The sequence below is a fragment of the Bubalus kerabau genome, chromosome 4 (genome assembly GCF_029407905.1).
Source record: "Bubalus kerabau isolate K-KA32 ecotype Philippines breed swamp buffalo chromosome 4, PCC_UOA_SB_1v2, whole genome shotgun sequence".
NCBI lineage: Eukaryota > Metazoa > Chordata > Mammalia > Artiodactyla > Bovidae > Bubalus > Bubalus kerabau.
This window is the reverse complement of record NC_073627.1, coordinates 60,093,572-60,381,929: the sequence shown is the minus strand read 5'-3', so window position 1 is coordinate 60,381,929 and position 288,358 is coordinate 60,093,572. Positions and strand designations below refer to the sequence as shown.

Below are 288,358 nucleotides of genomic sequence, written 5' to 3'. Positions count from 1 at the left end.
GCTGGGACTGAAATGTTGTATAGTGGATTTGATTAACCGAAACAATTGGTATAAATTGTTTAGAATAGTACCTGGCACATAATATTTGATTAATAGGGTTAGCTCTCCTTTATCGGCACTTCAAAAAAACAGGTTCATGTTTGCAATCTAGACATATCTTAATCATTGAATAGATTCAGCAAAGATATTGACTTATTTTTAATCTCTTTATTATTCATTGATGACAAAGCATTAGAGTGGAGATTCAAAAACCACTTGTTGATGAGTAACAAGAAATGCTTTCTCCACTTTAGTTTTTCTTATGTAGGTTCTTTGTAAAAATCTGTTCTGTGCACAATCAGACTACATGATTCCCTGTTTCTCACATGGCAGAAAGTTGTTGTTGTCCAGTCGCTAAGTCATGTTCGACTCTTTAGGACCCCATGGACTATAGCATGCCAGGGCCCTCTGTCCACTATCTTCTGGAGTTTGCTCAAATTCATGTGCATTGACTTGGTAATGCTATATAATCATCTCAACCTTTGCTGCCCTCTTCTTTTGCCTTCAATCTTTCCCAGCACTGGGGTCTTTTCTAATGAGTTGGCTCTTCATATCAGGTGGTCAAAGTATTGCATTAGTCCTTCCAATGAATATCCAGTGTTGATTTCCTTTAGGATTGATTGGTTTAATCTCCTTGCTGTCCAAGGGACTCACAAAAGTATTCTCTAGCACCACAGTTCAAAGGCATCAATTCTTTGGTAGTCAGTCTTCTTTATGGTCCACCTCTCACATCTAGGGATGACCACTGGAAAAACCATAGTTTTGACTATATGGACCTTTGTGCACAAAGTGATGTCTCTGCTTTTTAATATGCTGTCTAGGTTCTTCATAGCTTTCCTTCCAAGAAGCAAGTGTCTTTTAACTTCATGGCTTCAGTCACCATCCACAGTGATTTTGGAGCCCAAGAAAATAAAATCTGGCATTTCTTCTACTCCCCATTTATTTTCTATGAAGCAATGGAACTGGGTGCCATGATCTTAGTTTTTTAAATGTTGAGTTTTAAGCCAGGCTTTTCATTCTCCTCTTTCACCCTTATCAAGAGATCCTTTAGCTCCTCTTTGCTTTCTGCCCTTAGAGTGATATCATCTGCATATTTGAGGTTGTTGATATTTCTCCCAGTAATCTTAATTCCAGCTAGTGACTCATCCAGGCCAGCATTTTGCACAATGTACTCAGCATAGAAATTAAATAAGCAGGGTGACAATAAATACACATACAGCTTGTCATACTCCTTTCCCACTTTGAACCAGTCAGTTGTCTCATGTCCAGCTCTTACTTTTGCTTCTTGACCAGCATACAGGTTTCTCAGGAGAAAGGTAAAGTGGTCTGTTACTCCCATCTAAGAATTTTCCACAGTTTGCTGTGATCCACAGTCAAAGGTTCTAGTGTAGAACCTTTGTAGAACCATGTAGAACCTAATATGAAGCTGAAGTGGATGTTTTTCTGGAACTCTTGCTTTCTCCATGATCCAGTGTATGTTGGCAATTTGATCTCTGATTCCTCTGCCTCTTCAAAACCCAGCTTGTATATCTGGAATCTTGCTAGCATGTGAAATGAGTGCAACTGTACAGCAGTTACATGTAATTGCTACTGTACATGGCAGAATAGGTGACCATTAGAATATTCTGCAGTCCTCCATATTATTCCTTATTCCACATTCGTAATTCTTTATTTTTTCAATTTAGTTTCAAGTTCCTTCAGATGAATTATAAATTTGACCTCTGAATTCAAAAGAAGCTCCCATGTTGCATAATGCCCATGTGTTCCAACTTCTCAGGTATCTTGCAATTAATCTTTTCTTCATCTTTCTGTAAAGGGTGATGAATTTTTAGAGTCACAAATACATTTAGCATCTTCTCAGAAACTCATTTTGCATTTTTTTAAAAGCCACAGTAGCTGAATGAAAAATCCTCAAGGACTACACTTCATTTTTTTGGCCTAGTGGCAAATATTACTTGATTATGCTGGCAGTTAGAATGGTTTAGCTTTCATCTAATTTTTATACAAAATGGCATGTAGCCCACTGTCTATAGACGAATCCCAAAAGCCTAATTACAGGTAAACACCCTCCCTGTCCATCTGGATAGCTACTAAATGCCAATCATTCAGGAATGCAAAAAGAGCTGAATGGGTTACTGAATTTTTACTTTTCTTCCAGCTTTATGCCTTTTTTCCTAAATTTTGTCCCCTTCACTGTTCTAATTTCCCTTCTGATTTACCTGTGATAGCAGCCTTTGGGCGTCCTTGATTTTTCTTCCAGAATGACAACATCTCTTACTATTCTGCCAGAGTTTCATTCTCTGTTCTCCATAGGATTTACGTCAATTGAGGATTTAAGCAATTGATAAACTGTAACACACCCCTCACATATAATTGATGTTGGTGTTTATTCAGGGCTTGTCATGTGAGTTTGATATGTCAATGTAGCTGCCCGGTATAGTACACTGTTTTCAAAGCTCTGAAGACACAATCAATTTCCCACGTTAATGATATCTTTGGTGTTTTTAATCTTGATTAAAGAAAGAGATGATAATATGTAACTATCTTGAATTTAAATTCCTTGTCTCACATCCTACTTTGAATTTAGTTTCCTTATCTTCACATCTTGCTGTCTGTATAGTCTGTGACTTTTTAAAAAAAACACTCTGAGCTTCCTTTTTATACTCAGGAAAACCAAAATTACCTGTGAAGTTTGCTGTGTGGACCAAATGAGATAACCTAATCTGAGAAAGTGCCTTGGAAACTATCAAGGGATTTATCACTATAAAATATAAGGATGTACAATAGTATTTATTATGTTAAGAAGGATGGCATCAGGCACTGAATACAAAGTGGAGACTTAAAAGCTTATAAGAACCTCAATGACAGGAATCATTCCATTGTATTATTCTGTGCTCCATATATTGTCTGAAACAAGGTGCACCTCATAAATGTTTGCTAAATGGGAAAAAATAACAACTATAATTTTCAGGTCCTACTGCTGAACTCTAATAGATTCACTCTCTTGTAGAAAGTGATTGTTTTCAACATGCTGAAAATCAATCAATACTTATTTCTTAACGGTTTAGTATGTACCGGGCATGTGGTTTGAATCATGAGAAACACAAACAAATTATCCAAAATCAAGGAGGGAGCATTCTGATTTAGAGTAGTGAGTTCAGGCTATGTGTTTAACTCTCTGATGCCCTTCACCCACAGCCCCTTCTAATTAGTAAATTTTATCAGCATCAGGAAGCAGAAATGGCAGAAAACTATAAAACTTTAGTAGAAACAAAACAGAATTGAAAGTTTTCCAACCTCCAAGTCACTAGACGCAAATAGAAAACTGAATGTGTGTAAAAGGAACCCAAGAAGGTCTTAATGCAACCAAAGTCAGAGAGATGAGCTATCTTTCTTGCTTTCTCCTCCACATATATTTGGGTATGCAAACATGCATTCACATACATATATCTCTATCTGAAGGAAAAAACAGAACAGTGGAGGAGGTTAAAATAGAAGCCATTATAAAATTTAAAACTAAGATAAATTAAAAACAAGAATTTATATCATTCAAAGAAAGGGGATATAAGCATAAAAGGAAAATATCTCTGTTACATTGATCTAAATTCTATAATATTTTAAAGTATGTATATATCATATAAAAATTCATGGTCATGGTTAAAAATCTTACTGAAAAAACTCTATTTCCAAGGAAAATGCTATATTATCAAAGCTGACTTAAGAAAGTAAAAAAATTCAAGTAGATAAATAGTGCCATAGGTGTTAAGAAACTGGAATAATATCACCTAAGATATAACCATATGAAGATGAGGTACAGAATATTTCCATCAAACTTTAAAAAGAAGCATGCATTTTCTGTGATCTTGAAACTATTTATGAGTGCTAAAAAAAACTTATCTAATTTATTCAATGAGAAAAATAAAACCAAAATCCTAAAAATGAACACAGAAACATACAGGCTAATATAAGGTACTAATACTGTTGTGGCTATTCTAATTTTTTGCCTAATGAACTTGTGAGTCTTGTTCTTATATTTTAAAAATTATTTGAATTTTGATTGACATTTTATTTAAAATATAGATTGACCATTGAATAACAAATTCATTTACCTGAAGTAGTTGAATGACTAAATATTTTGACAAAAATATTGAAGCAGATGAATTTTATAAGAAAAAATATGTAAATACATAAAAATTCCAAAAATATGTTTACATACCTAAATAATTTGATGTTAATGTGACCACTGAGTCTATTTGCTTAAAATAGACTTTTTCACACCAGGACAGATGGACGATTGAACACTTAAAAGGGTTATTTTGAACATCAGTCTTGTGTCTGTCCAGGGATGCTTGATAAAGAGCATCTCTAAAATCTCAGTACTTCCTGTGGCACAGATGCTTTTCTCACTTATCCTCTCAGCCCATAAGCTGGCTGAGGCTCTGTCCCACCCAGTCTTCACTCCAGGTCCTGGGTTGATGGAGCATCACATGTCTGAGCCATGGCTGGTATAGTGGGTTGAGTTGTGTTCTCCAAAAATTCCATGCCCACCTGGAACCTCAGAATGTGACCATATTTGGAAACAGGGGCTTTGCAGACATAACTAGTTAAGAATATTGAGATAAAATGATCCTGGATTTAGGCTGGGCCCTAAATTCAATCCTTGATTCCCTTATAAGAAGAGGAAAGGGCACAGAGTCACAGAAAAGTAATGTGAAGATGGAGGCAGAGCTTGAAGTGATGTATCTACAGGCAAATGCCAAGGGTTGCCAGCAGTCACCAGGATCTCACCCACAGGCATAGATGGAATGGTTTCTTCCTTAAAATCTCCAGAAAGAAATGATGCCTGCTAACTCCTTGACTTTGTTCTTCTGGCCTGCTAAACTATGAGATAATAAATTCCTGTTGTTTTAGGCCACCCAATTCTGTGGTAATTTTTTATGACACTTCTAGGAAACTTACATGGCAGGTAGCTGAGGCCATGGGAAAGAGTGTTCTGGAGTGTCTCACTTTGGCATTAAAGATTCAGCTGAAAGTGGTGTGTCTCCTTCCCACTCATAACTCACTAGCCAGAACTATTCACACAGCCTCATGCAAGCTAGAGGAAGTCAGGAAATGTAATCTTAATGGTACTGAAAAACAAAGAACCAGAAGTATTTGGCAATGACACTAAAGGCCATTCCTGCGCCCACTGTACTACTTTGCTTTCAGAGGCAGAAGTACAGGCGAAAAAAAAAAAAGAACTTTGCAAATGTATGCTGATGAAAATAGATGGCACTCAAATCCTCTTCTCTTGTTACAAAGAGAAATAGTTTGCCCCCCAAATCTCTGAAATGATATTCCATATATTTTGTTGACAGTTACATCAAATTTGAATTCTAAAACCCCTCTTAAAAATCTGGCAATGACTCAATGTTAGTAAGAAAAGGATTCCTCATAACCTTCTAAATAGCATTTTCAGGAACAACATCAGGAAAATATTGTCTGAGTTCATCCTGCAGAGATTGCATTTGGGTATTTTCTTTGACACAGTTTTTAAAAGCCTTGTCTTTGTAAGCTTCATTAAGACAAGAAAATTATGAGACATTTTAAGAGACAATTTGCTGAATTCTGACTCTGTACATTCAAGGTAAATTATAGGAAGAAATAATGCTTGTGTTTCAGATATAATGTATTCAAAACTTCAATATATCAGAAAACTTTACCAAGATTTGCTGAAAGTTCTACTTTTTTCATAATTGGGGCACTTAGTCTTCAACTTAGCACTTCCTGGTTTTATGAAAACCAAAGGGAAAATGTGTTTCAACTTTTAAATCCAGCAGCCAGGGTGTATCCTGTTGACAACTGAAGAACCTCAGTACAGAAAAAATACTTCGTGAGTGCATTCAAATCTTCATAAAGCAAGGCAAATACCTTGTGTGCAGCAATCATCGCTTCATCTAATTCACCCCCTTATGACATAGTTAATATCTTAATGGGTTCCTGGGCTGTTTTTGGAAGGCAATGCATAGAGGTGGTGATGCAGGCAGGTCTAGCAGAGAGTGAGAATTGGCCCCCTCTCTTCTCCCAGGGGGCCCAGAGCCGCCCCTCCTACCAGCCCCCCAAAAGCAGCTAATCCCAAGCTGGTCTAATCTCACAAGCTTTTCTAATTTTGAGTTTTATCCACCATGTAGGCCAAGCTAGTGGCCTTGTGGTTGAAAAGAAATGAAAGAGAAGGAACAATGTGACTGATGGCTTTCAGCTCTCCTGCATGAGGCTTGGTTAGCAATTGCAGAGAATATACATCAAGAAAAGCTTCTCAGAGATTAAAAGCAGCCATAATTGCAGAAGTCCTAGGCTAGGAGGAAGCTCTGAATCACCTCAGTGACAAAAAACTGAGCCCTCAATGTCAGTGGTTATGTGCAATATGTATTTAGGACATAACTTAGACTTTCTTCTGTAGCTTCCTTTAAAAATCAATGAAAAATTGACTCTCCCTTCACCTCTTTAAGGGCTTCCATGGTGGCTCAGATGGTAAAGAACCTGCCTGCAATGCAGGAGAACCGGGTTCGATCCCTGGTAAGGGAAGATCTCCTGGAAAAGGGAACGGATACCCACCCCAGTATTCTTGCCTGGAGAATTCCACAGAGGAGCATGGTGAACTACAGTCCATGGGGTCACAAAGAGTTGGACACAATTGTGCAAATAACATTTTCACCTTTTTAACTTTTTCACTTACCTCTTTAAATAGTGGTAGCTCACTTTTCTTCTGAAATTTTGGAAAATGGTAAAAGAGGGGAAATAAGCATCACAGCACAACTCTGTCACCAAAGTGGTGATTACCTCAAGTCAAGTGGGCAGGCAGTGACGGCCCTTTCACTGGTCCCAGCAGGTCTGAGAGCTGCCCCCCCACCCCCTCCCCAGTCCAGACTTCTCTCCAGCTGCAAAGTCAGTCCACCTTGGAGCCCAAGCAAGCTTAATTGGATGAAGCTGAGGCTTTGAGGCTGGGGTGCATGCTTGCTGCTGCCGCATGCTTACAGTTACACTTTTTCTGCATATGTATCTTCAGTTAAACAAGGTTATTATTTTATGCTGAGCAACAGGAGTCACAAAAACAGCCATAGCATTTATGCCATCTCAGCATCTGGCCCCAGTCCCTTCTGCCCCATCTTATATGAAACCTGCTTGGCATCACAAGGGGCTTGTTACCTGCACAATGACGTTCCAACTACCACCAGCCAGAAGGTACAGCCAGTCCAGTCAGCTGTCACAAGCAAGACCCTGGACACTGGCACTATCGAAGGCAGCAAATAATCCCTTGGTAAAAGATAGAAACTCCCCTCCGTAAATCTGCTTTTGAAAAAAGTTGAAAGTCACTCATTCATGTCCAACTTTTTGTGACACCACGGACTATACAGTCCACGGAATTCTCCAGGCCAGAAATTGGAGTGGGTAGCCTTTCCTTGTGCACATGGCATTTCAAAGGTGTCCCCATGCACTTGGAGTCCACTAGCCAGAGGCACTACACAAAGGTGCTTAACATTTCAAGACTGATTTCTCTGTTCATACCCAATTCTGCAATTCTGGAGCCTTGGAACAGGAGTTATGCTGATGCCCAAGAGGCAATGATGCTGGAAATTGTTTCTCTGAATTTTCTTTCATCAAAGAAAGTCACTATTTCACCTGCATATGTGAAGGATAGTTTCACTGAACATAGGCTTCTGTTTTTGTTTTCTTTCTTGTTGCATCACTGTTACTGATTCCAAGCTCATACTACTCAGCACACAACAGGCCAATAAGTGAAAAGACAAGGTGTTGGGGCAAAAAATAACAACTTTATTTCAAAAGCCAGGAAACTGAGAAGATGGCAGACTAGTGTCCTAAAATAACCATCTTAACTCAGAATATAATTCAGTCTTCTCTTACATTAAAGGAAAAGGGAAGTGGCCAAGGTTCAAGATTAAACTGTAAAGCTGAGTGCAGACTTCTTGGAACCACCTAGCCTTCAAGGGAAGCAGAACATCTCTTTGTTCTTCTGCTTGCTCATGTAGGCTGGATCCCAAGTCCACAAAAACTTCAAATTGTTAGCAGTTATCTTTTACTCTGCCATTCTTAGCTCTGCTTATTAGCAAGTTTCTGGGCTGAAAGCAAACTTATCTGTAACAAGTAGTGGCCATAACATGGGATGGAAACTGTCTTGAGGGAACTTAATGAGTTATTTGGGCACAAGCGACATTTCTGTAATATTTAACTCTTTATATGCAGGGCCAGAGTACTAGAGTACATAATCTAGAGAATGAGGGAGGCAGTTCCAACATGGTGTTAGTTCTGTGCTTCTTCTATTACAGCACTTTAATGTGTGGGACTTCCTTCTTATCTTCATGGTTTTCAGTTTGGAAGCTGAAATTTGCATCATTGCTTCCCTGTAAGTAATACTTTCTATATATTTTATTCCTTTTGTTTGCTTGATTTTAGTTTTTAACACTTTGATTGCCTGAGCATGAGTTTATTTCTTTTGTCCTCCACCTGGGTTGGGGTTCACCAAGCATCTTGAATTTATAGGTCTTTTGCAAAATTTGGGAAATTTTGAGTCATATTTCTTCAGATATTTTTTCAGCACCACATTCTTTCTCCCCTTCTTCTGAAATTCCGAGCTAAGTCTTAGAATTTTTTAAATTGTCACACAAGTGTCTGAGGTTCTGTCCAAATGCAATACTTTGGCCACCTGATGCAAAGAGCTGACTCAATGGAAAAGACCGTGATGCTGGGAAAGACTGAAGGCAGCAAGAGATGGGGGTGACAGAGGATGAGATGGTTGGATGGCATCACTGACTCAATGGACATGACTTTGAGAAAAGACTGGGAGCTGGTGAAGGACAGGGGAGGCCTGGCATGCTGCAGTCCATGGGGTCTCAAAGAGTCAGACATGACTGAGGAACTGAACAACAATCCCTCTATTATTCAGATAGAATAATTTCTATTGATGTAGCTTCAAGAGGACTGTATCCTCTCTCAGATCCATCCTGCTCTAGAGTATGTACAGTGAATTTCTTTTTTTAGAGGGAGAAGGGTATTACTTTTGTTGCTTCTGAAATTTCCTTTTGTTTCTTCTGTTTCTTTACTGAAACTTGCTTTCTTTTTTTTTTTTTTTCCTTTGAAAATTGAACTGATACTAGAACCACAGCAGAAGATGGGTCAGAATTTGCAAACTGAACTTAAATTAACCATAACAGTTGTTTGCTAAAACAAATATCAATACTTTGTCATGATTTATACAAGACCCAGAATCTCATAACACAATCAAAATGTCCAGGATATGTTTGAAAACTGCTTGGCAAGTGAAGAACCACAGAAATCTCAAGTCATATGAAAAAAGAAAAAGCAGTAATTAATAGACACCAAAAATTTTAAAGATGTTGGAATTATCTGACAAAGACCTATACATGTATTATAGCAATGCTTCAACAAGGAAGGCCAAAATCTCTTCAAAAGAACTACACCCATGAGTACAAAAAGAATAAGCTGTTCCAGAAATGTTCAGTCTGGGACCTCAGTGGTGTTCTATCTTTTGTTTAGTTTCTCAGTATCTTGGGTAGGCTTGTTAGAACTAGACCCACGCATGACAATTTCAGCTACACCCAAGAGTTCATAAACAGTTTTATGGAAATACCTTCCCAAGTTTCTTCCTCTGTGATCTTCCCCTACTTCCCACTTAGGAATCTTTTTCAGTTCTCCAGCCAGCATTTAGCCTAATTTGTCTTGCAACTGCAACTCTGCTGTGAACAATTAGTGGGAAACCTGGAAAAAAAAAAAAAAAAGTAAAGTTGCCTGCATTTTGGCAGTACTTTGAATTCTGGTATTCTTTCCCAATCCATCTGCTGCTGTTTACTTCTCAAAGTCATCAAACAGCTTCTCCATGCCTTTTGTCCTGGTTTTATATCTCTATTTATTGGTAAAAAACAGAATGGACTATGCTTAGTCCATCTAACTCACGACCAACACATGAACTTGATTTAAAAAAAAAAAAAAATGTATGGTTTCTGAAAAAATGTATTTATATATGCAAGACCTGCAATAGAAATGACAGTATAAATTATACTGAACACCTTGGAAAGCATTTCAGGTAACTAATATATCTCCTACACTGCTTATTCAGAATTCTTTCTTGCTGTGTCTTCTAAGTATGCCTACCAGCTATGATTCCTCAGAGAGAGATTTGCTCTTTGTAATTTGCATTATAAAAGCAAGAGATTTCTTTTCATTTTTCAAATATAAAATTATGTTAAAATATTGAATATTCTCTTTCAAGCCAGACCTGACTAATATTCTGCTGCGTCCTTTTGACTGAAGTGGTTTGCCATTCCCTTCTCCAGTGGACCACATTTTGTCAGAACTCTCCACCCTGACCCATCCATCTTGGGTGGCCCTGGCTCTTAGTTTTATTGAGTGACACAAGGCTGTGATCCATGTGATCATTTTGGTTAGTTTTCTGTGCTTGTGAATTTCAATAAAATCATGTTAAAATACTGAATATTCTTCTTTAAGCCACACCTGACCCTAATGTTCTTCTGTGTCCTTTTGACTTCACCTCCCAATTCAGAATTGCTGTCCTAACATATACTGACTATATGCACATTTCACATAGGCCTAAAGTATTTGTTTGTTGAATATTTGGCACTTGTGGACAAGGTACTGAACAAGTAAAGGCAACTTGAAAATTAAAATGTGGTTCACAGAATCTATCATGGGGGTATCCTGCATAAGAAACTTGAGAATCTTCTGTAAATAAAATTTCAACTCATATTGAAGGTCTTGGGTATACAAAGCTGTCCTTACAAAGTGAAAAATTACTCCAAATGGCCATCTTTTCACATTTAATATTGTAGCACTTTCTAAATTATGGGGCAAGCAATATTGTTCATAAGAGTTTCATCTGTTCTAACAATTTATTCTCCTACTCCTATCTGTCTCGTGAAATATTTCTCACTCTTTAAGTTCAAGTTGAATGTTACCTTTACACTAACACCTTCATTGATGTCCCCAAAGTTCTTCTCTTTTCTATGTCCTTATACTACTTTGTTCATACCAAAATTTTTATGATATCTGTTATATTTTATTTATTTGTTGGAGGGTAATTACCTTATAATATTGTGTTGATTTCTGCTGTAAGACAACATGAATCATACATATATATATCCATATATATATGGATATATATATCCACTCCTCTTGAACCTCCCTCTCACCCCTCCCTATCCCAGCCCTTTAGGTCATCACAGTGCATCAGCAGCTTCCCACTAGCTACTTATTTTACACAAGGTAATGTATATATGTCAGTGCTACTATCTCAATTCATCCCACCTTCTCCTTTCCCCACTGTGTCAAAAAGTCCATTCTCTATGTCTGCATCTCTATTCCTGCCCTGCAAATAGTATCATTTTTCTAAATTCTATATATATGCATTAATATATGATATGTGTTTTTCTCTCTCTTACTTACTTCACTCTGTATGACAAGCTCTAATTTCATTCACATCACTACAAATGACCGAATTTCATTCCTTTTTATGGTTGAGTAATATTCCATTATATATATGTACCACAACTTCTTTTATCCATTCATCTGATGATGGACATCTAGGTTGCTCCCTTATCCTAGCTATTGTAAATAGTGCTGCAATGAGCACTGAGATACATGCATCCTGTTGAAGTATGGTATTCTCAGGGTATATGCCCAGTATGGGATTGCTGGGTCATATGGTAACTCTATATTTAGATTTTAAGGAGCCTCCATATTGTTCTCCAATAGTAGTTGTATCCATTTACATTCTGATCAATAGTGCAAGAGGGTTCACTTTTTTTCTGGCACTTATTATTTGTAGATTTTTTGATGATGATGACCATTCTGATCAGTATGAAGTGATACCTCAGTGTAGTTTTGATTTGCATTTCTCTAGCAATGAGAGATATTGAGTATCTTTTCATGTGTCTGCTGGTCATTTGTATGTCTTTTCTGGAGAAACATCTGTTTAGGTCACTGGCCAATTTTTTGATCAGATTTTTTTTTTTTTTCTGATATTGAGCTGCATGAGCTTCTTGTACATTTTGTAGACTAATCCTTTGCCAGTTGCTTCATTTGCAAATATTTTTTTCCATTCTGAGGATCGTCTTTTCATTTTGTTCGTGTTTTCATTTGCTGTGCAAAAGCTTTTAAATTTAACTAAGTCCCATTTGTTTAATTTTATTTTCATTATTCAAGGAGGTGGGTCAAAGGAGATCTTGCTTGATTTATGTCAAAATATGTTCTGCCTATGTTTTCCTCTAAGAGTTTTATAGTATCTGGCTTTATATATTATCGCAGTTGAAAACTGAGAAGCTCTATACAGTCAGCAAAAATAAGACTGGGAGCTGACTGTGGCTCAGATAATGAACAACTTATTGTAAAATTCAGACTTAAATTGAAGAAAGTAGGAAAAACCACTACTCAGTTTAGCTATAACCTAAATCAAATCCCTTACAATTATACACTGGAAGTAGCAAATAGATTCAAGGGAATAGATCTGATAGACAGAGTATCTGAAAAACTATGGATGAAGTTCATATGAAGAAGCAGTGATCAAACCCATCCCCAAGAAAAGGAAATGAAGGAGGCAAAAAGGTTATCTAAGAAGGCCTTAAAATAGCTGAGAAAAGAAGAGAAGCAGAAGACAAAGGAGAAAAAGAAAGATATACCCATCTGAATTCAGAGTTCCTAAAAATAGCAGGGAGAGATAAGAAAGTCTTCCTAAATGAACAACGCAAAGAGAGGAACATAATAGAATGGGAAAGACTAGCGATCTCTTCAAGAAAATTACAGATATCAAGGGAATATTTCATGCAAAGATGGGCAGACTAAAAGACAGAGATGGTATGGATTTAACAGAAGCAGAAGATATTAAGAAGAGGTGGCAAGAATACACACAAATGCTTTTACAGAAAAGATCTTAATGACCCAGATAACCACAATGGTATGATTACTCACCTAGAGCCAGACATCTTGGACTACAAACTCGAATGTGCCTTAGGAAGAATCACTATAAGCACAGCTAGTGGAAGTGAAGGAATTTCAGCTCAGCTATTTCAAATTCCAAAATGATGATGTGAAAGTGCTACACTCAACATGCCAGCAAATTTGGAAAACTCAGCAGTGGCCACAGAACTGGGAAGAGTCAGTTTTCATTCCAGTCCCAAAGATTGTTCAAACTATGCACAATTGCACTTATTTCACATGTTAGCAAGGTCATGCTCAAAATCCTCCAAGCTAGGCTTCAACAGTACATGAACCAAAAAATTCCAGATGTACAAGTTGGATTTAGAAAAAGCTTGAGGAACCAGATCAAAAGCAACAGTTAGAACTGGACATGGAACAACAGACTGGTTCCAAATAGGAAAAGGAGTATGTCAAAGCTGTATATTGTCACCCTGCTTATTTAACTTATATGCAGAGTACATCATGAGAAACGCTGGGCTGGAAGAAGCACAAGCTGGAATCAAGATTGCTGGGAGAAATATCAATAACCTCAGATATGCAGATGACACCACCCTTATGGCAGAAAGTGAAGAGGAACTAAGGAGCCACTTGATGAAAGTGAAAGAGGAGAGTGAAAAAGTTGGCTTAAAGCTCAACATTCAGAAAACGAAGATCATGGCATCTGGTCCCATCACTTCATGGGAAATAGATGGGGAAACAGTGGAAACAGTGACAGACTTTATTTGGGTGGGGGGGGGGCTCCAAAATGACTGCAGATGGTGATTGCAGCCATGAAATTAAAAGACGCTTACTCTTTGGAAGGAAAGTTATGACCAACCTAGATAGCATATTCAAAAGCAGAGGCATTACTTTGTCAACAAAGGTCCATCTACTCAAGGCTATGGTTTTTCCAGTGGTTGTGTATGGATGTGAGAGTTGGACTGTGAAGAAAGCAGAGTATCGAAGAATTGATGCTTTTGAACTGTGGTGCTGGAGAGGACTCTTGTGAGCCCCTTGGACAGCAAGGAGATCCAACCAGTCCATCCTAAAGTAGATCAGTCCTGGGTGTTCATTGGAAGGACTGATGCTGAAGCTGAAACGCCAATACTTTGGCCACCTCATGCAAAGAGTTGACTCATTGGAAAAAACTCTGATGCTGGGAGGGATTGGGGGCAGGAGGAGAAGGGGACGACAGAGGATGAGATGGCTGGATGGCATCACTGACTTAATGGACATCAGTCTCAGTGAACTCCGGGAGTTGGCTATGGACAGGGAGGTCTGTGGTGCTGCGATTCATAGAGTCACAAAGAGTCGGACACGACTGAGTGACTGAACTGAACTGAACTGAACTGAGGAACCAGAGATCAAATTGCCAAAATGTGTTGGATCATAGAAAAAAGCAAGAAAATTCCAGAAAAAACATCTATTTCATTGACTATGCTAAAGCCTTTGACTGTGTGTATCACAAGAACCTATGGAAAATTCTTAAAAACATGGAAATACCAGACCACCTTACCTGCAATCTGAGAAACCTGTATGCAGGTCAAGAAACAACTGTTAGAATCGGACATGGAAAAATGAACTGGTTCAAAATTGGGAAAAGAGTTCAGTTTAGTTCAGTTCACTTCAGTAGCTCAGTAGTGTTGGACTCTTTGCAACACCATGGACTGAAGCACGCCAGGACTCCCTGTCCATCACTAACTCCCGGAGTTTACTCAATCTCATGTCCATTGAGTCGGTGATGCCATCCAACCATCTCATCCTCTGTCATCCCCTTCTCCTCCCACCTTCAATCTTTCCCAGCATCAGGGTCTTTTAAAATGAGTCAGCTCTTCGCATCAGGTGGCCAAAGTATTGGAGTTTCAGCTTCAATGTCAGTCCTTCCAATGAACACTCAGGACTGATCTCCTTTAGGATGGACTGGTTGGATCTCCTTTTAGTCCAAGGGACTCTTAAGAGTGTTCTCCAACACTACAGTTCCAAAGCATCAATTCTTCTGCTATCAGCTTTCTTTATAGTCCAACTCTCACATCCATACATGACTACTGTAAAAACTATAGCCTTGACTAGATTGACCTTTGTTGGCAAAGTAATGTCTGTGCTTTTTAATATGCTAAGTTGGTCATAATTTTCCTTCCAAGGAGTAGATGTCTTTTAATTTCATGGCTGTAATCACCATCTGCAGTGATTTTGGAGCCCCCAAAAATAAAGTCTGACACGTTTTCACTGTTTCCCCATCTATTTGCCATGAAGTGATGAGACCGGATGCCATGATTTTAGTTTTCTGAATGTTGAGCCTTAAGCCAACTTTTTCACTCTCCTCTTTCACTTTCATCAAGAGGCTCTTTAGTTCTTCTTCACTTTCTTCTATAAGGGTGGTGTCATCTGCATATCTGAAGTTATTGATATTTCTCCCGGCAATCTTGATTCCAGCTTGTGCTTCATCTGCTTGGCATTTCACATGATATATTCTGCATATAAGTTAAATAAGGAGGGTGACAATATACAGCCTTGACATACTCCTTTTCCTATTTGGAACCAGTCTTTTGTTCCATGTCCAGTTCTAACTGTTGCTTCCTGACCTGCATACAGATTTCTCAAGATGCAGGTCAGGTTGTCTGGCATTCCCATCTCTTTCATAATTTTGCAGAGTTTATTGTGATCCACACAGTCAAAGACTTTGACATAGTCAATAAAGCAGAAATAGATGTTTTTCTGGAACTCTCTTGCTTTTTTTTGATGATCCAGCAGATGTTGGCAATTTGATATCTGGTTCTTCTCTCTTTTCTAAAACCATCAATATAGTCATCAAGTCAATATAGTCAAAGCTATGATTTTTCCAGTAGTCAGGTATGGATGTGAGAGTTGAACCTTAAAGAAGGTTGAATGCTGATGAATTGATGCTTTTGAACTGTGGTGTTGAGAAAGCTCTTGAGAGTTGCTTGGACAGCAAGGAGATTAAAACAGTCAATCATAATGAAATCAGTCCTGAAATTTCATTGGAAGGACTTTTGCTGAAACTGAAGTTCCAATACTTTGGCCACCTGATCTGAAGAGTCAAGTCATCTGAAAAGACCCTGATTCTGGGAAAGATAGAAGGCAGGAGGAGAAGGGAATGACAGAGGATGAGATGTTTCAATGGCATCACCAACTCCATGGACATGAGCTTGAGCAAGCTTCAAGAGATGGTGAAGGACTGGGAAGCCTCGCATGCTGCAGTCCATTAGGTTGCAAAGATTAGGACACAACTGTGCAACAAAAACAATAACAAACAATAACAATAACAAAAACAATCCATTTTGAGTTTATTTTTGTATATGGTGTTACAAAGTTTTCTAATTTCTTTCTTTTACATGTAACTGTCCAAATTTACCAGCACTAGTTATTGAAAAAGCTGCCTTTTCTCCATTGTATATCCCTGCCTCCTTTGTCAAAGCTAAGATGCCCATAGGTGTGTGCTTTATCTCTGGACTTTCTATCCTTTTCATTATCTATATTTCTATTTTGATGCCACTGCCATACTCTCTTGACTACTGCAACTTTGTAGTATAGTCTGAAATCAGGGTGCTTCATTCCTCCAGCTCCACTTTTCTTTCTCAAGATTGCTTTAGCTATTCAAGATTTTTTATTTTATATAGTTTTGCTTTTTAGATAAGTGTCAGCTCCTTGATGACATTGACCTACTACCATTTTATATTTTCATCCCCTTCCTCAGTTGCTGGTAATATCTAGATATGTATCTTTTAAAGTAATGATCAAAGGCCCTTTGCATAGCCACATCAGTGGTTGCATGAGATAAATAATTTCTAAAATAATAATTATTTTTTTATGAGAACTGAAATGTTGACTAGCAAATCAGATGTAGATTCAGCAGAAGAGAGCACTTGAAATATGAGTTAGCATTCGTTCTTTTCCTTTTTTTCATTATCCTTTGTCATTATTTACCTAATAAAATTTATCACCACTGAGATATCCCACTTAGGAGTTGCTATAACTCTCAGATCTCTGGATAACACAAAAAAGGCCAGAGACTATTAGACTGACACAAATGTAAAGAGAATTTACTAGATTCATGATGCTCTTCCACTTCATGGGACATACGGGTGTAATATCTCAAATACAGCTTGAAAAGTAAGCTGTTAATCAAGTTTATGTGGTTTAAAAACTTCTTTCCCATTGTACTGTTTCCAGTCATTTCTCAATCCAACCAGCTTTCATTTTCATAACAAACACCCCATTTCAGGGAGAAAGAGCATTTTTCAGGGAGATAAATGAGTATTTCAAACAAATATAGAGATATTTCTGATAAAGTGATCAGATAAGAGGTCTGAAAGTTATTCTTTTGATATTTTGAAGTGAATTTGCCCATACATAAGGAACTATTAATGATTTCTGAATATAAAGGAAGGAAATTAATATTTATTATTGGCTAAATGCAGTCAATGTGATTTCAGAACTGACATCTTTTGTAACATTCTTTTGTTACAACTCTGCTCTTCTGACTTTAAGGTCAAAGTCTTTCAGAGCTTCCCCTTATGGCTTTACAACATCTGAAATTTCAAAGACATCAGTGACCCACAGTTTTATTTTCTTCTGTGGCTACAGCTTGTGCTGCCCTGAAGTGAAGTGAAGTGAAAGTCGCTCAGTCGTGTCTGACTCTTTGTGACCCCATGGACTGTAGACTGCCAGGCTCTTCTGTCCATGGAATTCTCCAGGCAATAATACTGGAGTGGGTTGCCATGCCCTTCTCCAGGGGGTCTTACCAACCCAGGGATCAAACCCAGATTTCTCACATTGAAGATGGATTCTTTACCCTCTGAGCCACCAGGAAAACCAAAGAACACTGCAGTGGGTAACCTATGCCTTCTCCAGGGATCTTCCCAACCCAAGGATCAAACCAGGTCTTCTGCATTGCAGGCAGATTCTTTACCAGCTGAGCTACTAGGGAAGCCCTGCCCTAGTGAGAGTCAATTACTTCATATTTAGATCTTCCAAACTAATCCGAGGCTATTATACTCCAACTTGTTAAGACAGAACTTTTCAAAGTGTGACTCCAGATCACTGCCATCACAGCCACCGGCTGTAGGTGTCTGAGGTCATGATTATCCAGTATCACTTTAGCCATACTAATGCAAAATCTCTGAAAACCAAGGATCTATATCTTAATACGTAGCTAATTCTTGAGTACTATTAACTGGATAACAAATAATTTAGAGGTTCATATAAGCCTATTTTTTAAGGACAAGATCTTCAGTGAGAAGTGTAAGGAGTTCCTTACTAAATATGCTCTGAAAAGTGGGGTGCTCAGACTCATGGCCAACATTCATGCCATTTCTCTTTATAATCTTAGTGTTTCAAGTTTAGATATAGATATGGATACCAGATCAAATCAGTTACTCAGTCGTGTCTGACTCTTTACGACCCCATGAATGACAGCACACCAGGCCTCCTTGTCCATCACCAACTCCCAGAGTTCACTGAGACTCACGTCCATCGAGAGTCAGTGATGCCATCCAGCCATCTCGTCCTCTGTCATCCCCTTCTCCTCTTGCCCCCAATCATTCCCAGCATCAGAGTCTTTTCCAATGAGTCAACTCTTCACATGAGGTGGCCAAAGTATTGGAGTTTCAGTTTTAGCATCATTCCTTCCAAAGAAATCCCAGGGCTGATCTCCTTCAGAATGGACTGGCTGGATCTCCTTGCAGTCCAAGGGACTCTCAAGAGTCTTCTCCAACACCACAGTTCAAAAGCATCAATTCTTCGGCGCTCAGCTTTCTTCACAGTCCAACTCTCACATCCATACATGACCACAGGAAAAACCATAGCCTTGACTAGACAAACCTTTGTTTGCAAAGTAATGTCTCTGCTTTTGAATATGCTATCTAGGTTGGTCATAACTTTCCTTCCAAAGAGTAAGCGTCTTTTAATTTCATGGCTGCAGTCACCATCTGCAGTGATTTTGGAGCCCAGAAAAATAAAGTCTGACACTGTTTCCACCGTTTCCCCATCTATTTCCCATGAAGTGATGGGACCGGATGCCATGATCTTCGTTTTCTGAATGTTGAGCTTTAAGCCATCTTTTTCACTCTCCACTTTCACTTTCATCAAGAGGCTTTTGAGTTCCTCTTCACTTTCTGCCATAAGGGTGGTTGTCATCTGCATATCTGAGGTTATTGATATTTCTCCCAGCAATCTTGATTCCAGCTTGTGTTTCTTCCAGTCCAGCGTTTCTCATGATGTGCTCTGCATAGAAGTTAAATAAACAGGGTGACAATATACAGCCTTGACGTACTCCTTTTCCTATTTGGAACCAGTCTGTTGTTCCATGTCCAGTTCTTACTGTTGCTTCCTGACCTGCATACAAATTTCTCAAGAGGCAGATCAGGTGGTCTGGTATCCCCATCTCTTTCAGAATTTTCCACAGTTTATTGTGATCCACACAGATATGTGTGGATCACACAGATATGTGTGGATCACACAGATATGGATATAGGTATTGATAAATCCTCAGGTATCACATTCCCCTCACCTAATCAGTTAACTAAAAGTCATCTAATTTCTATTCAGCAGCAGCTGATTCAACTTACATCATAACAAATAATGGCCTTTTAGAACTACAAGGGACAGACCTAAACTCTAATACTTATATCACTTATTTTATTTATTGGATCCACAAACCAATTAGATTTCTTGCCATGTTTATTTATACCTATCATAAAACTTTCAATAAATTTAAGAATATATATTTATATATTTACATATTAGTTGTAACCTGTGTAGAGAACAAATCCAAAATGTCATCTCAAGTCACAAGTTTTTCTTGTAAACCTGACTGGCAATTTTATCTTCTGCTATCACTCTTGAACCCTGATGTGGTTCTGTGAAAGGTGATGGTATACAATTCCCCCCAAACCATAGAGTGCAGAAGTCTGATCATCAGAGTGGTGGTCAGTTCTGGGAGTAGTGTCTTAGGGAGGTGGACAAAATGGTCCCCCAGTATAAACAACAGGGCAGAGATAGGAAGAAATAACCAAAGAAGGAATTCAAGAAATGTGATATCTCATTCCTTGGGAGAAGGAGGAAATCAGGAGGGCTGGTCTTTGAGTCAGATGAGGCCTTCTTCTGTTCACAATTTGCATAGATGATCATTTTTCATTCTTCCATTTTCAGTCAGTGTATGTCTTTAGATCTAAAGGGATACTCTTGGAACTACAGCATGTAGTTGGATCATGTTTTTTTATTTTTAAATTCATTTTACTAATATTTGCCTTAATTGGTAAACTTAATTGCTTCACATTAAAAGTGATGATTGATGATGAAAGATGTCTTTTTCCATTGTGTTATTTAATGGGCATTAGTTTGAGCAAATTTTCAGAGATAGTGAAGGACAGGGAAGCGTGGTGTGCTTCAGTCCATGGGCTCACAAAGAGTCAGATACAACTTAGCTACCAAACAACAATTACAAGTTAGCTACACCAACAATTAGCTAACAACAACAATTACATTTATATATATATATAAAGATAGATTTATAGATAGATAGATAAAGATGTAAAGATAGATATATTAGATAAATAATTTTGGTTCCTCAATTCCTCTAATACTGCCTTCTTCTATATGTGATTTTTTTTTCTACTTACCATTTTGATTCCCTCTTCATTTCCGGTATATTTTTAATCACTTTCTTATGGTTACTAAGGAGATTACATTTAAAATCCTAAATTTATAGCAATCCAGTTTAAATTGATAAAAAAAAGTTAACTTCAATAGCATACAATTAGTCCTGTAACTCAGAGAAGGCAATGGCACCCCACTCCAGTACTCTTGCCTGGAAAATCCCATGGATGGACAAGCCTGGTGGACTGCAGTCCATGGGGTCGCGAAGAGTCGGACACGACTGAGCAACTTCACTTTGACTTTTCACTTTCATGCATTGGAGAAGGAAATGGCAACCCACTCCAGTGTTCTTGCCTGGAGAATCCCAGGGACGGGGGAGCCTTGTGGGCTGCCGTCTATGGGGTCGCACAGAGTCAGACACGACTGAAGTGACTTGGCAGCAGCAGCAGCAGTCCTGTAACTATGTAACCTCATCCTCTTTTATGCTGTTACTGTCACAAATTATATCTTTTATACAGTGTGTGCCCATTAACAAAGATTTATAATTATTGTTTTATGCGTTTATTCTTTAATTCCTTTAGGAAGCAAAGAGGAGTTTCATACCAAAATATGTAATACAGGGATTTACATTTACTATGTAATTATCTTTCCCAGCAACCCTTATTTCATCCTTCCTTTAGCACTTCTCATAGGCCAAGCCTATAAGCAACAAACTTCCTTAGTTTTCTTTGTTGTTGTTGTTATGCTTTTTGATAAGGAGAGGTTGTTATCTTTTTTTTTTAGGATTCTGTGTGTGTGTGTGTGTGTGTGTGTGTAACAGTTACTTTGCTCTTGCTGCTTTCAAGAGTCTTTCTTTGTGCTTGTCTTTTTATTGTTTGATTATAGTATCTCAGTATAGATCTCTTTATTCTCCTTAGAATTGATTGAGATACTTAGATATGAACATTCATGGTTTTCATCAAATTTGAGATGTTTTAAGCCATTATTTCTTTCAATATCATTTCTGCTTCTTCAATTGTCTTTCTGGAACTCCAACATGCATGCTGGTCAGATTGATAGTGCTTTAAAACTCCCTTAGATTCTGTTCTCCTTGCTTCATTAGTTTTTCCTTCTGCTGCTTAAACTGCAGACTCATTCTCATGCCAATTTGATCTGTAGTTACAGCGCTTGTTATTGTTGTTCATTTGCTAACTCTTGTCTGACTCTTTGTGACCCATGGACTGCAACATGCAAGGCTCCTCTGTTCTCCATTATCTCCCAGAGTTTGCTCAAATTCATGTCCATTGAGTCTGTGATGTTATCTAAAAGTCTGCTATTGCCTTCAGTCTTTCCCAGCATCAGTCTTTTTCCAATGAGTCCACACTTCACATCAGGTTGTCTAAGTATTGGAGTTTCAGCAACAGTTCTTCCAATGAATATTCAGGGTAGAGTTCCTTTAGGATTGACTGGTTTGATCTCCTTGCAGCCCAAGGGACTCTCCAGCACCACAATTCAAAAGCATCAGTTTTTCAACATTCAGCCTTCTTTGTGATCCAGTCCTCACATATGTACCTGACTACTGGAAAACACATAACTTTGATTACATGGACCTTTGTTGACAAAGTGATGTCTCTGATTTTTAATATGCTGTCTAGGTTTGTCATAGTTTTCCTTTCTGGAACAAGCATCTTTTAATTTCATGCCTACAGTACCATCCATAGTGATTTTGGAGCCCAAGAAAATAAAGTCTGTCAGTGTTTCCATTTTTTTGCCATCAAACTGCCATAAAGTGATGGGACTGGATACCATGCTCTTCTTTTTTTGAATTCTGAGTTTTAAGCCAACTTTTCCACTCTCCTCTTTAACTTTCAGCAAGAAGCTCTTTATCAAGTTTCATCAAGTTCCTCTTCACTTTCTGCTACTAAAGTGGTATCTTCTGCATATTTGAGGTTGTTGATATTTCAGTTGGCAATCTTGATTTCAGCTTGTAATTCATTCAGCCTGGCATTTTGCATGACGTACTCTGCATATAAGTTAAATAAACAGGGTGACAATACACAAAGTTGTCATAATACTTTCCAAATTTTGAGCCAGTCAGTGATTCCATGTTCAGTTCTAACTGTTGCTTCTTGATCACATACATGTTTCCCAGGAGATGGGTAAGATGGTCTGGTATTCCCACATCTAAGAATTTTCCACACTTTGTTATAAGGGCTTCCCAGGTGGCTCAGTGGTAAAGAATCTGCCTGCAATGCAGGAGACCAGGGCCCAATCTCTGGGTCAGGAAGATTCAGTGAAGAAGGGAATTGCAACCCATTCTAGTATTCTTGCCTAGAGAATTCCATGCACAGAAGAGCCTGGTGTGTTACAGTCCATGGGATCCTAGAGTCAGATACAACTGAGAGACTAACACTTTCAATTTTTCTTTCACATAGTCAAATGATTTAGCATAGGCTATGAAGCAGATGTTTTCCTGGAACCCCATCCATGGTCCAACAAATGTTCACAATTTGATCTCGGGTTCCTCTGTCTTCAAAACCCAGCTTGTGCATTCAGATGTTCTTGGTTCACCAACTGCTATAGCCTAGCTTGAAGGATTTTGAGCATAACCTTGCTAGTATGTGAAATTGTATGGTAGATTGAACATTCTTTGGCATTACCCTTCTTTGGGATGGGAATGGAAACCAACATTTTCCAGTCCTGTGGCCAGTGCTGAGTTTTCCCAAATTGCTAACATATTGACTGAAGAACTTTAACATCATCATCTTTTAGGATTTTAAATAGCTGAATCAGAATCCCATCTCCTCCACTAGCTTTGTTTGCAGCAATGCTTTCTAAGGCCCACTTGACTTCACACTCCAAGATGTCCGGCTCTAGATGAGTGACCACAGCATCGTGGCATAATTCTATAGTTCTTCTGTGTATTCTAGTCACCTCTTCTTAATCTCTTCTGCTTCTGTTAGGTCCTTACCCTTTCTGTCCTTTATCATGCCCATCCTTGCATGAAATGTTCCCTTGATCTCTCCAATTTTCTTGAATAGATCTCTATTTTTTCCTATTCTAGTGTTTTCCTCTATTTCTTTGCATTGTTCACTTAAGAAGGCCTTCTTTTCTTTCCTTGCTATTTTTGGAACTCTGCATTCAGTCAGGTATTTCGTTCCCTTCTCCCTTGCCTTTTTTTTTTTTAATTTATTTTTATTTTTAAACTTTACAAAATTGTATTAGTTTTGCCAAATATCAAAATGAATCCACCACAGGCATACATGTGTTCCCCATCCTGGACCCTCCTCCCTCCTCCCTCCCCATACCATCCCTTTGGGTCGTCCCAGCGCACTAGCCCCAAGCATCCAGTATCGTGCATCGAACCTGGACTGGCAACTCGTTTCATACATGATATTTTACATGTTTCAATGCCATTCTCCCAAATCTTCCCACCCTCACCCTCTCCCACAGAGTCCAAAAGACTGTTCTATACATCAGTGTCTCTTTTGCTGTCTCGTACACAGGGTTATTGTTACCATCTTTCTAAATTCCATATATATGCGTTAGTATACTGTATTGGTGTTTTTCTTTCTGGCTTATTTCACTCTGTATAATAGGCTCCAGTTTCATCCACCTCATTAGAACTGATTCAAATGTATTCTTTTTAATGGCTGAGTAATACTCCATTGTGTATATGTACCACAGCTTTCTTATCCATTCATCTGCTGATGGACATCTAGGTTGCTTCCATGTCCTGGCTATTATAAACAGTGCTGCGATGAACGTTGGGGTACACGTGTCTCTTTCCCTTCTGGTTTCCTCAATGTGTATGCCCAGCAGTGGGATTGCTGGATCATAAGGCAGTTCTATTTCCAGTTTTTTAAGGAATCTCCACACTGTTCTCCATAGTGGCTGTACTGGTTTGCATTCCCACCAACAGTGTAAGAGGGTTCCCTTTTCTCCACACCCTCTCCAGCATTTATTACTTGTAGACTTTTGGATCGCAGCCATTCTGACTGGTGTGAAATGGTACCTCATAGTGGTTTTGATTTGCATTTCTCTGATAATGAGTGATGTTGAGCATTTTTCATGTGTTTGTTAGCCATCTGTATGTCTTCTTTGGAGAAATGTCTATTTAGTTCTCTGGCCCATTTTTTGATTGGGTCATTTATTTTTCTGGAGTTGAGCTGTAGGAGTTGCTTGTATATTTTTGAGATTAGTTGTTTGTCAGTTGCTTCATTTGCTAATATTCTCTCCCATTCTGAAGGCTGTCTTTTCACCTTGCTAATAGTTTCCTTTGATGTGCAGAAGCTTTTAAGTTTAATTAGGTCCCATTTGTTTATTTTTGCTTTTATTTCCAATATTCTGGGAGGTGGGTCATAGAGGATCTTGCTGTGATGTATGTCAGAGAGTGTTTTGCCTATGTTCTCCTCTAGGAGTTTTATAGTTTCTGGTCTTACATTGAGATCTTTAATCCATTTTGAGTTTATTTTTGTGTATGGTGTTAGAAAGTGTTCTAGTTTCATTCTTTTACAAGTGGTTGACCAGATTTCCCAGCACCACTTGTTAAAGAGATTGTCTTTAATCCATTGTATATTCTTGCCTCCTTTGTCAAAGATAAGGTGTCCATATGTGCGTGGATTTATCTCTGGGCTTTCTATTTTGTTCCATTGATCTATATTTCTGTCTTTGTGCCAGTACCATACTGTCTTGATAACTGTGGCTTTGTAGTAGAGCCTGAAGTCAGGTAGGTTGATTCCTCCAGTTCCAGTCTTCTTTCTCAAGATCGCTTTGGCTATTCGAGGTTTTTTGTATTTCCATACAAATTGTGAAATTATTTGTTCTAGCTCTGTGAAGAATACTGTTGGTAGCTTGATAGGGATTGCATTAAATCTATAGATTGCTTTGGGTAGTATACTCATTTTCACTATATTGATTCTTTCAATCCATGAACACAGTATATTTCTCCATCTATTAGTATCCTCTTTGATTTCTTTCACCAGTGTTTTATAGTTTTCTATATATAGGTCTTTAGTTTCCTTAGGTAGATATATTCCTGAGTATTTTATTCTTTCCATTGCAATGGTGAATGGAATTGTTTCCTTAATTTCTCTTTCTGTTTTCTCATTATTAGTGTATAGGAATGCAAGGGATTTCTGGGTATTGATTTTATATCCTGCAACTTTACTATAGTCATTGATTAGTTCTAGTAATTTTCTAGTGGAGTCTTTATGGTTTTCTATGTAGAGGATCATGTCATCTGCAAACAGTGAGAGTTTGACTTCTTCTTTTCCAATTTGGATTCCTTTTATTTCTTTTTCTGCTCTGATTGCTGTGGCCAAAACTTCCAAAACTATGTTGAATAGTAATGGTGAAAGTGGACACCCTTGTCTTTTTCCTGACTTTAGAGGAAATGCTTTCAATTTTTCACCATTGAGGATAATGTTTGCTGTGGGTTTGTCATATATAGCTTTTATTATGTTGAGGTATGTTCCTTCTATTCCTGCTTTCTGGAGAGTTTTTATCATAAGTGGATGTTGAATTTTGTCAAAGGCTTTCTCTGCATCTATTGAGATAATCATATGGTTTTTATTTTTCAATTTGTTAATGTGGTGTATTACATTGATTGATTTGTGGATATTGAAGAATCCTTGCATCCCTGGGATAAAGCCCACTTGGTCATGGTGTATGATCTTTTTTAATGTGTTGTTGGATTCTGATTGCTAGAATTTTGTTAAGGATTTTTGCATCTATGTTCATCAGTGATATTGGCCTGTAGTTTTCTTTTTTTGTGGGATCTTTGTCAGATTTTGGTATTAGGGTGATGGTGGACTCATAGAATGAGTTTGGAAGTTTATCTTCCTCTGCAATTTTCTGGAAGAGTTTGAGCAGGATAGGTGTTAGCTCTTCTCTAAATTTTTGGTAGAATTCAGCTGTGAAGCCGTCTGGACCTGGGCTTTTGTTTGCTGGAAGATTTTTGATTACAGTTTCAATTTCCGTGCTTGTGATGGGTCTGTTAAGATTTTCTATTTCTTCCTGGTCCAGTTTTGGAAAGTTGTACTTTTCTAAGAATTTGTCCATTTCTTCCACGTTGTCCATTTTATTGGCATATAATTGTTGATAGTAGTCTCTTATGATCCTTTGTATTTCTGTGTTGTCTGTTGTGATCTCTCCATTTTCATTTCTAATTTTATTGATTTGATTTTTCTCCTTTTGTTTCTTTATGAGTCTGGCTAATGGTTTGTCAATTTTATTTATCCTTTCAAAGAACCAGCTTTTGGCTTTGTTGATTTTTGCTGTGGTCTTTTTTTTTTCTTTTGCATTTATTTCTGCTCTAATTTTTAAGATTTCTTTCCTTCTACTAACCCTGGGGTTCTTCATTTCTTCCTTTTCTAGTTGCTTTAGGTGTAGAGTTAGGTTATTTATTTGACTTTTTTCTTGTTTCTTGAGGTATGCCTGTATTGCTATGAACTTTCCCCTTAGGACTGCTTTTACAGTGTCCCACAGGTTTTGGGTTGTTGTGTTTTCATTTTCATTTGTTTCTATGCAAATTTTGATTTCTTTTTTGATTTCTTCTGTGATTTGTTGGTTATTCAGCAGTGTGTTGTTCAGCCTCCATATGTTGGAATTTTTAATAGTTTTTCTCCTGTAATTGAGATCTAATCTTACTGCATTGTGGTCAGAAAAGATGCTTGGAATGATTTCTATTTTTTTGAATTTACCAAGGCTAGATTTTATGGCCCAGGATGTGATCTATCCTGGAGAAGGTTCCATGTGCACTTGAGAAAAAGGTGAAATTCATTGTTTTGGGATGAAATGTCCTATAGATATCAATTAGGTCTAACTGGTCTATTGTATCATTTAAAGTTTGTGTTTCCTTGTTAATTTTCTGTTTAGTTGATCTATCCATAGGTGTGAGTGGGGTATTAAAGTCTCCCACTATTATTGTGTTATTGTTAATTTCTCCTTTCATACTTGTTAGCATTTGTCTTACATACTGTGGTGCTCCCGTGTTGGGTGCATATATATTTATAATTGTTATATCTGAGAACTCCACAAACTGCCAGAATACAGAAAGGACACCCCAAACTCAGCAGTTTAAACAAGATGAAGAGACAGAGGAATACCCAGCAGATAAAGGAACAGGATAAATGCCCACAAACCAAACCAAAGAGGAAGAGATAGGGAATCTACCTGACAAAGAATTCCAAATAATGATAGTGAAATTGATCCAAAATCTTGAAATCAAAATGGAATCACAGATAAATAGCCTGGAGACAAGGATTGAGAAGATGCAAGAAAGGTTTAACAAGGACCTAGAAGAAATAAAAAAGAGTCAATATATAATGAATAATGCAATAAATGAAATTAAAAACACTCTGGAGGCAACAAATAGTAGAATAACAGAGGCAGAAGATAGAATTAGTGAATTAGAAGATAGAATGGTAGAAATAAATAAATCAGAGAGGATAAAAGAAAAACAAATTAAAAGAAATGAGGACAATCTCAGAGACCTCCAGGACAATATTAAATGCTACAACATTCGAATCATAGCGGTCCCAGAAGAAAAAGACAAAAAGAAAGACCATGAGAAAATACTTGAGGAGATAATAGTTGAAAACTTCCCTAAAATGGGGAAGGAAATAATCACCCAAGTCCAAGAAACCCAGAGAGTCCCAAACAGGATAAACCCAAGGCAAAACATCCCAAGACACATATTAATCAAATTAACAAAGATCAAACACAAAGAACAAATATTAAAAGCAGCAAGGGAAAAACAACAAATAACACACAAGGGAATACCCATAAGGATAACAGCTGATCTTTCAATAGAAACTCTTCAAGCCAGGAGGGAATGGCAAGACATACTTAAAATGATGAAAGAAAATAACCTACAGCCCAGATTATTGTACCCAGCAAGGATCTCATTCAAGTATGAAGGAGAAATCAAAAGCTTTTCAGACAAGCAAAAGCTGAGAGAATTCTGCACCACCAAACCAGCTCTCCAACAAATACTAAAGGATATTCTCTAGACAGGAAACACAAAAACGGTGTATAAATTCGAACCCAAAACAATAAAGTAAATGGCAACAGGATCATACTTATCAGTAATTACCTTAAACGTATATGGGTTGAATGCCCCAACCAAAAGACAAAGACTGGCTGAATGGATACAAAAACAAAAAAACAAGATCCCTTGCCTTTCATTTCTCTTCTTTCCTTACCTCTAAGTAAGGCACCTCAGAAAACCACTTTACCTTCTTGTATTTCTTTTTCTTTGCATTGGTTTTGGCCACTGTCTCCTCCATAGTTCTTCAGGTGCTCTGTCTACTGATCTAATCTCTTGACTATTCATTACTTCCACTATATAATCATAAGGAATTTGATTTATGTCATACCAGAATGGCCTAGTGATTTTCCCTGCTGTCTTTAATTGAAGTCTGAATTTTACAATAAGGAGCTCATTATCTGAGCCACAGTCAGCTCCAGGCCTTGTTTTTTTATAGAGCTTCTTTATCTTTGACTGCAAAGAACATAATCAGTCTGATTTGGGTATTGACCATGTATGGTCAATATTCATGTATAAATTTGTCTCTTGGGTTGTTGGAAAGGGGTGTTTACTATGACCATCATGTTTTCTTGACAAAACTCTGCTAGCTTTTACCCTGCTTCATTTTGTACTCAGAGGCCAAACTTGCCTATTATTCTTGATATCTCTTGATCTCCTACTTTTGCTTTCCAATCCCCTATGATTAAAAGGATATCTTTTTTGATTTTTTTTTTTCCTAGAATGTCTTGTTGGTCTTCATAGAACTGATCAACTTCCACTTCTTCAGCATCAATGGTTGGGGCATAGACTTGGATTACTGAAATACTGAATGATTTGCCTAGGAAATGAACTGAGATCATTCTGTAATTTTTGAGATTTCACCCAAGTACTCTTTTTTGGACTCTTCATTGATTATGAGGGCTACTCCATTTCTTTTAAGGGATTCTTGCCCACAGTAGTAGATATAATGGTCATTTGAATTAAATTCCTCCATTCCCATCCATTTTAGTTCACTGATTCCTAAGATCCTGATGTTCAATCTTGCCATCTCCTGCTTGACCATGTCCAGTTTATCTTGATTCATGGACCAACATTCCAGTTTCCTATGCAATATTGTTCCTTACAGCATCAGGCTTTTCTTTCACCAACTGGCACATCCACAGCTGACTATCATTTCCACTTTGGCCCAGCCATTCTGCTCTTTCTGGAGCTATAAGTAATTGTCATCTGCTCTTGTGTGCATGTGTGCTAAGTTGCTTCAGTTTGTTTGACTCTGTACGACCCTATGGACTATAGCAGACTGTAGCCGGCCAGGCTCCTGTGTCCATAGGATTTTCCAGTAAAAATCCTGGAGCAGGTTGCCATGCTCTCCTCCAGGGATCCTCTGCTCTTCCCCAGTAGCATACTGGACACCTTCCAACCTGGGGACTCATCTTCCAGTGTCATAGCTTTTTACCTTCAACACTGTCCATGAGGTTCTCCCAGCAAGAATACTGGAGTGGTTTGCCATTTTCTCCTCCAATGGACCACATTTTTTCAGAATTCGTCATTCTGACCTATGTGCCTTGGGTGGCCCTGCACAGGCAAGTCCCTTCAGCACAACCAGAGTGTGATCCATGAAGGAGATTACACCCCTCAATAAACTTTTATTTCAGATATTGTACTTTTCAGCTTCAGAATTTCTATTTGGTTTCTATCTCTTTATTGATATTCCCTACTTATTCATACTTCATTCTCCTGATTTTCTTCAGTTCTTAGGTCATGGTTTTCTTCAGCTCTTTAAGCATATTTCAGACAGTAACTTTAAGTCTTTGTCTATTAAATTCAATGTCTGTGCTTCTTCAATGATGGTTTTTATCAGTTTGTTTCTTTTTTGCCTGTGAGTGGGTCATGCTTTCATGTTTCCTTGCATACTTTGTAAATTTTTGTTGATAACTAGACATTTAGCAGTAGCAGCAGACATTTAAAATTTATAATGTGATATCTGGACATGAAATTATTCTCCCTCTCCTGCAATTGTTATTATCGCTTAATGAAGACCTGAACCATTCTTTTGTTTATTGATTCTTTCAAACTATTTTTGCAAAGGCTATATTCCTTGCCATGAGTGACCCCTGAGATCTATGTTCTGTTATCTCCACAGTCAGCTAGTGACCTTACAGAAATTTTCTTAAATGCTAATTAAAAACAAAAAATTTTCTATATCTAAATACCCTCAACTAACAGTGCTGAGAAGCTGCTTCTGTCTACAAGAGTTCAAAGAACTGTCATGTCCTGCCCTGCTCCAGCCCTTCAGCAATCTGTCAGGCTGATTAAAACCTTAATTTTTGAAGGCCAAGTTCAGTATCACCCAATCTGGCCACAGCAAGCAACACCAGAGATGTGTACCACCAGTCACAACTATCTGTTGTTTTTGTTGTTGTTGTTCAATTGCTCAGTCGTGTCCAATTCTTTGTGACCCCATGGACTGCAGCATGTCAGGTTTCCCTGTCCTTCACCATCTCCCAGAAGGACAGGGAAGCCTGGTGTGCTGCAGTCCATGGGGTCGCTACTTGCAATAGTCACTGTATAAAACACCAATAAAATACCAAAATTCACCCAAATTTAACCAGCCATTTCCTTCACCAGGCACTTCTCCTGTCTGCTGCAAGCATTTGACTCAATGCCAGAGTTCTGAAATAATTGATTGTAATAGTTTTTGCCAACTCAATAATTGTTTTAGTGGGTAGACCAGTTGTAGGAACTTCCTATTCTGCCATCTTCCATGACATCACCATGTCTTGAATTTTTGAGCATTGAATGCTTTATCTATTCAAAATATGGGAGAAACAAGGAAAGGAAGGAAATCAAAAGAAAGGAAAAAAAAAGAAAGAAGGATTTGTCATTGTTCACTATAGCTTTCAATGTGAGTGCCTTAGTGTAATTTAACCAAGTGCTTATTTCAGCATCCCAGTCACTATAAGGTAAGCACAGATTTCTCAGAATCAAATCTCACAAAATGCAAAGATGCTGACATCTCAGCTACAGAACAAAAGGTGACTGACATGTGCACTTGGGTTACTTTTAGAATTTCTGCTACATGAACATGTGCTCTCCTGCAGTCAGTGTCACTTTAAAAAAGATCATGCAACTGCTGGCACTGTTATATTGTTACAATTATATATGTTTGTATTTTTCTAGAATTGCCATGCTCTCTCACTACAAGGTTGAGCACCAAAGAATTGATGCTTCTGAACTGTGGTGTTGGAGAAGACTCTTGAGAGTCCCTTGGACTGCAAGGAGATCCAACCAGTCCATTCTGAAGGAGATCAGCCCTGGGATTTCTTTGGAAGGAATGATGCTAAAGCTGAAACTCCAGTACTTTGGCCACCTCATGTGAAGAGTTGACTCATTGGAAAATACTCTGATGCTGGGAGGGATTGGGGGCAAGAGGAGAAGGGGATGACAGAGGATGAGATGGCTGGATAGCATCACTGACTCGATGGACGTGAGTCTGGGTGAACTCTGGGAGTTGGTGATGGACAGAGAGGTCTGGCGTGCTGTGATTCATGGGGTCGCAAAGAGTCAGACATGACTGAGCGACTGATCTGATCTGATCTGATCTCACTACAACTGGTCATGATGATACAACTTACAGCACTGATTTCCTATCAGCATTTTTAGCTAGTCTGATTCTTTCACTTAAATGACATTTTTCCTAAGCTGTATGACTATACAGTCCTAATGGACTGATGCTGGTGAGGGGCTTTGCAATTGCATTCTCCTTTTCAAATCCTCTGCCTTTGTAGTTGATTTTTTAAAGTCAAAAGAAAAACATCAAGCTCCCCAAGCCCTAAATGATTAATGCAGAGATCTAATTACCTGATATTTAAAAATATATATAGTATTTTTGGGGGGAAGAAAATAAAACCTTCAAAACTGTTCTAAGGAAAACAACTTCAAATTGCACTTATTAAGCAATATGCTAAGTCCCAGCAGGAGATTTCTGCCTACAGAGCTGCAGACACCTATGAGAGACATGGTTAGGCATGCTGCAGAATGCACAGGTCTTCAAAGGAGGCTCTGACCTACTTTGTTTCTGCCTTGTCTCATGCTGATTCTTGCTGCTGTGGCTTTCTGAGCCAAGTGGAATCAGTTATTGCAGCATTTTTTGATGGTCGGTCAGCCCACACAGGAAGTATGAGGCAGATTCATAACACAGAAACTTCTGATCTCCTGACAATAATTAGAAGCATTGTTACAAGCATTTCATTGGGAGTAGGAGAAGATTTCTACTTTCATTATTTCAGTGTTTGCCTCCTCTAGAGAAAGGACTTTATTTAAACATGGGGAGCAATGTAACATTTCAAAATATCTAACAGGGACATAGCGTAAGCAATAGCTAGTGATTTCTAAATATACACCAGAAAGATCTCTTAAGAATCTTCTTATTAATAACAGCCTCAGGGAACATTTTCTGCCATAACCTAATGAGGTTAATCACAAGGAAGCTGCCGCAAAATAAGGAACTTCAATATGCAATTGAATATGCAACATACATTGTACCCGACCAGTATAGACTTCCAGTTCACCTAGATTAAGAAGCTAAAGGATACATTTGAATCATTTCTAATGAGGTGGGTGAAACTGGAGCCTATTATACAGAGTGAAGTAAGCTAGAAAGAAAAACACCAATACAATATACTAATGCATATATATGGAATTTAGAAAGATAGTAATGATAACCCTGTATTCGAGACAGCAAAAGAGACACTGATGTATAGAACAGTCTTTTGGACTCTGTGGGAGAGGGAGAGGGTGGGAAGATTTGGGAGAATGGCACTGAAACTTGTATAATATCATATATGAAATGAATCACCAGTCCAGGTTCAATGCATGATACTGGATGCTTAGGGCTGCTGCACTGAGACGACCCAGAGGGATGGTACGGGGAGGGAGGAGGGAGGCGGGTTCAGGATGGGGAACATGTGTATACCTGTGGCGGATTCATGTTGATGTATGGCAAAACCAATACAATATTGTAAAGTAATTAGACTCCAATTAAAATAAATAAATTTAAAAAAAAAAAAGAAGCAAAAGTGTGAGTAGAGAAGCCTGAGACTTAACTGTGTGATAAGAGAAAATTTCAAAGATGAGTTTGATCCTAAAAATAATCTGAAGAAAGGCCACACAAACCTGAAAAATATTTTTCTGCCTTCTATTTTCTCTGCCTTAGTCTTAGCTCTGCTTTGTTTGATTTAGTGAGAATATTTGGTTTCATTCATTCATTTATACAATCATTCTGTGGATGTATCATTCCAGTGTACAGGGAATTGGTAGCTCTTTTCACCTTCCTCTTGTGTGCCCTAGTCAGTAGGTGTGACTTTTAATTAAATGTCCAGCATAATTTAAAACAGCCTGTACTGGTGACTGAAACAATTGCTTCAGGTAAAACTCAAGCTATTCTTTGGATAACAATGCTTGTATCTCCTAGGAATTCCCCCTCCCTTTGCTTCTTTCTCTATTATATGTGGTAGAATCTTTTATTATGTTCAGTCACTAAGTCAGGTCTGACTCTTTGAGATCCCATGGACTGTAGCACACCAGGCTTCCCTGTCCTTCACTATCTCCCGGAGTTTGCTCAAACTCTTGTCCATTGAGTTCATGATGCCATCCAACCATTTCCTCCTCCATCACCCCCTTCTCCTCCTGTCCTCAATCTTTCCTAGAATCAGGGTCTTTTCCAATGAGTCAGCTGTTCCCATTAGGTGGCCAAAGTATTGGAACTTCAGCTTCAGCATCAGTTCTTCCAATGAATATTTAGGACTGATTTTCTTTAGGATTGACTTCTTTGAACTCCTTGCTTTCCAAGGGACACTCAAGAGCCGTTTCCAGCACCTTGGTTCAAAAGCATCTATTCTTTGCCATTCAGCTTTCTTTATAGTCCAGGTCTCACATCCGTACATGACTATAGGAAAAGCTAAAGCTTGGAGTATGTGGACCTTTGTCAGCAAAGTGATGGCTCTTTTTTTAATACACCATCTAGGTTTCTCAGAGTGTTTCTTAAGTGTTTTTTAATTTCATGACTGTGGTCACCATCTGCAGTGATTTTGGAACCCAAGAAATGAAGTCTGTCACTGTTCCCATCGTTTCCTCATCTGTTTGCCATGAAGTGATGGAACCAGATGCCACGATCTTCATTTATTAAATGTTGAGTTTAAGGTGAGTTCAGCTTTTTCACTCTCCTCTTTCACCTTCATCAAGAGGCTCTTTAGTTCCTCTTTGCTTTCTGCCATAAGGGTGGTGTCATCTGCATATCTGAGGTTGTTGATATTTCTCCCAGGAATCTTGAAGTGTGTGCTTCATTCAGCCGGGAATTTCACATGGTGTACCCTGCATGCTGTGATTCATGGGGTCACAAAGAGTGAGCGACTGAACTAACTAACTAACTAACCCTGCAAATAAGTTAAATAAGCAGGGTGACAATATAAAGACTCAATGTACTCCTTTCCCAGTTTTGAACCGGGTTCTAACTGTTGCTGCTTGACCTGTATCAGGTTTCTCAGGATGCAGGTAAGGTGATCTGGTATTCCCATCTCTTTAAGAATTTTCCACTTTGTTGTGATCCACATAGTCCAAGGCTTTAGTGTAGTCAATGAAGCAGAAGTAGATGTTTTTCTGGAATTCCCTTCCTTTTTCTATAATACAATGGATGTTGGCAATTTGACCTGGTTCCTCTGACTTTTCTAAATCCAGCTTGTACATCTAGAAGTTTTTGGTTTGTTTTATTATTTCTTCTTCTACTTTTTTTTTTTAATGAAATAATGATGAATATTTTTAATGATAAAAGGTACAATTCACAAAGAAAATGGACATCATAAACCAATAGACATCTTAACAACAAAGGAACAAAGATACATAAACCAAATATCAGAAGAAATATAAGGGCAAAAGAAAAAATATATAATCATGGTGACACATATTAACATTTCTCTGAGAATATTTTGTCAAGTGCAGAAAAAATAAGAATAGGAGCATCTTGAATGATGTCATCAATAATTTAAAGGAAATAGATTTACATTCAATAAATTTATATTAATCATATCCTACACAAATATATTTAAAATCTTGTACCTTATATGTTAGATGTCCATAAGACATTTAGAAAAACTGGCAAAAGATAAACATCACTAAATTTCAAAAAAGTAGAATTCTTTTTTGTTTGTGTGATTAGGTTACATGTATACACATATTTTTCAATTATTTTCCATTATAGGTTATTACAAGATATTAACTATAGTTCCCTGTCAATTCACATATTGTTGAAACCTAACTTGAAGGGCTTTGACCATTAGGTTGCTACCATGTGAAATGAGTACAACTGTGTGGTAGTTTGAGCATTCTTTGGCATCGCCTTTCTTTGGGATTGGAATGAAAACTGACCTTTTCCAGTCCTGTGGCCACTGCTGAGTTTTCCAAATTTGCTGGCATATTGAGTGCAGCACTTTCACAGCATCATCTTTTAGGATTTGAAACAGCTCAGCTGGAATCCCATCACCTCCACTAGCTTTGTTCATAGTGATGCTTCCTAAGGCCCACTTGCCTGACTCCTGGTTAGCCTGGTTTCTGCCTGTCCCAATACTTTTATGAGATGAAATCTATGGTAAAAATTATTCTTTATCTGTTCTGATGCATCAAACCATATTTGTAGTGGATCCCTGGCTAACCTCTCTTGACCCTGGCACTTTGGGTACTATGGATCTATATGAGGTCCTACTTTGACTTTCAACTTTTCTGCCTAGAGAAATATGTTCTTCAGCTTTTACGACATAGTATTCTTTGCCATGAATACAACACCTTTCTGGCAAGTTCTTTGGCAACTTTGAAGTCCCATTTAGGATACAGAGCAGCAAGAGGCTGCCAGGAAAACAAGAACCTCAGGATTACTCTCTCTCTGAAAGCACTTCCAAGTTAACTTTGCAGTGACAATGCCATTTGCAAGGTGCCCTTTACTATGAGTCTTAAATGGAAAGTGAACAAGAGTCCCTTGCTATCAGTACTCCTCTAAGATAAGAGGAGAAATTTCTGTGACTTCTGCTTCCCTCTCTCTAGCTCTTTCTTTTCCCACACCACTTGGCCAGAAAAGGGCCTGAATTTCTTCTTCTTCCTTCTATCTGAAACTGACCTGTAAAAATTTTGAGCCAGATCTCCAAATCTAACCTTTGATTTAGAAAAGGAAGTTTACAATACTCCAAACCATTCTTTCTGAACACAGAAACCTGGTTCACAAGATTAACTGGAAATTTTGTTTTAAAGTTAATGAATAAACAGGAGGTTCGTTTCTGATAATGGTTAAATATCTTGTAGCAGATGATATCTTCCACAAAGAAGAATTAAACCATCTGGGTTTTAAAAAATGAAACAAGAACATCTTTTGATGATTTCAAGGAGCTAGCAAGATAGCCAGGATTTGAGGGAGCAAAATCATGGATGAATGAGAAACTCATTGTGGTGGTAATCTGACATTCCATGGCCTTTTCACTTAAAGCATTCACCAGTTCCTGATTTGAGAGAGGCTAGAAAATCAACCTAAAAGAGACTTTGAAGTTGAGATTATGTGCAGAACTTTTGGCAATTCCATTGTGTCTATATAAAGATTGGATTTCAGGGCTAATAACAGCAAAAACTTAAAAGCCAACATTCCATGGGAAAAAAAAAAAAAAGAATAGAGATGTGAGCTAGGCAATCTGAGCTGATTTTCTTGTCAAGATATTCATGATTCATAGGTAAGTAATGAGGACAGAGAAAAATTCAAGGGAAATTGGCAGTGAAGAGAGGGAAGACCTAAGTGAAACTTTGGCAGTCTCGTGGTGCTAAAGAGATTTAAAAAAAATTAATAAAATTAGAGCTATGATATACCAAGAAAGAGAGACTATGATAAATATCTCAGGATTTTAGTTTGGAAACTAATTTGCTTTAGCTTTAATTTTGCTTGAATGGGCAAAGAAACTAACAGCTAATTCAGAGCTCTTAAAATATTGTTGTACACAAAATATCCATTCAATAAAATTAATTCAAGCATATTATGATAAAGGAATAGAGAAAATAAAAGGAGATTTATGGGTAATACATAACTCAGAGTTTTTAGACACATAGTAAAATAATTGTGATTGATATATTTAGAAGCATGGAGGTCATGGTGAGGAACTTCACCAGAAAACTGGGATCTATGATCATCAATGGACACTCTAGAACTGAAAATTCATGTACTGTCTGAAATTGATATGAACTTGGTAATTCTCTTTGAATTCCTTCTATACCAAATCTTAATCTTAGCTCAAGATCATCATTCAGGAAATGCCCTGGACATCTGACTTCTTAGACTCTTAAAGTTAGTAATAATACCTATTTTCAGAGTTTGTGTGGAAGACTGAACACTCTCAAGAAATAGTGGTAGGGCTACAGTTTAGGGTAAGAATTCTAAAGGATATTGTAAATATTAATCAAAAACATAATATGAGACTGAATAATGTAGGAATTGACAGTATGGGTTTGGAGCAAGACTGCTTGGGTTTGAATCATGGCATGCCAGCTTACACATTGTGTAAACTTGGGCAAGTTTTGTCTACTCTCACTGAAAAATCTCCCATGGTCCAGAATTTCTCAGAAATTTGGCTCTCCTGGCAAAAGGCGAGTCCAGCATCTCCTGGCTTCACTTGTGCTCATGCCCACACTCAATGACTCCAGTCGTGTCCAACTCTTTGTGACCGCATGCACTGTAGCCCACCAGGCGCTTCTGTCCATGGGATTTTTCAGGCAAGACTACTATAGTGGGTTGCCATTTCCTTCTCCAAGGGATCTTCCCAACCTGGGGATTGAAGCTGCATCTCCTGTGTCTCCTTCATTCGCAGGTAGGTTCTTTATCACTAATCCATCTGGGAACTGTCTTCACTATGTCCACACTTTTCCTTCAGGGTCTTAGACATGGAGAGTCAAAAAGATATTCATTGATCAGAATGACACAAACTGCTTGCTCACGGTCCATTGGCCGTAACTCCATGTACACACAAGGAGTCTGGGGAACATCATCATGTTAGAAACTAGGATGGAAAGGAGAAGGGCATGAGTGGGGGCATTAGCAACCTCTCCCTTACATGCAGGAATCACGCAATGACTTAGCCATTAACACTACTGCATTCCTTTTAACCTAGGAATTCTATTTCTTGAAACTATCCTAGAGAAATACTTGGCATTGCATGTTAGAGGATTTTATTTATAGTGTTCTCTACATTACTGAAAATTTCAAACTAGACTACTACTTTTAAATATTGATTAAAAGCTACAGTAAAATAGAAGTGTGTTTATGTGTATTTCTGCATGTCTATGTGAATATACAAAAAAGTTTGTAGGATAGACCATGAAAGTTGTCACACTTACATAAGTAAATTAAAATTTTAGTGCTTGCCCTTTAGTGGGAAAATAAAAATATACTCTTAAAAATATCTTATAATTTTTAAAAGCAAAAGTACACTTTGGTTTCTGTTTGTATCCTTTCATATGTTTCACAGAGGAAAAAATGTATTATATCCATAAGTTCACCATAGAAACATGTGTATCAGAACTAAAGTAAATATAAATCTAAAATTGAAAATGGGAAACATGATTCATTTACTATACATTGAAAACTTTAAAATACTTACAAATGGAACAAGAAAGAAACATGAAATAAATGGGAAAACAGTATAATTTTATTGTGGAATATAAAATTATATCCGAACACATGGAAACACTTATCATGCTATTTAAGAAATAATTTGCTATCATAAGCCTATTCTCCCTAAATTAATAGCAGTTTAATGCAGTTCCAATTGGAATGCTAAGAGATGTTTAAGTTGAATTTCATGAATATATCTAAAATTCATACGGAAGAAAAAAATAACTAAGAGTAAGGAAAAAGAAAGACAGTAAAAATAATGAAGAGGGACTTGCCTTAACAGATGTCAGGATATATCAAAAATGTGAAAGTTGTTAACAGAGTAGATCTTAAAATTTCTTATCACAAGAAAAAAGATTGTAACTATGTGTAGTGATGGATGTAAATAGTAAGTAACTAGACTTATTGTGGTGATCCTTTCATAATATATAGAAATGCTGAATCATTAAGTTGTACATCTGAAACTAATACAGTGTTAATATCAATTTGTTGTTCTTCAGTCACTAAGTCATGTCTGACTCTTTACAACTCAATGGGCTGCTGCATGCCAGGCCTCTTTGTCCTTCAGCCTTTCCCAGAGCTTGCCCAAGTTTATTTCATTGCATCAGTGATGCCATCCAACCATCTTATCCTCTGCCATCCTCTTCACTTTTTGCCCTTCAAGCTTTCCCAGCATCAGGGTCTTTTCCAATGACTCAGCTCTTTGCATAGGTGGCCAAAATATTGGGGCTTCAACTTCAGGGACAGCTTTAGGATTGACTGTTTGATCTCCTTGCAGTCCAAAGGACTCTCAAGAATCTTCTCTAGCACCACAATTTAAAGGTATCAATTCTTCGGCACTCAGCCTTCTTTATGGCCCAACTCTTACATCCATACATGACTACTGGACAACCATTGCTTTGACTATATAGATCTTTGTCAGCAAAATGATGTGTTTTAAAAAGAAACTACTGATTGTCAAAGAATAAAATAAATTTCTTATAAATTGCATGAGTAAGTCACTGGCATAAAAATAGATGCATGGATGAGTGAAATAGAATGCAGAAGAAAGAAATGGGCATTACTACACATGAGAATTTCTTACATACTAATACTGCTATTTCAATATAATGGAAAAATTATTTATAAGATTGTGTCAGACTGGCTACTTGAAAAAGTAAAACGTGCTTTAATATCATGTCATATGCAAAATAAAATTACATGCAAAATAAAGATTTAAATGTTAAAGAAAAATTTGTGAGATATGTCCAATACCTTGGTGGCGAGAAGGGTATCTTCTTAACCAAGATAGGAAAGCAGAATCTATCAATAAATAATAGCCACCCTGCCTATACAATATTTTGAACATTTGCATGGCCAAAGGTGCTAAAAATTAGGCAAAGGATAAGCAATTATCTATTTAATTGTTTAAAGAAAACCATAAAAATATTAACAGAAAATGATTTGCTATCTTTAAGAAAGAATTTTGCAAAAGTGAAATAATTTCCCACAATGTATACTTAAAAAACAAGACCTAAACACCAGCCACAGAGGAGAATGAACATAGGCTGTTTTTAGAGCCTGAGGACAAAGCCATAACATTTAATGAATCGTGGTGCATTCAGACCTATACAGTGGTGAACTTAATGCTATTTCTTCTTGTTCTGCATAAAGCTCTTCTACAAAGATTTAGGCTGAATAGGCTGAATCATCTCTATGTACATATTTTGACATATCAAACTTTTGACATTCATAATTTTTCTTTAGTAAAATACAAAACTCTTAAATATTGACTAAAGAAAAGCAAATAACAGAATATATGTGAGCAAGAGATATGTGTGCATGTGTGCTCGATGACTTCAGTTGTGTCTGATTCTTCATGACCCTATGGACTGTACCCCTCCAGGCTCCTCTATCCATAGAATTCTCCAGGCAACAATACTGGAGTGAATTGCCATGCCCTTCTCCAGGGAGTCTTCCCAACCCAGAGACTGAACCAGAGTCTCCTGCATTTCAGGCAGGTTCTTTACCACTGAGCCACCAGGGAAGCCTGAGCAAGAGATATGAGAAAACAAATGCCTCAAAAGCAAATCTTGAGGTCAAGGTATATATATATATATATATATATATATATATATATATATATTTGAACTCACTGATAGTTGGGGAAATGAAGTTAAATTAAGATATCACTTTACTGTCATGAAATAGCCACACCTTAAAAAAAGGGCAATAACACGTTGTTGGAGAGGATGCTGGTAAAGGATGCCCTCATGGGACAAAAAAAAAAAAAAAAACGAAACTGTTCACAATTTTTCTGGAGAGCAATCAGGCAACATCTATTAATATTAAAAATAAACATGCCATTTGAGCTGTCAATCCCACTTCAAGGATTATGTCTACAAAAATAAAGACACAAGTATTCAAATATAAATATACACATACTTTATTAGGGTACAGGTCAGAGTGGGAATGACTGAAAAACTTTGGTACGTCTATACCATGAAATACAATGCAGACAAAAAGACAAGTGATGATTGTAACTTTGACTCAAAGGAATTTCCATAAGGTAGTCTTAAGTGATTAAAAAGCTGAGTTCAGAACATTTGCATGCAGTCTCATATTGAAGGAAAATAATAACCTCTTTGTCTGTGTATGAATAATTAATATTTGCATGTTATCATAGGACTATGAACAAAAATTTGTAAAGATGATTATTAAGCTATTATTGTGAGTTTTCTAAGGGTGGAGGTGAGGAGACCTGACAGAAGAGGAAAGAATGGACAATGTGGGGAAGCAAAAAGGAAAAAAAAATAATGACAGGTTTTAAGGGCTGCAATTTTACACGTGGTTGTACATAACTGACCAGGAAAATCATTAAGAATTGTCTCAGTTCATGTAAAAGAGATTTCATAAACCACCAGATGGAAATCTGCATAAAAGAGTAATATAAGTATCAACTCAGGAATAAAACATCTCGGTATAAGATGTGGGATCCTAGAAAGTTTCTTAATATATCATATTGTCACTTTCCCCAACTTGTAGTAGCATAATAATACACAGCAAATGACAAAGTTGTAGAGGTATTAAGGTAAAGAACGTAAAATGCTTAGGAGAATACAGGTACACACCAAGTACTCAAAAATTCTCTCCTTTTCATGTCAATCAAATTACGTCTCTTGCTAGTCAATGGCAGCCACATAAAATCAACTGCTAAAACTGAGTAAGGCTGATAAATCAACTTAGTGTTCAAAAGCTTAAATTTTAAATAATAAAAAAAAAATAAGAATACAAAAGTTTTGTTAGACACCAAAGAGTACACAACACTTCCCGGGGTAATTAACTTATGTCTTCTAATACAGTCACTGACGATTTCCAGGCCTGACTTTTGAAAAAACTCACAAACTCTAGTTATCCTGCCGGAGCAGATATTGTTTCATTATTCGGTTGGATGCAGACGGTTGGTTTTCATATCTTTTCACAGTTCTTGCCACCAGGCTTACAGAGAGTAAATGAACAGAATTGATTGGGGGAACAGAACCAGGAAAGAGCTAAACAAGTCAGGCAGAAATAAACTTTACCAAGAAATACACACCTTCTGTTACCCTTTCCCCATTCTATTGTGTGCTTTAATCTCATTGAACACAGCACTGTTTCCAGAGCTGGCGTGCACACTATCACAGGAGCCGGATAGAAGAACGGAGGCAACAGGTTCAGTGTGGACCTGTGCTCACACCTACCATATCCTCTGTCATCCCTTCACTGGGGGGTCCCCGGCCATCGTTTAGTTAGGGCTTGTAGGAAAAGAGAGTTTGCATAGCTTTCCTATCTTCTTCACTGAAAACAGTAATAAACTGAGGGATATGTAAACAAATTTCATCATCTGAATTAGTTCACAGTGTAATAGGTGAGAAAACAACACAAATTAAATCACAACAAATACCAAGAATGAAATATGATAAGTACAATGGTAGATTATGCAAGGCAATATGGAACATAGAGACTGTAATATACATTGGACTGGATGATTTCTGAAAATTGAGGCTATTTTATATTTTAGAAAAATTTTATGTTCTAGAAAACTGTACTGGTACAAATACACAGAAATTCTGGAAGCCTCCACTCAAATGCAGAGCTACACTTTCAGAAAATTAAGGAAAGTCCATGTGATATATAAGTAGCACACCAGCTAAGCCACAGGCTGCCTTAGGGATATCTGTTGATTCTTAAAAGAATCAGGTTTAAAATATATGTGTGTGTGTGTGTGTGTATACACACTTGGCTGTGTCAGGTCTAAGTTGTGGCACATGGGAGCTTTGTTGCATCAAGCAGGATCTTCTGTCGCAGCGCACGGACTCTCCAGTTGTCGCATGTGGGTTTTGGTGTCTGCAGGCTCAGTAGCTGATCTTAGCTCCCTTACTAGGGATCAAACCCTTGTCCCCTGCATTGCAAGGTGGATTCTTAACCACTGGACCACCAGGGGAGTCCCTTGAAAGTCTCTGTTTCTCATGATTCATATTAGAATAGGAAAAAAGGCTCTAATTAAGATGAGAAATTGCACTAGGACCTGTAAACTCGCAGCTGTTCCCACAAAGGAAAAATTTAAATCTTATATATCCTAAATGAAACGGTAGTCTAGCGAAAAAAATCTATCTACAGACAAGAGGAGGTTACAACAGAATTTTGGATTGAGGGACAGAGTAGAGTTTGTTTGGTTTTTTTAAAACTCACAATTATAATACTGCTGTCATATGGATTGTGAATTTGCATTTACGCTGCCTGCATGGTTCAAGAAACTCTAATGTGAGAAATTATTAAGGTGCTTTCATATTCATAGCAGTTCAGAGCTATTAGTGAAGTTCTCTCAGCTTTAGTACCCACTGTATCCAAGTCCATTAATATTTCTAGCATGAAGACCAAACAAATATGATATTACAATAAATAAATCACTGTATATACTGGAAACAAGATACAGAAAGTTTGCAGAAGATAAACAGAAGAATAGGATCCCAAGAATTATAGATAATAGGATTATAAGATACAGACTATTAAGCATATTTCAAAATTTAGGGCTTCCCTCATAGCTGAGTCAGTAAAGAGTCTGCCTGCAGTGTAGAAGACCTGGGTTCAATTAGTGGGTCGGGAAGATTCCCCTGGAGAAGAGAATGATGACCCACTCCAGTATTCTTGCCTGGAGAATTCCATGGACAGAGGAGCCTGCCAGGCTACCGTACACGGGATCTCAAGATTGGATACAATGAGTGACTAAGCACATAGCACACAAAATTTATAGAAATAAAATAAGTTAAAATAATAAGTGAAGAAGAAAAAGTATAGAAAATGACCAGGCAGATCTGAAAGAGAATCAAAATGGAACTTCCTCAAAAGAAAACTAGTGTTGTTGAAATTAAAACACACACACGTGCAAGCATTCATATATATGCACATGCACAGAATGAGTTGAATAACCAAGCTGAAGAGAGAAGCAGTAAACTAGGAGAAAGATATGAAGATATTATCCCAAAGAAATCCAGAGACACAAGAGGTATCATCTTTCAAATATGAGAGATTAAAAGACTTGGAAGACTGAGTGAGGAAGTCTCACACACATCTATTTTGAGTTCCAGAACAGAGATGAAATAGATTGGAGAGGCAGGATTTGAAGAAACCTTGGCTAAGAATTTTCAGAAATAAAACAAACAAACAAACATGAGTTCTCAGTTTCAGAAAATGCAATAAATGGCAAACGAGATATATAAAAATAAATCTACACCTAGGCACATCATATAAAACCACAAAATACCAAGAACCAAATGGAGTTCTAAAGGCAAAAAAGCACATTTTCTCTACAAAAAGATAGATAAAGGCATAAAGGCAACAAAGGCATTCAAAGAGCAAAGAGAATGAAATAACATCTCCAAAGAGCCGAGAGAGACACAGCTACCTAGAAGTATGTGCCTAGCTAATAAAACTCTCCAGAGAAACAAGGAGAAAGATAGTTTCATGTTTTTCAACAAATACTGAACCTATACTTAACAAACTCTCATTAAAATAATTTAAAAGGATCAATTTCAAGGTTGAAGAAATTGACTTCAAAACAATGTCTGGGAAACAAACAGGTAGAGCAGTTAGTTTAATTACGAAAGTAAATATAAGCCAATACTGACATGAGTTACAAAACCCAGCTGCTGTGGTCTTAAGATCACATTGGCCTGGTCTCTTGTATAAAAGGTCTAGTCTCTTTCTGCTTTGTCATACCATGCTTCTGTTGGCTGATGCTAAGTTGCTTCAGTTGTGTTCGACTCTGTGCAACCCCATAAACAGCAGCCCACCAGGCTCCCCCGTCCCTGGGATTCTCCAGGCAAGAACACTGGAGTGGGTTGCCATTTCCTTCTCTAATGCATGAAAGTGAAAAGTGAAAGTGAAGTCACTCAGTCATGTCCAACTCTTCGCGACCCCATGGACTGCAGCCCACCAGGCTCCTCCATCCATGGGATTTTCCAGGCAAGAGTACTGGAGTGGGTTGCCCATGCCTTCTTCACTTCTGTCTGCAAGTAAACCTATGGTTCAGGCAGAAGGAGAAAAGAAGACACAAAAAGTCTCACTTTCATAAGAAAACCTCGACAGAATTCCACATAGCATTTCCACTCAATAGTTGAGTGATACTGCTACTTTTAGAAGTAGGGGAAACCGAAATGAAGGCATTTAGGAGAAAATGCCTAGGAGAAAACTGGAGTGCAAACAGTCAAGGAACAGATCATTCTTATGCAAATTATCTCAGAAAATATATATGTTTATGAGGATAGTATAAACTTAATTACTAAAAGCAGACAAGCATAGTAAAAGAAATGAAAATTAATGAAAATTTTCACTCTTGACTATATAAGCAAAAATCCCAAATAAAATTTTAGTAAATTAATCCAGCCATATGCTGGGAAAAAAAAAAAAAAAAAAAAAAAAAACTTGTCGTGCCCAGATATATCTCCACATGGGGAATCTAGAAATGTGAAGCCCAAACTACATTTCAAGAAAAAACATGTTGCTCTTCAGCTCTTTGGAGTGTTGTCAGCAGACATCTTTCACCTGGCATCCCCTTCAGGAATTGACTCAGCTTCAGAGACATCTTGTTGAAAATGGCCTACATCGCATGGACAGCCAAAGATACGAGATTTACATGAAGTCTTGATTTACACCTTCAGCAATCCCACTACCTCTTCATTCGATACATAGGTGTTGGTCCCATGGCTGAAAGTGAAAGTCACTCAGTCATGTCTGACTTTGTGAACCCCTGGACTGTAGCCTGCCAGGCTCTTATGAATTCTCCAGGCCAGAATACTGGAGTGGGTAGCTGTCCCCTTCTTTAGAAGATCTTCCCAGCCCAGGGATTGAATCCAGGTCTTCCTCATTGCAGGCATATTCTTTACTGTCTGAGTCACAAGGGAAGCAGTCCCATGGCTACTCCCTAATAAATATCCTAAGCACTATATCTTAGAGTCTAGTCCCATGAGAACTGGTAATGCTCAGGAAGGCAGAAATGGTTTAAGACAAAATCCATTAACATAATTCACATTGACTGATTAATGGAGAAATAGCATCACTGTGATAACACAAGGAAATAGAAATCATTTAATAAAATTAAATATTTCATTTATTACAAGAACTCTTAACAAACTTGGAATAAAGGGAGAAGTCTTTAACATGATAAATGTTTTTACTAAAATCTACAACAAACATCATATTTTTTGATGAAATACAAACATTTCTTAAAGGAATACAAATAAGATATTGATACCCACTATTACCATTAATGCTCTGATCATGCCAAGGATAGACTTGCAAAGTAGGGTTATATTGAATCTATACATCAAATTGGGGAGAATTAGTATGTACGAAAGATTAAGCCTTCCAAACAATGACTATGGCATGTCTCTCCACTTATTCAAGGTTTTTTTGTTTCTTGTCACCAATGTTTTGTGCCTTTTAGTGTATAGATTTTACACATATTTTGCTGATATCTACAAAAAAAAAAACTTTCTAGGATTTTGATATATATTTCATTAAAACTGTTTATAAATTTGAGGAGAATTGACACTTTTACTATGTTGAATCTTCCAATCCTTGACCCTGGTATATCTCCTCTATTATTCTGAGCTTTTTTGATTTATTTATGAGCATCCTAGAATTTTCAGCATAAGGCCTTGAACATGTTTTTGTTAGATAAACACGTAAATATTTCTTGTTTTGTAGTTGTAAGCAATACTATACTTTAAAATCTGTGGTATACTGTTTATATAGTTGATTTTTGTATGTCTATCTTGTATTCTGCCATCTGCTAAATTCATTTATTAATTCTTATTTGTTTGTTTTTTTCTCAGTTGTAGTTGATTCCTTAGAATCTTCTCCATAGACAATCATTATGCCCAAATAAGGACAGTTTTATTTCTTCTTTACCTATTAACTTGAAGGTCTTTCCATTTCTTACTTTATTTCATTGGCTAGAACTTCCAGCACTGTGCTGAATAAAAGTGGTGAGAGTGAACATCCTTGCCTTCTCCCTAGTCTTTGGAAAAAATGTCATTGAGTATTCATGATTAAATATGTTAACTGTAAGCATTTTTAGTTCTTTATCAAATTGAGGATGTTTCCATTTCTAATTTTTCAAGAAACTTAATCGTGAATATTTTCAATTTTCTTAAGTGCTGTCTCTACATCAATTGATTATAATCATATGGTTTTCCTTCTACAGTCTCTTTTATAATTGGTAAATTATATTGATTGTTTTTTCTTTTTTAGTATTGAGCCAAGTTTGCATGCCTAGAACAAATTTCATTTGATTATATAGTTCCTTTTATATGTTACTGAATTATATTTACTAATATTTTGCTATGGGTATGCCTCTGTGCTCTTGAGGGATATTTGTTCTAATTTTCTTTCTTCATATTGTTTTCCTGTAACTTTGGAATCATGGTAACAGTAGCCTCACAAAATGAATTACAAAGTGTTCGCTCTTCTATTTTCTGGAAAAGATTGGGTAGAATCAATGTTAATTCTTCTTTAAGATTTCATAAAATTCAGTGAAAGTATCTGGGTTCATTATTTTCTTTTGTGTGTTTTTAAATAAGGAATTCAATTTCCATGATAGTCATAGGGGTATTTAAATATTCTATTTCATATTGGATAAATTATGGTCATTTTTATTTTTTGAAGAATTAGTCTACATCTAGAATTGTCAAATTTTTATCTGTAGATGTTAGAGTTGTTCGTGGTAGTCCATTGTTATTCTTTTGATAAACACAGAGCCTTTAGTGTTCTTTATTCCCCCTGATGCTTTGATGTTCCTTCTTTTATCATTTCTTTTCTGTTTAGAGAACCCCCTTTACGCATTCTTCTAGGGTAGGTCTGCTGACAAATTCTCTTAGGTTACTTCCATTTAAAGATGTTTTAGTTTCTCTTTCATTCCTGAAGGATATTTTTGTTTTGTATAAATTCTAAATTGACAGTACTTTTCTTTTATCCCTTGAAAGGTATTGTGTCACTTCCTTCTGGCCTCCCTGGTTAATAATGAAAAACCCACTGTCATTTGAATTGCTTTCTCTGGGTAAGAATTTTCTCTGGCTGATTTCAAGAGAGGTAGAAGTTCAGGTTTACTATTTGGACTCTACTGACACCTGAGGGTTGGCCACTCCTTGTTACTGCTGTGTGGGGATGAGTCTTAGCTTTTCATGTTGTCTCCTCCGACACTCTTGTGGATGAGCTCTTATTCCAACCAGACAGTGGTAAAGCCCTGAGTCTCCACTTGGCCTCCTCCAGTGTCACTCCAGAAGGAAGGTAAAGGGGCACTTTGCTACTGGTGAGGTGCACGTTCAGGTTCCTTACCTGGCCTTCACTGATACTATAATCAGGGCATGAGGAATGAACATTCCAGCTTCCTCCTTGGCCTCTTCTGACACAATGCCTGCAGAAGGGGTGGGCTAGGTACCTCCATACAGTCCTTCACGGGTAGAAGTCTATCTAGACTCTCCACTCATTCTGCCTTTGCTGGTGTGGATGGGTATTTGAACATAGATTTTTTTTTTTTCCTATGATATTTGGCTTGAGTAGAGTGTTTATTGTCTAAAGATTTCTGTTTGGTTAGGTTGTTACTTTCTGGTCCTTTGACTAGAAAGAGCAGGCTCCTCTTGGAGATTTTTTTTCTTCTGTTCTTTTTGATATTTTGATTTGCTGTATTCTTCAGCATCAACTCTGAGACATATGAGGCAAAAAGAAACCCAGAGAACATGATGCTGTTATTTGAGCACTTAATTCCCAGCTGATCTGCTTTCTCCTCACCTATTAACATTATCTTTATTTCTATTTTATATATAATGTCCAGAGCTTTTAGTTATCCCTAGTTGGAAGTATAGGAAAAAGGAGGTTTATTCTATCTTCCCAGAAGCAGAAGTATACCCATATCATTTTTTTTTTTTTTGCCTCTTCCTATTCTAATATAAGCAATGAAACTATAAATTTTCCTTTTGGCACTACTTAAGCAGCATTCCATAATTTTGATATGTTGGATTATCATTATAATCCGGTTCAAACAATTTTCTAATATGTGTATGAGTTCTTCTTTGATCTTAAATTCCAAATATTTGGATTTTTTAAGATGCCATTTGGCTATTGATTTCTAATTCAATTCCATTTGATAAGAGAGAATAATCCTTAGTTTTTGATCTAATTTAATGTATTATGACTTGTTTTAAATCTCTCAATGTGATCATTCTTTGTGAATGCTTTGTGTGTATTTGAAAAGAATGAATTCTGATGTTATTGTATGCAGTGTTGTATAAATGATTGTGTTATTTGAATCTTCTATATATTTACTAATTTTCCACTTTTTCCATTAGTTAAAGTGCTGCATTGAAATCTCACATCTACTTCTGATTATTTTCTTCTTCTCTGGTAACATTTTCCTCAGCTTAATCAGATTACCTTAGAATTTCTTATAATACTTTAAACTGTGCCCATGATTTCATGTTTATCTGGTCTGTGGTAAGGACAACAGAGCAGAAAGTGACTCCACTGTCTGTCGTTCGGTCCCTTAGAAGAAGGGGCACCATGCTGCACAGGGGCATATAGCACCAGAGTTAGTCAGAGGGCAGAGTGAGTGAGCGTACGTGTGGGCAAAGGCCTGTTTTATATTTTTTGAAAGAAGGAATGGAAGGAGCATAGTACAAACCTGAGCAGGTTTAGGATTGGATAGTTTGAATAATGTTGGTGTGGTCTGGACTATAGGAATGGTCACTAGATGTTCAGTACATGGACCTGGGTAATTAAGGACAGGGCATAGCATTCTGGAATACTGGTGCCTGATAAGAACAAGTTATTGGTGGGTTTTCACATCAAAGGTGTGCTACAGGTGAGTTACTTTCTATCTCTAGGAATTAGCTAACTGCAGGAGATGTGATCTCTCCTTGGATCTGTAAAGCCCAGGATGTCAAAGCATCATTAGTTCAGTTTAGTTCAGTTCAGTCACTCAGTCATGTCCGACTCTTTGCAACCCCATGAATTTCAGCACGCCAGGCCTCCCTGTCCATCACCAACTCCCGGAGTTCACTCAGACTCACATCCATCAAGTCAGTGATGCCACCCAGCCATCTCATCCTCTGCCGTCCCCTTCTCCTCCTGCCCCCAATCTCTCCCAGCATCAGAGTCTTTTCCAATGAGTCAACTCTTCGCATGAGGTGGCCAAAGTACTGGAGTCTCAGCTTTAGCATCATTCCTTTCAAAGCATCATAAAACATAGTAAATAAGAAATATAATGAATATTTCTATCTTTGAGACATACTATTTTGATGACTGTAACTTTATGATATAGTCTGAAGTCATGGAGCCTAATTCCTCCAGCTCTGTTTTTCTCTCTCAGAATCACCTTGTCTATTCATGGCCTTTTGTATTTCCTTGAAAGTTGTAAAATCTTTTGTTCTATTTCTGTGAAAATGCCATTGGAAATTTAATAGGGATTGCATTGTGTCTGTACATTGCCTTGGGAAGTATAGCCATTTTGATAATATTTATTCTTCCAATCCAAGATCATGGTACATCTTTCCATCTGTTTGTGTCATCTTTGATTTCTTTCTTGAACATGTTATGGTCTTTTGTTTCCTTACATAGGTATAATCCCAGGTATTTTATTCTTTTTGATGTGACAATAAGTGAAAGTGATTCCTTTATTTCTATTTCTGATTTTTCATCATTACTGTAAAAAGATGCAAAAGATTTTTGTGTATTAACTTTGTATTCTGCAAACTTACCAAAATCATTGATGAGATCTAGTAGTTTTCTGGGAACATGTTTAGGGTTTTCATGTATAATATCATGCTATCTGCAAACAGGGACACTATTATGTCATCTTTTCCTATCTGGATTCCTCTTATTTCTTTTCCTTCTCTGACTGCCATTGCTGGGACTTCCAAAACTATGCTGAATAATAATGGTGAGAGTGAGCACCCTTGTTTTGTTCCTGATCTTAGAGGAAATGCTTTCACATTTTCACTGTTGACAATAATGTTTGCTGTGGGTTTGTCATATATGGTCATTATTACTTTCTGGAGAGTGTTTTTTTTTTTTTAATCATAAATATGTGTTGAATTTTATCAAAAGCTTTTTCTGCATGCACTGAGATGACCATATCATTTTTATTCTTCAATTTATTGATGTGGTCTATAGCACTAATTGATTTGGGGATATTGAAAACTCCTTGCATCCTTGGGATAAATCCCACTTGATCATAGCGTATGATCCTTTTACTGTGTTGTTGAATTCTGTTTGCTAGTACTTTGTTAAGGATTTTTCTATGTTCATCAGTGATACTGATTTGTAATCTTTCTTTGTGGTTTCTTGGATTTTGATATCAAGGTGATTATGGCCTCATTGAAAGAAGCTGGGAATGAGTGTTCCTTCCTCTTCAGTTCTTTTGGAAGAGATTCAGAAGGATAGGTGTTTTCTTTAAATTCTTAATAGAATTTGCCTGTAAAGCCATTTGGTCCTGCACTTTTGTTAATTAGAAGCTTTAAAATCACTGTTTTAATTTTCAAAACAGTGTTGTGTTGGTGCAAGGCTAGAAATATGTATCCGTGGAACAAGGTAAGAAAGCCCAGAAATAACTATGGTCAATTAAGGTACAACAAAGGAGGCAAAAATATACAATGGAGAGAAGATAGTCTCTTCAATGAGTGGTGCTGGGAAAACTGAACAGCTACAAGTAAAACAAATGAAATTAGAACATTCCCTAACACCATACACAAAAACAAACTTAAAATGGACCTAAGACCAAAACACAGGGCAGAGACTATAAAACTCTTAGAGGAAAACTTTGGCATACCACTCTTTGACATAAATTTCAGCAATATCATCTTTGACCCACCTCCTAGAGTCATGAAAATAAAAATAAACAAATAAGATCTAATTAATATTAAATTTTTTTGTACAGCAAAGGAAACCATAAAAAAAATGAGGTAGCCAAAGTATTGGAGTTTCAGCTTCAGCATCAGTCCTTCCAATGAATATTCAGGACTGATTTCCTTTAGGATGGACTGGTTGGATCTCCTTGCAGTCCAAGGGACTCTCAAGAGTCTTCTCCAGTTCCACTGTTCAAAAGCATCAATTCTTCAGTGCTCAGCTTTCTTTATAGTCCAACTCTCACACCAATACATGACTACTGGAAAAACTATAGCTTTGACTAGATGGACCTTCGTTGGCAAAGTAGTGTCTCTGCCTTTTAATATGCTGTCTAGGTTGGTCATAGCTTTTCTTCCAAGGATCAAGCATCTTTTTATTTTTTTAAGCATCTTTTAAAGCCAAGATATAGAAGCAGTCTAAGATGAATATGAAGCAATCATCTTCATTGACAGTTGAATGGATTAAGATGATATGGTACATATATAAAATTTCATTTCAGCTATAATGAAATGAAGAATGAAATAATGCCATTTGCAACAACATGAGTATACCTAGAGATTATCATATGAAGTGAAGTATGTCAGACAAGAGAAAGTCAAATATATGATGTTACTAATATGTGGAATCTAATTTTAAAAAATGATAAAAATGAACTTGTTTATGAAAGAGAAACAGACATACACGTATTGAAAATAAACTTATGGTAACGAAAAGGGAAGTGTTGGCAGGGAGGACAAACCAGGAGCTTGGGATGAACATACACACACTACCATATATGAGATAGATAACCAACAAGGACCTGGTGTACAGCACAGGAAACTCTATTCAGTATTCTGTGATAATCTATATGAGAGAAAAGAATCTAAAAAGGAATGAGTATATGTATATGCATAACTGAATCACTTTGCTGTATGCCTGAAACAGAAAATTTAAAATTAACTATACTCCAGCAAAATTTTAAGAAGGAAATGTAATTAATATGTGCAGATCTGCAAAAAAATCATCTCAAGTTATGTTTGTCTGACAATGTATTTTGTTTTAATTTGATATAGAATTCTGTTTTTTTTTCCCTGTTTGGCACTAAAGATGTCAATTCATTGTCTTTTTTTAGATAATCAGTAATAATGCTGATCATTGTAATGTGAATTCTTCCAATCTCTTATAAGATTTTATGTCTGCCATTGGTTGTTAGCAAGTTAATTAGATTATCTGTTGGTATGGTTTTCATTTTATTTCCCTCTTGAGTTTGGTTAAATTTATTTGATATGTGGGTTTATACTTTATGTCAAATTAGGAAAATTTTTAGTTTTTATACACTCAAATGTATTTTGTGGCATACTTTGCTTCCTTGTGTAGTTCTAATTGGGCTCCTGAGGTGGCGCTAGTAGTAAAGAACTCACCTGCCAATGAAAGAGATGTAAGAGACCCCAGTTCAAACCCTGGGTCAGGAGATTCCATTGAGGAGGGCATGGCAACCCACTTCAGTATTCTTGCCTGGAGAATTCCATGGAGAATACAAGAGGAGCCTAGTCTATAGGGTAGACCAGGTGGGCCATGGTCGATAGGATAGCAAAGAGTAGGACACAACTGAAGTGACTTAGCATGCATGCATGTAGCTCAAATTACACAAGTTACTAAAATCCCAGGTCACTGAAGCTGTGTTAATTTATTTTAAATATTTTATACTATCTTCTTCAGTTTGGGTTTCTTTTGATATTTTCCTCTGCAATAACTAATCTACTAAATTCCCTAACTATTCAATAAATTCCTTTTGACTGCTGAGTACTCACCTATCTCCCAGCCCTGTATAATCTCTGGGAATTTTCAGTTTATAATCTACCAGAAATGATTCATTCCCAGTATTTTTTGTCTGACCTCATATAAATGCTCAGAATCTTGCTCCAATCATGTTCAGCTTTGCTTTCAGCCAAAGACTGGTGCTGTTTCCATGCTCAGCTGCTTGCTGTGTTAGTCTTCCCTCTGGTTTCCAGCCCCCGGAGATACCCCCAAACCCTGATATTTGTGTCTTCAACTCCGTAAAACTGTAATGTTGCACGGGCACTCCCCTTTTTGGTGCTTCAAAGTAGAAAGTGCTTCTACAGACACACCTCATTTTGTTGCCTTTCATTTACTGCACTTTGCAGCTATTGTATTTTTCACAAGTTGAAGGTTTGTGACAACCCAACAAACAAGTCCATCAGTGCCACTTTCTAAAGACATTTGCTCACTGTATGTCACTGTGCCGCATCTTGGTAAGTCTCACAGTAATGCAAACATTTTCCTTTATCATTTTATTTGTTATCGTATCTGTGATCAGTGATCTCTGATGTTACTATTTTAATTATTTGGGGGCAACATAACTCACAGGAAAGCAAAGCTTAATCAATAAATGTTATGTGTGTTCTGACTGCTCCACCTACCAACCATTCCCATTTCCTTCCCTTTCCTCAGACCTTCTTATTTCATAAGATGCAATATTGAAATCAGGCAATTAATAACACCACAAGGACCTCTGAGTGCTCAAGTAAGAGTCACGTATCTCTCACTTTAGATCAAAAGCTAAAAATCATGATTAGTGAGGGAAGCATGTCAAAATCCCAGATAGGCTGAAAACTAAGCTTCTTGCACCAGTTAGCCAAGTTGTGAATGCAAAGGAAAAGCTTTTAAAGGAAATTAAAAGTGCTACTCTATTAAATATATAAGCAATAAGAAAACTAAATGGCCTTATTGATGATAATGGAGAAAATTTGAGTGGTCTGGACAGTAGATAAAACCAGAGATAACGTCCCCTTAAGCCAAAGCCTAATCCAGAGAAAGGCCCTAACTCTCTTCAATTCTGTGAAGACTGAAAGAGGTGAGGAAGCTACAGAAGGAAAGTTTGGAGTCAGTCAAGGTTTGATTCATGAGCTTTAAGAAAAGAGAACCCTCTCAATATCATAAACGTGTTAGGTGAAGCAGCCTGTGCTGCTGCAGAAGCTGCAGCAAGTTATCCAGAAGATCTAGCTAAGATCATCAGTGAAGGTGGCTACACTACAAAAAAGATTTCTGTGTAGATGAAATAGCCTTCTATTGGGAGAAGGTGTCATCTAGGACAGTCATAGTTGGAGAGGAGAAGTCAAAACCTGGCTTCACTGTTACAAAGGAGAAGCTAATTGTTAGGGTCTAATGCAGCTGGTGACTTTAAGTTGAAGCCATTGGTGATTTACTATTCTGAAAATCCTAGGACCCTAAAGAAGTATACTAAATTTCCTCTGCCTGTGCTCTCTAAATGGAGCAACAACGTCTTGATAAGAGCACATTTGTTTACAATGTGGTTTACTGAACATTTTAAGCCAGTTGTTGTGACCTAACTCTCAAAAAAGAAAGAATCCTCTTAAATATCACTGCTCATTGACAAGACACTTTGTCACCAAGAGCTCTGATGGAGATGTACACTGGGATTACTGTTGCTTTCGTGCTTGCTAACAGAACATCCATTCTGCAGCTTATGGATCAAGGACATTTTGACTTTCATTTCTAATGATCTAAGAAAAATATTTCTGAAGGCCATAGCGGTCACAAATAGTAGTTCTGATGAGAGATCTGGGCAAAGCAGATCAAAGATCTGTGAAAGCCTTCTGGACAGGATTCACCATTCTAAATTCTATTAAAAATACTTGTGACCTATGGGAAGAAGTCAAAATATTAAAAGACATTAGGGGGAAGTTGATTCCAATCCTCATGGATGAATTTTAGGGGTTCAAGACTTCAGCAACAGGATAACTGCAGATACGGTGGAGATAACAAGAGAGCTAGAATTAAAAGTAGAGCCTGAAGATACAAAGATATGATATATATATACATGCTGCTGCTGCTAAGTCGCTTTAGTCGTGTCCGACTCTGTGCGACCCCATAGATGGCATCTCACCAGGCTCCCCTGTCCCTGGGATTCTCCAGGCAAGAACACTGGAGTGGGTTGGCATTTCCTTCTCCAACACATGAAAGTGAAAAGTGAAAGTGAACTCGCTCAGTCGTGTCCAACTCTTAGCGACCCCATGGACTGCAGCCTACTGGGCTCCTCCATCCATGGGATTTTCCAGGCAAGAGTACTGGAGTGGGGTGCCATTGCCTTCTCCATATATATACATATATATATGTATATATATATATATATAGAGAGAGAGAGACATAATACTATTGCACACTTAGTAGACATATTGTTTCTACATGTGTAGTTTGAATATAACCTTTCTATGCATTGGGGAAAAAAAATGTGCAACTTATTTTATTGTGATGTTTGCTGTATTGAGATTGTCTGGAACTGAAGCTGTAGAATCCTCAAGGTGTGCCTGTTTTGGAAATGTTGGGCTAATCTTACACATTTAATGATTTATTTCCTTTCTGTTGAGAATTACAGTTCTCTACTGTCTCCTGTGCAGCTTTCTCTTCTATTATAATGTGAAGCGTTTCCATAATCTATTACCTGGGAACATAAGGCCCTCCCCCCCACCTTTTTTTCCCAAGGCCTTGGTTTTGAATCTATTTATTCTGGAGCATAAAGTCATTAGAAGATATAAACTTATTATGCTTCCCTCACTAACACACACATTTTCTGTCTCCATTTTATTTTTCTCTCATGCATTACATTACTATTCCACTTACATTCAAAATGTAAAGTGGTAGCAAAGGTTTATTAAATGACTAAATAAATAAATATTTATACCAGAAAAAGTGATTAAGGTGAGGTAAGCCATTCTGTAATTTTTCCCAGTCTTATAATTTGAAGACTATCCTTAGCAATTTTCAATAATTTATGGAACTGTGCTATTAAATTGTCATAGAGTTTCATATGGAAATAATGGAACGTGGAAAGAATACAGTGTAGGAGGATTGCAGTTAGATGATGGCACTGACTGAATAATCCTAGGAATTTCAACTCCATGAAGACCTAATTTCCTCATTTAGAAAAAGAAAAAAACAAAAAACAAAAAACTTGTGTCCATTCTCACAGATTATGAATTCTTCAATGTAAAGTATCAAGTAAACCATAGATTAATATGTATAATAACAGGATAATAAAATTTCACATAATGTATACTTAGCTACTGGGTGCCTAGTGTGCTATAAAAGAGATAAATCCAATTTTTCATTTTCTTTCTACTAAAGGCCAATTTAAAAATTTCTCAAATTTAGCTTTAAAAATCAAGGGCAGAATATCAGGAGCATTGTGAGGGCATAATAATAAAAGTAAAACAATGGACTGTATTAATTTTAAGTATCTTCAAGGTACTCTATGACTTATAATTACCTTGTTATTGTTGTTCAGTCACTCAGTCCGACTCTTTGTGACCCCATGGACTGCAGCATGCCAGGCTTCCTGTCCATCACCAACTCCCAGAGTTTGCTCAAACTCATGTCCATTGAGTCAATGATGTCATCCAACCATCTCATCCTCTGTCGTCCCCTTCTCCTCCTGCCTTCAATATTTCCCAGCATCAGGGTCTTTTCCAATGAGTTGACTCTTAGAATCAGGTGGCCAAAGCACTGGCGCTTCAGTATCAGTCCTTCTAATGCATTTTCAGGACTGATTTCCTTTAGGACTGACTGGTTTGATCTCCATGTTGTCCAAGGGACTCTCAAGAGTCTCTCCAGCACAATAGTTCAAAAGCATCAATTCTTCAGCATTCAGCCTTCTTTATGGTTCAACTCTCACATCTGTACATGACTACTGGAAAAACCATAGCTTTGACTATATGGACTTTTGTCAGCAAAGTGATGCCTCTGCTTTTAATACTCTATTTAGGTTTGTCACAACTTTTCTTCCAAAGAGTGTGTGTCCTTTAATTTCATGGCTGCAGTCACCATCCACAATGATTTTGGAGCCCAAGAAAATAAAGTCTGTCACTGTTTCCATTGTTTTCCCATCTATTTGTCATGAAGTAATGGGCCAGATATTCATGCTCTCTTCTTTCACCTTCATCAAGAGGCCCTTTATTTCCTCTTCACTTCCTGCCATTAGGGAAGTATCATCTGCATATCTGAAGATGTTGATATTTCTCCTGGAAATCTTGACTCTAGCTTGTGATTCATTCAGCCCGGCATTTCTCATGATGTACCCTGTGTATAAGTTAAATAAGCAGGGTGACAATATACAGCCTTCACGTACTGCTTTCCCAATTTTGAACCAGTTTGTTGTTCCAAATCTGGTTCCAACTGTTGCTTCTTGACCCCCATTTGGGTTTCTCATGAGACAGGTAAGGTAGTCTGATATTCCCATCTACAATCACCTAGTAATTAGTCTTATTGTTTTCAGAAGTTATAAAACAACAGAGTCAAGAAGAAGTTCATTATCTTTGTATGAAAATTTTCAGAATACTCCAAACAGGGATTGTAATAAATCTCTGATATAGGGAGACTGAATTTGAGCATACAGTCCAGCAGAAATTAGGTAACAAAAAAGACAATAGCTGCAGAAAACCTAAAGTTTCTTGTTTAACTAGAGAAAATCACTTATTGAAACCAAACGTATGGCTGTCAGCCTTCAGGGTAAGTTTCTGATTTTAATTGGAGAATTACTTTAAAATTGTTTCTGTTTCTCCAAAGACCATATACTGAGAAACAAAATGAAACAAACCTTTCTCTATTACAGAAGATGGGAGAGAACCTTTCTAAGGCTGAGTTTTAAAACAGTTCTAATGGATGTAATTATGTGAATAAAACATTCAGGTAGTATGCTAGTACACACCCCATCTCCTTTCTACTTCTCCCTCTTCATAGGAAATTAATAAATAGAGCAAAAGTTCTTAAACCAAATGTATAAAAATACCACTGTAATCTTTAACGTGTCTTTCTTAGCAAACTGATGTACCATTCATATTAACCCATTTAATAAGAAAATCATGCAATTGGTATTCAGGAATCAATGTCTTGTCCTGGTTGTGTGTGGTTTTGTGTGATCTTTGAGAATTGTCAAAGAAGATTGTGTTGGACAAGTTAAACAGGCAAGGAAGACTTATTTGATACTATTGCAATGAGTGTCAAGACTATTGCAATAGGGGAGAGAAATTTAATTCACATCCATTGACATATAAAATTTTAACCACTGAGGTAAGCCAGTGGGGAGAGTCAGGGAGGACAGTATGAGGACAGTATGGGGGAGGCTGGTTCCTGTGGTTAGGGCACCTGTGTTTGTTATTTGACTTTTGTCAAAGGAAGGTTCCTAGCATATCCAGAGGCTGGAAGGCAAGGGTGCTATCTTCTTTCTTAATAATTTAATTTCAAAGAGCTGGTCCCCAAGAGTGAAAGTGTTAGTCCCTCAGTAGTGGCCAACTCTTTGAGACCTCCCAGGTCTATGATAAAGACATTTCTGGGTTGCAAAACTGGCAAGAGAAGATTTACATCTTAAAGAGTCAGAGAAAGAAATTACAAGTTTTCTAATGTAAATGCTCTAAGAAGAGAAGGGTCAGAGGCCTGTGATCTGGAAGAAACCTGTCTAAAATATGGTCAACTAAGAAGACATCAGATGTTATCTATTATTTCTAACACATTGATCATGTTAGATCATATGTTATCTAGAAAGTTGATGGGAAATTTGAATGTGACAAAATCTCACACACAAAAAAAGAAAAAGCACAAGGAGATTTTAGACTTGATTAACAAGCAAAAGAGTGTTTTTGTTGTGTGTGTGTGGGAATAAAATTTAACAAGACCTATGAGATGTTTCATAAAAGGTTTGTCCATCTTCAACTAATGAAGTATTTACTCTGCTAATCCATAATGCTTGTGAGAAAATTACAGATGCTAAAGGATCACCACACTTAAAAACAAAACAAAAATATTTTTTAGCTTTTCCTTAAGCCAATATTTATCAAATTGAATAGCAAACCCTGCAGAATTTGTGTTCCAAGGACCAGAATTAAGGGTTAGACAACCTTTGAGTTGCCTTTCAGTTCTAAAATTATGATATTTATTTAATAATATAGTAATTCTCTTTGAATATGGAAATTTTGGGGGGTTTGTGCAATCCTCAGTGTAATGATGACTTTGCTATATTTTCCCAAACTTACTCCTTAACACTTGTTATTCTAAATTTCTGTGTGCCTTCTTTTTGTAACTTAAATACATTTGTCAAAGTTGTTTTTAACTCTTACATAAATACTCAGGACTCTAAATACAGATTGAATGTAGACTCATCACAGATTTTTAAAATTCTCTAACAGGCCATTACTATTCAAGATTTTCTGCAAATGATTTTATGGGTTTAATCAGTACTTATATCCTAAAACATAGAAAGATTACAGAGAAGTTCAGGGGGAAAAAAAATTCTCCCTTAAAAAAAAAAATCCTAAAGATCTTTATTAAGCAATAGATTTTTCATGTTTAATCCTTTGATGATTCTTTGAGAAATTTACAAAAGAAAAATTGAAAGGAAGGGGGGAAGAAGTGAAAAAGTAAAAGAAAGCTCCATGTGTGCATTTATCTCCTGAGTCCTTATTTTACAAAGTTATGTAAACAAAATTCATATGCTCCTGTTAATCTTGTGCTTTGAAGAATCTTAAGAGTTTAGCCCTATTAAATCCTCAGGCAGCAATGCTGCTTGGAACTCATTAAACATTGCATGCAGAGGGATTATATGCTGGGAGAACTTCCTAGCCTGGTAAAAAATAGGAGAAGGGCCAAATGGCTGATGTTATTTGGTAAATTTCTCTCATTTCAGAAACAAACATACCTGAGATAGCTCCTTTGAGCTACTTAATTCCATTTTGGCCAGTTAGTAAAACAGACTAACTTCTTAAGAAGTAAACTGATAATGGATTTTCTTATTAATAACATGGCTACATTATCCTACCACAGAACAGAAGATATTAATGCAGTTTTCTTCAAAGAAAGTCATAAATTAAGGTTGCCGGCATAGATAAAATAAACTTCATGTAATTATCAGCTCATAAAATTAGATTGAAATATTTTTATACTCTCCTAATTATTTAAGTATAATAACAGTGCTATTGAGCATATCCATTTGTATGCTATTATATGCATTTAAGTTGATCTATCTAGAACTAATGGTAAACAAAATAACTAAATAATTTTCTACTACTGCTTACCTCTGGACAGTCAGTGAGGGCACAAGGGAACACCAAAATAAATTTTTCCACTAAAAATTATTCAAATTTTAACCCTAAGCACGTGTTTTATGCTATAATTATAGCTGTTAGTATGATTAATTCTTAATGTTGAAAAGTAAATTTTGAGTTACAAATATACATTTTATAAGTACTAAACATATTTTAATTTTATAGTGGCTATAGACACCTTGGAGGGTAGTAGTATATTTTGGATGAAACAAACATGTAAAACAATATTATACTTAATAAATGTGTTCATTTTCTTTGAGGTTCATATATTAGATCATTTTATATCTTCAGTTCTATCAGGTATACAAATCAACAAGCACTATTGGGGAAAATGTGGATAATAATATAGCATGCTTAAAATTAGAGAATTGACCTTATCTTTTGACAACTTGAATGTGTTTTCTAAAACAATCAAGAAAGATGAAAGTTATTTTCTATAAATCTTTTTGTTTATAATCCATTATTCATTCTAAATCCCATTTTATTTAATCTATTATGCTCATCTAAGGAAAAAGCTGATTAATAATGTTATGCTAGATAAGATAGGATATGCATATTCATGCGCCCTCATGAATATTTGTGAAATTGAAACAAGTAAACCTTTATTTTATAGAAAAACAATTAAAAGTACTTGACTCACAAGATAATAAATCACACTGAAAATTTAGTCCCCTACTCATACACAGTTTGAAACACTGCAAACAGAAGTAACGCATTGCACTAGATTTGACTTCCTAGAGTAAAAGTAATGTTTTAAATATTAAAGTTGCTGTCTGAGATCATAAAGCATCCTGGTGTGTGAATGTAGAGTACATTTTAAAAAGCCAAGCTGATGGGTGATTTAAGGCACTTTTGGACAGCATATTATCTTCTGACATACCTGCTTTCTGAAAACCTGGAGGTTTTATATTCTTATGAAAGGGCCAGTGTAACACAGAACCAAGAAGATTCCTCAGGTTTGAAGGATTTAAATCTACCCTAGCTGCACAGTAGAAATTAACAAATGATATATAACATAATATATTTCTATTACATGTTCTCTGCTAGCTTAATAATCAAGTAATATATAAAGTTGTCAAAGGCAGTGAATTTAAAAAGAAAAAGAATATATAATTAAAGTGAGTGACCCAAAGAAAAGACCTACCATGCAATATTCTGTGTGGAAAAAGCTCAAAGCTGTGCCCTAAGGTTAATAATTCATATGAAGCAGTTTAGCAAGTGGTATCCAAATGACTTCCCAACATTAAAATGTATTTTTCTTTCTTTTCTTTGCTCTCAAGTAGGTATAGAGCTGAAATTTTTGTCTGGAAAAGGTAGCTTTTGTGGAAATGTATACTATTTTGGGGAAAATTCTGTTGTATCTTATTGTCAATTACACTGTAGTGGTACTCTTCTATAGTATTAATTGTCACTGTTTGATACTTAGTTTGAAATATCCTCAGGTCTTCTTTCCATATGCTTGTATTCAGGTCTCCATCTCAATTTTAAGACACTTCTAAGATATAAATTATTTTGCCTATTTTATCTGCTTCCTTTTCCTTTCCTGGAAAACCCATTCCTTCTTAAACCTCCCACCATTTAAAAAGCAAAACAAAATAAAACTGTCTTGTTTAGAATTCTTCATGTAATGAAAGATTATTTTTTTTCACTCTCTTCATTAGGTAGGGCTCCACTTAATATCTGTATTTTATATGAGCTGAATAGCCTAAGTACCAAGTAATGCAGTACTTGGATGCAATCTCAAAAAGGACAGAATGATCTCTGTTCGTTTCCAAGGCAAACCATTCAATATCACAGAAATCCAAGTCTATGCCCCAACCAGTAACGCTGAAGAAGCTGAAGTTGAACAGTTCTATGAAGACCTACAAGACCTTTTAGAACTAACACCCAAAAGAGATGTCCTTTTCATTATAGGGGACTGGAATGCAAAAATAGGAAGTCAAGAAACACCTGGAGTAACAGGCAAGTTTGGCCTTGGAAACGGAATGAAGCAGGGCAAAGACTAATAGAGTTTTGCCAAGAAAATGCACTGGTCATAACAAACACCCTCTTCCAAAAATACAAGAGAAGACTCTATACATGGACATCACCAGATGGTCAACACCGAAATCAGATTGATTATATTCTTTGCAGACAAAGATGGAAAAGCTCTATACAGTCAGCAAAAACAAGACCAGGAGCTGACTGTGGCTCAGACCGTGAACTCCTTATTGCCAAATTCAGACTTAAAATGAAGAAAGTAGGGAAAACCAAAACCACCAGACCATTCAGGTATTACCTAAATCAAATCCCTTATGATTATACAGTGGAAGTGAGAAATAGACTTAAGGGCCTAGATCTGATAGATAGAGTGCCTGATGAACTATGGAATGAAGTTCATTGTACAGGAGACAGGGATCAAGACAATTCCCATGGAAAAGAAATGCAAAAAAGCAAAATGGCTGTCTGGGCAGGCCTTACAAATAGCTGTGAAAAGAAGAGAAGCGAAAAGCAAAGGAGAAAAGGAAAGATATAAACATCTGAATACAGAGTTCCAAAGAATAGCAAGGAGAGATAAGAAAGCCTTTCTCAGCGATCAATGCAAAGAAATAGAGGAAAACAACAGAATGGGAAAGACTAGGAATCTCTTCAAGAAAATCAGAGATACAAAAGGAACATTTCATGCATAGATAGGCTCGATAAAGGACAGAAATGATATGGACCTAACAGAAGCTGAAGATATTAAGAAGAGATGGCAAGAATACACAGAAGAACTGTACAAAAAAAGATCTTCACGACCCAGATAATCACGATGGTGTGATCACTGAATTAGAGCCAGATATCCTGGAATGTGAAGTCAAGTGGGCCTTAGGAAGCATCACTATTGAACAAAGCTAGTGGAGGTGATGGAATTCAAGTTGAGCTATTCCAAATCCTGAAAGATGATGCCGTGAAAGTGCTGCACTCAATATGCCAGCAAATTTGGAAAACTCAGCAGTGGTCACAGGACTGGAAAAGGTCAGTTTTCATTCCAATCCCAAAGAAAGGCAATGCCAAAGAAGGCTCAAACTACCACACAATTGCACTCATCTCACACGCTAGAAAAGTAATGCTCAAAATTCTCCAAGCCAGGCTTCAGCAATATGTGGACCATGAACTTCCTGATGTTCAAGCTGGTTTTAGAAAAGGCAGAGGAACCAGAGATCAAATTGCGAACATCCGCTGGATCATGGAAAAAGCAAGAGAGTTCCAGAAAAGCATCTATTTCTGTTTTATTGACTATGCCAAAGCCTTTGACTGTGTGGATCACAATCAACTGTGGAAAATTCTGAAAGAGATGGGAATACCAGACCACCTGATCTGCTTCTTGAGAAATTTGTATGCAGGTCAGGAAGCAACAGTTAGAACTGGACATGGAAAAACAGACTGGTTCCAAATAGGAAAAGGAGTACGTCAAGGCTGTATATTGTCACCCTGCTTATTTAACTTATATGCAGAGTACATCATGAGAAACACTGGACTGGAAGAAACTCAAGCTGGAATCAAGATTGCCGGGAGAAATATCAATAACCTCAGATATGCAGATGACACCACCCTTATGGCAGAAAGTGAAGAGGAACTCAAAAGCCTCTTGATGAAAGTGAAAGTGGAGAGTGAAAAAGTTGGCTTAAAGCTCGACATTCAGAAAACGAAGATCATGGCATCTGGTCCCATCACTTCATAGGAAATAGATGGGGAAACAGTGGAAACAGTGTCAGATTTTATTTTGGAGGGCTCCAAAATCACTGCAGATGGTGACTGCAGCCATGAAATTAAAAGACACTTATTCCTTGGAAGGAAAGTTGTGACCAATCTAGATAGCATATTCAAAAGCAGAGACATTACTTTGCCAACAAAGGTTCGTCTAGTCAAGGCTATGGATTTTCCTGTGGTCATGTATGGATGTGAGAGTTGGACTGTGAAGAAGGCTGAGCGCCGAAGAATTGATGCTTTTGAACTGTGGTGTTGGAGAAGACTCTTGAGAGTCCCTAGGACTGCAAGGAGGTCCAACCAGTCCATTCTGAAGGAGATCAGCCCTGGGATTTCTTTGGAAGGAATGATGCTTAAGCTGAAACTCCAGTACTTTGGCTACCTCATGCAAAAAGTTGACTCATTGGAAAAGACTCTGATGCTGGGAGGGATTGGGGGCAAGAGGAGAAGGGGACGACAGAGGATGAGATGGCTGGATGGCATCACTGACTTGATGGACGTGAGTCTGAGTGAACTCCGGGATTTGGTGATGGACAGGGAGGCCTGGCGTGCTGCGATTCATGGGGTCGCAAAGAGTTGGACACGACTGAGCAACTGATCTGATCTGACTTGAATAGCCTAAGGATGTCTTACTTAAGATTTTTTTTTAATTTCATAAAAATGAAGCAATATATGAAAATCAAATGAAATTAGCTGAATTCAAAGATACTTTTGTATGTTGAGGGGGATAAAAGTCTATAATTGTATTCAGAAGTTGAGTCTTACCAATTACTAGGTCTTAAGCAACTTGAATCAGTAGATTGAAGTTCCAGTATTTTTAAGTTCCAGTTGCAGTATTTATTAAGTAGTATACTGAAGCTTAGAAGAGATCATGTATACAGAGTAACTTATACTGTAGAGCACTAATAAACATAAGGAGGCATTACTGTGAGACAGAATGTATAATTGCTAAGTGACAGCTGAGATATTGAAATCATCTTATCTGAACACTAGATGCTGCAGATGCTAACACTGCTAACACTAACACTGCCTATTCCTAGAAATCCTCAGTTAGATAATGGAAGAACATTAGATTCACAACATGAAAACTCTGTGCAGAGGAACATGGCATCCAAGAAAATCCTTAAAGTTTACCTAACTCTGGAATACTTTTGTGCTACTAAATATCTCTAACCACACAAGATTATGTCAATCATGTTCTTTATCATTTTGGTCACAGCCTAATGCATGGCTCTAAATCAATCACAAGAAAAGTTATAGCCCTACCTCTGGTTCTCATCTCTGTTAAATTACTCAATGATCAAGATTCTTAACTTTGAGATGGACACAATATGACAGAGCAGAAGGATGTGGGCTCACCTCTTCTTACAGAAACATCAAACTCACAAATAACTGCTGAACAACCATTAACAAAAAGGGTAGAATCTACCAAAAATGACACCATGCATTCAAAGATAAAGGAGAAGCCACAATAAGTTGGTAGGAGGGGCACAACTGTGGTAAAATCAAATCCCATGTGTGCCAGTGGGTGACCCACAAACTGAAAATTATTATACCACAATAATTCCCCCAAAGCAATGAAAGTTCTGAGCCCCACATAAGACTCCCCAGTCTGGAGCAGCAGCAGCAGGAGGAGCCCATAGAGAGTCTGGCTGTGAAGGCTAACAGGGTTTGAACAGGTTTGAACACAGTAATTCTATAGGACTAGCGGAAAAAGAAACTCCATCTTGGAAGGTACATACTAGGTCTCAAGAACACCAGGACCCAGGGGAAAAAATGTGGTGCCAACATAAGAGACTGGGCTAGACCTAGTATTGGAGGGTCTTTGGTGTGTTGTGTGTGTGTGCATGTGTGGTGGGGAGCCGGGGGGAGGGAGTGTTGGCTGTGGCTCGCTACAGAGACAAAGACAATGGGGGTGGCAGTTCTGGGGAGTGCTCGGGTGTCAGTCCTCAAGGAGGCCCCAAATTTCTTACCAATACCTGGTCCCACCCAATGGATTGTAGGATTCACAGCTTTAACACCTAAATCCAAATAACCAACAGAGCAGGATTACAGTTGCACTTATCAGCAGACAGCCTGTCTTCCTAAGTCCAGAAAGCTCTAAGCATGCACCATGGTTTGTTCCTGCCCAACAGAGGAACAAGACCCAGCTCCATCCACAAATGAGCAGGAACCAGTCTGAACCAGGAGGAAACCTGAACAAGCCTCTCAGACAACCTAATCCACCAGGGGACAGACAGCAGAAACAAGAACTACAATCCTGTAGCCAGCAGAATGGAAACCATAACCACAGAAAGTTGGAAAAAATGAGATGGTAGAGGACTATGCCCAGATGAAGGGACAAGATAAAACCCCAGAAGAAAAACTAAGTGAAGTAGAGATAGGGAATCTATCTGAAAAAGAATTCAGAGTAAGGATAGTAAAGATGATCCAAGATCTCAGAAAAGGAATGGAGACACACATCAAATACATACAAGAAATATTTAACAAAGAACTAGAAGAACTGAAGAATAGAGATGAACAATGCAATAAATGAAATGAAAAAAATGTACTAGAGGTAATCAATAACAGAGTAACTGAGGCAGAAGAATGGATGAGTGATCTAGAAGACAGAATGATAGAAATCACTACCATGAAATAAAATAAAGAAAAAAGAGTGAAAAGAAATGAAGGCAATCTAAGAGACTCTGGGACAATACTAAGCACATGAACATCCACATTATGTGAGTCTCAGAAGAAGAGAGACAGGGAAAATATTTGAAGCAATAATACCTGAAAACTCCTCTAACATGAGAAAGGAAACAGTCATCCAAGTTCAGGAAATACAGAGAATCCCAGGCAGGATAAAGTCAAGGAGGAATATGCTAAGACAGATAGTAATCAAATTGACAAAAAATAGAGACAAAGAAAAAGCATTAAAAGCAACAAATAACATACAAGGGAGCTCCCATAAAGTTATCACCTGATTTCATAGCAGAAACTCTGTAGGCCAGAAGGGAGTGGCACCATATGTTTCAAGTGATGAAAGAGAAGAAACTACAACCAAGAATACTCTAACCAGGAAGGTTTTCATTCAGATTCAATGGAGGAAATAAAAGCTTTACAAATATGCAGAAAAGAATTCAGCACCACTAGACCAGCTTTGCAAAAAAAAAAAAAAAAAATGCTAAAGGATCTTTTCTAGATGGAAAAGAAAAGACCACAACTAAAAACAGGAAATGGCAACCCACTCCAGTACTCTTCCCTGGAAAATCCCATGGACTGAGAAGCCTGGTAGGCTACAGTCCATGGGGTCACAAAGAGTCAGATATGACTGAGCGACTTCACTAACTCACTAACAACAAGAAAATTATTAATGGAAAAACTCTTTGGTAAAGGCAAACATGCAATAAAGTCAGGAAATCATCCACACACAAATAAGACATCAAAACCAGCAATTGTTAGAAGAGCACAAATGCAGAATATTGGGAATTAATTTGAAGTTAAAAGACCAGCAATTTAAATAATATTGTTTATATATAGACTACTATAGAAAAATCTATATTGTAGACCTAGAGTCTACAATAGATACACACACAAAAAAAGGAAAAAGAATTCAAGCACAACACTAAGGATAGTCATCAAATCACAAGAGAAGAGAACAAAAGAAGAAGGGAAGAAAAGGACCTATGAAAACAAATCAAAATCAATGAACAAAATGGCTTTAAGAACATACATACTGATAATCACCTTAACGATAAAGGGATAACATGCTCAAAACAAAAGAAATAGACTGGCTGAATGGCTACAAGAACAGGACCCATATTTATTCTATTTGCAAGAGACCAATTTCAGATGTAGGGCACATACAGCCTGAAAGTGAGGGGATGGAAAAAGGTATTCCATGGAAATGGAAATCAAAAGAAAGCTGAAGTAGTAATACTCATATCAGACACAATAGACTTTAAAATATATCATGTCTCAAGACATAAGGAGGGACATCACATAATGATCAAATCAATCCAAGAAGAAGACGCAAAAACTGGTTAATATATGAGCACCCAACACTGGAACATCTCAACATATAAGGCAAATACGAAAAGGAGAAATTCACAATAACACAATAATGGCAGGGAAATTTAATGATCCACTTTCATCAATGGACAGATCATCCAGGTAAGACATTAGTAAGGAATCACAGGCCACAAAGCAAGCCTCAGTACATTTAAGAAAGCTGAAATCATATCAAGCATTTTTTCCCAAGCATTTATTGTTGTTCAGTTGCCAAGTTGTGTCTGACTCTTTGTGACCCCATGGTCAGCACACCACCCTTTCCTGTCCAAGGATAACACTCCAAAATTAGAAAGTAACTGCAAGAAAAAAACTGTAAAAAAAAAAAAATCACAAACATGAGAAGAATTAATATGCTGCTGCTGCTGCTAAGTCGCTTCAGTCGTGTCTGACTCTAGACGGCACCCCACCAGGCTCCTCTGTCCCTGGGATTCTCCAGGCAAGAACACTGGAGTGGGTTGCCATTTCCTTCTTCAATGCATGTATGCATGCTAAGTCGATTCAGTCGTGTCCAACTCTGTGCTACCCTATGGACAGCAGCCCACCACACTCCTCTATCCACAGGATTCTCTAGGCAAGAATACTGGAGTGGGTTGCCATTTCCTTCTCTCAATATGCTACTAAGCAACTAATGAATCACAGAAGAAATCAAAAAGGATATAAAAATAATTCCTAGAGACAAATGATAATGAAAGCACAACAAACTAAAACCTATGGAATACAGCAAAAGCAGTTCTAAGAGAGGCGTTTATAGCAATACAACTTTACCTCAGGATACAAGAAAAATAAACAACCTAAATACACATAAACAACCTGAAAATAAACAACTTAACCTTATGCAGAAGCAACTACTGAAAGAACAACCAAAACACAAAGTTAGTAGAAAGAAAAAATCATAAAGATCAGAGCAGAAATAAGTGAAATAGATGAAGCAAACAATGGCAAAAATCGATGAAACTAAAAGCTCATTGTTTGAGAAGATACACACATTGATGTAACTTTAACCAGACTCTCTTTTGCTTCATCACCTATGCTGTGCTTTTGTTGTCATTTTTTCTAGGTATTTTTTTTTTTAATTTCCTCTTTGATTTCTTCAGTGATCACTAGGTTATTTAGAAGTGCATTTTTCACTTCCATGTGTTTGTAGATTTTTCTCAGTTTCTTTTCCTGTAGTTAATGTCTAATCTCATTGCATTGTTGTAAGAAAAGAAATTTGACACAATTTCAATTTTCTTAATTTATGGAGGCTTGATTTGTGACCCAAGATGTGATCTATCCTGGAGAATGTTCTGTGTTCACTTTGAAAACGCTACTCTGACTTTCTTTTGACTTTCATTTGCGTGGAATATCTTTTTCCATTCTCTCACTTTTAGTATGTATGTGTTCCAAGGTGTAAAGTGGATTTTTTCTAGACAGCATACACATGGGTCTTTTTTTTTTTTTTTTTTTGTATCCTTTCAACCAAACCGTGTGTTTTGGATGGACCATTTGATCAATTCACATCTAAAGTAATCATTGATATCTATGTTCCTAGTGGCATTTTCTTAATTTTTTTGTGTTTGTTCTTGTAGATCTTTTCCTCTTATTGTGTTTCCTGACTAAAGAAGTCCCATTAGCATTTGTTGTAAAGTTGGTTTGGAGTTGCTGAATTCTCTTAACTTTTGCTTGTCTGTAAGATTTTGATTTCTCCATCAATTTTGAATGAGATCCTTGCTGGGTAAAGTAATTTTGGTTTACACTTTTTCCTTTCATTACTTTAAATATATCCTACCTCTCCCTTCTGGTCTACAGCATTTCTGCTGAAAGAGCAAGAAAAAAAAAGGGGGCGGGGGAGAGAGAGCCCAAATCAATAAAATTAGAAATTTAAAAGAAGAAGTTACAACGGACTTATGAAACTACAACAAGCAACTATATACCAATATAATGGACAACCTGGAAGAAAGGGGCAAATTCTTAAAAAGGTCTAATCTACCTAGACTGAGCCAGGAAGAAATAGAAAGTATGAACAAATAATCATAAGTAATAAAATTTAAACTGTGATTTAAAAACTCCCAACAAACAAAAGTTCAGGGCCAGATGGCTGTACAGGTGAATCCTATCAAACATTTAAAGAAGACTTAACACCTATCCTTCTGAATCTCTTCCAAAACAATTCAGAGTAAGGAACACTCTCAAATTTATTCTACCAGGTTATGATCACCCTGATATCTAATTTAGAAAACATACTACAAAGAAATATTACAAGCCAAATATCACCGATGAACATAGAAAAATCTCCTCAACAAACTACTAGGACACAGAATACAATAACACATTAAAAGGATCATATGCTATGATCAAGTGGGATTTATCTCAAGGGTGCAAGGACTTTTAAATATCACCAAATCAATCAGTGTAATACACCATATCAGCAAACTGAAGAATAAAAACCATATGATCATTTAGGTACACGCAAAAAAAAAAAAAAAAAACTTCTGATAAAATTCAACACCCATTTATAATAAAACTCTTCAGAAAGCAGACATATGGGAAATATATATCAGCATAATAAAGACCATATATGACAAACTTAAAGCTAGCATCATACTCAATGATGAAAAGCTCAAAGCATTTCCCCTAAGATCAGGAACAAGAAAAAGGATGTCCACTCTTGCCAATTTTATTCAACATGGTATTGGAAGTCCTAGCCACAGAAATCAGAAAAGAAAAAGAAACAAGAGGAATACAAATTGGAGAAGAAAACTGCCACTGTTTGCAGATGACATGATACTATACATAGAAAATCCTAAAGATGCTATCAGAAAACTAGTAGAGCTCAACAATGAATTTGGTAGGGTTTCAGGATACAAAATTAAAACACAGAAATCTGTTATATTTCTGTACACTCATCCTGCTTATTTAACTTCTATGCAGAGTACATCATGAGAAAAGTTGGACTGGAAGAAGTACGAGCTGGAATCAAGATTGCCGGGAGAAATATCAATAACCTCAGATATGCAGATGACACCACCCTTATGGCAAAAGTGAAGAGGAACTAAAAAGCCTCTTGATGAAAGTGAAAGAGGAGAGTGAAAAAGTTGGTTTAAAGCTCACCATTCAGAAAATGAAGATCATGGCATCTGGTCCCATCACTTCATGGCAAATAGATGGAGAAACAGAGGAAACAGTGTCAGACTTTATTTTGGGGGGCTCCAAAATCACTGCAGATGGTGACTGCAGCCATGAAATTAAAAGACGCTTACTCCTTGAAAGAAAAGTTATGACCAACCTAGATGGCATATTCAAAAGCAGAGACATTACTTTGCCAACAAAGGTCCGTCTAGTCAAGGCTATGGTTTTTCCTGTGGTCATGTATGGATGTGAGAGTTGGACTGTGAAGAAAGCTGAGCACTGAAGAATTGATGTTTTTGAACTGTGGTGTTGGAGAAGACTCTTGAGAGTCCCTAGGACTGCAAGGAGACCCAACCAGTCCATTCTAAACGAGATCAGCCCTGGGTATTCTTTGGAAGGAATGATGCTAAAGCTGAAACTTCAGTACTTTAGCCACCTTATGCGAAGAGTTAACTCACTGGAAAAGACTCTGATGGTGGGAGGGATTGGGGGCAGGAGGAGAAGGGGACGACAGAGGATGAGATGGCTGGATGGCATCACTGACTCGATAGACGTGAGTTTGAGTGAACTCCGGGAGTTAGTGATGGACAGGGAGGCCTGGCGTGCTGCAATTCATGGGGTCTCAAAGAGTCAAACACGACTGAGCGACTGAACTGAACTGATAAGAAAGAAAAATTAAACAACAATCCCATCCACCATTACATCTAAAAGGATAAAATACTTAGAAATAAACCTACCTAAGGAGGCAAAACACATTTACACTGAAAACTATAAGACACTGATGAAAGACCAAAGATGATACAAATAGATGGAAAACTATACCATGATACTGGATTTGAAGAATAAGTATTGCCAAAATGATTAAACTGCCCAAGACAATCTACAGATTCAATGCATTCCCTATCAAATTACAATGGCATTTTTAATGGAATTAGAACAACAACAAAAAAAGTTTAAAACTTTTATGGAGACATAAAAGATTTTGAATAGTCAAAAAAAGTATTAAGAAAGAAAAATGGGGCTGGAGGTGCCCTAACTTCGGACTATGCTTGTCTCTGTTGTTATTCAGTGGCAAAGTCATTTCCAGCTCTTTGCAATCCCAAAGACTGCAGCACACCTGGCTCCTCTGTCCTCTACTATCTCTTGGTGTCTGCTCAAATACATGTCCATTGAGTTGGTGATGCCATCCAACCATCTCATCCCTTGTCCTCCTGCCTTCAATCTTTCCCAGCATCAGGGTCTTTTCAAATGAGTCAGCCCTTCGCATCAGGTGGCCAAAGTATTGGAGTTTCAGCTTCAGCATCAGTTCTTCCAATGAACACCCAGGACTGATCTCCTTTATGATGGACTGGTTGGATCTCTTTGCAGTCCAAGGAACTCTCAAGAGTCTTCTCCAACACCACAATTCAAAAGCATCAAAAACTGGAAATAGAACTGCCATATGACCCAGCAATCCCACTGCTGGGCATACACACTGAGAAAACCAGAATTGAAAGAGACACAGGTACCCCAATGTTTATCGCAGCACTGTTTATAATAGCCAGGACACTGAAGCAACCTAGATGTCCATCAGCAGATGAATGGATAAGAAAGCTGTGGTACATATACACAATGGAGTATTACTCAGCCATTCAAAAGAATACATTTGAATCAGTTCTAATGAGGTGGATGAAACTGGAGACTATTATACAGAGTGAAGTAAGCCAGAAAGAAAAACACCAATACAGTATACTAACGCATATATATGGAACTTAGAAAGATGGTAATGATAACCCTGTATGTGAGACAGCAAAAGAGACACAGATGTATAGAACAGTCTTTTGGACTCTGTAGGAGGGGCAGGGGGATGATTTGGGAGAATGGCATTGAAACATGTATAAATCGCCAGTCCAGGTTTGATGCAGGATACAGGAAGCTTGGGGCTGGTGCACTGGGATGACCCAGAGGGATGATATGGGGAGGGAGGTGGGTGGGGGGTTCAGGATTGGGAACACGTGTACACCCATGGCAGATTCATGTTGATGTATGGCAAAAACAATACAATATTGTAAAGTAAAATAAATAAATAAATTAATTAATTAAAAAAATAAAAATCAGATAGAAGAGAAAAAAAAAAAGCATCAATTCTTCAGCACTCAGCTTTCTTCACAGTCCAACTCTCACATCCATGCATGACTAATGGAAAAACCATAGCCTTAACTAGACAGACCTTCATTGGCAAAGTAATGTCTCTATGGTACTGGCACAAAAATAGAAATGTAGATTAATGAAATAGGATAGAAAGTCCAAGGATAAACCCATGCACCTATGGTCAATTAATTTACACCAAAGAGATGAGAATATATATAATGGAGAATAGACAGTGTTTTCAATAAATGGTGCTGAGAAAACTGGACAGCCACATGTAAAAAATAAGATCAAATTGGAACATTATTTAACACCATACACAAAAATAAACTCAAAATGGATTAAAAACCTAAAGGTAAGACTGGATACTATAAACCTCTTAGAGAAAACCTAGGCAGAACACTCTTTGTCAGAAATCACAGCAAAATATTTTTCAATCCATCTCCCAGAGCAAGAAAATAAATACAAAAATAAACAGGTGGAAACTAATTAAACTGAAAATTTTTTGCACAGTTTTGGTGCACCAACAAGGGATTAATCTCCAAAATTTACAAACACCTCATGTCACTCAGTACAAAAAAAAAAAAAATCAGAAAATGGGCTGAATACCTAAATAGATATTTTTCCAAAGACACCATACATAGGAAAGAGGCACATGAAAAGACGCTCAACTTCATTAATTATTAGAGACATGCAAATCAAAACTACAAAGAGATATCAGCACATACCAGTCAGAATGGCTAACACAATAGTCTACATACAATAAATGCTGGAGAGTGTGTAGTGAAACCACACTGTGGTTGTAGTTCACAACCACAGTGAAAACTACAAACACTATGGAGAACAGTATGGTCTCCTGAAAAACTAAAGCTAGAGCTACCGTATGATCCAGCAAATAGAAGGGGAGAAGGTGGAAGCAGTGACCGATTTCCTCTTGTGCTCTAAAGTCACTGCGGATGGCGGCTGCATCAGCGCTCAGGCTCTGCATTACTAAAATGCGCCTGGTGATGAAAAGCTGCTATTCTGGGACCACAGTTCAAAAGCCATAGTTCTCAAGTCTGCGTGTGTGTTAGAATCACCCAGAGCACTTTTAAGTATTCTTATTTTCTGGGCTTCATTTCTGAGATATACTGACTTAATTAGTTCATGTCTGGCAATAGCATTTTTCCCCCCAAAGCTCCCTGGATGATTTTAATATGCAATAAACTTTTGAGAACAATAAAATTTTGAGAACTATCGCTGTATGGCAAGTTGTTCATATCACTGGAACTGGTAAGTAAATTCATGTTGGTCTCATGCTCTATTTGAAAAGGATATTATTTTAACCTGTTATCCTTTGTATTTTTCTCTGTTCTTTGCCACATTTCCTTTCATTCAAGAAGACAGAATGCTGTGGTTTCATTATCTCAGGGGAGAGATGTGCAGAGAAGAAAGCAGAAATAGCTTGCAAGTCATTAGGATTCTATTTTCCCCACACCTGACCTTGTAGAAGAATGTGAGAATGCTCAGGAGGAGGTAACAAGAAGGCTATTCAGGCAATAGGGTGAGTGGTTAAACAGAATGAGAATCTACAATGTTTGGACAAGATAGAAAGAGAAGACTGTGGATCTGGGCAGCTGAGAGGACCTTCTTCCTTTCCTGGAAGCTCTGCTGGCATGGTATCTTCAGACTCAAAAGAGGCAAATCTGCTTTATGTATCTCGCTTGACCAGATCATAGGCAATATGGCAGATGTTTCATGTCCATGCTCCTGGGAGCTGAAAGATGATGGATAAAGATGACAAGATATCTCAGCCATAACTGGTGTATTAATAGCTATTTTGCATATTTCTCCCCCTGTCCTCCTGGGGCAAAGTGTTAAAATGCTAAACTTCTGGCACTAATAAGGTGAAGGAAAAAAACCCAAAAAGAACTGACATCCCCAGAGAAAACTTTCTGAAGGTCTAGCAGAATAGGGACTTTAATTCAAAAATGAAGTTAATTTAAAAAAAATTAAAAGTTTTGTGTCTTGCCCATCTATGATTCTTACCATGTACATTACCATGTCATCCTAGCAACCAGGAAATATCTCCTCTGCATTATGTATGCCTCTCTTAGTCAAATGAATATATCACTGCCACAGAAAATGATTCTGAATTGCAAAATCATTTGAAGGGAGCAGGCCCAAACAAGATACTTCTGGCTTTGGTCATGGAATCCCCATGCATCTCAAAGACCAAGGTCACTTTTCCACAAATCTGTCTTGCTTCAGAAAAAAATCACTCACAGTTTGGTAACCCATTAATGGGGTACAAGTTACTTCATACTGTTGAAAGAAAAAAAATACTTTTATTTCAAGTTCATCAAGTGTCCTTTCCAGGAGACAACATTTTATATTGATGCTATAATTAATGTATAACTTCTGTTATAGCTAGTCAAATATTTCATTCTATTTACTTCCCTGTGGCAATTCTCACCTGTTTTTTAGTACATTATTGGTAGGACACATTGTTTTAAACCACATATTCATATAAGATATGGAATTTCAAATTTCATCACACATTTAGCCTTCCTTCATGTTCTGTATCTAATTTTGCTAAATTTAAGATATAACCTTAATTTTCCTCCAAAACATTTGGTATTATTTTTAAAAAATCAACTGAGATTTACTGTTGTAAAGACTCATAAACTGAATAATTTGAGGAAACTCAATTATTTCAGAGCTTTTTTATCATGGTGCATTTACTGTATGTGTGGGACCGTTATGGAGGCAGGGAACACAGAGAGAACTCTGGGAACACACAGGGAACTCTGCCAACAATGACTCTACAATCCAGTGATTTGCATGTTACTTTAAGTTAAAAGGAAACTGTGGAAGGTTTTTAAGAAGGGGAGAACAGTTTCAGGAAGATAGTCAGATTTGTGTTTGGAATTTTTTGGAGAAAAATGAGGTTGGAAGTAGGGGGTCCGATGATGAGAGGTTTTCACAAGGTGACTATATCTTCTCCCCATTAGATAGTTCTATTTCCTTATGCTTTCACCACATGATTATGTGTTCCTAAACAAAATACAGCTTTCTTTTCAATGAATGTTTGTGAGAGCTGTCTTTGATAGTACATATGGGTCTCGTTCACCCATTTCTACTTCTGTGAGGTGATCCATAGAAGGTTGTTGAATGCAATGCACATTTTAAAAATTCCTAAATTGCTCTCCAAAGTAACTATAACAATGTTTATCCCAACTAGCAATGGATAAAGAGCTCTTGTTATGTCATATTCTTACCAAGAATTTATGAGTTAAGCATTTAATTCTGTCAATATTATGAGATCAGATGTGAAGATTTTTCCTTGAGATTTTTTTGGGGGGAAGGGAGGAGGATAGGAAATCAGATTTTCCTTTAATATATTTCCCCATTTTTGCCCAATTCATCTTCCTGTCCTCTGAATTCAGAGTTAAAAAGTTGTGAAGAAGAACTAAAGAGCCTCTTGATGAAGGTGAAAGAGGAAAGTGAAAAAATTGGCTTAAAGCTCAACATTCAGAAAACTAAGATCATGGCATCTGGTCCCATCACTTCATGGCAAATAGATGGGGAAACAGTGGAAACAGTGGCTGACTTTATTTTTCTGGGCTCCAAAAATCATTGCAGATGGTGATTGGAAGCCATGAAATTAAAAGACACTTACTCCTTGGAAGGCAAGTTATGACCAACCTAGACAGCATATTGAAAAGCAGAGACATTACTTTGTCAACAAAGGTCCGTCTAGTCAAGGCTATGGTTTTTCCAGTAGTCATGTATGGATGTGAGAGTTGAACTATGAAGAAAGCTGAGCCCTGAAGAATTGATGCTTTTTAACTGTGGTGTTGGAGAAGACTCCTGACAGTCCCTTGGACTGTAAAGAGATCCAACCAGTCCATCCTAAAGGAGATCAGTCCTGAATATTCATCGGAAGGAATGATGTTGAAGCTGAAACTCCAATACTTTGGCCACCTGATGAGAAGAGCTGACTCATTTGAAAAGACCCTGATGCTGGGAAAGATTGAGGGCAGGAGAAGAAGAGGACGACAGAGGATGAGATGGTTGGATGGCATCACCAACTCAATGGACATGGGTTTGGGTGAACTCTGGGAGTTGGTGATGGACAGGGAGGCCTGGTGTGCTGCAGTCCATGGGGTCACAAAGAGCTGGACGCAACTGAGTGACTGAACTGAACTGATAGATATAGAAAAACTGAAATGAATGAAGAGCCCTTCCTAATAAGTTTCAGGAATTATTTTTATATTCTCTATATTTATACTTTATGATTATATGCATTACAAGCATTTTTTTTTAACCTCGACATTTTCACATTGTTTATGATAGTTTTATAAAGAAATTTTTTTTTCATTTTTCAAAACTGGCAGTGCTTTCATAACTGATTTATTCTGTTTGTCAAGAAATGTTTTCTTAATCTGTCCTAATAAAGAATTTTGCTGCATTTTTCCCAAATAAAGTTTTTCTTTTTGTATTTACACCTGTATGTGATATGTAGTATGAATCTCATTTTGAAATTTTTTTTTCCAGGTTAATAAAAATCTGCCCTAGGGCCATTTTTAAGTAACCTGAGTTTTTCCACTGTGTAAAACTATTGCTGCCATATATCAAGTTCCATGTAGGTCTGGGTCTTTTTCTGGGCTTTCTATTCTGTTCTGTTTGTCTAATTATCTCATTCTGTATCATTTATAATACTTTCATAGTATGGATTTATAATAATCTTGATATTGGTAATAACAATTTCCTATACATTTTCCTTTTTCAAAATTTTCATGAGTCAAGTTGCATAGTATCATATTGGGGTTTGATCAGAATAACATTAAATTATGCATTATTATCTGGGATAATCAATGTCACTGTAATATTCAGGATTCCCATACATAAGCATAGTATGTCTCAGTTTGTTTAGCTCTTTCTTGTCTCTTTTAGCAATATTTTATAATTTTACCCACATATAAATCATTTGAGAGGTCTCTTAGATTTTTTTCTTTTAAGTTTTTATTATTACTGTGAATGAGAATGCTTTAAACTATTACACTTCGCTGGAATAACGTTCTTATTAGTTTATATATGTAGATCAACTCTCTGAAGATCTTGATATTATTTTAAATAATTTTCCTACAAATTATATTTTTAATAATTTTCCTACAAATTCTCTTGAATTTTTATGTATAAAACTTCAGTATTTGAAAATAAGGAGAGTTGTACAGCTTTCCATTATTTCAGTTTTCTTTTATATCTTTCTTATCTTTTTTATTATCTAAAACCTTTAATATAATATTAGAAGTAATGACATATATATTAGTCTTATTACTTGAAGTCCTTCAAAGTTTTACCATTTAGTTTATACTTGTTATCCTTTTTCCTGCACAGAAGCTTTTATAAAGTCAAAAACCAAAAGAGCCTTTATTCTATTCCCAGTTTAAGAATTTTTATTAAATAATTTTCTGCATATATTTAGGCAAGCAAATTTCCTTGTTTACTTTTAACTTAATGTGATGTTAATATGAAAATAGATTTTCAAAAATTCAATGATCTTATTCCTTGAATAAATCTTACTTTTCAGGATATTTTTTAGTTTGTGCATAATTTTCATTCAGTCATTTTGCATTTAGACATTTTACAACTATACATTTCATAAATATAATTGGTTTATAATTTCTTTGCACTGCTTTTGTTCAACTTATGCAAGTTTCATAAAATAAGTTGGATAATATTCCTTCTTTCTTTGTTGTCTAAAGCAATTATAATAAAAAAATTTTTGTTACCTAAGTATTTGTAAAATTTTATTGTCCCTTTGGGAGAGGCTTGTATTACCAACTGAATGATAACTGACTTATTTAGTTTTTCTACTAAGTTAGTTTAGCCATTTTGATCCATGTTTTCTAAGTTTTCATTTGTATGTGCTTTGTTTATGACAGTCTCAAGATTTAAACTAATTAAAAAAAAAAACTTTTCTTTTTTGGATACTCCAATTTCTAATTTTTGAAACATCTGCTTTTTTCTATCTTCATATTTCCAAAGTTTTTCTAAATGATTAATTATTTTAAGTTACTAGCTTGGGTTTTGTTGACCATCTCCTTGAACTGTGTAGACCATTTATTCTTGCTTTCCTTTTTTCTTAAGTGAAACTCGCTCAGTCGTGTCCAACTCTTTGCAACCCCATGGACTGTAGCCCACCGGGCTCCTCTGTTCATGGGATGCTCCAGGCAAGAATACTGGAATGGGTTGCCATTTCCTTCTCCAGGGAATCTTCCTAACTCGGGGATTGAACCTGCATCTTCTGCACTGCAAGTGGACTCTTTATCATCTAAGCCATTAGGGAAGTCCTTTTCTCTTAACGGGTTCATAATTTTTTTTCTTTAAAAACTTTTTTTTTAATTCATTTTTTTCTCCTACCCCTCTTCTTTCTCTCTCCCATTTCATCTTCCTGTCCTCTGAACTCAGTGTTAAAAAGTTATAGAGAAGCTGAAATGAACAAAGAGTCCTTTTGTGTCTTCTCACACTTTAACTCTGTCTTCATTTTGTCTTTGGCTACAAAGATATAGTCATTGTTGTTCAGTTGCCTAGTCATGTCTGACTCTTTGCAACCCCATAGACTGCAGCACGCCAGGTTGCCTGGTCTCTCAACATCACCCAGAGTTTGCCCAGGTTCATGTCCATTGAACTGGTGATGCCATCCTACCATCTCATCCTCTGTTGCCCTCTTCTCCTCCTGCCTTCAATCTTTCCCATCATCAGGGTCTTTTCCAATGAGTCATCTCTTCTCATCAGGTGGCCAAAGTATTGGAGTTTCAGCCTCAGCATCAGTCCTTCCAATGAGAATTCAGAGTTGATTTCCTTTAGGACTGACTGATTTGATCTCTTTGCTGTTCAAGAGACTGGCAAGAGCCTTCTCCAGCACCACAGTTTGAAAGCAGTAATTCTTTGGCTCTCTGCCTTCTTTATGGTCCAAATCTCACATCCACACATGACTACTCAAAAGATGTGGTCATTGACCTCCATTTCTGATATTTTTACTATTTCCATTAACATTAAGCTAATTAGTGCCCTGCTTCTCTGGTGGTTCAGTGGTAAAGAATCTGCTTGCCAGTGCAGGAGACATGGGTTTGATCCCGTGGAGAAGGAAAAGGGTATTCTTGCCTGGGAAATCCCATGGACAGAGGAGCTCGGTGGGCTAAAGTCCACAGTGTCACAAGAGAATCAGACATGACTTAGCAACTAAAATAACAATAAATTAGTGTCCTTGAGAGTAGAACCCCAAGAAATAGAAGCATAGGAATATTGCATTACCAAGAAAACAAATGAAGCATTTTTTGGTTTGCTTCTGCTTTTGATTTGGGGTGTTGTTTTAGTTTTTTATGTTTTGTTTTTTCTTTTAGCTTTTGACTCACTTCAAAAACTTAAAATAAAATTTATTATTCATTCACTTATTTGACTGTACTCGGTCCTAGATGCTGCAGTTAGAACCTTTGATGTTGGTTACATCATGCAGGATCTTTAGTTGCAGCATGCAAACTCTTAGTTGTGGCATATGAGATGTAGTTCACTGGGCAGGAATTGAACCTAGGCCCTCTGCGTCGGGAACATGGAGTCTTAGCCGCTGGACTACCAGGGAAGTCCCCACATAAAACACTTTTGATGAATGCAAGTATTAATTGCATGGATAGATATATAGGGATGAGAGACTGTTCTTCTCTTTTCTATATTTCCTCCTGTGTACATAAATATTTATTAGTATTATATTTTCAGTATCTAACAAATAACTACAGTAAAAGCTGGAAACAAAAATCTGTAAAGCAAAGAATGAATAGGACATTGGAGTCTGTCTTCAAAGACATTTAATCTAGTGTGAGAGTGATACATACAAATAAAGCAGAAGACTATGTGGTAAGTGTTATAATGGCATAAACTGGGATATATGATAGCATGTATGATGGATATCCCTCTCAATGTTGTGTGTCTGGAAAGTGGAACTTTTATTAATTTGCTTTTTGCAGATTCTTATCTAAATTAAAAATTAACTCATTTAGTTATTGTTGACTTAATATCTGCTTGAACTGCAGGAGCTCAAACTCCAAGACATTAGGAATCTATTTCTGTCTCCTGTAGCATTTTAATCCCAGAACTTAGTATATTATCTGTAATTTTATATGTGCTCAACAGATGCATATTAAATTGAAATATGATTTATTTAATTCAAGATCTCTAGAGTACCAGGTACTCTTTTATTTTCTTGGGCTCCAAAATCACTGCAGACGATTATTGCAGCCATGAAATTAAAAGGTGCTTGTTCCTTGGAAGAAAAGCTATGACCAACCTAGACAGCATATTAAAAAGAAGAGACATTACTTTGCCAACAAAGATCCATCTAGTCAAAGCTATGGCTTTTCCAGTAATCATGTATGGATGTGAGAGTTGGACTATAAAGAAAACTGAGTGCCGAAGAATTGATGCTTTTGAACTGTGGTGTTGGAGAAGACTCTTGAGATTCCCTTGGACTGCAAGGAGATCCAACCAGTCCATCCTAAAGGAGATCAGTCCTGAATATTCATCGGAAGGAATGATGTTGAAGCTGAAACTCCAATACTTTGGCCACCTGATGTGAAGAGCTGACTCATTAGAAAAGACCCTGATGCTGGGAAAGATTGAAATCAGGAGAAGAAGGGGATGACAGAGGATGAGATGGTTGGATGGCATCACTGACTCAATGGACATAAGTTTGAGTAAGTGCCAGGATTTGGTGAAGGACAGAGAGGCCTAGCATGCTGCAGTCCATGGGATTGCAAAGAGTTGGACATGACTGAGTGACTGAACTGAACTCAGAGTACCAAGTATTCAGTTGAAAATATTTAGCAAATTGTTAAAAGAGATGTACAAATATCAGGAAGATCTATGTCATGAATTCACACTATCTAAATTATTAGTTTCTTTTTGTTTTCATATTTTTTTAATGCAAGGTTATACAACAGACATCATTTAGTTGAAACTTCGTGGCTCCCTATCTTTAGTACACAAAATAGGTTATATGTAGATGATTTGACTCTGACTGCAATCACTGCTAGAAATTACGTATTTCCTACAATAGAGCTCATGAACCATCCAAGGCTAAGACATTTCTACACAGAGAAGAATGTTTTCTCTCTCTCTCTCTCACACATGTAAACACACACACACACACACACACACTACACTAACCTCCAAACCAGTTCTCAGGATCCATCTGCAGAAGAACATAAATGAGAAAATTGAGGCCTCTGTGTTGTCCCAAATCATGGAACTACTTATGTGTTTCAAACTATGATTAATACTAGTTTTCTTGGATCTCAGTTTTTCTTTTTTAGTTTTTTAATCTATTCTTAATAGGAAATTTTACTCAAATATAACATACAGTCAAGTAAGATGGCCAAAATCCTGTAACATATGGGCTGTTTATTTATTTAAATTAAACTACACATACTCAGTTTAAAATGTAAAAGAGAGGAAAAATAATAACTTAAATCATGTTAGAAATTCTTCCCACTATATCAATCAATAAATATAATTCCCTGAAACAAGCATGATTGAAAGGCTAATATGCTCTTCTCTTTGTTAACATCACTTTTCTTGTGCTTTTAGAATCTAAGCATCTTGCTATGTTAAATTGCATTAAATATGTTGTATTTTTCATGCAACATGGCTTCCAGCCAAATGCGTCAACCAATGTCCAAACAAAAAAACAGAAATTTTTTCAACAATGATGGAGGAATAACTGGCTGTGTTGGAAATATTTTGAGATATACTGTTGAGCTTCACTGTTGTACCTTCATAAAAGATATTTAAGTGTAAGTTTTACATCTGATTTTCCAACTTACAGGATGATTTTAGAAATTTATAGTGTTTTAAAATCAAATTCCAATTTACATTCAACACTAAGAATGGATAGAAAACGTGACAATTTCCCTTGCTCATATGAAAGGCTCTGTAAAGCAAGTAAAAGATATTTGGAGCCACTACATGAAGGGACACCTCTATAAATGAAATGGGTTAACTTAAGTAAGCTCTTTCCTATTGTTCATGACTGAGTCTATAAATTCTATGAAAAAATTTACTCAAAGGTATCTGTCAATTATCTAATCATTGGTTGGGAAGATCCCCTGGAGAAGGGAAAGGCTACCCACTCGAATATTCTGGCCTGGACAATTCCATGGACTGTATAGTCCACAGGGTAGCAAAGAGTCAAACATGACTGAGTGACTTTCACTAATACTTCTAGAACAGTTTTAGGCTATAGAAGTGAATTTTCTGAAAGCCGCAAAGATCTCTGACTGAGACAGAGTCTCAGATGGAAATGCTAAATGTGCTCTCCCACAAGTTTTGCTCATTCTCAAGTTACCAAGATGGGAATTTTCAACTCTAGCAAACCCTGAATCACCTGGGGATGATTTCTGCACCCCATCTCCATGTGTTCTGATTTTAAAACTCTGGTGTGCAGCCTGAACTCCCAGGAGATTCTGGGAACTTTTAACAAGTTCCTAGATGATTTTTTTTTTAATTTTATTTTATTTTTAAACTTTACATAATTGTATTAGTTTTGCCAAATATCAAAATGAATCCGCCACAGATATACATGTGTTCCCCATCCTGAACCCTCATCCCTCCTCCCTCCCCATTCCATCCCTCTGGGTCGTCCCAGTGCACCAGCCCCAAGCATCCAGTATTGTGCATCGAACCTGGACTGGCAACTCGTTTCATACATGATATTTTACATGTTTCAATATTACTGCTACTGGCTGAAGGACCACACTTTAGGAGAACCATCAACTTAGAAAATGATTCAAGTATTCTTTGGATTCAGGCAAGCTCAGTTTCCACTGAAAGTTAACAAAGCTTCTTCCTATGTTAGGAAGTGAGAAGAAAGAGAAGGAAGTTGGCATGATTTATTAAGTGTCATGTGTTAGGCATTTTTAGAGTAAACTGGGATCTGAAAATACTCTGATTCATCTATAGCCAATGTCCTTCAATGCCCCTACAAAATTATAACAAATTTCCTAGCCATCAACTGCTGAAACGCTTATCTCTTTTGTAGCTAATAATTAATAGTTTAAGATAATGTTATCAACCAGTGATTGTCAACTCATTTTTTTCCTCCATGTTTAAAATACATAGAGCGAAACCATTCTTTTGACAATTTAACATTTGGCTCAGCATCTTTTGACATTTGTTCTGCCTTTGGAAACTATGATATAACTACTTTCCGGCAGCATGTCAGTCTTTCTGAATTATCCATGCCACAACACATTTCCAGATTTTGACGAAAGATTTGCTCTTTGAATCAATTATCTTTCTTCTTTCTTATTTTTCTCAGGATGGAAATGTCTCCTTATAAAAAAATATAAACCATCAGAATTTATCACAATCGGAAAAGGTCAGAGATGAAACTGAAGAAAGTCCTTAAGGACTCATCACACCATGAGGGTATCTCCAGAGCAGTATTTGTGGATTCCATTAAGAAGAAGAAGAACTCTTACATCTGGCCCATAAACCATTTTTATTATTTTGAGGTTTATGGAAACTCAGAAGTTTACACAGAAGAGCAAAGATTGTGTTTCTTTGTTAAAGTAATAATGAACTGAAAAAATACCATGTGGCTGGTATGATTGTTTGAAATCTCATCAAACATTAAACAGATAAAGCATTTCAAATAAATTAATAAAAAGCTCTATTCACTAATGTAGTATCAGTATGAAAATTTTAATGTTGAGCTGATCTAAATAAAGCAATATTAAGTAGATTTATTTGACATCTGGAGCTATAGTCTAAATATTGCAAAAAGGAGTATCTTTCTCCTGGCCTCAATTTTCTCTGAATGTGCAAATGTTAGGCCTTATATAGGGTAGGTATTCACTAAATATTTGCAGAGTAGATGAGGCAAACAGTGCCATTAAAAAGTCCCTAGACACTGGTGAATATTGATAAAAATTGAGTTTGATAGGTTATGAACGTTGTATTTTTACTTAAACCAAGTTTCTCCAAATATTCCCTGCTTGAAGGTTTTTAGACTCTGTCTGCTGAAGAATTTTGGACTGAAAGTAGATTTCATCTGTGAATTTTGCATTTTTAATGAAAAAAAATGCATTTATTTACTTCAGAAATTTGACCATTCATTTGAGGAAGAAAAAAAACAAATAGGTGGATCTGCCCAAAGTCAGATTTGTGTGCTCACTGCCTGTCATCCAATGCAGAGTAATTACCATAATAACTACTGTGTCAACTGGACACAAAGAGTCTTGATTATTTTTTCTAGCACATGGAAGCAACTTTCTAAAGGAAAACCCACATTAAGATTTGGTTCTCACTGTATTAACCTATCAAACTATTGGAGGAAAAGCACCCTATCTCCATAAATTAAAATTGATGCTGGGCATCTTAGCTTTCAGAATACAGATTTTCACCTCATTCTTTTGTTTAAGTATAGTGGCACCAACTCACCTTCCTCTGGGTCTGACCTCCCTCTGGAAAACCTCTGGTAGGGAAAGAAAACTCACTTGGCAGCATGGATCCCATGAGAACTTTATCAGCAGTCTTCCCGTTTTTGGCTCCAGGTCGATCCATACCCAAGTTTTCCATTACCTGGTACCTCAAATTGCTGGGGGCTTCCCTGGTGGCTCAGAAGGCAAGGAATCTTCCTGCAATACAGGAGACCTGGGTTGGATCCCTGGATTGGGAAGATCCCCTGGAGAAGGGAATGGCAAGCCACTCCAGTACTCTTGCCTGAAAAATCCCATGGATGGAGGAGCCTGGCAAGGCTACAGTCCATGGGGTTGCAAAGAGTCTAACACCACTGAAGGACTTCACTTTCCTTTCTTCCAAATGCTACTTTTGTCCTAGGATGCTACAATGTGAATTTCTCATCACGATAAGCATTATATTTTAATCTTTTTTCCCTCCTAAATCATTTATCAGTCCTCTAAATACTTTCCATTTTCATATATTGTCTTTCAGATTTACCAACATCTCCCAGTTTTGATCTCAGGATGAGAGCAATGAGAAGTGGCATGAAAAAAGATCTCAGTTCCTTGATCGGGAATCAAACCTGGGCCACCTTGGTGAAAACCTGGAATCATAACCATTAGTCTGCTAGTGTCCAGTGGCTAGAAGAGAGCCACTTTTTCTTCTTAAAAAAACAAACAAACAAAAAAAAAAACAACTTTTTTTTTAAGACTAAGGCTGTAAAACAGGTAGAGTTTATTATTAGAAGCACAACATGTGTGGGAGAGCCCTGCAGAGAAGCACTTTATTTTAGACAGAAGTAAGGCAAACACTCACACCCAGAGAAATGTGAGGGTATCCTCACTAAGGAGAAGTGTGCTAAAGAGGCACTTGGATCATTTACAAAGGACAGTGTTTCTGGGTCTTTGTTTTCATCTGGTCAGTCATCTTGCTTCTTTTCCCCTCTCTGATTGGACCCAGGGCCCTCCCTGATATGCATACACATCTTTTAGCCAAGGTGGATTGCAGCAGGATGGTCTCTGGGAGATTGACAGCACATATTATGGGATGGTGTCCCCTCCCATTTTATTTTTTTTTTCTTTTTTTTTATTTTATTTTATTTTTAAAATTTACAATATTGTATTAGTTTTGCCAAATATAAAAATGAATCCGCCACAGGTATACCTGTGTTCCGCATCTTGAACCGTCCTCCCTCCTCCCTCCCCAAACCCTCCTTCTGGGTCGTCCCAGTGCACCAGCCCCAAGCATCCAGTATTGTGCATTGAACCTGGACTGGTGACTCGTTTCATACATGGTATTATACATGTTTCAATGCCATTCTCCCAAATCTCCCCACCTTCTCCCTCTCCCACAGAGTCCATAAGACTGTTCTATACATAAGTGTCTCTTTTGCTGTCTCATACACAGGGTTATTGTTACCATCTTTCTAAATTCCATATATATGCGTTAGTATACTGTATTGGTGTTTTTCTTTCTGGCTTACTTCACTCTGTATAATAGGTTCCAGTTTCATCCACCTCATTACCAATTTTCATACCATACATTCCTTCTTTAAAAAATTTCTCCTTTTAAAACAAATCTTTACAAGGTTTTCAAAAAGGATCTTTTAATAATAAGCTTTTATACAAAAAGTATTAGCTTCTGAAAGATAGTGTGCTTCTGCATAGGTTCTATGTGGGGGACAATATTCTCTCATAATTCAAAGTTATCTCCCATTGTCTTCTGTCTGCCTTTGTTATTGCCTTTATTATTCTTGTTTCTTTAACAAGAAGTTATCACCTGATTGCCCTTTCTTTGCAGGTATTCAGCTCTTAATTTTGGTGACTTTTAGAATGTTCTCTTTGATTTGATTTATCTTCTGAGTTTTATCATTGTATCTCTGGGTATAGATCTGTGTTTGTTATGCCTGCTTGCAAACCATCAAGCTTTCTGAAACTGAGGACCTATGTCTTTCATCAATACTGGAACAGTGTCAGCTGTTTTGTATTTTCAAAATTCCACTTCTTCCATTCTCTCTATCCTCTTATTTTTGCTTTTGTATATGTTTTATGATACTGGATGCTTGGGGCTGGTGCAATGGGACGACCCAGAGGGATGGAATGGGGAGGGAGGAGGGAGGAGGGTTCAGGATGGGGAACACATGTATACCTGTGGCGGATTCATTTTGATATTTGGCAAATCTAATACAGTTATGTTAAGTTTAAAAATAAAATAAAATTTAAAAAAAAATCAAATAGAACTTTAAGAAATTAAAAATGTAAGAACTAGCTTTAAATCATCCAGTGGATGGGATAAGCCAAAGATAAGGAAGTAAGGACTTCCCTGGTGGTCCAGTGATTAAGAATCTACATGCCAATGCAGGAGACACAGGTTCGATCCTTGGTCCAGGAAGATTCCACATGGCTGAACCAATTAAGCCCATGAACCACAACAGTTGAAGCTCTAGGGCCTGTGCTCCTCAGGAAGAGAAGTCACAGAAATGTGAAGCCCACACACTGTAAGAAAGAGAAGCCCACTTTCACCACAACTAGAGAAAGCCTGTGCACAGCAATGAAGGCCCTGAATAAATAAATAAGATGAGGAGAGAGTAAACTGGATGACACATCTGAAAAAAAGAAAACCTAAGATAGGAGATAGAGACAAGAGATGAGAAATGTGAAGGAGAGTAAAACTAGGAAAGGAAACCGAGAAAGAAATATTTTGATATAAAATCCCCTCCCATTTTAAACCCAAGAAACTTTTCCGTTCATGTGCAGTCAGGGAGGTCTTCTTGACCTCAAGAATGAGAGATGTGTTCATCATATCTTTTTACTGCAACAGAGCTTAGTTCCTCTCTACTCCTGCCATTAACTTTTCCTTGAAATGTCAAGGAGAGACAAGGTCCAATTTGCTCAGCTTGACAAACTCTAGCTGCTCAACTCCTACCTCCGTTTCCCTGAACATTAGACTGTTTTTGTTTATCATTCTCTGTTGGATGGGATACTTGTTGAGAGAATGTTGTAGAAATAGTAAAAATGTCTTTCCTTTCTTAATCATCTTAAAATCATAAGTCCTGAAAATTTAAGTCAAATAAATATGGAAAAATTTCCCTCTATCTTAGGAAAGTTTCAATGTAATGAAAAGTTCTCATGATGCATTTAAAATGTCATTTTGCTTGCTTTTTCTGGTTAAACTCTGACCGATGTGAGGTGATTCATCACCATAGTTTTGAGTTTTTAATTTTCATACTCATTAAGATGATTGATCTTGGAATTAATTATAATGACGGAAGTGATAATAATGACTGGCAGCATTTTTTCTTACAATAGAGAAAGCTTTCAGTCACATATTATCCCATTGATCTTTACAAAATCTCAGGCACTAGCACGGTGGTTACTGTAATTCTTATAGTTGAGTGAGTAAAGAAAAACTAAATCAAATGACTTATCCTAAATTACATAGGCAATAAGTGCAGATGATGGGGGAACTTGTGTTCTGGTGTTTCTGACTTCAATACCCCATGTTAAATGATCAGTTTTCAATTTTCAAGTGCTTAAATTGAAAAGCCTTCCTCAATCTAAAAGCAAAACACAAACAAAAGTAGCAAACACCCAGACTTCCCCAGGGATCCGGTGGTTAAGAATCTGCCTGCCAATACAGGGCACATGGGTTTGATCCCTGATGCAGGAAGATCCCACATGCCATGGGGCAACTAAGTCCGTGTGCCACAACTAATTAAACTCCATGACCTGGACCCCGAGCTCCACAACAAGAGAAGCCACCGCTATCATTTCATGCACTACAGCTGAAGAGTAGACCCCTGCCTGCTACAACTAGAGAAAACCCACACACAGCAACAAAGGCCCAGCACTGCAAAAAATTAGTTAATCATTTTTTAAAAAGTAACAAATTCCCACCATATTAAAGAAATCACTTGTCCACATAGTCACATGACTATAGGAAATTCTCTTTCCATTGCACCTCTTATTCCATGTTTCTGTTACTTTGTTGAGAATCGAATTATATACTTTCTCAAATTGCTTTCTAATTTGCAAATATATTTTTACTATCCTTTACAAATATATTCTTTCCTGCAGAGTATTTTCATTGCCTCCTATTGATTTGTGCTTGTTTAACTTCATTAATGAGTCTAGGAATAAAATGCTGCTGTGCCGCTTGATTTTGAGTTGTCACAGATAAATTTCTGCCTGAACCATCTGGAAGTTGTGGATCAGGAGAGGCTTCTGGCAGGTCATGTCCTACATCTCCCAGGGACGAGTACACAGAGGGACTGACTGGGAGTCTCCTCCTGCTTTCGTCTCTGGGGCCCCTTGCATTTTCAATTCAACCCCTTCCCTGCAATGAATAATGGAAACATCTTCCAAAGTCTTCTCTCTCTGTTTTTCTGCTGCTTTTCCTTCCCTTACAATGTATTTATCACAAGCTAGCATGAAATAACAGTCCATAGAGAATGCTAGTATAGCTGCCAAGAGAAAAGCAAATACAGACTTTTCAGAAGTGTACAGCTGCTCCAGAGGTTATATGCAAAACAGAAAGACAGTATTTTACACATTTCTTTGTAGGATAGCAAAGTCTCTGGTAGGAATTAATTGTTGAGAGATAATTCTCTCTTAGTCTCTGAATTTCTGCATGTCTAATGAGTGTGGGTAGTAACTGCCCTTTTGTTCTAAAATATCTTTCCAAGGGTGTGTGTATAGAAGAATAGCCTTGTAAATTTGAGATGTTATCTCTCTCTGGAACAGGGGGCATGTTTGGTTAGTGTTTAATAAAATAATTTCTCTTTCTAGAAAAAACATCAAGCAGGTTTGCTTACTATCCATCATAAAAGATTCAAGTTACTGAAGTTCAGTTTCTTTAGTAGTAAGACAAAATTTTCTGCATACTGCATCTCCCCCATGTGACTTGGAGGGCCAAGGGGAATGACACAAACATGAAGCTTATGCTGCCTTCTATGCTGTGCATAACAATGTCCTTTGTCTCTAAGAAATCGCATATATTCTGTTAAGGCCAAGTGTGCTCCCATGCAAATAGGGTGAAAATACTATATTCTTAGCAGTTCTTGACATAAATTGTTAAATATCCAATATTTACTGTTTCAACAAATACCACTAGAAAAGAGGGTATCATATTATGCTCCTATTTTATGCAGAAAACAGTCCCTATCAGTTCTGACTGCTGAAAGGGGACTTAGGAATCACTATCAATTGTCCTTGGAAACCATAAGAAAGCAGTTCACTGTGCCCCATTGTGCACTCTGAATTTATACTACTTGTTATTTATGCTATTTATGCTACTCAGTGTGAAATTTTAATAAAAGACTGATTAGATTTCTTGAAGGAGATAATGGAGAGAATGGGCAAGAACATGAACATGAACATTTTCTGAAATTCAAGAAAAACCTGAAATTTAAGATGAGGGAAGCATGCCCAGCCTCAACTTCATTTGAGGTCCCTCTCTCCTCAGTCAAACTGGTAATTTTTCAGCTTCTTAAACTTGACAAATTCTTTGCACTCTCAGGAACACCACACATGTGATTCTCTTCCTGGAATATTATTTCCAGGAAGTGACAGGCTTTTAAGTGGTGGGCTTTTACTTATCCTATAGCTTCAACAGCACCGGTCTGAAAACTCTTCTCTAATCATTTTATCTAAAATAATCTCATTTTCTTCATTTTTGACCAAGTATTTTTATTTGCATGGACTATGGTTACTTTATTGATTTATGCCTGCACTTGTTTGTTATTGTCGCTCATGGTGAGGACTGAGACCATATACCTTCATATTCTTCACTGTATCCTGTCTTTGGACAGCTACCACAAAGTATCATAGACTTGGTGGTCTATGAAATTTGTATAGCAATAGAAATTTGTATCTCACCATTCTGGAGGCTGGACTTCTGAAGTCAGGGTGCCAGCATGGTGAAGTTCTGGGGAGGGCCCTCTTCCGGGTTGCAGAATTCCTGCTGTATTCTCATACGGCAGAAAGAAAATAAGAGAATTCTCTGGGGTACTAATCCCATTCATGAGAGCCCCACTTTCATGCCCTAAATGCCTCCCCAAAGTCCCAATTCCTAATACTATCAGTTGGGGGGTTAGGACTTCAACTTATTAATTTGAAGGGAACACACAGTCAACCCATTACATATCCCCACTGCTCAACATACAGCTTACCATATGGCAAGACCTCAATAAACACTTGTCGATTGAATAATTATACCACAAAATGCAATCACTTAATCCAGTGAACATAGATACCATATTAAATAAATATGTAATTATAGTTATAAAACTATTATGTATTTTATTTAAAACTGTAAAATAATTGGACTTCCCCAGTGGCACAGTGGTAAAGAATCTGTCTGCCAATGCAGAGATACAAGGGATGGGGGATCGATCCCTGGGTCAAGAAAATTCCCTGGAGGAGGAAATGGCACCCCTTTCTGGTGTCATTGCCTGGAAAGTCCCATGGACAGAGAAACGTGGAAGGCTATAGTCCATGGGATTGCAAAGAGTTGGACATGACTGAGCAATTGAGCATGCACAACAGGATTGAAAAGAAAATCCCTTTATAATGGGCTGGGACAAAATTTTTAAAAAATAATAGTATCTCCAACAAAGCCCATGGCTAACTGCAAACTGTTGAGAGAGATAGTTTAAGAGGTACAATTTCAATAGAAAATTTCATCTCTGAGTTGATATATTGAGAAATATAAGTATAAGCATATTACTGAAAAATTAAAAAGGTAAATCCCAACTGGAACTTCTGCATTGCAGGTGGATTCTTTACAAACTGAGCTACCACAGAAGCCCTACAATAGACTACGTCCTTTCCAAATCACTAAAATGAAACAAAGATTCAAGAAAGATGACCACTCCCCCTCCAACTAGGAAAGCTTTTTTTTCAAAGACCATCATACAAAGACAGATTCAAGACTGAATTTTCAAAAACCTTTATTGAATTACTCATTTTTATGATGGTTAAACTTTTCTAAAGCATTAAGAAAGACAAATCACTTTATGAATATTGATGATTAGATCCTACATAAGTTACAACTTAGAATCAAGCTGTGTCCTAAAATAAGAATGCAATATAACCTAGAGAGTTTCATCCTGATTTAACTAAGATCATATGATTCATTGTCCAAACATAGCATTTTTGAAAGTAAAAGAGGGTTCTATTAATAATTACTTTCTCATATGCAACATTCAATTTTTATAGACTGCAAGATCAAACTAATCAATCCTAAAGGAAATGAACTCTGAATATTCATTGGAAGGACTGATATTGAAGCTGAAGCACCAATATTTTGACTACCTAGAACGAAGAGACAACTTATCAGAAAAGACCCTGATGCTGGGAAATACTGAAGGCAGGAGGAGAAGGGGATGACAGAGGATGACATGGTTGGCTAGTATCACTGACTCAATGGGCATGAGTTTGAGCAAACTCAGGGAGATAGTGAAGGACAGGGAAACCTTGCATGCTGCAGTCCATGGGGTTGCAAAGAGTCAGACACACTGAGCAACTGAACAACAATTGGTTTCACATTCAAAATATGTACAGAATTGAAACACTTCTCCCTATATATTCTGATTTCAGTTCTGTCTGAACCATATTAATCTCTCTCCAGTTTTCTGCAATAATTCTTAACTGCTCTCCCTGCTTCCACTGTTGCCCTCTACAGTTTCTGTTGTTGTTGTTGAAGAAACCTTTTAAGATGTACATTAGATTATAGCCCTTTCTGCTCAGAGCTTCCTGATGTCTTCCCTTATCACTCAGAGTAAAAGTCAATAAAGTTCAATATAATTTAATCCCTCCTCCCTTTCCCCTCCTCCCACTGCTCTCCAACTTGCTCTACTCCATCTACACTAACATCCCTGCTGTTCCTTGAATTTACCAATTAATTTCTGGTTTTAGGATCTTACAGCTGGTTCTTCTCTCCTCCCATAATGTTTTCTTCAGAGATATCAGCCTGATTTATCCCCCTTGAGACTTTGTCACCTTCTAAATGAAGCCTGCTTATCAACTGTATTTAAATTGCAACAACTCACTCCAACCATTGCCTACCTACCTGAAATGTATATCTGTATTCTCTATTATTCTTTTAACATTTGAATATAGTATTTACTCACTTATATTTATTGCTTATTTTGTCTTCCTATATAGCAGAATGTGAGTGCTATAAGGGTACTTCAGTTCTCTTTTGTTCTCTTAGCCCCTTTTTACTTGTATTAGGTGGCTGATTAATATTATTGAGTTAATCAATGGCTTAAACATTTTCTCCTGGAATTTTTCTAGAATTTCAACTTGCTTCTTTTTACAAATTCTAGTTCTCTTGAACATATTACTCAGTTTTCCCAAAGCCATGTCTTAAAACTGGCTCTTCTGTGGGTATGATTCAATCATGCTCTTTCAGGCTTTCTTCTTCTTTTTGCATATGCCTTGCTATTTTTTGTTCAACTACCTGACATTGTAGAGGTGGTCTGAAGCACTGGATGAGAAGGCAGGTAGGCGAGAGGCAGACACTAAATCGTTCAGAGGATGAACTGATTCAAAGCTCAGTCTTAAGGGGGATTGGTCTATTCTTTACCATCACTCCATGGTATAGCCCTTCAGAGGTCCTAAATGAAAGATGGGCATTTTAGTGCCCACTCTCCTTGGCAGGTCCTTGACCGCAATTTTTTTTTTTTTTTTTTTTTTTTTTTGCCTCTGAAACACTGCAAGGTTGCTTAAAAATGTATTCAGCTATTCAGTCTCTCAATCACCTTGCTGGGAAGAAGTTTCAGTTCAGTTCAGTTCACTCACTCAGTCATGTCCAACTCTTGGCAACCCCATGGACTGTAGAACACCAGACCTCTCTTGTCCTTCACCAACTCCCGGAACTTGCTCAAATTCATGTCCATCAACATGGTGAGGCCATCCAACCATCTCATCCTCGGTCATCCCCTTCTCCTCCCACCTTCAATCTTTCCCAGCATCAGGGTCTTTTCCAATGAGTCAGTTCTTCACATCAGGCAGCCAAAGTATTGGAGCTTCAGCTTCAACATCAGTCCTTCCAATGAATATTCAGAACTGACTTTCTTGCTGGAAAGAAGTTTGGATGATATAAACCAGTGCTGTATTGGAAGTAGATAGGCCAACATTTACAGGCTACTTGCCATATAAACACGTTACATAAACTTTAAATTGCTTGTTCCTTCACTCAGTCTTGTTCAACTCTTTCAATCCTTTGAACTAATTTTTCAGGCAAGAATACTGGAGTGGGTTGCCATTTCCTCTTCCAGAAGCTTTAAATAATGCATGATTAAATGTGAAGTCAGCTATTTCCAAAAGATCTTGTTTCCTTCTTTCATAAAGTCACAAATTAAAATATTTCTTTAAATACTTAAATCAAAATACAGGTATACCCTTCTTTTCCAAAGTTCTCTTTAGAGCACTTTGCTTTTACAAAAGAACCACATTAGTACCTGTTTTCACTGACCAAAAGAAATTCAAAGAGGATTTTCACTTTTACAAAAAAAGAGAAAGAAACCAAAAGTAAATAATGTTCAGTGTTTGGTTTACAGTAAGCCATTATAGAGGCAGCTGCACCAGAAGTGGCAAGAGCAGCCCCCCAGGCTCCTTCTTCAGGAATCACACCTAGCATCTCAACTTCAAGCCACCATACCTTTGACCTATGTGCAAGCATCTGTGCTTTATCTCCATTTAGTTTATGTATTTATTAGCAAAATGTGTCCTAAGGCAAGTGCTTCTCTACTTTATGCCATTCTGACTTACAAAAGACTCCTAGGAGTGTTCTACTTTCAGATAGCAGGCGAAACCTGTACCTATTTATATACAGAAAACTTACATAACTATAATGCTACATTTATTTTTCCAAGATTGGAAAAATAAGTAAGTATCATCACTCATGAAAGATCTTTGTTAAAAATAATAATAATAATAATAATCTCTACATTGCTCAATCGGGTCCAACTCTGCAATCCCATGGACAGTATGTAGCCCACCAGGCTCCTCTGTCCATGGGATTCTCCAGGCAAGAATACTGGAGTGGGTTGCCATTTCTCTCTCCAGGGCATCTTCCAACCCAGAGCTCTGACCCAAGGATCAAACCCAGCTCTCCTGCATTGCATGCAGATTCTTTACAATTGGAGCCACCAGGGAAGCCCATATGAACTATACTATGTTCATAATGTTAATACTAGACTGTAACATAGAACAAAATTTCTCAATATATGTTTCTCTTAAGAGATATTTTAGCCCTTTAAGCCACTACCCCTCCTAAAAATAAAAGTTTATGTTTAGATATGTTTGGGAACTCTTACATACATGTTCCCAGCTTGGGGACAAGGAATGTGTTAGCATTTTATATGTTTGCAATGTTACACACTAAAAACTTGTTTTCCTTTTTTCAGCCAAGATTTTCCTACCTTATTTGGAAGATAAAATTTTTCTGCATTTTGACATCCAAAGGAAGGTGTTAACCATGGACATACATTAAGTGATTGTGCTCTGGAGGAAACTGAATAATATAACAAAATCTCTACCTTTCAGGAATTTATTTAAATGAGTTAAAGGGAAAAATATATTCACTTCAGTTAAAATGGAATATACAATTAAACTCACTTAATAAGAATCCAACACAAAAGAAGTCATGATTAAAGGGTAAAACTAATTACCAGTCCTTTGTGATCAAGTGGTCTGCAGCATCAGAAGACCAAAACCAATGCCAGGGTTTAATTTAATTAGCATTGTAATTTGCAACAATGAATACAAAATCTTTAAGGTCAAAACTACAGAAGAATAAGTTTCAAAAATCCCAATGCCGAAACAATGTTATTTGCCAACCAAGTAAAGGTCACAGTATTTTTTATTTATTAACTTAGAAGGTTTAGGGTGCTTCCTGCAAATCTAGTGCAATAAAAATGGAAGTCGTGAAAATAGCTTTGCTTCCTTGTGTAACAAAACCTGAACGTTACAGGGTATAGCAAAATAACACACAACATGTTTTTTTCTTATATATTTCTCATTAACTTTTTAAAGTCTTTTGACTTTGTGGAATCACTGCAGTAAGTTCTAAATGATGTATGAAATGGAAAACAAAATACAGCCTGTCCTTACTTCCTCCTAAGCAATAGGTTATAGCATGCCTTGTTTCTTTGGTATTGTTTTTCATTTTTGGAGAGTTTTTAAGCCAAATTACCGTCAGGATTGTCATCCTCTTCTATACAAAGCTTTTAAAGAAACCCAGCACAGTCACACAAATGTGCACTAGGGGGACACATAAAAATCAAGACTCCAGAATTCATTCAGATCATAGTATATTTCACCTAATTTGACCTGATACTTTTAGCTTTTATTATCTGTGGTGTTGTGGTATTCTCTGTGTGTAGGTCTCTCTGGCCTCTTCTCTTAACTGATCTTAAAAAGAGTTTTCATATTCAACACTGTGGGACCCTAGGCTATCTCTTGCACTATTTAAAACCCCCACCATGGTATTTGTGATTTTAAAAATATCATTGTTTTTCATGGTCTTCTATAAAATAAAAAGACCCACTGGTGGCTCAGATGGTAAAGAATCTTCCTGTGATGGAGGAGACCGGGGTTTGATCCCTGAGTCAGGAAGATCCCCCGGAGAAGGGAATGGCTACCTATTCTAGTATTCTTGCCTGGAGAATTCCACAGACAGAGAAACCTGGTGGGCTACAGTCCATGGGGTCGCAAAGAGTAAGACATAATGGAGTGATTAACGCTAAAAAATAAAAGAAACATTTGGCTTTTCCCTGTGTATAAGTGAGAAACCTGAGATAGGAAGTCCATTAGAGTACTTTTGGAATCAGGTAACAGTACATCTGACAAAAGAGGGTATATAAATAATATGGGTTAATTTTTTTCATACTAATAATGATGACTCTATAGATATGCAGGTCAAGGTTGATTAAGTGACTCAGCAGTTGTCAGAACTCTATGTCAGCTTCTCTGGTCTTAACTCATGGTCACAGGGTGGCTACAGGGGCTCAGTAACACCTTCATATAGCAATATCAAAAGAAGGAAGGATGAGGCAGTGGTTTCTTTTCCATGAGCATTCTTTATTCAAAGAGAGCTAAACATTTCCAATAGGGCTTCAGGAAACAGTTTTCCTGTCCCACAGGCCAGCACTGAATCACTTGCCTGTGCTTCAGCTGCAAGGAAATTAAAACAAGCATCCAGCATTTTTAGCCATCCTAATGCTAAATATACTCTGCCAATAAGGAAAAAAAAAAACAACAACTATCAATTGTATAACAGTGTCTATCCCAGGAAGAGGCAAAGGAAGTAGCTTTTTTCCCCTATTTAGTCCACTAGTCCTGTTTGGGCAACCATGCATTGTGCAACTTTACTTTTATTTGACATTGAGTTCATTTTTGTCTTGTTTCCACTAGACTAGGAACGTTTTCCTTAATTTAAAAAGACATATTTTATTTATCCATCTTATACAAATATGAATCTTCAATATTGTTATTTTGGTTGCTTTTCAACCTCATCATAGCATTAATAAGGAAACATTAGTCTTTAACATATGTTCTGCTTGGTAGACTCTAGAATCCAGGACCATGGTCAAGAAAACATTTGCTTTTGCTTAACTGGTATGATAATGTGTGATTACATGTGTGTGACTGTGTGCTTAGTCGCTCAGTCATGTCCAACTCTTTGCAACCCCATGGACTGGAGACCACCAGGCTCCTCTGTGCATGGGATTTCCCAGGCAAGAATACTGGAGTGGGTTGCCATTCCCTTCTCCGGGGGATCTCTCTGAACCAGGAATCAAATCTGAGTCTACTGCATTGCAGGCAGATTCTCCACCATCTGAACCACGAGGAAAGCCAATAAACGGGAAAGATTGATCCACAGATCCACAGGTACAACACCCTGGGGTTCACTATGTGTCTCTTAGAGTCCAGTTCAACCATATCGCCCTCTCAAGGTGGCCTTGAGGCAGAACAATGCCTCGGCTCACATACACATCCAGGGAAAGCTGGTGGAATCCAACTTCAGGGCCTCCAAGCTCACTCTGTCACCCATATGGTCCACCACCAACCCTTGGCACTTAGACCACCTGGATTCTGAAATCAATCCCTGAGCCTTTGGAGTGAGAGCACTGATTTAAAGAACCTAGACTACCAGAGAACTAACCTTAGGGAGTATCAAATAGTGAGAACTCACACAAAGGAAACCACTTGAATCCAAGACCCAGCATCACCCAACCACCAGTAGCACCCTGTGCAGGACACATCATTTAGACAACAAACAAAGTAAAAATACAAACCCAATTATGAGCAGACAGGATTACCACCTCACTCAGCCTTGCCCATCACAGGAAAAACAACAACAACTAAAAACTCAGCACAAATCTCACCCTATACGAAGCTTACACAAATGACTGGACCAAACTTAGGAAAGCAGAAACCAAAAGGAAGAAAGAATTCAACCTTGAAACCTGGGAAAAGGAGACCTCAAACACAATAAGTTAACAAAATAAATAAATAATGAAAAGGCAGAGAAATACTACACAAATGAAGGAACAATTTAGAAACAGAGAAATCCAAATGAATGAAGAGGAAATAGGCAAACTACCTGAAAGGGAATTCAGAATAATGATAGTAAAGATGATCAGAAACCTTGAACACAAAATGGAGAAAATGCAAGAATCAATTAACAAAGACCTAGAAGAATTAAAGAATAAACATACAGAGACAAACAACACAATTATTGAAATTAAAAATACTCTGGAAGGAATCAATAGCAGAATATCTGAAGGAGAAGAAAGAATCAGTGAGCTGAAAGATAAAGTGGTGGAAATAACTTCTGAAGAGCAGAATAAAGTAAGAAGAATGAAAAGAACTGAGGACAGTCTCAGAGACCTCTGGGACCATATCAGATGCACCAACATTAGAATTATAGGGGTCCCAGAAGAAGAAGAGAAAAAGAAAGAGCATAAGAAAATTTTTCAAGAGATTATAGTAGAAAATTTCCCCAACATGGAAATGGAAATAGTCAATCAAGTCCAAGGGGGGCAAAGAGTCCCATACAGGATAAATCCAAGGTGAAACACTACAAGACACATACTAATCAAACTAACAATGACTAAACACAAAGAAAGAATATTAAAAGCAGCAACGGAAAAGCAACAAGTAACATACAAGGGAAACCCCATACATTTAACAGCTAATCATTCAGCAGAAGCTCTGCAGGCCAGAAGAGAATGGCAGGAAATATTTAAGTACTGAAAGGGAAAAAATCTACAACCAAGATTACTGTATCCAGCGAGGATCTCATTCAAAATTGATGAAGAAATAAAAAGCTTTTCAGACAAGCAAAAACTAAGAGAATACAGTGCCAGAAAACCAGCTCTACAGAAAATGTTAAACAGAGTTAAACAGTCAAGAAATACAAGAGAAGGAAAAAGATCTACAAAATTAAACACCAAACAATTAAGAAAATGACAATGGGAACATATATATAAATAATTACTTTAAATATAAATGGGTTAAATGCTCCAACCAAAAGACACAGATTGGCTGAATGGATGCAAAAAGAAGACCCATATATATACTATCTACAAGAAACTCACTTCATACCTAAAAGACTTATAGACTGAAAGTTAGAGGATGGAAATATATATTAGAGGCAAATGGGAAGAAAAAATAAAGCTGGAGTAGCAATCCTCTTATCAGACAAAATAGTCCTTAAAATAAAGAAGATTACAAGAGACAAGGAAGGACACTACATAATGATCAAGGGATCAATCCAAGAGGAAGATATAACATCGCAAATATCTATGCACTCAACATAGGAGCACCTTAATACATAAGACAAACACTAACAGATATAAAATGAGAAATTAACAGTAACACAATAATAGTGGGAGACTTTAACACCCACTCATACCAATGACAGATCATCAAAACAGATAATTAATAATGAAACACAAGTCTTAAATGATATGATGAGATGGATCGCATTGATATCTTCAGGACATTCTATCCAAATGCAGAATAATACACCTTCTTCTCAAGTACACATGGAACATTCTCCAGGATAGACCACATCCTGGGTCACAAATCAAACCTCTGTAAATCTAAGAAAATTGAAATCATATCAAGCATCTTCTCTGACCACAATGCTGTGAGACTAGATACCAATTGCAAGAAAACAACTGTAAGAATCACAAACACGTGAAGATTAAACAAGACATTTCTAAATAACCAACAGGTTACTGAAGAAATCAAAAGAGAAATCAAAAAGTTTCTAGAAACAAATGACAAAGAAAATATGACAACTCAAAACCTGTGGGATTCAGAAAAGCAGTTTTAACAGGGAAGTTAATAGCAATACAATCCTTCCTCAAGAAACAAGAAAAACATTGACTAGATAACCTAAATTTACACCTAAAACAACTGGAAAAGAAGAACAAAAATACTCCAAAATTAGCAGAAGGAAACAAATAAGAAAAGAAATGAAAGAATCAATAATAAAGATTAATAAAACTAAAAGCTGTTTCTTTGAGAAGATGAGCAAAATTGACAACCCTATAGCCAGATTCATCAAGAAAAAAAGAGAGAAAAATCAAATCAACATACTAAAAATGAAAAAGGAGAGGTTACAACTGACAATGCAGAAATACAAAGGATTATAAGAGACTATTATGAACAACTATATTTTAAAAATGGCAATAAAATGGATAACCTGGAAGAAATGGACAGATTCTTAGAAAAGTTCAATCTTCCAAGACTGAACCAGGAAGAAATAAAAATTATGAACAACCTAATTCAGTTCAGTTCAGTTCAGTCACTCAATCGTGTCCGACTCTTTGCGACCCCATGAATCGCAGCACGCCAGGCCTCCCTGTCCATCACCACCTCCTGGAGTTCACCCAGACTCACGTCCATTGAGTCAGTGATGCCATCCAGCCATCTCATCCTCTGTCATCCCCTTCTCCTCCTGCCCCCAATTACAAGCACTGAAATTGAAGCTGTGATCAAAAATCTCCCAAATAACAAAAGCCCAGGACCAGATGGCTTCACAGGAGAATTCTATCAAACATTTAGAGAAGAGCTAATGTGAATCCTTCTAAAACTCTTTCAAAAAATTGCAGAGGAAAGAACACTTCCAAACTCATTCTACAAGGCCACCATCACCCTGATATCAAAACCAGAAAAATAAAACACAAAAAAATAAAACCACAGGCCAGTATCACTGATGAACATAAATGCAGAAATTCTCAACAAAATTTTAGCAAACAGAAATCAGCAACACATCAAAAAGCTCATATACCATGATCAAGTTGGGTTTATTCCAGGTATGCAAGGAGTCGTCAACATATGCAAATCAATCAATGTGATACACCATATTAGCAAACTGAAAGATTAAAAAAAATGATAATCTCAATAGATGCAGAAAAAGCCTTTGACAAAATTCACCACCCATTTATGATTAAAACTCTTCAAAAAAAATGGGCATGGAAGGAACCTACCAAAACATAGTAAAGGCAATATATGATAAACCTACAGGAAACATTACTCTCAATAGTGAAAAACTAAAAGGATTTCCCTTAAGAACAGGAATAAGACAAGGTTTCCACTTTCACCACTATTATTCAACACGGTTCTAGAGTTCTATAGAGTTCTATAGAGTCCTAGCTATAGCAATCGGAGAAGTAAAATTAGTAAAAGGAATCCAGATTGGAAAAGAAGAAATAAAGCTCTCACTGTTTGCAGATGACATCATACTGCACACAGAAAACCCTAAAGATAGTGTCAGAAAATTACTAGAGCTAATCAGTGAATTTAGCAAAGTTGCAGGATACAAAATCAGTACACAGAAATCACTTGCATTTCTATATACTAACAAATAAAAATCAGAAGGACAAATTAAGGAATCAATGTCATTCACCACTGAAACAAAAAGAAATATCTAGGAATAAACTTACCTAAGGAGAAAGAAGAGATAAGAAAGCCTTCTTCAGCAATCAATGCAAAGAAATAGAGGAAAACAACAGAATGGGGAAGATTAGAGATCTCTTCAAGAAAATCAGAGATATCAAAGGAACATTTCATGCAAAGATGGGCTCGATAAAGGACAGAAATGGTATGGACCTAACAGAAGCAGAAGATATTAAGAAGAGATGGCAAGAATACACAGAAGAACTGTACAAAAAAGATCTTCATGAACCAGATAATCACGATGGTGTGATCACTGACCTAGAGCCAGACATCCTGGAATGTGAAGTCAAGTGGGCCTTAGAAAGCATCACTATGAACAAGGCTAGTGGAGGTGATGGAATTCCAGTTGAGCTATTTCAAATCCTGAAAGATGATGCTGTGAAAGTGTTGCACTCAATATGCCAGCAAATTTGGAAAACTCAGCAGTGGCCACAGGACTGGAAAAGGTCAGTTTTCATTCCAATCCCAAAGAAAGGCAATGCCAAAGAATGCTCAAATTACCGCACAATTGCACTCATCTCACATGCTAGTAAGGTAATGCTCAAAATTCTCCAAGCCAGACTTCAGCAATATATGAACCGTGAACTTCCTGATGTTCAAGCTGGTTTTAGAAAAGGCAGAGGAACCAGAGATCAAATTGCCAACATCCGCTGGATCATGGAAAAAGCAAGAGAGTTCCAGAAAAACATCTATTTCTACTTTATTGACTATGCCAAAGCCTTTGACTCTGTGGATCATAATAAACTGTGGAAAATTCTGAAAGAGATGGGAACACCAGACCACCTGAGCTGCCTCTTGAGAAATTTGTATGCAGGTCAGGAAGCAACAGTTAGAACTGGACATGGAACAACAGACTGGTTCCAAATAGGAAAAGGAGTACGTCAAGGCTGTATATTGTCACCCTGCTTATTTAACTTATATGCAGAGTACATCATGAGGAACGCTGGACTGGAAGAAGCACAAGCTGGAATCAAGATTGCTGGGAGAAATATCAATAACCTCAGATATGCAGATGACACCACCCTTATGGCAGAAAGTGAAGAGGAACTCAAAAGCCTCTTGATGAAGGTGAAAGTGGAGAGTGAAAAAGTTGGCTTAAAGCTCAACATTCAGAAAACAAAGATCATGGCCTCTGGGCCCATCACTTCATGGGAAATAGATGGGGAAACAGTGGAAACAGTGTTAGACTTAATTTTTCGGGGCTCCAAAATCACTACAGATGGTGACTGTAGCCATGAAATTAAAAGACGCTTACTCCTTGGAAGGAAAGTTATGTCCAATCTAGATAGCATGTTCAAAAGCAGAGACACTACTTTGCCAACAAAGGTTCGTCTAGTCAAGGCTATGGTTTTTCCTGTGGTCATGTATGGATGTGAGAGTTGGACTGTGAAGAAGGCTGAGCGCCAAAGAATTGATGCTTTTGAACTGTGGTGTTGGAGAAGACTCTTGAGAGTCCCTTGGACTGCAAGGAGATCCAACCAGTCCATTCTGAAGATCAGCCCTGGGATTTCTTTGGAAGGAATGATGCTAAAGCTGAAACTTCAGTACTTTGGCCACCTCATGCAAAGAGTTGACTCATTGGGAAAGCCTCTGATGCTGGGAGGGATTGTGGGCAGAAGGAGAAGGGGACGACAGAGGATGAAATGGCTGGATGGCATCACTGACTCGATGGATGTGAATGGGTGAACTCCGGGAGTTGGTGATGGACAGGGAGGCCTGGCATGCTGCGATTCATGGGGTCACAGAGAGTCGGACACGACTGAGCGACTGAACTGAACTGAACTGAACTGAAGGAGACAAAGGAATTGTACACAGAAAATTATAATACACTGGTGAAAGAAATCAAATATTACATAAATAGATGGAGAGATATTTCATGTTCTGGGTAGGAAGAATCAATATTGTGAAAATGACTGTACCACCAAACACAATCTACAGATTCAGTGTGATCCCTAACAAATAACCAATGACATTTTTCACAGAACTAGAAAAAAAAATTTCACAATTCATATGGAAACACAAAAGACCCCAAATAGCCAACTGTGTCTTGAGAAAGAAGAATAGAGCTGGAGGAAACAACCTTTCTTACTTCACATTATACTACAAAGCTACAGTCATGAAGACAGAATGGTATTGGCACAAAAACAGAAATATAGACCAATGGAACAAGATAGAAAGCCCAGAAATAAGCCCATGCACCTATGGGTACCTTATTTTTGACAAAGGAGGCAAGAATATACAATGAGGCAAAGACAGCCTTTTCAATAAATGTTGCTGGGAAAACTGGACAGCTCTATGTAAAAGAATGAAATTAGAACTCTTCTTAACACCATACACAAAGAGAAACTCAAAATGGATTAAAGACCTAAATGTAAGACCAGAAACTATAAGACTCTTCGAGGAAAACATAGGCAGAACACTCGATGACATAAATCAAAGCAAGATGGTCTATGACCCACCTCCTAGAGTAATGGAAATAAAAACAAAAGTAAACAAGTGGGACCTGATTAAACTTAAAAGCTTTTGCAGAGCAAAGGAAACTACAAGCAAGGTGAAAAGACAACCCTCAGGTTGGGAGAAAATAATAGTCAATGAAACAACTGACAAAGTGCCAGGAGCCGGCATATTGCATATTGAGTGCATATTGCATATTGAGTGCAGCACTTTCCACAGCATCATCTTTCAGGATCTGGAATAGTTCAACTGGAATTCTATCACTGCCGGGAGCCAGCGTGAAGAACTCCGCCGGTGGCAAAGGTCATGAGGAAGGAGGCTCGGCATCCGCAAAGGAGGGATCGAGCCTCAGGAGTCCCCCTGGAAATTCTCGAGCATCTACCCCCAAAACCAGAGTCTGCCTACTTTCTGCTTTGTGCTCTCACCTACACCTCTGACTTTATGGGGGGCTGTCCCCTATTACCTCTCTCTGAAAAATAGAGTTAACTTACAGCTCCAGTCAGTAAAGTTCCTGGGTGTGATAGTGTTTCAATCTACAAACTCCTTTGGAAGTCCTCTAGCCTGCCTGAATAGGTTTTTCCGGCCACATGTGATTGTTCAGAGCCTCCCAACTGCGAGAGACAGGAGATGTTCTAAACTGTCTAAACACAGATTCCTTTGAGTAGTTAAAAGATTGATTAGAAATTGTATTGGTAAAGGGTTTTTCACTTTTGGGCCAATGTTTGCTGCTAAGTTTCCATATTCCTTACCTGCTGTGTTCCTGGCAGTGTATTGATTAATATGATTGGTGTAAGTAGTAGTTTTAATGTTTGTAACCTTGGACCCTTGAGTTAATTCTTTTTCTTGTAGCCCACCACACCTTTGCCCTATAGGAATGCAACTTTAATGTTTTTGGAGGGTGGCGCCTGACTAGTCACCTTTAGAGAAAAATAAGTTTTCTGAAGAAAGGGTCTTAAAATGTTAACAGGCCTCTGGGCCAGAAGATGATGCAAATCACCTAAACTTTTGCATATGATAAGTTTTCAGGAAGAAAGCCTGGCTTACTGCATGACTCTACCCCTTCCCCCATTATTCTCTATGCATTACTTGAGGTATAAAAACTACTTTGGAAAATAAAGTGCGGGCCTTGTTCACCGAAGCTTGGTCTCCCCATGTTGTTCTTTCTCTCACCTTCTGGCTGAATTATTCAGCCTCTTTTCTCCACTGAATTTCCTCACTGAGCTATCCTTATTTCAGCCTTTTTTCTCCACTGAATTTCCTCACTGAGCTGTCCTTATTCTATTACTCTTTATATCCTTAATTAACGTTTAATTAAGCAGTTGTTTCCTGATCCTCGCCGATGCAGTCCCTGCTTTGAATTCCCTGGATCCACTGGGGCTGGACCCCAGCAACAAAGGATTAATTTCCAAAATATACAAGCAGCTCATACAACTCAATGCCATAAAAACAAACAACCAAATCAAAAGAGATGAAAAAGCCTAAACAGACATTTCTCCAAAGAAGACATGCAGATGCCTAAGAAAACATGAAAAGATGCTCAGCATCACTCATTATTGCTGCTGCTGCTAAGTCACTTCAGTCGTTTCTGACTCTGTGCGACCCCATAGACAGCAGCCCACCAGGCTCCCCCATCCCTGGGATTCTCCAGGCAAGAACACTGGAGTGGGTTGGCATTTCCTTCTCCAATGCATGAAAGCGAAAAATGAAAGTGAAATCGCTTAGTCGTGTCCAACTCTTAGCGACCCCATGGACTGTAGCCTACCAGGCTCCTCTGCCCATGGGATTTTCCAGGCAAGAGTACTGGAGTGGGGTGCCATTGCCTTCTCCAAGAAATGCAAATCAAAACTGCAATGACATATCACCTCACACTGGTCAGAATGGCCATCATCAAAAAGTCTGCACAATAAATGCTAGAGAGGGTTTGGAGAATAGGGAACGCTCTTGCACTGTTGGTGGGAATGTAAATTGACTCAACCACTATGGCAGACAGTATGGAGATTCCTTATAAAGCTAGGAATAAACCACGTATGATCCAGCAATCCCACTCTTAGGCATATACCCTGAGGAAACCAAAAATTAAAAAGACACATGTATCCCATTGCTCATTGCAGCATTATTTACAATAGCTAGAACATGGAAGCAACCTAGATGTCCATCAATAGATGAATGGATAAAAAAGATGTGGTATATATACACAATGGAATATTACTCAGCCAAAAAAGGAACACATTTTAGTCAGTTCTAATGAAGTGGATGAACCTAGAACGTATTTTACAGAGTGAAGTAAGTCAGAAAGAGAAAGATAAATATCGTATTCTAATGCATATATATGGAATTTAGAAAAATGATACTGAAGAATTTACTTACAGGGCAGCAATGGAAAAACAGACATAGAGAATAGACTTATGGATATGGGGAGAGGGTGAGATGTATGGAAAGAGTAACATGGAAACTTACATTACCATATATAAAATAGATAGTCAATGGGAATTTGCTATATGACTCAGAAACTCAAACAGGGTGTCTGTATCAACCTAGAGGGGTGGGATGGGGAGGGATATGGGAGGGAAGTTCAAAAGGGAGGGGATATATGTATAGCTATGGCTGATTGGTGTTGAGGTTTGACAGAAAACAACCCAATTCTATAAAGCAATTATCCTTCAATTAAAAAAAATTTAAAAATAAAAGTAACCTAAAAGTTGCTGAGAAGTTAAAAAAAAAAAAACTAGATTAGTATTCTCTCAAAAAGAAAAAAGTAAGAAAACATTGAAATCTAAATTACTCCTAAACCAACAAATTAAATCAACAAATTGCTGGAAATTTAGGAATGAGCCAATATCTGACTGTAAAATCAGAGGTCTACATAGTTTCAGGTAGTCTAATAAATCCTATTGGAATTCTGCACAAAATTCCCCAATTTTTATGTACAGATATTTTGTTGCCAACATCCGATGGATCATGGAAAAAGCAAGAGAGTTCCAGAAAAACATCTATTTCTGCTTTATTGACTATGCCAAAGCCTTTGAATGTGTGGATCACAATAAACTGTGGAAATTTCTGAAAGAGATGGGAATACCAGACCACCTGATCTGCTTCTTGAGAAATTTGTATGCAGGTCAGGAAGCAACAGTTAGAACAGGACATGGAACAACAGACTGGTTCCAAATAGGAAAAGGAGTTCGTCAAGGCTGTATATTGTCACCCTGATTATTTAACTTCTATGCAGAGTACATCATGAGAAACTCTGGACTGGAAGAAACACAAGCTGGAATCAAGATTGCTGGGAGAAATATCAATAACCTCAGATATGCAGATGACACCACCCTTATGGCAGAAAGTGAAGAGGAACTCAAAAGCCTCTTGATGAAAGTGAAAGTGGAGAGTGAAAAAGTTGGCTTAAAGCTCAACATTCAGAAAACTAAGATCATGGCATCTGGTCCCATCACTTCATGGGAAATAGATGGGGAAAAAGTGGAAACAGTGTCAGACTTTATTTTTCTGGGTTCCAAAACCACTGCAGATGGTGACTGCAGCCATGAAATTAAAAGACGCTTACTCCTTGGAAGGAAAGCTATGACCAACCTAGATAGCATATTCAAAAGCAGAGACATTACTTTGCCAACAAAGGTTCGTCTAGTCAAGGCTATGCTTTTTCCTGTGGTCATGTATGGATGTGAGAGTTGGACTGTGAAGAAGGCTGAGAGCAGAAGAATTGATGCTTTTGAACTGTGGTGTTGGAAAAGACTCTTGAGAGTCCCTTGGACTGCAAGGAGTTCCAACCAGTCCATTCTGAAGGACATCAGCCTGGGATTTCTTTGGAAGGAATGATGCTAAAGCTAAAATTCCAGTACTTCGGCCACCTCATGCGAAGAGTTGACTCATTGGAAAAGACTCTGATGCTGGGAGGGTTTGGGGGCAAGAGAAGGGGACAACAGAGGATGAGATGGCTGGATGGCATCACTGACTCGATGGACGTGAGTCTGAGTGAACTCCGGGAGTTGGTGATGGACAAGGAGGCCTGGCGTGCTGCGATTCATGGGGTCGCAAAGAGTCAGACACGACTGAGCAACTGATCTGATCTGATTTTGTTTTTATGTAAGAAGCGCAAAACGTTGGCATATTCTGTATCCACAATCCTCCAAAAGTTTAGAAATACTAATAACATTGATCAATTATAAAAATTCAGTGTGTTTGTATGAGTTTATGAGTTGTTTGGAAAGACTCTCATCTACATTTTTGAAATCCTAGTGATGAGTAATATCATTATATTTGTAGTCATGGTTTTACAAAGCATTTTCATAGTTAAAGCTCATAGTATTTGTTGCTTTCCATATTATTGAACATTAGAGGAATTATTGATCTTCTTTATGCCTGACTATAGAAAAAGCCAACTGACTCCAAAAAAAGCAAGTAGGAACCTCATCTTTTATTTTTTTCAGTGTAGTTCTTCTTTCAGTTGTTTGTAGATTGCGTTCTTAAAGTGTGCTATTGTTTATTTCAATTTAAGCTTAGCAAACAGACATAAGGCTCCAGTGAGATTTGCCCAAAGTCATGTAGAATATAACTGTTGGAGATTCAAAGTCAGAACATCTGATGCTGAGCATAATACTCTTTTACTCTGTCAGACTGGTTTTCTTATGAGGACTATTTACAGTATAATCTGTATGCACAAACTGAGAGGGAAAAAAATCTATTCTAATTATCCTACATGCATAGTTGGTATACAGAGTCAGTTCATGAATTCAAGGTAAATTTTTAAATGTACACATTTCCAGTAACAACATTGCAATTTGACTGACTACACCAGCATTCCTCATATTATTTATGTTTAGTAATATATTCCTGGAAAGCTATACACATCAATTCAGAAAATAGGATAACCCCTCTTTTATTTGTGATTCTAGTTATGTGGTACATGTCACATACACAGAGAAAAATAATTAAAATATTAAAATTTCCTTTAGATCTGTAAGAATGAAATTAGTGAGCAATCATTTTCAAGTTTCTATTTTAATCATTATGAGTAATACATTTAATTAAATGTAATAGTTTCCCTCGATTTTGTGCTATTTAAATCTGATTTAAATCTTTATTTAAATGTTAATTGCCAGTAACATCAGGGAAAACCTTTTATAATTCAATTTTATTCTTCCTTAATTTTATAAAATTCAGGGTATTTGTTTTGTTATAAAGTATGATGGAACATAATGATTATGAGAAGGTGAAAATGAACATAAATTTCTGCAGTAGTCTCTAAACAATTTTGCATGGTGATTCCAAAAGAGTAAAATATACTGTGTTTGTGTTAGTTTCAGCAAATGGAGCTTGAAATTCAGACAGTTGCAGTCAAGCTGCAAAACTCTTCTTCATTCAAAAGAGGAAATGATTACCTTCTGGTTCTTTCCTTAGTTATCACCAAGTTGCTACAATTAGATTACGGATGGATGAAGACCTTATTTTCCATTTCATTCTGTGTTACATTATCTGTGCAGTGCATATTGTATATTTAATAGAAGCTTAGAAAAAATGTTAAATAGATTTATAATTTTGATGGGCTCAGTAAAAAACAGTGCAATAGTTGCCTGGTTAGACTGAAAATTAGTTTATGAGTTTAAAATGCAGACTATGTTCAGCTTCAAGCAGAACTATTGCTAGACCTTCCTTAGGGAAGCACTGACCTATTCTTTTCACAGGTGGCTCCAGTATGCCTAAGAAGAAGGTGTTGCTCCTAGAATATAAACAATTATGAGAATCACACTGAGCCAGATGACTCATTCAACATTAGGAGAGCACGCTCACTGATTTCATATTTTGCCAGAGAGAACTGTTCAACTATATAGTAAAGGTTAATCATCATTCTTTAGGCTCCCCAGGTGGTGCAGTGGTAAAGAATCCGCCTGCCAATGCAGGAGATGCAGATGTAGTCCCTTGGTCTGGAAGACCCCCTCGAGTAGGAAATGGCAACCTACTCCAGTTTTCTTACCCGGAAAATCTGCCAGGACAGAGGAGCCTGGCAGACTGAAGGCCATGGGGTTGCAAAGAGTCACACATGACAGAGCATGCATGAATCATCATTATTAATTTTAATTACAACATGAATTTTGTGTGATATATTGATTGCATTAATGACACCTTCAGCCATTCACATACTCTTTTTCATGTGAATTTACACTTTCTCCCACCAATGGATGGATGATGCTTCCATCCCTTGATTTTGGTTGGACCTGTGATTTGTATGGATAAAAATGTTATCAAATGATATGCAAAATGAGACTATAAAAGGAGACACATGCCTCCACTTGTGCTCTTACATCTTTGTCTCTGTCATAAGAACATGCCCAAGTTGGTCTGCTGGAAGATGAAGAAGGCATGACCCAGTGACTTGTGTAGCCCAGGCAGTTGTGTTCCAGACATGTCAGATCCCAGCTAAGACCAGAATGCCCAGGCAAGCTCAGCCTTAAAAACTCACCCGTGCACTGGGATGACCCAGAGGGATGGAATGGGGAGGGAGGAGGGAGGAGGGTTCAGGATGGGGAACACATGTATACCTGTGGCGGATTCATTTTGATATTTGGCAAAACTAATACAGTTATGTAAAGTTTAAAAATAAAATTAAAAAAAAAAAAAAAAAAAAAAACTCACCCCCAGACTCAGGAACTAAGTAAACCTTATGTTTATGTCATTACATTCTAGAGGTTTCTGCCCATGTGGAATTCTAGGAATTTTGTGGTTTCTAGTCTTACATTCACTTTGAGTTAATTTTTGCATGTGGTGTAAGATAGCTGTTGCTGTTCAGACACCAAGACATGTCTCATACTTTGCGACCCCGTGAACTGGAGCACACCAGGCCTCCCTGTCCTTCACTATCTCCTAGAGTTTGCTCAAACTCATGTCCATGGAGTCAGTGATGCCATCCAACCATCTCATCCTCTGTTTCCCCCTTCTCCTGCCTTCAATCTTTCTCAGCATCAGGGTCTTTTCAATGAATCAGCTCTTTGCATCAGGTGGCCGAAGTATTGGAGCTTCAGCTTCAGCATCAGTCATTCCAATGAATACTCAGTGTTGATTTCTTTAGAGTTTACAGGTTTGATCTCCTTGCTGTCCAAGGGACTCGCAAGGGTCTTCTCTAGCACCACAGTATGAAAGCATCAATTAATCAGTGCTCAGCCTTCCTTAAGGTCCAACTCTCACATCTGTACATGACTATTGGAAAAACCATAGCTGTGACTATACTGATCTGTGTCAGAAAAGTGATATCTCTGCTTTTTAATATACTGTCCAGGTTTATTATAGCTTTTCTTTCAAGGAGCAACCATCTTTTAATTCCTTAGCTGCTGTCACCATCCATAGTGATTTTGGAGCCCAAGAAAATGAAGTTTGTAACTGTTTCCACTTTTCCCCCATCAATTTCCCATGAAGTGATGGGACCAGATGCTATAATCTTTGTTTTTTAAATGTTGACTTTTAAGCCAGGTTTTTCACTCTCCTCTTTCACCTTAATCAAGAGGTTCTTTAGTTCCTCTTCACTTTCTGCCATTAAAGTGGTAGCATCTGCATATCTGAGGTTGTCAATATTTATCCTGGCAATCTTGATTCCAGATTGTGAGTCAACCAGCCCAGCATTATGCATGGTGTACTCTGCATGGAAATTAAATAAGTAGAGTGACAATATATAGCCTCAACGTACTCCTTTCCCAATTTTTGAACCAGTCCATTGTTCCATGTCCAGTTCTAACTGTTGCTTATTGACCTGCATACAGGTTTCTCAGGAGGCAGGTAAGGTAGTCTGTTATTCCCATTTCTATTTTAAGGATTTTCCACAGTCCATTGTCATCCACAGAGTCAAAGGCTTTAGCACAGTCAATGAAGCAAAAGTAGATTTTTTTTTAATTCACTTGCTTTTTCTATTATCCAGCAGATGTTGGAAACTTGATCTCTGGTTCCTCTGCCATTTCTGAATCTAGCTTATACATCTGGAAGTTCTCAATTTACCTACTGCTGAAGCTTAGGTTGAAGGATTTTGAGCATAATCTTGCTAGCATGTGAAATGAGTGTAATTGTACAGTAATTTGAACATTCTTTGGCATTGCCTTTCTTTGGGATTGTAATGAAAACTGACCTTTTCCAGTCCTGTGGCCACTGCTATGTTTTCCAAATTTGCTGGCATATTGAGTGTAGTACTTCAATTAAGATGTAGCAGCAGCATCTTTGAGGATTTGAAATAGCTCAGCTGGAATTTCATCACTTCCACAAACTTTGTTCATAGTGATGCTTCCTAAGACCCACTTGACTTAGCATTCCAGGATGTCTGGCTCTAGGTGTGTAATCACACCATCATGGTTATCTGGCTCATGAAGATTTTTTTGCACAGTTTTCTGTATATTCTTCCACCTCTTCTTAGTCTCCTCTGTTTCTGTTAGGACCTTGCCATTTCTTTCCTTTTTGTGCACATCTTTGCATGAAATATTCTCTTGGTTTCTCTAATTTTCTTGAGGAGGTCTCTAGTCTTTCCCATTCTATTTTTTTCCTCTATTTCTTTGCATTGTTCAGTTAAGAAGACTTTCTTCTCTCTCCTTGCTATTCGTGGAACTCTGCATTCAGTTAGGCATAGCTTTTCCTTTATCCTTTCCTTCTCTTCTTTTCTCAGCTATTTGTAAGGCCTCCTCAGACAACCACTTTGCTTTTACATTTCTCTTCTGGAGGCCGGTTTTAGTTGCCACCTCCTATACAATAGTACAAACCTCCATCCATAGTTCTTTAGGCACTGTCTCTACCAGATCTAGTCCCTTGAATCTATTTATCACCTCCACTGTATAATCATAAGGGATTTGATTTAGGTCATACCTGAATGGCGTACTTGTTTTCCCTATTTTCTTCAACTTACATCTGAATTTTGCAATAAGGAGCTCATGATTTGAACTATAGTTGGCTCCAGGTCTTGTTTTTGCTGACTGTATAGAGCATCTCCATCTTCGGCTGCAAAGAATATAATCAATCCGATTTCAGTATTGACCATCTAGTGGTGTCCATGTATAAAGTCTTCTCTTGTGCTGTTGGAAGAGGGTGTTTGCTATGACCAGTGCATTCTCTTGGCAAAACTCTGTTAGTCTTTGCCTTACTTCATTTTGTATTCGAAGGCCAAACTTGCCTGCTATTCCAGGTATCTCTTGACTTCCTACTTTTGCATTCCAGTCCCCTATGATGAAAAGGACATCTTTTATTTTTTGGTGTTAGTTCTCGAAGGTCTTGTAGATCTTCATAGAATCATTCAACTTCAGCTTCTTTGGCATTAGTGGTTGCAGCACAGACTTCCATTACTGTAATGTTGAATGGTTTGCCTTGGAAACAAATTGAGATCATTCTGTCATTTTTGAGATTGCACCCAAGTATTGCATTTCTGACTCTTTTGTTGACTATGAGGACTACTCCATTCTTTTCAAGGGATTCATTTGAGTTCACTGATTTCTACATTGTCAATGTTCACTCTTCCTATTTCCTAATTTACCTTGATTCATGGATCTAACATTCCAGATCCCTATGAAATATTGTTCGTTAGAGCATCAGGTTTTACGTTCACCACCAGACACATCCGCACCCAGGCATCATTTCCACTTTGGCTCAGCCTTTTCATTTCTTTCTGTAGCTGTTTCTCTATTCTTCTCCAGGAGCATATTGGACACCTACCAAGCTGGGAGGTTCATCTTTCATATCTTTTTGCTTTTTCATACTGTTCATGAAGTTCCCAAGGCATGAATTCCGAAGTGGTTTGCCAGTCCCTTATCCAGTGGACCACATTTTGTCAGGTCCTGACTAGTAGGGACCTGGCTGCTCCAGGTAGTTGGATGACATTTCTGGTGCCCTGGTTGTCTCACTGCTAGTCTTCATTGAGTGTGTCCCATTTTATTCTTTTGATGTGACTTTCCAGCTTTGCCAACACCATTTATTCAAGAGACTCCTTTCCTCATTGTATACTTTTGCTTCCTTTGTCATAGTCCAATTGACCACATGTGTGTGGATTTATTTCTGGGCTCTCTATTTTCTCTATTCTGTTGCATTTTCTCTATTCTATGTGTTTGTTTTATGCTAATATCACATTGTTTTTAATTACAATAGCTTTGTAACATAGTTTGAAATCATGGAGTGATAATTCCGATCTCGTTTTTAAGATTGATTTGACTATTTAAGATCACTTGTGATTCCATAAATATTTTAGGATTGTTTCTTCTATTTCAGAATATTTATAGTGGTTGAACTGAAGCTGTAAATTTTTGGTAATATTAACAATATTAATTTCTCTAATATTTAAGCACGGATTGTCATTCCATTTATTTGTGTCTCCTTCAGTTTCTTTCATGGAGAAGCCAATGGCACCCCACTCCAGTACTCTTGCCTGGAAAATCCCATGGACAGAGGAGACTGGTAGGCTGCAGTCCATGGGGTCACTAAGAGTCGGGCACGACTGAGCGACTTCACTTTCACTCTTCACTTTCATGCATTGAGAAGGAAATGCCAACCCACTCCAGTGTTCTTGCCTGGAGAATCCCAGGGACGGGGGAGCCTGGTGGGCTGCCATCTATGGGGTCGCACAGAGTCGAACATGACTGAAGCGACTTAGCAGCAGCAGCAGTTTCTTTCAGCAGTGTCTTACAGTTTTAACTGCATGTGTCCTTTACCTCCTTGGTTAAATTTATCCCTAAGTACTTTATTCTTTTTGATACAGTTGTAAATGGGACTATTTTCTTTAATTCTCTTTTTAATAGTTAATTGTTAGTGCATAAAAATACAGCAGACTTTTCTATGTTGATGCAACCTGAAAATTTACTGAATTAACTTATTAGTTCTGATAGTTTTTGGTAGGATCTTTTGGGTTTTCTATATATATGTTATCCACAAATAACAATAGAACACTAGTTTTACTTCTTTCTTTCCAATTTAGATGTCTCTCTTTTTTTTTTTTTTTTTTTTTTTTTCCCTTTTTCTGCCTAATTGCTCTGACTAGGAATTCCAATACTATATTGAGCAAAAGTAGTGAGAGTTAACATTCTTGTCCTGTTTCTGATTTTAAAGGAAAAGCTTTCAGCTTTTTCCCTTGAACACGATGTTAGCTGTGGGCTTGTCATAAATACATTATGTTGAGATACGTTCTCTCTATATCCAATTTTTTTTTCCTCTCCGTCCCCACCTCCTCTCCCAACCCTTTCTGCTTTGATGTTTCCCAACTGGGTCTTCTTCTTTTTTTTTTAATTGGAAGACAATTGTCTTACAATATTGTGTTGTTCTCTGCAGTACAACAACATGAATCATCATAACTGTATACAAATCACCTCCTTTATGAGCCTCCCTCCCTCCCACCATCCCACTCCTCTAGGTCATCACATAGTACCAGGCTAGGCTCCCTCTGTTATGGAGCAACTTCTCACCCTCACCCACTCTTTTACACGTGGTAGTGTATATATGTCAATGCAACTTTCTCCATTCATCCCACTCTTCCCTTCTTGTATCTGTCACCAAGTTTATTCTTTATATCTGCATCTCTATTCCTTCTCTGCAAAAAGATTCATGAATACCATTTTTCTAGATGCCATATATAAACATTAATATACTCATATCAGATCAGATCAGTCACTCAGTCGTGTCCAACTCTTTGCGACCCCATGAATCGCAGCATGCCAGGCCTTCCTGTCCATCACCAACTCCCAGAGTTCACTCAAACTAACATCCATCGAGTCAGTGATGCCATCCAGCCATCTCATCCTCTGTCGTCCCCTTCTCCTCTTGCCCCCAATCCCTCCCAGCATCAGAGTCTTTTCCAATGAGTCAACTCTTCACATGAGGTGGCTGAAGTACTGGAGTTTCAGCTTTAGCATCATTCCTTCCAAAGAAATCCCAGGGTTGATCTCCTTCAGGATGGACCAGTTGGATCTCCTTGAAGTCCAAGGGACTCTCAAGAGTCTTCTCCAACACCACAGTTCAAAAGCATCAATTCTTCGGTGCTCAGCCTTCTTCACAGTCCAACTCTCACATCCATACATGACCACAGGAAAAAGCATAGCCTTGACTAGACGAACCTTTGTTGGCAAAGTAATGTCTCTGCTTTTGAACATGCTATCTAGGTTGGTCATAACTTTCCTTCCAAGGAGTAAGTGTCTTTTAATTTCATGGCTACAGTCACCATCTGTAGTGATTTTGGAACCCAGAAAAATAAAGTCTGACACTGTTTCCACTGTTGCCCCATCTATTTGCCATGAAGTGATGGGACCGGATGCCATGATCTTTGTTTTCTGAATGTTGAGCTTTAAGCCAACTTTTTCACTCTCCACTTTCACTTTCATCAAGAGGCTTTTGAGTTCCTCTTCACTTTCTGCCATAAGGGTGGTGTCATCTGCATATCTGAGGTTATTGATATTTCTCCCAGCAATCTTGATTCCAGCTTGTGTTTCTTCCAGTCCAGAGTTTCTCATGATGTACTCTGCATAGAAGTTAAATAAACAGGGTGACAATATACAGCCTTGACAAACTCCTTTTCTGATTTGGAACCAGTCTGTTGTTCCATGTCCAGTTCTAACTGTTGCTTCCTGACCTGCATACAAATTTCTCAAGAGGCAGGTCAGGTGGTCTGGTATTCCCATCTCTTGAAGAATTTTCCACAGTTTATTGTGATCCACACAGTCAAAGGCTTTGGCATAGTCAATAAAGCAGAAATAGATGCTTTTCTGGAACTCTCTTGCTTTTTCCATGATCTAGCAGATGTTGGCAATTTGATCTCTGGAAGTTCACGGTTCACATATTGCTGAAGCCTGGCTTGGAGAATTTTGAGCATTACTTTACTAGCGTGTGAGATGAGTGCAATTGTGCGGTAGTTTGAGCATTCTTTGGCATTGCCTTTCTTTGGGATTGGAATGAAAACTGACCTTTTCCAGTCTGCTTTTTTCTCTTGACTTATTTCACTCTGTATAACAAGCTCTAGGTTCATGCACCTCACTAGAACTTACTGAAATTCATTCTTTATTATGGCTGAATAATATTTCATATATATAGTATAATATTATATATATATATATATATACACACACACACACACACACACACACACACACACACACCACATCTTCTTTATCCATTCATCTGTTGATGGGCATCTAGGTTGCTTTCTTGTCCTAGCTTTTAAAAATAGTGCTCCTTTGAATACTGAGGTGCATGTGTCCTTTTAAATTATGGTTTTCGCTTGGCACATGCTGAGTCACATGGTAGCCATATTCCTAGTTTTTTAAGGAATCTTCATACTATTCTCCATAGTGGCTGCATCAATTTACATTTCTACCAACAGTGCAAGAGAGTTCTATTTTTCCACAGCCTCTCCAACATGTATTGCTTGTAGATTTTTTGATGATGGCCATTCTGACTCATAAGAGGTGATACCTCATTTGTAGTTTTGATATACATTTCTCTAATAATGGGCAATGTTGAGCATTTTTTCATGTGTTTCTAGCTATCTCCTCCCAGCCACCACCCCTGGCCTTGGGCAGGGGGTAGCTCCTCTCAGCTGCCGCCCCTGACCTTGGACATAGGGTAGCTCCACTTGGCTGAGAGGTCAAGGGCGGCGGCTGAGAGGAGCAACCCCACATCCAAGGAGCGATAGCTGCCCGGGCACAGGAGGGCCAAGAGGAGCCTCTCCATGTTCAAGGTCAAGAGGGGCAGCAGTGAGGAGATATCTGTCGTCCAAAATAAGGAGCAGTGGCTGCGCTTTGCTGGAGGAGCCGTGAAGAGATACCCCATGTCCACGGTACGAGAAACCCAAGTAAGACGGTAGCTGTTGCAAAAGGGCATCAGAGGGCAGACTCACTGAAACCATAATCACAGAAAACTAGTCAATCTAACCACACAGACCACAGCCTTGTCTAACTCAATGAAACTAAGCCATGCTGTGTGGGGCCACCCAAGACGGACGGGTCATGGTGGAGAGATCTAATAGAATGTGGTCCACTGGAGAAGGGAATGGCAAACCACTTCAGTATTCTTGCCTTGAGAACCCCATGAACAGAATGAAAAGGCAAAATGATAGGATACGGAAAGAGGAACTCCCCAAGTCAGTAGGGGCCCAATATGCTACTGGAGATCAGTGGAGAAATAACTCCAGAAAGAATGAAGGGATGGAGCCAAAGCAAAAACAATCCCCAGTTGTGGATGTGGCTGGTGATAGAAGCAAGGTCTGATGCTGTGAAGAGCAATATTGCATAGGAACCTGGAAGGTTAGGTCCATGAATCAAGGCAAATTGGAAGTGGTCAAACAGGAAAGAGTGAACGTTGACATTCTAGGAATCAGTGAACTAAAATGGACTGGAATGGGTGAATTTAACTCAGATGGCCATTATATCTACTACAGTGGGCAGAATCCCTTAGAAGAAATGGAGTAGCCATCATGGTCAACAAAAGAGTCCAAAAGGCAGTAATTGGATGCAATCTCAAAAATGACAGAATGATCTCTGTTCATTTCCAAGGCAAACCATTCAATATCACAGTAATTCAAGTCTATGCCCCAACCAGTAACACTGAAGAAGCTGAAGTTGAATGGTTATATGAAGACCTACAAGACCTTTTAGAACAAACACCCAAAAAAGATGTCCTTTTCATTATAGGCGACTGGAATGCAAAAGTAGGAAGTCAAGAAACACCTGGAGTAACAGGCAAATTTGGCCTTGGAACACGGAATGAAGCAGGGCAAAGGCTAATAGAGTTTTGCCAAGAGAACGCACTGGTCATAGCAAATACCCTGTTCCAACAACACAAGAGAAGACTCTACACATGGACATCACCAGATGGTCAACACCAAAATCAGATTGATTATATTCTTTGCAGACAAAGATGGAGAAGCTCTATACAGTCAGCAAAAACAAGACTGGGAGCTGACTGTGGCTCAGATCATGAACTCCTTATTGCCAAATTCAGACTGAAATGGAAGAAAGTAGGGAAAACCACTAGACCATTCAGGTATGACCTAAATCAAATCCCTTATGATTATACAGTGGAAGTGAGAAATAGATTTAAGGGACTAGATCTGATAGATACAGTGCCTGATGAACTATGGACACAGGTTTGTGGCATTGTACAGGAGACAGGGATCTAGACCATCCCCATGGAAAAGAAATGTAAAAAAGCAAAATGCCTGTCTGAGGAGGCCTTACAAATAGCTGTGAAAAGAAGAGAAGGAAAAAGCAAAGGTGAAAAGGAAAGATATAAGCATCTGAATGCAGAGTTCCAAAGAATAGCAAGGAGAGATAACAAAGACTTCCTCAGTGATCAATGCAAAGAAATAGAGGAAAACAACAGAATGGGAAAGACTAGAGATCTCTTCAAGAAAATTAGAGATACCAAGGGAACATTTCATGCAAAGATAGGCTCGATAAAGGACAGAAGTGGTAGGGACCTAACAGAAGCAGAAGATATTAAGAAGAGGTGGCAAGAATACACAGAAGAATTGTACAAAAAAGATCTTCATGACCAAGATAATCACGATGGTGTGATCACTAACCTAGAGCCAGACATCCTGGAATGTGAAGTCAAGTGGGCCTTAGAAAGCATCACTACAAACAAAGCTAGTGGAGGTGATGGAATTCCAGTTGAGCTATTTCAAATCCTGGAAGATAATGCTGTGAAAGTGCTGCACTCAATATGCCAGCAAGTTTGGAAAACTCAGCAGTGGCCACAGGACTGGAAAAGGTCAGTTTTCATTCCAATCCCAAAGAAAGGCAATGCCAAAGAATACTCAAACTACCACACAATTGCACTCATCTCACATGCTAGTAAAGTAATGCTTAAAATCCTCCAAGCCAGGCTTCAGCAGTACATGAAATGTGAACTTCCAAATGTTCAAGCTCGTTTTAGAAAAGGCAGAGGAACCAGAGATCAAATTGCCAACATCCGCTGGATCATTGAAAAGCAAGAGAGTTCCAGAGAAACATCTATTTCTGCTTTTTGACTATGCCAAAGCCTTTGACTGTGTGGATCACAATCAACTGTGGAAAATTCTGAAAGAGATGGGAATACCAGACCATCTGATCTGCCTCTTGAGAAATTTGTATGCAGGTCAGGAAGCAACAGTTAGAACTGGACATGGAACGACAGACTGGTTCCAAATCGGAAAAGGAGTACGTCAAGGCTGTATATTGTCACCCTGCTTATTTAACTTCTATGCAGAGTACATCATGAGAAACGCTGGGCTGCAAGAAGCACAAGCTGGAATCAAGATTGCCGGGAGAAATATTAATAACCTCACATATGCACCGCCAGTCTTTCTGCCACTCTTATGGCAGAAAGTGAAGAGGAACTAAAAAAACCTCTTGATGAAAGTGAAAGAGGAGAGTGAAAAAGTTGGCTTAAAGCTCAACATTCAGAAAACTAAGATCATGGCATCTGGTCCCATCACTTCATGGGAAATAGATGGGGAAACAGTGGAAACAGCGTCAGACTTTATTTTTCTGGGCTCCAAAATCACTGCAGATGGTGACTGCAGCCATGAAATTAAAAGACGCTTACTCCTTGGAAGGAAAGTTATGACCAAATTAGATAGCATATTCAAAAGCAGAGACATTACTTTGCCAATAAAGTCCGTCTAGTCAAGGCTATGGTTTTTCCAGTAGGAATGTATGGGTGTGAGAGTTGAACTGTGAAGAAAGCTGAGTGCCAAAGAATTGATGCTTTTGAACTGTGGTGTTGGAGAAGACTCTTGAGAGTCCCTTGGACTGCAAGGAGATCTCACCAGTCCATTCTAAAGGAGATCAACCCTAGGTGTTCTTTGGAAGGAATGATGCTAAAGCTGAAACTCCAGTACTTTGGCCACCTCATGCAAAGAGTTGACTCATTGGAAAAGACTCTGATGCTGGGAGGGATGGGGGGCAGGAGGAGAAGGGGACGACAGAGGATGAGATGGCTGGATGGCATCACCGACTTGATGGACATGAGTTTCAGTGAACTCCGGGAGTTGGTGTTGGACAGGGAAGCGTGACGTGCTGCAGTTCATGGCGTCACAAAGAGTCGGACACGACTGACTGACTGAACTGAACTGAACTATTAGCTATCTAAATATCTTCTTTGGAGAAGTGTCTGTTTAGGTCTTCTATCCATGTTTTTGATTGGGCTGTTTGTGTTTCTAATATTGAACTGTATGAGCTGCTTATACACTTTGGAGAAAAATCATTTGTCAGATATTTCATTTGCAAATATTTCCTCTTATTCTGAGAGTTATCTTTCAATCTTGTTTTTTTTTATTTTTTGTACAAAAGCTTTTAAGTTTAATTAGGTCCCATTTGTTTATTTATTTTTTTTATTTCTATTATTCTGCGAGGTGGGTCAAAGAGAATCTTGCTGTGATTTATGCCAAAGAATGCATTGCCTATGTTTTTCTCTAAGATCTTTATAGTTTCTGGCTTTACGTTTAAGTCTTTAAACCATTTTGAGTTTATTTTTGTGTATGGTGTAGGAATTGCTCTAGTTTAATTGTCTAGTTTCCTTGCACCACTTTTGGAAGAGGTTGTCTTCTCCATTGTATATTCTTACCTCCCTTGTCAAAGCTAAAGTGCCCATAGATGTGTGGGTTTATCTCTGGGCTTTCTATCTTGTTCTGTTGGTTTATATTTCTGTTTTTGTACCAGTGCCATACTATCATGAAGACTATAACTTTAGCAAGGATTATTACTCTAGCTCTGATTTTCATTTTCAAGATTGCTTTGGCTATTCAGAGCCTTTTGTGTTTTCATTTATTTTTTTTTTTTTTTAATTTTATTTTATTTTTAAACTTTACATAACTGTATTAGATTTGCCAAATATCAAAATGAATCCGCCACAGGTATACATGTGTTCCCCATCCTGAACCCTCCTCCCTCCTCCCTCCCCATTCCATCCCTCTGGGTCGTCCCAGTGCACCAGCCCCAAGCATCCAGTATCGTGCATCGAACCTGGACTGGCAACTCATTTCATACATGATATTTACATGTTTCAATGCCATTCTCCCAAATCTTCCCACCCTCTCCCTCTCCCACAGAGTCCATAAGACTGTTCTATACATCAGTGTCTCTTTTGCTGTCTCGTACACAGGGTTATTGTTACCATCTTTCTAAATTCCATATATATGCGTTAGTATACTGTATTGGTGTTTTCATTTAAATTGGAAAATTTTTTGTTCTATTCTGTGAAAAATACACTTGGTAGTTTGGTAGAGATTACAATTGAAACTGTAGATTACTTTGGGTAGTATAGTCATTTTCACAATATTTATTCTTCCAACCCAAATTGATTCTCTCCATTTATTTGTGTCATCTTTGATTTCTTTATAGAAAGAAATCTTATAGCTATATAATGTCTTATAGTTTTATTCATACAAGTCTTTTTTTCTTTAGGTAGGTTTATTTCTAGGTATTTTATTCTTTTTGTTGCAATGGTGAATGGGATTCTTTCTGTAATTTCTCATATTCTTCATTGATCGTATACAAGAATGCAAGGGATTTCTGTGTATTAATTTTATGCCCTGAAATTTTACTATATTCATTGATTAGCTCTAATAATTTTCTGGTTGCATCTTTGGGGTTTTCTATGTATAGTATAAGTCATCTGCAAACAGTGAGAGCTTTACTTCTTTTCCAGTTGGATTTCTTCTATTGCTTTTTCTTCTCTGCTTGTTGTGGCTAGGACTTTCAAATTATGTTGAATAATAGTGATGGAAGTAGGCACACTTGTCTTGTTCCTGATCTTAGAGGAAATGCTTTCAGTTTTTCACTGTTGAGAATCATATTTTCTGTGGATTTGTTATATATGGCCTTTATTATGTTGAGTTATGTTCTTTCTATGACTACATTCCAGAGAGTTTTTATCATAAATGGGTGTTGAATTTTGTCAAAATATTTCTCTGCATGTATAAAGATGATCATATGATTTTTATCTTTCAGTTAGTTAATATGGTATATCACATTGATTGATTTGCATATATTGAAGAACCCTTGCATTCCTGGGATAAATCCCACTTGACCACAGTGTATGATCCTTGTAATGTGCTATTGGATTCTGTTTGCTACAATTTTGTTGAGGATTTTTGCATCTATGTTCATCAGTGGTATTAGCCTGTAATTTTCTTTTTTGTGGTATCTTTGATTTTGGTATCACATTGATTGTGGCCTTGTAGAATGAGTTTGTGAGTTTCCCTTTCTCTGCAATTTTCTGAAAGAATTTGAGTGGCATAGGCGTTAGCTCTTCTCTAAACTTTTGGTAGAATTTGCCTGTGAAGCCATCTGGCCCCAGACTTTTGTTTGTTGGAAGATATTTGGGTACAGTTTTGATTTCTGTGCTTGTGATTGGTCTATTCATATTTTCTATTCCTTCCTGGTTAAGTTTTCAAAGATCACATTTTTCTAAGAATTTGTCCATTTCTTCCAATTTGCTCATTTTATTGGCATATAGTTACTCATAATAGGCTTTTAATATTCTCTGTATTTCTGTGTTGTCTGTTGAAACTTCTCCTTTGCATTTCTAATTTTATTGATTTGAGTCTTCTTTCCTTTTCTTGATGAATCTGGATAATGGTTTGTCAATTTTGTTTATCTTCTCAAAGATCAGCTTTTATTGATCAGTTTTATTGATCAATCAGCTTTATTGATCTTTGTTATTTTCTCCTTCATTTTTTTCCATTTAGTTCTGCTCTGATCTTTCTGATTTCTTTCCTTGTATTAACTTTAGGATTTTTTCCCCTTTCTTTATCTAGTTGCTTTACATGGAAGGTTAGGTTGTTTATTTGTTGTTTCCCTTGTTTCTTGACATAGGCTTGTATTACTATAAATTTTCCTTTTAGCACTGCTTTTACTGCATCCCATAGGTTTTGAGTTGTGTTTTCATTGCTATTTGTTTCTAAATATTTTTTTTATTTCCTCTTTGATTTCTTCAGTGATCCATTGATTACTCAAAGCATATTGTTTAGCCTCCCTGTGTTTGTATTTTTTACAGCTTTATTTTCCTGTAGTGGATATCTAGTCTTATAGCATTGTGTTCAGAAAAGATACTTGAAATTCTTTCTTTTTTTTTTATTTAAAGGCTTGACCCAACATGTGATCTATTCTTGAGAATGTTCATTGTGCACTTTAAAAGAAGTGAAATCTATTGTTTCCAGATGAAATGTACTATAGACATAAATTAGGTCTACCTGGTCCAATGTTCCATTTAATATTTGTGTTTCCTTATTAATTCTCTGTCTGGATATCTGTCCATTGGTGTAACTGAGATGTTAAAATTCCCCACTATTATTGTGTTATTGTGTTTCCCCTTTAATAGTTGCTAGCATTTGCCTTATGTATTGATGCTCCTATGTTTGGTGCATATATATTTATAATTGTATCTTCTTATTGAATAGATCCCTTGACCCTTATGTAGTGACCTTTCTTGTCTCTTGTAACATACTTTAATTTAAAGTCTATTTTATCTCATATGAGTATTACTACTTCTGCTTTCTTTTGATTTCCATTTGCATGGAATGTCTTTTTCCAACCCCTCATTTTCATTCTATATGTGTCCCTAGGTCTGAAGTGGGTCTCTTATAGAAAGCATATGTAGAGACCTTATTTTTGTATTCATTCCCCAATCTGTGTATTTTGGCTGGAGCTTTTAATCCATTTACATTTAAGGTAATGTAATTTGGACTGTGAAGAAGGCAGAACGCCAAATAATTGATGCTTTTGAACTGTGGTGTTGGAGAAGACTCTTGAGAGTCCCTTGGACTGCAAGGAGATCCAACTAGTCCATCCTAAAGGAAATCAGCCCTGAGATTTCTCTGGAGGGAATGATGCTAAAGCTGAAACTCCAGTACTTTGGCCACCTCATGCAAAGGGTTGACTCATTGGAAAAGACTCTGATGCTGGGAGGGATTGGGGGCAAGAGGAGAAGGGGACGACAGAGGATGAGATGGCTGGATGGCATCACTGACTCGATGGACATGAGTCTGAATGAACTCCAGCAGTTGGTGATGGACAGGGAGGCCTGGCATGCTGCAATTCATGGGATCACAAAGAGTCGGACACGACTGAGCGACTGAACTGAACTGAATCATTCATACATTGCTATATATGAGTCTATTACCATTTACTTTGTTGTTTTGGGTTTGTTTTTGTAGGCATTTTCTTTCCCTTGTTTCCTGTCTAGAGAAGTTGCTTTAACATTTGTTGTAAAGCTGGTTTGGTGTTGCTGAATTATCTTAACTTTTGCTTGTCTATAAGGCTTTTAATTTCTTCAATAAATCTGAATGAGATTCTTCCTGGATACAGTAATTTTGATTGTAGGTTTTTCCTTTCATCACTTTAAGTATATCTTGCCAGTCCCTCCTGGCCAGCAGAGTTTCTGTTGAAAGATCAGATGTTAGCCTTGCGGGGATACCTTTGTAAGTTATCTGTTGTTTTTATCTTGCTGCTTTTAATATTTTTCTTTGTGTTTAATTTTTGTTAGTTTGATTAATATGTATCTCAATGTGTTTCTCTTTGGGTTTATCCCATATAGGACTCTCTGGGCTTCCTGAACTTGGGTGAATATTTTCTCTCCTATGTTAGGAAAGTTTTTGAGTATAATCTCTCAAATATTTTCTCACACCCATTGTTTTTCTCACTTTCTAGGACCTCTATAATTCAGATGTTGGTGTGCTTAATGTTGTTACTGAGGTCTCTAAGACTGTTTTGATTTCTTTTCATTTTTCTTTCTCTATTCTGCTCTGTTTCAATTATTTTCACCATTCTCTCTTCCAGCTAACTTATCCATTCTTATGCTTTGGTTATATTGATGTTGGTTACCTATAGTGTATTTCTAATCTCAGTTATTGTGTTTTTCATTGCTGATTGTCTATTTATTCTAGATTCTTATTAATCATTTCCTGTATCTTCTCGATCTGTGTCTCCATTCTATTTATCTATGCCTCCATTTTATTTCCAAGATTTTGAATCATCTTTACTATCATTACATTGAATTCTTTTTCAGGTAAACTGCCTATTTCCTCTTCATTTGCTTGGTCTTGTGGGCTTTTACTGTGCTACTGCTGCATCTGATAGTCATATATGGATGTGAGAGTTGGACCATAAGGAAGGCTGAGCATCAAAGAATTGATGGTTTCAAACTGTGGTGCTAGAGAAGACTCCTGAGAGTCCCTTGGACAGAAAGGAGATCAAACCAGTCAATCCTAAAGGAAATCAACCCTAAATATTCATTGGAAGGACTGATGCTGAAGTTGAAGCTCCAGTACTTTGGCCACCTGATGCGAAGAGTTGATTCATTGGGAAAGACCTTCATGCTGGGGAAGATTGAGGGCAAGAAGAGAAAGGGATGACAGAGGATGAAATGGTTGGATGGTATCACAGACTCAGTGCACATGAGTTTGGGCAAACTCCAGGAGATGGTGAAGGACAGGGAAGCCTGGCATGCTGTAGTCCATGTGGTGGCAAAGAGTCAGACAAGACTGAGTGACTGAACAACAGCAACAAATTTCTTATAACCCTTTGTATTTCTTTGGTATCAATTGTAATTTCTGTTTTATATCTGATTTATTCATTTGGGCTCTCTCTCTCTCTCTCTTTTTTTTTTATGAATGTGGCTGATGGTTTATCAATTTTGTTTCTCTTTTCAAAGAAAAATCTCTTGGCTTCATTAATATTTTCTGTTGTCTTTTTAGTCTCCATTTCATTTAATTCTGCTCTAATATCTTTTATTTCCTTCCTTTTACTAAATTAGGATTTTGTTCTCTTTTTCCTAGTCATTTAAGGTGTAAAGTTACATTGTCTATTTGAGATTTTTCTTTTTTCTTGATGTAGGCTTGTATCACTATAAACTTCCCTCTTACAACTGCTTTTGATGTATCCCATGGATTTTATTATGTTGTATTTCCATTTTTATTTGCCTCGGGGTACGTTTTGATTTCTCCTTTAATTACTTTGTTGACCAATTCATGTTCAGTAGCATTTTGTTTGATTGTCACACATTTGTGATTTTCCCAGTTTTCTTCTTATAATTGATCTCATTTCATACCATTGTGGTTGGAAAGATTCTTAGCATGATTACAATATTCTTAAATTTATTAATACTTATTTTATTGCCTAATATATAATATTACTATTCTGGACTATGTTCCATGTGTACTGGAAAAGAATGTGTTGCTTTTGAATGGAATATTCTATATAAAATCAATTAAGTCTACCCAATCTAATGTGTTATTTAAAGCTGATGTTTTGTTCTTGATTTTCTATTTGGATGATCTATCAATTTACATCAGTGGTATATTAAAGTTTATATACTATTCTTGTATTGCTGTCCATTTTTCTATTTACATCTATTCAGTTCCAGTTTAATTCAGTCACTCAGGTATGTCTGACTCTTTGGAACCATGGACTGCAGCATGCCAGGCTTCTCTGTCCATCACCAATATTTGCTTTATACATTTTGGTACTCTGATGTTGAGTGCATAGATATAAATGTTACATCTTCTTGCTGGATTGACCCTTTTATAATTATTTAATACCTATCTTTGTCTTTTATGAAAAGTTTTTCTTTTACTGGAGTGAGTTGCCATTTCCTTCTCCAAGGGATCTTCCCAACCCAGGAATCGAATCTGGGTCTCCTGCATTACAGGCAGATCCTTAACTGACTAAATGCTGAGGAAAGTGACTAAACTATAAGGGAAACAGCATGTTATATAGAAGAAACCTCTCTGCTCTCCCAAGACTTCCAGCAGAAACTTTGCAGCCAAGGAGGGAGTGGCATGATATATTCAAAGTGTTGAAAGGAAAGAGAAAAGAAAAACAAAACAAAAGTTCCAACCAACAATACTCTACTTGACAGGGCTAATGTTTAGAATTGAAGGAGAGATACAAAATTTCCCAAATAAACAAAAGCTAAAGATGCTTATCAACACTAAACAATGGAAGAACTCTGTGACTTCCATTGGTACTTTCTTAAATTTTTATCTTTTGGGAAGTTTTCACTGTATTCATCCTTTCTTCTGTTTGGTGAACATTTTTATGACCATTATTTTGAACTCTTTATCAGATAAATTACTTACCTCTGTTTCATTTGGGCTTTTTCAAGGATTCTAACATTATTTTGTTTGGAACATATTCCTTTGTCTCCTCATTTCTCTTGAGTTGTTTGTTTCTCTGTATTAATGAAGCAACAGCTACCTCTCCCTGTCTTGAAAGGGCAGTCTTACATAGAAGAACCTTATTATTTAAACGTGCTCTAGATCTTATTTGTCACTTGTAACTTTGTGATTGTCTAAGCAACCTAATTTATTCTTATTTGGTCACACTTGTTGATGTCAAGATTTGTGAGTGTTCCTGTATGACATAAATCATAGCAAGTTCCTTTATGATCCACCTCCTAGAGTACTGGAAATAAAAACAAAAATAAATAAATGGGATCTAATTAAACTTAAAAGATTTTTCACAGCAAAGGAAACTATAAGCAAGGTGAAAAGACAACCCTCAGAATGGGAGAAAATAACAGCAAATGAAACAACTGACAAAGAATTAATTTTCAAAATATAGAAGCAGCTCATACAACTCAGTACCAGGAAAACAAAAAACCTGATCAAAAAGTGGGCAAAAGGCCTAAATAAACATTTCTCCAAATAATACACACAGATGGCTAATAAACACAAGAAGAGATGCTCAGCATCACTCATTATCAGAGGAATGCAAATCAAAACTACAGTGAGATATCACCTCACAACAGTCAGAATGGCCATAATCAAAAAATCCACAAACGAAAAGTGCTGGAGAAGGTGTGGAGAAAAGGGAACTCTCCATACAGCCACTATGGAAGACAATATGGAGATTCCTTAAAAACTAGGAATAAAACCACCATATGACCCAGCAGTACCACTTCTAGGCATATACCCTGAGGAAACCAAAACTTAAAAAAACCTATGTAACCTAATGTTCATTGCAGCACTATTTACAATAGTCAAGACAATGAAACAACCTAGATGTCCATTGATAGATGAATTGATAAAGAAGCCATGGTACATATACACAGTGAAATACCACTCAGACATAAAAAGGAACACATTTGAATCAGTTCTAATGAGGTGAATGAACCTAAAGCCTATTATACAGAGTGCAGTAAGTCAAAAAGAGAAAAAAACAAATACCATATACTAACACATACATATGGAATATAGAACAATGGTATTGATGAACCTGTTCACAGAGCAGGAATGGAGATGCAGACTTAGAAAGCAGATTTATGGATAAGGATGGGGAAAAAGAGGGAGAGGGTGAGATGAATGCAGAGAGTAGCATGGATGCATATACACTAACATATGTAAATAGACAGCCAATGGGAATTTGCTGAATGACTCAGGGAACTCAAACGGGGGCTCTGTAATAACCTAGATGGGTGGGAATGGGCAGGAGGTGGCAGGAAGATTCAAGAGGGAGGGGACACGTGTACATCTATGGCTAATTCATGTTGAGGTATGACAGAAATGAAACCAATATTGTTAAGCCATCATCAATTTAAAATAAATATTAAAAAAGGAAAAAATTAATAAAATAAAAAGAAAGCATTTATGAGTGTTCTAGAGGGAGGGATCCCAGTCAGAACCTAGTTTCAGGCTGATTAGAAGCTAAGTCTTCAGACTTATCTTTAAGATACGCAAATATGTACTGTCCTGTGGGATCACAATTGTAAACGCTGCTGGCCTCCAGATCAGATGGTCTGGAGGTGTCCTTTTGGTTAATAGTTATAAAAATCGGGGCTCCAGTTAAGTGTGTGAACTTCTTTCTGCAAGGTACCACAGGGCCATCATGCAGCCATGATAGCTTAGCGGTGAATGGTGAACGGTGCCATCAGATTAGTGGTCTCTGAAGGAGGAGATTTAACTCTGGTACCAAAGACAGTCTCAGTCCCTCAGAGCTTTGTGTAGATTTTATTTAAAGGAAAGCAACAGAAAAAGCTTCTGACATAGGCATCATAAGGTGGCAGGAGCGTATCCGCCTCACTAGTTTAGGGGAGGGGGGGGCGGCACTTATATACTTCTCAACTAGGTGCTGAGAGTAGGTTAAAAAAAATATGTCAAGGCTGTGAGAATTTTGCTCAGACCCTTTCCTGTAACAGACATTCTGGGATGACATCAGCACGAGATTAGCCAGAAGGAACAGGTTAACCCAGAGCTCAAGGCTGTGGAAGCTTTACCCAGGCATTCTCCCACAACATCCATTCAAAGCTCAAAAAAGGGATGTCCTTGAACAAGAGATGCTTGTTCAGTAGGCCCAAGGCCTACTTGTCTAAGGCAAAGGGATGTGAAAAAGAAAGAAAGTTTATCTCCTCCTTAAAGGGGCCTTGGGCTTGGACTCCTTATCAACCTGCCTAAGTTAATTCTCTCACCAAGTACAATGAGGTGTTGTCCCCTGTCTCCTGTTCCCTGAGTGGACTTTTGTAGCCTCTGGATGTGTAGTAAACTCCTAGTGTTCTTCTCAGGTTGAAGCTCTATGACTAGCAAATAGAGTGTTTCAGTCTGCTATTTATGTAGTACCCTGAGGGTGGTAGCCTACCAAGAACCCCTCCAAATGTTCCCCACTCAGAGGACACAGTAATACAATTTCTCCTTGCCACCATAGTCAGGAACCCAAGTTGTGTCCCCTGTGTGGGCTGCGTGTGTGCCCAGACAGCTTGGGTTGGCTGCAGGAGTGGCCCAGGGGTGAGACACTCTTCAGCACCAACAGGTTACAGGGTCAGTGCAGAAATCATGCCACCAGTGCCTGCAAGGCGGGAGATCTGGGTTCCATCCCTGGGTCATGAAGATCCATTGGAGAAGAGATAGGCTACCCACTCCAGTATTCTTGGGCTTCCCTGGTGGCTTAGCTGGTAAAGAATCTGCCTGAAATGTGGGAGACCTGGGTTCAATCCCTGGTCTCCCAGGGTTCAAAGACCTGGGTCAGGAAGATCCCCTGGAGAAGGGAAAGGCTATGCATTCCAGTGCTCTGGCCAGGAGAATTCCATGGACTCTATAGTCCATGGGGTCTCAAACAGTTGGACACAACTGAGCGACTTTCATTTTTAGTACCTCCATCTGGCAGATGCTTTAAGATGAGCAGATGGGTGTTCTTCACATGTACTATGGGTGCTTTTCAAATTCTGCTTTTGTGCTAGGTCCCAGGGCATTTGGGTCCTTTAGGGGCAGAGTCCTTGAAGACTCTATTCCCTACAGTCCTATGGTTCTCCTGGATGAAAGTCTCATTGGTTTTCAAAGCCAGATGTTTGGGGGCTTGTTTCTTTGGTACGGGTCCCAAGGATTGGGGTGCCTGATGTTGGGCACAGATCTCCACCCCAGTGCTTAGAGAGGAGCTCTGTATTTGTGAAATCCTTTCTAATTGTTAGTCACTGCATTGGGTATAGGGTTCTCATCTTTATATAAAAATTAATTTTATTGGATTATAGTTGCTTTACAATATTGTATTAGTTTTTATTGTATAGCAAAATAAATCAGTCATACACATACACAGACCCCCTCCCTTTTGGACTTCCTTCCCACTTAGGGCACCACCATGCAATAAGTACAGTTCCCTGTGGTATACAGTATGTTCTCATTAGCTACCTATTTTATATTATACATAGTATCAGTAGTGTACATGTGTCAATTTCAGTTCTATTCATCTGGATCTGTTTCGTTTATCCTTCATTGTGGAGGAGCTATTCAGCTAGGTTTTAGGTCACTTTCACAGGGAATGGATCCATGTGTGGCTATAGACCTACTGTGTCCTTGGGAGGATGTGAGTTCAGGCTCTTATGCTGGCATCTCACACTGCCTCCTCTAAGTGAATACATTTTGAGACGGTTGATCATGTGATACTATTTTGACAGTAGGTAACTCACCTACTACCATGGGCATTCTTTTATACTAGGAGATAATAATGAAGATTATTAATACTTTTTTGGCTGGTAGAGGAGGAGAGGAAGAAAAAGAAAAAATAGGGAATTTTCGTTGTTCTGTATAACAAAAGTACTAGTATTTATTTTTATTAATCAGGTATAGAAAGCAAATGGATTCATTTGGCGTTACAGAAAAACATAGTCACTACAAGCTGTCAGTGCTAGGACTGGATGAGTCAATGCGAAGTCAGGGGCTAGGAGTTGAGAGAGGAAGTGAAACATACTCTACCTCTGACACCAGCCCTGCAGGCAGGTTTGATTATTTCTAATTAAATGAGAAAGTTAGGCCAAAAATATGGGTTCTCAGTAGGTTGGTAGGCTGATCAAAAATAAAATATAGGGCACCTAGTTCTATTTGCATTTCAGATAAACAACAAGTACTATTTTAAGTATGCCCTGTATATTACACATCTGGGTATTCTCCAGGCATTGAGATCTCTGGGGAAAGGATTTGAAGAATGAAGAACGAATTTAATTTTAAATAGTGCTTTACCTGTCGGTTTCTGCTATTTATTTTCTGGTTAATGAATAATATCTGGTTAAGGAATAATGTCCAAAAGTACCTTCTGCCATGTTCTATAGAATAAGTGATCAGCTGCTACCATGTGTGAAGGTAGAATGCAACACAGAATGTGGATCTGGTAGAAAAATCTAAATTTTCCAACCGCTCATCCATTGATAATACTTGTGAATTCACCCATAAGCACCATGACAAGCAAAACACATGGAAATTGGGAAAATGAGTATCCTTTACCTGCTGAGCTGTTGATTTGATTTTATACCAAAGTCCATCCTAAAATACTTCAGATATAATTCTCTTTTCAAAATTGTATTCTTTCTTTTTTTAATAATTATAAAATAAGAAAGTAAAAATATTAAGTTGAAAAGAGAAAAATAACACAAATATTTATCCCCGATATAACTTTTAAAAAGTATTTTTTAAAAAATAACTATTTATTTATCTGGCTGTGCTGTGTCTTCCATATGCATGGGCTTTTTCTAGCTGCATCAAGTGGAGCTCCTCTCTAGTAGCAGTGCGTGAGCTTCTCACTGCAGTGGCCTCTCTTGTGGAGCACAAACTCTAGGGCGTGCAAGCTTCAGCAGTTGTGCTTCATGGGTTTAGTGGTTGTGGATCCTGGGCTCGAGAGCACAGGCTCAAGTTGTGGCACAAAGACTTAGCTGCTCCATGACAAGTGGGGTCTTCCTGCATCAGGGATAGAGCCTGTGTCTCCTGCATTGGCAGGCAGAGTCTTTACAACTGAGCCACTAGGGAAGTCCTGAAATAACAGCTTTTAACATTCAGGTAAGAATCCTCTAACGTTTCTATGTATACAGATAAATAGATTGATAGGGGGAGAGAGACCAATGATAGATATGTATGGTGTTCCTCCCACCTCCCAGAAATAGAACTACAATTTACATGCCACTTGGTAAACTGTTACTGTTACTAATATATTGTGGACTTTTTTCACTGTCAATAAATATACATTTACATCCTCGTTTTTAAAGGTTACGGTGAGTCAACAATATTTACTCAGTTCCTACTAAATGAAGACATGCTGTATTTCATTGCACATATACACCATGGTAGATTTAATCAGTTCTCTATGGTCAGATATTTTACGTTGTCTGTAATTATTCACTATTATAATCAAGCCTACAACAAATATCCTTGTAATCCTACAATTCAATTGATAGCAATAGATGTGTCCAGACACACTAGAGAAGAGGCAATGTCTTTGGAAATATTGTAATTTTACCAAGGCAAATTGCATGCACATTTCCAATTTTTATTCATATTACTAGATATTCAATCAATAGTCTATAAAAAGACTAGTCAGTCAGAGTCACCAGCCCACTTCATCTCATTATTGCTGACACCTCTTTCTGCTTATAGTCTATTTATAAGTACAATTACACTCCCATGAGAAAACAAGCAAGGGGGAAGAAAAGAGGCTAATAAAACCAATCTCAGAGGGTTACCAGCATTTAGGCACATACATCGTTTCATTCATTATATATTTGATGATTGCCAAATATGTGCCAAGTCCTCTTCTGGGTATAGCACATAATAAGAACAGAATGGCTCCTTCCACATGTCTTATGGTATGACCAGAGGCACTCTGCTTACCACTTCCAAAAGGTACATACTTCAACTATTAGAGCAGGGGTCCCCAACCTCCATGATCTAATGTCTGATGATCTGAGGTGGAGCTGATGTACTAATAATAGAAATAAAGTTCACAATAAGTGTAATGTGCTTGAATCATCCCCAAACCATTCCTCCAACCCCAATACATGGAAAACTCTTTTCCATGAAACCTATTCCTGGTGCCAGAAAGGTTGGGGACCACAGTATGAGAGTATACAGAGACTGCCCATCTTCTCATACTCTCTCTAATGCCAGGTGTGTGTTCTTTGCCAACAATAATATACTCGTAAAATGCTACTGTCACAAGTAGTTGCAGGCAACTTAAAAAGTTGACATAAAACAAGAAATCATAAATATAATACATGAGTATCAAACATTTAAAAGTATTTAAAATATATTTAGATGCATTGATTCTTCAAATTTTGAAGTACAGCCAAAGCCATTTCTATCTTGGGCATGCATCTGTTAAGGCAAACTTCTCAAGTGAATTACAAACACATTTCAAAGTATTGTTTTGGACATGCTATGAAATAAGTAGTTCCAAACAATACCAGTTCAAATATATATTTATGAGTAAGGGTCATCTTCAGTGGGGAAAATGGAATACTAGGTACATGCTCTAGACAAAGTATAAAAAAGGAACATCTTTTTAAAAGTGAGACTAATCCTCTAGTTAGTTAAAGGCTGGATTAGTCTGATTTCTCTGCAATAATCATGTAAAAAAAAAAAAAAAACAAGACTCAGTGCCTTCAACACCACCTAGTTTTCTCATGCATCACAGTTCATGGGTTAGCTGCAACTTGGCTCAACTTGGCCCAGCTTAGCTGGCTCATCACCTGATTTCAGGCTGCTGGTCAGATTCAGTTTTCCTCCCTATGTCTCTCATTTTGAAAGTCAGACTAAGAGGACAACTTTAGTCTGGGATATGATCCTCTCATGATGGATGTCAGAGGCTCAAGAGAACTCCCAGAAATTGGCCAAACCTCATAAAGCCTTAGCTCAGAATTGACACATTGTCACTTCTATTCCTTTCCAGTGACTAAAATAAGTCACATGGGCAAGTTTAAGTTAGTGGAATGGGGAAATAAACTCATCTATGGAGGGGAAGAAGTGTGGATGGGTAGTTGCCAAACATAACACAATCAGTCACACTCATTATCAGCTGTGCAAATGAAAAGCTAACATCAAAGATGGGCCAGTTAATCACATATACTGCAAATTAGTACAGACATCACACAACAAAGTGCTGCTTCAAACAAGCTGAACATAAATTGCTGAGGCATGTTATTAGAAATGCTAGATAGCAGAACTATGACTTCTTTCAGGATTAGAAGCTTTTTTTTTTTCCCATACATGATTGGATTTTCTTGCATAAATTACTGCTATAATTGGTCTTCTATGGTTTCCATTCTCTATTATAAAATGGAGACAAAATCTAAAGTGCTCTAAACACACAGTCCTAAATTCTTATTGTTTTCATTTTTCTTACAGTTGTATATATATTGTATATTTCAAGACCAGTAATATTTTTTCCTAATTCATTTTTAGTGAGACTTTCTAGACACACTCAACATAGAAGTAACAGTAACCCTTTCTGCCTTAGTTGTTGTACATAATTAACATAACCAAATTATGCAATTGTAATGACCAGTATTGCTATTATAAAATGATTTGAGAACAAACACAACTGACTCATAGTATTATAAGTATGGGGCTCAACTGCTAGAAGCACAAGTACACTACCACTTGCCATAGAGTTCCATTTTCCTTCCCATTAATTAATCAATTAAATCAAATACATCTGTTAACGGTTATGTAGTACATTGGAAGGAGAAGGCAATGGCACCCCACTCCAGTACTCTTGCCTGGAAAATCCCATGGATGGAGGAGCCTGGTGGGCTGCAGTCCATGGGGTCGCTAAGAGTCAGACACAACTGAGCGACTTCACTTTCACTTTTCACTTTCATGCATTGGAGAAGGAAATGGCGACCCACTCCAGTGTTCTTGCCTGGAGAATCCCAGGGACGGGGGAGCCTGGTGGGCTGCCGTCTCAGGGGTTGCACAGAATCGTACACAACTGAAGTGACTTAGCAGCAGTAGCAGCAGCAGTACATTGGAAATGGAGGGGCTTAATCCGGTAAGTCAGTTAAGTGGAGAATGTTGATTTAATTTTTATGTCTGATTACCAAAGAAAGCAAGTATTTTTAAAAATATATATTAATTAGTCATATATATTTCCCAAAGAATGTGTTGTCCTGTTTATAGAAACAAGATCTTAACTTTTATAATTAAGTAATCCATAGCGATGTTGTGTATTAAGTTAAGGGAATGAATTTGATGAGCTTTAAAGGCAAGAAATGTATTGGAAAATAACATTCAAAATTCAATCATCATCAACATACTAGTTACAAAACCTAATGCTTTGTATGTAAATATACATTTAAATTGAGTGGTATTTTATGTAGTAGGTATACTAGTTTATATTCAAACTCTGAATTTAATTAAGTTTTAATGTAAATAAACACCTGCTCATTTCATTAATGTATATTAGGCATTCAATAAAGACAAGTACTCTACTCATCAACAGGAAAGTTTCTTAAAGAAATCCTCAATTCTCTATACTGCTCAGCTTTTTCTCTCCTTTTAAATAATTTATTTTTTACTTTTTCTCTAATGATAAACTGTTGGAATCAAGTCTTTCATCTGGTTGGACCTATGTCAAAAGATCAGGAGGAGCTGTGGAGATCTGCTTGAATCAAGACTCTATACTCAAGGCTACTCTAAAAGGCAGTATCCATTCCTCACCAAAGAGGGAGGTAAGTGGCATTTGTGGAACTCCTGCCAAGTTAGGTTACTTTATCTGAGATCCATCTGACTTTTCTTAATGGTAGGTAGCAAAATTGAGCTTCCAATTCAACATAAATTTCTCCGAGGTAGGAACTGGAAAAGACGTGTTATAGTGTCAAGCTATTTATGATGATCAGATGTGATAGGTTCAGGTCAGCCTGAATACATTTCTATTTCACCTCTCATAGATTATTTTTGCTCAGTGCATTACTGAAAGTTGAGACACTAACAGCCCTTGAATTAAAATAGTCCTAACAAGGTCCAGGCTCAGAGAGAAAATAAAAGGCCTGCAGTTTCAAGATGGGTTACACATCTTTACATAGAATAGGTGGTTCATAACAGATATAACTGAGAAATATAATTTTTGTTGCTGGAGGATTTCAGGTGACAGACTGACTGTTTTTATTATTTGTATTTATCACAGGTAATTGAACTTGGTGAGTTAGGAAATTAAGCTAAGGGGGAAAAATTAGTTCCAAGTAAAGCTTAGGAAGCAATTTCCACCCATGAAGTAATTAAGAAGTGAAATGAGTTTCTGCATTAGCTCTTGACACAGAGTCATTTTAATGAGAAACCCTCTTGGGAAAAGTATTAAAAGTAATCTTCACCAGTGGTCAAGCAGTAGCTGATTTTGAAGTTATAGAAATACAGTCCTTTATAGACAAGGTGTCTTTTTGCTCAACAAGGTATTAAAGAAGGTCATTTCTTCCATTTTAATAGCTACAACTACTAGAAGAAAATGGAGGAAGGATATCAAGGGATTTTTAGAATTACTTATGCAATCCTTTATGTTTTTGCTTTAATTACAAAGAATGTCATCTGTGTTGTATTAAAAAATATTTAAACAAATAGAAGTGAAAAATGCAAGGATGAGGGGGATTCACCAAACACGTCCATGCTTGGCTGCACCTTCATATCTCTCTCAGGGATAACTGACATTCTCTCACTGAATTCACAGCTGTGAATTTCTTGAAACTCTAACTGTTCCATTGTTAAAGAAGTCACACAGCTTAGTGTTGTCAAACTACATTCATCCTCCTAACCCACTCCAGATGCACTTCTGAGAAAAACCACTGTCAACTGAAAAAAAAAAAAAAAACCAAAACTGTCTAACAGTTGAGAATTATGTTTTATTCAGCAGACTTTCAACCTCAGGAGGTGCCAGGCATCATTCTTAGTCAACACCAGTCTGGATGCTGCAGAAAAGCTAGTCATTGGGCTAAGAATCTCTCAACCTAGGTTAAAAATCAATGTTTAAGTAACAGAAAGGGAGAGATTTTTTCTTTCAATATCCTCTGAGGAAACGTAATGATATGTGACTTTGTTATCACTGCATTGCAATAAAAATCAAATCAGTGTCCAGCGTTGCCTAGCAGTAAAGAAATCTCAAGCAATAATCTTTTGCCCCAAAAATTACTTTTCCTTCTCTTGTGTCTTCCTCAGTTTGTGTTAATTACATCTGTCTTGATTGTCTGGTTGGCTTCAGCTTGAATTCCAGAATAAATCTCTTTACGTCCAGTATATTTTGAGTTTTTCTACCAATTACCTGCCAACCACAATCTCTTCAAAGGCTGGTTCAGAATTCTGTTAAAATATTATATTGTAGGTGAGTTACTTAGCTCTTTGTTCACATCATTTCTACTCTTGAAACGAGTCCCCCTAAAACTGACTTCCTCTGCCAAGTGTACAATTAACCTCTCTATCCAAAACTTTGTTCACTTTCTTGTCTCCTCCTGTTCCCCTCCAGACTGAGGACTATGGAAGAAAATGGGGGGTTGAAACTGAGCAGGACGCTGCAGGCCTTCTGGGTCAAGCCCTCCATGTTCCAGCTTCATATTTGGCCTTCCCTGAGTTCCAAAGAGCTGACACAAGCAGTTAATAATTAAAACAATAGACTCACAGGACTTCTAGTTCCTTCTGAAGGAATAATAGGCAATAATTGAATGCATGTCTTTGAGTTCTGCAGAAACTAAGACCCCCATCCCCTACCCAGTGGGGGACTTCATGTTGATGCAAGCCCTAGACCTCAGACTGGTTATAAATGGAAGATTGACAACTAAGATTCCAAAACATCATGCTGTTACCTCACCACCAATCAATCAGAAGAAAATCTGCACATAATGGAAGATAACAAAAACTCTCACCCTCCCTGCCCGCAACAAATGACTCTCCTTTTAAAAGCTTTCACGGTTGAGCAGAATCTTCAGAGCTGGTTTTCGAACATAAGTTTTGTTTTCTCCCCAGAGAAAGCAAACTTTCTTTTCCAACCGATACTCATCTCTCAAGTATTGACTTTTGAGCAATGAGCAGTCGAACCTGATTTCAGTAACAGTGTCAACACGTTGGTCTTGCTGCATATCAGGCAACCAGACCTGAGTTTGGTTCAGTAACAGTCTGTTCCACCCAGTCACCAGGACAATTTTTCTGAAATTGGGTGTCCCTTGGGTTGCCCTTGGGTGTTCAAAGACATTCTCTGAGTTAGGAAAATCTCTACAAGAATTGAATCCATATTTACCTTGATGATTATATTTTAAAATATTAGGTATAAGCATAGTCCCAATTGTCTAAATGACAAATTTATAATCAAGTTGTTTGCTGTTCAGTTGCTAAGTCATGTCTGATGCTTTGCCACCCCATGAACCAGAGCATGCCAGGCTTCCCTGTCCTTCATTATCTCCTTGAGTTTATTCAGACTTAGGTACATTGAGTCAGTGGACTCAACCATCTGACCATTCCATCCTTTGTCACCCCCTCTTCCTCTTGCCTTCTATCTTTCCCAGCATCAGAATCTTTTCCAATGAGTTCACTCTTCACATCAGGTGGCCAGAGTATTGGAGCTTCAGCTTCAGCATCAGTCTTTTCAATGAACATTCAGGACTGATTTCCTTTAAGACTGACTGGTTTGATCCCCTTGTAGTCCAAAGGATTCTCAAGAGTCTTCTCCAGCACCACAGTTTGAAAGCATCAATTCTTCAGTGCTCAACCTTCTTTGTGGTCCAACTCTCACATCCATACATGACTACTGGAGAAACCATAGCTTTGACTATATGGACCTTGTCACAAAAGTGATATCTCTGCAATTTAATATGCTATCTTGGTTTAGTCAAGTACAGAACCACAATTTATGTGTCCATGCTTTTTTGGGGGGGCTTCCCTGGTAGAACAGATAGTTAAGTGTCTGCCTGCAATGCAGGAAACCTGGATCGAACCCTGGGTCACGAAGATCCCCTGGAGAAGGAAATGGCAACCCACTCCAATGCTCTTGCCTGGAAAATTCCATGGATGGAGGAGCCCGGTAGGCTACAGTCCATGGGATCACAAAGAGTCAGACACAACTGAGCAACTTCACTGGTTCACTGGATGCTTTTTCTGATGTTTCCGTTTGTTCTAAGGGAGCAGGTTCTAACTTGATCTTGACTGAGTTCATTAGCATTTGGTTGATGTTAAGAAGGTATAAACCAGTGTCAAAATGATAATAATTAGCATTCTTTGTCTTTGTCTACCTTTGTCAGCCTGTCGACTTTTTAATAGTCATCAAGTATTATTTTGAAAAAGACATTTTTAGAGAATAGGACTCATTCTTTAATCAACTGAGACTGACTTGCCATTATGAAAATGACAGTAGGAAATGATGATACAGTGTAATTAGAACTATAATGGAGAAAGGAAAAATATCTTACAAAATTGGGGATGAAGGCATTGGCCAGAGAAAACCACTGGAGTTTAGGTATGAAGTACCCTTCAGTTCAGTTCAGTCACTCAGTCGTGTCTGACTCTTGCAACCCCATGAACCACAGCACGCTAGGCTTTCCTGTCCATCACCAACTCCCAGAGTCCACCCAAACCCATGTCCATTGAGTCGGTGATGCTATCCAACCCTCTTATCCTCTGTCGTTCCCTTCTCCTCCTGCCCTCAATCTTTCCCAGCATCAGGGTCTTTTCCAATGAGTCAGCTCTTTGCATCAGGTGGCCAAAGTACTAGAGTTTCAGCTTCAACATCAGTCCTTGCAATGAACACCCAGGACTGATCTGCTATAGAATGGACTGGTTGGATCTCCTTGCAGTCCAAGGGACTCTCAGGCATCTTCTCCAACACCACAGTTCAAAAGCATCAATTCTTCAGCACTCAGCTTTCTTTATAGTCCAACTCTCACATCCATACATGACCACTGGAAAAAACATAGCCTTGACTAGACAGACCTTTGTTGACTAAGTAATGTCTCTGCTTTTGAATATGCTCTCTAGGTTGGTCATAACTTGCCTTCCAAGGAGTAAGCGTCTTTTAATTTCATGGCTGCAGTCACCATCTGCAGTGATTTTGGAGCCCCCCAAAATAAAATCTGACACTGTTTCCACTGTTTCCCCATCTATTTCCCATGAAGTGATGGGACCAGATGCCATGATCTTCGTTTTCTGAATGTTGAGCTTTAAGCCAAACATTTCACTCTCCTCTTTCACTTTCATCAAGAGGCTCTTTAGTTCTTCTTCAATTTCTGCCATAAGGGTGGTGTCATCTGCATATCTGAGGTTATTGTTATTTCTCCCGGCAATCTTGATCCCAGCTTGTGCTTCTTTCAGCCCAGCGTTTCTCATGATGTACTCTTCATAGAAGTTAAATAAGCAGGATGACAATATACAGACTTGACGTACTCCTTTTCCTATTTGGAACCAGTCTGTTGTTCCATGTCCAGTTCTAACTGCTGCTTCCTGACCTGTATACAGGTTTCTCAAGAAGCAGGTCAGGTGGTCTAGTATTCCCATCTCTTTCAGAATTTTCCACAGTTTATTGTGATCCACACAATTAAAGGCTTTGGCACAATCAAAAAGCAGAAATAGATGTTTTTCTGGAACTCTCTTGCTTTTTTGATGATCCAGCGGATGTTGATAATTTGATCTCTGGTTCCTCTGCTTTTTCTAAAACCAGGTTGAACATTTGGAAGTTCACAGTTCACGTATTGCTGAAACCTGGCTTGGAGAATGTTAATCATCACTTTACTAGCGTGTGAGATGAGTGCAATTGTGTGGTAGTTTGAGCATTCTTTGGCATTGCCTTTCTTTGGGATTGGAATGAAAACTGATTTTTTCAGTTTTCCAGTCCTGTGGCCACTGCTAAGTTTTCCAAATTTGCATATTAGATGCAGCACTTTCACAGCATTATCTTCCAGGGTTTGAAATAGTTTGACTGGAATTCCATCATCTCCACTAGCTTTATTCATAGTGATGCTTTCTAAGGCCCACTTGACTTCACATTCCAGGATGTCTGGCTCTAGGTGAGTGATCACACCATCGTGATTATCTTGGTCATGAAGATCTTTTTTGTACAGTTCTTCTGTGTATTCTTGCCACCTCTTCTTAATATCTTCTGCTTCTGTTAGGTCCATACAATTTCTGTCCTTTATCGAGCCCATCTTTGCATGAAAAGCTTCCGTGGTATCTGTAATTTTCTTGAAGAGCTCTCTAGTATTTCCCATTCTATTGTTTTCCTCTATTTCTTTGCATTAATCACTGAGGAAGGCTTTCTTATTTCTCCTTGCTATTCTTTGGAATTCTGCATTCAAATGGGTATATCTTTCCTTTTCTCCTTTGCTTTTCATTTCTCTTCTTTTCACAGCTATTTGTAAGGCCTCCTCAGCCATTTTACTTTTTTGCATTTCTTTTTCTTGGGGATGGTCTTGATTCCTGTCTTCTGTACAATGTCAGGAACCTCCATCCACAGTTCTCAGGCACTCTGTCTATCTGATCTAGTCCCTTAAATCTATTTCTCACTTCTACTGTATAGTCATAAGGGATTTGATTTAGGTCATACCTGAGTGGTCTAATGGTTTTCTCTAGAAAAGTGTCTTTAGGAGTTAGCATATGCAGCAGCTGGGGGGTAAAAAGCTTGTGCAAAGGAAACACACATGCAAAGGTGTGACTGTAGGAAAGCATGGTATTTGTCTAACAGTTTATGGATTTTCAAAAGAACCTACATGATTAATGCATTTTCCAAAAACCATGTGACGTGAACAGTGAATTATGTTTATTATCAGTTCAGTTCAGTTCAGTCGCTCAGTTGTGTCCAACTCTTTGCAACCCAATGAATCTCAGCACGTCAGGCCTCCCTGTCCATCACCATCTCCAGGAGTTCACTCAAACTCATGTCCATTGAGTCGGTGATGCCATCCAGCCATCTCATCCTCTGTCGTCCCCTTTTCATTATCCAGTTTACATATGGGGAAAAGGCTGCTCAGAGAGGAAGCGTGACTTGGCTTGGGTTATACACTTTAGAAGTAGCAGGACTGGGACTTGAAGCTATAAAATTGCTATTTTATTGAACACTTTACTAAACCATCTTTTTCTACTCCAGCACTTGAGATACTTTGAAGAACACTGTATTCCCCTAGTTTGTCTCTGTCCTGCTTACCAGCCAACCATGTAATGGACACTATTAGGTAAGCAATTACACAAACCCAGGTGCTTTGTGAATTAAAAACCTGTTGAAAAGTTAATGATGAGTGAAATCCAAAAGGCCAATATGTATCTAGTGTCTGTTCTGTTCCAGCAACTTGGAGAGGGCTAAGCTGGCCAATGTAGATGCACTGAGTCCTGTTTTCAGCATAAACTTAGATTACATCTACTTAACGTGTTCCAACCTGCTTTGTTTCTAAGCTTGCTCCTTGATTTCTTCTCCAACACTTCTAGTTTAGAAGATCTGTTGTATATTCACTTCCCATCTTGAACCTGATGTTTTTTCTTATATTCTGTTATCAGTCCTGTAGCCTGTTTACAATGACCACTGCTCTGGCCCTGGGAAACTGAACAGCTAAGTGTATTTTCTAATGGGAGTGAGTCATCAAAATGGTATTTATATAATCGAATGATAAATAAGCAGAGGGAATATAGCATGTATAAACTTGTAAATTCTCATTTGGGAGATATAAATTGTTACTTGGTTAGTTGGTTTTGAGTTGTGCCTAAAGGACTGCTCCACCCATTCTCATTGGTGTCACTCATTTTAGTAGATTTCTCATAAATAACACTGAGTTCTCAACCTGTGTCCACTGGGAAGCCATACTCAGTACTTCATAAACCATCCTCTCAAAAAAAGACAAAACAGTCAACAAAGCAAAGTTTCACTTCCACAAAACTTTAGTGGTTATTGCAGCTATGTGAAATGTGAACAGAGATATGAAAGAAGATTTGAATAATAAGCTACACAAAAAACCCCTAAAATTTCTGACTAAATACCCTTGCTCATCCCAGAGTTTCTCTCTGGCAGCCAGCCACTTATTCAGTTTCTCTTCTTTTCCTTTTTGCTTTTCCCCACAGCCTTTCAAATCACTTCTACTGCCAAGAAACTTTTTAGAAACCAGTTTCATGGTTATGCAATCATGATGCTCAGGACTTTATGCTCCTGGAGGCATCCCTCCAAACTGAACTATTGATTAACAGGGCAAATCCATTGGAGTGTATAGAGTCCCAGGAATGGCAGTAATGGTGAAATTGGTTTTCTAAGAAACAGAGTCATATTCCACATTCTTACAATGATATAGAGAGCAAAGCTAATTGCATTTTCAGTTTTTATGTCTGCCTTTTTTATAATATATAAACAATCTTGTTGATATTTTAATTAACTTAAACTAGGATTTTATATAAGAATATTCAAATATACTAAGAACAAATCATCCGTTGCTTAACAAACATAATAGAGCACAGATGGAAATAAAATCATGTATCAGGAACTAAAAATTTTGCTGGTGAGAATCCTTCACACATTTATAGTGCTTTTACACACAATAGGGAATCTGGTCCTCAAAATAACCCAATGAGGTAAGTAGAGTAGGTGGCATTATATCTAGCTTATTGTCAAGAAGGTTAAGTTTTCCTAAGTTTATAAAACTAGTGTGTGGCAAAATATCAATAGGACCGTTCAAACCCATGGTATGTATGCATGTTAACAGTCTCGGTCATCAGTCCAGGTCCTTGAGCACTTCTGGACTCAGTAGGCTTGCACTTCCCCATCTCGTTTGAAGATAGACTGTGTGACATGCTTTCGCCAGTGCCACCAGGGTGAAAAGGACACATCATTTCGGGAAAGAAACTTTGAGAGCCACCATTGTTTGCCATCTTTCACAGTTATGAAAGAAGCATGCGTCAAAATGGACCCTTCTTAGTCTCATCCTTGAGTATCAATAACGAAAAAGGCATCAATATCAACACACAGTTTTTAACATTTTGTGAGGTTAAGTCACTGTGATTTGGAAGGTGTTCATTGCCACAGAATAACTAAGACTATTCTGAGTTGCATATTTTTGACTTCTACCCTTTCCCCCTTTTTGTGCAAACTCTTTACATAGAATGATAAAATAGTTGAATGTTAATTGGACAATAGGTTTGGATCACTGAGTCTATTATCCTGATGCTTTACATGGGCTATGACTGATAGCTCTGGCCTATAAAGAGGATTATGGTCATCTTTAGAGTAATCAATTTTTCCCAACATGGACGATTAAGAACTTACTGTCTACCATCTGCCAATGGGAAATACAATGCAACACAAAGTAATCATTCATGAAACATTCATGAACATTCATGAGGATCACTCATGAAACATCACTATGAAGAGTTACATCTGAAATATGTGCCATAACATTCACAGGCTACTTTCTAGGTAGTGAAGGCAGCAAAGAGCAAGAGAAAAATGAAAATACGTTGTTAATGTTAAAAATTTAAAAAGAGGAAAAGATTAGTAGTGGTGGGTTGAAGAAATAGAAAAACACTTTCTTTAGTGGTCCAAGCTGGGCTGGGAATGAAACAGCAATGGTTTCAGAAGATACCTATAAGTAGGAGACAAAGGATGAAGATAAAATAAGTGTGGTTATGCATAAGAATGACTCTATAAACTTCAATATTGTTTCTTACTTGCTCCTTTTCCCAATTAGGTTAAAAAATAGAGACAGTTGTGAGGCCAATAAAAATTGGCAGTTTATGAAATGTCTAAGCTTGTTATATTTGTGTATATATCCAGCACTGGTTGTAAAGCTCTTTTTCCTATGAGTTCTATCAAAAATAGTAAGTATTTCAAGATGAGGTCAAGTAAGAAGCCTCGAAAATGTGATTTGAAGCTTCACAATAGAATTTTGCCCTCACTATGTTTTTAAATGCTAACTCAGGCCATAAATTGAGTGGCACTGGGATATCCTAATTTGAGGGGGTAAGAAAAGGACTGTCTGTCTTTCCAAATATAAAATGATTTATCCTTTTCCCTCCATTATTTCTATCTTTCATGAATAAGCTCCTTAAAAACTCCCTCTATGCTGAAAATTGCAACTACCAAGTTTTCCTGTTGACATTTTTCAGGAATAGATATTTTTACCCACAGGGAATATTTAATACATAGCAAAGATTTTTCTCTAGCGTTGCTTTTTAAATCCTAATGTGCATGCAATCACTTGAGGATCTTGTTAAAACTGAAGATTCTGATTCTGTAGGTCTGGGATGGGGCTTAAGATTCTGCATTTCTAACCATCTCCCAGATGATGCTGATGCTGTTGGTCAAGGATAGCCTATTGACTGGCAAGATTCCAGATGAGGAAATCAAGTCAAACTGGTTAAGGAACTTGCTCAGGACTACACCTAGTATGTGGTAAAACCATGATTGAAAGAAAAGTATGTCTGACTCCACAGCCTGTATTCTTGGTTAATAATTTAATGCTTCCCCATAGAGACAGGTATAGATATGACATTCTCTGAGGGGGGGGGGGGGGAAGAGGTTAGCATGACAACAATGGGTTGCTAAGTTACGTAGAAAAAAGGTTGGCTAACACTCATTTTTGGAAATATATGTCTTAAGTTCAGAAATCTTAAAATTAGACAATTTCTGCCTCTATTATTATTATTCTGCTCCTAGCTGTCTCCATGGCTCCACCTTGTGAAGTCCCACCATTGCCCCACTGATGAGAGACAAAAAAAAGAGAGATTTCATAACATGTAGGATCAAGATTTGGTGCCAGTCTCCATGATATAAATTTGCTGCAGCAAAGGAGAGCCCAAAGAAGACATTTAATCAGGCTCTGGACCTAGGGACAGAGAACCTCAGCTTTAGGAACCTGGGAATCTCACAGCAAAGGGCATCAAGCGTATATTAACACACTGAAGCTTAGGCGCAAACCCACTTCAGAAGGCTCCAGGACTCTGTGTTTCATTGCTGCTCTTATACAGGCAAAAAACAGGAGCAGTCATTAAAATCACTACCACTGCTACAGGAAAAATTTTCTACAAACTGCAAGCCTACCAAAGAAAACAGCACTCCGAGGTGGGAAGCCTCCTAATATGGACAAATGAGCGAGGGACACTAAAAGAGTCTAGAGACCCCCACAAAAGGAGGACCAGAAAGAATCAAGGATTACTGTTGCACTTACCAATTTATGTAAGGCAAACCTTAACATTTCTGTCATTGAGCAACTCTTAAGAGGTTTCTTAGCAGCTCCAACATGCTATTTACCACTGGTGTCTACACCAGTGGCCAGAACTCCTTATCCCACCATGCCCACAGACTTTTCATTTCTTTTCTGTGCCCCTGTTCCCACTGTCTCATAAAAATTAAAAATCTTATTCCTCCTTCTTCAAGGTCCCACAGTAAGTCATGAAGAATTTTCTGATTACATTTCTCTTCACAGACTCACTCCACCTTAGCCCAAGCCATCAAAATCTCTCCACTAGACAGCTGCAAGAGCCTTCTAATTTGTTTCCCTGCTTTAATGCTTGCCCTCCATGTAATCACTTCAGTGTGGTGCAGTCACAATGATATTTAAACTTTTTGTTGAAGAAAAGATTCTTTAAATTGTATAGTGCTTTACAAGCGACTGAGCTGAACTTAAAATTTTCAAAACTTTCGCACAAATCAGTTCAGTGCAATTGCTTAGTTGAGTCTAACTCTTTGTGAAACCATGGACTGCAGCATGCCAGGCCACCCAGTCCATCACCAATTTCCAAAGCTTGCTCAAACTCAGGTCCATTGAGTCGGTGATGCCATCCAACCATCTCATCCTCTGTCATCCCCTTCTCCCCCTGCCTTCAATCTTTCCCAGCATCAAGGTCTTTTCAATGATTCAGTTCTGCACGTTAGGTGGCTGAAGTATTGGAGCTTCAGTTTCAACATCAGTCCTTTCAATGAATATTCAGTACTGATTTCCTTTAGGATAGACTGGCTGGATCTCCTTGCAGTCCAAGGGACTCTCAAGAGTCTTCTCTAAAACTGCAGTTCAAAAGCATCAATTCTTCAGTGCTCAGCTTTCTTTATGGTTCAACTCTCACATCCATACATGACTGCTGGAAAAACCATAGCTTGGACTAGATAGACCTTAATTGACAAAGTAATGTCTCTGCTCTTTAAAATGCTATCTAGGTTGGTCATAGCTTTTCTTCCAAGGAGCAAACGTCTTTCAATTTCATGGCAGCAGTCACCATCTGCTGTGATTTTGGAGCCCAAGAAAATAAATCTGCCACTCTTTCCATTGTTTTTCCATTTATTTGCCATGAGGTGATGGGACCAGATGCCATGATCTTAGTTTTCTGAATGTTGAGCTTTAAGCCAACTTTTTCACTCTCCTCTTTCACTTTCATCAATACCCTTTTTAGTTCCTCTTCACTTTCTGCCATAAGGGTGGTGTCATCTGCATATCTGAGGTTGTTGATATTTCTCCTGGCAGTCTTGATTCCAGCTTGTGCTTCTTTCAGCCCAGCGTTTCTCATGATGTACTCTGCATATAAGTTAAATAAGCAGGGTGACAATATGCAATCTTGACATACTCCTTTCCCAATTTGGAACCAGTTCGATGTTCCATGTCTGGTTCTATCTGTTGCTTCTTGACCTGCATACAGATTTCTCAGGAGGCAGGTCAGGTGGTCTTGTATTCCTATCTCTTTAAGAATTTTCCAAAGTTAGTTATGATCCACATACTCAAAGGGTTTGGAGTAGTCAGTAAAGCAGAAGTAGATGTTTTTCTGGAACTCTCTTGATTTTTCTATGATGTTGAATGTTGACATCGGATGTTGGCAATTTGATCTCTGCCTTTACTAAATCCAACTTGCACATCTGAAAGTTCTCAGTTCACGTACTGTTGAAGCCTGACTTGGAAAATTTTCAGCATTACTTTGCTAGCGTGTGAGATGAGTGCAATTGTGTGGTAGTTTGAACATTCTTTGGCATTGTCTTTCTTTGGGATTGGAATGAAAACTTACCTTTTTCAGTCTTGTGGCCACTGCTAAGTTTTCCAAATTTGCTGGCATATTGAGTGAAGCACTTTAACAGCATCACCTTTTAGGACTTGAAAGAGCTCAGCTGGCATTCCATCATCTCCATTAGCTTTGTTCGTAGTGATGCTTCCTAAGGCACACTTGACTTCACATCCCAGGATGTCTGGCTCTAGGTGAGTGATCACACCATCATGGTTATCTAGGTCAAGAAGAACTTTTTTGTATAGTTCTGCTGTGTATTCTTGCTACCTCTTCTTAATATCTTCTGCTTCTTTTAGTTCCATACTGTTTCTGTCCTTTATCGTGCCCATCTTGCCAGGAGAAATATCAATAACCTCAGATATGCAGATGACACCACCCTTATGGCAGAAAGTGAAGAGGAACTAAAAAGCTTCTTGATGAAAGTGAAAGAGGAGAGCGAAAAAGTTGGCTTAAAGCTCAACATTCAGAAAACTAAGATCATGGCATCTGGTCCCACCACTTCATGGGAAATAGATGGGGAAACAATGGATACAGTGTCAGACTTTATTTTCTGGGGCTCCAAGATCACTGCAGATGGTATTTGCAGCCATGAAATTAAGAGACACTTACTCCTTGGAAGGGAAGTTATGACCAACCTAGATAGCATATTCAAAAGCAGAGACATTACTTAGCCAACAAAGGTCTGTCTAGTCAAGGCTATGGTTTTGCCAGTAGTCATGTATGGATGTGAGAGTTGGACTGTGAAGAAAGCTGAGCACCGAAGAATTGATGGTTTTGAACTGTGGTGTTGGAGAAGACTCTCGAGAGTCCCTTGGACTGCAAGGAGATCCAACGAGTCCATTCTAAAGGGGTCAGTCCTGGGTGTTCTTTGGAAGGAATGATGCTAAAGCTGAAACTCCAGTACTTTGGTCACCTGATACAAAGAGTTGACTCATTGGAAAAGACTCTGATGCTGAGGGGGATTGGGGGCAGGAGGAGAAGGGGATGACAGAGGATGAGATGGCTGGATGGCATCCTCGACTCGATGGACATGAGTTTGAGTGAGCTCCAGAAGTTGGTGATGGACAGGGAGACCTGGCGTGCTGCGATTCATGGGGTCACAAAGAGTTGGACACGACTGAGCAACTGAACTGAACTGAGCTTGCATGAAATATTCCCTTGGTATCTGTAATTTTCTTGAAGAGATATCTAGTCTTTCCCATTCTACTGCTTTCATCTATTTCTTTGCATTGATCACTGAGGAAGGCTTTCTTATCTCTCCTTAAATTCAGATGGAATTCTGTTTTCAGATGGGTATATCTTTCCTTTTCTCCTTTGCCTTTAGCTTCTCTTCTTTTCTCAGCTATACGTAGACAGAGATATAGCTGTATCCTCAGACCACCATTTTGCCTTTTTGCTGCTTATAAACATTGGGGTATATGCTTCTTTTTGAATTAGTGGTAATTTTTTGGATATTTACCCAGGGGCAGAATTGCTGGGTCATATGATAGTTCTTTTCTAGAAAATGAGAGATACCAAGGGAACATTTCATGCAAAAATGGTCACAATAAAGGACAGAAATGGTATGGACCTAACAGAAGCAGAAGATATTGAGAAGATGTGGCAAGAATACACAGAAGAACTATACAAAAAAGATCTTCGTGACCCAGATATCGTCACATGAGATCTCTTGTAAAGCTTTTGTAAGGTGGCAAAGCCTGGACCCCACACCAGATTAAATATGTATGCACCATTTCTCAGTGTATTCAGGTTTGTGACCATCCATTCTCTGTGTTCTGGCCTGTGCCACCTCTGACTTTCATAGCACTCACTCCTCCTGATCTTTGTGTTGTTGTCTCCATGCTGTCATTCATTCTCAGCCCAAAAGTCATCTTCTCAGGGAGCACCATCAAACTCTTTGCCTAAATTCACCTTGCTTACTCATGTTGGGACCTGCACTGCCCTAACTGAAAATAAGCTTCAAAGACACAGGAACCTTACCCATTGTGCCTGGCCCAGTGTAGAGCAGACAACTCATTCAGTAAACATGTGTGAACAAGTATTGAGGAAATCCCCCAAGCAGGACTAATCACTTCCTCTTTTGTATCCTTTAAACACTTTAGAGATTGCTTTATTAAAACACACATTCCATAGTTTATTTTGGACATGAATTTGAGCAAACTCCAGGAGATAGTGGAGGACAGAAGAGCCTGGCATGCTGTAGTCCTTGGGGTCACAAAAAGTTGGATACAGCTTAGCAACCGAACAACAACAATATTTATCTAGTTACATTTGCTTCTATTTACTCTCTAGACAGTGAGCTATAGGAGTGTGGGAGCTATATTTTATTAATCTTCTAATTTTATTTCCTAGCACTGCACTAAAACTAGGATATTACTGTTCATTATTAAAACTGGAAATTTATGAATAGTGGTATAGCAGGGATGGTAGAGTCCATCCTGGCTCATCAGTAACTGCAGCAATTATTTAAAAGTTAGGCAGAAAATTTAGAGGAGAATTTTAACACAGGTATTATTTAGAATTGCTTTCACATGGTGATAATAAAAAGTAGATGAACTCTTAGCCATTTATTATTGATTTTTAATTGCCTACAGACAACGGATCTGCAACGTGCCTGCACTCCAGGCTGACCCCTATTTCTGTCTTGCCTCAAGTAGATAACTGTTGTATGAGAATTGCAAACATTTCTTTGCACGACTATTGTTGTCTTCTTCTATCAAAGCTTAAGACAAGTAAGAGCTAAGGCTCAAGGTAGTCCTCTTGGCTATGTCTTAGTGAACAATTACATATTCATGGCAACCTACAACTCTAGAATAGCACAATGAAGCTAATTACCTATTTGTTACAAGCCTGCAGACATTGGCACTGTGGAGATGCAAAGCAATCCAACTGTGCCAGAATAAAATAATTTTATCTGCTATATTACAGTTAAAGAAACAGCCCAGAGTCATTTTATGTGTTTATGATTGCATTTATTTTATTGGGCATTCTTTTTTTTTTTCCAGAAAAGTAATACAGTGCTTGTTGTCCAACTCAACCAAGAGAAAGTATAAAAAATTTACAATATTTTATTTAACTCTCCAGTCTAACTTGAACATCTCAGTGCAACTGCTTTTAATTTGTAATTTGGCATATCTTTCTGTGCATTTAGAACTATAGATAGATGATAGAACTATAGATAGATGGCATGCACATATATTTTTATGAAAATTAGGTCATCCCATACAACTTTTCTATTAAACTTGCTTTCTGTCCACAGGATATCCTATATCCTTCCCTCTGGATCAATACATGCAAATATAACTCATTCTTTTAAATTTATATACTCAGTCATTCATCATATATTTATTATGACTGTCTACAGATATCTGCTTTAGATATTCAGGTGAACAAAACAAACAGAATTCTTGCTTTCATTGAATTTGCATTCTACTCTGACAGACAGTAGACACATAAAGAAGTAAAATAACAGTCTGTCACATAGTACTGAGTGTTGTAGGGGACTCCAGAGAAAAGGGGTAAGGAAGAGGCTTACTGTTTTATGTAAGTGGCTGGGGAAGATGTGTAGTCAAGATATGAAGGAAACAAGCCAGCAAGAGATGAATCTAACCAGGGCAAGAATTCTCCAGGCACAGAGGACCAGCAACACAAACAACACTGACAAAAATACCCTACTACAAATTATCCTGTGTACTGAAGCTTCTTGAATCACTAGTCAAAAGATACACATATATAAAACACACACATCAGATCCAAGGGGTATGTTTTATTTACATTTCTACCACAATATATAAGGATGCTCCCTTTCATGACAAATTGATCCGCACTGGATAGAATCTTTTTAATTTTTGCCAAATTGAAGTTTTGATTTTCATTTCTCTGTTTACTGGCAATATTATGCTAATTTCCTTTTTTTTTTTTTTTTTTTTTTTTTGCCAATAATGGACGCTCAGTTGGAGTCTCTAAGTACATTTCTGTTAAGGTGGTTATTACCCAACCCTGGTTCTTTGCCACAGAGCAAAGCAGGAAAGCACCACCTATGCTGTGCAGTTGAGTTCAGGATAGGACTTTCCCCAAAGCAGTGGAAGTCCAGTTTCCTAAGATAACCAGGCAGATGGTGGCCAAACAAGAAAAGGCATTGAGTCAACAGATACTGCTACCTGGACTTCTAGATTGAATTGATTTTGGAGATAAATGAGGCAACCTAAAGGTGGAAGGACTGTGGCTCAGATCATGAACTCCTTATTACCAAATTCAGACTGAAATTGAAGAAAGTAGGGAAAACCACTTTTTTCCCTTATGATTATACAGTGGAAGTGAGAAATAGATTTAAGGGCCTAGATCTGATAGAGTGCCTGATGAACTATAGAATGAGGTTCATGACATTGTACAGGAGACAGGGATCAAGACCATCCCCATGGAAAAGAAATGCAAAAAAGCAAAATGGCTGTCTGGGGAGGCCTTACAAATAGCTGTGAAAAGAAGAGAAGCAAAAAGCAAAGGAGAAAAGGAAAGATATAAGCATCTGAATGCAGAGTTCCAAAGAATAGCAAGAAGAGATAAGAAAGCCTTCCTCAGTGATCAATGCAAAGAAATAGAGGAAAACAACAGAATGGGAAAGACTAGAGATCTCTTCAAGAAAATTCGAGATACCAAGGGGACATTTCATGCAAAGATGGGCTCGATAAAGGACAGAAATGGTAAGGACCTAACAGAAGCACAAGATATTAAGAAGAGATGGCAAGAATACACAGAAGAACTATAAAAACAAGATCTTCATGACACAGATAATCACGATGATGTGATCACTGACCTAGAGCCAGACATCCTGGAATGTGAAGCCAAGTGGGCCTTAGAAAGCATCACTACGAACAAAGCTAGTGGAGTTGATGGAATTCCAGTTGAGCTATTCCAAATCCTGAAAGATGATGCTGTGAAAGTGCTGCACTCAATATGCCAGCAAATTTGGTAAACTCAGCAGTGGCCACAGGACTGGAAAACGTCAGTTTTCATTCCAATCCAAAAGAAAGGCAATGCCAAAGAATACTCAAACTACTGCACAATTGCACTCATCTCACATGATAGTAAAGTAATGCTCAAAATTCTCCAGGCCAGGCTTTAGCAATACGTGAACTGTGAACATCCTGATGTTCAAGCTGGTTTTAGAAAAGGCAGAGGAACCATAGATCAAATTGCCAACATCTGCTGGATCATGGAAAAAGCAAGAGAGTTCCAGAAAAACATCTATTTCTGCTTTATTGACTATGCCAAAGCCTTTGACTGTGTGGATCACAATAAACTGTGGAAAATTCTGAAAGAGATGGGAATACCAGACCACCTGACCTGCCTCTTGAGAAACCTCTATGCAGGGTCAGGAAACAACAGTTAGAACTGGACATGGAACAACAGACTGGTTCCAAATAGGAAAAGGAGTACGTCAAGGCCGTATATTGTCACCCTGCTTATTTAACTTATATGCAGAGTACATCATGAGAAACACTGGCCTGGAAGAAGCACAAGCTGGAATCAAGATTGCCGGGAGAAATATCAATAACCTCAGATATGCAGATGACACCACCCTTATGGCAGAAAGTGAAGAGGAACTCAAAAGCTTCTTGATGAAAGTGACAGTGGAGAGTGGAAAAAGTTGGCTTAAAGCTCAACATTCAGAAAACTAAGATCATGGCATCTGGTCCCATCACTTCATGGCAAATAGATGGCAAAACAGTGGAAACAGTGTCAGGCTTTATTTTTTTGGGCTCTAAAATCACTGCAGATGGTTACTGCAGCCATGAAATTAAAAGACGCTTACTCCTTGGAAGGAAAGTTATGACCAACCTAGAGAGCATATTCAAAAGCAGAGACGTTACTTTGCCAACAAAGGTTTGTCTACTCAAGGCTATGGTTTTTCCTGTGGTCATGTATGGATGTGAGAGTTGGACTGTGAAGAAGGCTGAGCGCCAAAGAATTGATGCTTTTGAACTGTGGTGTTGGAGAAGACTCTTGAGAGTCCCTTGGACTGCAAGGAGATCCAACCAGTCCATTCTAAAGGAGATCAGCCCTGGGATTTCTTTGAAAGGAATGATGCTAAAGCTGAAACTCCAGTACTTTGGGCACCTCATGGGAAGAGCTGACTCATTGGAAAAGACTCTGATGCTGGGAGGGATTGGGGGCAGGAGGAGAAGGGGACAACAGAGGATGAGATGGCTGGATGGCATCACTGACTCGATGGACATGAGTCTGGGTGAACTCCGGGAGTTGGTGATGGACAGGGAGGCCTGGTGTGCTGCAATTCATGGGGTCGCAAAGAGTCAGACACGACTGAGCGACTGAACTGAAGGCTTTCCGAATAAGGATCACTCTTGGATTTCTTTAAATTCCATCAACACATAGGTGCATTCACTAACCTGTACTGACCCATAAATCGTCAAAGAATTATCTTTTCTAACATTCAGTTTCTGAATTGAAATAAATAATTCTGACATTTTGCTGCTGCTAAGTCACTTCAGTCATGTCCAACTCTGTGCGACCCCAGAGACGGCAGCCCACCAGGCTCCCCCATCCCTGGGATTCTCCAGGCAAGAACACTGGAGTGGGTTGCCATTTGACATCTTAATGTAGTCTATATATTCATGTTTGGGGAAATAATCCAGAACAAAAGATTTAAGTGTTATAGACTAGCCCTGGCTAAAAGGGGTCTGACTTAGAAATATACATATCTGCTAGGACTTATTGTACTCAGTCTGCACTCCCAAACTAGGTTCCATGGCTGCTTTGAAAATGCAATGATCTGGTCAAAACATATGTGCAGTGCTGCAAATACAAATCCCCTTCTTGGCTATTCACAATGCACATTTAAAAACCCTAAGTAGCTCCAAAAAAGAAATTTGTTCAAGTTTGTTGAATGATTTTTAAGAATTATTTATGCAGTGAACCTGGTTTTGTCTTAATGTTTTGCTTTCAAGTTAGTTGAGAAAGTATCACAACATAGAACATGGATTCTGGAACATGCCAATAATTTTGCATTCCATATTGTCACAGATGCCTAAAAAGCTGAATTCAAGCACAACTTTATTTCTTCATTAATAGATACCATAATGATTTTAAATGTGATGCAAAATCTGTGATCCATCTATTCAAACTTTTAACTCATTTGGGTCCCAGAAGTTCAATGTGACTTATTTTAAGTGCTTTCAATTAAGAATGCTTACCATAATCCTGGCTAAATGAATTATGGATTGTCTTATTTAATCTTCCTGGAAACCTTATGATGCAGGTACTAAAATTCCCATTTTACAGATGCTAAAGTTGAGGTTTAGAGAAATTAAGTACATTGCTCAAGTTTCCATGTTTAATATTGGAAGTTTGACTCCTGATGATTCAAACAGTGTTTTATCACTAAATATTCTCTTGCCAGGTATCAGGTTTCACCAGCTTATTTTAACGATTACTTTAGAAAATAGCAGTAACTATAGTTATCATTCACATTAGAGTGCTTCTGTAACAAGAAAATACATTTCTTAATTAAAAACAGCATGTAGACAAGGGGTATTGGGAATCTAGAAGCTTACAACATTCAGCAAGTGGTCAGTAGGAAAGCCATAAATTAGCATCAGGAAAATAAAAAGAGAGCATAATCTCAAAATGAATGTCCATTTTTTAAATTTAATAAAACCATCTTTAGCATAATTTCTCTCATCATCTTTCCAACAACCAACAACCAGTAAACATGGTTTGGGATAGCAAATCTGGCACAAAACAGACAAGACATACACTAAGAGGTTAGATAGAACTAGGACATCAGCAGCATGTGGTCCCAAGAACAAAAGAAACCCAGTCACTGAAAGCAGAGCTGCAGATCAGGCTTGTTCAGAGGCAAAGCTTGTTTGACAACGGCTGGTAAACACTCACTTAGGCCCCTTAAGTTTTACACTGTCCCTACCTCACCCCATGACAACAATAGCAATAACTTACATGCACACGCACACACACACACATACACACCCCCCAGAGGAATTCATCCCAGCTCAGAGATCAACTCAAGTGATATCAATGGTTCTTAAAATGTCTCTATTACATCTAACTCTCCTATGGCTCCTTATTCATCTGAACCCTTTCCAGAATATCTTCAAGACTCTGAGAAATGTTCCATGTCTTCTCAACTTTTGATACAGTGCTTTCCAACTTGTTTAGGCTTCTTTAGTAATTGTAATCACTATGGTCTTTTTCTGAGTTAATAATGTCTGTTTTCTAAGCAACTTGTGCAGTATTGGATCAGAGAATCTGAGGTCTTATTCCAAAGGGTTAGAATTGTTACCAAGCCATATTTGGATCTGTTAACCCCTGTGCAAACTCCGGGAGTTGGTGATGGATAGGGAGGCCTGGTGTGCTGCAGTCCATGGGGTCGCAAAGAGTCAGACACGACTGAGCGACCAAACTGTACTGAGCTGAACCGAACCAAACTGAACCCCTGTGCAGTAAAGCCAGTCTACTGACACCATGTTTTGAAGAAAAGTACAACATTTACTACAAGGAGCCAGACAAGGAGTCTGGGGAACTAATAATCAAAAACCTTATGGTTTGGGGGGAACAGTTTCTATAGGTGAAACCTGTGGGAGATCTGCGAGGGGTGTGGCCTTCCTCTGACTGGTTGGCGGGGAGCTAATAGTGGGTGTTCTAGGAATCTCAATCATCAGCCTCTGGTTCCAATCAGAATGGGGTCCACATGCTTGTACTCAGCCTGAAGTTACCATCCTCCACCTGGGTAGGGGACTTAGCTCCTGGAGAAGAACTCAGAAATGTGTATGAGATTGTTCTGCACACCCCTTGCAGAGGAACTTGGACCCTGGCCACAGCAGCACTGTTGCTGTTCGACTTTCTCCTGCTTCTGTGCTCCCACACTCTAATTAGTCACTGAACCTGCTCTCTGGAGCTCAGGGAAGGTCTAAGAGGCTGAAAACGTTTTCCTACAAACAAGAAATGAGATTTTAAGCCCCATAGAATCCTGCTTGATTTCAGTATCCCCTTTTATTCAATACTCCTTAATCTTAAAGAGAAGAGGTATTGGACAAGAAAGGGAATGATGTTTTGGATAGCGAGTTTAATCTTAAACTAGCAGAGGAACTCAGTTTTAGGGGGACTCAGTTTCAGAATTAACTTCCCATGTCTAATTGAAAGATGATGCTCGTTTTACCTATCTGGCTCCAACACTTATGGCATGTTATTTATCTTCTCTGTGCCTTGAGTTTTTACTTGCTAAGGGGGCAAACATGACACCTATCTCTTTAAGATTATGTGAAATAATCCATGGAAGGCAGTTGGCACAGTGTCTGGCACATAGTAAACCCTCAGTAAAAGTGAGCCATGGTTATTATCATGCTGACTATTGTTATTTTTGTTATATATCGTTGCCATATTGGCAAAGATGAGTTCTTCAACTTGGAACTTCAGTCCCACCTGTGTACTGAATTGCTCAGAGCAGCCTTAATTTCACTCATCAAGTTGATGATTGATGCTTGTTTGCTAACACCAAGAACGTCGGCAAAGGCGGGAGGGAGGGCTGGCAGAGCAGTCGCACTAATTACTGAAGGTGCAAACCCAACATGCAGCACACTTACAAGACATAATGAGCCTTTGCTGAGGTGAAACAGGAGGTTTGCTACATACATTTGAATTAGATGCTATAATTGCTTAACATCACAAATGTGAATGATTCCTTGAGAAACTGAAGAAAACAATCCACCCACCTCCGCATGACAACAAAAAAGTCCTCTCCAGCTGGCTGATAAGCAGGGAACCAGGACAGAAGGGTAATTCAGTCAGAGCAGCCGTTGATTAGATAAGCTGCTGTCTGTTCTCAGACACCACAGGGAGAAACAGAAAAATGTGAGGGAGGAACAAAGTCCTTCATCAAGGAGAACTTGTAGTATTTCTTCACTGGCTGATGAGAGCATTGGGGCGTGGGGTGGGGCGTGGGGTGGGGGGTGGGGGTGGGGCTGCGGATCTTCCTCCTTCTATTTGTTTAAAACACAGGGGTTGCGTCGGCCAAATAAGTAGCAGCCATGATGGGAATTAAAACAACTGTTGGTGCTTGCCTTTATGGAATATTATGCATTACCTGAACAGGTTCAAGTAAAGTACATTAAGCTTTTTGGAATCTAAAACAAATTTAATGATGCTGAGCGAATACACATACTTATTTAATTTAGCAATTAAATAATTTAACAAATGGTTCAACAGTGCCACCTGCCGGCAAACATGTTCTCCTTTAGCAGAGCGCCAGGCAGTGAGAGAGATTAAAGGACGCTTGCTCCTTGGAAGGAAAGCTATGACCAACCTAGACAGCATATTAAAAAGCAGAGACATTACTTTGCCAACAAAGGTCCGTCCAGTCAAGGCTATGGTTTTTCCAGTGGTCGTGTGTGGATAAGAGAGTTGGCCCATAAAGAAAGCTGAGCTCTGAAGAATTGATGCTTTTGCATCGTGGTGTTGGAGAAGACTCTTGAGAGTCCCCTGGACTGCAAGGACATCCAACCAGTCCATCCTAAAGGAAATCCGTCCTGAATACTCATTGGAAGGACTGATGGTGAAGCTGAAACTCCAAGCTTTGGCCGCCTGATGCGAAGAACTGACTCATTGGAAAAGACCCTGATGCTGGGAAAGATTGAGGGCAGGAGGAGAAGGGGACGGCAGAGGATGAAATGGTTGGATGGCATCATTGACTCTATGGACATGAGTTTGAGTAAACTCTGAGAGCTGGCGATGGACAGGGAAGCCTGGCATGCTGCAGTCCATGGGGTTGCAAAGAGTAGGACACAACTGAGCAACTGAACTGAACTGAGGCAGTGTGTGAGGAGAGAATCACCTCTCTTAAATTTAGCCAGTCTTTTAGATTAGACTAAATTTTAATCCTAACTTTGATGTCACTAAGTCCATGAACTTGGGCAAGTTTTTCAACATTTCTGAGTTACTCAGTAATTGCTTTTGCACCTCCAATGATAGAAAATCCATTTTTAACAAAAAAAGACTATTTCATGTTTGGACATTGGCATAATATTAGTTTAAAACACAGGGGTTGCGTCGGCCAAATGAGTAGCAATCATTATGGGAATTAGAACAACTGTTGGTGCTTGCCTTTAAGGAATATTATGAGGCAGGCTGATTCTTTACCACTGAACTCACATGTTCTTTATAAAGCCTTCTTGATATAATTTTTTCATTAGTTCAACTTCTTGGGGATATTCAAAATAAGCTTCATATTTCATCCTTATAGTTCTTAAAATATTAGAAGACAAATATTAGTTTCTTTTAAATCTTTCTTGCACTGAACTAGTTAGTATTAGTTGTCTTTAGCACTATCCTATACAAAATAAAAATAATAATAATCACTTACGTAAGTAGTGACTTCATGCATTGTGAGTGCATGCTCAGGTACAGTCGTGTCTGACTCTTTGCAACCCCATGGACTGTAGCCCACCAAGCTCCTTTGTCACAGGATTTCTCAGGCAAGAATCCTGAAGTGGGGTGCCATTTTCTCCTCCAGGGGATCTTCTTCACTCAGGGATAGAACTCACATGTCCGGCATCTCCTGCATTGGCAGGCAGTTTCTTTACCACTGAGCCACCTGGAAAGCCCAACTTCATGCACTATAAGCAGTTTTTCAGAACTTTGTTATTCCTATTGTGTGTTTGTTAAATCTGCATCTCAGGTAAGCAATTTCTTAAGATCACATGGTTACTGCTATATTTTTAAACAAAATCAGATGGCAGTCAAATGTCTTGAGGCAATAATCCTTTGAAATTTGATGAAATCAACCTCTTCTCAAGTTCACATAAGTTCATAACCCTGCACATAGATTTAAACACACCTGAAGGTGAATTGAAAATGAAGTCACTCGGTTGTGTCCGACTCATTGCGACCCCATGGGCTGCAGTCTACCAGACTCCTCCATCCATGGACTTTTCCAAGCAAGAGTACTGGACTGAGTTGCCATTTCCTTCCCCAGAAGATCTTCCTGGGGATTTCCCATTTCCTTCCCCAGAAGATCGAACCCAGGTCTCCCTCATTGCAGGCAGATGCTTTACCATCTGAGCTACCAGGGAAGTGCAAAACACACCTTAAACTCCATCCTTAAAAAAAAATGTTAGCATCTTTCTAAATCCCATATATATGTGTTAGTATACTGTATTGGTGTTTTTATTTCTGGCTTACTTCACTCTGTGTAATAGGCTCCAGTTTCATCCACCACATTAGAACTGATTCAAATGTATTCTTTTTAATGGCTGAGTAATATTCCATGGTGTATATGTACCACAGCTTTCTTATCCATTCATCTGCTGATGGACATCTAGGTTGCTTCCATGTCCTGGCTATTATAAACAGTGCATGTATAATATCTTATATGAAATGAATCGCCAGTCCAGGTTCGATACACGGTACTGGATGCTTGGGGCTGGTGCACTGGGACGACCCAGAGGGATGGTACGGGGAGGGAGGAGGGTTCAGGATGGGGAACACGTGTATACCTGTGGCAGATTCATGCTGATATATGGCAAAACCAATACAATATTGTAAAGTTAAAAAATAAAATAAAATTTTAAAAAATGCACACATATTCTTGATTAATATTCTACATTATTTTTGTCTCAGCAATTGGAAGGAGATCAAAAAGGAGGCAAATTGTCCAGTGTTATAAATAATTGTGCCCTGTGACAAACCCACAGAAACCCCATCCTTGATCTCAGGTCCTCAGTAAACCTACCAGGACCTCAATTTTAAAACTCCGTTTTTAAAGAAATCAAAGAGACAGGGCCCAAATTCTATCTCCTTACCCCCAACCTCATTTTCCATTCTCCCTCAGCAAATATTCTAACTCCACAGACTCCAATAAAAGAAACAAATCCCTTGGTTTTGTTGACCTAGTGAAGAGTACTGCGCTGGTGTTTTCACACTAGCAAATAGAATTTACTGCTAAAGAGTCAGAAGGCTACTCTGTAATTTTCAGTTTGCACAGTTCTTCGATGTGGTGTACTGCAGAAATTTCAAATCTAGGTGCCGGTGTGGGGTAAGCAACAACCCCATGGGCCTAGTTTCCAGAAAGAACCAGCACTTTCCACACACGAAAAAGAGAGAACACATTCTTGTCTGGTAAGAAGATAGAAAGCTCAGGGTCAAGAAGGCAGCCAATGTGCGAGTTTAAAGTTTTCAGAGGAGAGAAGGAAAGATTGCCTTTCGAGCTATAATTTTCAGCCCTGTGAAGGCACTGCAAGCACAGATCATCACTATGCAGCTATTGTATTTCAGGCATTGATTTTTGCAATGAGGCACAAGGAATAGCAAACACTGAATTTTCATTAGCTCCTTGGGGAAAGTGAGCATCCCCACCAAACCAAACTGTCCAGAACTTATTAAGGGATAATTTATATAAGCAGGCTCAATGGAACTTGAACAAATAGCAGCAATAGAAATAAAGCGTTTATAGATGAGTTGCTAATTTGAACTAGAACATGTCCCTTGTTAAAGAGCTACCGATTCAATGCACTTGTCTCTCCTTTACTCAAAACCTTAATAGGAGAACTGTCTTTTGCTTTCTTTTTTCTTTTGAATATGTTTTAGACAAAAGGGTACTATGAAAACCTGAAGAGTTAAGAGATAATGCAGGACTGACAATACCTGTAAGAAAGAGAGATGACTGTATTAGAAAGCAGTCCCGGTCACTGGTAACATATTATGTACTCAGACACCTAAGCAAGCACTGGGAAGCATGTTGAGTGATATTAGAGTCGTCTCTGTGGCATTTATCAAACACTACTTGATGCTATGCTACTTTCTGCTCCCTACAAAACCATCTGCTCCCTGAGATCAGAAATGCTCTCTAGCTCACTACAGCAGCTATGAGCTCTAGGGCTATTTTTCCAGAGAGATATTAAGAATCATTGTTTCCATAAAGTGTAGATATTATCCTGGGCAGTTTGGCATGTAAAATCTCAGAATTTTGTATTTTTGGTAGGATGCTAGCATAGGAATCACATTTCAAAAAGACTTGTAACTCCCTACTGCATAATTTCAGGAAGGTTTAATTAATAGTAATAATAAACAACTTTGGATGATTGAAAAGAAAAAAAATTCTAAATATTTTAACAAGCTGATAGAAACCAAACCAAATAATTTGCTGCTCTGATAAACTTGTGCTCTCTAAAGCTGTTTTGTGCATCTCTGGACATTTCATTTGACCTATTCTCAAATCTATTTTGACGAATAGGTAGATGGCTAATACCTATTAGACACACCTTTTAGGCAGTAGCATCACCAGTTGGCCCTTAGGGCCATCAATAAGCAGTTACATTTAGCAGGATATTTTACAAACACTGCTTCATTCAAATTGACTTTATTCAGCCATAACTTATAAAAAATAAAATGTACCCATTTGATGTGTAAAATTCAACAAATTGCGATAAATATATGCAAACACACAAACGCTGCTACAGTCAAAATGCAAAGTGTACCCAGCCCCTCAGAAAAGTTACTCAAGTCCCTTTCGGGCCATGCCCACCCTCATCCCGCAACCACTGGTGTGCGTTCTCTCATTGCCCGTCAGTTTTATACCTTCTTGGTTTTCACATAAAATCACACAGCATGGAGTGATTTTATGTAAAATTTCTATTTTATGATAGAAAGCACATCTTTGTATCTGTCTTCCCTTGCTCAGCACAATGTTTGGTTCCCCTGAAGTGTTTTATCTTCTGATCATTTAAAGATTTCTTTTCATCTTTGCTTTTCAGAAGTTTGGTTATAATGTGCCTAGGCATAGTTTCGTTTATATTTATCTTGCCTTTTTAGCTTTTTGAATCTGTGAATTTATCTCTTTGTCAAATTTGGGAATTTGGGGGACTGTATGTCTTCAGATATCTTTCTATCTTCCTCCATGAACTAAAATTTTATATGTTAAAGCAAACTCTATATATTTGAGTCTCTTTATTTTTTAATCTTTCTTTCTCTCCATCTCCAGATTGAATACTCCTTATTATTCTATCATCAAATTTACTGATATTTTTCTTTGTCACCTACATTTTGCTTATCCAGTGAGTGAGGCATTTTTGTTTTAGATATTGTATTTCCCACTTCTAAAAATTCCATTTTTAATACTGTACATATCTCAACTGAACTGATCTATTGTTTCCATTCACTACAAGCATATTTTCTCTCATATCATTAAGCATAATTATATCTTCTTTCAAATGTTTATCTGATAATTCCAACATTTGGCTCATTTGCAGTCAGTTTTTTCTTAGGGATCTTTTCTCATAAAAGAATGATTCACAGCTTTATGCTTCGTATGTTGAGCAATCTAGATTGTATCCTAGACATATGCATTTAAAGTTGTAGAGACTCTGAATTCTCTCCAAACATAGTCCAATACTGTGTTTATCTGCTTGTCTTATCAGGTTGCTTTGGTTAAATTCAAGCTGCACACTATCTTGGGCAGCTGTTCCGATCTTATTTCTGTCCTTTTTAATAATCAAATTATGGTAACTTCACATGCCCCTGGCGTATCTGATGAAAAGCAATTCACTTGAATGTATCACTTGACAATTACATGAAGTCATAAGTATGCCTACCAGCCAGTGTATTGACCATCTTTGCCTTGCAATTTTCACCCTCTTCCCAACTATGTATGTTCACCGACTGTAGAGTCTTTCCATGAAGTCTCACCATTGCAACTGCCTGCAATGTCACCCTTAACCGAGTTCTGAACAGAGGCAGACAGGCCTTTTCTAGTTCTTCCCTTAGAATCTGAAGTAGCTCCATCTGTGTCTAGGGTCCCACAAAGCATCTAATTCAGTCTGTTTTGCCTGTTTCCAGCATGATTTCTTTACCCAGATCTCAACTTTATTTCTAAAATATCATAATCAAATATTAATAGAGTTCAGAATCTGAGGAATATAAAACACGTATTCACTCTAATAATAATAATAATAATTCACCAGATTCTTTACGTATTCTGGGATCTTCTTGATATAGTTAGAAAGTAATACTTCGGGATTTGATCTCTGTAGTCAGATTGCTTGGGTTAATATTAGTACTTTGAGTATGTTTCTAAATCTCTTTGTGCTTCAGTTTCACATCTAGAAAAGTGAGGGGAAAAAATGACCAATTTTATAGTGTTATGAAAATTAAATGAATTAATATACTTGATGAACTTAAAATTGTGCCAGGTCCATGCTGCTGCTGCTGCTAAGTCGCTTCAGTCATGTCCGACTCTGAGTGACCCCATAGACGGCAGCCTACTAGGCTCCTCTGTCCCTGGGATTCTCCAGGCAAGAACGCTGGAGTGGGCTGCCATTTCCTGCTAGTGATCACTTAATAAATATTAGCTATTACATTATTAATAAATTTTAGCTTAATAAATATTAGCTATTATATTATTAATATAATTGTATTGAAAAATTCTTTCAGATAGATTGTCTTTTTTGTTTTTAAATATAAATTTATTTATTTTAATTGGAGGTTAATTACTTTACAATATTGTATTGGTTTTGCCATACATCAACATGAATCCGCCACAGGTATACACGTGTTCCCCATCCTGAACCCCCCTCCCTCTACCCTCCCCGTACCATCCCTCTGGGTCGTCCCAGTGCACCAGCCCCAAGCATCCAGTATCATGCATCGAACTTGGACTGGCGATTCGTTTCATATATGATATTATACATGTTTCAATGCCATTCTCCCAAATCATCCCACCCTCTCCCTCTCCCACAGAGTCCAAAAGACTGTTCTATACATCTGTGTCTCTTTTGCTGTTTTTCTTTTCTTTTTATATTTCATAAATGAGAAAGCTGAGATAATAAAAATTTGAATTATTTGCCCAAGTTCACTTAGCTTTGAAGAAATAAAAACTAGGATTTTGAGTCAGGCATTCTGGCTCCAGAAGCCATGTGTTTAACTCCTCTCTTACTATATATGCAGTCCAAGTAACCTCTTGGAGGACAGTGCTATATTCCTGTCTCTGCATGGCCTCAAAGTTCACTCATTTTTAACTGATATGAATAGACACTGGGAAAAGGGGGAAGGAGATTGTATCCAGCTTTTGCTTAGCCAACTATCATTGTCTTGTAACTCCTATGATTAATTGTTTCTAAAAATCTACTATATCTTTTAAAGATTTAAGGTCTGTTCTGAATCTTCAACTCTTTGGATTTTTGTTTATTTAAATCTCAGAAAAGACCTTGTTGCTGAATCATACAAGTAGATACATGATGGTAACCTGCGTAACTTTAATCTTACAACATTATATTATACTGTTTTCATAATAACATTGCTCAGATGCTAACCTATATTAATTTTTAATTATCATAGTTTGGAAATACATCTCTCTACAATTGGAGTCGGAAAGAGTCAGACACAACTGAGCGACTGAGCACACAGGCCTAAGAAGTAAATAATATACTACATACAACTTAAATTAGGATTAACAACAGAAATATTTTTTGTTTTGCTCCCATAAAATTTATATTTTTTATTAAAAGTTTCAAGCTACTGTTATAAATATTACAGAGTAATATGTATTATTATAGAATGTATGAAAGAAAATGTATAATAAAAAGGGACATTTAGGGTTTCTAATTCTGCATGCTCAGTTGCTCAGTTGTGTCCAACTCTTTGAAAACCCATGGCTACAGCCCACCAGGCTCCTCCGTTCATGGAATTTTCCAGGCAAGAGTTATGAAGTGAATTGCCATTTCCCACTCCAGGGGATCTTCCCAATCCAGAGATGAACCCTTGCCTCTATGTCTGCTTCACTGGCAAGTGAATTCTTTACCACTGCACCACCTGGGAAGCCCCTTTCTAATTTTATCTCTCACTACATTTTGCATAGCAATCCTTTCTGTGATATCATAGGTATATAATTATCCAGACATTACATTAGATTATATTAGAAAGTTTAGATTTTTTTTCTTATAAATTTTTTCTATATTGAACTAAAAACTCCCTTTCTATAACTGCCACTTATTAGCCTTAAATCCAATTGCAATAAAACATGAAAATGAAGTCTCCCTTTCATGTTACAGCTACTTAAAATAATTATCCTTTCTACATAAAATTATTTTCAGACCTTTCTTAACAATAATAATTGTCTTACATATGAATTCAGGTTGTCTATTTCCTTTTTAAAAGGCTGTAATTAGAACTTAATATGATGTGTGTCATCATACAAGTGCAGAATCAACTGAACTATCAACACTCCTGATCTGGAAATTCTACTTGAATTAATGCAGTTTCTGATAGCCTTTTTTTTTTTTTTTTAACTTGTAACACTAATCTTGCTTATTCACAGAATGTATTAAAGTTCCCTTATTGATTTAAATATTATTAAAATATTATATCAGTCTATAAAGATATACTACTGCTTTATGGAACCAAATCAATTTAAAGCAATATACATACAATTACATTTTTTTAGCACACATACTTATATGCAAGTCATAGGAACTTAAGGTACCATTGAAGATTGAATAACTGATAGTCTGAGTTTAGTTTTACCATAAATTTATACCATAAATTTAGTTTTACCATAATTGCTTTCCATTTTACAACACCAAGTGTTGTGGTATTTTTATATAAGAATCTGCTCATGTAAATGTCAGTGTCTTAAGTGCTATTTTTTCCCTGAATTTATCTTGCAAATGTTCTAATTTAGATGAGATACTAAGCATGTTCATCCCTCTTGTCGATGTTGTCTCACGGAACTCTATCAGAGAAGCTGAGTCCTAACTTTCTTTTGACAGAAGATAATGCCAGACTAAGTAACTAAATTTATACCATACTAACTTTTAGTTAGGTTGCCCTAAACTGTCGATAGTCATGTGATGAGCTCATTCTCAAGAAGTTAGATGAAGCATCAGCAGCATATTAAGTGCACATTGCCTCAGCATAAGGTTTAATCACTTTGGCCAGGCATTTGAGAACAGTTCCCTATCTTTACTATGCATACTGTTTACCTTCTGCAGTTCCGTAAAGTGAACTTGGTATTTTAGGTTAAGGTCCTGGAATAGTGACCCTCTCCCACTACATACCCACACAAGGGTATACTCTCCATCACATAATCACATAGGCGCTCTTCCTGATTTTTCTTGTTATATGTTTTATCTGAAATGTCCTCCCCTCTTCTCTCCTCCATCTGTCTTCTATGTCTCTGGTCCTGTGTATCATGTCCCACTCCTTTTGGGAAGAATCTCAAAATAACTCTAGTCTACATTTCTTAAAGGCTTCCCTGGTGGCTCAGGAGTAAAGAACCCACCTGCCAATGCAGGAGACTCAGATTCAATCCCTGGGTCAGGAAGATGCCCTGGAGAAGGAAACAGCAACCCACTCCAGTGTTCTTGCCTGGGAAATCCCATGGAGAGAGGAGCCTGCTGGGCTACAGTCCACAGGGTGGCAAAAGAGCCAAACAAAACTTCGCGACTAAACAGCAAGTTTCTTAAAACCTGAGAGAGCTAGTTCTCTTTAATAAAGGCAAAGGAAATAACTGCTTAGAAGAAATAATACAAATCAAGGTGTTCTGTGTCCTTTTTACTCCTCCCTTTAACTTACAAGAAATGGAAAGGGAAGCAGTTAAGAAGGCCACCCCATAATGGAATTAGGGAGTGAGGTATACTAATTGCCTTGTCACTGCAATTGACACCACATCAGTGACGCCAAGCACAGAGCCAGACACATCAGGATCATGTAGCCAACATTTAGAAAATACATCTTTAGGAAAATGGGTGAGATGGAAGTTGGCAAAATGAATCTCATAGTTGCCCTGCCCAACTTGAACTATAGGGAAGAGCTTGGACTAGGGTAGTTAGAGGCAGTTCAACTGGTATGGGTACAGCAATTGAATAACTAGTCCATTAAAAACATTATCTTGCATCCCAAATGGACATGCAGGCTTGGAGCGGCCAGAAGAAATGTCTGCTAAACTCTTTTCCATGTCTCAAAATGTCACACTATGATTTTAAAAGAAACTCTGAATGCTTTATAGCTAGGAATGTTTTTGCACAAGGAATAGACGTGTCAAAGGGGTCTGGAAAATTATCTTCTAATATATGAAAAAGGAACTGAACTTTTTACACACAGTCCTAAAAGAGGAAGGACAGTGACTGTAAGGCATATGGAGAAAGACTTTGATTAGGTACAAAAAGAAACTATGTAAAACAAAGCAATTTCCAATGAGAATGTTCTGGACAGATCTTAAAAAGAGATGACAGTTGGACTAGTGAGATAATTCATAAGATACCTTCTATTTTTGAGACTCTATGATTTATGAGTCTTTGAAATTTCTTGCTGGAGTGAAAGAATTAGAGGCATCCCACTGTTGGCGGGAGTGCAATTTGGACAACCACCATCAGAGTCATCATAAGCAATTATTTAAAATGCAGATTTCTTCCAACAAGGATCCACTATATAGCACAGGAAATCAGAATAGATGTAAAAGACCTTTAAAGTTTTTTAATAAAAAATAAATAAATAAAATGCAGATTTCTGAACTCAGTCCAAAGGATACTACCTGGAGGTGTCTTGAAAAGGAACCTTGACATCAGCATTTTCCAAAGTCCTAGGCAATTCTAATGTCCATTAAAGTTATAGAACTTTCCATCTAATGTTTGCAAATTTAAGTAAGCATCAGAAGCCATAGGTTGGTTCTAACAGGACATTATACATCCTTTGTTATTGACATTATTCCTTTGTTCCTTAGGTTCTCTGGCCTTTTGTACTTCAAAGGCATATGCTTAGAAGGAAGAGAAAATAAGTACAAAAGTCTCAGTGCTCGACAGGTAAGATAGATTATGTTGGATGCCATTCATTTTTTGCCATTTTTAATAAGCAGAAAAATAAGAAAATCTGCAAACAATAGTGTCACATGGAAAACAACACTTTTTGCTAAAATGGCATACTGTGTAAGCATTCCAAATGCTATTAATATCTGTGGCTATCTTATAAAATATTCACAGTGTCTGTAACTCTGAATAGCAAGTGCATAGAAACATCAAAAGAACCTTCACAGAAATATTCACGCAAAAAGATACTTAGCTGTATAATTCTCTATTTTAACAAGGAGCCCAGGGATACCTATTAAAAAAAAAAAAAAAAAAACACCCATTGGAAGTGGGCTCAAGTCAAATTTAAAGCTTCTTGAAGCTTCTATCTGAGACCCAGCCACCTCTTTTCCTACTCCCTGTTTGAATCGACTCCCATTATTGAGTACCAGCTACCTAGAAACAAAGACATCCTATATATTCAGACATCCATCCCCACTCTTGTGAATGTAGGGATCCATTAAAACCTTGCCTAGTGGCTTTGCTTCCCTTTTACTTAGATCCACCATTGGATGAGCTGTCATGTAGAGGAAGTGAATCCATGCTACCAAATGCCTAAAGGTCATCTCTCCTTCACTCTTATAGGAAAGGCACTCAAATACTACCGTGACAATTAGCAAAACCTCAAATTGCACCAAGTCATGGACAACAAACTCAGTACACAGATAAAGCACATTCTCCTAACAAAAGTATTGATATCTTCTTAGCCATTATATTCAGACATGTAATGGGTGAAAACCAGAGGGAAACAGTGTGACTCTACAGAAAGATCAGTAAATTGAATGCCAGGAAAAAAGGACTTCAGATTCAATTCTGCCACAAATTCATTGTTTGACTTTAGACAAATCTTTTCTTTTTGTGTGGCTTCACTGTCTCCATCTGCAAAATGAGACAGTAGAATTCAACAACCTCTTTCATTTCTCCCAGCTCTAAGCTTTTATGGAGTTTTCTTCTCTTTTTCGTGTTAAAATTCCTATGATTAAAGTAAGTATATTTTACTTTATGGGGAAAATGTCCATAAATATACAATATAAGCAAAAAGCCTCTTGCTTCCTAATTACATTGCCTTAAAGAGTCAAGATAATGATGACAATTTCTTCCAATTGTAGTTTTTTTTTCTACTTTTAATCAAATGGGTATTAATTTACCATCTGCATTGCTTTTAGCCCTGAACAATAGCTAGAATTCTATCAAGGATAATGCTGCTTATACTAGTCAAGGTTCCCCAGAGAATCAGAACCACAATAGGATATATAGAGATATGCAGAAAGAGATTCATTATGAGGGATTGGCTCACACAACTATGGCGCCTGGAAAGTCTCACAATCTGCCATTTGCAAGTCCAGGAAAGCCGGTGGTGTAGTTCCAGTCCAAACTCTAAGGTCTGAGAACCAAGGCATCCAAGGGTGTAAGTCCCAGTCCAAGTCTAAACCAAGAACACTGATATCTGAGGCCAGGAGAAAATGGATACTCCAGGGCAAGCAAAGAGCTAGTTCAATTTTCCTCCACTTTAATGTTCTCTTCAGACCCTTAAAAGATTAATGATGCCTGCCTCAATGGATGAGGGTTACCATCTTTACTTAATCTACTGATTCAAATACTAATTCTTCCTAAAGCACCATCACAGACACATCCAGCAATAATGCTTTACCAGCTATGTGGACATTCCTTAACCCAGTCAAGCTGATACATAAATTTATCACAATGCCATTATGCCACTTTTTATATAAGGGATCCCAAAAAGGGTACTTGAGCTTCATAAGTTTCTGAGTCCTCATCTGTAAAACAAAGATAAGAGTAATACTGAACCATGTGAGGATTGAATGAGACAATACTTGTAAAATGTTGAACCAAATACCTATAAAATGTTGAGAGAGTGCCGGTTGAATACTCAGTTTATTACATATGATTTACCAATAATAAATTTATTAGGAAGAAATAACAGATGACTTCATGATCAGAAATCTTCTATTCTCTACTTTGAAACACATAAAAGATGATTCTATTTTCTCCAAACTAATTAGAAAGTGAAAGCCACATCAGCTTTTTAAAAGCAGGTTTTAACTAGTCAAAATGATTCCAAAATTTATATGAGAAGACAAATACATATAGCACTCATAAGTACACAATATTTTCCTACTTTCTATGAAGTAGAATTTCAGAAGAGTAAATAAATATATTGGTTACTCAGTAAGTTATGTTGAAACCAGTTGCTAAACATCTGAAAAAAAAAATCAGCAGGTCAATACTGTTTTCCCTAAAACCAAATAAATCCCAGATTGGTCGAAGATTTTAATATAAAAAATTAAGCCATAAAAATATTATTAAACAACAGAAAAATATATTTTAGAACATCAAAGTTCAGAAGACCTTTCTATAGCAAACAGAAAACCCAGAATTATAAAGAAAACATTCATTAGGTAAAGGAAAGATTGACTACATAAATATTAAACTTTTCTGCAAAGAAGAAGTTTGAAAGAAATGGCAAAACTGGAGGGAATTATGCAATATACATGATAAGCATCTTCAGTATATAAGGAAATAATATCCTTAGTATATAAAGAAATATTATAAGGCCAAAAGGAATAAACATAGAATTTGAAAAGATATACAAATTTACTTTAACTAACATTTATATTTAAATATTAATAAAATATAATTTTAACCTATTAAACTGTCAAAAACACATTTTGTTGACTGGGTTTTAGGTAGTAATTCTCTTCCATTGTTTCAGTTCAGTTCAGTTCAGTTGCTCAGTCATGTCCGACTCTTTGCGACCCCATGAATTGCAGCACGCCAGGCCTCCCTGTCCATCACCAACTCCCGGAGTTCACTCAGACTCAATATCCATTGAGTCAGTGATGCCATCCAGCCATCTCATCCTCTGTCTTTCATTGTTTGAGGGACTATAAATTGACACACCCTCTCTGAGGGTAATTTGACAATATATATCAACATTTAAAATTCACAAAGCCTTTGACAAACAAGAGCCTCTTCTAGGAATTTTTCCTGCAGATACACTTGACATGGATAAACAATATTCTAAATACCAAGGTACTAGGTGTGGAATGTTAAGGAATTAATTATAAATTACAGTGTACCCATACAGTAGAATATCATATAGCCATAAAAATGACAGAGAAGTACAGATTAGATAGACATAGATATAAAACGATTGTATAATTAGGAAAACACAAGCCTCTCTACACATTTCAGCCAGTGAAGGTTTGGACATGTTGAAAGAGGCAGAAAGAAAGTGATCCCCAGATTCTAGGAAGCTACTAGATGCTGGGAGGCTAGAGTAACAAGGGAGGCAAGGGAGTATTGCCAATGGTGAGAAACCTGCCTCTCCCCATGGCAGGAGCCCTTGATCCTTTACTGGCCACTGAGCTGCTGGAAATGAGTTCAGTACAGCTGAACACAGTACCTCTGTTACTGTATCTGTCATCCTAAATACAGTGACTGTTACTGGGCCGGCTGGGACCACTACCACCCTTGCTGCCACTTTGGAGTCACCAGTATTGTGTGAGTCCACAAATTCAGGAAGCTGTTTGCTGCAGCCTGACAGTAGCAGACGTGTAAAGACAAATCTCTCCTTGTCTCCTCCAGCCTTCTAATCCCCTGCAGGGCTTCTTCTTGGAAGACTGTAACTAGAAGCCAGATGAGAAGGCAAAGTGTAAAAGGCAGTTGTTAGGCTTCAAGCCCAACGTACTAAAGAAGGCAATGAACAGCATTTGGGGCAGTTTTCAAGATACAATTTTAAATGAAAAGACCAATTTAGAACCACCATACCATCTTCCATAGAGGCTGCATCACATTACATCCGAACCTGTACTACACAAGGTTCTCCTTTCTCCATGTTCTTGGGAGCACTTATCTCATCTTTTTCATCATAGCCGTTCAGCCTGGTGTGAGGTGATATCTTATTATGGTTTGATTTGCATTTTCCTGACTTTTAGAGCTATTGAATACCTTTTCATGTACTTATAGGCTATTTGTATGTCTTCTGTAGAAAAAAAAATGTCTATTCAAGTTCTTTGCCCATTTTAAACATTGGATTACTTGGGTTTTTTTGTTTTTGTTTTTGTTTTTTTGCTACTGAGTTGTACAAGTTCCTTATATATTTTGGATATTTGTGATATCCAAAGAGAAAGACTTTTCTTCCCACTTACTATATACTCTATTGTACTGTGTGCATACATTGCTTTATATATAAAAAAAATTCTACATCCAAAAAAGCAAAAATTGTCAGGATAAATAATAAAATACACTGTCTATCCCTACAGTTACTTTTCCACTTGAAATAGTATCGCCTTTTCATTTAGGGATTCTAAAAATCTTAAAGCACTAATCTTAAAAATCTAAAGGTAAAAAGATCCTTTACCCTTCTCCTCAGAAGTCATGGGATAACATGCATCAAAGCATGTGCTATTGCCCCTTCAAATTTCCAAATATGTTTTCTTCCTTGATCGTTGCCATAAAAATATACAAAAAAAAAAAAAAAAAATACAGTTACTTTATTTCTAAGATGTAGAGACCGAGAAGTTAAAGGACTTGTTTCAAATGACTTCAAATGACTCTGCCAATGCTTTGCAGAGTTGGAGTCTGAACCCAGGTCTTCTTATTCCAGAACCTTCACTTTTCCCAAATTGCCTCTTCTATTCTGTCTAGATTCTTCCACTGGCTTGGGTATTGTAGGATCAAATAGCATCTCAAATAAGCCAGCTATTACTTGGAGGCTAACAACACCATGGTTGTAAAAAGGGTTTTACCTTAGGTTGATATATGTATGGCCTAGTTTGCTAAATATTAGTCATAATTAATAGAGATAATCACTGCCACAACACGAATAGTAAAAGTAACTCTCACCACCACAAATGATGGAGTCCTAATTATGTGCTTGGCTCTGAATACTTTAGACATATTATCTCCTTTATACAGTATTATGATATTTCCACTGGCCATGGTGTTACAGGCTGAATTGTGTCTTCCAAAATTCATATGTTGAACTTATAAGCCTCCAAACTGGTGGAATGCCACTGTATTTGGAGACAGAGTTTTTATAGGGATAAATAAGGTTAGTGGAAGTTGCTCAGTTGTGTCCAACTCTTTGCAATGCCATGAACTATACAGTCCACAGAATTCTCCAGGCCAGAGTCCTGGAGTGGGAAGCCCTTTCTTTCTCCAGGGGATCTTCCCAACCCAAGGACCCAGGTCTCCCACATTGTGGGCAGGTTCTTTACCAGCTGAGCCACAAGGGAAGCCCAAGAATACTAGAGTGGGTAACATTTAAACAAGGTTAAATGGGGTCTTATGGGTGAGGTGTAATCCAAGATAGCTGTTATCATTATAAGAAGTAACAGAAACACTGGGGATGCAAATACACAGAGAAAAGGCCGCATGAAGAAACAGTGAGAAGGTGGCCATTTACATGCCAAGGAGAAAAGCCTCAGGAAAAACCCAATCTGCCAAACAAAACCTTGGTCTTAGCCTTCAAGCCTCCAGAGCTGTTACATATACATTTCTGCTGTTTACCAACTTGTTGTGCTTTGTTATGGTGACTCTAATAAACTAATAAACATGTAAGACACAAATCTTGGTAAGATTTTCTTGCACCTCTGAAATGGATTTAAAGCAGGAGAAACTAATGCAACTGAACAATCAGTCACGCATTTCTAGTGCTACAGATCCTCCTGCTTTTTGGCAATCGCTACGGGACTGAGAGGTTTTTCTTTATCTACACAAGACATACAGAGCTTGTAACTATGCTTAAATCCATAACAGTGCATCTAATAAGAGTCCATTCCCATAGCCAGTCCAGTTCTTTATTTAGTATCTGTGCTGCAGAAGCGAGCACTTCAGTGTTTCATTTAAAGGGCCCAGTGTGTGAGAAGGAGGCCGGAGGCCTGACCGGAATACAGGGGCACCAACCAGAGAATACTCAAGGGGCCAGGGGGTGGTTGTTCTCCCATTCTGACAGAAAAGTCCATTTCCAACTTGCAAAGGATGAAACAAATCTCTAAAGGGGTCAAACAAAACACAGATTTTTCATTAAATGTGTTGAATAAAGAGCTTCATTCGAAACAATTATTAAAGGCCAAAGAGACGCTGTGAGATTTGGAGAGCAGACTGGCCTTCCCCGAGAGATCACAGCCACGGGAGGCTCAGACGGACTCTCATTAGAGCGCTGGCATGCCGCATCCTGAAACTCAAAGCCTGGGGTTATTTTTCACAGATAAACTTCTGAAGGCGACAGAAAGTCTGTGGACAAAGGGTAGCTGACACAGTCAGTTCTCTTGTGGCATTTCACAGATACATGTTTTTAATCAGAAGTCTTAGATCTGCTCAAGCCCAGTAGCATAAAACAAAGACAAGGATAAGAACCCTATTTTCAGAACCATTAAGTTATAAGTTGGTTTAGCATTTCTGAGCATGCCTGGGTATCTGCAGTTCATCTTATTTTGGGTTAATCACAATGGATACTTGAAGTCAGCCAAGTCAACAAGCAAAGTAATCGTCATTTCTTCCTAATGAACTCAACAAACAGAACCAAGTGTTTTCAGATCTTAGTGATTTTAAATCAGAGAAAGTCTCTTACTTACTAACACCATTAAAGAACAATACATATTTACTGAGAGGCTATTGGGTGCCAGATGTGGTGCCAAGGAAAACAAATATGAATAAAATCCAGTTTTTATATGCCAAACAAAACACATCTAAAATAAGGGAAAAGCAAGTGCTGAACTGAAGCTTCCCAGGTGGCTCAGTGGTAAACAATCCACCTGCCAATGCAAGAGACATGGGTTCAGTCCCTGAGGTGGGAAGATCCCATGGAGGAGGAAATGGCAACCCACTCCAGTATTCTTTCCTGGAAAATCGCATGGACAGAAGAGCCTGGTGGGCTACAGTGCATGGAGTCACAAAGAGTTGGACACGACTGAGTGTACACACACACACACACACACGCACACACACACACACACACAAGTATTGAACTAACCTTAACTCAAGGCAGAATATGAGATGTCACAGGAAAGATGCAGAAATATGCAGAGGAGAATCAGGAAGGGAAAGGAGCCTCTGATTGCATGATGGAAGCAAACTGGGACATGTTTCAAGGGGAGGTAGGCTTCGACATGGGTCTTAAGGAATCTGTGGGTTTTCCACAGAGGGAGCTAAGAGGAAGCCCATTTCCAGGGAGAATAAGAGAGCAGGAGAAATTTGGTAAAGCAAACATATAGTTTCATTTTAAGGAAGTATAAAAAGTCTAGCTTGGCAGAAGCTAAACTACATCATCCAGTTTACTAACAAAGGCACAAAACCTGGATGCCAGAAAAGATAGATTTAACACAAAAATTGTGTATCTTTTGTATAATGAAAGAGGTCATGAACAAAAGTAAAAGACAAGGGTCTGAAAATGGAAATCTTCGCAATTATAGCACTTGTGGGACTCCTCTGGTGGTTAAGACTCTGAGCTCCCAATGCAGGAGCCCCAGGTTTGATCCCTGGTCAGGGACCCAGATCCCACATGCTGCAAGTAATCATTCACATGAAGCAACCAAGATCCTGCATTCCACAGCCAAGATCTTATGAAGCAAAAATAATAATTAATAATAATAACATGTGGCTACAAATATTATCACAAAGCAAATATACAGAAATTCCAAGGTATAGAAATTTTACAGGGAGTGTCAGTTGATGATACTGTAACAAAACAAGAAATAACCATAATGTAAAGGAAAAAATTAACTATTTGGAAAGTTTAAAACATTCCCCCAATAGCTCCAGAGATAAAGATAGAATTAAAAGTGTAATTACAAAAGATTTCTAAAACAACAATGGAATTACATATTACATTGCAAGTAATGGTTCAAAACTAGTTCCAAATAATTTCCAAACAATATTCTATGCTTTTATTACTAAAAGATATTTGTAGATTTAGACACATATTCAACAATAGAAGTTAGGGATCCAAATAAAGAGAAGAGATGAATTAGGAAATCTGAAGGTAGGAATGAATACTTTAAAAAAAAAAAAAAACAGAGTACATTTGAGAAAACCAAAATATGTTTCTTCAAAAACATAATATAAATGTTAACTAGTCAATCAAGACAAAAATGAGTAAAAGAAATATTAAGAAGATTTAAAAGTATTAATATCTGTAGTCTTCCCAGATGTATTTACCAGTATTGCAATTTTAATCCATATTTGAAAAAATAGTTTAGGCACTTCAAACAAAGATACTTAAATTTTTTGTATAATAGCAAGAATGTCAGAAAACTTTACAAAGATGAGAATTATAAAGATCAACTATTTTCTGATATGACTGTAAGCTCTAATGCTAGAGTAATTGAAGCAGTAATTAGCAACATAATGTATACTCAGTTCAGTGAACTTGAACTGAAAGATCAGAAGTTGAATAAAAATATCCAAAATTTACAGAAAAATAATGATGATAAGAGAGAAAATGATAGAAAAAAATATAGTGAAGTAATCTACATAAGCCTGGGGGAGAAATAACTTTCTAAGGGCAAACCATAAAAAATGCACATATCAATGGCATAAAAGTATAAAGCTCTGAGCAAAAATGCTCCATAAATTAAATGACAAGATTTTTTAGATGTACTATTTTTGACTTATCAAATTAATAGAGGTGAAAGAGACTGAGAGCATCCAAAATTAGCAGTTTCCAGCACTCTCCTTAAATTGCTGATTCTAATGTCATTGGTGCAGTCTTTCTGGAGGGCAAGGAGATGGTAGAACTAAAGATCAGCAAGAAAGTTTAGTCTGGGGACAGAGAGTCATGGGTGTGTTGCAGGAATGGGGACCCCTTCCAGGGCCCAAAACTGGGCTCTTTTCTAACACTCAGAAGTGAATTGTCCAAGGAGACACATGTGCTGACAAAGCAAGAGATTTTATTGGGAAAGGGCACCCGGGTGGAGAGCAGTAGGGTAAGTGAACCCAGGAGAACAGCTCTGCCACATGGCTCGCAGTCTCGGGTTTTATGGTGATGGGATTAGTTTCCGGGTTGTCTTTGGCCAATCATTCTAATTCAGAGTCTTTCCTGGTGGTGCATGCATAGCCCATCCAAGATGGATGCTAGCAAGAGGGATTCTGGGAAGTGGATGGACACACGGTGTCTCCTTTTGACCTTTCCCAAACTCTTTCGGTTGGTGGTGGCTTATTAATTCCATATCCTTACCAGGATCTCCTGTCATAAAACAACTCATGCGAATGGTTACTAAAGGGCCTGGCCAGTGTGGGTGGTTTCAGTCAGTGTGCTTCCCCTAACAGCTGTAGCTGAAGATTTTTTTTCAGTTGTGTATTTTTCTATGTATGTTTGCCGATGCAGTCACACTTGTAAGTTTGGTTAATTTATTCAGAGTTTGGTCAGGTAGGCAAAAATGAATAGGAAAGGATTTAATAAAGATGGTTGGGGCTTATCAAGCCACTATCTGTCAGAGAAAACAGCCACCTGCTTTTAGGAGGTAAAGAAGCTGCTACCTTGATTCTAAAACAAATGAGCCACAGGAGAATGCCCAGGACAGAGTGCAAGCCTCACATCTGTCGGTCCACTGGAAGCAATGCCTTCACTTTTGCTCCCCGGAAGCTCTCTTTTACTCTCTTTGGTTCTTTACTGCCTCGTATTGATGGAATCTAGCCTAGATTCTACTGGGAAAGGGATACAGGGAAAAATTTAGAAGGGGTACCAATGATGCTGAACTGGCATGTTGGGTCTGAGTTTTCTACTTGCATGTGCGTGCATTAGAGACAATAATTAATTTAACTCAACAACCATCTACAGAGCATCTGACATATGTCAGGCATTATGCTAGGCAGTTGGGGACATAAGCAGTCAACACAGAGTGTAGGGCCTAGATGAGGCAGACAAATAACAAATAACAGGACATTTGTAACATACTTGTCACCTGTTGGTATCTGCAAGGGACTGATTTCAGGACCCACCGAGGATACCCTAATCGTGGATGCTGAAGGCCCGTATATAAAATGACACCACACTGTCAGCACTCTGGTTTGCAGGGCACTCAGCCCTCCAACAGGCAGCCTTCAGTGCTAGAGAGAAAAATAAAGGAGGGAGGGGAGACGGAGGGTTAGAGGGTCACGCTTTAGATGGTGTGGTATGGAAACCTTCACTCAGGCACATCTGAGCTGAGGCCTAAAATTAGTGAGGAGGAAAACCATCATGATATCCTGGGACAGTGTTACATTCAGAGGGAATAGCAAGTGACTAGGCCCTGGTGTGTCCCAGAGAGGAACATGGCAGGGGAGAGAGAGCTGTTAGAACAGAGATCAGAGGGAAAATGTAGGTAGGAGAAAGGGCCTTGGGGGCCATTGTTAAAATTTTGGATTAAATCCTCAGTGAGATGGAAACCATCAGAAGGTTTTGGGCAAAGGAGCAACGTAATTAGACTTATGCTCTCAAAGGATCCCTCTGCTTTCTGGGTTTAACATAAATAAAAGGGGGTCAAGATAAGAAGCAGGGAAACCACCTCTGATGTATGTATTTTAATCATCCATGTGTAGCATCTGTAATGGAGATGGTAAGAGATTTTCGGTTTCTGGATGCTTTTTAAGTGGAGACCAGGATAATTCTACCATTTTACTGAGATAGATCATTTCTGAGGATGGGAGACTGTAGGAGGAACGGTTTAATGGAGGAACAGCTGGAGATGAGTTTGGACATGTTAAGTTTTAGATGCCAGTTAGACATCTAGTGGTAATGTCACAGAAAATATAATTCAGGCATGATCAACATGACCCTAGCATTCACCTCAGCTCAGTTAAACCTTAGGCAGGCTTCTTCCTGATTATAAGCTTCCTTTTCTTAGAGCATTTACTTTAGAAAACTTGCCATTGAAATTCTTTCTGCAGCTTTAAGATGTAAATCTTCTCCCAGCCTCTTGCCAGTTTTACAACCCATGAATGTCTTTCTCCAGGAGCCATCCTTCTAAACTGTAATCATCAAGAAAGATAGCACCCCTATCTCTCAGTCTCTGTGGGAGGGTAGCAACCTAACTTTGACAAGCACCAATTAGCAAATACAGATTGCAACAGTATGGAGTAAAGCCTTCCTTGCCTGTTTAACTCAGCCTGAGGTTATTTTTAAGAAGGGAAAGGTCTATGTTAGAAATCAACACTTGCAAGTCATCACTGTATCCATTTAAAGATTTATTCTTTCAACTTAAATTTCCCATAACCAGCGTAACAATTTATTTTGCTTAAATGTTCTACTACCAGTACAAATGCATTGATTTGTTTAGCAATCACAGCAACACTGTAATTTCTAAAAAATATCTAACATAAACAACCTCAATTTCTAAAAAAATAATTCTCATCTCCCTGGAGCCCAAGCATTGTATGTTATAGTTCTAATTTTACTGTAAGTCCTGGAGCACTTGAGACCCTTCTCAGGGATCTAGAGGGTAAAAATTTGATTGATGAGTTCATGGGATATACAAAGGCTTTGCAACTTACAGTTTTCTTAGAACTCTTCCCCCATTTTTCCTCTCCACTCCTTGTCTCTTCTTCTGTCTTTACTCTCAAGGTCTCTTATTTTGTCAGATTCATGGTCTTCATATACTGTGCCTGCATGAAGAAAAAGAGCTCCTAATGCCAAAGAGAAGGCAATGGCACCCCACTCCAGTACTCTTGCCTGGAAAATCCCATGGACAGAGCCTGGTGGGCTGCAGTCCATGGGGTCGCGAAGAGTTGGGCATGACTAAGCGACATCACTTTCACTTTTCACTTTCATGCATTGGAGAAGAAAATGGCAACCCAGTCCAGTGTTCTTGCCTGGAGAATCCCAGGGACGGGGGAGCCTGGTAGGTTGCCTTCTATGGGGTCGCACAGAGTTGGACATGACTGAAGCAACTTAGCAGCAGCAGCAGCAGCAATGCCAAAGGTAGAGTGGGGCCCAACAGGAGACAGTAAGTGGTGGCTTAAGCCTCAAGCCATAGGCTTTGTTTCTGATTTTTCCCCTTGAGATGGTTCTCCTTTGATTTTCTGTATTAAAGTTGAGAATAGTGTTGGCCTTGAGCAAACATTCCCAAGAGGCTAATACGCCAGCTTCCACTTCAGGCAACTTAAGTTCATCTTTATTATAGGAAAAATATATTTTTTTTTAATCTAACACATGATTTTACCTAAACCATTATGAGTTGTTATTGCTGTTGTTTATTTGCTAAGATATGTTCAAGTCTTTGAGATCCCATGGAGTCCACCAGGCTCCTCTGTCTATGGGATTTCACAGGCAAGAATTCTGGAGTGGGTTGCCATTTCCTTCTCCAGGGGATCTTCCTGACCCAAGGATTAAACTTGCATCTCCTGTTTAGCAGGCAAATTCTTCACCACTTAGCCACCTGGGAAGCCCATGCCATTATGCGCATAGGTCGTAAAATGGGCTTAAGATCTTAGTTAAAACTGATAATAAATAAAAGAGAAAATGAATAAATAAAAGAATAAGAATATCATCATAAGTTGCAAAAGTAGAAAATGGCATAAATAGTTAGGAAAATGTTAGAAGCAGTGACAAAGGTATTTTCAAGAACACTCATTTGGTAAAGCTCGATTACTATTAGGGTCAGTCCAACTACACATTTAGGCCTCAGGCCTATGAGCTCATGCTAATTTGAACAGCTGCTCAAAAGAGGTTCAGTGCTATTTGTTCGACAGATGGAGAAAATGGTACTCACTAATGACCTAAGTTGCTTTGACACAAACTGATTTCCCTATTGTTAAAACTCACTTGCAATATCAATTGCAAATAAGTTTCAGCAATGTGAACCTATTCTTCCATGCTGACATCCCAAGAAAGAACTTTTCAAAATCTGAGATTTTTCATTTGAAAGAATATCATCCTTATTGTAACCAATTTCCCCTAATTCTTTTCCAAAGAAGAGCTGAGAAATGGAAAATCAACCATAGGTCGTATATATATTTCCATTGTTTGAATTAGATTTTTAGTCACCTTTGTTTCTGATTGTCATTATTTGGGGGTAATCTTCCCTACCTTTGGAAATGAAGGGGATGATTACATTTTATTCACAAGAAGGGATTTATGAGACTCATAATGTCGGGAGAAACAGATGTTTCTCTTTACTACAGCATTTCCTTTCTTTCATTGCATAGGAAGTCAGCTGGGGAATTTAGTCAGCTGCTAAATGTTGTATTGAATGAAACACCAATTAATGTTTGTTACTATTTGCCTATAATTTTTCCCTAACTGTTTTTATAAAAGAGAGTAAACTGTCCTTAAAATAATATCTCATCAGGACAAAGAAGATAGAAGACACAATAGAAGTGAAAGCCATTCAGTCAGAAAATATACATGAAATGTGTGAGAATTAATAACAATTCAAAACACTGCATATCTTCAGTAGCTTTTAGGGAATCTCACTAACAGGGTCTGAGGAGTAAACCTCTTTCACTCTCTTCTAAAATAACAGATCAGAATACTTGGGATCCTCAGTCTTCTCTGATAACCCTTTCTAATGAATGTTATTCATATTAACAGGATTCAGGGATACAGATTTGTTTTTACAACAGTCTAATAAATGAGTTGGAGAAGGAAATGGCAACTCGCTCCAGTGTTCTTGCCTGGAGAATCCCAGGGACAGGGGAGTCTATGGGGTCTCACAGAGTCAGACATGACTGAAGCGACTTAGCAGCAGCAGCAGTAAATGAGTAAATGGACTTCAGGGATAGAGTATTTTGTTGCTGTTGTTACTGTTGCATTTAGTAAAATGCCATGAAATTAAAAGACACTTACTCCTTGGAAGGAAAGTTATGACCAACCTAGATAGCATATTCAAAAGCAGAGACATTACTTTGCCAACAAAGGTTCGTCTAGTCAAGGCTATGGTTTTTCCTGTGGTCATGTATGGATGTGAGAGTTGGACTGTGAAGAAGGCTCAGTGCCAAAGAATTGATGCTTTTGAACTGTGGTGTTGGAGAAGACTCTTAAGAGTCCCTTGGGCTGCAAGGATCCAACCAGTCCATTCTGAAGGAGATCAGCCCTAGGATTTCTTTGGAGGGAATGATACTGAAGCTGAAACTCCAGTACTTTGGCCACCTCATGCAAAGAGTTGACTCATTGGAAAAGACTCTGATGCTGGGAGGGATTGGGGGCAAGAGGAGAAGGGGACGACAGAGGATGAGATGGCTGGATGGCATCACTGACTCGATGGACATGAATCTGAGTGAACTCCAGGAGTTGGTGATGGACAGGGAGGCCTGGCGTGCTGTGATTCATGGGGTCGCAAAGAGTCGGACACGACTGAGCGACTGATCTGATCTGATCTAAAAATGCAACTTTTCCTTCTCACCTTCTCTAAGCATTATTTTTGTCTGTATGGAACTCAACATCTTCCAATTTCACTTTCATCAGCCTTTGGTGTTTGACCTCTGAAGCCACATTCTTTTGCAATTCTTTTATGATCATTCCTCGTTTTCTCTCTTATATCTGATAAGAAGAACAATGTTAATTCTTTCTGCACTTTAAATATTTTTATGTTGCTCTATATCCACATTTAATTTGCATGCTTAAGGAACATAAAACTAATCATTATGACCATCTACTCAGTGACACTTTCTCATAAACCCATAAATGACAGGCTAATCAACTGCATCTAGGAATATGCATTATCTTTGGTGTTTAGCTTAGGACCTGTGTCAGTCAAAGTTCTTCAGAGGAACAGAACCAAGAACGTGTCTGTTACATTGACAGAGACTTGTATTAAGGAACTGCCTTGCATGATTATGGAGATGGGTAAGTGCCATAATCTGTAGGGTGAGCTGGGGACCAAAGATAGTCAATGGATTAGTTTTAGCTTGAATCTGAAGGACTAAGAGTCAGGAGAGCCAAGAACTGGCAGACTTGGGACCCAAGAAGAAGTGTTTCAGTTAAATTAACCAGAGAAAACCATTGACTGCTTTTCGGATCTATTTCTTTAGCTCTAGTATTGTGCTCTGTTGTCTGTGCTTAGTCACGCTGGCTCTGCGTCTTTGTGAAAGAATGCTGCCTGTAACCTGAGATGTACATAGTAGACTTTCTGAGGGCTTTGCCTCCCAGCCTTGACCTTTAGAGCCATAACAATTTTACATTCAAACAGAAAAAAAAAAAAAAAAAAGGGTTGCAGCACAGAAAACTATATTTGTCTTGTTGGAGGTTTACAGGACTTGTTGAGGTTTCCGCTTCAACTCGAGATGAGGCCCTTGTCGCCTGCACCAACTAGAGAGGAATCCCGAGAGGCCCCTCACAACTCAAAAGGATTCCTGACTTCCCAGAGACAACATGAGAGGCCCCCTCAGGTCCCCGTGGCAACTCGAGGGAACCCACACTTCCTGCCCCAACTTGAGAAACACCTTGAGATTCCCCCTTCCATGTGAATTGAGGCCTGATTCCCCTGCCGTGACTCCAGAGCACTCCCGTGCTCGCCCTCGCAACTCGAATGGAGACTTGACTTCCCTGAGGCAACACGAGAGGCTCCCTGAGTTCCCCGTGGTACCTGGAGAGGAATCTCAAGCCTCCAGCCACAACTCGAGACAAATCACGAGATGCCCCCGTCAACGCAAGATGAGGCCCTTTTCTCTTGCAGCACCTCGAGAGCAATCCCAGGTTCCCTCTGAAAACTTGAGAGAAAGCTTGACTCGCTTTAGGCAACTCAAGGGGGTAAAGAGATCCCCGTCACAACTCGAGATGACAGCCAAGTTTCCCGCCACAACTCGACTAGAACCCCGTGTGTCCCACCTCATCCGGAGATGAGGGCCCATTCCCTGCTTCAACTCAAGAGGAATCCCAACTTCCCCTCCCACCACAAGGCCTGTGTCACCAATTGAATCTCCAGTGGAACTCCGCGGATTCCGCTGCAAGGAAAAAGGACACCGAGTTCCCCCTCAGCTCCAGATAAGTCCTGATTCCCCTGCACCGGCTCCAATGGAACACCCAGTGTCCCCTCACAACAGGATGAGAGGCCTGTCGGCCCTACCTATCCTCTTGAAAAAGCCCAAATTCCCTGCCTGAACTCGACTGGAGGCCTGAGAGCCCTTTGAGAACTCGAGAGGAATGCAGAGTTCCATGCTTCAACACCAGGCGAGGCCTGACTCCCTTGTTGAACCTTGATAGGAAGCCCGAGATCCCTGTCGCCACCGGAGTGGAACACTGCGTTTCCCAACTGAATTCTAGACTCGGCCCTATTTGTGGGCAGCAACTCGAGAGGAATCCCGAAGGGCCCCTCTCAACTCGAAAAGAGACCTGACTTCTCTGAGGCAACACGAGCCAGTCCCTGAGATCCCCGTTGCAACTCGAGAGGAACCCCAGGGCAACCACCACCACTCCCACTTTCCTCCCACCATGCTCCCACCACCCTGCCACCAACCTCCCAACCACTTTCCCATCCATCCACTCACATCCTCTCACATCCTCTCATTCATTCTCCCATCTACCTTCCCACAATCCTTAGACCATCCTCCACCACCCTCCCACCATCCTCCCACCACCCTTCCACCATCCTCCCAACCACTTTCCCATCCATCCACTCACATCCTCTCACATCCTCTCATTCATTCTCCCATCTACCTTCCCACCATCCTTAGACCATCCTCCACCACCCTCCCACCATCCTCCCACCATTCCCCCATCCACCCTCCCATCCTCACCCATCCTCCCATCTCTCCTCCTATCCACCCACACTCTCATCATCCCTCTCATCTACTTTGCTTCCCTCCCTTCTTGTCTTTGCTTCCATATAGTATTTATTGAGGATCTACTGTGGGATGCAGTAGACCCTGGTGATGCAATAATGAACAGGGCACAGTGATCCTTTTTCCAGAGGGGTGCAGATAGGGAAGCCATATGGGCCCCTCTATATTTCTTTGGATGAAATCTCACCCAGAATCACAAGACAGAAAGCCAATAAATCCTAGATACCCTAGAGCTCCAAAAGGTCAAGTTTATAAACCACAGATTGAGCTAGATCCTCCATTTTATGTACAAGAAAACAGGTTCATCCTACTCCATCCAACTCCAGAGGGGTAGGAAGATGAATGGGAGCATGGTGGGAGAGTTATGGGAGGGTGGTGGGAGGGTGGTGGGCGGGAGCTGGGAGGGTGTTTGGAGGGTGCTTGGCGTGTGCTGGGAGGGTGTTGGGAGGGTGGTGGGAGGGTGCTGGGAGGGTTCTGGGAGGGTGCTGGGAGATTTGTGGGCAGGAGCTGGGAGGTTGCTGGCTGGGTGGTGGGAGGATGGTGGGCTGGAGGTGAGAGGATGGTAGGTGGGTGGTGGGAGGGTGGTGGGCGGGTACCAGGAGGGTGGTGGGAGGATGGTTGCGGTTGTTCACCACAACCCGTGAACAAACACGAGATTCTCCCCTCAACGGGAGATGAGGCCCTTTTCCAGAGCAGTGTCTCTGAACGTTCCCTCTTGAAATGTGAAAGGGTACTTGACACCCTTGATGCACCTCAGGAAGGACCCGAGATACCTGTACCCACTAAAGAGGAACCCCGAGTTTCACACCACAACTCAAGAAGAGCCCTGTTTTCCCCATTCTCTAATCGAGATGAGGGTCGATTCCCCTGCTTTGTCAGGAAAGGAATCCCGACGTCCCTGTCAGACCTCAGGAGGAGGCCGGTCTCCCCTTGAAACTCGAGCGCATCCCAGGGAGTTGTGCCTCAATTCGAAAAGACCCCGATTTCCCCATCCACTCCAGATATGCCTGATTCCCCTGCACGGACTTGACTCGAACCCTGAGGATTGACTCAAAACACAAAGGGATGTGTGACAGCCCCGTGGCACCTCGAGAAAAAGCCGCAGAACCCTGTGTCCACGCCACAGGAAGCCTGACACCTCTTTTACAGCTCAAGAGGGAAGCGGAGTTCCATGTCTCCACACGAGATGAGGCCTGACTCCCCTGTTGAAACTCCATAGGAACCCCGATTTCCATGTCAGAACTGAAGAGGAACCCTGAGGTTCCCACCTCAACTCGAGATGAGGCCCTTGTCACCTGTACCAAGTCAAGAGGTATCCTGAGAGGCCCCTCACAACTCGAAAGGATTCCTGACTTCCCAGAGACAACATGAGAGGACCCCTCAGGTCCCCATGGCAACTCGAGGGAACCCACACTTCCTGCCCCAACTTGAGAAACACCTTGAGATTCCCCTTTCCATGCAAATTGAGGCCTGATTCCCCTGCCGTGACTCCAGAGCACTCCCGTGCTCGCCTTCATGACTCGAATGGAGACTTGACTTCCCTGAGGCAACACGAGAGGCTCCCTGAGTTCCCCGTGGTACCTGGAGAGGAATCTCAGGTCTCAAGCCGCAGCTCGAGACAAACCTCGAGATGCCCCCATCAACGCAAGATGAGGCCCTTTTCTCTTGCAGCACCTCGAGAGCAATCCCAGGTTCCCTCTCAAAACTCAAGAGAAAGCTTGACTCCCTTTAGGAACTCAAGGGGGCCCACAGATCCCCATCACAACTCGAGATGAAAGCCGAGTTTCCCACCACAACTCAACTAGAACCCCGTGTGTCCCACCTCATCCGGAGATGAGGGCCCATTCCCTGCTTCAACTCAAGAGGAATCCCAACTTCCCCTCCCACCACAAGAAGAGGCCTGTGTCACCGCTTGATTCTCGAGTGGAACCCCGTGGATCCTGCTGCAAGGAGAAAGGAGGCCAAGTTCCCCCTCAGCTCCAGATAAGTCCTGATTCCCCTGCACCGGCTCCAATGGAACACCCAGTATCCCCTCACAATAGGATGGGAGGCCTGTCAGCCCTGCCTATCCTCTTGAAAAAGCCCAAATTCCCCACCTGATCTCGACTAGAGGCCTGACAGCCCTTTGAGAACTCGAGAGGAAACCAGAGTTCCATGCTTTAACACCAGGCGAGGCCTGACTCCCTTGTTGAACCTTGATAGGAAGCCCGAGATCCCTGTCGCCACCAGAGTGGAACACTGAGTTTCCCAACTGAACTCTAGACTCGGCCCTATTCACGGGCAGTGACTCAAGAGGAATCCCGACGGGCCCCTCTCAACTCGAAAAGAGACCTGACTTCTCTGAGGCAACACGAGCCAGTCCCTGAGATCCCCATTGCAACTCGAGAGGAACCCCAGGGCAACCACCACCCCTCCTACGATCCTCCCACCACCCTCCCACCACCCTCCCACCAATCTCCTGACACCCTCCAATCCACCCTCCCACCACCCTCCCACCACCTTCCATTCCACCCTCCCATTCATCTTCCCACTACCTTCCCACCTTCCTCCCACCACCCTCTCAACCACTTTCCCATCCATCCACTCACATCCTCTCATTCATCCTCCCATCTACCTTCCCACAATCCTTAGACCATCCTCCACCACCCTCCCACCATCCTCCCACCACCCTTCCACCATCCTCCCAACCACTTTCCCATCCATCCACTCACATCCTCTCACATTCTCTCATTTATCCTCCCATCTACCTTCCCACCATCCTTAGACCATCCTCCACCACCGTCCCACCATCCTCCCACCACCCTTCCACCACCCTCCCACCACCTTCCATTCCACCCTCCCATTCATCTTCCCACTACCCTCCCACCTTCCGCCCACCACCCTCCCAACCACTTTCCCATCCATCCACTCACATCCTCTCACATCCTCTCATTCATCCTCCCATCTACCTTCCCACCATCCTTAGACCATCTTCCACGACCCTCCCACCATCCTCCCATCCACCCCCATCCACCATCCCACCATCCTCCCATCTCTCCTCCTATTGACCCACACTCTCATCATCCCTCTCATCTACTTTGCTTCCCTCCCTTCTTGTCTTTCTTTCCATATAGTATGTATTGAGGGTCTACTGTGGGATGCAGTAGATCCTGGTGAAGCAATAATGAACATGGCACAGTAACCCATTTTCCAGAGGGGTGCAGATAGGGAAGCCATATGGTGTCCCTCTATCTTTCTTTGGATGAAATCTCACCCACAATCACAACACAGAAAGCCAATAAATCCTAGATACCCTGGAGCTCCAAAAGGTGACCAGAGCTAGTGGACAGCTGAAAGAATAAAGGATTATCACATTCTGTCTGGGATGCACCAGAAGTCTGCAACATCAGCCACACTCACTTCCCATTTTAGTATGAAAAGCTTAAACTCTAACTCGGGCAAATTGTTTCTTTGGAACACTAGTTCCCCATCTTCTATGTCTGCTAACATTCTGAATAAATTTGCCATTCATTACCCCAGTACCTCTTTTCTTGATTGGGCTGCTGTGTGGCACGCTGTATTAAGCTTGGACTCTATAACCTAATATATTATCATTCCTAACCGGAACTACGGAGAAGGCAATGGCACCCCACTCCAGTACTCTTGCCTGGAAAATCCCGTGGACAGAAGAGCCTGGTGGGCTACAGTCCATGGGGTCGCTAAGAGTAGGGCATGACTGAGCGACTTCATTTTCACTTTTCACTTTTCATTTTCATACATTGGAGAAGGAAATGGCAACCCACTTCAGTGTTCTTGCCTGGAGAATCCCAGGGACAGGGGAGCTTATGGGCTGCCATCTATGGGGTCACACAGAATCGGACACGACTGAAGCGACTTAACAGCAGCAGCAGCAACCGGAACTAATATATTGTCATTGCCCAATAAATGTTTGTAAATCACTGTTTTCCCATTTTATTTTTAGAATAGTTCTACTGCTGGGAGCCGGCATATTGCATATTGAGTGCATATTGCATATTGAGTGCAGCACTTTCCACAGCATCATCTTTCAGGATCTGGAATAGGTCAACTGCCGGGAGCCAGCGTGAGGAACTCCGCCCGTGGCAAAGGTCATGAGGAAGGAGGCTCGGCATACGCAAAGGTGGGATCGAGCCTCAGGAGTCCCCCTGGAAATTCTCGAGCATCTACCCCCAAAACCAGAATCTGCCTACTTTCTGCTTTATGCTTTCACCTACACCTCTGAGTTTATGGGGGGCTGTCCCCCACTACCTCTCTCTGAAAAAAAGAGTTAGCTTACAGCTCCAGTTAATAATTCCTGGGTGTGACAGTGTTTCAACCTACAAACTCCTTTGGAAACCCTCTAGCCTGCCTGAATAGGTTTTTCTGGCCACATGTGATTGTTCAGAGCCTCCCAACTGTGAGAGGCAGGAGATGTTCTAAACTGTCTAAACACAGATTCCTTTGAGTAGTTAAAAGATTGATTAGAAATTGTATTGGTGAAGGGTTTTTCACTTATTGGGCCAGTGTTTGCTGCTAAGTCTCCATACCCCTTACCTACTGTGTCCTTGGCAGTGTATTGATTGATATAATGGGTATATAGAAATGTAAGTAGTAGCCTCAATGTTTGTAACCTTGGACCCTTGAGTTAATTCTTTTCTTGATTGAACCCACCTCACCTTTGCCCTATAGGATTGCAGCTTTGTCCAATGCTTTTTTGGAGGCTGGCGCCTGACTTTGGAATAATCACCTTTAGAGAAAAATAAGTTTCTTAAAATGTTAACTGGCCTCCTGGCCAGAAGATGATGTAAATCACCTAAACTTTTGCATATGGTAAGTTTGAAAGCCTGGCTTAGATTAGGATCAGGAACTGCTGTCCTTGCATTACTCCATCCCTTCCCCCATTATCCTCTATGCACAATTTATGGTATAAAAACTACTTTGGAAAATAAAGTGCGGGCCTTGTTCATCGAAACTTGGTCTCCCCATGTCATTCTTTCTCTCACCTTCTGGCTGAATTATTCAGCCTCTTTTCTCCACTGAATTTCCTCACTGAGCTATCCTTATTTCAGCCTCTTTTCTCCACTGAATTTCTTCACTGAGCTATCCTCATTCCATTACTCTTTATATCTTTGATAAATATTTAAATAAATAGGTCGCCTACACCGTCTCTCCTTCGAATACCCTGGATCAGCCGGGGCTGGACCCCGGCAGTTCTACAAGATGTTCTCATTTTCATTTTCAGGAAGGAACTTGTGTTCAAAAGACTCAATTATATTTACCCAGGCAGGTGGATCAAGGCTTGAAACCCAAGTCAATTTAGGTGGATAATATCTTACTAAAGCAGTAGTGTTTTAATTCTCTCATCTTCACAGAATGTGTTTCAATAAAAAAGTTCTTGAGATGAAATCATGGAATGGATGATTGAGGCCATAGAATGGATAACTAACTGCTGCTGCTGCTGCTGCTAAGTCGCTTCAGTCATGTCCAACTCTGTGTGACCCCATAGACGGCAGCCCATAAGCTCCCCTGTCCCTGGAATTCTCCAGGCAAGAACACTGGAGTGGGTTGCCATTTCCTTCTCCAATGTATGAAAGTGAAAAGAGAAAGTGAAGTCGCTCAGTCGTGTCCGACTCTGAGCGACCCCATGGACTGAAGCCTACCAGGCTCCTCCATCCATGGGATTTTCCAGGCAAGAGTACTGGAGTGGGGTGCCATTGCCTTCTCCAGGATAACTAACTAGATGAATTTAAATAACATAGTAGATGTTATAGTGAGAATTTGTCTCAATCAAATAACTGACCTATTTTATTTATTGATTTCTTTTTACTGGGATTTACTAAATGAAGATTATATTACATATTTCAAAAAGATTTTTTTTTTCAAAAATGAGTCTCTCTTCATTAGGGCATTAGGTATTAGATATCTGAGCCTACTTTTTAAAAAATAATTCAAAATGTTGAATAACATTTCTAGAAAATATTCTTAAAAGCATATAGGAACTAGTAATAAATAATGCACCACACTAAAATATATACGAAAGTAAAAAGTAAGAGAGCCCATATGTCACTTTTACCCTAAAGACTTTTGTCAAATCTAAGGAACATAATTGTAACCTTCAAGGTGAAGAGAAAGTGGGCAGCAGAAAACAAAACTCGTGTACAAAAGAAGAACCTTCCCCTGTGAAGATGAAACTCCAGAGTTCTACTGCCTCCGTGAACTCAAGGGAAAAATGCCTTGTTGACTAGCAGAGGGCATTATTCTTGGGAAACTGTAATAACTCAGCCCTAACATACATTTTCATCCAAATTCACTTCACTCATGTGGTCCAAAAATCTTCAAATCATGAACACCAGCTGTCCAGATTAGTAATGTTCCAAGTACTTGGCTGAAAATAAGTAAATCCTTTCCAAAAGAATGTACCTTAAACAGATTTCAAAAAATTATTAGATAAATAGATAATTCTTCCAGGAAAATGACCCTTCAGATTATAGAAAATCACTCAGCACACAAGGAAACAAAACACCATGTGCAAGCATCAATATAAAATCATAAAACATGCACTGAGAATTTGGATACTAGAAATTCACAGATAAGCATTACTAAAGAGCTTATTTTGTATGTTAAAGCAAATTAACAACAATTAAAAAAAAAAAAGCTTCTGGAAACAGAAATTACAAATGATAACCAAGCAGGTTTGTAAAAGAATCAAACAAAACTTCTAGAATTAAAATGTATACTTATTTGATGAATAGGCTTCCAACTATGATGAAGTAGAACAATGATCCAATTAAGAATGAATAGATACATCTAGATAAAATTTGAACATCTGTATAAAGGCCCTGGGGGAGTTCCTGATATTACTAGGATAAGAAGGGATAAGATTTCAGAGAGAAGAGAACTGCAGAAAGAATAGATAACATTTAAACTACTGTTCTACTGGAACCATTTGCTGGTTTAGATAGGAAAAGAAAAGCAAAGAATTGAGGGTGGGAGCTGGCTTTTGACAGAAAAGCCAGTAGAGTGTTTTGGCAGTCTCACTGGGTTGAAGAGATAAAAGAGCAGATTTGTGGAGCCAAGATCCCCACAAATGAGAAGAGACAGAACAACACCCAACACACAATTTTTCCCCCCAAACCTGTAGAATCCTGAAGCACCACACAATGTTAGACTCATAAGTCAACTGTTTTGGATTTCCCCAGAAGCAGACCCTGAGACTGAGGTTTTGAGTGTGAAAGTAGTTTATTTGGAAGATGGTCTCAGAAAACAATGGCTGAGTGGAGGGAAAAAAAGGGAAGAGGGAGGCAAGAAAGAATGATGCCTGTTTCAAATAATTCCCCACTCTGGGTAGCTGGAGCTTCACCCAACCAGTGAACTTTGGGATGTGATATAAAACATGCACCACCCAAGTGATGAAAGAAGTGGAATGTTTATGTAGCAACTGCGGCCAGTTGTTGGCTAATGAATCCTCCTGTTGTAGAAAGGGGGAGGCTCCCCTTCAAGGCCCCAGGGGCGGGCTCTTGTCTAACACTTGGAAAAGAATTGTCTGAGGAGACATGTGCTGACAAAGCAAGAGACTTTATTGGGAAAGGGCACCTGGGTGGAAAGCAGTAGGGTAAGTTAACCCCGGAGAACAGCTCTGCCACGTGGCTCACAGTCTCGGGTTTTATGGTGATGGGATTAGTTTCCGGGTTGTCTTTGGCCAATCATTCTAATTCAGAGTCTTTCCTGGTAGTGCATGCATCGCTCAGCAAAGATGGATGCTAGTGAGAGGGATTCTGGGAAGTGGACAGACACACGGTGTCTCCTTTTGATCTTTCCCAAATTCTTCTGGTTGGTGGTGGCTTATTAGTTCTGTATTCCTTACCAGGATCTCCTGTCATAAAACACCTCATGTGAATGGTTACTAAAGGGCCTGGACAGGGTGGGCAGTTTCAGTCAATGTGCTTCCCCTAAAACTCCCAGAGAACATTAATCTCAAGCTGCTCTGGCATGCTGTGTGCATTGATAAGGCATAACCTGGTGGCCAGAGAAAACTTTCAGGAGAAGACATGCAGATACCAGTGTTCAGAGGTTGGAGTATTGTACACTGATATGGTCAAAACTGGTGAGAAAAGAACAGGGCACAACTTCTGCCCCAGACAAAGCCTTGCACTGCTCAGATCCACACATGCCTCCTGTGAATTCCACTCTGCCCATGACTTGCTTACAATTTCTGAAAAGGAAGCCTCGTGAAAGGAGAATGGATGAATGACCGTTCCCACTGCTGTTGGCAGTCTTGAAGTAGTGCTGCCTTTACTGCCTTCATTGCCTCTCTCCTCTCCTGCCCATTGTAGGTTTCCCATATCCTTGGCCAGATCATGCTGAGAAAGTCAATTCTTAGGTAGCTTGATAAGAAGTCCAGGGTCCCCGAGGAGGAGAGAGGAGTCTGGGGTTCTCGAAGAGAAGATAGGGATCTCGAGTTCTCAAGGAGGAAAAAAGGACAAACTTTTTTTTTTCTACATTCCTTAGTCTCAGTCACATAAAATACTTTTTTGTCTTTAAGTCCAGAACTGATGATTGCACAACAAAACAACTCATCTTGCTCAAGGATATGTTTTCCCTTAAACTCTGTACCAATGTATATGTAACAACAATGTATCCTGCTAGAAGACAAGTTTCTCCTTTTTGAGAACCTTCTGACTAATCCTGTCATCTTAAAAAGCCTATTATGGGATTGGATCTGGTAAGATCTTTCTATTGTTAGTTCTAATCTCATTATCTTAAAATGTAAATTGTGGGAGTGAGTCTGGTAAGACCTTTACAACCTTGAGACATTCTTTTGATTTATTGTTAATAACCAATTGAAATGTATACAGCTCCCTTACTAAGACTAGCAAGGGGGGGCACTCTCCATTCCCCTTCTGATGTCTATGTCAGAAGCATTCTCTGTCCCTTTTATACTTTAATAAAACTCTGCTACACCAAAGCTCTTGAGTGATCAATCTGGTCCCTGGTCCTGAAGCTAAATCTCCTTCTTCAGAGACCACGAATCTGACATCGTTCATGGTAAGCTATCAATGGTCTAGTGTTGGTTGCTTGCCAAAAGGGATAACACAGATATTTTGGTCTCGGTGTCCGAGTCCCTGGTTACTGTGCATCTGTTAAGCCATGTTATTTCCGTTCCCTGTTCCTGTATATCAGTGGGCACTGAGGCATCAAGAGGCAGTCAAGTAAATCCCCCAAGTTCCAATCAGACTCCTTGCTGCTGCTGAAACCAAGCAAGACTCAGTCATGTCTTCCCACAAACAAAAGCCTTTCCATGTCCCCCATGTTTGGTTGTAGAAAAAGGCTCCTAGATCCTCCCTGAGTTCTGTCATGAGAGTGTATATTCCTCGGTTCTTTGTCTCATCACAACAAAGATTTGGAGCAACAGACATTAAAGCCCTCTGTGCATCACAGCTCTCGGTTCTTGGACAAACCATGTTATAGCTCTTAGGCAAATCAGTGTTACGGCTCTATTTTATTTAGAAAATAGCAGGAGAATCCATCCTTAAAGCGTGAGGGCATGCCAACCCAAAGACTCAAAGAGAAGAGAGTGGAGGAGCGCACAGGGAAGGGAGAGAGAGAGAGTGAGAGAGGGAGAGAGAAAGAAAGAGCGCATGCATGCAGGAGAGAAAAAGGGCAAGAAAGCGCTTTGGCTCCTCCTTTTATATTTTTTTGTTTCCTCCACCTGGACCTGCCCTATGTAAATTGGGCTTAGCCAGGAGTGCTGTTTGTTGTACCTGAAGTCTTCACTCTGGTCCTCGGACCTTCCTTTGACCTCCCTTTGTTCTATTTTTGCGGGCTTTTCCCTTTCTTGTCTTTTAGCCACCACCATTTTGGACTCCTTTTCCCTATTTTACCTACCCAACAGTTCCAAAGATCAGATTTAAGCAGATACTAATGACAAGGGTAAGGGAATGCAAAAGCAAAGGAAAGCTAGCCTGTGGTAATTGTCCCCATGATTGTTAGCTTAAACTTAAAGCCTTGATTTATGACCCCAAACTGTCAAGATAATGTCCTGTGGCTTCAACCAGCTAGCCCCAAGTGGACTTAAAATTGATGATATCAGGAGGGTCAATTAAGAACTGAAATTCATGAGTCACAAGCCCTCTAAGTAAATAATAAAATGCCTCAACCACTGCTTTTGCTGTCTCCTAGAAAGAAGTTAACAGATTACAAGATCATTATTTACTAGTTAGATTTGCAGGAAAAAGATCAATCACAATCACCAGTGACACATTGACTCACAAGACAGATCCAGGAAGCCTGCAACTGAGATCTCATCAGGAAACTGAAATCACAAAAAACTCTCCTTTTTACCCTTTTGGGCTTTAAAAACCACAGGAGAGACAGAAAGATGTATTTGAGACAAGTCTAGGTCTCCCATCTTCTGGGTTGGCGCCTCTGCGACTATCAAAACTTTCCTGCTCCAACCTCCAGCCTTTTGGTTTGTTTGGCCTCAGCTGTGCATTGGGCCCATGAACTTGGGTTTGACAAGACCCTTATTGTTTCTGAGTCCAAGTTTGTACAACTCACCATGCATGAAGGCCAGTAAATTGAGAGATAAAGTGTTGGAGCAAAGAATAGCAAATTTATTCAGAAAGCCAGCAGACTGAGAAGATGGTGAACCAGTGTCCCAAGCACCTGAGTTATAAGTCAGGCTTTTTTATACTAAAAGTGGAAGAAGTGAGGGTGGCTGGTTGTCACAGACTTCTTGGTACTGCCAGGACTCCAGACAGGGTGCGATAATCCTTTGTTCCTGTAACAGTCCATTATGTTTGGTCATTATGTTCCTATAAACTTCCAAGACAAATATTATTTTCTTTCTAAAATTTTTTTCTCTGTGTGTCAATGAAAGTGTTATGGCTTTAAAGATCAAGCCTGGGAGACAAAGCCTTGAGAAAGGGCTCCTGAGTATATTTAAGGCTATAGGTATCATCCTACTACAGAGATAGTAGTAGGGCTCTACAATTAGAGCCAGCAAGGCTGAACAGAGGCAACAGAACACAGAGGAATAGATCCAAGATGGAGTCAGATTTGTTCTGCTCTGTCCTGGTATTTCTTCTACAATACTAGGAGCCATCAACCTTATCTCCTCCCTATAATATAGTAACAGTTCAGTTCAGTTCAGTTCAGTTGTTCACTCATGTCCAACTCTTTGCAACACTACACCAGGCCTCTGTGTCTGTCACCAACTCCTAGAGTTTACCCAAACCCATGTCCATCAAGTTGGTGATGCCATCCAGCCATCTTATCCTCTGTTATCCACTTCTCCTCCCCTCAATCCCTCCCAGCATCAGGGTCTTTTCCAATGAGTCAACTCTTCCCATGAGATGGCCAAAGTATTGGAGCTTCAGCTTCAGCATCAGTCCTTCCAATGAACACCCAGGACTGGTCTCCTTTAGGATGGACTGATTGGATCTCCTTGCAGCCCAAGGGACTCTCAAGAGTCTTCTCCAACACCACAGTTCAAAAGCATCAATTCTTCGGTGCTCAGCTTTCTTCACAGTCCAACTCTCACATCCATACATGACTACTGGCAAAACCATAGCCTTGACTAGACGGACCTTTGTTGGCAAAGTAATGTCTCTGCTTTTGAATGTCATAACTTTCCTTCCAAGGAGTAAGCATCTTTTAATTTCATGTCTTCAATCACCATCTGCAGTGATTTTGGAGCCCTCCAAAATAAAACCTGACACTGTTTCCACTGTTTCCCATCTATTTGCATGAAGTGATAGGACTAGATGCCATGATCTTAGTTTTCCAAATGTTGAGCTTTAACCCAACTTTTTCACTCTCCTCCTTTACTTTCATCAAGAGGCTTTTTAGTTCCTCTTCACTTTCTGCCATAGGGGTGGTGTCATCTGCATATCTGAGGCAATTGATATTTCTCCCAGCAATCTTGATTCCAGCTTGTGCTTCTTCCAGCCCAGGGTTTCTCATGATGTACTCTCCATATAAGTTAAATAAGCAGGGTGACAGTATACAGCCTTGACGTCCTCCTTTTCCTATTTGGAACTAGTCTGTTGTTCCACGTCCAGTTCTAACTGTTGCTTCCTGGTCTGCATACAAGTTTCTTAAAAGACAGGTCAGATGGTCTGGTATACTGTTAATATACTGGATTAAAGAACCCCAAATGACTGAATGACATGCATAGTGTTAGGTCTAGTGAAAGCCTCACTGTGGTCCTAGTAGAATGGTCCCCTAGGAACTAGGTCTGTAATGAACCTATAGTAGTGATGACAAACTTAAGATCATTTAAAAATCAAGGTGGAGTAACTATGGCTCAGACATCCAAAATGAAGCTGGGTGGTCATTGCGGATACAGTTGCAGACACATTCCAAAATTACAGAGAACTTGAATTTTCTCTGAACTATATCAAATTTAAGGACACCACCAGCCCTTTTTCAAAACAACATCTGTTAACACCTGCTAGTGGTCTCCTAACACCTTGTAGTCTCAAAGTCCTCACCTCACCCTTTGCAACTATGTAATTATTTCAGACCCCAACTGATCCTTGCTTAACAAGAACCCTTACCTCTTTCCAGCTCAAACCCTAATTCTTGACAAACAATTCATGTAACCTTGTGGATTTTTGCCTTTACAAACCTCTCCATTTTTTAGTCCAGCAGAGCACGATTCAGATGCTTCTTGGATCTGTGTCTCCTGGGCTGCAATTCTAACAAACATCAAATAAACACATTTTTGCCTCAACCACCCGGTTCTGTTCTTAGAATTCTTGGCTAACAGAAGTGAGGAAAGGTTCCCCAGTTTGTTCTCAAAAGGATCCCTGAAAGTGATAATGAGAGGACCACTCCCACTTCTAACCCTTGAGTTCTTTACCTCTCAGAGCACAGCAGCACGCAATGGCTGTTGACTCAAATACCACATTTTAAAGAACAGTACTCCAGTACAGAGGTGTTGTATTTAAGCACATAAGTGTGTATTTAAAAGTTCTTTCCAATTTTCTGTCAGGCTTGGAAGCTTCAGGATGCTAAATATGGCAGGATTAGTGGGTGACATGGCCATATGCCCACTGCAAGTGGGTCAATTGTCCATAGAGGAATTACGTGAGGTCCTATGTCAGTAAAACAGACATTATCTGAATCTTTAAATAGTAGGCTGAGGCATTGCAGATAGAAGTGGAAGACTTATGCCCAGAATAGCAGTTTTAGTAAGGATAAATTGCTGTCACCTCCAGTTTGGCAGTGTTTCATTGCAATTAGATTGAAACCAAATAGCTGTTTCATGTCTCTTCAATGGGTGGCATAATGCTATGAGCTCAATCAGCTGGATCAGCCTCTGAGAAGGAGCCCAAGCTATTGGGACTCTGAATACAGGATAGCCTAGAAAAGGTGGCTGCTCCATTCATGGACTCTCTGTGCAACCACTGAGTGACCAATATCTACCTGATTTTTCGATGTCATGCCCAAAGTTCACCTTCTCTTATAGGTATTTACATGAGACACACAGATTTAATTTAGGCCCATTTCTGTAGGTTCATACACATGCTTCTCACCCAGACTTCTCTGTCTCTGAATTTCTAATCATGTTCCTTCTAAGGCCCTGCCTAACCAGTCAGGCACTGGCCACTGACAAGGAGTCCATGGACAAACTCTCTTCAGTATATTTCCCTCTAATTTAATTGATGCCAAAGTCTGTTTCTTGAAGCTCTTTCAATATCATCTTTCAGCACTACTTCAGTCAGTCTACAGTGCAGGGGCAGTCCATTGTCAACTCACACCAACTCCCGTGCTTCCAAATCCATGAACGAGGCCTGAGGTTTTCCCTTCTTCAACGAATCAAGTAGCACATGAATATAGAAGAAACAAAGGAGAAAAAATTAGAAAGAATGACTGAAAGAATCTTTCAAATTGGTGAAACACAGGAAACTACAATTAAAGAAGCTCAGTGAAGTCCAAGCAGGGTAAGTATAAAGAAAATCACATCCAGGCACATCATAGTCAGACTGCTGAAAAAGAAAGATAATGTCTTAAAGGAACCTTGAGAAGGGGACAAAAAAATACATACAGAGAAACAATGATGATCTTGATGTCTGGTTTCTCATCACAAACAATGAAAGTCAGAAAACAGTCAAAAGATGCCTTTAGAGTACTTGAAAGAATGTAAGCTGAAAGATGGCCTATCTCTACTACTCCCTTCAAGGAGAGTTTGTTTCAATTACCCTTGAAGTTGTGCTGGCTCTGTGCCTGCTTAGCCAATACAATATGCCTGAAGGACATTGTGTCAGCTCAGGGTCTAGCCTTTAAAAGAGCTGGCAGCTTGTGCCCCCTTTTCCTAGAATTTCTGCTCCCTGCAGAACCCAGCTGCCATGCAGTGAGAAGCCCAAGCTGAAAATGCAGTCATGTATGAGAATCCCAGTCAGCAGCTCCAGCTGAGCTCCCAGCCCAAAGCCAGCATCAACAACCAGCCTTGGAAATGAGTTATCTTGGACTTCTCAATGCACTTGTGCACTCAGACTGGTGTATCTATCTCTGTCTGATTTCACATGGAGCAGAAGAACCATCAAGTCCATCCCAGTCAATCCACAAAATCATGAAATATAATGTGCTTTAAAAAAAAAAAAAAGCCATAAGTTTCATAGTTATTTGTTACACAGTGCTAAATAAAAAACAAACATGAACTTAGTGGAAGGCACTTTATTCAAAATGATTATTGCAAGGAGAGAAGGGAAGAGACTATTGCAGTAGAAATAACACTGACCATAAGATCTACAAGCATCTCCCACTTGGGTTAGGTAAAAAGGATTTTTTTTTTCTCTTAATAGAGAGAAACAGGGTGTAGCTACTTAGTACTGAAGACTGGCATGATCAGGTAGTAGATCAGAAAATGTTTTACCCTGAGGCCAGTCTGTTTCCCCAACCCTTAAGAAGAGGCTATATGCTTGCACAGGGACCTCGGGAAAGGAAAAAATCTTACCCAAGTTTAGTTAACAAGCATTTCCTTATCATTGATAAGTAGATACAATTTAGTTTAATCATTCATGAAGCAGAAATTAGGAATTTGAAGAATCTGTAACCAACCTTGTCATAGATAAAAGTGGGATATTCATGAGTCTTATCTAAGTATGTGAGAAAGAATGTTCTGTGCAATAGCCATTTTCCTGAACTCATAAAATCAGGAAATTTTCTTTAACCACCATTTTCTAGGAATACAGGACTAGGTAAAATTCAGCATCATCAGTAACAATGTTTAATAAAAACAATTGCCAACTCAGAATTCTATATTTAGTAAAGATGCCTTTCAAAAATGAGGATGAAATACATTTTAAGGAAATAAAGCTATGAGAATTTATTACAGTAGGCCTATAGTGTAAGAAATACTAAAAGAAAATTCTGAACTGAGTAGACATGATACTAGATGGAAACTCTGATCTACAGTAAAGAACGAGGAGGTTAGGCAAGAATAAGTTAGAATACATTGAATAAAAGAAGTCAATGGGCATAGTGGTTGTATCAAGGGGACAAGAAGAACATTTCTAGGATAGGAAAAATGTTATAATATCTTGTTTGGTACGTTGGTTACATTTCTCAATATGTACTGAATTGTACAAGTAAGACTTGTGCATCTAACTGTGAGTAAATTTTAGCTTAATTTAAAAAAATTAAAAATAAATTACAATTTCACTTCATATATAAAAAGTAATTAATGTAAGAAAGATAAATTTTTCGAACTTTAGAAAATAGTTTCATGACCTCAGGCTAGGAAAAGACATTAAAAAGCAGTAATCATAAAGGGAAAGATGATAAATTTGTTCCCCTTAAATTAAAAATTTCTAGGTAAGACATCATACAGAGAAGACAAGCCACAGTGTTCTAGTATATATGAGAAACTGCTGATAAATCAACATTAGAGAAACAGCATGGTGATTTACTGCCAAGTAATACAAAAAACATGACATGGAAAGAAGCTAGAAGAAATCCTTACATATATAAAACAGTATTTACCTGCAGTAATAATCAGACAAATAATTACAAAATAAAGTATAACAGTGCATGCTCTTCAGATTGGTGAAAAGCATCTACAAATCTGATCAAATTGAGTGTTAACAAGAAGATCGTGCTAAGGGGGTTATAATTGGCACAACCACTTTGGAACTTTTGGAGTTATCTAACAAAGTTAAAGATGCAAATATCTTATAAATGCATTTCAACTATGTAGGAATATGTTCCAATAAAAATCCTGAATGAGGATATATATAAAGGAATAGTCATAGCATTACAATGTCCATCAACAGTAGAATAGATAAATAATAAGGTTTTCATACAGTGGAATTTCACACAACAAAGATATTGTGTAAAAACAGTTCACATCGTAATATGAATGAGCCTCACAAAAAAAAATGTTAAGTGAAAGAAAAAAAAATCTAAAGAATATATAAATGTTCCATTTATATAGCTTAATAACAAACTAAGCAATATTTTTTAGGTAAGTATATATAGATGATTCAAACTATAAAGAAAAGAAGAAACTGGTAACAGAAGCCAGGCTAGGCCTTACCACAGGGAGTAGGAACATAGTGTTTTTTCTGGACACATGGAGGTCTTCTAAGATTTTAAATAGCATATATATGTAATTTATGTATACTATGGCATACATGTATGTTTCAAAAAAAATTTTAATGAACATGTTCTGTGTATTATACTGACCAAGACCCTGACTTTGGCCATGTTTTAGAACAGACAGCTTTATTTTACTCTGAAACCTATTGGGCCTTGGTTAGCATTTCCATGTTAGTATTTTTGTAAACTTAGGAAACCATCTGAGCCACAGTCAGCTCCTGGTCTTGTTTTTGTTGACTGTATAGAACTTCTCCATCTTTGGCTGCAAAGAATATAATCAATCTGATTTAGGTGTTGACCATCTGGTGATGTCCATGTGTAGAGTCTTCTCTTGTGTTGTTGGAAGAGGGTGTTTGCTATGACCAGTGCATTTTCTTGGCAAAACTGTATTAGTCTTTGCCCTGCTTCATTCCGTACTCCAAGGCCAACTTTGCCTGTTACTCCAGGTGTTTCTTGACTTCCTACTTTTGCATTCCAGTCCCCTATCATGAAAAGGACATCTTTTTGGGGTGGTAGTTCTCAAAGGTCTTGTAGGTCTTCATAGAACCATTCAACTTCAGCTCTTCAGTGTTACTGGTTGGGGCATAGACTTGGATTACTGTGATACTGAATGGTTTGCCTTGGAAACGAACGGATCATTGTGTCGTTTTTGAGATTGCATCCAAGTACTGCATTTTGAACTCTTTAGTTGACTATGATGGCTACTCCATTTCTTCAAGGGATTCCTGCCCACAGTAGTAGATATAATGGTCATCTGAGTTAAATTCACCCATTCCAGTCCATTTTAGTTCGCTGATTCCTAGAATGTCGACATTCACTCTTGCCATCTCCTGTTTGACCACTTCCAATTTGCCTTGATTCATGGAACTGACATTCCAGGTTCCTATGAATATTGCTCTTTACAGCATCAGACCTTGCTTCTATCACCAGTCACATCCACAACTGCGGATTGTTTTTGCTTTGGCTCCATCCCTTCATTCTTTCTGGAGTTATTTTTCCACTGATCTCCAGTAGCATATTGGGCACCTACTGACCTGGGGAGTTCCTCTTTCAGTATCCTATCATTTTGCCTTTTCATACTGTTCATGGGGTTTGCAAAGGCAAGAATACTGAAGGTATGACCTAAATCAAATCCCTTATGACTCTACAGTGGAAGTGAGAAATAGATTTAAGGGACTAGATCTGATAGACAGCATGCCTGATATACTATGGACAGAGGTTCGTGACATTGTACAGGAAACAGGGATCAAGACCATCCTCATGGAAAAGAAATGCAAAAAATCAAAATGGCTGTCTGGGGAGGCCTTACAAATAGCTGTGAAAAGAAGATTAGTGAAAAGCAAAGGAGAAAAGGAAAGATATAAGCATCTGAATGCAGAGTTCCAAAGAATAGCAAGGCGAGATAAGAAAGCCTTCCTCAGTGATCAATGCAAAGAAATAGAGAAAAACAACAGAATGGGAAAAACTAGAGATCTCTTCAAGAAAATTTGAGATAGCAAGGGAACATTTCATACAAAGATGGGCTTGATAAAGGACAGAAATGGTATGGACCTAACAGAAGCAGAAGATATTAAGAAAAGGTGGCAAGATTACACAGAAAAACTGTACAAAAAAGATCTTCACAACCCAGATAATCACGATGGTGTGATCACTGACCTAGAGCCAGACATCCTGGAATGTGAAGTCAAGTGCACCTTAGAAAGCATCACTATGAACAAAGCTAGTGGAGGTGATGGAATCCCAGTTGAGTTATTCCAAATCCTGAAAGATGATGCTGTGAAAGTGCTGCACTCAATATGCCAGCAAATTTGGAAAACTCAGCAGTGGCCACAGGACTGGAAAAGATCAGTTTTTATTCCAATCCCAAAGAAAGGCAATGCCAAAAATGCTCAAACTACCACACAATTGCACTCATCTCACACACTAGTAAAGTAATACTCAAAATTCTCCAAGCCAGGCTTCAGCAATATGTGAACCGTGAACTTCCAAATGTTCAGGCTCATTTTAGAAAAGGCAGAGGAACCAGAGACCAAATTGCCAACATCCACTGGATCATCGAAAAAGCAAGAGAGTTCCAGAAAAACATCGATTTCTGCTTCATTAACTATGCCAAAGCCTTTGACTGTGTGGATCACAATAAACTGTGGAAAATTCTGAAAGAGATGGGAATACCAGACCACTTGATCTGCCTCTTGAGAAACCTATATGCAGGGCAGGAAGCAACAGTTAGAACTGGACATGGAACAACAGACTGGTTCCAAATAGGAAAAGGAGTACGTCAAGACTGTATATTGTCACTCTGCTTATTTAACTTCTATGCAGAGTACATCATGAGAAAATACTAGGCTGGATGAAGCACAAGCTGGAATCAAGATTGCTGGGAGAAATATCAATAACCTCAGATATGCAGATGACACCACCTTAATAGCAGAAACTGAAGAGGAACTAAAAAGCCTCTTGATGAAGGTGAAAGAGGAGAGTGAAAAAGTTGGCTTAAAATTCAGATTTAGAAAATGAAGATCATGGCATCTGGTCCTATCACTTCATGGCAAATAGATGGGGAAACAGTGGAAACAGTGTCAGACTTTATTTTTGGGGGCTCCAAAATCACTGCAGATGGTGATTGCAGCCATGAGATTAAAAGACGCTTACTCCTTGGAAGGAAAGTTATGACCAACCTAGATAGCATATTCAAAAGCAGAGACATTACTTTGCCAACAAAGGTCCATCTAGTCAAGGCTACGGTTTTTCCAGTGGTCATGTATGGATGTGAGATTTGGACTGTGAAGAAAGCTGAATGCTGAATAATTGATGCTTTTGAACTGTGGTGTTGGAGAAGACTCTTGAGAGTCCCCTGGACTGCAAGGAGATCCAACCAGTCCATTCTGAAGGAGATCAGCCCTGGGATTTCTTTGGAAGGAATGATGCTAAAGCTGAAACTCCAGTACTTTGGCCACCTCATGCGAAGAGTTGACTCATTGGAAAAGACTCTGATGCTGGGAGGGATTGGGGGCATGAGGAGAAGGGGACGACAGAGGATGAGATGGCTGGATGGCATCACTGACTCGATGGACATGAGTTTGAGTGAACTCTGGGAGTTGGTGATGGACAGGGAGGCCTGACGTGCTGTGATTCATGGGGTCGCAAAGAGTCAGACATGACTGAGCGACTGAACTGAACTGAACTGAGGAAACCATCTTGGTCATCGTAACACAAGTAAAATAACTGAATCCAGAGATGATAACTGACTTGCCTAAAGTAGAATAACTGGTGATAAAGACTATACTAGACTCCCAACTGTTGGGCTAATGAGATGAATCACTCATTGACATTAATCCTGCAAAAGTTCTAAAAGTCAGGTATCATATCTTGTCCATACTAATAAAGCGTTCTTTACACTTGGAATATTCTATATCCTTTGTCCTGGTTGCTTACCCATATCACAGATCATTTGACCTAGCATGTTAACCCATCCAAACAAATGCTATATATTTTCAGTTTCCTAGGAAACCAAATGCTTTTTACCCAAACAAATTACAACAATGTTCCGTCTAGTCAAAACTATGGCTTTTCCAGTAGTCATGTATGGATGTGAGAGATGGACCATAAAGAAGGCTGAGTACCAAAGAATTGATGCTTCTGAACTGTGGTGTTGGAGAAGACTCTTGAGAGTCCCTTGGACTGCAGGGAGATCAAACTAGTTCATCCTAAAGGAAATAAGTCCTGAATATTCATTGGAAGGACTAATACTGAAGCTGAAGCTCCAATAATTTGGTCACCTAATGGGAGAGTTGACTGATTGGAAAAGACCCTGATGCTGGCAAAGACTGAGGGCAGGAGGAAAAGGAGACAACAGAGGAGGAGATGGTTGGATGGCATCAGTGACTCAATGGACATGAGCTTGAGGAAGCTCTAGACATGGTGAAGGACTGGGAAGCTTGACGTGGTGCAGTCCATGGGGTGGCAAAGAGTTGGACACAACTGAGCAACTTAACAACAACAGCAAACAGAATACAATTGGAAAAGAAAAAAATATATTGGTCAGCATTTCAATTTACTCAAAGAATTCTTAGTATTTATTATATTTTGTTATCTTCCCCACATCAGAGGGACATATTTATTTTTTTAACCTTGGTTTGATTTTTTTTTTTTTCCCCTAACTCATTGTTTCTCAAATGTGTCTTTGGACTCATCCACATGAAAACCAATTGGAACATAAAACATATTTAAAGTTCAGGTCCTTAAACTTTAGCCCAGCCATGTGTGGGCATGCTCAGTCATGTCTGACTCTTTTCAACCCCCTGGACTGTAGATCTCCAGGCTTCTCTGTCCCTGGGATTCTCCAGGCAAGAATACTGGAGTGGATTGCCAAGCCTTCCTCCAGGAGATCTTCCCAAGCCAGGGATCAAACCCACATCTCCTGCATCTCCTGCATTGCAGGTACATTCTGTACTGCTAAGCCACCAGGGAAGACTTTAGCCCTGCCATAACATAGTCTAATAGAATTTTTGAGAAAAAAACTAAAAAACCTTCATTTTAAACAAGCTCTCCAGCTGATTTTTATGCTCAATACATTGGAAAAGTTCTACTCAAGTTTATTTTCTTGGAGCTCATGATTTATTACTTTAATCTGTGTGTTTTATTATTTAATGCCTTTGATGGCAAAGCAGCAGCACTTTCTGGGGATATTATTTATTGTATATACTTCACTTAAAAGAAAATATTTGATCCTTATGTAATCTTGTAACTGAGTCTCCCTTTTTCAAACTCCTAGTGGTGTAGCTGCATAGAGGCACAGTTTGTCACAGTTGCAGGAAACATTCAATTCAGTTCAGTTCAGTCTCTCAGTCATGTCTGACTCTTTGCGACCCCATGAATCACAGCACGCCAGGCCTCCCTGTCCATCATCAACTCCCGGAGTTCAATTAGACTCACGTCCATATAGTCAGTGATGCCATCCAGCCATCTCATCCTCTGTCATCCCCTTCTTCTCCTGCCCTCAATCCCTCCCAGCATCAGAGTCTTTTCCAATGAGTCAACTCTTCGCATGAGGTGGCCAAAGTACTGGAACTTCAGCTTCAGCATCATTCCCTCCAAAGAAATCCCAGGGCTGATCTCCTTCAGAATGGACTGGTTGGATCTCCTTGCAGTCCAGGGGACTCTCAAGAGTCTTCTCCAACACCACAGTTCAAAAGCATCAATTCTTCAGCGCTCAGCTTTCTTCACAGTCCAACTCTCACCTCCATACATGACCACAGGAAAAACCATAGCCTTGACTAGATGGACCTTTGTTGGCAAGGTAATGTCTCTGCTTTTGAATATGCTATCTAGGTTGGTCATAACTTTCCTTCCAAGGAGTAAGCGTCTTTTAATCTCATGGCTGCAGTCACCATCTGCAGTGATTTTGGAGCCCCCAAAAATAAAGTCTGACACTGTTTCCACTGTTTCCCCATCTATTTGCCATGAAGTGATGGGACCAGATGCCATGAACTTCGTTTTCTGAATGTTGAGCTTTAAGCCATCCTTTTCACTCTCCTCTTTCACCTTCATCAAGAAGCTTTTTACTTCCTCTTCACTTTCTTCCATAAGGGTGGTATCATATGCACATCTGAGGTTATTGATATTTCTCCCAGCAATCTTGATTCCAGCTTGTGCTTTTTTTATGGGTAAAAAAGTAGATCCTAAGAATGAGGACTTGTTTGCTAAGATCATACATGGAATTAATGTCTGGACCATACCAGAACTCAGTTGTCTTGTCATAAGACCAGGGATTTTGTGTACAAAATCTAGTAAGTTGATATGCAAAAGTGAAAATAGGGCTTTTGTATGAGTTTTGTAGGAAGACTCTGATTTGGTTTTAAAGGTATTAAACTTTTATTCATTAATTCTGCTATAAAATTCTAAATTTTAGAATTTTAAATTCTAAATGCTAAAAAAATTCATGAATTTTTTAGTATAAAGTAAAATAATTCACTTGATCAATTTACTATAATCAAATATACTTTCACTATGTTTTATTTCTACCCTCTGTTGTGTGTTAGTTGCTCAGTCATGTCCTACTCTTTGCAACCTCATAGACAGAGTAGCTCGGCAGGCTTCTCCGTTCATGGGATTCTGCAGGCAAAAATACTGGAGTGGGTTTCCAATTCCTTCTCCGGGGTATTTCTCCTTAATTCATTCTAAAAAGAAGTTGTTTGTTTACAGAAAGAAAAAAAAGAATATATATATATATATATGTATATATATGTAGGATACCAAGATTTAGAATAGACAATTGTAACATTTTCATTTGCTATGTCATCAGCAAAAGCGATTCAGAATCTATCCAAATAATCTTCAGGATTCCAACTTTCTCAACTTTAGTCAAGATATTTCATTAACGGAGAGGAGAGAGGGGAATAGGATATGTTAAAAAGTGTCTTTAGCTTTCATTATTTCTCAAAGATTGAGAGAAAAAGAAAAAATGTTCTAGGCGTATTATTTCTTCTCAACATACTCCAATTGGGCTTCTGTACCTATCACACAGATACTGTTCTTGGACAATAGTAGCCTCCTAGACATCGAATCCTAAAAGTGAGATCTTTTATACTACTTAACTTCTTTGCAGTAGTCAACGTATTGGGCTACTCTCTTCTCCTTTGACATATTCTTTTCTGGGTTTCCATGGTAACATCCTGTGATGGTTAATTTTATATGTCAGCTTGGGTAGGCCATGGAGCCCTGATATGTATTTGGTAAGACAAGTCTAGATGTTGCTGCAAAGGTATTTTTAAATGAGATTAATATTTAAATCAGAAGATTTTGAGTAAAGCACATCAGTCCTCATAAGGCAGGTGAAAATTATCCAATTAGTTGGTGACATTAAAAAAACAAAACAAAACAAAACAAAAAAACAAACAGGTTCTCCTAAGAAGGAGGAAAATGTGCCAGCAGATCGCCTTTAGACTCAAGCTGGAATATCATCTCTTTCCATGGGTCTTCAGCCTGCTGGCTTTGGAATTGCCAGCCTCCACCTCTCCACAGTCTCTCTATTTTCTCTCTCTCTCACACACACACAGTTATGTAATAGTTAGTACTATTGGTGATGGCACCCCACTCCAGTACTCTTGCCTGGACAATCCCAAGGACGGAGGAGCCTGGTGGGCTGCAGTCCATGGGGTCGCTGAGAGTCGGACAGGACTGAGCAACTTCATTTTCACTTTTCACTTTCATGCATTGGAGAAGGAAATGGCAACCCACTCCAGTGTTCTTGCCTGGAGAATCCCAGAGACGGGGGAACCTGGTGGGCTGCCGTCTATGGGGTCGCACAGAGTTGGACACGACTGAAGCGACTTAGCAGCAGCAGCAGCATTATGTACTGTTAGTTCTGTTTTTCTGCACACTCTTGTCATGCACACCTTTTCCACTTTGTGGGCCACAAACATGTAGTTTCTTTGTCAGCTCCTCTTTCTCTGGCTTCCAAAATGCTAGTGTACCCAGAATTACATCCTGGGACCTACCTCTCTATTGATATGTTCTCTCCAGGAGATGGCTGCCTCAGATGTGTGTTCCAAGGTTTTAAATGATTCTCAGATCGCTAGCTTTGATTTCTTTCTAGAACTCCAGAGGACAGTTTTATCTATCCAATAGGTATTTCAGAGTTAACATGGACAAAACCAAACCCTTGATTTGCTCCTCTAGACCAGCTTCTTGCCCAGTATTTTCTCTCCCAATAAAAGAAATCAACATTCACAAGTTGCCTTCCCTTATTCCTATAATCTAATCCCTAAACAAGTTCCATCTATTCTACATGCAAACATATTTCAAATCTGTCTCCTGTTCTGCAAACTACTATCATGTCTTGCCTGAATTGTTCCACAGCCCCTTATTCACTTAAGCCTCGAATTATTCATTCTATACACAAAGCAAGCTGAGTAATCATGTTCAGTGATAAATCAAATTATGTTATGCCCTTACTTAAAAGCCTCCAATGGCTTCTGACTTCATATAAAATAAAAACCAAACTCTTCATCATAAAGTAACTGGCCCTTGCCCAGTTCTTTGACCTTTTCCCTGCTGCTGCTGCTGCTGCTAAGTCGCTTCAGTCGTGTCTGACTCTGTGCGACCCCATAGACGGCAGCCCACCAGGCTCTCCGGTCCCTGAGATTCTCCCGACAGACCTTTTCCCTACCATCCTGCATTGTCTGCTGTAACACATTCCAGCTTTCTTTCTCTATTTTAAACACAGCAGCCTTGCTTCCCTGTAAAGGCTTTGTTAGAGTGGTCACCTTTGCTCAGAATGCTTCTTTTGCTGTATCTCCACACCCTTAAACTTATATCTAAACTTTATTTAAATATTAGTCCTTCAGTGAGGCCATCCTTGACCTCACCGGTCTCTGTCTCTCATGTCGCTGCTTGAATTCTCTGCATAGCAAGAAATACTCTGATATTTTCCCTTTGTTTTTCATGTTTATTTTATATTTCCATTTCCCCCACTTAGGTGCAGGTTCATGAGAAGAGACCTTGTTCATCTTTCTCACATTACCCCAGGTATCCCAGACAGTATTTAGCATGGATCATATAGCCAACAAGGAAGAATGAATGAAGTAAGAACTCTAAAAGCAAACATGGCACAATGTTAATAGTTGTTAATTTGGGAAAATGGAAATAAATGTATTTGGTATATCATGGTTTTAACTTCTCTACATTTTGGGGATATTTCAGAATTGTGTGCAGATAGAGGTATAAAATCAGGGCTTCCTAGATGGCTCAGTGGGTAAAGAAACTGTCTGCCAATGCAGGAGACACAGGAGACATGAGTTCAATCCCTGGGTCAGGAAGATTCCCTAGAGGAGGTCATGGCAACCCACTTCAGTATTCTTGCCTGGAGAATCCCATGGACAGAGGAGCCTGATGGGCTACAGTTCATAAGGTTTCAAAGAGTTGGACATGACTGAAGTAACTGAGCATGCAGGCAGAGGTCTTGTTTGAAGAATTAGTTGAAAGAAGCAGCTTGTCTTATCTAGTAAGAACTTGTCAAATTGAACTGGAGTGTAATATCACTGAAAGAAAGAGCTGTGTGACTGATGCCTCATGAAGTCTAGACTGGAAATTAGGAGCTGGAGTTTTCAGTTTCCATCTAAAGACAGATGATACACTTCTTAGAAACTTTACAGACCTTCAAGTGTCACCCCCAATACTGCCTTCTCAGTTTTGCATAAAGTTGAGAAATGCATCCATGGGGTCCATGATGATTAGACACAGATGTGTAAAGGATGTTGTGAGCAGCATACTTAGGCCGGGAGACCTGGCCTTTTCCACCAGCTAGTTGGGGGTTGGAAATGAGGAAGGCATGCAGAATGGAACTTCACCTTTGTGTGTCTGAGTGTGTGTGTGTGTCCACTTTCCTCTCACACAAAAATGAAGAAATTACACACTTATATATTTAAAATGGATAACCAACAAGAGCCTGTTGTATAGCACATGGAACTCTGCTCAATGTTATGTGACAGCCTGGATGGGAGGGGAATTTGGGGGAGAATGGATGCATGCGTGGCTGAGTCTCTACACTGTTTACCTGAAACTATCATAGCATTGGTTATCAGCTATATCCTAATACATTAAGGCTTATATTGTCACTCTGCTTATTTAACTTACATGCAGAGTACATCATGCAAAATACCAGGCTGGATGAAGCACAAGATGGAGTCAAGATTGCCGGGAGAAATATCAATAACCAGATACACAGATGACAGAAAGTGAGAGGAACTAAAGAGCATCCTGATGAAAGTGAAAGAGGAGAGTGAAAAAGCTGGCTTAAAAACTCAACATTCAAAAACGAAGATCATGGCATCTGGTCCCATCACTTCATGGCAAATAGATGGAGAAACAGTGACAGACTTTATTTTCTTGGGGTCCTGAATCACTTCAGACAGTGACTGCAGCCATGAAATTAAAAGATGCTTGCTCCTTAGAAGAAAAGCTGTGACCAACCTAGACAGCATATTAAAAAGTAGAGACATTATTTGCCAACAAAGGCCTGTATAATCAAAGCTGTCGTTTTCCCAGTAGTCATATATGGATATGAGTTGGACCATAAAGAAGGATGAGTGCTGAAGAATTGATGCTTTTGAACTGTGGTGTTGGAGAAGACTCTTGAGAATTCCTTGGACTGCAAGGAGATCAAACCAGTCAATCCTAAAGGAAATCAACCCTAAATATTCATTGGAAGGATTGATGCTGAAGCTGAAGCTCCAATACTTTGGCCACCTGATGTGAAGAACTGACTCACTGGAAAAGACCCTGATGTTGGGAAAGATTGAGGGCAGGAAAAGAAGGGGCAACAGAGGATGAGATGGTTGGATGGCATCACTGACTCAATGGACATGAGTTTGAGCAAGCTCTGGAAGATGGTAAAGAAAAGGGAAGCCTGGCATGCTGCAGCCCATGGGGTTCAAAGATTTGGACACAGCTGAGCGACTGAACAACAACAGTATCCCAATACAAAGAAAAAGGCTTTTTAAAATCAGGGAGTTAAATAAAAGTATATTTTTTTCAAAATAATTGCAGTTTTCACTGAGATGACGCTTTTAGAATTTTATTTAAACATATCTGGTACTTCAGCCAAAATTTTCAAATTGGAATGTTTGTGATCTAGAATCTGGCTGTTAGAACGTGTCTGTAGACCAACACCACTGGCTTGCTCTGGCAGTGTTGTAGAGATGGGGATTCTTAAGCCCCACCCCAGATTAATTAAATTTAATCTGCATTTTAACAGGCTCCCAAGGTGATTCCTATGCATACTATGAGGTTAATGTGCTAGTCTACAGCACCTACTACAGGTTTCTGCATGAGCTGACTTCATTAGTCCAACCTGCTTAACAAAACTCTGGTGAATTTTAGCACAACAATATTTAAATTTGTACCACATGTAAAATTTTTCTTTTGTATACATTATTCTGCTAAATCCTCACAACAATACCATTAAGTTGTTAAGTGGTTCTTACTGTCACCAAATTACAGATGAGAAAAGTAATATTAAGGGAAAATGACACGCCCAAATCATATAGCTAATTGTGACAGAGATTATACATCTGTGGAGTACGTCACCAATATTATTGTTAAGGTGGGAGATGCCTTAGCAACATTTCCCCCAACCCATACAGTTTGTACCATGTTAAAATTGCTAGGGTTGCTGCTCAATATAGAATCTTAAAATTCCTGTAGGTACTGAAAAATAAATCACATTCTCCAAGTCATTCTGAGTTGAGCTAAAAATTCAATTATCACCTCACTGGCTGACATCATAAATCTACCACTTCCCAGCAACCAAGTGATAACCTTAAAGACACTATCTCCACTGAGCTATGACCTTCTCCTTCTGAAGTTTCTCAGCACAAGCCCTTGGAGCTTTCACTTGAGTTAGAATGTCAAGCAGAAAAACTTGGATTCAAATTCTCACCTTGACTCTGTCTTGCTAGATCCGATATAGGTGAATTATTTAGCCTGTTTGAAACTTAGATTCCACTTCCATAAGACAGAGATTGTTAAAGGTGTTAGGGAAGCATTGTCTGAAACCACCCTCTTTGTTCAGGTACAATAATGACTGCTTGCATCCTCACAAGTTGTCTCACAACAGGAGGTCCACATAAGGAACATGGTGCTGCTGCTGAAAACTAACTGACTGAATTTGGGAGGGGCCAAAAGGAGGGAGGAAGTGCAAGCCCATAATATGTCTTGCCAACCTCCAAGAGGCCCTCATGTTAGAATCCACCTTGGCTGAGAGATGTGTGTACCACCAGGAAGGACCATGGTCATACCAAATATAGGAACAGGCCAGAGGCAACCTGGAAATGAATCCCATTATCCTAAAACCTGAGACTGTGAACACGTGACAAAGTAGGTCTCCTGAGTTCCCTGACCCTGCTGCTCTCTGCCTGGGCATGCCGTCCCAGTAAATTCTTTCACTGAGTCAGCACATGTCTCCTCAGACACTTAATTTCCGAGTGTTAGACAAGAGCCCACTCTGAGGCCCTGGAAGGGGTGTCCCCTCTGGTAACAAAGGTGAAGAAATCAGAGAAGATAATGCGTGCACAGTGTTTAACACAATCTTGAACTCCCAGCATACAGACCATAATCACAGTTATTGCCGTTTACCTCCCAAAGAAAGTTTCCTCATCTTTGAATTGAGGGAATTGAATTGAACAACCTCTGCTGCTGCTGCTGCTAAGTCGCTTCAGTCGTGTCCAACTCTGTGCGACCCCATAGACGGCAGCCCACCAGGCTCCCCCGTCCCTGGGATTCTCCAGGTAAGAACACTGGAGTGGGTTGCCATTTCCTTCTCCAGTGCATAAAAGTGAAAAGTGAAAGTGAAGTCGCTCAGTCGTGTCCGACTCCTAGCGACCCCATGGACTGCAGCCTACCAGGCTCCCCTGTCCATGGGATTTTCCAGGCAAGAGTACTGGACTGGGTTGCCATTGCCTTTTCCGTGAACAACCTCTAAAACTCCTCTATTTCTCACTTTTGAAAAGTTTGACTCATGCTTACACTTCATGCTTTAATCCTTCATCCAGAATTCGGAGCTCACCTTCATTTAAAAAAGGGAAAACATGTTTGTATGATTGAAGTATCAGACTGTTTTCTGGTTGAATGAGATGTCAAGAACATGTGGAGGACAGAGACTGGAGGTTATTATATGAGTTATTATATGTTACTTGAATTCTATAAATTCGGTGACATGGGCATCAAAAAAAAAAAAAGAGAAGAGAAAGAAATATGTCCTTTAAATCACTAGAGTTTTTAAATGACTTTTTCTAAATTGGGAGAATGAATATCGGTAGACATTGGCCTTACCTGAAATACATTGGCCTTACAAAAATTATAAGAGCAGTGGTTCCCAAAGAACAAAGCAGCTGACTGAGGAGAGGCATTTCCCAGTTGGACTCATCATGTGCTACAAGAGAAAGGCAGCCATTTATTTACCTTCTTATTTATTTAGATACGAGTCTGTCCTTGAAGATTATAAATATTTTAATCCTAAAAGAGAAGAAAGAATAAAAACCCTACAACACAGTCACCCTGTGCTTCTTTACTGCAAAAATAATGAAGATGGCACTTTCTAAGTCCACTTCCACTGAGGATAACTGCCTGTAACTTCCACATAGGCCCTTAAACATCTACGTTTTCTCTTTTTTGGATCATTGTTGCTCATATTATTGTGATTCCACTGATACTAAAGGGTGAATCAAAATAGAACATAGAACATTTCTTGTTCTTTGATCTTACAGTAGAATTTTCAGTTCTTCCCTTTGTCTTATATGTTGTTTGAAAAAATAACTTTTTTATTCTTATGGAAAATAAGAACTAGAAAAAATGAGTACATTTCCTCACTGAATATTTGACCATCTTTCTCCAGGAAGATGCCATGCCTCTGTCCTCAACTGTCTAATTAACTTTCTGGCAAAAGTATAAAAATATGATAAAGAAAAATAATAACAAAGAATAACCTTCTTGTAGATACTTAAATATGTATTGTTGGTGTTCTGCACTCAGGAGACAGAGGCCTTTATAATTTCATCACCAAATTAAATTTGCCTTTAAGAAACAAAGAAATTTCTTTCCTAGCATAATTCTAAGAAGAATATGTGTAAAATGAATTAAAAAAAATTTTTCAGGATCAATTTCAATTTCACCATTCAATTATTATTTCTATTACCATTGACTGAATGCCCACCTTTTGTCAGAGTTTGGGCTGCATTAGGAAACAGAATAAGTAAAACAAACAAACAAAAAGAAAAGGAAGTAAACAAATAATAATAATAATACCTTTCCTCATTTCAAGGAACTAAACATGTGGAATAAAGAAACTTTATGAATCTAAACAAAATAAAACAAAACTATTTAAATAGGAATATATTCAAAATACTTTGAAAATAGTAATTTGAGGAAAGAAATTAAAAAAAACCTTCATATAAGGAAGTATATTTTTCTTGGCCTTAAGATAACTGCACCCTGTTTCTCTATAATTAACTACACAGACATATCATCTTTTTTCTTCTTATTCATTGATTAATGCAAATTTACTGTGCATCTGCATGCATTACACATGCATTTGAGGGAGTGTAACTCAAAGAGTGGGAGTGGTCAAATGGTCCAAAATAAGTGGTCAAGTCAAATTTGGTTCCGAAATAGTCTCACTTTAAGACCCTAAGTTCAAACATTATGCTATAATTACCTCTGGTATAGCACAGAATAGTTATCCTACCAAAATCATTCTCAAATTATGGTCTATAGACTCTGGGGTTTCCTAAAATGTTTTTTAGGGGCCCACAAAGTCAAAGATTTTTTCATAACAATACTCAGATGTAATTTACTATTTTTTTGTGTGTGTTCCTATTTCTACTGATGGTGTGGAAACAGTGGTGGGTAAACTGCTGGCAGCTTTGTGCAAATCAAGACAGGGAGGCAATTTGCATTCCTACCAACAGAGCACAGGGCTTCCAAGGTGGCTCAGTGGTAAAGAATCCTCTTGACAATGCCAATCCTCCTGTTCAATCCCTGGGTCAGGAAGACTTCCTGGAGAAGGAAATGGCCACCTACTCTAGTATTCTTGGCTGGGAAATCCTATGGACAGAGGAGTCTGGCAGGCTATAGCTCATGGGGTCACAGAAGAATCAGACATGACTTAGTGACTAAGCAACAGTGTAGAAGATCTTCCTTTCCTCTATATCCTCTTCAGCATGTATTGTTTATCGACTTTTTAATGATGGCCATTCCAACTTGTGTGAGGTGATACTTCATTGTAGTTTTGATTTACACTTCTCTGATAATTAGTGATGTTAAGCATCTTTTCGTGTGTGTGTTGGCCATCTGTATGTCTTCTTTGGAGGAAATGTCTATTTAAGTCTTCTGCCCATTTTTGATTTGATTGCTTTTTTTATATTGAGCTATATAAGCTGTTTTGTATATTTTGGAGATTAACCATTTGTCAGTTGCCAAATTGCAAGTATTTTCTCCCACTCTGAGGGTTGCCTTTGGTTTAAACAAGACATAAACAATGATTTCCTTTGCCACTATGGAGAACAGCATACATGTTCCTTAAAAAAACTAAAAATAGAACTAGCCATATGACCAGCAATCCCATTTCTGGGCACATGCCCAGAGATAATCTTAATTTAAAAAGACTCATGCACTAAAGTGTTCATTGTGGCACTATTTAGAATCTCTAGGACATAGAATTAACCTAAATGTCCATCAACAGAGAAATGGATAAAGAAGATGTGGTATAATACATATACAGTGGAATATTACTCAGCCATAAAAAGGAACAAAACGGGGTCATTTGTAGAGACATGGATGGACTTAGAGACTGTTACGCAGAGTGAAGTAAGCCTGAAAGAGAAAAAGAAATATTGTATATTAACATATATATGTGGAATCTAGGAAAATGGTATGGGTAATCTTATTTGCAAAACAGATACACAGACATAAGAGAACAAATTGGGATTTACATACATACACTACTTATACCATGTATAAATAACTAATGAAAACCAATTATATTGCTCAGGGAACGCTACTCAGTACTCTGTGGTGACCTAATTGGGAAGGGAATCCAAAAAAAGAGGTGATATGAATCTGCCTGCAATGCGTGAGACCTGGGTTCGATCCCTGGGTTGGGAAGATCCTCTGGAGAAGGGAAAGGCTACCCACTCCAGTATTCTGAATGACTGTATAGTCCATGGGGTCACAAAGAGTTGGGCATGGCTGAGCGACTTTCACTTCACTTCACTATATGTATACATATAGCTAAGTCTCTTTGTTGTACAGTAGAAACTAATACAGCATTGTAAAGCAGCTATACACCAATAAAAAACAAAAATAAAAATAAGCGATAAAAAAGACAGGACAAAATTGTATTAGAAGTTATGTTATCAACACCACACAAAGACAGTGGGAAAAAAGGAGCTAGTTTTAGCTCCTTTTTATTAGAATGTTCTTGGTAAAGAAGTATATGCTGTTAGCGTTATTAAATCTTGACCTTTGAGAATACATATTTTTACTATTCTGTATAAAAAATATAAAATACAACTAAAGCACCTCTACTGCATGTTGAAGTACAATAATGCTCTTGATAAACAGGATTTGTGAGACTGCTTGAACTGCAGACTGAACTATCCACCATTTTTACTTCCAAGAGTAACAGACAAACTCTGACCACTCAAACTTGGAATATTTGGCAGGTGTTTTCAGAAAAATAAATTAAGCCTGTCACATTAAGAAAAACAGCTGCCATCATTTGTTGTCAATGATAAGACATGCACTTTCAAGTGAAAATTAAAATTTTGAAGAACTTGTATCTGCCACCATGAGCTTGAGAGCTTTCCAATAATGGAGAATTTTTTTGATGACATCTTTAGTGATATTGATTAATGTGATTGTTTTTGACATTGTCTAATAAATTATCTCAACATTTGGAAGATTCTGCATACCTTAACAAATCAATATTTTCCAAATGACAAATACATGATGTTACAAAATCATACTTGAACCTAAGATCCATTCCAAGTAAGAGATAGACCAATGAATTTTAAATTTAAATTCATTGATGTGATTTCAGATTCCACATTAAAAATAACCTCTAAGAAACTAGTTTGTCAAACTTCTGTATATGATCAAAGAATAATATCTAGAATTGTCTGAAAAGATTATTAAAATATTCCTTCCTTTTCCAACTACCAATGGCAACCCACTCCAGTACTCTTGCCTGGAAACTCCCTTGGACGGAGGAGCCTGGTAGGCTGCAGTCCATGGGGTCGCTAAGAGTCGGACACAACGGAGAGACTTCACTTTCACTTTTCCTTTCATGCACTGGAGAAGGAAATGGCAACCCACTCCAGTGTTCTTGCCTGGAGAATCCCAGGGACGGGGAGCCTGGTGGGCTGCCATCTATGGGGTTGCACAGAGTCGGCCACGACTGAAGCGACTTAGCAGCAGCAGCATGTGTATGTGAAATGTGCTTCATGCAGTTCAAGGAAAACAGCATGCTACAATCAGTTCAGTTCAGTTGCTCAGTCATGTTCGACTCTTTGCAACCCCACGGACTGCAGCCCACCAGGCTTCCCTGTGCATCACCAACTCCCGGAGCTTGCTCAAACTCACATCCACTGAGTCAGTGATGCCATGCTACAACCAATTCTATGTAAATGCAGATTGGTAATACAAACCTTTTCTGTTAAACCATACAGTAAAAATATTTGAAGCAATTTCAAGCAATAAAATGCTTCTTATTAATTTGTGGGGAAATATATTTTTCTATAAAATAGGTTATATTAACATGTAATAGGTTTACATTATTATTATATGAATTATAAAACATTTTTAAAGATTTTCATTTTAATTCTAGTATGGGAAAATTTGGTTATTTGTCTCTCATAAACAAAAGCTCTTTGGACTCAACAATTTTTAAAAATGAAAGGACATCCTGAAACCAAAATGTTTAAAAGCTGTTTGCCCTATCAGATGTAAAACTATACTATAATGCTAGATTAATTAAAATAATGTTGTTGGTACAAGAACACTTAAGCACATCATGAAGAGAACAGAGTCCAGAAATAGACTCATATATATGATAATTAAATACTATGATAAAGTTTGCATTTTAAATTAGAAATTATATCAAGCAGGGTCTTGACAGGAAACAGATGGCACTGTGAAATGAGGTAACTGAAGAAATTTTTAATAAAGGAACTGTTTTCAAGGGTAAGAAATGGATGAAGGGAAGTTAGTAAGAATAGGAAAGTACCATTTTGCTAGAAACAGTGAGATGCTTAACCATCCTAAGTCTGAAGGTCAAAGAGAACGGATTCTGGCAGCTGGGGATTGAACTGTTTCATTAGTAACTGCAGGAGAGGGTCTCCAGGCAGCAGGGTGACCTACAGAAGAGAGGCAGTCTTTGTCAACAAGCAGACCAACAAGGAGAGAACTAGAGGAACATCCAACCCAAAGTCCTCATCTCTCCTCTGATTTGCTGCTGCTGCCTCTGATTGGCCAAAGCCAACTGGGAGATAGACCATTTCCGATAAAAGAAAAAGTTGAAAATGGTGGAAAGAGGATCTGAAAGGGCAAGTAGACGACACCCATCTGTCTACCTCTTTCACTCCTCAACATATTCTCTTATTCTTTGCCTAGACCTGTCCAGCTTCACTGACCATTTGCATTTAGTAATGGAGTGCTGCTGTGCATATCTCATTTTATGGTTCAGTGGATTAGATAATATGCAGCTCACTGTGGGCACTTGGATGGCAGAGTCACTTAGTGTTCCAGCCTCTTGGGGCACTGCTTCAGATTTAGGAAATGTATCAGGAGGGAACAGAATGAAATGTCAGGCATCCCTCTTTGACTTTTCCACCAAGATATCAAATTTTCAGATCCTAACCACAGTGATAGCCTTCACACAGACTTTTAAAAAGTACCTTAGCCCATTTTTCTGCTAGTTCTTAGTAGGAGGATTATTCTGATATAAAGTACTCTCTCATAACTGTGAGCAGAAGTTCTACTCTCATGTTTTGGTTGATGATGTGGTTGTTTATGGATGTCCAGATTGGAAATAATTTCCTGACTGTATAACAGAGACTTTGTGGTTGAGAATTGCAATTCAATTTTGATTAATCTTCTCACTCATTTCTGTTGTTTCACTATGCTTTGCATTTCATTCTGGAAGCTTTCCTTTCCTTAATTTTTTTTTTTTTTTGGTCCTTAATTTTTTGAAATTTCAAGATGGTGTACCTTGGAAAAATCTTTTCTCATCGTTTGTTCAGTCATTTTAAAACCCTTTTAATTGAGAGAAGCATTCTTCAGCTTTAGAAATTTATCTTTTATTATGTATTTATAATTTTTCCATGACATTGTTAATGTCTCTTTTAAAATTCTCTTACAAAGATGTGCACTCACTCAGACTAATCCTTTGCTTTATATTTCCTTTCCCATTTCAAGTCTTTTTTGTCTTTTATCTTACTTTCTGGGAGGGTTCCCTAACTTTATCATCTAAGATTTCTATTGATGCTTTAATTTTTACTATCATATTTTAAATTTACACAATCTCATTCTTGTTCTCTGAAATATATTTTTATAATAGGATTTTCTTATTTCATGAAAGGACAATTATCTTTTATCTTTCTGAAGATAATGAATTCTAGTTTTTATCTCCCTGCATTTCTGATTTCTCCCTTTTCATTGTTGTTTTGTTTATATTGGTTTCTCTCTTTCAGGTTAAAGATTTTTTTTTTTCAAATTTCTGACATCATGATCTTTGCCTGCTACTGCTGCTAAGTCGCTTCAGTTGTGTCCGACTCTGTGCAACCCCATAGACGACAGCCCACCAGGGTCCCCCGTCCCTGGGATTCTCCAGGCAAGAATACTGGACTGCATTGCCATTCCCTTCTCCAGATCTATGGCTGTTAGCTCATAATGAGTAATCTGGCAATAAAAAAATCTTTGGAAGTTTGTGAATATGACTGGGAATTGTGTGCTATGGGTTTCACTGTCGTTGCTGTTCAATGACTCAGTCGTATCCAACTCTTTGAGACCCCATGAACTGTAGCACACCAGACTTTCCTGTCCTTTGCTATCTCCTGGAGCTTGCTCAAGCTCATGTCCATTGAATTGGTGATGCCACCCAACAGTCTCATCCTCTGCTATCCCCTTCTCTTCCTGTCTGCAATCTTTCCCAGCATCAGGGTCTCTTTGCATTAGATGGCCAAAGTATTGGAGCTTCAGCCTCAGCATCAGTCCCTCCAATGAATATTCAGGATTGATTTCCTTTAGGATTGACTGGTTTGATCTCCTTGCAGTCCAAGGGATTCTCAAGCGTCTACTTCAATGCCACAGTTCAAAAGCATCAGTTCTTTGGTGCTCAGCCTTCTTTATGGTCCAAGTCTCACATCCATATGTGACTACTGGAAAAAACCATAGCTTTTACTGTATGGACCTTTGTCAGCAAAGTAATGTCTCTGCTTCTTAATATGCTTTCTAAGTTTGTTATAGTTTTTCTTCAAAGGACCAAATGTCTTTTAATTTCATGACCACAATTTACCATCTGCAGTGATTTTGGAGCCTGAGAAAATAAAGTCTGTCTCTGTAAGGTGATCTTTTTTCCCTGAAGATAGTGAGGTTACCCAAGGAAGACTTTCAGTTCCCTTCCTGCAGATGTAGTTTTGGTTTTTAGTGTCCTTGTATTCTAGTACACTATCCTCACCCTCAGCTGCACACAAATTCCCGTAGTTTCTAGAATTTGTTTGAAATTTTACAGAAAGTAAACCCCCATTTCTTTGCCACCCTGAATAAAAGCCAATAGTGACTTTTATGGGAGAGAATCTGGCAGTTAAATATATCTTAAAGAATGTCTCAATTAGAGCTTTTAAAAAACTCCTTAACTTCATCACTATTTTTCAAAGGTGCCTGATTTCGGTTATGACATTTTGCAAAACAAATTAACTTTCTAGTGAGCTTGTAATAATGCCAACTTAGGTTTCCGTTTTCTCAAATTGGCTAATTCAGTTACCACTTGTCCACCTACTATCCTTCTTCAGGAAGTCCTTGGTATTGTTTCCTGTTTCATTCTTCATGTTTGTCATTATACTTTTTATAAGCTATCATTTTAGTGAAATTTCAGAAGTTAGCGGATAAAAGCATGCATTCAAATAATTTTTAATTTAACACCACTATTTGATTTTAATAATAAAACATTTTGTACTGTTTAAAAAGTGCACATATTTATCTGTTAAGTCCATCTAGTCTAATGTGACATTCAAGGCCTCTGTTTCCTTATTAATTTTCTACCTGCATGATCTATCCACTGATGTAAATGGGGTGTTAAAGTTCCCATACTATTACTGTATTTCCTCTTGTTTCTCCATTTATGTTTGTTAAGACTTGTTTTGTGGCCTCATATAGAATCTATCCTGGAAAATGTTCAAAGGACACTTGAGAAAAATATGTATTCTATTGTTTTTGCAAGGCATAATCGGTTTCATTTCAAGGGAATGATGTAAGAAAATACTGACCTCACCTCCTTCAGTGGATACACTGAGTCAGCAGCTACATATAGAGTAATTTCCTCTTAAAAAATAATCCAAAGTCTGTCTGAGTGGTGACTGCACATCGGACAAATGAGAAGAAAGCCACATTGAAATTGGTAGGATTGGTTGGGACACAATATTGCCATAAACCTAATCTTATCTTCTCAGCAGAGTGACCCCAGCATAGTGAGGAAGAGAAAATTATTAAGTGGGAGCTTTTCCAAGTGGAGTGAAGGGTTCCAATCCCACATAGGGCACTTCAACTTTTAAGACCTGTACCTGAGAGATGAGCCCCCAAAACATCTAATTTTGTAGAGCAGCAGGTTTTGTGTCCTGAGACTCACAACACTGTAATGATTTAAGAAATGCCTCTTAAAACTCATGTACAGTCACACGTTCCTGGCCTGTGGCCCAGCTCAGAGGTAGCCAATCTTTCCCAACCTCAAAGTGAAGGAGACTCCCCTGTTTATATTAAAGCACCTGACTAAGGAGGTACACATCAAATTTAACATACATATCTAGGAGCCTGCTGAAACACCACCATATATTAAAGACCTGTATATTGAAAACTGTTAGGCATTAATTTAAAAAATTAAAGAAGACACAAATAAATGAAAGGCATTTCATGCTAATGGATTGTAAGAATTAATGTCGTTAAGTGTCTATACTACCAAAGGCAATCTATACAGTGGAATTTCTATCAATATTCCAATGGCACTTTTCACAGAACTAGAACAATTAGTCCTAAAAATTTTTATATAATCAAAAAAGACCCTGAGTAGCCAAAGCACTAATGAGAAAATAACAAAGCTGGAGGCATAATGAGCCCTGATTTCAAACTGTATTACAAAGCTATAATAAATAACACAGTAAGATATTGATATAAAAACAGACATAGAGATCAATGGAAGAGGATAGAAAGCCAATAAATAAACCTATGAATATATTTTGAATTAACTTAAGACAAAAGGGTCAAAATACAGAGTAGGAAAAAGACATGTCTCTTCAATAAGTGGTACTTGGAAAACAAGACAGTCATCTGCAGAAGAATGCAAATGAGCCACTATATTTTACCACAAACAAAAATTAAAATTCTCAAAATGGATTGAGGGCTTGAACATGAGACCTGAAACCATAAAATTTCTAGAAGAGAACATTGGTAGTAAGTTCCTTGACATAAGCCTTGGTGATGATTTAGAAAAGGACACCAAAAGCAAAAGCAACAGAACTTCAGGAAACAAAAAACTGCACAACAAAGTGAAAAGGCAACGTACTGAGTGGGAGAAGTATTTGCAAATCATGTTTCTTATAAGGGACCAATATTAAATATATATGGAGAAATTATTTGCTCAACAGCAAAAAAACAATCAAATTAAAAACTGGCCAGGAGATCTGAAGCATTTTTCCTGAAGAAAACACACAGATGTCAAACAAGTACATGAAAAGATGCTCAACATTAATCATCATGGAAATGCAAACCAAAATCACAGTGAAATATCATTTCACACCTGTTAGAATGGTTATTATCAAAAAGACAAGACATAACAAGTGTTGGAAAGAACAAAGAGAATAGTGTTGGTGGGAATAAAAACTGATGTAGCCACTATGAAAAAAAGTAGGGAAGTTCATCTAAAATTAAAAATAGAACCACCATATGAGCCAACAATCTCATTTCTGGAAACTTATCCAAAAAAACAAAACAAAAAAAGAAAACCCCATGATCAAAAAAGAGATATGCACACACACACACACACACACACTCCCCCATTTAACAGAGTATTATTTACAGTAACCAAGATATGGAAACAGTGTAAGTGTCCATCAATGTATGGATGAATAACGAAATGTATGTTAAGTTTATATTAAATTTATCGGGATATTGTTTAGCCATAAAAAAGAATGAAAGCTTGCCATTTGCAACAAAATGAATAGACTTCAAGAGCACTATGCTAAATAAAATAACTCAGAGAAACATAAATATTGCATTTTCTCTTTTATTTGTAGTATTAAAAAAAAACCAAAAAACTCATAGATAGATAGGATACATAGTGGTTGCCAGAATTGAGGGTGGGGGTTGGGGAAAATGGGTCAGTCAGTCAGTCAGTTCAGTCGCTCAGTCATGTCCGACTCTTTGTTACCCCATGAATTGCAGCACGCCAGGCCTCCCTGTCCATCACCAACTCCCGGAGTTCACCCAGACTCACATCCATCGAGTCAGTGATGCCATCCAGCCATCTCATCCTCTGTCGTCCCCTTGTCCTCCTGCCCCCAATCCCTCCCAGCATCAGAATCTTTTACAATGAGTCAACTCTTTGAAAGAAGCCAAAAGGTGAAGAAAAATTTTAAAAGAAAAGAAAAGTTTTAAAAATTATTAATAGGGTAAATGATGGTCACTCAGTTCAGTTCATTTGCTCAGTCATGTCTGACTCTTTGTGACCCCATGGACTGCAGCACACAAGGCCTCCCTGTCCATCACCAACTCCTGGAGTTTACTCAAGCTCATGTCCATTGAGTCAGTGATGCCATCCAACCATCTCATCCTCTGTCATCCTCTTCTCCTCCTGCCTTCAATCTTTCCCAGCATCAGGGTCTTTTCCACTGAGTCAGTTCTTTGCATCAGCTGGCCAAAGTATCGGAGGTTCAGCTTTAGCATCAGTCATTCTGATGAATATTCAGGACTGATTTCCTTTAGGATGGAATTTTGGATCTCCTTGTAGTCCAAGGTACTCTCAAGAGTCTTCTCCAACACCACAGTTTGAAGATATCAGTTCTTTGGCACTCGGCTTTCTTTACAGTTCAACTCTTACATCCATACATGACTAGTGAAAAAAACATAGCTTTGACTAGACGGATCTTTGCTGGCAAAGTAATGTCTCTGCTTTTTAATATGCTGTCTAGCTTTGTCAAAGCTTTTCTTCCAAGAAGCAAGTGTCTTTTAATTTCAAGTCTGCAGTCACCATCTGCAGTGATTTTGGAGCCCAAGAAAATAAAGTCTGTCACTGTTTCCATTTTTTCCCCATCTATTTTCATGAAGTGATGGGACTGGATACCATGAACTTGGTTTTTTTGAATATTGAACTTTAAGCCAGATTTTTCACTCTCTTCTTTCATCTTTATCAAGAGGCTCTTTAATTCAAAGTTAATTTAATTTAATAGTAAAGTTTTTTGAAGTAGAAAATTCTACATTAGACTTGAAGCAATATAGACCCCAATAAAAAACATACCCCTGAAAACCTTCAAACAATCCACTTGACATGAAATAAATAAATAAAGTCTCAGGCATCTATCACCATATGTTGGAGTTGGCATGCAAACCATGCCATCTGGATGTCATTTGGCAACTGAAAGCTTGGTGGGCAGTCAGGGTTATTTTGCAACCCAGCATAGATACCAAAGCAATGACTACATCACAGACTAGAAGGCCTATGGAAGCAAGCTAGCAAATACCCATATAAACTAATTATAAAGGACCTTGATCAATAGGAAATTAGCAGTTATTAAAAGGAGATACCTTTGGGTTGGAAGTGAGGTAAGTTAAACATAAAAAGCAGTGGTAACGATCTTACTGTGTGGCTGTGAAGCAACAGTAAGTGATTGTGAAAAACAGTAGAAGAAGAGAGAATGCTCTCCAAAAGCAATTTGTTTTCATCTTTAGGGGAAGAAATATGGTGAGAAATAGTAGTAAAATTAATGCACATTTATGAATATATCTTTTCCTGGAGAAAAACAATGGACCCTGAAACTCTGCCACCCATTTTCATTTTTTTATTTAAAAGTTTCTAAGTTGGCTTGTTGATATAGTTCAAGAAATCAATGTTACACAAAAAATGAATTGTTTAGGTGTAATAAGGCTTCTCTGATGGCTCAGCAGGTAAAGAACCCATCTTCAATGTGGAGGATGCAAGAGATGCAGGGTTGATCCCTGGGTCGGGAAGATCCCATGGAAAAGGAAATCTCTACCCACTCCAGTATTCTTGCCTGGACAAATGAGCCTGGTGGACCACAGTGCAAAGGGATACAAAGAGCTGGACATGACTGAGCACACATTATGAGTGAGTATAGTCATAATACATGATGTTCAGATCTGACTCAGAACATATAGGATATATTACCATGTGTTTATATCAGGAATATGAGCCGTGAAAGAATAGGATGACATAAAGCAAGTTTAAAAAGTAAAAATGCTGATTTTTTTATAATTGAAGTTAGAAGCAAAACTAATATATTTGGGAGTTACTGGAAATTTGTTAATGACATATGAGATAACACATTCAAGTCTTGTTGACTTGAAATTTTCTATTGAGAGAAAAGTGCCTATATCACTTTTAATAGAAAGTATATTATTAAGTAAATATTTTAAAATAAAAATATTAAAGCATGAGTATGTAAACTTGTCCCAGAGAGTATGTGTGAGTCAGAACTGAATTTTGGGTACCCAGTACATGGGTGGCACTGGAGAAGGATTTTCAGGTACAAAACCTGAAGAAGTCTTCGCATTTTCTTTATTAACAAGCATGCATTCAAAATGTGTTTAAATTTAAAATACAGCAAAATAAGGACTTCCCTGCTGGTCCAGTGGCTAAGACTCCATGCTCCTACTGCAGGATGTGCAGGCTTGGTCCCTAGTCAGGGAATTAGATCCCACATCCACGACTGTGAGTTTGCATGCTGCAACTAGAGATCCCACGTGCTGCAAGGAAGTGTGTGCTGCTAAGAGCTGGTGCAGCCAAATAAGTAAATAAATAAGTATTTTTAAAATAAATAAAATATAGCAAAGTGAATATATATATATTAACATATACAAAATATAATGGTACATTTTAGCATGAATAAAGCTAGGTTAATGGTGGAACTGGATGAATTACTAAAGAAAATGTATATATACATACTTTTTTAACTTTTTATTTTGTATTACAGTATAGCCAATTAACAATGTTATTATAGTTTCAGATGAGCAGCAAAGAGACTCAGCCATACATATACATGTATCCATTCTCCCCCAAACTCCCCTCCCATCAAGGCTCCCACATAACATTGAGCAGAATTCCCATGCTATACAGTAGGATCTTATTAGTTACACATTTTAAATATAGCAATGATATAGCAATGTGTACATGTCCACCCCCAACTCCCTAACTATCCCTTCCCCCATCCTTCCCCTGTGACAATGGTAAGTTCGAAGAACATATTAATTACCCACAGTGAAATCTATGTATATGTACAATGCTTTTGTTTGAGCACACCCAAAAAACATAACACATAAATAATTTGAGAAGTTCCTATTAGATACAAGTTGAACAATTTAATGTTGGTCAAGTGTTAATTACAACGACTTCAGAATTCAAATTAGCAAACCCTCAATCAAGAATGACTTGATAGGGAGTGTCCTGGTAGTCTAGTGGTTACAATGCAGGTTTTCATTGCTATGGACTTGGGTTTGATTCCTGGTCAGGGAACTAAGATCCCACAAGCCTCGTGGCATGGTCAAAAAAAAAAAAAAAGTAGTAGAATGCCTTGGCAATGACTGCATGGACTGCAGCATGCCAGGCCTCACAGTCTATCACCATGTCCCGAAGTTTGTCCAACTTCACGTCCATTACACCAGTGATGCCATCCAGCCATCTCATCCTTGAACATGCTCCTCTACTTCTGCCCTCAATCTTTCCCATCATCAAGGAGTTTTCCAATGAGTCAGCTCTTCACATCAGGTGACCAAGATACTGAAGTTTCAACTTCAACATCAGTCCTTGCAATGAGTATCCAGGGTTGATTTACCTTAAGATTGATTGGTTTCATCTCTTTGCCATCCAAGGGACTCTCAGAAGTCTTCTCCAGCACCATGGTTCAAACGCATCAATTTTTTGGTGCTCCACCTTCTTTACAGTCCAGCGCTCACAACTGTACCCCTTGACTATATGGCTTTCACACCTCTCACTTGCTTTGACAATATGGACTTTTGTCAGCAATGTCTCTGATTTTCAATGCACTGTCTAGGTTTGTCATAGTTTTCTGCCAAGAGGCTTCTGATTTCATGGCTACTGTCACCATCTGCAGTGATTTTAGAGCCCAGTTCAGTTCAGTCACTCAGTTGTGACTCCAACTGTCACTCCAACTCTTTGCAACCCCATGAATTGCAGCACGCCAGGCCTCCCTGTCTATCACCAACTCCCAGAGTTCACTCAAACTCATGTCCTTCGAGTCGGTGATGCCATCCAGCCATCTCATCCTCTGTCGTCCCCTTCTCCTCCTGCCCCCGTCCCTCTCAGCATCAGAGTCTTTTCCAATGAGTCAACTCTTCACATCATATGGCCAAAGTATTGGAGTTTCAGCTTCAGCATCAGTCATTCCAATGAACACTCAGGGCTGATCTCCTTTAGAATGGACTGGCTGGATCTCTTTGCAGTCCAAGGGACTCTCAAGAGTCTTCTCCAACACCACAGTCCAAAAGCATCAATTCTTCGGCACTCAGCTTTCTTCACAGTCCAACTCTCATATCCATACATGACCACTGGAAAAACTATAGCCTTGGCTAGATGGACTTTTGTTGGCAAAGTAATGTCTCTGCTTTTGAATATGCTATCTAGGTTGGTCATAACTTTCCTTCCAAGGAGTAAGCATCTTTTAATTGCATGGCTCAAGAAGACCAAATCTGTCACTACTTCCACATGCTGCCCTTCTATTTGCCATGAAGCAATGGAGCCAGATGCCATGATCCTAGTTTTGGGTTGTTTTTTTTTTTATGATCTTATTTTTTTAACATTTAGTTTTAAGCCTGATCTTTCACTCTCCTCCTTCACCCTCATCAAGAAGCTCTTTAGTTCCTCTTCTCTTTCTGCCATCAGAGTGGTATCATCCCCATATCTGCTGCTGCTGCTAAGTCACTTCAGTCGTGTCCAACTCTGTGCGACCCCATAGATGACAGCCCACCAGGCTCCCCCGTCCCTGGGATTCTCCAGGGAAGGACACTGGAGTGGGTTGCCATTTCCTTCTCCAATGCATGAAAGTGAAAAGTGAAAGTGAAGTCACTCAGTCGTGTCTGACTCCTAGCAAGCCCATGGACTGCAGCCTACCAGGCTCCTCTGTCCATGGGATTTGCCAGGCAAGAGTACTGGAGTGGAGTGCCATCGCCTACTCCGCCCCATACCTGAGACTGTTGAAATTTCTCCCACCTATTTTGACTCCAGCTTGTAACTCAAGCTACCCACTGGGCAGAAAGGCAGGACACTAATAATTAATTCAAGGCACAAGAAGTTCCAGGGCAGGAGCCAGTGCCAGTAATTTGGGTTAAGAACCTGGTTATGCCACTTACTGGCTGTGTCAGTATAGAGAAGTCACTCATTTTGTAGACACTTTAGATAATAAAAGCACCCACCTTAGAGTTTTGTGAATAGCAACTGAGCTAATAAATGTAACACACTTAGAGCAGTGACTGCATACAATCATCATTATATGAATTTCAGCTACTTATATTTTACTCATTTTGCAAATACAAAATAGACTCAGAAGGACTGAAGTTATTCAAGTTCAAATAACTATATCATTATTTAGATGGCTGTCTATTTTTGAAAACCTATATTACTCTAACCTTTGATGAAAAATGCTTTATCAACACCCTATCTCTAAATCTTCATGCATGTCAGCTCCCCCCAGCACATACACATACAGCTTAAAATTCATAGAAAAAAGTCTGAAAGTTTACTGATATTTAAGATCTGGGGATGTATTACCAAAATATTTCTCAATTTCATCTTTCACCAACCGTAAATGAAGATATCCATCCACCAAAACTCTTATCAACATTGGGTCATATTTACTTTTTATATCAGAATCCATTCCCACTCAATTTAACAATATTAAGAAGATGGCTTTATTTTTAAGTAATTTTTTCTTTGCTAATATTTGGCAACAATTAAATAATGTCAAATTTTCTGTTTTTTTTTTTTTGAATGTTGAGTTTTTTTTTTAATTTTATTTTATTTTTAAACTTTACATAATTGTATTAGTTTTGCCAAACATCAAAATGAATAGATAAAATTCCCAACTATTGTTTCCAGTTCTGAGCATAGACTATACAATTTTTGGATGAGAGTCTCACATCTAGCATTTTGTGGTTGGAAGGACTTTGGGTTGGCATCTACAACATCATCTGAATTAGTATTTTCTTTCATTCAACTTTCTCTCATGTGGCATGGTTGTAAGTGGTTTACCAAGCTTGATCTCTCGCTTCTAAATGTGCTAGTTGGGATTCTAGATATATTTTCAAGGCAAACATTAATGTTTGGATATTTGTCATTTATTTTCATTTTTCCCCAAGGAATATGCCTTAAACTATTATGTTTTAGCCAAAAATACAATACTGTTTGTCAGTCTCAGAGGGTCTTATATTTCTGTCTGAGTCTGCAGTGAAAGTTAAAGATTGGCTACTATGACGAGAAGATAGGAGACAGAAGAATAAGAAAATAGATTAATTCAGGAACTCTATAGGGCTTCCCAAGTAGTCCTAGTGGTAAAGAACCTGCCTGACAATGCAGGAGACATAGAGACGTGGGTTGGATCCCCAGGTCGGGAAGATCCCCTGGAGGAGGGCATGGCAACCCACTCCAGTATTCTTGCCTAAAGAATCCCAGGGGGAGAGGAGCCTGGTGGGCTACAGTCCATAGGGTCATAAAGAGTCAGACATGACTGAAGTGACTTAGCATGCATACACAGGGATTCCATATTGAATGGATGTTTGGAGAGACTGTGCTAAAGAAATATGGATTTTTAATGCCTAATATTCAAAAGTTCTTTAAGTTGTAGAAACTAAAAACAAATATAAAGTTGACTAGTTAAAGACCCAAGGGAGGAATATCAGTTTCACATGAAGACTTCTGAAAAACTAACTGAATGAAAAAACAAAATCTCCATGCAGTTATGACTTTAATCCTTCTACATACAGAAACAGTAAAGTTGTTCAATTACATTTGATACATACACAGATACACACACTCTTAGAGTAAGTGTGTTGGAACATGTTTAATACTAGCTCTCTAAAGAAGCAAAAGGCCCTCTTTCTGGGTTGCAACCAGGAAAGGTGCAGAAGAGAAGAAAAAGAAGCTTCATACTATGCCAGAAACCCTCAAGATAAAGCTAAAGAATTTGGCAGAGCTTAAGATCAAGTGCCTGAGAAAGAAGTTTGTGCCCAGAAAATGCTTCGAAAGGCAAAGAGGAAGCTTCTCTCTGAAAAAGCTAAACACCACCACAAGGAATACAGGGAGATGTACAGAAATGAAATTTGAGTGGCTAGGATAGCATGAAAAGCTGGCAACTTGTATGTACCCACCGAACCCAAATTGGCATTTGTCATCAAGATCAGAGGTATCAGTTGGTGTGAACCCAAATGTTTGAAAGGTGTTGCAGCTTCTTTGCCTCTGTCAGATCTTCAATGACTCCTTTGCGAAGCTCAGCAAGGTTTCAGTTAACATACTGAGAATTATGGAACCATACAGGTAACCTGAATCAACCCTGAATATTCATGGGAAGGACTGATGCTGAAATTGAAGCTCCAATACTTTGGTCACCTGATGAAAAGAGCTCACTCATTGGAAAAGACTCTGATGCTGGGAAAGATTGAAGGTAGGAGGAGAAGGGGATGACAGAGGATGAGATGGTTGGATGACATCACCGACTCAATGGACATGAGTTTGAGCAAGCTCTGGGAGATAGTGAAGGACAGGAAAGACTGGCATGCTGCAGTTCATGGGGTCACAAAGAGTCAGACAGGACTTAGCAGCTGAACAACAGCAACAATGTTACCAAATCTGAAGTCTGCAAACCATCTGGTCTACAAGCATGGTTATGGCAAAATCAACAAGAAGCAAATTGCCCTGAAGAATAATGTCTTGATTGCTCGTTCTATTGACTAATACAGCATCATCTATATGGAGGGTTTGACTCATGAGATCTATACTGTTGGAAAACATTTTAAAAAAGCAAATAACTATCTGTGGCCCTTCAAATTACCTTCTTAATGAGGTGGAATGAAGAAAAAGACCATGCATTTTATAGAAGGTGGAAATGCTGGCAACAGGGAAGACTAGATCAACAGGTTGAAGTGTACCTACCAACTAAGGTATCTACCATGATTATTTTTGTAATAGAGTCAGTTGATAAACAGTGATTGCTTTCAAATTGAGAAAAAAAGAAGCAAAAGACTTGATTTGTGACATTTGCCAATTTCTTTGGTATAAATGCCTCCACTGTGGTCAATTTCAAGCTACCAGCAAAATATCACCGGTGTTAGGAAGAGGTTCACAAATCAACTTTCACGAGACAGCACCAGCTGGGTCTAACACACCACTATGGAGTCTTCAAAACAAACGGCAATTTATTACATTGTCACAGGAATCTGTAACTGCAGCTTCCTACATCACTACACACAATTAAACCTGATGTGTGCTGTCAGATGCAGAAAAATGCATAACAAGGACAGAGGAATAAACTTCCATACTTGCTCTATCCTTTAGCTTATATGGGCAGTGCTACCACTTGATCTGCATCTAGAAGTTTCCTCCTTGATCTGTGGAAAATAAATGAAAGCGACCTTCTTGAGGCTGAAGAAAATAAATTGTTAACCCCTGGGGCCACGAAAAATAAATAGGGAGGCTTTGTTCAAGCTAAAGAAAATAAATTAAACATAAAAGATGCTATTTGAGGGACAAAGATTTTTCATTTTTAAAGCTGTTTGAGGGCACTAATATTGCAAAGTTCCAGAGGGTAGCTCCACACTGCTTCCCTGAAAAACTCATTATAAACCAACTACAGCCATTCTCTGAATTGCAAAATGCCTGGCTGTACTCTGGTAGTTTGTCCCTCTGCTTATTTTTCAGGAAATAAATTGTCTTCTTTCTTTATAGAAGATGATGCCTCTGTTCTGTTTGCTTCTTAAGTTGCTTTGCATGTAAGCAGTAAACTGTCCTATTTCAGCTCAGAGACAACTTGTCAGAGAACATATTCAAAGTCATCTTTCCAGCTTCCCAGTCTCCTCTGAAAGTGTTCTGGAGTATTGGGTAATCCATTCACTACCCATATATGGCTTACAATTATTTCAGTGGCTGATTTGTGTCTCAAAAAGCCTAACTTTAAATTGTTATTTAATATGGCAGTACTTCTTGCATTATCCATAAAAACCATCAAATAACTAAGTCTGAGGGAAAGAATGTAGTACATGTAAATTTGAAAAACGGTGCAGTTTAATTATTTTTTCCTATTAAAGCTTTCTCCTTTATTCTCTGAGAAACATAGAATAAATGTAAAAATGAAGATATTTTTGCCATTTGCTCCTAAACTGAGAAGTATTTTATAACTGAAAAAATTAAATATCTTGTTTTCTAGTTACTGTTTTGAACAGCAACTTAATCCCAAAGCAAGTATCAAGTTCACATGATGTGATGGCCCTCTACTAGTTGCTAGAACAGTCTTACCCATCTTTGCACATAAGAACAAATTTTATAGCATTATTAAGTTCAGGTTTTCTCATCTAAAGTCTATACCTTATCAAGATCATAAGCACTGGAGATATCACGAAGTGCTGAGCCAACATCACCCTGTTAGGTTCATCCTTTTTATAAAAATTTAAGGTGGAGGAAACTGGAGCCTATTATACAGAGTGAAGTAAGCCAGAAAGAAAAACACCAACACAGTATACTAACACATATATATGGAATTTAGAAAGACGATAATGACAACCTGTATGCGAGACAGCAAAAGAGACACAAATGTATAAAACAGTCTTTTGGACTCTGTGGGAGAGGGAGGGGGGGATGATTTGGGAGAATGGCATTAAAACATGTATAATATCATATAAGAAATGAATTGCCAGTCCAGGTTCGATGCAGGATACAGGAAGCTTGGGGCTGGTGCACTGGGATGACCCAGAGGGATGGTATGGGGAGGGGAGAGGAAGGGGTGGTCAGGAATGGGAACACGTGTACACCCGTGGCAGATGCATGTTGATGTATGGCAGAACCAATATAATATTGTAAAGTAAAATAATAATAATAATAAATAAAAAATTTTAAGGGCAAAAGGAACAAAAGTTAAAAATGGTTACACAAAACAGAGTTAAAAGCAATATGACAAGTTCAGTTTGCATGATGATTTTTAAACAGGAACTCAAATCTGAGAGTGACCAGCTAAATAGGTGAAAAGATCAGATGTCATCAGGTAAAATTTGTTGTAACCAATGGGCTTGTTTCCTGATTTTGTGTAATTGAGATTTAAATCTCTCCAGTGGTATTTATCCTTGTGCAGAAGGTGGTATTTGTTATTTCATAAATGCCTCTTTGTTCAACAAGTAGATAACTGAGGACTATGTGATTGTCCCAAATTATTAGTTTGGCAAAAATTTTCATTCAAATTTTTCCGTACGATGTTAGTTACCTGAACAAACATCTTGGTCAAGCCAATACTTTAGCCAATGAGTCAAATGATCACCACTTGGTTGCTATTGCCTTGGCTGTGGAACCAGCCAGCTCTGCTAATGTCAGAGAGAAATTTCTGATCAAGCATTCATTAGCACTTTTTTCCAACCCAAAGGAGGAGGACTTTCCATATGGAAGCAAACTTAGAGTCATGTATGCCTTCTGGAAGTTCTCATTGAAGGTGGCCATGGACCAATGAGATGCTTCAAGTTTTACTCTATAGCTGCTGTCAAGGAGACACCAAGTGAAATTAGCAGTGGCACTTGTGACAAGTGAAAAGAATTGTTATAGTATGGACTAAAGAGTCACCATTGAAATAAACAGATAGAAATTTCTGCTGGCAAACCCAACAAATAGGTAAGTTTCCCACTTTTACAATAGATTGGAAATGTGGATATGAGCGTTGTTTTTCCAAGAAAAAGAAGAGGTTAAGGAAAAAGATACACAGGTCTGTTCCAATCATCGTAAGAAAGCTGTCTCCCTCAACTGACATCTGCTTCAATTTCTGGTTGGTTGGATTCAGACATCTCCATGGCTTGTATAGAACTAGGTGTCAGATGGACTCTTCTTTACTGTGAGATGTGCACTTAAGGCTGGAGCCTCTGAAGTCTGACTGCCATCTGGGCAGTGAGGAGAACCTGGCATGATCCTTTCTAAGAAGATTTAAGGGTAATCTTTGTTCTTACTGATTTCAAGTCAGATGAGTAGAAGAAAAATGGAAATGTTAGTTTAGAGATTTGTAGTTAGATATTTGGAGAAACTAAAAGAGTTTAGAATTCAGTCCAGCTTACAGCATGTAATAAAACCTTGAAGAAAATTCAGTTCAGTTCAGTTCAGTCGCTCAGTCATGTCTGACTCTTTGCAACCCCATGGACTGCAGCACGCCAGGCTTCCTTGTCCATCACCAACTCCTGGAGCCCACTCAAACTCATCCATCATGTCGGTGATGCCATCCAACCATCCCATCCTCTGTCGTCCCCTTCTCCTCCTGCCTTCAATCTTTCCCAGCATCAGGGTCTTTTCCAATGAGTCAGTTCTTCTGCATCAGGTGGCCAAAGTAATGCAGTTTCAATTACTAGAACAAAAATCTAATATCTATATAGGTGTAGACATAATTTCTTTCTCCATAATTATTCCCCCTTTTATCAAAGATAATCACAGTACAATTAATTTGTCTATATTAAATTTGGCCTGATTATTTACATAAGTGCAGCAAGAATAGTGATTGATCATATATAAGATTATTTTGCTGGAATCTTGGCAATTTCTAAAAGCTGTCTGAGTCTATGTCTGTCATTCTTGAATATAAAATTCAGTCAAAGCCTTGGTGATATAACCAATATTTTCAATTGCTTTCTGTCACAGGAGAACAGATTCTTATTAAATTTATGCAGATACATATATTGTTATAAAAATAAGAATATTTAATGACAGTTTTCAATGTTTGGAGGGATCAGCTAGGGAAAAGACAGATAAATGTCTCATCTTTGTTTACAAAAAAAGTATATTTTATTGAATTGCTGTAAGTCACAGATTCTGAAAAGAAAAAGTTTCTTAAATCTAAAAAAGTAAAACAGCAAAAAATATGTATAAGAAGTTATAAAAATTATAATCTCACTCAATCATGTCTGACTCTTTGTGACCCTATGGACTGTAGCCTACCAGGCTCCTCCATCCATGGGATTCTCCAGGAAATAATACAGGAGTGGGTTGCCACTTCCTTCTCCAGGGGATCTTCCCGACCCAGGGATCGAACCTGGGTCTCCCGCATTAGAGGCAGACACTTTAACCTCTGAGCCACCAAGGAAGCCATAATCATCTTTGCTGCTGCTGCTAAGTCGCTTCAGTCGTGTCCGACTCTGTGCGACCCCATAGACGGCAGCCCACCAGGCTCCACCGTCCCTGGGATTCTCCAGGCAAGAACACTGGAGTGAGCTGCCATTTCCTTCTCCAGTGTATGAAAGTGAAAAGTGAAAGTGAAGTCGCTCAGTCGTGTCTGACTCTTCGCAACCCCATGGAATGCAGCCTACCAGACTCTTCCGTCCATGGGATAATCATCCTTAGTCTCTTGTAATTGGAAGGACTAATAATTCTTGTAATCTTGATCTTGGGTTATCAGCTTTAGGAATCAATGAGTTTTCCATTAAAGTTTTAAAAAATTTACCAAGTTCAATATTATGATCTTAGTTATCAGAAACCCTCATGCTAGAGTATACTTACCAGGGTCATTTCCATGAATCTCCTTGAAGATGAAGCATTTCCCTACGAACATTTTGGCAAAGCATCAGAGAAAAACAATAGTGCTGTTGTCTAGTTGTTAAGTTAGGTCTGACACTTAGGGACCCCATGGACCGACCCCATGGACCACAGCCAACCAGTCTCCTCTGTCCATAGGATATCTCAGGTAAGAATACTGGAGTGGGTTTCCGTTTCCTTCTCCAGGGGATCTTCAAGCTCATGTCTTCTGTACTGACAGGAGGGTTCTTTAACACTGAGCCACCAGGGAAGTCATGAGTAAAACAATAACTGTCGATAAATGATAAAATACTTGAGAATAGTAAAGGTTAAAGATCTGATAAGAGTTAAATATAATGCAATTGACAAAGGAATTGGGTTATTTATCTGAAGTACAACATTCTTTAAGGTAACATATTTTAAGATAGTACTTAGGAGAGAATAATAGTTATACCAGGATATATCAGATTTCTGAAACATATATATATATATATATATATATATACACCTAAATAGATACAATCACTCAGTTCAGTTCAGTCATTTAGTCGTGTCCAACTCTTTGCGACCCCATGAATCACAGAACACCAGGCATCTCTGTCCATCACCAACTCCTGGTGTTTACTCAAACTCATGTCCGTCGAGTCGGTGATGCCATTCAATCTTATCTTCTGCCGTCCCCTTCTCCTCCAACCCCCAATCCTTCCCAACATAAGGATCTTTTCAAATGAGTCAACTGTTCACATGAGGTGGCCAAAATATTGGAGTTTCAGCTTTAGCACTAGTCTTTCCAATGACCACCCAGGACTGATCTCCTTTACAATGGACTGGTTGTATCTCCTTGAAGTCCAAGTGACTCTCAAGAGTCTTCTCCAACACCACAGTTCAAAAGCATCAATTCTTCAGCGCTCAGCCTTCTTCACAGTCCAACTCTCAAATCCATACATGACCAGTGGAGAAACCATGGCCTTGACTAGACAGACCTTTGTTGGCAAAGTAATGTCTCTGCTTTTTAATACTCTATCTAGGTTGGTCATAACTTTCCTTCCAAGGAGTAATCGTCTTTTAATATCATGGCAGTAATCACCATCGGCAGTGATTTTGGAGCCCAAAAAAATAAAGTCTGACACTGTTTCCACTGTTTCCCCATCTATTTCCCATGAAGTGATGGGACCGGATGCCATGATCTTCGTTTTCTGAATGTTGAGTTTTAAGCCAACTTTTTCACTCTCCTCTTTCACTTTCATTAAGAGGCTTTTTAGTTCCTCTTCACTTTCTGCCATAATGGTGGTTTCATCTGCATATCTGAGGCTAATGATATTTCTCCTGGCAATCTTGATTCCAGCTTGTGCTTCTTCCAACCCAGAGTTTCTTATGATGTACTCTGCATATAAGTTAAATAAGCAGGGTGACAATATACAGCCTTGACATACTCCTTTTCCTATCTGGAACCAGTCTGTTGTTCCATGTCCAGGTCTAAATGTTGCTTCCTGCCCTGCATATAGGTTTCTCAAGAGGCAGGTCAGGTGGTCTGGTATTCCCATCTCTTTCAGAATTTTCCACAGTTGATTGTGATCCACACACTCAAGGGCTTTGGCATAGTCAATAAAGCAGAAATAGATGTTTTTCTGGAACTCTCTTGCTTTTTCCATGATCCAGCAGATGTTGGCAATTTGACCTCTGGTTCCTCTGCCTTTTCTAAAACCAGCTTGAACATCTGGAAGTTCACGGTTCATGTATTGCTGAAGCCTGGCTTGGAGAATTTTGAGCATTACTTTACTAGTGTGTGAGATGAGTGCAATTGTGTGGTAGTTTGAGCATTCTTTGGCATTGCCTTTCTTTGGGATCGGAATGAAAACTGACCTTTTCCAGTCCTGTGGCCACTGCTGAGTTTTCCAAATTTGCTGGCATATTGAGTGGAGCACTTTCACAGCATTATCTTTCAGGATTCGAAAGAGGTCAACTGGGATTCCATCACCTCCACTAGCTTTGTTCGTAGTGATGCTTTCTAAGGCCCACTTGACTTCACATTCCAGAATATCTGGCTCTAGGTGAGTGATCACAACATCGTGATTATCTGGGTCATGAAGATATTTTTTTGTACAGTTCTTCTGTGTATTCTTGCCACCTCTTCTTAATATCTTCTGCTTCTGTTAGGTCCCTACCACTTCTGTCCTTTATGTAGCCCATCTTTGCATGAAATGTTCCCTTGGTATCTCTAATTTTCTTGAAGAGATCTCTAGTCTTTCCCATTCTGTTACTTTCCTCTATTTCTTTGCATTGACTGCTGAGGAAGGCTTTCTTATCTCTCCTTGCTATTCTTTAGAATTCTGCATTCATAAGAATTCTGCTTATATCTTTCCTTTTCTCCTTTGCTTTTCGCTTCTCTTCTTTTCACAGCTTTTTGTAAGGCCTCCTCAGACAGCCATTTTGCTTTTTTGCATTTCTTTTTCTTGGGAATGGTCTTGATCCCTGTCTCCTGTACAATGTCATGAACCTCCATCCATAGTTCATCAGGCACTCTATCTATCAGATCTAATCCCTTAAATCTATTTCTCACTTCCACTGTATAGTTATAAGGGCTTTGATTTAGGTCATACCTGAATGGTCTAGTGGTTTTCCCTACTTTCTTCAATTTCAGTCTGAATTTGGCAACAAGGAGTTCATGATATGGGCCACAGTCAGCTCCCGGTCTTGTTTTTGCTGACTGTATAGAGCTTCTCCATCTTTGGCTGCAAAGAATATAATCAATCTGATTTCGGTGTTGACCATCTGGTGATGTCCACGTGTAGAGTCTTCTCTTGTGTTGATGGAAGAGGGTGTTTTCTATGACCAGTGTGTTCTCTTGGCAAAACTCTATTAGCCTTTGCCCTGCTTCATTCCATACTCCAAGGCCAAATTTGCCTGTTACTCCAGGTGTTTCTTGAATTGCTACTTTTGCAATCCAGTCCCCTATAATGAAAAGGACATCTTTTTTGGGTGTTAGTTCTAAAAGGTCTTGTAGGTCTTCATAGAACAGTTCAACTTCAGCTTCTTCAGCATTACTGGTTGGGGCAGAGGTTTGGATTACTGTGATATTGAATGATTTGCCTTGAAAACGAACAGAGATCATTCTGTCTTTTTTGAGATTGCATCCAAGTACTGCATTTTGGACTCTTTTGTTGACCATGATGGCTACTCCATTTCTTCTAAGGGATCCTGCCCACAGTAGTAGATATAATGGTCATCTGAGTTAAATTCCCCCATTCCAGTCCATTTTAGTTCGCCGATTCCTAGAATGTCAATGTTCACTCTTGCCATCTCCTGTGTGATCACTTCCAATTTGCCTTGATTCATGGACCTGACATTCCAGGTTCCTATGCAATATTGCTCTTTACAGCATTGGACCTTGACTTTATCACCAGTCACATCCACAACTGGGTATTGTTTTTGCTTTGGCTCCATCCCTTCATTCTTTCTGAAGTTATTTCTCCACTGATCTCCAGTAGCATATTGGGCACCTACTGACCTGGGGAGTTCATCTTTCCGTATCCTATCATTTTTCCTGTTCATACTGTTCATGGGGCTCTCAAGGCAAGAATACTGAAGTGGTTTGCCATTCCCTTCTCCAATGGACCACATTCTGTCAGACCTCTCCACCATGACCCGTCCATCTTGGGTGGCCCCACATGGCATGGCTTAGTTTCATTGAGTTAGACAAGGCTGTTGTCCATGTGATCAGATTGGCTAGTTTTCTGTGATTATGGTTTCAGTGTGTCTGCCCTCTGATGCCCTCTCGCAACACCTACCATCTTACTTGGGCTTCTCTTACCTTGGACGTGAGGTATCTCTTCATGGCTGCTCCAGCAAAGCGCGGCTGCAGCTCCTTATCTTGGATGAGGGGTATCTCCTCATGGCCGCCCCTCCTGATCTTGAATGTGGAGTAGCTCCTCTAGGCCCTCCTCTCTCCAAGGAGTCCAGCCACCGCTCCTTGGATGTGGCATTGCTCCTCTCGTTATAGATACAATATATTACTTCATATCTGACAATGCTTCCCATATGATTTCCCACATCAAATAAGCCTAATTTGTTTAATATCTCCCTTCTTATAAGGAGAGAAAATATATATTTTGAGATATTCTAAGGATCCTAGGGAAAATCCCGAAGTTAATTCAGGGTCACATAGATTTTATTTAGAATTTGATTTTGTGGAGTTCTTTAAAAATATCAAAAGATTTGGAAACTTGACTAAATTGGATTACAGCTCATTTTGTAATAATACTTAATTACCTACTTAATCAAATGACAAAAAGATTTCAATGGCAAATACAAAAATTTACATTGCTGTAAAAATGTGAATTTCTTTTAACACTGAGAAGATACAGCTTTCTGAAAGACATGATAAAGACAAAGCACAGAATCTTCATTTTTCAGGCAGATTATAGTGAAGACAAAGAAACTTTCTCCTTTTAACAGAGAAAAAACAAATTCTAATTTTGTTTTTAATATCAACACTACCAATGTATCTTTGATACTAAAATTTGCTTTAGTTTAATTCATTTTAATTTTAACCAAATTGAACGTATACAAAAATTCCTCTTTAAAGATTCCTTTCTCATAAACCTTCTATACAATTCTCATTGTCCTATCTTTTTTGCCCTTTCTTATTCTGACAAACGTTTTAGTTTAGAACATTACTTTTTTCCTCAACAGCCATGACAAGAATACATTGCCATTATTTATACTGTCTTTTACAGAAAATATGTATCCTACTTTTCATATATAGTCATTTTTTGTCTTTTTTATTTTTAACAGTTTTATTTAAAAAAAAAAAAACTTTTTGCTGACAATTTCAACTTTGTTTTTTCAAGATGGTATTCTCTCAATTTCAAAAATTTACAAAGCTTATCTAAGAAATAAATGATGCAAGAATAACTACAGATTTACTCTTATAGGATAGCATAATTGCCTATGCCTTAAGTTAGATATAGTTAAAATAAACCACAAAATTTTGGGAAATTCAAGTATGAAATTCACTTGTATCTGTAGATTTATACACTTGTTGCTCTGCTAGACTGGAGTAGTAGAGTAAGCAAGGGCGATAGGATACTCACATTATTCCTGAAGAGGGTTGCTCTAAGTTGAGTAAGCAGAATAAAGATTTGAAAGATGGGATGACAACTTCTAAGCTGATAACAGAGTTATAAACATCTTGGAAGCCAAGACCGGAATTCCCAGCCTTGCAAGTAGTTAAAAGAAATGGGAGAAGTTCTTTTAAACAAAGAGTGCTGCCTGGCTGTAAATCTGAAAAGACAAGGCAACAAAGTATCAGCCTGCTAAAGAGTGATTATAGTCTGGCCTTGAGGAATTGTCACTGTGTTTGTGCAAGACAGAAAGAGTAGTTGTTGTTTTATTGGCCTTTCCAGCTGTTTGTATAGATTCTTCTGTTGGTCAAGTCACCGTGGTATATGAGCAGTGGCTTTCACATATGTTGGCTCATTCCGTAGCAAGAAATATTAGTATATATATGGCCCAGCATACAGCTATACTTATACAACCAATAAGTAATTGAAATAAAAGTTTAACAAGCTGACATGTAAGTCTTAATTTTGAGTATATGCCATGCATTTATTCTGTTTTTGCATTTTATAAAATTACCCATATATATGTACATAATGTGAAAGTGAAAGCATTAGTCACTCAGTTGTGTCTGACTCTTGGTGACCCCATGGACTTGACTGTAGCCTGCCAGGCTCCTCTGTCCATGGAACTCTCCAGGAAAGAATATTGGAGTGGGTTACCATTCCCTTCTCCAGGGGATCTTCCCAACCCAGGAATCAAACCTGGGTCTCCTGCAATGCAGGCAGATTCTTTACCATTTAAGCCAGCAGGGAAGCACCATATATAATAGAATAAATCTGGCATCCTGGTTTGCTGGGCAGAGGCACCTTTATTGAATTGTGAATGTTTTACTTGTTGTATATTAAAGGAGAGAGACAAAGGAAGCATCTCACTCCATTATGATGCTGATGTTTATCTACTGAACATATAATTTTTATAAAATTGAATATATGTTATTTACTTCTCTGTATTGATATGGATACCATATATATTTTCTATTCAAATAAATGCTAATCAGGGTGTGGCATCAACATCATAATGAAGTGAGATGCTCCCTTTGTCTCTGCCCTTTAATATACAACAAGTAAAACATCCACAACTCAACAAAGGTGCCTCTGCCCAACACACCAGGATGCCAGAGTGTTCTACACACTGGTACATCTAAAGGTATGTGGGCTGGAACACACAGAGGAGGCAGAACCAGGGAAACAGTGGAAACAGTGTTTGCAAGCCCAATCCCAGTAGCTGAGCCCACAGCCCCAGAGAACCCAGTAGCAGCAGGGGAGGCAGCATGCATGAGTCTCACCTCTGGAACACAGGAGCACCCACGGCCACAGATAACTGGCAGCAGTGGAAGTGGGCCTGTGACCCTGCTTCTCCAGCTGGGGAGGCTCCCAAGAGTCTAGCCTCTTATCCCTTCCCTGCAGTGACTGAACACATGAACCCAGCAACACAAGATGTGGCTCATGAGCTTAGCTTCTCTTCCCCCGCTTCTCCCACAGTGTCAGAGCCTGTGACTTGGGACATCCTGGACACTGCAGAGGCACGCACCATCCCAGTCCCCCAGGCAGGGACCCCTTTGACGCCTGCTGCAGCCAGGCAGCAACAACCCTGGAGGCACAGTGATGATATCAAGAGAACTGAGCAACAATTCTGACAGAGGAGATGGAAGAGGAAAGTGCATTTATCAAAGTGACCACAGCTCAGGTTGTTGTTCAGTCACTCATCCATCTCATCCTCATCCTGGTTACCTGACAGTTCAAATAAGAAACACTAAAAACTTGTGTTATAACCACCCCCTGGAAAACAAAAGAAAGACCCCTAATTTACAACCTGTTGAAACATTAGAATCAGGTGGGGTGGGGGGAGAGTTTACCTAAAGAAGAAAGGACAATATTTACTTCAAATGTACCAATTGTGGTGCCACCAAACACCATGAAGAGCCACAGTTCAGTTCCGTCACTCAGTCGTGTCCGACTCTTTGTGACCCCATGAATTGCAGCACGCCAGACCTCCTTGTCTATCATCAACTCCCGGAGTTCACTCAAACTCACATCCATCGAGTCGGTGATGCCATCCAGCCATCTCATCCTCTGTTGTCCCCCTTCTCCTCCTGCCCCCATCCCTCCCAGCATCAGAGTCTTTTCCAATGAGTCAACTCTTTGAATGAGGTGGCCAAAGTACTGGAGTTTCAGCTTTAGCATCATTCCTTCCAAAGAACACCGAGAACTGATCTCCTTCAGAATGGACTGGTTGGATCCCTTTGCAGTCCAAGGGACTCTCAAGAATCTTTTCCAACACCACAGTTCAAAAGCATCAATTCTTCAGCACTCAGCTTTCTTCACAGTCCAACTCTCACATCCATACATGACCACTGGAAAAACCATAGACTTGAGTAGACGAAACTTTGTTGGCAAAGCAATGTCTCTGCTTTTTCATATGCTATCTAGGGTGGTCATAACTTTCCTTCCAAGGAGTAAGCGTTTTTCAATTTCATGGCTGCAATCACAATCTGCAGTGATTCTGGAGCCCAAAAAAATAAAGTCTGACACTGTTTCCCCATCTATTTGCCATGAAGTGATGGGACCAGATGCCATGATCTTTGTTTTCTGAATGTTGAGTTTTAAGCCAACTTTTTCACTCTCCTCTTTCACTTTCATCAAGAGGCTCTTTAGTTCCTCTTCACTTTCTGCCATAATGGTGGTTTCATCTGCATATCTGAGGCTAATGATATTTCTCCTGGCAATCTTGATTCCAGCTTGTGCTTCTTCCAGCCCAGAGTTTCTCATGATGTACTCTGCATATAAGTTAAATAAGGAGGGTGACAATATACAGCCTTGACGGACTCCTTTTCCTATTTGGAACCAGTCTGTTGTTCCAAGTCCAGTTCTAACTGTTGCTTCCTGCCCTGCATGTAGGTTTCTCAAGAGGCAGGTCAGGTGGTCTGGTATTCCCATCTCTTTCAGAATTTTCCACAGTTTATTATGATCCACACAGTCAAAGGCTTTGGCACAGTCAATAAAGCAGAAATAGATGTTTTTCTGAAGAGCCACAGCAACACTTTATCACAAAAAGAAATGACAAATCTTCAGAAACCAAATTTAAGTCATAGAATATTTGATCTAAAGAATATAAAATTAAAAATAACTATTATGGGGACTTTTCTAGTAGTTCAGTGGTTAGAAATCTGCCTTCCAGTGCAAAGGGTGTGGATTGGATCCCTGTTTGGAAAACTAAGATGCCACACGCCATGCATGGGTCAACTAAGCCTACATGCCACAAGTGGAGAGGCCACACACTCTAGAGCCCATACATCACAACAAGAGAAGACTGTGAGCTAAAATGAAGACCCAGTGCAGTCAGAAACAAAAAATAAAGTAATATCATCTGGCAACATAAGCAGTAAAAAAAAAAAGAAGAAGAAGAAGAAGAAGAAGCTGTTGTGAAGGAATTCAGTGAGTCACAAGAAAACTCAGAAGGATAATTCATGAGCTCAGAAATAAAATGAATGAACAGAAGAAACATTTTACCAAAGAGATTGGAATTCTAAAAAATAACCAAACATAACTTTATGTTAGACATAAAGTTAGAGTGTTTAGAGATTTTAGAGCTTGAAAAACAAGACAATGAATGCTTTAGAAAGCATTCAAAATAGAGTAGACGACATGGAAGGGAGAATTAGCAAGCTTAAAGATAGAAATATAGAAATGATACATGTAGAAGAGGAAAGAGCAGATATTTTAAAAATTAGAAAATTCTATGGGTGCTATCTGACTCTTTTAGGAAGGGCAATATAGGGTATTGTCTATCCCAGAAGAAAAATAGAAGGAGAAAGGAGAAGAGTTGAAAGAAACAATAGCTGACAACTTCTCAAACCTGGGAAGTAACTGGATATACAAGTCCATAAAACTAAGAGAACACCTAATTGCCACAATGCAAAAAGACCTTCTCTAAGACACATTTCAATTAAATTGTCAAAAGTCAATGAAAAAGAAAGAAACTTAAAGGGGAAAATGATCCTACAAAGGAACCCAATTAGGCATGAGAAGATTTCTCAGCAGAAACTCTATATGACAGGAGAAAGGATATTCTTAAAACACTGAAACATAAACACAGTCGCCCAAGAATCACTATCCAACAAAGCTATTATTTGGATATAAAAAAGTAATTTACAGACAAAATCTGAGGGAGTTTATCAACACTAGACCTGCCTTAAAAAAAATGTTGAAAGGATCTCTTCTACTAGAATCAAAATTCAAAAGTACACAAAACCTTGAGTGACATGATAAGTAGACAGAATCAGAAAATTGCTACTCTGTCAGAATAGACGTTAAAACATTTTATTATAGCATAATGGTGAATGGAGGAGAAAGTAGAAAAAATAACTATAGCTATTTCAATTTGATAACAAACTCACAACATAGAAGTCCTTAATTTAGGGAAACAAAACAAAAAGGTAAGAGGAAAAGGACAGACCCTGTATAGGCAAATAAAGGTGAGATGTTATCAGCAGGAAAAAAGGACTATTATATCAATAATGCATTTTGTACAAACATCGTGGTAACCACAAATCTAGAGCAGAGATATGAAAGAGAAAAACTTCATATAAAATCACTCAACCAAAATAGCAGACAAGGAATGCAAGGGGAAAAAAATAAAATTAAAAAAAAAAAAAAATAGTGCGGATATTGAGCAACCAGAAAACAAAAGATAAAATGGCCACCTAAATCCTCATTGTGAATAGTCATCCTAACTGTAAATGGATCGGTTTCCTCAACTCAAAAGCCAGAGTGGATGGATGGATTAAAGAAGAAGACAAAACTGTATGTTCCCTCTAGAAGTCTCATGCTCTAAAGACAAACATGAGCTCAAAGTGAAGGGATGGAAAATTATTACCCTAAGCAAATGGCAACCCTCAAAAACACATGTGTAGCCATACTCATATCAGACAAAATAGACTTTGCCAGAAGACATAACAAAAGACGAGGATGAACATTATATAATGATAAAGGGGACTATTCAATTTAAGACATAATAGTTATTAATATATATGCACCTAATATAGGAGAAAAAACATATAAAGTAATTATTAACAGAGTAAAAGGGAGAAATTGATAGCAACATGGCAATAGTAGGGGATATTAACATTCCACGTACATGAATGGGCAAATTATCCAGACAGAAAATCAACAACTAAATAGTGGCCATAAGTGAAAATTAGACCAGATAAACTTAACAGATTTATACAGAACATTTCATCCAAATGCATCAGACACATTCTTTTCAAGCGTGCATGGACCATTCTCTAGGATACACCATGTATCAGGTCACAAAATAACCCTCAACAAATTTAAGAGGATGGAAATTAGTTCAAGGATCTTTTCTGATCACAGTGGTATAAAACTAGAAGTCAACTGCAAGAAGAAAGCTGGAAAAATCACAAACATGTGGAAATTGAACAATATGTTATTGAATAACTGTTTGGTCAACAAAAAACCAAAAGAAATTTTAAATATACCTGTATGAAAATGAAAACACAACGAATTAAAATTTATGAGATGCAATAGAAGTGGTACTTAGAGGGAATTTTATACCAAAACTTTACTTAAAAAAAAAAAAAAGGCAAGAAGAAAAAAATCTCTAAACACTCTAACTTTATGTCTAACAGAACTAGAAAAAGAAGAATAAGCAAAGTCCAAAGTAAATTGAAGGAAGGAAATAATAAAGATCAGAGCAGAAATAAGTGAGATAGAGACTTAAAAAAATAGAAAAGATCAGTGAAATTAAGAGCTGTTTCTCTGAAAAGATAAAATTGAGAAACCTTTAGTAGACTCAATGTTCTGATAAAATCAGAAATTAAAGCAGAGAAACAATGAATACCACATAAATACAAAGAATTATAAGAGAATGTTACATCGGGTATATAGAGTAATGAATTCCTTGAAACATATAATCCCCTAAGACTGAATAAAAAAGAAAAAGAAAGTATAAATAGAACAATCTTTAATAAAGGGACTGAAAGGGCAATCAAAACCCTTCCAAGAAACAAAAATCTAGAACCAGAGAGCTTCATGGGTGAATTCTATCAAACAATGAAAGAAGATTTAATATACTCTTCTCAAACTCTTCCAAAACAGAGAAGAGGAAGCAATACTTCGTAACTCATGTTAGAGGCCAATATTACCCTGATACCAAAACCAGACAAAGAAAACACACGCAAAAAAAAAAAAAAATTACAGGCAGATATATCTGATGAACATTGATGTAATAATTCTAAAAAAATATTAGCAAGTCAAATACAACAATACATTTAAAGGGTCATGTGCCAGTCAAGTGGGATTCATTCCAGGGAAGCAAGTATGGTTTAACATCAATAAATCAATCAGTGTAATACACCACATTAGCAAAATAAAGGATAAAAGTATATGATCATTTCAATAGATGCAGTAAAAACAGTTGAGTTGACAATATTCAGCATCCATATATAATAGAAACTCCCAATAAAATGGGTACAGGTGGAGCATACCTCAACAAATTAAGGGTCAGATATAACAAACCCATAGCTCACATCATACTCAATAATGAAAAACTAAAAAACTATTTATCTTTTAGGAACAGGACAAAAATACCCACTCTTGTCACTTTTATTCAACATAGTACTGAAAGTCCTACACAGAGCATCATCTGGAAAGGATAAATTATAGTCAATGCTCTTAATTCAGAAAAGCAATAAAATTTAAAACACTTGGAAACAACAAAATTCTTTAAATTTTAAAGAGTTAATTTCAGTATTAGCAGAGTTATGAGTCCTTCAATCAGCTGAAAGCTCAAATCAAGTAAAATAAATTATCATTTTTAGAAATCAAGGTAATTATAATATCCACACCTTGGTTATAATACAAGCAATGAGTGCCATTGTATGTTTGCTTATTTGTTTTTTGCTGGAGGTATATTTAATTCCTGGGTTCCTTGAAGAGGGTAGTATGATAATTTTACTCTGAAACCCCAGCTCTTTCTGATACGCTATAGCAATTCTTAAAGATGCATATGAGGAGATTAACTAAGATGGGAATACTTCTTTGATATCAGATCAGATCAGATCAGTCGCTCAGTCGTGTCCGACTCTCTGCGACCCCATGAATCGCAGCACACCAGGCCTCCCTGTCCATCACCAACTCCTGGAGTTCACTCAGACTCACATCCATCGAGTCAGTGATGCCATCCAGCCATCTCATCCTCTGTCGCCCCCTTCTCCTCTTGCCCCCAATCCCTCCCAGCATCAGAGTCTTTTCCAATGAGTCAACTCTTCGAATGAGGTGGCCAAAGTACTGGAGTTTCAGCTTTAGCATCATTCCTTACAAAGAAATCCCAGGGCTGATCTCCTTCAGAATGGACTGGTTGGATCTCCTTGCAGTCCAAGGGACTCTCAAGAGTCTTCTCCAACACCACAGTTCAAAAGCATCAATTCTTCGGTGCTCAGCCTTCCTCACAGTCCAACTCTCACATCCATACATGACCACTGGAAAAACCATAGCCTTGACTAGACGGACCTTTGTTGGCAAAGTAATGTCTCTGCTTTTGAATATGCTATCTAGGTTGGTCATAACTTTCCTTCCAAGGAGTAAGCATCTTTTAATTTCATGGCCACAGTCACCATCTGTAGTGATTTTGGAGCCCCAAAAAATAAAGTCTGACACTGTTTCCACTGTTTCCCCATCTATTTCCCATGAAGTGATGGGACCGGATGTCATGATCTTCATTTTCTGAATGTTGAGCTTTAAGCCATTTTTTTTTACTCTCCACTTGGTTATGTAAATTTCCCTGAAAAGGTGCTGCTGCTGCTGCTGCTGCTGCTGCTGCTGCTAAGTCTCTTCAGTCATGTCTGACTCTGTGCAACCCCATAGATGGCAGCCCATCAGGCTCCCCCATCCCTGGGATTCTCCAGGCAAGAACACTGGAGTGGGGTGCCATCGCCTTCTCTGCTGAAAAGATGAATAGGACTTATATCTGCTAAATGTGCATAAAACTTTTATGTAAGTCCTCCAACCTTGAGGCTTAAAAATTACATAAATACAAGCAACTTCCTGAAAAAGTCTCTAAATTTGTTTATTCTGCCACTAACAAAAACTGTAATCTTTCCTCTGCAAAATGGTGAGCAACTCTTTGAAAAGCAGTTTAGAGAAATCAGTTGTTGAGAGTAAATGAAGACTTCAATCATGTATAGTCAGAAACCGTAGTTGAAGATCATGCATTTCCATGTGGCCTAATTTTAGGTGTCCTAAAAAGCTGCAGTTGTTATGCTATTATAAAAGCCTTAAAGGCTTTTAAAACTTTCTGACTTAGCTAGCAATCAATAAAATTAATCAGCCTTTTCCTGGGCAATTAAGCATTGATAAGAGACTGTCATTTCATTCTATTTTTTAGACATCATTAGAATTTTATATTGACTATTTGTTTTCTGCATACTGCTTTAAAAAGTTTTTCTACTAGTTATAAAGTTTCTACTAGTTATACTGATAAAACAGGAAAAAAATATTTAATCACTCTAACCTACCACCCAGAATCAATAACTTTTAGCATGACAATGTACTTTAAGTTGGGTTTCCCAGGTGGCTCAGTGGTAAAGAATTCACCTGCCAATGCAGGAGATGCAGGAGACATGGGTTTGATCCCTGGGTCGGGAAGATGTCCTAGAGTAGGAAATGGCAGCCCACTCCAGTATTCTTGCCCAAAACCCCCCCAGAGGAGCCTCGCAGTCTGCAGTCCATGGGGTCACAGAGTAGGACATGACTTAGAAACTAAACAACAACAGGCATTGATCAATCACTTAGTATATGTTTATTTAGCATCTTTGATGTATTTTGTGCTGAACTGGGAACTTTAAAGAATGACACAGTTCTGAACTAGGAGATTTGGATGTAGGTGGGAATGAGGGGGCAATGTGATGGTCCTAAGAAATAGCATCCAAATAAGCCCTGGGTTCTCATCCAAGCTACACCTAACGCTGAGCAAATAATCAAATTGCTCTGAGCCCATTCTCTTTAAGTGAGAATTAAACGAAATGACCCACATGCGGCTCTTAGCAAGATCCCTGACCCATAAAAATGTTCACTATTTGCTAGTCCTATTTTTATAGTCACTTGCATTGTGATTTTAGCTAAACACTGAGATTTACAGAGTGCAGGTTCCTTAAAGCTCCCTTGAATGTGCTGACATGTGCTAAGTCATTTCAGTCTGACTCTGTCCAACCCTGTGGACTGTAGCCCGCCAGGATCCTCTGTCCATGAGATTCTCCAAGCAAGAGCACTAAAGTGAGTTTCCATGCACTTCTCCAGGGGATCTTCCCCACCCAGGGATGGAACCTGAGTTTCATAGCTTTCCTGCATTGGCAAGCAGGTTTTTTACCACCAGCACCACAGATACTTTAGAGACAACATACAATTTCAGCACTTCCAGGCCACTAAATGGAGAGTCAGAGAGTAGACTTCTCTACGATTGAGGACATCTACAAGTCTCACCAAAAGGTCTATTTAACCAAAATACACATGCAGAAGGGCCGAGAGGAGCTACTCCATGTTCAAGGTCAGGAGGGGCGACCCTGAGGAGATGCCCCTCCTCCAAGATAAGGAGCAGTAGCTGCACTTTGCTGGAGCAGCCGTGAAGAGTTACCCCACAGCCAAGGTAAGAGAAACACAAGTAAGACTGTAGGTGTTGCAAAAGGGCATCAGAGGGCAGGCACCTAAAACCATAATCACAGAAACCTAGCCACTCTGATCACATGGACCACAGCCTTGTCTAACACAAAGAAACTAAGCCATGCCATCTGGGGCCACCCAAGATGGACAGTTCATGGTAAAGAGGTCTGACAGAATGTGGTCCACTAGAGAAGGGAATGGCAAACCACTTCAATATTCTTGCCTTGAGAACCCCATGAACAGTATGAACAGGCAAAATGATAGGATAAGGAAAGAGGAACTCCCCAGGTTAGTAAGTGCCCAATATGCTACTGAGATCAGTGGAGAAATAACTCCAGAAAGAATGAAGAGATGGAGCCAAAGTAAACACAATACCCAGTTGTGGATGTGACTGGTAATAGAAGCAAGGTCAGATGCTGTAAGAGCAATATTGCATAGGAACCTGGAATGTTCAGTTTAGTCACTCAGTCGTGTCCGACTCTTTGCAACCCCATTAATCCCAGCACACCAGGCCTCCCTGTCCATCACCAACTCCTGGAGTTCACTCAGAATCACGTCCATTGAGTCAGTGATGCGATCCAGCCATCTCATCCTCTGTCAACCCCTTCTCCTCCTGCCCCCAATCCCACCCAGCATCAGAGTCTTTTCCAATGAGTCAACTCTTTGAATGAGGTGACCAAAGTACTGGAGTTTCAGCTTTAGCATCATTCCTTCCAAAGAAATCCCAGGGCTGATCTCCTTCAGAATGGACTGGTTGGATCTCCCTGCAGTCCAAGGGACTCTCAAGAATCTTCTCCAACACCACAGTTCAAAAGCATCAATTTTTCGGTGCTCAACCTTCTTCAACAGTCCAACTCTCACATCCATACATGACCACTGGAAAAACCATAGACTTGACTAGATGAACCTTTGTTGGCAAAGCAATGTCTCTGCTTTTGAATATGCTATCTAGGTTGGTCATAACTTTTCTTCCAAGGAGTAAGCATCTTTTAATTTCATGGCTGCAGTCACCATCTGCAATGATTTTGGAGCCCAAAAAAATAAAGTCTGACACTGTTTTCACTGTTTCCCCACCTATTTCCCATGAAGTGATGGGACCGGATGCCATGATATTCATTTTCTGAATGTTTAGCTTTAAGCCAACTTTTCACTCTCCTCTTTCACTTTCATCAAGAGGCTCTTTAGTCCCTCTTCACTTTCTGCCATAAGGGTGGTGTCATCTACATATCTGAGATTATTGATATTTCTCCCAACAGTCTTGATTTCAGCTTGTGTTTCTTCCAGACCAGCGTTTCTCATGATGTACTCTGCATAGAAGTTAAATAAGCAGGGTGACAATATATAGCCTTGGCGGACTCCTTTTCCTATTTGGAACAAGTCTGTTGTTCCATGTCCAGTTCTAACTGTTGCTTACTGATCTGCATACAGATTTCTCAAGAGGCAGATCAGGTGGTCTGGTATTCCCATCTCTTTCAGAATTTTCCACAGTTGATTGTGATCCACACAGTCAAAGGCTTTGGCATAGTCAATAAAGCAGAAAGAGATGTTTTTCTGGAACTCTCTTGCTTTTTTGATGATCCAGCGGATGTTGGCAATTTGGTCTCTGGTTCCTCTGCCTTTTCTAAAACCAGCTTGAACATCAGGAAGTTCACAGTTAACGTATTGCTGAAGCCTGGCTTGGAGAATTTTGAGCATTACTTTACTAGTGTGTGAGATGAGTGCAATTGTGCGTAGTTTGAGCATTCTTTGGCATTGCCTTTCTTTGGGATTGGAATGAAAACTGACCTTTTCCAGTCCTGTGACCACTGCTGAGTTTCCCAAATTTGCTGGCATATTCAGGGCAGCACTTTCACAGCATCATTTTTCAGGATTTTAAATAGCTCAACTGGAATTCCATCACCTCCATAGCTTTGTTTGTAGTGATGCTTTCTAAAGCCCACTTGACTTCACATTCCAGGATGTCTGGCTTAGGTCAGTGATCACACTATTGTGATTATCTGGGTCGTGAAGATCTTTTTTGTACAGTTCTTCTGTGTATTCTTGCCACCTCTTCTTAATATCTTCTGCTTCTGTTAGGTCCATACCATTTCTGTCCTTTATCAAGCCCATCTTTGCATGAAATGTTCCCTTGCTATCTCTAATTTCCTTGAAGAGATCTCTAGTCTTTCCCATTCTGTTGCTTTCCTCTATTTCTTTGTATTGATCACTGAGGAAGGCTTTCTTATCTCTCCTTGCTATTTTTTGGAACTCTGCATTCAGATGCTTATATCTTTCCTTTTCTCCTTTGCTTTTCGCTTCTCTTCTTTTCACAGCTATTTGTAAGTCCTCTCCAGACAGCCATTTTGCTTTTTTGCATTTATTTTCCATGGGGATGGTCTTGTTCCCTGTCTCCTGTACAATGTCATGAACCTCTGTCCATAGTTCATCAGGCACTCTATCTATCAGATCTGGGCCCTTAAATCTACTTCTCACTTCCACTGTATAATCATAAGGGATTAGATTTAGGCCATATCTGAATGGTCTAGCGGTTTTCCCTACTTTCTTCAATTTCAGTCTGAATTTGGCAATAAGGAGTTCATGATCTGAGCCACAGTCAGCTCCCAGTCTTGTTTTTGCTGACTGTATAGAGCTTCTCTGTCTTTGGCTGCAAAGACTATAATCAATCTGATTTCGGTGTTGACCATCTGGTGATGTCCATGTGTAGAGTCTTCTCTTGTGTTGTTGGAAGAGGGTGTTTGCTATGACCAGTGCATTTTCTTAGCAACACTCTGTTAGTCTTTGCCCTGCTTCATTCCGTATTCCAAGGCCAACTTTGCCTGTTACTCCAGGTGTTTCTTGACTTCCTACTTTTGCATTCCAGTCCCCTATAATGAAAAGAACATCTTTTGGGGGTGTTAGTTCTGAAAGGTCTTGTAGGTCTTCACAGAACCATTCAACTTCAGCTTGTTCACCATTACTGGTTGGGGCAGAGGCTTGGATTACCGTGATATTGAATGGTTTGCCTTGGAAACAAATAGAGATCATTCTGTCGCTTTTGAGATTGCATCCAAATACTTCATTTTGGACTCTTTTGTTGACCATGATGGCTACTCCATTTTTTCTGAAGGATTCCTGCCCGCAGTAGTAGATATAATGGTCGCCTGAGTTAAATTCACCCATTCCAGTCCATTTTAGTTAGCTGATTCCTAGAATGTCGACGTTCACTCTTGCCATCTCTTGTTGACCACTTCCAATTTGCCTTGATTCATGGACCTGATATTCCAGGTTCTTATGCAATATTGTTCTTTACAGCATGGGACCTTGCTTCTATCACCAGTCACATCCACAGCTGTGTATTGTTTTTGCTTTGGCTCCATCCCTTCATTCTTTCTGGAGTTGTTTCTCCACTGATCTCCAGTAGCATATTGGGCACCTACTTACCTGGGAGTTCCTCTTTTAGTATCCTATCATTTTTGCCTTTTCAGACTGTTCATGGAGTTCTCAAGGCAAGAATACTGAAGTGGTTTGCCATTCCCTTCTCCAGTGGGCCACATTCTGTCAGATCTCTCCACCATGACCCGCCTGTCTTGGGTTGCCCCATGGGCATGGCTTAGTTGCATTGAGTTGGACAAGGCTGTGGTCCTAGTGTGATTAGATTGACTAGTTTTCTGTGAGTATGGTTTCAGTGTGTCTGCCCTCTGATGCTCTCTTGCAACACCTACCTTCTTACTTGGGTTTCTCTTACCTTGGGTGTGGAGTATCTCTTCATGGCTGCTCCAGCAAAGCGCAGCTGCTGCTCCTTACCTTGGACGAGGCGTTTCTCCTCACTGCCGCCCTTCCTGACCTTCAAAGTGGGATACCTCCTCTAGACCCATGAATCAAGGCAAATTGTAAGTGGTCAAACCGGAGATAGCAAGAGTGAATGTTGACATTCTAGAAATCAGTGAATTAAAATGGACTGGAATGGATGAATTTAACTCAGATGACCATTATATCTATGACTGTGGGCAGGAATCCCTTAGAAGAAATGGAGTAGCCATCATGGTCAACAAAAGATTCTGAAATGCAGTACTTGGATGCAATCTCAAAAACGACAGAATGATCTCTATTCGTTTCCAAGGCAAACCATTCAATATCACGGTAATCCAAGCCTCTGCCCCAATCAGTAAAGCTGAACAAGCTGAAGTTGAATGGTTCTGTGAAGACCTACAAGACCTTTCAGAACTAACACCCCAAAAAGATGTTCTTTTCATTATAGGGGACTGGAATGCAAAAGTAGCAATTCAAGAAACACCTGGAGTAACAGGCAAAGTTGGCCTTGGAGTACGGAATGAAGCAGGGCAAAGGCTAATAGAGTTTTGCCAAGAGAACGTTCTGGTCATAGCAATCACCCTCTCGAATAGCACAAGAGAAGACTCTACACATGGACATCACCAGATGGTCAACACCGAAATCAGATTGATTATATTCTTTGCAGACAAAGATGGAGAAGCTCTATATAGTCAGCAAAAACAAGACTGGGAGCTGACTGTGGCTCAGATCATGAAATCCTTATTGTGAAATTTAGACTTAAATTGAAAAAGTAAGGAAAACCACTAGACCATTCAGGTATGACCTAAATCAAATCCCTTATGATTATATAGTGGAAGTAAGAAAGAGATTTAGGGACTAAATCTGATAGACAGAGTGCCTGTTGAAATATGGACGGAGGTTCATGACATTGTACAGGAGACAGGGATCAAGACCATTCCCAAGAAAAAAAAATGCAAAAATGCAAAATGGCTGTCTGGGGAGGCCTTACAAATAGCTGTGAAAAGAAGATTATTGAAAAGCAAAGAAGAAAGGAAAAATATAAGCATCTGAATGCAGAGTTCCAAAGAATAGCAAGGAGAGATAAGAAAGCCTTCCTCAGTGATCAATACAAAGAAATGGAGGAAAACAACAGAATGGGAAAGACTAGAGATCTCTTCAAGAAAATTAGAGATAGCAAGGGAACATTTCATGCAAAGATGGGCTCGATAAAGGAGAGAAATGGTATGGACCTAACAGAAGCAGAAGATATTAAGAAGAGGTGGCAAGAATACACAGAAGAACTGTACAAAAAAAAAAAAAATCTTCACGACCCAGATAATCACGATGGTGTGATCACTGACCTAAGCCAGACATCCTGGAATGTGAAGTCAAGTGGGCTTTAGAAAGCATCACTAAGAACAAAGCTAGTGGAGGTGAGGGAATCCCAGTTGAGAGATTTCAATTGAAAGATGATGCTGTGAAAGTGCTGCACCTAATATGCCAGCAAATTTGGAAAACTCAGCAGTGGCCACAGGACTGGAAAAGGTCAGTTTTTATTCCAATTCCAAAGAAAGGCAATGCCAAAGAATGCTCAAACTAGTGCACAATTGCACTCATCTCATACGCTAGTAAAGTAATGTTAAAAATTCTCCAAGCCAGGCTTCAGCAATATGTGAACAGTGAACTTTCAGATGTTCAAATTGGTTTTAGAAAAGGCAGAGGAACCAGACATCAAATTGCCAACATCCACTGGATCATCAAAAAAGCAAGAGAGTTCCTGAAAAACATCTCTTTCTGCTTTATTGACTATGCCAAAGCCTTTGACTGTGTGGATCACAATCAACTGTGGAAAATTCTGAAAGAGACGGGAATACCAAACAACCTGACCTGCCTCTTGAGAAACCTATATGCAGGGCAGGAAGCAACAGTTAGAACTGGACATGAAACACAGACTGGTTCCAAATAGGAAAAGGAGTCCGCCAAGGCTATATATTGTCACCCTGCTTATTTAACTTCTATGCAGAGTACATCATGAGAAACGCTGGCCTGGAAGAAGCACAAGCTGGAATCAAGTTTGTGGGAAAAATATCAATAACCTCAGATATGCAGATGACACCACCCTTATGGCAGAAAGTGAAGAGGGACTAGAGAGCCTCTTGATGAAAGTGAAAGAGGAGAGTGAAAAAGTTGGTTTAAAGCTCAACATTCAGAAAACTAAGATCATGGCATCTGGTCCCATCATTTCATGAGAAATAGGTGGGGAAACAATGGAAACAGTGTCAGACTTTATTTTGGGGGGCTCCAAAATCACTGCAGATGGTGATTGCAGCCATAAAATTAAAAGATGCTTACTCATTGGAAGGAAAGTTATGAACAAACTAGACAGCATATTGAAAAGCAGAGATATTACTTTGCCAACAAATGTCCATCTAGCAAGGCTATGGTTTTTCCAGTGGTCATGTATGGATGTGAGAGTTGAAGATCCCCTGGAGAAGGGAATGCTACCTGCTCCAGTATTCTTGCCTGGAGAGCTCCATGGTAGAGGAGCCTGGTAGGCTATAAACCAAGGGGTCGCAAAGAGTCAGATAGAACTGAGCAACTAATATTTTCACTTTTCACAACTAGTAGGCAGTTCTCTCCTGTGACCATGAACCTCTGCAACCATTAGATCAATTAAGGATGTATTTGGCAGTAAGAATCAGCAAGCCCCAAGGAACTGTTTTTCTTTCTTTCCAAGATGTCCGTTATAGTTCAGTAACTCAGGATGTCAACAGTCAAATACATGAGATTGCATTGTTCTCTTTTATTTTGTCCTCAAATGGTTGCTGAAACCTCAGCTATCATGTCTATGTCCATCTCATCATGGAAGAAAAAAAAAAACAAGAGAAAAAAGGGGTATTATGGTTCCAAATAGGAAAAGGAGTACGTCAAGGCTGTATATTGTCACCCTGTTTATTTAACTTATATGCAGAGTACATCATGAGAAACGCTGGACTGGAAGAAACACAAAGTAGAATCAAGATTGCTGGGAGAAATATCAATAACCTCAGATATGCAGATGACACCACCCTTATGGCAGAAAGTGAAGAGGGACTCAAAAGCTTCTTGATGAAAGTGAAAGAGGAGAGTGAAAAAGTTGGCTTAAAGCTAAACATTCAGAAAACAAAGATCATGGCATCCAGTCCCATCACTTCATGGGAAATAGATGGGGAAACAGTGGAAACAGTGTCAGACTTTATTTTCTGGGCTCCAAAATCACTGCAGATGGTGACTGCAGCCATGAAATTAAAAGATGCTTACTCCTTGGAAGGAAAGTTATGACCAACCTAGATAGCATATTCAAAAGCAGAGACATTACTTTGCCAACAAAGGTTCGTCTAGTCAAGGCTATGGTTTTTCCAGTGGTCATGTATGGATGTGAGAGTTGGACTGTGAAGAAGGCTGAGTGCTGAAGAATTGATGCTTTTGAACTGTGGTGTTGGAGAAGACTCTTGAGAGTCCCTTGGACTGCAAGGAGATCCAACCAGTCCATTCTGAAGGAGATCAGCCCTGGGATTTCTTTGGAAGGAATGATGCTAAAGCTGAAACTTCAGTACTTTGGCCACCTCATGTGAAGAGTTGACTCATTGGAAAAGACTCTGATGCTGGGAGGGATTGGGGGCAGAAGGAGAAGGGGACGACAGAAGATGAGATGGCTGGATGGCATCACTGACTCGATGGATGTGAGTCTGAGTGAACTCCAGGAGTTGGTGATGGACAGGAAGGCCTGGTGTGCTGCGATTCATGGGGTCGAAAAGAGTCAGACATGACTGAGCAACTGATCTGATCTGATCTGATCAATTACATTGTCTAGTGTTTTTGGTACTGTTGCTAGCTTTTTTTTTTTTTTAGAAAGCAAAAAATTCTTCAAATGCTAAAATAATAGCTTTCAAAATGTTGCTGAATTGTTGTTGAATTAGGTGTATGAGGGAAATTGTAAAACATTTGGAGAGAAATCATGAAAATCTAAAAAATTCCTTGTTCCATTCAAAGATACAAAAACTGGAAATTTTGAAAGATGCACTATTGGTGTGTTCTATGTGAAAAAAGAAGGAACTTCATTGGGTGTAACAATTCACAAAGGAAGTTCTTGACCCTATATCAAACTACTGGCAAATAAGTGGGAACTTATATTCCTGATTAAAATAAAATAACAAAAGCATATATGTTTACTTTCATAAGATTCTCTTCTTTAACTGACTTTTGAATTAACCAGTTACTTCATTCTTTCACTCATTCATTCATCCATTTATTTAACAAACACTAGTGAATCAGTGCTCTGTGCCAGGCAGCCCAGGGTGCTAGGACTACATATGAACAAAGCATAATCCTACCTGGAAGGCACAGAAAACCAACAGGAAAGGTGTTTTTAAAATACCAGGGAAACTCTAAGTCAGTTGGAGAACTTTACTTCCTAATAGGAAAAGAGAAATAGCAACCAAACCCTGCCACCCATTACTGAATAATGTGAACAACTTGTGCTTCAAGTGATTTATAAGAATCACAAGGGAAATTGTAACAGAGACATATATATATATATATTTCTCTCTCAAAGTATTACCTATGTTGTTTAAAATGCATGCCATCACATTTGAAACATGGCCATCACACGCTAACTGCAAAGAGAATAAAACTGTTTTGTTGGGCTTAGCACTTTTCAAAGCTCTGGGAGTTGATCATCAAAATAAAAACTTATTGTTCAGGGAGAGGTGAACAGGAGGAACATCAAGAGTCCTGGAGAAGATTATTCATTTGCAGTCCTATTTGGCAGAATGTCAAATCTCTGAGTCTCTCTGTGCCCGGAAACGCTGAAGTCACAATGTTTGGTTTGATCAATTTCCGCCTCCTTGGCCTCTCCTCACCAGTCAGGGCAATTTACCATGCCAGGCCTGCCTCCAGGCTCGGCTCGCATTTTTAATGAGGATATTGCCTCTTTCTCCCTCGCCTCTGAGGTGTCTTCGCTATGCTTGAGTGGATTCAAGATCGTGTAGAAGTAATGGAATTAGGCTGTCAGCACAGCTCTGCTTAATATGCTTCTAGTCCGCCTTTGTTTGAGAGATTCATCTTTCTTAAATTCTCAGTGCTCTTCAGCACCACCGAACAGAATAACATTAGCGTGCACTTGTCATTATATCACTAGTTAGACATACCCTTCTTTCGCAGGAGAAAACTCAGAGCAATAGCACTCATTAGCTACTTACATTAAAGCCTTGACAAAGCCAGGTTGGAGTATGAAAACTCATTTACACCTGCTGGAAGGGGATCATTAGCCAGCTGAATGATGAGAGGAGGTGCACGCCCAGGACTGGAAAGGACAAGAGGGCCCCAGAGTTCGACGTCTCGGAGGTTTTAATGCCAGTGATGTGGGACTCTTCAGGATTCCGAGCCCAGAATTAGAATTAGTTCTGTGACAAGTCTGAAGTGACACAGCCCTGAATTACTTCAGGGATTTTTCTCCATTCTCAGAGGGGGACGGTCAAGAATATGCTGTTGATTAGAAAGTACCACGCATGGCTTTGCTTCAAGAGTCCTCACAGCATAAGGTGATTGCTTCCTCTTCTCTACTTCTCTTGTTTTCGTGAGGAATGGAGTTGGAAGACAACGTGGTCACATCGTTCTGTTTTAGTGGAACTAAGAGATGTACAGTTAAGGATGATTTATCGACTAGCTAGTCTAATGCTCTAGGTCGGCAGTGTCTGCATGCATCCTTGCCATCACGACAGTAGGCAAACCGGCTGCTCCTCCACCAGTCCTCCCCGCTCCCTCCCCTCATTCTAATTCTCATCTTCTCGGCTACACATGGGCAGAGAGCAGAGGTGCAAATCCTTTGGAAATATTGTGTTCATCCAGGCAGTGTGATGCCTGTTTTCCCTCCTTCTTATAGTGTCCCCCAATCTCTATAAGTGACTCTCTTTAAGTTTTTCCCATCACTTATCATCAAAGCAGGATCTATGCATCATCCATGAGACACCTACTCACACACACTTCATATTTCTCTTTCGCTTCTTCTTACGTGATCTGGGAGCAGGAAATGAGAAAAGCAAGTTCATCTGGTTCTTAACAAAGCCTGAGGGGCGTGTGCGGCCCCAGTTCTGAGGGCTCTTTCTCTTCTCTCTCCTTAGAATGTTCAGGACCTAATGTGTCTTTAACCCAAGCTTTGGACCCCTGTCATCATCCGCGGGGCTCAAATGGTAAAGAATCCGTCCGCAGTGCAGGAAATCCAGGTTCGATCCCTGGGTCCGGAAGATCCCCTGGAGAAGGGAATGGCAGCCCACTCCAGTATTTTCATCTGGAGAATCCCACGCACAGAGGAATCTTGGTGGGCTACAGTCCATGGGGTCGCAAAGAGTGTGACAGGACTGAGCGACCAACACTTTTACTTTCTTTTATGATCCAGAGAAAAGAGGTAAAGTCTCATCTAATATTGCTTCCATTCGTCTGACAAAAGCGCAGAAGAGCTAGTCCTGCCTTTCCTGTTGGCAGGTGTAATAACGCAGCCCTCCTTTGGATTCAGCAATAACGCAGCTCAAATCTTGACCCATAGGAGCTGATGAAAAGTGGAAGTGCTTAAGAAATGGGACTCCCTAAGGAGACTGTGGAAGAACTGCCTCCACCCCCAAGCCCAGCAAACATCTGCTTCTGACAATTTCTCAGGAATCACAACAATCTGCCTGGAAGGGAAGGGAGGGAGGGAGAGTTTGACAGGTCTTTGTGTCTTTTGGTTGAATAATCACCACTATCCTATCTACTTAATTAGAGAAAAAAGAAAAAGGTTTGCTTTCAGGATGAAGGATGAAGGGAGTTACCTAGCCTGAAAAAATATGTTGTTTTTTTTTTCCTCCAGAGTTTTTTGGTTGTCATCAAAATCGCCAACCTTATTTATTACATTTTGATAAAAGGGAAGTTGAGAATTGAACACTGAAGACAATTTTTAAAGTTTTTCGGCAAATTTCTTTAAAGAAGTTTTGGCTGGCTGCTGGTTCTGACTTGGGCTGAGAGTGACCATAGGTCCTCTGCAGGCAAAGGAAGGGAAGGGAGCCTTGGTAAACTTCATTTCAGTTACAGAATGAGTCTTCAAAGGAGAAATATGTAGTTGTTTTAAAGCCCAAAAAAGATCGTAAGTTGGATCCAAGTGATTTTTTTAATTAATTAATTTGTTTATTTTCCCAAGCAACTTTGTATTTTGCCAGAGAAAGAAAATAAGCCCCTAAAAGAGCACATGTGACCAGTCATAGGATGGAAGAAAACCCTCAACTCAGAAACTCTCACATTTTGTGTTTGATTGGACTATGGACAAGTGACAATACCAATAAACAAAATCTCTAAAAGAAAGCACTTAATACTTTCTCAAATTTCTGTAACTCTTCACAGATGATCAAGTACTTTCCCACATATGAACTCATTTAGACCTTAGAACAATCCTGTAAAATTGCTGTTTGTCGTCTCCAGTTTTACAGATTAGTGAGCATAAAGTATAAGGGACCTGCTGACTGTCTCACAAGTCATTGGCAAAGATGGGTCTGGAAACAAGGTGTCATGAACCCATTCCCCCACACTATATTGCCTGCTTTATCATCTCATTGAATTGTCTGGTATCTTCTCTACTTATTCAGTTTTACCTGCTAAAAGTCTGATACAGAAACCTGACTCAAGTCGGGGCAATCACTCCAGGATTCCCTTAACAGTGACCAAGGTGGCATTAGACCTTAAATAAATGCTCATGTGATGAATGTATGCCTATTCCATTTATTGAGAACACATTTCCTTTTCTTAAATTTTATTCTTTTACTTTCTATTTTGGAAAATATTTTAAAAGTTACTGGATTTTTTTTTATTGAATAATTTTTATTGGAGTATAGTTGTTTTACAGTGTTGTGTTCATATGCCTTACAAGGTATTTTTAGGTGCAAAATATTATGTGATCCTTAAAATACTTCATTAGATATCATCTTCATTTTATAGGTGATGAAACTAAGGCCCAGAAAAGTAAGAGAACACTTCCCCAAATCACTCACTGGAATATATAGATGAATTTGTAGACTATGTTTATTTCCATATGTCTTTCCTGTTCTCCGTGCATCTCTCCTTACCCAGACTCTAAATCTGCCCCATCCAATATAAGGATCACTAGTGACATGTGGCTGTGGAGCACTTGAAAGTGGAGTAGTCCAAATTGATATCTGCCATGAAGTACAGAGTATACACCATATTCCAAAGACTTAATATGAAAAAAATGAATGGATGGTATTTTGCTAATATTTTAACGTTGATCACACATTAAAATTATAATCTTTCAGATAGAGAGAGCTAAGTAAAATATATCATTAATTTCCTCTCTTTTTACTTTTCATTTTGTGACTACTGGAAAATTTTAATTTCCATAAATGACCACATTTGGGGCTTATGTTTTATGTCTATTGGACAGTGCTGCCCTAAATATTCCTTGTGACCTTTCAAGTACTACGTTCTCAAATATTCAAGCATATAGCACTCCTTTACCTTTCCAAGTTACTTAAAATATATATCTAATATATTAGAAAGCTAACACTTCCTTGCATTTTTTTCCAAATTCTTCTGTGGAGAAAGAATAAAAATATTCCTATAATTGCCTCCTTTTAATTTGATTCAATTTTTGTATGAATCCAAGTTCTCATTTCTCATGCTGCCCCTCCTCTCCTGCATCTCTAATATTAATAAATACAAGTTTTAAAAGTATCTACCATTGCAATAGTCAAAATGGTCAGGATATGGTAGTCACCAATGACCCAAAAAACTTAACAACAAAATTTCATTTTATCACTGACATAAAACCCACCAAAAGTGTGTATTTCTAAGTATTGACTTAACACTCCAGTTTGCTTTGATTTTGTAGCACTTATATTACAACACAGGTTTCATCACATCATCAAAAAGAACAGCACAGAAAATTTTAAACTTTCACTCAGAAATGATATGTATCATACCCACAATATTCCACTGCCTATAGAAAGCCAGATGGATAGGTTTAACTTTAATGAAATGAGAAAAGTAATTCTATGTATCTAAAGTAGCTATGTCTCCCATAACACCTTGCTGAATGCTACATCAGTTCAGTTCAGTTCAATTCAGTTGCTCAGTCATTTCAGGTCTGACTCTTTGCGACCCCATGGACTGCAGCACGCCAGGCTTCCCTGTCCATCACCAACTCCCAGAGATTGCTTAACTCATGTCCAAGGAGTCAGTGATGCCATCCTCCGTCATCCCCTTCTCCTCCTGCCTTCTATCTTTCCCAGCATCAGGGTCTTTTCTAATAAGGCAGTTCTTCACTTCAGGTGGCCAAAGTATTGAAGCTACAGCTTCAGCATCAGTCCTTCCAATGAATATTCAGGACTGATTTCCTTTAGGATTGACTGGTTTGATCTCCTTGTAGTCCAAGGGACTCTCAAGAGTTTTCTCCAACACCACAGTTCAAAAGCATCAGTTCTTCAGGGCTCAGCTTTCTTTATGGTCCAACTCCCACAACCAAAAATGACTACTGGAAAAACCATAGCTTTGACTAGATGGACCTTTGTCAGCAAAATAATGCTCTGCTTTTTAATATGCTGTCTAGTTTGGTCATAGCTTTCCTTCCAAGGAGCAATCATCTTTTAATTTCATGGCTGCAGTCACAATCTGCAGTGATTTTGGAGCCCAAGAAAATAAAGTCTCTCACTGGTTCCATTGTTTACCCATATATTTGCCTATAAGTGATGAGACCAGATGCCATGATTTTAGTTTTTTGAATGCTGAGCTTTACAGCTTTTTCACTCTCCTCTTTAACCTTCATCAAGAGGCTCATTAGTTCCACTTCACTTTCTGCCATAAGGATGGTGTCATCTGCATAGCTGATGTTATTGATATTTCTCCCTGCAATCTTGATTCCAGCTTGTGATTCATCCAGTGTGGCATTTTGCACAATGTATTCTGCATATAAGTTAAATAAACAAGGTGACAATATACAGCCTTGATGTATTCCTTTCCCAATTTTGAACCAGTCCACTGTTCTATGACTGGTTCTAACTATTGCTTCTTGACCTGCATGCAAGTTTCACAGGAGGCAGGTTAAGGTGGTCTACTATTCCCATCTCTTTAAGAATTTTCCACAGTTCATTGTGAGAGTGTTGCATAGGTGGCCTTATGGCTGTTGTTCTTCAGTTGCTCAGTTATGTCCAATTCTTTGTGAGCACATGGACTGCAGCACGCCAGGATTCCCTGTCCTTCACCATCTCCTGGAGCTTTCTCAAACTCATATCCATTGAGTCAGTGATGCCACCCAACCATCTTGTCCTCTGTCATCCCCTTCTCCTCCTGCTTTCTATCTTTCCCAGCATCAGGGTCTTTACCAATGATTTGGCTCTTTGCATCAGGTGGCCAAATTACTGGAGCTTCAGCTTCAACATCAATCCTTCTAAAGAATACTCAGGATTGATTTCCTTTAGGATTGACAGGTTTAACCTCCTTGCAGTCCAAGGAACTCTCAAGAGTTTTCTCTAACATCACAGTTCAAAAGCATCTATTCTTTGGGGTTCAGCCTTCTTTATGGTCCAACTCTCTAATCCATATGTGACTACTGGGAAAACCATAGCTTTGACTATATGAACCTTTTTTCAGCAAAGGCCTTATAGTAAATATTTATAATTCTCGTAACATTCTTCTAAAATAGGTACTAACTTCCTTAAACAGAGGAAGAAAAGAGATATTAAATAAGTTTCCCAAGTTTACAGCATATCAGTAGCTATGTCAGGGTTTTGCCAAAACCCAGATCTCTCTAGTTTCAAAGCCTGTAAATTCCTAAATTTCTTCTTCACTCTTGATAAGTCACTTCAGTGGTGTCTGACCCTTTGTGATCCTATGGATTATAGCCCTCCAGGCTCCTCTGTCCATGGAATTCTCCAGGCAAGAATACTGGAGTGGGTTGCTGTGTCCTCATCTGAGGGATCTTCCTGATCCAGGGATCAAACCTGCATTTCTTATGTCTCCTACATTGGCAGGCAGGCTCTTTCCCACTAGTGCCACCTGGGAAGCCCTAGTCTAAAAGAATTGTTTATTCCCTGAGTTTCTCTTAGCACTTGTTTCAAATGTATAACCTTTTAAAATTTATTCTTCATAGTTAATTGCCTGTGTGGTTGACTTTCCATCTATACTCTGAGTTCCTAAAGAAGATGATCATCTTTCTACCTGTTCCTAAAAGAGTATCCAGGGTAGAGTTGTGGCTTAAGAAATGTTTTGTTTTGTTTTTAAGTGAATGACTACATTGATTAATTTTCCAGGGAACACTGTGGAACCACTTAAACAAGCAAAGCTTATTCCATAGATGTTATATAATTCAGAATTCTACCTATATGAAAGGACATTTTACATAGCAATCATAAGGAGAGAGGTGTATGCAGAGTAACCAGATTCTAGTTAGGAAAATAAAGGCAATTAAAAGAGTGATTCTTGAGGAAAAACTGTCAACGGTTACCCCAATCAAAACAGTCAAACCCAGTGGTCTAAACACAGCCACTGAGCTGGTCAAATTTAGTCCCACTTGAAACAGCACTCCTTCTCGGGTGGGACTCGCACCTCACACTGGGACTTGAACTCTTGATCCCTGACTTGACTTGATCCCTGACTCAGAGCAGACTCAAATCCTCTGTCTTTTGATTAAAACAACCCACCTAGTCAGGTGGTGTATTGTTCTTCATCCTGTTCACAGCACCGATTGTCTTGCTGTTCACACTGACCACACTGTTTGCTGAACCCAGGGTAGGTGATGCTCAAGCTGAGAGGATGGAAGAAGAAGCGAGAAGCCATAGAACCGCAGACACGTTTATTCTTTTCTGGCTGGCATAGCAGCCGTAGCAGCAGACGTAACACAGCACAGCCTCACACAACCTCCCTCCTGGCTGACACAGTGGCCGTAACAGTATCCCTCCTGGCTGATGGCAGCCCTAGAAGTAGGCAGGCGCTATTCTCTTCTCTCAGGGGTGACTCAATGAACACAGCCGGGAGGCAGCAGTGATGCCGCACTTTTTTTAGATGGAGTTCACACGTAGCACAGAAAGTGTTCTGTGAGCGAGCAAGTACCTCGTGAGGCGCATGCTCTGTGCTATACGTGCTGTTCAGTTCAGTTCAGTTTCTCAGTCGTGTCTGACTCTTTGCGACCCCATAAATTGCAGCACACCAGGCCTCCCTGTCCATCATCAACTCCCGGAGTTCACCCAAACTCATGTCCATCAAGTCAGTGATGCCGTCCAGCCATCTCATCCTCTGTCGTCCCCTTCTCCAACTGCCCCCAATCTCTCCCAGCATCAGTCTTTTCCAATGAGTCAACTCTTCGCATGAGGTGGCCAAAGTACTGGAGTTTCAGCTTTAGAATCAGTCCTTCCAAAGAACACCCAGGGCTGATCTCCTTTAAAATGGACTGGTTGGATCTCCTTGCAGTCCAAGGGACTCTCAAGAGTCTTCTTCAACATCACAGTTCAAAAGCATCAATTCTTTGGTGCTCAGCTTTCTTCACAGTCCAACTCTCACATCCATACATGACCACTGGAAAAACCATAGCCTTGACTAAGATGGACCTTTGTTGGCACAGTAATGTCTCTGCTTTTTAATATGCTATCTGGTTGGATAGCATTCCAAGGAGTAAGCGTCTCTTAATTTCATGGCTGCAATCACCATCTGCTGTGATTTTGGAGCCCCCAAAAATAAAGTCTGACACTGTTTCCACTGTTTCCCCATCTATTTGTCATGAAGTGGTGGGACTAGATGCCATGATCTTAATTTTCTGAATGTTGAGCTTTAATCCAACCTTTTCACTCTCTTCTTTCACTTTCATCAAGAGACTTTTTAGTTCCTCTTCACTTTCTGCCATAAGGGTGGTGTCATCTGCATATCTGAGGTTGTTGATATTTCTCCTGGCAATCTTGATTCCAGCTTGTGCTTCTTCCAGCCCAGCATTTCTCATGATGGGCTCTGCATAGAAGTTAAATAAGCAGGGTGACAATATCCAGCCTTCAGTTCAGTTCAGTTCAGTCACTCAATCATGTCTGACTCTTTGCCTTGACGTACTCATTTTCATATTTGGAACTAGTCTGTTGTTCCATGTCCAGTTCTAACTGTTGCTTCCTGCCCTGCATATAGGTTTCTCAAGAGGCAGATCAGGTGGTCTAGTATTCCCATCTCTTTCAGAATTTTCCACAGTTGATTGTGATCCACACAGTCAAAGGCTTTGGCATAGTCAATAAAGCAGAAAGAGATGTTTTCCTGGAACTCTCTGGCTTTTTCCATGATCCAGCGGATGTTGGCAATTTGATCTCTGGTTCCTCTGCCTTTTCTAAAACCAACTTGAACATTTGGAAGTTTACAGTTCACGTATTGCTGTAGCCTGGCTTGGAGAATTTTGAGCATTACTTTAGTAGTGTGTGAGATGAGTGCAATTGTGCGGTAGTTTGAGCATTCTTTGGCATTGCCTGTCTTTGGGTTTAGAATGAAAACTGATCTTTTCCAGTCCTGTGGCCACTGCTGAGTTTTCCAAATTTGCTGGCATATTGAGTGCAGCACTTTCATAGCATCATATCTCAGGATTTGAAATAGCTCCACTGGAATTCCATCAACTCCACTAGCTTTGTTTGTAGTGATGCTTTCTAAGGCCCACTTGACTTCACATTCCAGGATGTCTGGCTCATCTTGATTATCTGGGTTGTGGCACCCTTTTGGTGATAGATTGTTAGTGACCTAGAAAAAATATGGCAAAGTAGCATTTAGTGTATTCTCTTAATTTTCACGGATAAAATATCTTTGAATATTGGAAAAGTTGACTAGTTTTATACAACTACTAGTGATTTATAGTTCTTCTTCTATATGTTGAATATTCAGGATTTTTGGCTATTTTTATTGGGTTAATGATATTTCCCCTACATTATCACACCCAAAATAAATAAAGGTTGATCATCTATCTTTCACAAAGTCTCTCTAGTGACATACTGACAAGGAGGAGAATCACTTTATCTGACTACTTGGCTCCTACTTTACGGTTCACGTTGTAATGTTGAAAATGATATGCAAATGAATAAAATTACAATTTAAAAAATTTATAATACCGAGAGGGGCTAGTCTTGACTGTGCGATAGAAATTAGGCACATTGTGCCGACAAAAAGAGAATACTATGGGCCATCTGGTTTTCACTGAATTGTTCTTAGAGCTGACAAATATGTTATGAGCCATTAAAATCTCTTTAGTTCGCCATACATAAATTATGGCCCTAATTAGTTGGTTCAGTTTTGATATGGGTGGTTTGTGAGGCACCAGGCGGAAAAGACCAGCTTCTGCCTGACTTCAGAATGAGTTCACATTAGAATATTGGCAACAGAGAAAATATATCTCAATTACACATTCCAGTGATATCAGAAGAATGTGGTGTGAATTCCATATGGTGAATAAATAGGCCAAGGAGTTTCGGGTGACATTAGAGCACAAGAAAACCTATAGGACTATGACAGTACTACTGGAATCCTGCCATTTTAACAAATGCTCAAAAACAGATGGGCTGAAAAATTTTTTTTCATGTATATTTTTCTTAATGGTTGCCATGGGATACAATTAATATATTTTAAAACAATGAACCATAGCCAAGGGTTAAAAAAAATAAAATGTGAAACATTATAACTATCTGTTTAAACAAGTTTAGAGAGCTTATGGGACACACATTTTTGTGACTTAAAATTTGGCGTGGAAACTAACACCTAAGGTTTTGAAATACATAGAAGAAAGAGAAAGAAAGCAGTTTTGTTTCCTAAAAAAAATAGCTCTTGGGTTGAGTTTTGGGGCAAGAGATTGAAAGAATATTAATATTTCCTCATGTAAGACTCTCAGAATTTATAGCAGAGGCATAACTAAACATTTAGTGCAGTTTTATGACAAGAACTAGACTAAATTATATATAAGGTAGGACTGGAACACAAAAAGAGTGATTATCTTCTGGGAAAGATTTGTCAGAGAAGTGGATGCTGTTTTTTGAGACCCCCACCAAAACCCCTGGCTGCTGAAAGTTCTGGCAGATGGCAATTTATAGCTGCCTTCTTCATTAGAATATTAGATTCTTTGTTTAAAGGGGAACTGCCTCCTTGATAAGTTCTGCATATACTCCCAGATCTTGGCTGAAGTTAGCAAAAGGGTATTTTCCTTGCCTCAAGACTGGACATACCCCAGGGTGAAATTTGTGATCCTGACTTTCTTGATGGAAGCTAGTCTTCAGCCAATGCCATTTTCTTGCTTCGCTCTTTTGCCCTATACTTCCTTTGCTCCCTGTCTCCTGTGAGCACTCTCCCAATAATTCCCTTCTACAGGAATTCTCTTCTCAGGTGTCATCTCCAGCGGATCCCATCTAAGACAACTTTGTGTGTGTGTGTGTGTGTGTGTGTGTGATCCAACAGACAAAGCTAAGTTTTAACAGGCAGAACTAAGTGTTAAGGTACATGCATCTTTTCAATCAGATAATAAATTGAATTATAGCAATGAAAATATTTTTTCCATCAACATGTTCCCCTTCATTCTGCATAAAGGTAAATACCGCCTAGACTGTAGTGCATTAAAAGTTAATCACTTCTTTGATATACACTTGGTCCTTTTCTCCCCCACAAATCTTAGTATAGAAAATCTACTTAGTTCTTTGTACTTAATTTGCCTTTTTAGCCTAGGCTTCCAAATTTAATATCAAGTATATGATGCTTCTTTTATGTTTGAAAGATCAATTCTACTCTTATCAAAAAAAAAAGGCTTCATTACAGTCCAGGAGTTCATGATTTTTATGACTTTAAGTGATTGAGTAGCATCACCAACTTATACTTTCAGGGAGCCTAAAACCCTAAATAACTGATAGGAGTTCAGCTGACACTCCCAGGGGCATCTCTGAACAGCAGAATAAAAAGTAATCAATTGTTTCCCTCACCCCTGGACGCCCATCAACTGCTCAAGCTTTCTGTCCCTCTTTCAAGACAGAAGAGATTTTAACAAATCACTTAAGCCCGAGTCCCCACCATGTGCTTGAATCCTCACCACATGCTTGAATCTACAGTTGAACGTCTTACCTGGTCATTCAACCTATGCATAAACATCCCAGGGTCAGGAAACTGTTTCAATGTAATCCTTTTCATCCTAAAATTATAGAGTATTTTAAAATAGAGAAGGCTAGAGACTGATAAATCCACTCTCTTCATTTCATTTTATGAGGCAGTTAGAGATCAGATGAGAAATTTCTTCAGTGCTATACAGATACTATTTATGATTTTCGTATGGTGCCACCAAATGATCTTTTTCTAGATTTCCAGGCTTCTGAACCTGTTCAGTTCTGCTCAAAATAATAAACCAAAACAACAACAACAAAAACAAACAAACCCTAAAACTGACAAACTCATTGTAGCAGGTGACAAATTAGAAAATTTGTTGCAAAGCTTATTAATGTGGGGAACATTTCTAGTATACACACAAACTTTGGCTCGGAAGATTAAGAGTAGCTGTCAAATTTATTAGGAAATCTGCCCATGTCATGAAGCTTCATGTTTGACAAGTCACAGTCTGACTGTAAAAGACTTCATCATTAATTTGCCTCACCTGATACTTCATAAGATAACCAGATTAAATGATATTAGCTTAAATTCCAATTTGGATCTGATGTTATTTCTCAAGACAATCTAGTGTACGTTATAAATCCTACAGTTTTAAGGTCAAATATGAAGTTTCTATTCTCCTATAAAGTAGCTAACTAAGGAAATAGCATCTCAAGAACACTTTAATTTTCTTAATGCAGAACCTATAAAAATGCATTTTTTAATTCATTCAACAAATATTAATGAAAAATTATCAGGAATCAAGCACTGTGCTGATTGAGAAATAAAAGTGCTCTCAGGGTAGTAGGAGGATTGACAAATATAAATGTAATATTTGATGTGCATAAGGTTTTTATGGAAACAAGTATATGTGTTCCAGGCACTCCTGCTACAAGACAAACCCTAGCACTGGATAGTCAGTCAGTTCAGTCACTCAGTCATGTGCAACTCTTTGCGATCCCATGGACTGCAGCACACTAGGCTTCCCTGTCCATCACCAACTCCCGGAGCTCACTCAAACTCATGTCCATCAAGTCGGTGATACCATCCAACCATCTCATCCTCTGTCGTCCCCTTCTCCTTCTGCTTTCAATCTTTTCCAACATCAGGGTCTTTTCCAATGAGTCAGTTCATCTCATCAGATGGCCAAAGTATTGGAGTTTCAGCTTCAGCATCAGTCCTTCCAATGAACATTCAGGACTGATTTCCTTTAGGATTCACTGGTTGGATCTCTTTGCAGTCCAAGGGACTCTCAAGAGTCTTCTCCAATGCCACAGTTTGAAGACATCAATTCTTTGGTGCTAACTCTCACATCCACACATGACTACTGGAAAAACCACAGCTTTGATTAGACAGACCTTTGTTAGTAAACTAATGTCTCTGCTTTTTATTATGCTGTCTAGGTTGGTATTAGATGTGTATATATGTGAGCAGCAAGTTAAAAAATAATTTCACTGATGATGTGCTAAGTGAAAATGGGGAAATCATTAAGGTTGTTTGAGTGGGTTTTACAGAGGAAAAGACTCAAACCAAGTTTCAAAAACTAGAAAGGCATATATATATATGCCAAGTGTACCTTGAAGGATTGGGAATGCCAGGCATGGGAATGTCATGGAAATGGATTTGAAGCTATGAAACAAGACAAATTCAAAACTTCAAATTATTCTTTTCAGGTGAAGTGTAAGGCATAGATATCAATGACAAGAGACTAAGAAATATAGGAAAAAAGGAAAATCATGGAAGAACTTATCTTCACTGTTGAGAAATTTTGATTTCATTTTTAAACAAGAAGAGAGACAGTGAAGGGTTTTAAGTATATAGGTGATATGACTAGGTTTCATGTATATATCCATACACACAATACACATACATTTGTGTATATATGTATATATCAACCTGTGTGCATGTATTATAAATATAGGTATATTTCACAGCACCATCATTATCATAATTATGTTTTAGAGTATTCAGAAAGAAAGTGTGAACTTTTTAATAGATGATGTTTTAACAGCTGGTTAGTCAAGTAGGAAATAGAAATAAGCTGGATTCCTATTAATACTTAAACAAAGATAAATTTTAGGTAGATTAAAGACCAAAGCATGAAAAGCAGAATCTTTGAAATCCCAAATAATATACAGGAGAATACATTTAAGACCTTAGAGAAGGGTGTACTTTTTAAGAAATGAAAAGGAAAAAGACTGATAAATTTGGCTACATTAAAATGTCAAAGCTCTATTCAAACAAAAGCCCTGAAAATACATCTAAAAGACAAGGCAATGTCTATGAGAGATACATCTGAGATGCATGTAACTGACAAAGGACTAGTATCCAGAATTATAAAGAACGACAAATCAGTAAGATGACAACCCAAAAGACAAATGGGCAAAATATCTGAATAGGCATTTCACAGAAAAGAAGCCCAAAGTGGGCAATAAACATTTTAACAGATTTTCATCTCCACTGGTAATTTGGCAAATGCAAATTAAATCCACAATGAAGTACTTTTATTATCCACTTAAAGGCCAAAATTTTTAAAGTGAAACAATTCTTCCTAAGTATGAAAAAATGGAAATTTTCACATATTACTGGAGAGAGTAAATGTTGGTACAGTCACCATCAAGGACAACTTGGTCACACTCATGGAGCAGAAAGGGTGTGTGTCCTCTTACCCAGCATCTCAACCTGTGAGTGCCACCTCTGAGACAATGGTAATACATGGAATAAAGGCTTCACAATAATGCTTTTCTGTTATGGTCTGATTTGCTTTAGCAAAAATATTAAAAACATCTCAAATATACATCTCAAGGACGATAAATGAATTGTAGTGCATTTATGTAAGGTCTTAACCACTATAAAGCAATTAAACAAATGAACTGAAATGTACTTAACAACATGAAAGAATATCAAAAAACTAACATTAAACAAAATAAGTGCTTTGTAAGATGATACATAATGTGATACCAATTATGTACTGTTTTCAAACATGAGTATTTTTGCTATGTAGAATACATAAATATGTAATCATATGCAAAAGTATGCATGGGAATGATAAATACCAAAATTCATGATACTTCTACCTTATCAGGTAACAGTTAGTAATTACAACATTTTTTTGAGAGTGGAATTAGTGTCATGTGTTGTTGCAATTATTTACAGATACTTAATTCTATCATTTAACCACTGCAAGAACCTTATAAAATATATGACATTTTTTACAGACATTTATTTTCGGCTGCTCTGAGTCTTTGTTACTGCCCGAGGCCTTTCTCTAGTTGCAGAGTAGAGGTTACTCTCCAGTTGTGCTGCAGGACTTTCCATTGCCTTGGCTTCTCTTCTCTGGCAACACAGGCTGCAGGTGCCCGGGCTTCAGTAGCTGCGGCTTGCAGGCTCTCGAGCGCCGGCTCAGTAGCTGTGGTTCATGGGTTTAGTTGTCACGCAGCATGTGGAATCTTCCCGGAGGACCAATCAGATCCATGTCCCCTGCACTGCCAGGTGGATTCTTAACCACTGGACCACCAGGCAAGCCTCGTATATACCATTATTATCCCAATCTTACAGATAAAAATACTGAAACACATGGAGATTAATAATTTGTGCTTGTTATATAGCTAGTAAATGACAGTAAAATGATGGAATTTTAACCCTGCTCTAAACCAGGATGGGGTAATAGTCACCTGTGAGGAAAGTGGGATCCAGGAAAGATATACAAAAGGAGTCAAAAGATCTGCTTAATTTTATTAAAACTCTGAAGAAAATATGATAAAATGTTAGGACGTGATTAAACTAAGTAGGGAAGCACAAGTCTTCATTATATTGTTCTCTTTAACTATCTATGTATTTATATCAGAAGGAGACAGAAAAGAAAGGAGGAAGCACAAGGAGATGATCCAGGAAGGCCAGTTAGGATGCGAAGGAGGAGTCAGAAGAGGTGAAAGCGGGAAAGGACTGCCCTGGGGGCAGGGTAAGGAATGAGCTGGAGCGGGGAAGGGAGAAGCAAGGGAGCATGCAAGAGAATCTTCTCTAGGCAAGAGGTGACAGACGCAATCATGACATCTACTGCCACTTGGTGATGATGAACCTAAACCATTTTATTCATGGAAAATCTAATAATACACCTTAGAGTATTTTATTAATTTTTATTGGGGTACAGTTGCTTTACAATGTTGTGTTTCTGCTGTATACCAAAGGGAATCAGCTATTTTGTTGTTCAGTTGCTAAGTCGTGCCCAGCTCTCTGTGACCCCATGGACTGCAGCACATCAGGCTCCTCTGTCCCCCACTCTCTCCTGGAGTCTGCTCAAACTCATGTCTAGGCTGAGTCAGTGATGCCATCTAACCATCTTATCAAGAATCTTCTCCAACACCACAATTTGAAAGCATCAGTTCTTTGATGCTCAGCCTTCTTTAAAACTAATCCATACCTGACTACTGGAAAAACCATAGCTTTGACTATACAGACTTTTGTTGGCAAAGTGATATCTCTGTTTTTTAACACATTGTCTAGGTTTGTCATAGCTTTCCTTCCAAGAAGCAAGCATCTTTCATTATAATTTAATGGTACAGTCATCGTCCACAGTAATTTTGAAGCCCAAGAAAATAAAATTTCTCACTGCTCCCTTTCTGTTTGCCATGAAGTGATGGACTGGATGCCATGATCTTAGTTTTTTAATGTTAAGTTTCAAGCCAGCTTTTTCACTCTCCTCTTTCACACTCCTCAAGAGGATCTTTAGTTCCTCCTTTTTTTTTTTTTTAATTTTATTTTATTTTTAAACTTAACATAACTGTATTAGATTTGCCAAATATCAAAATGAATCCGCCACAGGTATACATGTGTTCCCCATCCTGAACCCTCCTCCCTCCTCCCTCCCCATTCCATCCCTCTGGGTCATCCCAGTGCACCAGCCCCAAGCATCCAGTATCGTGCATCGAACCTGGACTGGCAACTCATTTCATACATGATATTTTACATGTTTCAATGCCATTCTCCCAAATCTTCCCACCCTCTCCCTCTCCCACAGAGTCCATAAGACTGTTCTATACATCAGTGTCTCTTTTGCTGTCTCGTACACAGGGTTATTGTTACCATCTTTCTAAATTCCATATATATGCGTTAGTATACTGTATTGGTGTTTTTCTTTCTGGCTTACTTCACTCTGTATAATAGGCTCCAGTTTCATCCACCTCATTAGAACTGATTCAAATGTATTCTTTTTAATGGCTGAATAATACTCCATTGTGTATATGTACCACAGCTTTCTTATCCATTCATCTGCTGATGGACATCTAGGTTGCTTCCATGTCCTGGCTATTATAAACAGTGCTGCGTTCCTCCTTACTTTTTACCATTAGAGTGGTATCATCTGTGTATCTGAAGCTGTTGATATTTCTCCTGGCAATCTTGATTCCAGCTTGTGATTCACTCAGCCTGGCATTTTGCTTGGTATACCCTACATATAAGTTAGGTAAGCAGGGTGAAAATATACAACCTTGACATACTCCTTTCCCAGTTTTAATTTTTCCATGTCCAGTTCTAACTGTTGCTTCCTGACCTGCATACATGTTTCTCAAGAGACAGGTAAGGTGGTGTGGTATTCTCATCTCTTTAAAAATTTTCTGTAGTTTGTTGTGATCCACATAGTCAAAGACTTAACCATAGTCAATGAAGCAGAAGTAGATGTTTTTCTGGAACTCCCTTGTTTTCTCCCTGATCTAGTAAATGTTGGCAATTTGATTTCTGGTTCATCTGCCTTTTCTAAGCCCAGCTTGTACATCTGGAAGTTCTTGGTTCATGTACCGCTGAAACCTAGCTTGAAGGATTTTGAACATAAACTTGTTAGCATGTGAAGTGAGCATAATTTTGCAGTAGTTGGGACATCCTTTGGCACTGCCTTTCTTTGGGATTGGAATCAGCGATACATTTACATATAGCCCCTTTTTTGGATTTCCTTCCCATTTAGGTCACCACAGAGCACTGAGTGGAGTTCCCTGTGCTGTAAGTCAGTTCTCATTAGTTATCTACTTTATACATAGTAGTGTATATATGTCAGTTCCTGGCTCCCAATTCATCCCACTCTCCCCCTGCCTTCTTTGTTATCCATACTTTGGTCTCTATGTCTGTCTGTCTCACACACATATTTTACCATTTAAACATTTTCCATAACACTGCAAAGTAGGCAATATTATTACTCCTTCAGAAACCTGAGGCTTAAAGAAGCATAATAACTTGTATAATATCCCTGTAGCTAAGAGATTGTGGGATCAGAACTTGGACTCGTGTCCGCTGATTTAAAATCTCTTCTGCTTCTCAGCTGTGAGTACTTCAAAGAGTCTCACGGCAGCCATGTCTACACTAAATTATCTACCTGACTTTAGAAATGTGTTTACCTGGTCCTTAGTAGCAGTCCTATTCTTTAAACATAAAATCTTCATCTTGGGCATCATTTTCTGTAATCCATACTCTCAGTACTTGTGCTTTCAGAAACATCAGTATTAATTCCAGCTTTAAACTGGACTGAATAAGAGTCTTCATATCATACTCATTTACTTTAACTTTCTTACTTTGAAGTTAGCATAATTAAAAAACAGTCGGCTCTTCATTTCCTATATTCTATCATTCCTGGCAATCTGATGCTATAGTTAGTTATTCTGCCTTGTAATACAGGGACAAAAGAACTGGGAGAGGGAAAAAAAAAGGACTAAGCAATAATTGCCTCACCCTGGATCACTAAAGGTGATGTTTCCACTATGAATGCATTGATTGTTTATAGCCTCTCCCCACAAGTGGGGAGAAGTTTGCTCATGTTCAAACACATTTTCTTCTTGAAGTTGTCAAGCTTCCAATATGATATCGCTGAAAAAAAGTGACAGATTCTTGAACTATAGTAACTTTCTTGGATCAGTGCCAGCAGCTAGAAACCTACACTTGGGCACAGAAAGTTCTGCACAATGACTTTACAAAAAGACTGCCCTTTAAAAAAGATCACATCTGAACGGCTTAAGTTTTTCAGTAAAACAGAAATAGATTCACAGGTACAGGAGACAAACTAATGGTTACCAAGGGAGAAAGAGAAGGAAGGAATAAGTTGGGAGATTTGGGTTGACTAGTAAGGGAACTCTACTCAATCCTCTGTAATGACCTATATGGGAAAAAAAATCTAAAAGTGAGTGGGTATATGTATATATATAACTGATTCACTTTGCCTATACATCAGAAACTAACACAACATTGTAAATGAATAATAAAAATTTCAAAAAGAAAATTCAAAATGTGATGATTAGTTTGATCAAAATTTAGTTATTCCAAAATTTCCTGCAACTTGTGAATATTTCTGAAGCAAATTAAACCTACACAGACCCAGCTCTGTTTTCTTGTTTATGCATTCATTTTGTTTTGTGTTATTTTGTCTTAAAGTCTGAATTTGCCTGAATAGATAGTTTGAACAGATCTAATATATCCAGGAGCCACTGGTTTATGCCATCTCTGCTGGGACATGGCCATCAACTCCCCCAACCCTCTCACCATTCAAACCACAGCAAATCAGGAGCCATGTTCATTTTATTTAATTGGGAGGAAGACTAATCACAATTTGAGAAAACTTGAATTGTGGGAATATATTTTTAAATATAGTTGCATTATTTCACTTCCTTGAATAATTAATGCCAATAGTTTTCTGTGTGTTTACCTTAAACTAAAGACTGAGGTGTGAAAGTGTACAGTTTGAGATTCTACTCTGCAATTCTCTTCCCTTCAATGACAGCTTTGTGTCTTAAAAAAAAAAAAAACTTGAAGCTGAAGATCTGTAGGTTCTGATGTGAGAAATAGAACCAACTTGTTTACCAGATATTAAAACCTAATTAACACCTTGGTTGATTTAGCTTTATAAGTGACTTTTCTTCCAAAATCTGAAACCATAGTAAAAACTTCCAAGTCCCCAACAAAAAGGTTTATAAATAGGAATTAGGTTTATAACTAGAAACAAACTCTTTCTCCCTAATGTCCTTGTATATGCTACAGTTTCCGGGATGCAGAAAACAGATGCCACAATATGAATTAAGCTTTGGGGTGTGTTTATTTACACTTATTTAACATTTGCTTATTGATGTTATTTGGGCTTCCCAGGTGGTGCTAGTGGTAAAGAACTTGCCTACCAATGAAGGAGATGTAAAAAAGCAGGTTAGATCCCTGGGTCGGGAAGATCCCCTGGAGGAGGGCATGGCAACCAATTCCAGTATTCTTGCCTGGAGAATCCCCATGGACAGAGGAACCTGGAGGGCTAGCGTCAATGGGGTTGCAAAGAGTCAAACACGACTGAAGCGAATTAGCACATTGTTATTATTATTCTCTGTTTTGTTTGGAAAAAAAGAATAGTGGTTTTATAAATATGGAGAGCTGATACTGAGATAGGACTTGGGGAAAAATGAGTCAGTTGACTTTTAGATATGATGAGACTATTATATTGGTAATGCATCTGTTGGTAATGCAACTGAGAATCCCGAGAACTGAGACATGGTGAGGGGAGAAAAAAAAAAGTGTTTATTCAGATGTTGTTAGGATTGCAGCCTGGAAAGCACAAATCCAAAGCAGGGGGTGAGGGGGAGGGGACACACACTTTATTTGTATTTCACTGGGTCACAAAATGAGGAAGGCTTATAAAAGCAAAATCCCACAAGGTTAGATAAATTGTTTGTCAAGAATTAGGATTGGTGCTGGCAAGAAGTAAGGGTTCTTGTTAAGCAAGAATTGGTTGGGGTCGAAAATAATTACATAGTTGCAAGGCAGGGGGAACTTTGAAGCTACAAGGTTGCAGCTAACAGCAACTAGCAGAAACTGTTTTGAAAACCCCTGGTGGTACCCTTGAGGTAGACAGGGTTGAGAGAAAATTCAAGTTCTTAGTAGTGTAAGAGCACGTCTAAAACCCTATCTACAACCGCCACCTGGCTCTATTTGGAGGCTGTAAGCATAGTTACTCCATTTTGATTTGTAAATGATCTGAAATTTGTCATCACTACCATAGGTTCATTAACAACTATGAGCCCCAAAATAACATTCTGTATCTATTTCTGCTTTATTGACTATGCCAAAGCCTTTGACTGTGTGGATCACAATCAACTGTGGAAAATTCTGAAAGAGATGGGAATACCAGACCACCTGACCTGCCTCTTAAGAAATCTGTATGCAGGTCAGGAAGCAATAGACTGGTTCCAAATAGGAAAAGGAGTCCGTCAAGCCTGTATATTGTCACCCTCCTTATTTAGCTTCTATGCAGAGTACATCATGAGAAACTCTGGACTGGAAGAAGCACAAGCTGGAATCAAGATTGCTGGGAGAAATATCAATAACCTCAGATACGCAGATGACACCACCCTTATGGCAGAAAGTAAAGAGGAACTGAAAAGCCTCTTGACAAAAGTGAAAGAGGAGAGTAAAAGAGTTGGCTTAAAGCTCAACATTCAGAAAACGAAGATCATGGCAGGGATTTTATTTAGGTCATACCTTAATGGTCTAGTGGTTTTCCCTACTTTCTTCAATTTCAGTCTGAATTTGGCAATAAGGAGTTCATGGTCTGAGCCACAGTCAGCTCCTGGTCTTGTTTTTGCTGACTGTATAGAGTTTCTCCATCTTAGGCTGCAAAGAACATAATCAATCTGATTTCAGTGTTGACCATCTGGTGATGTCCATATATAGAGTCTTCTCTTGTGTTGCTGGAAGAGGGTGTTTGTTATGACCAATGCATTTTCTTGGCAAAACTCTACTAAGAAGTCTGCAAAATCTGCCACACCCCCTCCTCCTTTATGTGTAAAAGAAGCCTGAATTCTAACTCAGATAAATTTTCTCTTTGGGACTTTAACTAGTAGGTCTGCTGACTTTCTGAATGAAGCCACTATTCCATTCTCCAACACCTTGTCCATTTTGGGGCTGTTTTGTAGTGAGCAGCACAAGCTTGGACTTGGTGACATTTTTGGATTTTAATCTTTTAAAAAAGATTTAAAACTTTAAAAATATCAACATGCTTTTTATTCCTGATTAAATGCAATGCAAAAATAAAACTATATCACGTGTGTGTGCATGCTGCTGCTGCTGCTGCTAAGTCACTTCAGTCGTGTCCAATTCTGTGCGACCTCATAGACCGCAGCCCACCAGGCTCCGCCGTCCCTGGGATTCTCCAGGCAAGAACACTTGGGTGGGTTGCCATGTCCTTCTCCAATGCATGAAGGTGAAAAGTGAAAGTGAAGTCGCTCAGTAGTGGCCGACTCTTCGCGACCCCATGGACTGCAGCCTACTAGGTTTCTCCATCCATGGGATTTTCCAAGCAAGAGTACTGGAGTGGGGTGCCATTGCCTTCCCCGGTGTGCATGCCAAGTTACTTCAATTGTGTCCAATTCTTTGTGACCCTATGGACTTTAGCCCACCAGGTTCCTCTCTTCATGGGATTCTCCAGGCAAGAATACTGGAGTGGATTGCCATGCCCTCCTCCAGGGCTTTTTCCAAACCCAGGGATCAAACCTGTGTCTCCTGCATTACAGACAAAGTCTTTACCACTGAGTCACTGGGGAAGCCCCAAAACTATATAATTCCTTATTAAATACAATTTTAAAACAATATTTCACATCACCCCTGACTGAAGTTGAAATCATCTACAGTTCTTGACTACCTGAGTCCCAATCTAGAGGATTAACAAAGGGAGGATGCTCTTGCAGTCAGCATCTGATGCTTTGCATGAATTTCCCATCCATCAGCTCTAAAGGCTGTCATATACCTTTTTATAATCTTTTCAGGGGCAAAATAAATCGTTAGATAAAGCTTTAGCCCTGCTCTAACTGTTGCTTCCTGATCTGCATATAGGTTTCTCAAGAAGCAGGTCAGGTGGTCTGGTATTTCCATCTCTTTCAGAATTTTTCACAGTTTATTGTGATCCGCACCGTCAAAGGCTTCGGCATAGTCAATAAAGCAGAAATAGATGATTTTCTGGAACTCTCTTGCTTTTTTGATGATCCAGCAGATGTTGGCAGTATGATCACTGGTTCCTCTGCCTTTTCTAAAACCAGCTTGAACATATGGAAGTTCACGGTTCACGTATTGCTGAAACCTGGATGGGAGAATTTTGAGCATTATTTTACTAGCATGTGAGATGAGTGCAATTGTGTGGTAGTTTGAGCATTCTTTGGCATTGCCTTTCTTTGGGAGTCTGACACTGTTTTCTCTGTTTGCCCATCTATTTCCCATGAAGTGATGGGAACAGATGCCATGATCTTAGTTTTCTGAATGTTGAGCTTTAAGCCAACTTATTCACTCTCCTCTTTCACTTTCATCAAGAGGCTTTTTAGTTCCTCTTCATTTTCTGCCATAAGGGTGGTGTCATCTGCATATCTGAGGTTACTGATATTTCTCCCTGCAATCTTGATTCCAGCTTGTGCTTCTTCCAGCCCAGCATTCCTCATGATGCACTCTGCATATAAGTTAAATAAGCAGGGTGACAATATACAGCCTTGATGTACTCCTTTTCCAATTTGGAACCAGTCTGTTGTCATGGCATTTGGTCCCATCACTTCATGGCCAATAGATGGGGAAACAGTGTTAGACTTCATTTTTGGGGGCTCCAAAATCACTGCAAATGGTGATTGCAGCCATGAAATTAAAAGACGCTTACTCCTTAGAAGGAAAATTATGACCAATCTAAATAGCATATGAAAAAGCAGAGACTTTACTTTGCCAACAAAGGTCC

At 38.6% G+C, this 288,358-nt stretch overlaps 1 pseudogene; it reads left to right on the top strand.

Annotated features, from left to right (window-relative positions):
- Positions 1-236,303: 236,303 nt before the first annotated feature.
- Positions 236,304-239,888, top strand: LOC129650888 (60S ribosomal protein L7-like; annotated as a pseudogene).
- The last annotated feature ends 48,470 nt before the right edge of the window (positions 239,889-288,358 follow it).